This window comes from Amblyomma americanum, chromosome 1, assembly GCF_052857255.1.
Source record: "Amblyomma americanum isolate KBUSLIRL-KWMA chromosome 1, ASM5285725v1, whole genome shotgun sequence".
In the NCBI taxonomy this organism is placed as follows: Eukaryota; Metazoa; Arthropoda; class Arachnida; order Ixodida; family Ixodidae; genus Amblyomma; species Amblyomma americanum.
This window is the reverse complement of record NC_135497.1, coordinates 401501594-401789951: the sequence shown is the minus strand read 5'-3', so window position 1 is coordinate 401789951 and position 288358 is coordinate 401501594. Positions and strand designations below refer to the sequence as shown.

General features: G+C 45.9%; 6 protein-coding genes and 1 pseudogene across 9 annotated transcripts in view; 3 read left to right on the top strand and 4 right to left on the bottom strand.

The window, feature by feature from the left end:
• The first annotated feature begins 26461 nt into the window (after positions 1-26461).
• On the top strand, positions 26462-31238 carry LOC144115752 (uncharacterized). The gene is made up of 4 exons (XM_077650247.1): positions 26462-26532; positions 29743-29850; positions 30379-30678; positions 30949-31238. Exons 3-4 carry the CDS (start codon positions 30499-30501, stop codon positions 31108-31110), a joined length of 342 nt encoding a protein of 113 aa, XP_077506373.1. The 5' UTR covers positions 26462-26532; positions 29743-29850; positions 30379-30498; the 3' UTR covers positions 31111-31238.
• A 17819-nt stretch (positions 31239-49057) lies between these two features.
• Positions 49058-51710, bottom strand: LOC144123867 (uncharacterized; annotated as a pseudogene).
• An 8191-nt stretch (positions 51711-59901) lies between these two features.
• On the top strand, positions 59902-61671 carry LOC144115751 (uncharacterized). The gene is made up of 3 exons (XM_077650246.1): positions 59902-59984; positions 60073-60312; positions 60489-61671. Exon 3 carries the CDS (start codon positions 60509-60511, stop codon positions 61547-61549), a length of 1041 nt encoding a protein of 346 aa, XP_077506372.1. The 5' UTR covers positions 59902-59984; positions 60073-60312; positions 60489-60508; the 3' UTR covers positions 61550-61671.
• Positions 61672-90239: 28568 nt separating this feature from the next.
• cutlet (chromosome transmission fidelity protein 18 homolog) lies at positions 90240-185979 on the bottom strand. 2 transcript variants are annotated; one of them, XM_077650245.1, is made up of 22 exons: positions 185722-185979; positions 183324-183476; positions 179108-179427; positions 175685-175765; positions 171003-171197; positions 166760-166909; positions 161107-161139; positions 159870-159967; positions 153812-153935; positions 149841-149956; positions 149209-149302; positions 143019-143117; positions 142746-142873; positions 136860-136928; positions 128995-129106; positions 126370-126540; positions 124650-124799; positions 119568-119698; positions 115296-115380; positions 111612-111737; positions 107601-107658; positions 90240-90556 (listed from the first exon to the last, which is right to left on the bottom strand). In XM_077650245.1, exons 1-22 carry the CDS (start codon positions 185795-185797, stop codon positions 90447-90449), a joined length of 2679 nt encoding a protein of 892 aa, XP_077506371.1. In that variant the 5' UTR covers positions 185798-185979; the 3' UTR covers positions 90240-90446. The 2 variants fall into 2 exon arrangements, with proteins under 2 accessions (XP_077506371.1, XP_077506370.1); XM_077650244.1 differs by lacking the exon at positions 90240-90556 and adding an exon at positions 99026-99204.
• A 211-nt stretch (positions 185980-186190) lies between these two features.
• On the top strand, positions 186191-195163 carry LOC144115749 (polyisoprenoid diphosphate/phosphate phosphohydrolase PLPP6-like). 3 transcript variants are annotated; one of them, XM_077650241.1, is made up of 3 exons: positions 186191-186315; positions 189598-189850; positions 190366-195163. In XM_077650241.1, the coding sequence occupies exons 2-3, from the start codon at positions 189616-189618 to the stop codon at positions 190776-190778; spliced, it is 648 nt and encodes a 215-aa protein (XP_077506367.1). In that variant the 5' UTR covers positions 186191-186315; positions 189598-189615; the 3' UTR covers positions 190779-195163. The 3 variants fall into 3 exon arrangements, with proteins under 3 accessions (XP_077506367.1, XP_077506368.1, XP_077506369.1); XM_077650242.1 differs by lacking the exon at positions 186191-186315 and adding an exon at positions 186418-186530; XM_077650243.1 differs by lacking the exon at positions 186191-186315 and adding an exon at positions 186431-186474.
• An 85702-nt stretch (positions 195164-280865) lies between these two features.
• The window catches only part of LOC144115748 (uncharacterized), a 10240-nt gene continuing 2747 nt past the window's right edge, over positions 280866-288358 (bottom strand). Inside the window, exon 2 of the mRNA XM_077650240.1 lies at positions 280866-281287. Coding sequence (XP_077506366.1) covers positions 280880-281287 — 408 coding nt within the window. The 3' untranslated portion in view covers positions 280866-280879. The remainder of the gene's footprint in view (positions 281288-288358) is intronic.
• LOC144102391 (uncharacterized) lies at positions 286762-287645 on the bottom strand. Its single transcript, XM_077635677.1, has one exon. It carries the CDS (start codon positions 287643-287645, stop codon positions 286935-286937), a length of 711 nt encoding a protein of 236 aa, XP_077491803.1. The 3' UTR covers positions 286762-286934.

The following is a 288358-nucleotide window of genomic DNA, read 5'->3' as shown; positions in this document are numbered from 1 at the left end:
CTGCGAGGTCGAAGATTGCACGTTATCAGCCAAGTATTGTTCGATATCCCGCGGTCTTTCACCGTAGCGTGGTCGAGGTGCGTCAGGTGAAAACCTCCTTAAACCAATCCTGCGGTAGGGGCTGTGGCGGAGTATGTGGCCGGGCTCTCCGCAGTGGTAACAGAGCGGACGGTTGTTTGGCGTACGCCAAACGTGCGCTTTGCTCACGGGGGGCCTGAACTCCTGCGGCACGGAGGGTGCTGTTGCGATTGGCTCCTGCAGGTACGGCACAGGAGCGATGGGGGAAAAGGCTCGCATCGCTGGCCCGGGACTTCGTAGCGCCTCGCTGTACGTCATAACGGAGGGCGCCGGGTGTGGAGCTGGGGGTGGCTGCACAACTCGTCGGATTTCTTCGCGGACCACGTCCGTAACGGCAGCGACGCTGACCTGTGGAGCTTCAAAGAGAAGTTTCGCCAGTTCCTCGCGCACCAGGCTTCTTACAAGCTCCCGAAGCTCGTCGGCGGGCAGCGACGTAGGCGTGTGCTGGGACTGGGAAGCGGCTGCTACAGTACCCTGACGTCCGTAGTGGGCGCCCCGTTCCTGCAGAGAACGCTCGATACGCATTGCCTCCTTGGTGAAGTCGGACACTGGTCGTGGCGAGTCACGGACCAGTCCGGCAAGCAGCTGCTATTTTACGTCACGCGTTTAGTGGCGTATTTTCTGGGCTTCGCGCATAGCAGGGTCGGCCCGATTGAAAAGTCGCGTCATGTCCTCGAGGAACATCGCGACGCCCTCGTTCGGCTGCTGTGATCTCGAGCGCAGGGCGATTTCAACTTTCTCTTTTCTTTCGCTGCTGGAAAATATCGCTAGCAGCTCTCGACGAAAAGCCTCCCAGGTGGTAAAGGAAGCTTCGTGGTTCTCAAACCACGTTTTGGCCGAGTCCTGCAGCGCCAAGTAGACGTTGCGCAGCTTGCGCTCGCCGTCCCACTCATTAAAACCCGCCACTCGGTCAAAGCTGGCCAACCAGTATTCGACGTTCTCGAACCTGTCCCCGTGGAATGGTGGCGGTGGCCGAGGTGCGTGAAGGACGAATGGCGAGGCATTCCCGGAGTGCCGACTTGTCTGGCTTGCCGCGGTGGATATCATGGCCCTTACCGGCGCTCTCAGTTGGCCGAACTCGGGTTGTAGGCCTCGCAGGCGGCGGCTTGCCTTGTGAACTGGTGTTGCAGCCACGCGTTGAGAGCTGACGTCAAAGGTGTCCTTGAGGTCCGCGTACATGGGCCGTTACCCTGCTGCTCCACCAAATATGTCACCGAGAAACGGTTGACGTAAGCAGGGTTGGTTTACTTGCTTTAATTAGACGCGCAAGACGTTGGGACGCGCCAGGCAGCAGGCAGCACGAGAGATGATGAAGTGGAAGCATCTAGCCCCGAGATGGCTCAAGGCTTGCCAAATGCCAGGAAATGCAGTTTAGCCGCTGTATGGCGCCACTAGAGGAGTTAGTAGTGTGGCACTATTTAAAAACTACACTCGACACACATGCGCTAACACGGAAAAAAACGAAACGAGACCGACAAGAGAACAATTTGAAATAAGTCCTATTTCCTGCCAGTGCTGTTCAATGTCCATAACAGTTCACCCTGCATTTGTGGGAATGACCTTGAAAAAGGTAAACACCTCTGCACTGCTCAGCATTTATTCTAGTAGCAGAGAGTCGATGCACCCTAGGTTCAGGGTCTCGGCTGCCTCCTTTTGAGTTTCACGCTAGCAGAATCCGTGTCATTCTCGGTTAGGGTAATCCTCAAAAGGATCTCGAGATAGTTTTAGCCCGTAGTGTCTAGGAGCATCGAAAACACAATGGAAGACCAGGTGCACTCGTACATCGGAGCAGAGTCGCGAAGCGAAAACTGTGATCCCCTGGTACGGCAGGCACACAGGAGTACAAACAATCGCCACGATAACTGCTACTCCTACTGCTAATACTCATATCACAACTAGCACTCTCACTGCTACCTCTAGTAATAATAATGCTGATACAACCAGGTAGAGATAGAATGTACAGCTGCAGTAAAAACGTTATGGACGATAATATTAGCCACAACAGACGCTTGGACGAGCTGGCAATCCACTAGTGTAGACGGCGCAAAAAAAGAAAAAACGGGGACGGGGGTCCTGAAGCGTGAAGTACAGGGTGGTCGCACCACGCATTGTGGTAGCGCCCAGTTGTTCCGTGGACGTACCCGATGGTGAAGGGTCCGGTAATAAGCCTCGGAGCCGGCGGCTGGCACGATGAACTGGCGTCTCGACGGGTATAGGGCTGGAGCTCCGCCTAGCCGTTGGGGTACGGGACATGGGATCGATCCCAACTCCTCCAGATTTGTCACGGCGTTGGTTACAAGACAGGGACCCGACAGCTTGGCAGCACGTCAATGTATAATGTATTTCAATGTAATAAATACCATGCTTACCAAAAAACAGCTGTGGCGATGGAGTAGTGGTCTGAAGTAGCGGCCAGCGCAACTGATTTTTTAGCGCCGCCGCGGGTTCGATTCCCGCTCCCCCAGGTATAAAGTTTCTTTTTATTTCTTCAGTGTCTTCCCCAGTACGATACCAGCTTTTCGCTGCAGTGAGGCTCTTATGCTGCCGCTTGGAATGAAACGTTATTCAGGCCACTAGAAAATCAAACGGGAAGCTGGAATGTAGCATTTGGGCTGAAAAATAGCAATCACTAACTGCCCTAGTCCGGAGTTAACGATTCTTGTGGTTGCCATTTTAGTGCTTAGCGCTTCCAATCAGCCGAAAAGTGGTTGTCTGTCTGTCTGAACCCTGCTTCTAGCACGTGGGCCACCTTGATCACGTGACGTTGTGACGTCATCAGCAGCTGCCCACCGGATTCTGAGCAAACTGCGCACCGTGGAAGTTCAATTATTGATTAGTCTCGAGAGATTCCCCAGGAACGACATAGGTCTGACAAGCCTAACCAATGGCAGCACCTGCCATCGCAGGACAGTGACGCGTAGCTTAACCGCTGCACCTCTGCGCCAGGAGCGGAATCAGGACTTCCAGTTATCTATGAATGTAGAGAATGACCAATTCTACCACAGTACAACTATAAAATGATGCAATATCAGGCAAACGTACATCATATAATATATCAACCAATGTAAGCTAGTTCAGGCCAAGAAAACATAGAAACTCTAATTAAACCATGGAAACCAGAGGTAATTGTGATTGCGCACGATAATTCGTATTTAACCGCAAGTTAAACCACCATGATTTTTTTTGCTTGCACGTAAACGCGTTACCCAAACGCTAAGTGTCAATTCCCTATCATGCCTGCAAGAAATTTGGTTCAGAAAATCAAGCGCGCGATTGCGTGGTCACAAGTCTCGAAAGGGAGAGAACTAAAGAAAGAGATGTTCTTCTTTTTTGATGCCAGTACTTTATCTTTTTTAGCACATTGTGCAATGCAAGATGGAGCGAGCGATAATTCAGACCAAGTAGTTAAGCGGCTGCTTTCTTTTCATGAAAAGACTACAGTGGTTGGCTTTGCCCAACAAACTGCGGCACCACTCTCCTATACCGCGGTTTTACCTAAAATAGAAAATAGAAAGAAGATACGACTCTCCTGAACTGCTCACAGCGTAAATGAAAAAAATTCCACGCATACGCTCCCGACAGGCTTTGATTTTATAGTGTAATTCCATAGAAGCATTTTTTGAGCTCCAGCAAGCTCTTTGAAACCTCAATTAGTTCAACTCGGTCTTTGTTCTGGGAAAGAAGTCTTAGAACTTGGGAATTCAGCAGTATTACTAGTCATAATTTTTACGTGTTTAGTCTACGCTCTGATCACCTGACCGACTAGGGGCTGATAATGAAAATGTTGGCTGCTGTACCACGGTTGCTGTTGGACCGATGGCCACCCGCACGGCCCGGCCAGTGCGCTTTGTTAACGTACTATACGAGATTTCACCTAGGACTTTCCACTATTTTTAAAAATGGGCTCTTTGAGATAGAAGAGCACTTTTTTCGGCATAACATTGTCAGCGGTGCAGTTCATCGCGGCTAAGGGGAAGGTGTGCGGCACCTGCGTTTCGTGGTTTCCTTTTGCATCGTCAGACTGCAGAAACTACAGTACATCTTCCCTGGGATTCTTCACCATAAAAATTAACGCTTTAAAACAAGAATTCATAACGGGCAGCACATAAAAAAACGTTAGCCCGGAGTACTGTTCGGTCCCTCAGACAGAGTTTCTTGCTCTCCCTCACCCTCACCTCACCATGCCTACACTCCCTCGCCGTCACCTCGTCATGTCTTTCCTCCCTCACCCTCACCGCCTCATCATGTCTTTCGTTCCTTGCCTTCGTCCTCACGAGTTTTCATGAGCCCATCCTACCTCAGCCTCACCTCACCGAGTCGAATCCTTATGAGGTGAGGGAGAGGACGCCTTCATGAGGGCTCGTCCTCGTGAGGGCTCGCCCTCGTGAGGATGCCCATCTCTGGCCATGATTAGATGCTTTCCAATATGAGGCTTGATTATCTACTCCTATTCGAGCTTATAATCTATAGAGGGAATGTATGCAGGTTTAGATTGCGTTTGACCAGACGGTTTGAGCACTGGGGTAGACAGAAAACGAACTTGCTTTTACCTTTGGCCCACATATACTGCGCACATTACAATTCCTTCTTCCCCCACATGAACACTATACTAGTCTGTTGCACTGGCTATTTACAAAAAGCGACCTGAAACATAATAAAACGCCAAAATCTGTGTGCGACTGGACTACCAAGCTACAGCGAGACACATCGGGAGAAGTCGGACACCGTGCGCCGGTGACATCTTTCGAGCTATAGCAGAGGTTGCCCCGTGGTGGTGGCGGAATCGTACGTGAAACTTGCGAATACCGACATCCCTATAGTCTTCGCTCAATTCCGTTCGCTTTTTTAGCTCCATACGGGCCTTCTTTACATTTGGCGACATGGGAAGAAACCACAACGGCAGATGACTAGCAAGAAGAAGGAATAACGAACTAAACGCTTACCCTACACAGTATGCGACTTTCCAGGCTCAGTGCATTCAGCCTTCATTTACCATAGCGCACTTTTACTATTTTGTAGGCGTATTAAGATGAGCTGATAATGGTGACGTGATGCGGTGCACTTGATTTCTCCTCTGCTGTTAGCCTCTTCGTTTGTCTTCGCTATGTTCCTGGGGTGGATCACTTTGAAGAGAGTAACGCGAACCGTAGGCGCTGCGCCGCGACACGCTTCTTTACACGTCTATTCCCATCTCCCGCTCTCCTCGCAGCGGTTCCTGACTAACTTCAGGATGCATTCTGCAGCACCGGAAGCAAATCAAGAGTTTTTTTTGCTGAAAGTATGGGATACGTTCTATGCCTACTAGCATGTTCATCGACAACTAGAAGGCAACTGATTTCCAAAGAACAACTTTCGCTAATGTGTCAATATTGTTTTCTGGATAAGGCACTGTAAACGCGTGCGCTCCAGTGCTATAGAGAGGGTGTTTTCAATGCTTGTGTTGGAAAGTATGTAAAGACAACGGGATTATCGTTGCATGAACCTTTTCTAGCTTGAATCCCCAGCGACACAGGCCAAGTAAATCCCTATACCAAGTATTATGAACGGAAGGAGGTGCCGGCCGGAAGCGAAAAGAAAATCCTTTGCGCCAACCAGACGGCAAACAAGGCATTGTCAACCCCATGGGATGAATTAGAGTTTGAATAAGACACACCTGCAGTATTTCGTACCAATACAAATAAATACCCTTCCACCAATATTTGCAGAAATCATAACTTTATGAACGGCGTCGGTGCGACACACACAAAGTCGCCCATTGCCTACACTAGTGTAGGCGGCGACACGGGGGCAGAGAAGAGCATCCGGCCTCCGAGGTCCTTTGCCAAATTTGAACCTGGAAGGTAAGAAAAATAAAAATTGAAATGAATGCAGCACCTGCCAGTCGATAACTTCAGTCTCACAAGCCTATTCTTGTGAGGTTTACAGTTTCGTACTAACAATGGCCCCTGCGCGTGTTTATCATGTATATTCACACGCCCGAACACTGGCGTCTTCTTCATACGACGAAGCTATAATATTGGCAACAATGACCTTACATGTTGTCGGTGGCCTTTATTCTACATTTGCAACAGAACGCCATAGAAGATAGTGATTAGGTATAAAACACCCAACGCTTTTTAACACCAAATTCAGTGGTGCCACTGTTCATACCGATTAGGGAGCTCAGAGGTGTCTTGTGAAATACTCTTTTGTGGGAGGCACAATATTTCTTCAGAAATATTTACAACCTCAGTTTCCAACAGAGTGACTGAAGATCATGCTTCGGAAACAAATTTTTGATCCAGTAATGTTCCAATTTGACTCCAACATTTTCCAACATACCCAGAAATTCTGGACGAGGGTACTTTTTCAGTGGGAAGTTGTTTATGAACTCAACTTTTTGCGAAACGTGAGATATCGCCAACACAATCAACAAATCCGCAAATCCTTCCTGGGGCGCATGAAGTTTTCTGCTATTCATCGGCGTAAAAGCACCCAGTTGGTTTTGTATTGCCATCTTAACTGCTCTGCGCGAGCGCAGGACTAATTATAAACGCAATATTTGCTACGCATTGGAAGGTTGAACCGTTCATATCATTCTGTTGATAACATCTTAATGTTTCAGAGCTGCTGCACGGTTAAAAGTGATGTCGATCCAATCCCACCAGTGCTGAGGAGAGCTAGTGCCGTGTATTCGCACGTTCATGCTGTTCCGCTCAATACGAAGCCATCCTGAAGATAATGCTTCTCGGATATGTAACCTTCTAAATGTTCAGCTTAGTAAACAACCTTCACTGTAATTACTAAGGTGCCAAAAGGCTACATTACGGCAGTTGGCGCGTAAGGAATGTATACATTTGGCCTCTATTAGAGGCTTTCAGCATAGCGGAGAGCGCGTAGATACATACCGGTATACCCGACGCAAGCTGCGTCCGCCCAGTAGTTCCGCCTGGCCTCGCCTCTTCCATTACGCCTGCCCAAGGGGCATCCGGTAAGCCGGTATTAGTCTACGCTAGTACGTTACCGCCATGCTAAAAGCCTCTATTATCACAACAGTGTCGAAAGAACGGCCGGACAGAGCTCTATGAAAAAGCGGACCAGCACATCAGGAAGAAAAGAACATGCCCTTTGCGGGAATTTGCGTATTTTCACCTGCTTCGCTTCATCACACGCCTCTCTCTGTACGGCCGTTTTTACGACGCAGTTATGATGCTGTTGTGGTGCTGCTACCAATTGCCTGGGTGAATATTTGGCATGTAGCGTTACCTGCGCGCACTTTCAGCAGGTTTCAGCCCTGAAGGTGGTGATGGTGGTGCACGTAGCCTGAACGGCCGCGTCCGCAAGAGCACCATGCACCACTACCTCAGCCTTCCAACGAGAGCCGGAACCGATGTGCAAAGAGAGGAACCGCCGTTTCTGCGGACCTGCTCCGCTTAAAAGACGCATCAGCCGTGGCTGGTGCATACGATGATGAAGTGGAGCCGCCAGGACACTGCGGCAACGTGCTCGCCTCGTGAACACGGGTGTGTTGATGGCTCGCACCGGTCGACAGAAAGCTGCACCTACGCCCACATTGGAAAGACAGCGTGGACACGAATAAATATGCGAGAGTGACGTGACCAAGGGGTTAAGATGGGAATATAACCTTTCCTGGTGTGATACTGTTTGAGGTGAATTCTTCATATGGCAAAGCCACAGGTACAAAGTGACTGGGGTGGCAGTCTGGGCATGTTGTTGTTTCATGATGGAAATGTGCGGAGCAAAGCAAGACGAGGAAACAATGAACACGCACGAAACACGCGAGCGCTGACTTGCAGCAGTTTATTTCGAAAGTCGGATTAGTACATATATAGCTGAAAAAACCGGGCTTGCAACCATAACACTTGTGCATTAGGAGACACACTCATATGTGGACGTAAGTATAACAACTCGTTACTAGTATTTGAAATAGATGGCTTGGCCATGCAGACCCACCCCACCTGTCTATCGTTAAAGCCTCTGTGATTTCTCGAATTGATTGACAACGGCTTTTGGCGATAGCAGAGCAATCTTGGTAAGCGGGCTGGCACACGAACACTTCATCTGAATCGCTATCGTTTCTGTCTACACCGTTTTCCTAACATTTTCTGCAGCGTGACTCCAGAAACCCTCCTCGCAGTTCAGACACATTATTGCAATGTTCTGGGAGGCCGTCGTCCAAACACCTACCGCTTTGCCCTACATGGCACCACCCACGTTTCAAAGGGATACTGTAGATAATAGAACAAGTACATTCCACGAGTTTTGTACGGTGCTGGTTTTTGTAGTTCAGATTCTTGGAATCACCGGGTGTGGGCAGTGTGCACAATTTTTTCAGCCCATCCGGGACAGAAAAAACTTTCACATTCCCGCATTAACTAACCTTTTTTTGGGCGTTGAGGCAGACCATGAATGCAGGGTAGTGACCTACGAGTCTCTTACCAAGATTTCTAAGCTATCGCCAAAAACCATTGCCAACTAACCGGACAAATCATTGAGGCTTAAATAATAAACCGGTTGGGTGGGTCCTGCGTGGCCAAGCCATCTATTTCACTTACTCGTAAGTAGTTGTTACACTTACGTCAACATAAGAATGTGTCGCCTTCTACGCTTGTTTGATGTTTGCCCAGTTTTTTTCAGCTATACATACTTTTCCAAGGCTCGAAATAAACTGTTGGAATTTAGCGCTCGTGTATTCCAAGTGCCTTCCTTGTGTCGTTGTCTTCTTTCGCGCTGTACATTTCCATCGTACAAAGCGAAGCACAGGAATCTTTTCGCACGGAGAACAAAAATACGGAAAAACATTTTCTTCCTTCAGAGCGTTTTTCGGAGAACTTGAAGTTTGTAATCTGTTTGGGGACTTAATGTCTCAAAAATTCACATGCGCTATGAGAGACGCCGTAGTGAATGAATCCAGATTAATTTATACCATTTGGGGTTCTTAAACGCTTGCCAACATCGTGCAGAGCACCGGCGTTTTTGCATTTCAGATCAATAGAAGTGAGGCGGCCGCGATCCATATTTTATTCCGCGGCCTTGGGATCAGCAGCCGAACGCCAAAGACATTGAGCCTCCGAAGCGGTGCATCCATTCTTCTTTTGATTCTTCTCCCCTGGATGCGAATTTTTGGGGGTCACTCAGAGCATCCATCCGATCCGTACTCGTAGTGGAAGTGTGTCACAGATTTGACTCATGTGCACGCGTGATTACAACGCCACTGTCATGACGGTGACCACAACACTGCCTCTCCATCACGTCAAACTCACGGCGCTTCATTTGGAGTTCTTCGGTTTAGCACGACCTCTTGTTCACCTACTGCGATCTGCTTCCGCAGGGACCTGTTCAGACATTTGCGGGTTCCTCCAGGAGCGCATCGGCGTATCTAGACGACGGACACAAATCAGGCCGTGGACCGGTCATCAAAACTGGTCACCGAAAGCACCAAAACCGCGGGACAAAAAAAGCTGATGACAGACCGGGCAGCGATACGCTCTAGACTCCTCGGCTCCGCAAGATTTTCCTAGAAGTCTATGTTGAGGTTGCTCATAATGTTCTATCAGCAATACATGAAACTCGAACAAGCCAGTTTAAACCGCGAAGAGCAAAATAAGATTTTAGCCGGTCAAAGCAGAATACTCGCGTAGGATACATTCACTCTGAACACCCGAAGAGTGTTGTTTAGCAATGGTAACCACCTATGTATTTCTTCTCCAGTAGATAATATGTGGGTGTTTAAGTGTGGGAACTTCAGTTCTCTCGTTCGCGTTTCATTCGTTCCTGATAGTAAACCGTACAATAGATGACCACGTTTGCCTTGCACGCCCTCAAAAACAGGATGCTTGAGAGCGGGTTCATAATAAACAAGTCACGAAAATATGTTTCCTCAGTGCCCGTCGATGACAGCTGCTCACCAGGCATCGGTGCTTTCCTACAATTGCTGCAGTGCGTCGGTGTCGCTGGGTGCAGCTCCGCGGGCGAGCACGTGTCGGCGCGGACCAGGAACACAAGGACGCAGTCCTCGCCCGAGGTCTGCTTGCAGTCCGCGTCGGTGGATGGCGCCAGCTCTCTCTTGAGGTAAGCAGTCACCAAGTCGTCGAGGTCCAGCATGCACACCCACTGTGTCCCTACGCACAGAGCAGAAGAAAAACGCGCGCAGCAGTGATGAATACTGTTACGACTTCTAGACGTACTCTCGCAATTCAGTAATCATTCAAGAATCGCCTTTTCGCATTGTGCTTTCATTACTCATGGTTCCATAGAAATTCATAACGCTACCTTGCCTCTTTGCTTTTTAATTCGCTGTATAATTATATGACCACGTGCATAATCTACTCGTTCCTCCGTCTCCCACTTATGTAATGCCCAACACAGGCATGTACCGTCTGTTGCAAACGTTTATAACCCACCGCGCCGTTCAATTCGAAGGCAAGGTGCACTGTTGTGTGATGATCACCTTTGCACCTACTCAGCAGCGCTAAGTGGAGAGACCACTTTTGTCTCCACCTCTTGATTCACAGAAAACTTCTGTGGAGAAACTCAGCCAAAAATGTTTGCGCATTGTTAACGACATCCGTCAATACATCTTTCCAGGAAATCGCCCATTACGCACTTTTCATCGCGTGCTTCTTCAGTTCCACAACAGCAAATTTAAATTTTGGAGGCGGGAACTGGCGTGAAAAACTGTTGTGCATAATTCCTGCGTTTATACGAAATCGATTTATTCGTGAAAAGCGAATGTCATTGTCGAAGAATATAGTAATGTCCCGGCTGATGTTCAGTAGTCTTGTTTGTTGGTCGGATCGCGGATGAGAGCGGCTTCCAATAGGTGTTTCACAAGACGATGCAGGTGTTCAATAAGAGTAATATATTCTCTTGTTACATTTTCAAGTAACACAAAAATACAAAAGATTCGGTTATGGGAGCCCACGGCACACTTATGGCTCGCAAGCCGTTATGAACGGACCAGCCGCGCACGACTGCCCGGAAATACACGGAGCTCTCGGGCGACCACGGGAGCTCTGAACTTGCAACCGCGCACAGTCGCAGATCCGTTCAAACTCATCACAGTCACAGACCAACCCTTGTTCTTCCCGTGCGCAGCCCGTCCATGTTTTCTTTATCTCAGCAGTTGCGTGGCATTGCTTTACGCGGCCGGTGGCCGCAACTTTCGCCTCGCCCCACGGGTGCGTCGCCAGCACTCGGCAGGTGCTTACGTCTGCTGAGGCCAAACATCGCAGTTCTTGGATAGCAGCGAAGGCGTGAGAAACGCGGGCGTTAGCAGGTCCCGAGACATCGTAGCCAGACGGCTTCTGCAAGCGGCTGCGAGTGCTACGGGCAGGGTTCGGCCGGCGTCCTAATATTCCTAGTGCCACATTGACTAAATCACTACAAATATCCTGAAAGAAATCTTTAAAAGATATATGCCAAGGTCAGCAAAACAAAGTTGCGACCATTGCGCCAACTAGGGACAAAAGTCCGCATGCCGCCTCGAGCTGGCAAACACTGCCCTAGTAAACCGCTATAACGTGAATTAAGCTATAAGTGGCTGAGACAAAGCTTTGCACGGGTGAATGTTACACTGGCGAACCATTTTTCGGAACTGTGTACTAGACAGTACGATCACAAACCAGTGCAAAGCACGGAAGCATACCGCTATCTCTCGTATCTTCTGCTGTATACCCGCAGAAAACTATTTCCATAAGAACACGGCAAGATAAAGAGGTATTTGATGCGTATCCATACCATTATTCTCCCCTTTTCACGAAACAGGCATGTACCATCTGTTGCAAACTTTAATAATCCACAGCGCCGTTCATTTCGAAGGCATGGCGCGCTGTAAACTTAGGCAACAGACGGTACACTTTTTTTTCGATCGCAAGGTGCCATAGGCCAAGAGATACCTTCAGATTATTACAGACGCATATTTTCAATTATTTTTTAGTCATCAAGATGAACTTCTATTGATCGATCGATCACTATTTTTTAAACAGTAAGCCCAAAGAATCCGGCTAATTTGCGCCGATCTAAACTTCGTTTCGCACATAGCAGGCGACGCTCCCAGAACTATAGCGCACCTGTTCGCGCAGGCTAAGTCCACGCTCAAAAAGCAATTGGCCACACACCAAAGTCAACACAGGCATATCTCGTTGGGAAAAAACTCAAGTTCCGTGGCTGGCAACCAAGTGCGCTTCGTTCCACCTCTGGCCACATTTTCGTCCTGTGAATCGAGACTTCGAGAAGTAACAATGACATGTGGCGGTATGATGCGCGGCAGGAATACGCCGAATCACTCCGATTCCATCCGCACCTAAAAGTTTTGAGGGGAAACTGAAGCTCTACCTTAAGGGTATGACGCAACAACTCAACGGGTTCATGCCCATATAGGCAGATTACATCATTCTCTAATTAGCATTCATAGATCCCTGGGATCCCTCGTACCACTCCTGGCGCAGTGGTACTGCTGTTTAGAGGTGCGCCAATGTGTGCGACTGCAGGCGCTGCCACCAATGGGGTTGTGAAATACACGTTGCTCTTACCAGAAAACTTCTCGCGATAAATGATTAATTTAACTGCCACCTGCCACGGAGCGTAGTTCGATGAAAATCCGGGATAAGGTTGTGATGAGGCCGCAAGATCAGGTGCCCTAGCTGGCCCACCTGCCACCAAAGTTCGACTTTTCGCTCACGGTCAACGACGCTGATGCTGGCGACGCCAGTGGTGACGCCGGGATTTCTGTGACACAAGCTCCTCAATGCAATCGCATGAAAAGTAGTTCGCAGTAAGTGAAAACTACAGCCCGAAGGCCCGAGCACTGAGCGCCTTACAGCTTCGACCTTAATTCCCAGTGTCGGCAACCTCTCTTCGCTTTCCTCCAAACACTCACCGATGATTCAAGAAGGAATGATACGCAGCGGCGGAATATGATTTTGAGGGCGCACTATACTTCCACAGCCTGCGCTGCTTTCACATGCTATCTATGAAACGGAGTATAGCGCTCTGTCGTTCGCCAATAATGTGCGCTTTGTTTGAAGATGCAGACGAAAAGAGTTTGAAAGGGCCAGCGCTGTGGCACAGTGATTATAATGCTTGGCTGCTGACCCGAAAGACGCGGCTTCGTTCCTGGCCGTGGCTATCGCATTTCGGTGGAAGGTAAGTGCTAGAGGCCCTTGTGCTGTGCAACGACAGCGCACAATAACGAGCCCAGGTGGTCGAAATAATCACGAGCCCTCCGCTACGGCGTCCCCTACGGTGGCCTCGGGATGTTAAACTCCATAAACCGAAACGAAGAGATTAAAAAAGCCTGGCCACCAGCATGCCATTTCGATTACGGTGCACACCATTCTCTCCGGGATATCTAGATCAAGTGGCCCTGAATAACCTCACAATGCCGCCCTTAGTAAAGCTGCATCTGCACATCTGGTTACAACAGCCATATTTCGTGTCGTCTTGGTGCGCGTTTCGTTAAAATGCTTTCAAGCACATACCGGTAGCTCAGAAAAGCCGCAGAAGCTGAACAATCACGACAACACGAATGTAATGTGTAGAAAGATGTCAGATGATATTACCAAATTGGTGTTCAGAGGATTGAATGAAATCCTACTGCGACAGGGCATTTGGGTGAAGAAGCCAGATTCATTCTCAACACTAAAGGAACGTTTCCTGAGTTCCCCACAGGTTCTTCTAAGGGCGTGAACGAGACAGGTTACTTGCTACTTCTGGGGGAAAAGACCCTGGATATTCCTGTGACCTCGTGTATATGGGGAGATGCATCTGAGCACCTGCATCTGAAAGGCTAATCGAATTTAATACTGGAAATTTGCAGCAGTTTGGCATAATAGTTACCAGTGTCTGCCAGTGGATTTTATTCAGATTTATAAAGATTCCGCGGGCATAAGAAAAACTATTTCTTTCTCGTGATGCTGCAATATTTAGGCCTATATAAAGTAAGCCTCAAAACGCCCTTTGTTTCATCCTCTTCGACCCAAATAAAGCAGAAACGAAGTTTTTTTTTTTGTGATTTCAACCCATTTGCCTGATACAAGGAGCCGCCAGAAATTTACCTTGATGATTTCATACTTACAGAAGAATGAAGAAATATTTCCTTATTTTTCAACAGACAGCACAGCACGTTTAACGCAGGTGGTTCTGTGTGCCAAAAATGCATGGATTGCGGAAGAAAAAATATTCATTACGATGAAACTTTGCACCTTTGCCGAGCTTGCTCTGCAGCTCGTAAACCTGCTTAAGGGGAAGACAGGCGTCCACAAACTCCTATTTCAGTCATCGATGAATATCAGTTGGTTTTTCACCTTAAGTTATAATATAATGGCGTACAATGTAGCGTGGTCAGGCCAAATGCGAATTAAGTGCCCTGACACTTAGGCTTCCACTTCGGTTTCCGTTGGAGGCTCAGTTTTCAAAGTTAATGTTATTTATCCTACGTATCACGGTATCCTACAGTGTCCAAGTCTTTCTTTTCTTCTATATGATATTTCTTGTATTTAAATCTGTCGGTTTTGCACTTTATACTATGTATCTTGTTATCTATTGACTGGGTTGCTTCGCTATATAATTCGTGGAGTTTGATCTCATTTGGCATGCGAAAGCATGGTGTGATTTTTGGCGTCAGCAAAAAGTGTCCACAAGTTTTGTCCGCACTATTATGTCGTTCGGTACAGTGTGCAAAAGCTTGATTGTGTTGTTTAGTGCGTGAGAATATTTTGAAATGGGAAGCGTTTGGCTGGTGAGTTATAAGTAGTTAATTAATTAAACTGAATTAATAGAATGAATGCTGTGTTTGAAGCAAGTTTCCTGTGACTGATTCGATGGAAAACGATGTAAATGCTTGAGAAGGCTTACTTAGCATAAAAATAAAATGAAAATATTTATACAATTAAGAAATGAGTAAACATAAACACAGCAAAATTTTAAATAACAAATATAAAAATAAACAATACGAAAAATGCAAGGGGTCAAGACAATAAAAGGAATGTCTTTCGCATTTCTGCTCTTAAGAATGATTAAGTGCAATTCTTTAATTTGTAGCTTCTGGATTCTAATTTGTTGTGTATTGAAATTTATTCTCATGGGGGGTCCCACCTGCGGTCTGGTGGCTTGGGACCTCTCGCTGTATATTGTAACTTTTTTTGGATACACAAATAAACTTCCAACATCAACTTCAATCAGGCTTATACAATATCAGCGAAATCCCACTTAAGCTCCGCTTTAAGGGTAGGATGCCATATTATTATTGGGTTAATGCGCATTTATTTAGAATTGGTATTCCCTACTTTACATCCATAGAACGCTGGGAAGTCCTCGTGCCGCACATGGCGCAGTGGTGCAGCGGTTAAGCGATGAGCAACTGCTCTGCGATGGCAGGTGCTGCCGCTGGTGGGTCTAGTGAGGCTAATAATTAATTCAACTGCCAAATGCCACGGTGGACAGGTGGACCGAACAAATTGACAACGTCTAAATCGGCGGGCTGGTGCTGCAGTACTAGCGCAATAAACCAAAAGTTGCAGAGCGCTCCGTTTGAACACGCGTTCCAAGTTGTTGGTCATTTTCTAGATCCTTTGATGGCATCATCTTCCACGTGATGCTGGTGCACTGCAATGAACTTGCGACACTGGCAAGGAAAAATATTCACGTAGCTCCACAGACCACGGCAGGGCAAGATTTCGACTTTATTGAAAGTTGTAAAATTTCCTTATTTATCCCTGTACGTGAACTGGTGGCACTAATTTGGCAGCCGTATCCAAGTGGTATGATTTTCAGTAGTGCTAGCTGTAGGATCACCTGGACTAAATCGCTAGGACACTGGATTTGATTCTTTCGGTCAGGAATTGTATTCCTAAACTACGCAGTCACGTAAATTGTCATGGAGACTTTTAAAAATAATACTTGATCAAATATTTGACATAATGTTCGGAAAAAGGAATCAAATCAAACAATTTAGCCAAAAAAGGCCTATGGGAAGAAGTCTCTGACGGCTCGACTGCGGACCAATTAAGCACTCTTCTCCAGTTAGACGCCATTATAGCACATCATGCTAGGAACGGCCAATATGTTTCTACCTTACACATTTGCTACTGCGCCGTCAGCAGGACCAAGGTCAGTGCGCAGGCGCGACTAACAATGTGATCCCTGGAGTTATTAAGCCTTATTCTTGCTATTCTGTGCCGGTCGCGCGGAAATGTGGCGACGCCATCAGCCATAGCATAGGTTTCTCAGTGACGGCATGAGCGTTCAGGGTTAACAAACTAGAGCTTCGAGTCGTATTCTTAATAGAACGTGGAACATTTTAGAACGCTGCACCAGCAAATTATTCAGACGCCTTATGCTGGCGCTCAAGGTAACTTGATCCTAATCAACGGTGCCAATGCCATGTCCTAAATGTAACCGGCTTACCGCTCGTCTCCATGCAGAAGTCGGCGTGGCCGCAAAGAAACACGAGCGAAGGCCGCAGGCTGGCGATGTGAGTCATGTCGAAAAACCATGTGGCCCTTAAGCTGCAGATCTTCGTGTCCTGGTGCGTGCTGACCAGCACAAACGCAGGAAGAAGCGCATTCGAGACCTGCGCAGAGACGAACAGCTGTGCCCATAAATCGCTCTTTCCTAGTTGCCATGATCTTTAAAAAGGTAAATGGTAGGTCGCCGTTGGCACGAGCTCAGTTCGTGCCATGCCGCAGAAACTTAGCGAAAACACAGTAAAGTTAGTGTGTTTAGGGAAATCCCCATTGTAGAAGGCAGCTCCCGTAAAACGATGAATTATGCGAGGTTTGTGTGAGAGCTGTACAGCATTTATTTACAGCTGTCTAGCTGCGCTCAGGAGGGCGCTAACGAGTAAAAATAGCGGCTGGTTACGATCGGTGTTGCTTTAACCCATAAAAACCCGCCAATCTATCAAAAAGCGCCTTACCTGTGCTTTGTTTAAGGCTCTCAAGGCCACCTTCCACGGCAGGCCCATGGTAAAGGATTCCTGCCCCACTTGGTTCACGTGGGCACTCTCTCCATTTCGATGTTCCTGGTCCAGGTGTAGGTAGTCTATCATGAACGACAGCAGCAGCCTTGGTACAGCAACGAGTTGATGGAAGATTCCAGCTAAAGCTTCGAGTTTGCGCCAGCCTTGGCAGCGTGGCGCGCAGCCAAGTGCTGTTATCTTCTTTTCTCTTAAAAACATGGCACATACTCACTTGGGGGGTGGGGGGTTGGTCAAGGCGTAGTGGCATAAACATGAAAATTTCCGCAGGAAATCACACAAAATTTTAGCGCAAAGCGCAAATTTTGAAAAATGGATCAATGAAAAAGACAGAAGAATATTTAAAGTAAAATAACAGACAGCATTTTTGTGAAAAAAGTAGACCCCAAGGAATTTTGAAATCGTTACCAAATCAACCTACCAGTTGCAATTATGTAATCATTGAGAATCACAAAAATTGAATCGAATTCAAATCATTTGGCGCTCCGACCGAACGATAATAACGCCGGCAGAGATAACGGGATCCCTTACCTAGATAGAGGGACCACCAGGTAAATCTTTCTCTGCAATGTTAAATCCTGGGTTATAATTTTAATCATACCAACAGTGACACCATCTGGTCCAGGAGCTGCAGGATGCAACATTATCAGGACTGAGAGGAGCTCTGATGCGTCCGCCTCGGTATAATCCGAAGAAGGTGAGATTGTGCACAAAGGGACATTTCTAAGCGTCTGGGTAACGTCAATCCCTGAGCAATACGCTCCAGGGTTTCCTGAGCCTTTTATGGTGATAACACTGTAGAAGTAGTGAAGTGAGAACTGCATAACTTTTGTTACGTTCCATAAATCTTTACAGGGCCTTCCGATTACCAGGATTTGAAAGATATGTGTTTTAATTTTGGTTATACTCCTCTTTGGTTTTTGGAATTGTTCTTTTGAAAGATGGAGAGACGAGTTTCTAAGAGTGTGCAACTTCTGGCTTCTTAAGTTTTTGCTGTCCAGTAATTCTGGTTTCTCATCTTTGCACTGTAAGCATGATAAGTTTAATCATCTGTCATCGCATTCTGTAGCTAAGAGTGTTAACGCACTAAATTTCGCAACGTAGCCCTCCTGTTCAGCCATTGTGACCCATATTCGCGTTCTAGTCACGGGTTTGATACGTTTTTAATCTTCTGTGCATTATATGTGTGTACGTTTTTTTGTGCACCGTCCGTCATATTCTGTGTCCTCTGTTCCTATTCTGTTATTCTGATAAAGGCCGTTCCACGGCCAAAACGTCAAATTACATTGTTTCAAACATTGGTCTCTATTTATTCACTACTACTGACCGTGCCAAGTATTTTTTTATTTTTTCTTAAATATATATATATATATATATATATATATATATATATATATATATATATAGTTGAGAGACGCTTCATTTAGACATTTATTTGGAGTGGACGTTTCGGGCAGAGCGCCTGTCCTTTCTCAAGGCTGAAGTTACAGCGATCTTCCTCCCGTTCTTGAGGATTTGTAATTGGCACACCTGTCCGCCACATGAAAATAGCAACAAGCAATCGGGTGCTGGAAAGAACATGGGCAGAAAAGAAATATACTAGAAAAGGAAGAAACAGTAATAAATAGTAAAATAAAAACGCGCTGTCGCACCCTGTCCACCGAGAAGCCGCTGGGAGCGGGCAGAAAAAAAAGAGAAAGAAAACAAGGAAAACGAGGAACGAGAGGGGAGAATAGGTGCCCCTCAAGAGAGAGCGGCTGCGAGTACAGAAACAGACGGTGGCGGATTCCCGGAGATGCATGTTCTCGCGTGCCGCTGGCCAGAACGAGTAAACAAATAAACAAAATAAAACGCAGACAGGGCAGGACACTTCCCTGCAGACTCTTCGGTAGGAATAGTCAATGCGGAATCAGCGGTGCAGTTAGCCTAAATATAGACACGTGCACTGTGCATGCAAACACAAACACACAAAAGAAAAATAAAAGGCGACAAAACATCTGAGTTTGGGAAAGTATCGGGGGGGGGGGGGGGGGTAAACGTGAATGGCGGGAGCATTTAGGAAAGGGTTCTTCAATTGCGCCCCGCTCGGCAATGTGTTCAAACTGGGTGGGGTGGAGGTAAAGATGGGCTTTTTTATCCCGCGCACGTTGCCAAAAACGTGGGGAATTCCAAGCAAAATCTAGGAAAAATGTGTCTGTCCCCAAACAATCATGACGTCATTAAAAGTCACGTGATCATGACGTTACAGGCGTGACGTCATTTTTTTACCAATCAGCGTTTCCAGCCTACCTACCCGCAAACGCTTGTGGCTCGACAGCCGGCAGCCGAACCCGAACAGTCTTCGTCGAGCACTCGCCGCCACCGCCACTGAGGGCGCTAAGGTCGCGTCGTGCGCATACCTTTTCCGGTTCAAGGTCACGACGTCGTGCTATAGTGCCTAGAAATATACTGGCTAGTGTGGCAAGCGCGGGCTAGGCGAAGGTCCCGATGTTGATTTCCGGCGGCGCCCGCTTGGTGCGCTGTTGTGGGGGTGGGTGCATCTGCGTTGAATTCGCGCCGTGATACGCGCGCTCGGAGGAGCGCAAAGAAGACTTTTTTTTGTATTTAGAGCGGTCTTTTAAAAAAATATTTCATCATATAAGAACTGCGCGAGCTCGTTCACAGTGCGCACATTTTGCAGTACCAAATATAGATCAATTTGGTGATGTATTCTAGCAGTTTGCTTTCGCCCGCAAAAAACACGATACTAACCATGCAACCGTTTTTTTATTTACTAAGCTCTCGAGAGCGAAATTATCTCAGAAAGTCTTAAGCCCCTTACCACATAGCCTTCATTTGACCATACTGAAGTGAAAATAAAGAATGACAATAAGGTTAAGCAATAAACTGCACACTAGCTGAAGGAACGTGCGATATGTTCATTGCACTGTAAATTAAAACGTTGAAATCGAAAACATTATGGCAGTGAAATTTAAAGCGCCACCCTCGATTAATTTAAAATACACGCTGATATTTGGAAATGACTTTAAAGTGCTGATTTTGTTGAAGGCGAATAATGAACTTAATATAAACTTCCCCAATCAGAGCATTTAAGAAATGCACAAATCTTGCATTGCTTTAAAAAAACTACTATAGTGACATACGTTAAGGTAATAATATTTCCGTTAAAAATCATGGAACAGCTGTGCTTCACAATGCAGAACATTAAGAACAAGCATTTTCTTATTTCTTTCTCATGCAGAGCCTAACCCAGAATATTACGACCACGATTTATAATAACTCCACCGATCTCAACCGCTTCCTTATAATTCAACTAGCCCACTTACCAGATAGCGAGATGTTGAGAACTGAAGCTCGATGCCGCACGTAAAGACTGACATGCCCAAAGCATGCCAGCAATTTAACCTGTTTCTCATTTCCATCCAGAATAAACAACTTCTAAAAAGTTGGATTTTATACCACTGTTTAAGCACTCCGTCGGTTCGAGTCGAGCCACTGGTAATTACGTGCATGAGATCTACGGATATCTGAAAACAAAAAAGATGAAAACAAAAAGGCTGGCACACATGAAACGTAAAGTACGTAATTTATTCACACAACAGTGTACAGTAGTTATATAACAAATCAAGGGCTACATAAAGACGACAAAGTATTATTCATACTTCACACATTTCTTATTGTGTAAATAGTTTGTACATATTACTTCTCCCCCTATCCTCTCTTCCTGTCCCCTCACCTCTTTCATTTCATTTCTTCATTCTGTCTGCTGTCCTTTATTTCCGCTGCCCCAGCTCAGGTGCTTCAGTATCGATGGCAGATGCCGGGGCTAGCAAAAATCTTTTCCTTCCTTTTTACTTTTATTTTTAATAAAACCACTACCACCACCACGCTACTGGCAGTGGAGTTTTTGTCGCTGCCTTTGACCTTCTCTTTCCTTGTTCAGGTCCTTAACAAAAATTCTGAACACTAACAAGACCAAAACTTGGCCACTTCGGACACATTTTCCCTCTCATGGCTAGAGCAGCCAAGCTGCGACAGTGAGAATGAACGTAAGCACTTGGAGAAATCTAGCAAACTCTCTTCATGCAGAACATTTCTGCTGAAGAAGGCGGTGAATTCGCCCTCGATTAGCTTGACTGCAGTGGACAGGACGGAACTAGGGTAAACAAGCCCACCGTTGTCAAAATGAGCCGTGAAGTGAGAACTCTCATCCATGTTTGCGTCATTTGGTGTCACACAAAGGCAAGATGCACACTGCGGGCATGCGTTTTTTCCGATTGTCTTCCTCGCCACATATCCAGCAGCATAGTAGATCAAAGCAGCGTTACTTTTCCTTTCTACGTACCCGGCATGGTCATTTCTGAACAGAACACTATCAATTGCCTGCTCGACTTCATCAACATTTCCACAGTCAAATATATCATCAATAATGTTCAAAAGTGGCGCTGCCTTGGTGCTAGACTGTGATATAGGTGCTTCACTCAAGAGTGCTTTGATAACATCTGGTGAGCAGTTCGTACCTCTCAGTGGCTTTTCCAGGTTATAAAACGGCATTAAGTTAAGAGTCACCAGAAACTTTGACACGGTAGGGTGGTCGTTACAACCGGATGACTGCCTTATAATGCCGAAAACGTTTTACAGTTTGTCCTGACTCAAACGCGATGTGAAGAAGTGGTTGTATCCTATACAGTGGAGCTAAGGTGCGATAGCAAGTCTAATGTACTTCTTATCGTAACCCTTAGTCCACAAGCCGTGTTTTCAGTAAGAAATCCGGCCCCAGCTGGTTCTGCATGCCGCTGCCATGCGTCTACGAAATGTAACAAATTTTCTAGGAATTTTTCATCTGCAGTATCGCTTCACTATCACACACCGGTCCTGTAGCAATGTCTGTATGCTCGGAATCGGAAGGCTTCTGGAGTTCCTCCGATGCGCCTCTACGCGAGATGCAATGAGAGCCAATTAACCCACGTATCATCGCCGTCGACTGCAGAACACAACTCGGGATCCACCAGCTCGACATTTCGCTTCCGTTGTTTAAGTGCCGGTCCTTGGTCGCAAATGTTTCGCACCTTCCTTTTCACCGTCCTTTTAGGCACAAGATGAGCAGGGTAATTTTCAAATACTGTTGGGACAGCATCGGGCTTCAGGCGTGGCTTCTCTCGGGCGGGTTCGTTCATGACGCTGTTCACCGTAATCTTAGAAGATCTTTCGATAAATTCGTTCTCAAAATGTTTTTCGCACACGACAACCTTCGGTGACAGCCTTCTGTCTGCCCTCTTGATCTTATTTTCCCATTCAGCAAGCCGTGCTGGGTCCGCCGGTGCAGTGAACAAAGACACCTTTGCTTCCTTAGACCGACAACCGCTTCGACAGAACGGAACAAAACACGTCCTCTCTTTGCATTACCTCTTAGCCTTTAACATCTCAGGACGTTTTTTCTCAAGTTTAGCGTCTTCCAGCTTCACAATCTAAGAAATGATGCCGGTCAAACATTGATTCCACACGCCCTAAGCAATCGCGCGTGGCTGCGGCATCGGCGCGACAGCCAATGTCCAGGGTTGCCAGGTCCTCGGGAAAGAAAAGCGCCAAAAATTTCCGAAAAGTAGCCAAAAAAGTCGCCAACTGGGACAAACATTCCATTTAGTAGCCAAAAAAGTCGCCAAGGTAGGAGAAAACGAGAATTATTAATATTTTTTTTACACCGATACATGTGCTAAAGAATTTCTCCAGACAAAAAGATGTTTTACTATGTGTTAACCGAAATTACCGCTGTTTAGGTCAATCATAAGTGAAAACACCCCGCATTCCAGGTGGCTGCAAGGAAAAAAGACGCTCATTATGGGTGACCGAAAGTAAAAATGCCTCCATTCCGGATGCTCACGAAGTAGGTGCTTTATTGTATTATCCACTACGGTGAAGACGATTCAGGATTTGAGACCGGCTGGCTTTTTCAAAACTCCTACCTTCACGCACCGTCAAAACAGCGCTGTTCCGGCGATGAAAATAATCGAGTATGTGCTTAGACAGCGCGAAGGCATGCAGAGGAAGGCGCTCGTAGCAAAGTACAACTTTCCCTGTCACTTCTTCGCGACACGGGAAATCGATAAGACAGGTAGTTTTTATGTAAAAAAAGGAACAAGGCAAAAATTCTTTATTTTTCTGCTGTATATACGTACTGTGGATAACCCAAAAATAAAAAAAATGTTACATATTCTTGTGTAAATATTGGTTAAAATGACTAGTTCATCCTGCTGACGGATGTAAAATGACTAGCAAAAAAGACTTGACCAGATACAATATTGCGAGACACATTGTAAAACACACAAATGAACTAAAGCCAATGCAAACACCAAGTCAGCATTGTCACAACTCAGGTGTAGATGCTGTTGTTAACTTTTTCTACCATTTCGCGTGGAACTTCAAACGTAGAGCTGGTGGCGCCCTTTGGGCGCAATCCAAACTTTATCTTCAGGATAGCAACAAGAAGTTCGTTGGACATTCTGTTTCGTAAGTCACTCTTGGTCAGTGTCACAGCAGAAAACGCCCGTTCTGCCTCTGCGTTAGACAAGGGTAGGACGAGTAGCTTCATAACCCCTTCTGCGATGTCTTTCATGGGATTCTGACCCGATGGATCCCGATACTTATGAATTGCACTCCAAAACTCGATTGCAGGCATATCTGCATTGACACTCTCAACCTGCCGCAGGTACCTGACTTGCTCCTCAATCCGGTGCTCCGGGCAAGAGAACAGATCGCGTGGCAAAGTTTTAAGTCCCTACATAGCATGCGCGCCTAGAACTGACTGAGGAGAGATAACTCTCAGTTTGCGCAGCAGCGACGAAGAGTTCGGGAGGCGCTTCTGCAAGTCGGACGAGCAAGCTTTAATAAAAGCAAAGCATCGCCGTTTAAAGGACTGCTGTTCCTCGGTGCTGAGGTTCATTGCACGGACGTAGTCAAGAAAACTGCTGCCTAAGTCGGCGTCGTCCAGGCCCAGGTAGATGGATTCCAGGTTTGTTAGATCCAGATCGCAAAGGCTGCAGTCGTCATGCTCTCGTAGCACACACGGCTTCAGGATCCTGGACAGAAGCCGCTTGAAAAGTCTATGCAGCTCTTCGAAGATTCCCAATGGATCAACGTCTTCCCCTTGAAAGAGCTTGTTTACTCTTCTCAAATCAGCAAGGATCGGTTCCAGAAACAGAAAGTATGCATAGTTCCTCTCATCGACATACATTTCCTTAAGAAGGCGGACAGTGTAGGTTTTTTCTGAAACACCTAAAAAGTGTGTCTTGAGAGGGTCATATTGCGACAGAATGCGTTCAATGCAGTCTGCTATCGTGAACCATCTTGTGCCTGAAGGGGAAAGGATCTTTAGGGGCTCAACCCTCTCTTGGTCTGCACTGCTCTCACAGTAGAGACTCCTATAGGCGCTTTGCCTCGTGCTGCTGTGAGCAAAGTAGTTGTGAGTTTCTTTAACCATGAATTCAAGGCTTGCTGGCATTGCCTCCATCGCCTTTGACGCGACAAGGTCCAGAGAATGGCAAGCACACTTTACAAGTGTAATCGATGGGTTGTCGTCCTTCAGTTTCCTCCACAAAGAATTGTTGCGGCCGCACATCGCGTTTGCCCCGTCAGTAGCTAAACCAACGCAGTCGCTTAGCTTGAGTGAATTCTCGCGAAGGATTGCTTGCACTGCGTCATATATGGTATCCGCTTTTCCGTCCTTTGCCTCCTTCAAATCAAGAAAAGTGGTAGTGATTCTGCTCGCTATATCGCTGCAAAAGCGAACTGAAACGCACACAACCTTTTTCGCTGAAACGTCGCTTGACTCGTCCACCAAAAGGGAGTAAGGCTTCCCTGCAATGTCGTCCTTCAGTATTCCAGAAAAATATGGCGCGATAACCTTTGTTATCAGCGCTGTGCACTTGGTTCTTTGCATTACGAGGTTACATCGCAGCTCACCCTTGAGAAGTTTGGTAAGCTCATCCACACAATTGATGGGCATATGGCAAGCGGTGAATATAGCAATCTTGAGAGCGCACCTTTTTTCGTCTGCATCAGCCGTCAAGGCCGGCGCGATCGCATCCTGCAGCCTTTGCTGGTAACTTGGTGCCACTCTGTTACGGTGCTTCCCTGTCTCAGCATGCTTTGCGAGATCTGCGTAGTGGGCTCTCATTTCACAGTTGCAAAGCTTGCACCTTGCAGATGTGTCGCTGCCCTGAACAGGCGCGATCCAATCTGAAACACATTAACAAAGACGCATGTGAGACTAGCGCGCGCAACATGTCACCATTTGAAAACTATAGGAAGTGTGGTAATCATACTAATCATTTCGAAGACATTCTTACCTTTCAGTTTCGGGTCGTCCATCCACTGTTTCCGGAATACCCGGCGGGCACTTGCGTGTTTCCCCATAGCGAAACCTCAGCGCACCGTTCTTTCGCACCCGCTGGACCACAGTCACTTGTCTCCGGACTTTTCTTCCTCGGTGTTCCCGCCAAAAATCGCGTGTGTCATGTACATATGCCTACTGGCGCCTCTTTCCGCTTTGTATAGCAACCAATTCTATTTTTAAAGTGCATGTAACATGTCGGTAAAACTCAGTAGTATACGAATTATTAGCGAAAAAAGTCGCCAAAAAGTAGCCAAGTCGCCAACTTCAAATTTTTGTCGCCAGACGCCTCTAAAAGTAGCCAATTTGGCGAGAAATCGCCAAACCTGGCAACCCTGCCGATGACAGGCGCACCCACTCGACCGGCAGCGCCCCTTGCGGCCTCTCCGCGCAGTCATCGCGGCGCGGGCCTCGCCCTCCCGTTAGAAACGCGCGCGCTGCGCACACTAGCCAGTATATTTCTAGGCACTATAGTCGTGCGCACAGACCATGGCACAGACCATGGAGGAAAAAAAACTGAGGAGGGAGCGTCCGGAGAGAACCTTGAAGCCAGTCATAAAAAGCAAAAAGCATACAAAAAGAAGGGAGTCGGTCCCCCCGTGACCATATCACGTGGTGGCGTGCGGTGATTTTTATCAGCGCCGCGCGCGCGCATGCGCGCACCAGCGCGGAGAAACTGAAACCGAAACATTTTTGACGGGCTCAGGCGGGCACCGCATCATGAAGTGCTGCGTGCCCGGGTGCAGGAGCCGCACAGAAATAGTTTCTTCGGAGGTTTCGTTCCACCGGTGAGTGAATATTTCATAGTGCTGCGGTGAACATATGCGCTGTGGTTCTGCATGGCAAAGAGCCCAACGGGCATGAATGGGTAACATTTCTTTTTTCAATATTTCGCGACAGGTTTCCGAATGACCCTGCCGCCAGAAAACGGTGGACTGACGCACTGCAACGTTCGGACAATTGGTTGCCGACAAAATGGAGCGTTGTTTGCTCCCTGCATTTTCGTGGAGAGGACTTCAAGGCTGCGACAGGGAATCTTCGCCGACTGACTGCAAGCGCCGTGCCATCGCTTTCTCTTGCTTCAGCTGTAAGTAGCATATGCGTGCATGAGTGTTTATAGGAGCGAATAGGTGACTGATATGACGACATCTTTGCGTGCTTAGTCACCCTAATATTTAAGTGAGAGTGAATGCTTCTATAATAAGCACGACTGCAATGCACATATGCGCAATTTCGTGGCGTTGTATACAGCAAGTTCAGAACTATGCGCGGTATAGTACCATATATGACACCAGCCGGGACGAGGTTTGCCGACCGCCGTACGTTGGTTATGCCATGACAAAACAATTTAACGAGCTGTCATTCCCAATTGTAGCGCTCAGCTTAAAATCTATACAGCATTAATTATCAATCCGCTCTGTCTATGCATGAATACGCTAGTTGAAGACACTCTGGTTTTCTAAGGACATATGCATGCATGGTGTTGTAGAGGACGAGAAGAGGACGTACGCGCCGACACCGCCGTGGGTCGGACACACGAGATGCCTCGATATATATCGCGCATCCGCGCCGCTAACTTTTTATGCCTCACACCTGCGCGGCGAGACAGCATCAAACCGTCTCTCTCTCGTTGGCTCCGCGCTCTCGACCTTTCGAATTTGTTTTTATTTTGTGAAGAACAAAGTATTCAGTCTGCTGGGAATCTCGGATCCATGCTGTCAGCACGTCTCTTTTTATCCTGCAGCGCTAGGGCGAAGACCTGGCTATAATATACTGTGTAATATCGGTGTGAAACCAGCTTTACCTATCATAATCATTTTACTACACTGAACATGCGTGAGCAGCGTACGCCTCCCTCCTTAATGCCTGCATGCCTGTCGGCAACTTCACTGAATCTCCACATGTCGATGAAAGCCTGAAACAAACGTATAGTTTCCTGTACTGTTGCGGAACAGCTCCTTTAGTGGCGTCGTTCCCGCAGATCATCGTCGCTTTTTGTCTACATCCGATAAATTCGAAGGCCAACCGGGCTAATAAACCTACGCGAGTCAGGGCTGCGACGTACTCCACCCCTTGCGGCTTAGCCCCACTGTTCGTTTTCATCACGAAAAGCGATATGCTATCTCTTCAACGGGCGGCCTTTTGGCAGGCAAAGTCAGTCCTATTCGCTGCCTCGTATTTTTTTTTTTCATGTTGTGTGTGTGTGCGCGCGCGTGCGTTTGCGAACGAGGCGAGCTTTGAAACAAGCCGAACCCTCGCCTCCCAAAGCTGCTGGCAGCGTTTATGAGGTCTGCGAGTATGCCGGTCTGCGCGCTACCCCCCCCCCCCATCCGCCACACACACGTGCCCACACACGCCGCTTCTCGCTATCAGTGTTATCTCGCTTCTTAATTCCCTGAGATATGGCTATCGATTAGACCTAGCCTACGTAAGTATGATGGCATCTGTTTGTAGACCTTACATGCCTACTCGCAAACATATCTTTACAGTCGGGCCCACTGATAACGGTTCGAACACTCGTTTAATACGAATAAAGATGCGCTGCGATTGATATTATATGGCCATTGCGCCGAGTCTCAGAGGGTGCGAACATCCGGGACACAAAATTCAGTTACAGCAAACATGCATAGCACCAGGCACTCGCGTATCGATTCGGACGAGCTGCGCGCGCTCTTGCGCGGGCATCGATCGCTGTCGCTTTTTTGCGCGAAGGCCAATAAAGGGGCGTGGTTTAGGGGAAGCAAATGCAAAAAAAAGTTCGGACGTTTTCGTCAGTCGCATTAGTTGTAGCCTGCCGCGCACGCACTGATCAGCGATTCCTTAAGACATATTGAGCACTACCATATGAAAAAAATTAAAGGTGCATTGAATTCTCCTTCCGTTGCCTCCTCTGATATAGTAATGTAATTGTGCATTGATGGTAAAATTGATTAATTACGAATCAAACACTAATTAACAATTACATACCATGTCATTGTTAATTTTATGAATTTACAGCTAATAGTTATTTTCAATAATTATCAATCAAATGATTTAATTGTTATTTTTATTGTTCATTCAGTTCTAAAAGAAATATTAGTAATTCACCAATCTCATCACATACTCAGAGTAATTGGTGAAATTAATTGCCTTATGTATTCAATTATTTTATTTAGTCATTTAAACATTCCATTCAATCATTATTGATCATTACAAGATACGCTGTGCCAAGAGCAGAGTTAACAGTAGTGATTCACAGGCAATAATTAGCGCTGTGTAGGAGTTTCCTAAAACGACTTGTTCATGCTAATATTGTTGCCTGCCAAAGCGCGTTGGCCCTTAATTAAATTGATTGATTATAGAGGGATATACTAAAACTTAAATATTGTGGTGTTTTTTGTGCACGAAAACCGACTGCCCTCGCCATTGCACTCGCATGCAACGATGGCGCAATCTTCCGCAAAAGGATGACACTGGTTGCCGTTGAGCAAAGACTGCATTGTGAAAAAAATTGAAATGCCACAGACGCAGAAATGGCAACATATGTAGGTACACATATCTCATGTCTGGCTGACAGCAGACTTTCTCATTGTGGGATACCTTAGGCCTGAACGCACAACACTGATCGCCCTGTGGTTGCAATATGCGTGATGCTCGCAGTGTACCCTAATCAAAACAGAAGTGGGAGGCATTGACATGAATAAAATACGGCCTGCTGGTGTCTCTATCAAGCATGATCAATCCACTTGCTGTGAATTTCCGGGTACAATTCACAAGCGACGTGTGGCGGTCATGTACAGTTGAGGTCAAGAGTCTCTGGACCACGTGTTACTCAAACGAAGCCGATAGCTTATATACTATTAGTCGGCGGCTGTGGAGGTCGCACTTGTAGAGATGAAAGAAAAAAATTTTCCCTGGTCTCCAGCTGCCGAATAATAGTGGGGCTATCGGCTTCGTTTCATTCACATGTGGTCCAGAGACTTTTGACCCTGATTGTACATCATACTTGTAATTTCCCAGCATTTTTTTCCAATCAAAGAGATTTGGAAACTAACCTACACATGCCAGAATGCTTCCATGCCAATGTTCGATTGCCCCGAAGTGCTCCAGATTAGAAATATTAGCGCTCAAAGCTCGGCGCACCTCAGCTCAAATTCTAAAAAAAGAAAATTTTCAGTTCTAAAAATTGCTCTAAATTCTGATTTAAGATACTGCCACACTGTGTAATACCACTTCTGAAGCACGCATCAAACCATGTTTAATTATTCCATAATAGTAAGCGTGTTGTCTTATTACGTGCCTATTTTCTTCTGTGCAGACACACACAGGAGAAGCATCGACAGCAGCTGCAGCAACGGCAAGTGAACAAGAAGTTCCGCATGAAAAGGATATTATACAAACAAGCCTACAGCCCTCAAATGAATCAGTATGTAAACCTGTGCAAATTCGTTTAGTGAGAGTGAGATCAAGATTGGCCTCTTCTGAGGGCATTGCAGATGTTTAATCAATGCAGCAAATTTCTTTGAGGACTATAACAATTAATGAAATTTTATTAGTGTAACACACATGCACAAGGGAGCATATTTCGGACCATTTTACAATTACACTTTGCGTAGCACTCACCATGCTCTTGCATTGCTTGCAACTGCACTTATTTTCCACTTCCAGTTACTTTAAAGCTAGTAAATTGTACTGCATGCTATCTCGTGATGAAACAAGTACCTTAGAAACATTGCACAGTCAAAAAATAGGCAAAAATACCAGCGTAGAAATGCTTAAGACGGCACTTTTATGTGGCGAATCCATCCAAACTTACAGTTGCATGGCCAATTTTTTTTTGTGATTTCGCAAATGTGTTTTATAAGGTGTAAATAGATAGAGACCAACATGCATGTCAGCACTCACAGTTCAGTTCTAAATTCTTTGATTCTGTTGCCCTTAATTATGGCTGCAGGTGCAGCATCTGTGTGATGCCGGCAGTGCTGCTGAAATTGCTGGTCCCTCACAAAGCGACTCGCAAGGCACAACTACTGCTCCGCCGCTTGCAGAGCAACACAGTGTTTCACCAGAGGAGATGGCAGCAGAAGAACTGAAGGAACAAGAGGTGGAGGTCCTGATGGAGTGGGAAACAGATTCTTCAGGAACCATATCTGCCGAAGAGGAAATGCCAATTCCTGTGTCCCCTCCGATGCGAAAGAAGCCTTGCCACAGGCAGCTGCCCTTCGACCGCAACCAGAGTGATCGCGAAGCTGCAGTGAGTTATATTCATTTACACTTCTGCATTATGCAAAAAATATGCTGCACTATTTGCCTGTGCCAGTTGGCCAATGAGCGCAACCCAATTTTGCAACCTTTCTATTCCCTAAGTAATGGATTAAATTTTGATTATTTTTCTTGTTCTCTTTTAAGGCTGTGGTCTGCAGCTTCATGCACTTGTTTTTTTTTGGTAGCATTCTGAGCAGAAAGGTCAAGTTGACTTGCTTTTGTGTGTCCTCACAACAGCTGTGTGTTCGTGTCCATGCAGGTGGCCGGCCTAAGACAAGGCACTGGAAATGCACAAGCCACTGCAAGACCGTCTCTGCAAGCCAGGAGGGTTGCAGTCATGGTGAGACGGCTACTAGACATTACTTGTATTCACTCAAAGCAACAGTTGGAAGAAAGTGGGACACCTGTAATCCCTGTTTAGTACATAAAATGTATCATTAACTACTTCAGGAACATTATGCTTTGAAAATTTTCAGTTGGGTTATATGTTGAATGTTGCAATCAAATGCATTCTTGATTTTGAAGTTTTCTGTATTAACGGAAAGTGAAGGAGGTTCTGTGAGGTTGCACTTAACAATTCATAGATAGCTTTGTCAGAAAAAATATATATCGTTTTCAAACCTAAACAAAAATGAGGCTTTACAGTCATTCTTGAAGCCTGGGTGTTCAAAATAATGCAGAGAAAAAATGTGGCAGTTTTTCTTCCCCATACTTTTTGTTCCATGCCTCCGGCCTTCGGCAATGTGCCACAATCGCTTATGATGCACATTTCGTTAAATACAAATGTAATGGAATGTGCGTTTGTTCCAGGACCAAACTTGAAATTATCTCAAAATAAAGCACTGGAGCTATGTGACCACTGAACACAAAAATCAGATTTAGACTATTGAACTAACTTGGAAGGCTGTGAGTGCTCATACTATTACAAGTTCTTGAAAGGCGACACTGAGGCGACAGGGAGTACTTTCTAATTACTGATGGCATGCCGGCTGCAAAAACTATATCAAGTATAAATAACTGGAAGCTCATTCCGTCCAGCCCTATTCTGCCTACCGTACAGCTTTGTGTTTAGCTTGATTATGAAAAGCATTTATCAGATGTAAACTTATGAAAAATTATTTTGAAGTTCTGAGAAACGTTACTTTGCAAGTCATTATTGCTCTAGCATTTTAATATGTCCATGACCTTTCCTAGCAGGATTTCTATGAGAAGCACTTTAGGCTCAAATGCTTGCTTTCATAAGCCAAGTGGTGCTTATGACACAACCACCATTGAATTCCCACCATATTTTTGCATGAGCTCTGGTTTTTGTGGTAAAAAAAATTGCTCACCGTTACTTTTTTGCCTGTGTATACTCAAACTTGGGGTGATACATGCAATCATGTCTTCATCATATCAATAAAGTGCAATGAGAAAATTTTTGATATTTGTATGTGCTGTTATTGCCAGCCTTCAGGAAAAAAGGATACCCCCGAAAAGGCGTTCCTGCGTCATCAGGTGAAGCGCTATGCTGCCATCCATGTCTTCACCAAAAAGAAAATAAAAAGACTGCAGCAAGCGCAGCGCCGTCTTCAACGCAAGGTTGCTCGCCTTTCAAGTGTGATTGATGATCTATCAAAAAACAAAATTCTGATTGAGGAAAACATTGCTGCACTCCAAAGCCTTGCAGGCTCCAAAGAAAACTTATTGATGCGTCACATCGTGGAAAAAACAGGCAAACCACATTCAATGGCCTACTCTCCAGAGTTAAGAGCTTTTGCTTTAACTTTGCATTTTTATTCCCCCAGGGCATACAACTATGTCAGGGCTGTTTTTGACACATGTTTGCCTCATCCCAAGACATTATCAAAATGGCTTGAGCACATTGATGGCTCTCCTGGTTTTTCAAAAGAAGCATTGGCTGCACTTGAAATGAAAGTGGAAGAAAATTCAAAGCTGGGCCATTCCACACTCTGCAACTTGGTTGTAGACGAAATGGCGATTAGGCGACATGTCGAATGGGACGGTAAGAGGTTTCATGGGCATGTGGACATGGGCACTGAAGTGAACGATGACAGCTTCCCCATTGCTAAAGACTCCTTTGTTGCTATGCTGGTGGCAATCAATGGGAGATGGAAGCTACCATTAGGGTACTTCCTTGTTGATGGCCTAGGAGGTGAGCAACGGAGCAACATTGTCCTCCAGGCTACTTCTCTTGCACACGAAAAGGGCGCACATGTAGTAAGTTTAACTTGCGATGGTGCAGCTGCGAATGTTTCTATGTTGTGCAACCTTGGTTGCAAGCTTGGCTTGGAAGAGCTGAACACTGCTTTTCCTCACCCTGTTACAAATCGGCCAATATTTGTTTTATTGGATGCCTGCCACATGCTTAAGCTTCTTAGAAACACACTATGCGACAAAAAAGTTTTAGAAAATGCCAGTGGAGGCCTAATAATGTGGAGGCACATCGAACAGCTGCATGAGTTGCAATACTCAGAGGGACTACATTTAGCAAACAAATTGAGACAATCCCACATCAACTGGCACTCTCAGCCAATGAAAGTGTCCCTTGCAGCACAGGTATTCAGCACATCTGTAGCAGATGCTATTGCAGAATGCAGGGAACTAAATGTAACAAGCTTGCGAGATTCTGCAGCCACAGAAGAGTTTGTAAGATATGTGAACAATGTGTTCGACATTCTCAACTCGCGACACTTGAAGCAAAGAGGCTGGAAAAAGCCCTTGTGCCCTGAAAATGTGGCTGCTGTTACCACATACTTGCAAAAAGCAAAGGAATACTTTTCCTTTATTCGAGACCCAGCACAAAAAAAACTGATCACAGAAACTAACAGAAAGACAGGATTTATTGGCTTTTTAATTTGCATGCAGAGTGTAATTTCCTTGTACATCCATTTAGTTCAGGACAATGCAGTATTAGCATACCTGCCTACTTCGAAATTGAGCCAGGACCACCTTGAACTGTTTTTTGCAGCGATACGTTCATTCGGCCGCTGCAATGAGAATCCAACTGCACGGCAGTTTGCTGCAGCATTCAAGCGCCTTATAGTGCAAAATGAGGTGAAAGATGTTGCCAGTGGAAACTGTCTTCCACTTGAGCACATAAGCATTCTCTATGTGAGCTCATCTGTGAAGCCATCTTCAACAGAGGTAATAAACATGACCACCACTCGCAAAAGCCTAACAGAAAATGAGCCTTCTGTTGAAACAGTGCCGAGCATTATTGAAGAGCATGCTTACTGCTCTGATCCAGGCAAAATTTCAGAAACTTCCGAGGTTGTTGTTTCATACATTGCTGGATTTGTGGTAAGAAATCTACAAGCCAGTCTGAAGTGTCATGAGTGTGTATCTGCACTAACCACATCACGTCATGATGACAAAACCTACTCCCTGATTCGAAGGAAATCGCATGGTGGCTTAATCTACCCCTCAAAGGATGTCCTCACAATCTGTCAGCAATGTGAGAAAGAACTGCGTCGAGCCATAGCTTGTTCTCCTTTGATGTCACGAGGGCTTGTAGATAAGGTTGCAGTAGCTGCAATGACAGCATTTATAGGTAAAGACCTTTTTAGAGTTCTTAATGAACACATGATTGATAACCTTCCCCTTGAAAATCACTCATCCCACCTTGTGAGGGCAATTGTACAAAAATATCTAGACATCAGGATGCATTATCTTGCCAAAACGGCCACAGGGCAACTTCACCTAGAAAGGGTGCGACAAAAGCACACAAAGCTGACACAATTCAAAGGTCAGTAGTTAAAAAAATTATTGAAAATGCAGTACTATGCTATGGGACAGATATTACTGCAGTAACATCTTTAAATCATTGGCTATCAGCCCTGCCAAGCCACTAAGGCAGTTTTCTTGCGGCTGCTTCCTGTCTTGAGGTCAGTGAAAAATAAATATTGTTATTATTAATTACCAAGAACTGACTTAATAGCTGTTAGGGAAATTGTGTTACATGATTAACCGAATTTGTTTCAACAAAGTGTGTGTGTTGTCTTTGAACAAAGTGTCTTCTTTAATTGTGTTTCATTTGATGCTTGCAGTACACACTAACATGCAAAGCTTTGAATGCATGTCGAGGCTGTTGCATGTTCTTTAACTCTAAATGTTGTATACTGCTCAAGAGTTCATACAAAGCGTGGGCAAGCAATGTTATTGTTTTTACTACCCTTGTCAAACTGCATATGCATCATAATTAATGCATTTTATTATTGTTTTTTTAAGCACACAGCATTTCTACAGCCCAAGTGCTACTGGAAGTCCAATTGTACTTATTATGTACCTGTGTTACATTGTGTGTATAATAATGATTACCACTTATTCAGAACTGTATGATTATAGGGAAGCTCAACCTTAACCTATCCAACAATCAGCGCCCATAATATACATTTTCTTCTTATGCGTCACAATGTTTGATGTTTCTACAGCTTATATTTAGTTCTCGAAATTGTGTATAATAGTCCTGAAATAAAATGTCTTGCTTACTGCTTCACGCATTGCCGTTTCAGTTCGTATTGCACCACAACGTGCATCTGAGCATAAGGTTTAATTTGATCACGCGCAAGTTTTGCATATTAATGTGTTTCGGAATTATACGCGCGCCGCATGCTTCTCTGAGCTCAACTGGTGAATCGCTCGAGCTAAAATTTCGCACACAAATGAAATTTGGTCGCCAGTATTAATGTTTTAAACCACATTTTTGGGGGGTACTCGCCTGATATTCTATCAAAGAAGTCGCATATCAAAGAAGTCCGCAATGCCCTTCACTGAGAGCAGCACAGATAATCCCAGCAATTCCAATTAACGGCCCTCTGCATTTCGCTACCACTGAAATGCGGCAGCCGCGACTGGGATTGTAATTATCCACAGTAATGTGCGAGCGATTGTCTGGTTTCTTCATCTCTGGAGCAGGTTTGTCTTAAAAATCTAAGCAAACAATTTACGGCAGATCCTTTCCCGCGTTTTATGCTGGAAGACGGGAAAAGATGCCTATGCTAAGGCAAAACTGCCGCGCGTCATCACAGGCGGACGCCTTCAGCTACGTGTCTCCCCATGTACAGTGAAAATTTAAACGAAAGTACGGAGAGAGAGCCATCGTAAATAGTTGCTTCACTTTTCTATTGAGTATAGTATTGAATCCGCGCAAGCCATTGTCGTGAGACGTACCAGATGTGCACGCTTCTGCCTGGCGCTGTTAGTTTGGTGAATGACATGTGTGTTCCACCAAAAATACCAGCTGTTATCTCTCATAAATTTCATAGGGACCACCGAACGATTGCACATACCGAACCAAAAAAAAAAGCGGCTTGGAGCTCGCCACAGTAGGCGGCCGCGCCGTAGCCCGTGCGGCCGAGCAGACGCGCGCACTAAAACATACCGACACCAAAACATTAGGGGCCGACTCGGAGAGCGAAAAAATGGGGGAAAAAACGGCTTCATAAACACTCGGCTTGCGAAGGCTGGCCGCGTGACGTCATGCTCTCTCCTAATTTTCCTTCCTCCATGGCACAGACCGACGGCCGCCATCTTGAAAATAATTGTCCAGCTGATTCAGTCGATGTTACTGCTCCGCTTCGTATTCATTGCAGAAGTGTTTATGTATTTGATATGTTTTTTTTCCTAAAGGAAACGTGTGAAAATGTTTTTTATAAAATTAAAACACTTAAGGAGCAAACTTATGGTGTATTAAAGTTTGTTACTTTGTTGCTTGTAAAGCGGGAAACTGACCACCAAATCCTGAATGCTGAGATTCTGAAGCTGTGTAAACAAAAGCCCTGCAGGCCAAGCCGTGTTTTCGGCCAGTTCTGTCTCTTGTGGCTCGCAGTTTGGTTGTGCTAGTTGTGCCTTGCTGTACCATGATCACTCACGCTTATGTTCGATACGAGGACGACAGAAAGTATGCCATCGTGTCCGTAGATGACATCGAAGAATTTTGTCTTCGGAACGAAAAAGACTTTTCTTCACGGGCATACTACTCTGTGAAGTGGACGCGGCGGACGGCAGTTCCGACCATTACCGCTCTCGCGTTTTAATCTTGGGCGGTAAGTTCATTTTAACTGGCTTGTTGAATATGTATCGATTTATTTATGGCGCCTTGCATGACGGCACAGTAGTGTTTTCCAGAAGAAAAAAAGTTGTTAGCGTCACGTGTCGGCAAGGGCAACAACAGCATCAGGTTCGAGAGCAGGTTTTAGTTGACAGGTATTGAAAACACGCACTTGTACCTCATTTCATTATTTCTCTTTGACGATCTCAACGTAAGGTGCATATGCGATCGCAATAAATCCGATATTTGCAGTACTTTTTGGAAGGCCAGTTCGTTCATTATGAAGTGCAGTAAACACGGCGCGCCAATATACAGTCCAAGAACTGAAGGAAAACAAAGAGAATGAGCCAGCTACCGTGTTCCAGGTTTTTTTTTTAAGACTCGGTCTGTGCGCACGACGCCGTGATTTTGAACCGGAAAAGGTATGCACACGACGCGACCTTAGCGCCCTCAGCGCCCTCAGCGTCCTCAAGCGGCACTGGCGGCGGCGCGCGCTCGAAGAATGTTCGGGTCGGTCGCCGGTCGCCGCGACTACTCGATTAAAATCGGCGGCCGGACGTACAGGGGTAGTCAAAAAATCCCAGGCCGCTCCGAACGGCCGCGGAGCGGCTCCTCTCCGGTATCGTGGCGCTGTTATCGCACGCTTGTTATCGCAGGCTTGCGAGGTTGTGTTGCACGTGGCTGGCAGCTGCAGCGACTACGTCCGAAGCTAAGTGCTTTTGGTATTTGCGCTTGTATACATGCTGTCGGGCGGTAGTTTTAGACCGAGTTAAGGGTAGGGAGGCCAGCGGAGGTGTGTGAGAATAATTTTTGGCGGGCTTTTACGTTGCGCAGGGCCGAGGGCTATCGGCATAGGAATTTTGGCGGGCTTTCACAAGGCGTAGTCGGCCGGACGATGGGTCGGCAAGCTAGGAAAGTTAAGGTGGACGAGGACGGGGAGTTAGTACAGTGCCAGGAGTGCGACCGTTGGTGTTATTTAGATGAGGCGGGGTTCGGGAGCTTAGCCGAGGCGGATGAGGCTAGCTTCGCGTGTAAGATGTGTAAGCGGTTTGGGGACGCCGTTCATACGCTAAAAGGGGAATGGGAAGCTGGGTTTAATGCACTTAATGCCGACCTGAAGGTAGAACGAGAGGCACGGATTAAGCTGGAAGCTCAGGTCGCCGATTTGAACAAAAAGGAAAAGAATAATGCCGCCCTGTTGAAGCGAATTGTGTGCGAAATGAAAGAAGAGCGGGAAAAGCGGACCCAGATAGAAACACAGGTTGAAGCGCTCAGGTCGCGGCCGGCTGGGCACCCCAGTTCGGAGAAGTGTCAGGTGGGGGACGAGGCTCGTCGATCCTACAGTGCTGTAGCGCAGCGACCATTGAGTGAGAAAAATGAGAACGAAATGAAAGAGGTTAAAGCGGGCATGGAGACTCGTGACAATAGCGTACAGCGGCAGGAGAGTCAGCTAGAGCGATCCGGAGGCCAACAGATGGAGTTAGGAAGCGAACGGTTAGGGCGCAGGAGGGTTCTGGTGGTCGGGGACTCGAACGTAGCGAGGGTTGAGGGAGGCGTTCTGACGGCAGTGAAGGCAGACAGGCGGATGCAGGTGGAGGCTCAGTCGGGGAAGTGCATGGTGGATGCAATGGCCAAAGCCCGGGAGGTGGTGGTGGGCAGCATGGATGGCGAACACCTTGTCGTTATCCGTGCTGGTCTCAATGATGTGCTGCAGGGGAGGAGCCAGAATCTTGAGAAGCAGTTGGAGGTGGGGATGCGTAGGCTTAGAGAGGCCTCTGAGGGTGTGCATGTGGCCATATGCACAATCCCAGAGGTCCAGAGGCAGGCTCGCGAAACGGAAAGGAGGGCCGTTGAGGCTAACCGTGTAATTAGGCTATTCAGTCGACGACTAAGATATGGGGTGATGGAGGTCAACAGGGAAGTGTACGAGGTTAGGCCCCACCCTTTTGCACAGGATGGCATCCACTACGGTGGTGCCACTGGCAAGAAGGTGGGTAGTAGGATAGGTCGCCAGGCAACAGCTTTTTTGGGGGGACCCAGAGCTCTGAAGGAACCAGTGTAGAGAAGGAAGAATTAAGATCAAACGGACAATGGAACCAAAGGGGAAGAAAGAGACGCAAGCGCCAGGGCCAAGTTAATTCAGATATAGGTTTCATTAATATGCAAGGTGGCAGGAATAGACTGAAATGGGGAGGAATAGAAGAACAGTTAAGGCAGGAGGAATTAATGGTATATGGTTTAGTGGAAACACATCTTAGAGACATGGAGCAACCACCCTGTAACCCAGACTACGCATGGGAATATTGCAATAGAACAGAGGGCAGCAGAAAGGGAGGTGGAATTGGGGCATTCATTCATAAAAGTATGAATTTTCAAAGGGTTAGACTGAGATGCAGGGAACATGTATGGCTAAAAGGAACAGTGGCAGGCAAGCAAACACTCCTTGGCTTTGTATACCTGTGGACAGGGATTAATGCCAAAGAGGAAGACAGGAAAATGTTAGAATGTATTGCAAGCGACATTGATGAGCTAGGAGGACAGGGCGAGATAATTATATTAGGCAACATGAATGCACACATAGAAGACCTGGATGGGTACACGGATTCGACAGGAAGCATGCTGCAGGACATGTGTGACAGGCATGATTTAGTTGTATGCAACAGCACCGAGAAGTGTGAAGGGCTCATAACATGGGAGGCGGGAAGTCTGCACTCGACGATAGATTATGCACTAATGTCACAGGGGATGTATAATAGATTAGGGGTAATGAACATAGATGAAGATGGTTCCAGAAGTCTAGGTAGTGACCACAAGCGTATCAAGTTGAGCTTCAGAAGAAAAAGCAATGTAGGACTTAAGCGAGATGAACAATCTGGGGGCAGAGGGGGGGATTTTTACTCAGAAAAGCAATTAGAAGCAGCAGCCAAACAAATCGAGAAAGTAATTTTTGAGGATAGTGAAACAGAATGGACTTATACCAAATTAACTCGATTACTGGAGCTAGAGCTAGATAAGGTGCGAGTAAAGCTAAAAGGGAAAAGATGCAAACCCAAGAGTTGGTGGGATGAGGAGGCCAAGAGGGCAATAGAAAAGCGCCAGGAAGCATCCTGGGAACACAGATATTCCAAGAAGAGGGGGGAACCAAAACCGAAGTAGACAGAAAATGGGATACCTTCATAAAGTGTAGAAGGGACGCATCCTATTTGATTAATGAGAAAATTAGAAGAAAGGGTGCCCAATGAATGTCAAAAGTAAATAAAAAGGATAGAAAAGCAGCCCAAAAATTTTGGAAACATCAAAATGCAATGAGTAATAAGACTAGGCTAGAACAAAGGTTTATTGTTACAGATTAGGGTATTCGACTAGAAGGGGATGAAGCAATAAAACACATAGGAACAAGGATGACGGAAAAGTTTACAGCAAAGCACGTGGTACATAATTTATCGAAGGAGGATAGACCGGTTACAGCAATAGCTTCACTTGAGCAAGGAGAGTGGGAAAGGGCAGAGAAGGTTCCTAGTGGCACATCAACAGGACCAGATGGTATCCCGATTATGTTGATAAAGAAGTTAGGACCAAAATCCAAGCAAACATTAATACAGGTAGTGAACAAAATGATAGTGGATGAGAAAGTCCCCGATGAATGGCGATTAAGTAGAATGAACATGATATATAAGGGAAAGGGGGACAAAGCAGACGTAACTATCGTCCCATAACAGTGACATCTGTGGTTTACAGGGTGGTGATGCAGATTATAAAGGATAGACTGCAGGCTTGGGTGGAGAACGAGGGGGTGTTAGGGGAACTACAGAATGGGTTCCGGAAACAAAGGAGGTTGGAGGACAATCTATTTTCATTGACATAGTGTATAGAAATTGCGGAAAAGGAACATAGGCCCTTATGGCTAGCATTTCTGGATATTAGGGGAGCCTATGACAACGTTACTCAGGAGCATTTGTGGGACATACTGGGCACATTGGATGTGGAAAATGGAGTAATTAATCTTTTAAAAGATATATATAGAGGTAACAGAGTGCTCATAAAATGGGAAAAAAATGTATCAGGGCCTGTAGAGATACAGCGGGGGCTTAGACAAGGATGTCCTCTGTCCCCTTTGTTGTTCATGTTGTACCTGCAAGGGTTGGAGACCAAGCTAGAGGGGAGCGGACTAGGCTTCAACCTATCTTTTTTCAAGCAAAGGGAAATTGATTACACAGACATTACCGGGACTAATATACGCGGACGATATAGTGATAATGGCTGACAACAAGGAAGACCTGCAGAAGTTGTTAGAAATATGCCGTACAGAGGGAGATAGATTAGGCTTCAAGTATAGTAAGGAAAAATCTGCAGTCATGATATTTAATGAAGAGGGCGGCGAGCATAGAATACACGAGTTCGTGCTAAAAGTAGTGATTGAGTACAAGTATCTTGGGGTGTGGATAAATAACAGTGTTGAGTATCTGACAGAGCATGAAAAATATGTAATGAACAAAGCTAGTAGGAATGCAGCTGTCACGAAAAATAGGGCACTGTGGAATTACAATAGGTATGAGGTGGTAAGAGGGATCTGGAAAGGGGTGATGGTCCCTAGCCTGACCTTCGGGAATGCGGTCCTGTGTATGAGGCCAGATGTTCAAGCAAGGCTGGAAATTAGGCAACGGGGAGTATGGAGGTTAGCTTTGGGAACACATGGCAATACACCAAATCAGGGGGTACATGGTGATATGGGATGGGCGTCTTTCGAGAGCAGAGAGGCTAGCAGTAAGATAGCATTTGAGGAACGATTGAGAAAGATGGAGGAAAAGCAATGGGATAGGAAAGTTTTCAGATACCTGTATATAAAGAATGTGGACATGAAATGGAGAAAGCGAACTAGAAAATTGACAAGCAAATATCTGGACAGCAGTAAGGGGGCAAATCAGCAATTATCGGTTAAGAAAAAGGTTAAAGAAACCGAGAGAGCTCTGTGGAAAACAGGGATGCTGACGAAATCGGCACTGGGAACGTACCGGACCTTTAAACAGGAAATTGTCAAAGAAAATATCTATGATAATTGTAGGGGAAGCTCTTTGTTGTTTGAGGCCAGGACTGGAGTTTTGCGGACTAAGACGTATAGAGTCAGGTACCAGGAGATAGACAGTTTGTGCATTGCGTGCGGAGAGGAGGAGGAAACGGCTGAACACTTGATACTTTTCAGTAAAGGGCTTCACCATACAGTGGAAAGCAGCGGGGCTGACTTATCCAAGGCATTGGGGTTTAGGGATAGTGAAGGGAAAGTGGATTTTAAGAGGTTAGAAGTAACCAAGCGAAAGTTATCTGATTGGTGGCTAAAAGCAAGACAGGAGTAAAATTTCACAAGACATGGCTAGGTGGCTTGAGCCACCGCCCGATGCAAAGGGTTCAGCCGTATCCATCCATCCATCCATCCATCCATCCATCCATCCATGTCTCGCCGCGCTTGTTTCCAGGGTATGCGCAGAGAGGGGGTGATTCCCCCTCTCTCTCGCTCTCCTCGATAACGAAGCAGTGAAAAAAATAGTGCGGCGTACGCCTGAAGCGTTCACTCTTCGCTCTCCGTATTCGGCTGTGGTGCAGCGCGACGCGGTGCAGACGACCATTCGCATAATGTGACGCACTATGCTGGCAGCCGTATTTGGTATGACTTCGTGTACTTCTTCCTACGTTTCGGTTTCCTGGCGTACGATATAGTGCATTTACCTTCACCTACGCCAGGAAACCGAAACGTAGGAAGAAGTACACGAAGTCATACTAAATACGGCCGCCAGCATAGTGCGTCACTTTATGCGAATGGTCGTCTGCACTGCGATACGCTGCACCACAGCCGAATACAGAGAGCGAACGCTGCAGGCGCATGCCGCACTATTTTTTTTTCACTGCTTCGTTATCGAGGAGAGCGAGAGAGGGGGGGCGTCACCCCCTCTCTGCGCATACCCTGGAAACACAAGCGCGGCGAGACAAGCGTGCGATAACAGCGCCCCGATAGCGGAGAGGAGCCGCTCCGCGGCCGTTCGGAGTGGCCTGGGATTTTTTGACTACCCCTGTAATACTGCTTGGCGCGGCGTCGTGAGCTGCTGCTGGCGTTGCAATCTGTAAATAAAGCGACGTGCGGTGGCAATTCTTTTCCGCTTTTACGGGGGTACCCGAATTGCTGGCAGCGAGATTCGTGACAGTTGCGCTGAAAAGCACAACGCCATGCCCCGAATCAGAATTAACTGACATCCCTTTACTGTTTAGGAATATTTAGCTCGGCCGCCGCAACGCCGTGGTCGTGCCGTATTGCTCAGAATCAGAACTGACGCGCCTTACAACAGTAATATACCCCGACCCTATAGTCGTCGTCGGGCTGACTCGCGCGCGGAACTCGATCTTAGGTTGGTGCTCCTTATCACATTTAACAGCAGTCATAGACTGTACGACAGCAGCTTATAACTGTTTTTCTAGCAGTGCTACATTCTCTGTTCGGCGAAGTGGCTGCCTGCCTGGAATCGTGGAGCCGTGTGAAGTACGCGTACAGCTACTTTATAAGTTTTGAAGACTGTCACATAAGTTCTAGTAGTTCACAATGAAAAAGTATAGGCATGCGAGGAAACAGTGGTAAAGTAGAACTACAATTTTCCGGCAATTTATCAGAAGAAACAATAATAATTATTTCTTTCCATTAAGCAAAAGTGCAGTGCGTGGCATAAGTCGTAACCGAAACTCCTGTACGTGCCCGGCGGGTCCAAACTCAATTTGCATGTATCCGGCTTTCGTAAGTCCGCTGCTGCTGCGGCCGAACATGTTTGCAAAGGAAAATTCGATGTGCACAAGGAAGCGGGCGAGCATCACGGCACTGACCGCACCCGCGATCGATCATAAGTATATATCACCAGCATGGGCAGCGGTGGCGGCGCACAACGCCTAGCAGTCCGGCCGCCGATTTCAGTAACGTGACTACGACGAGAAAGCAGTCTTCGTGACCGTCTGTGAGCCATGTTTGGCGCCGTAGTAGGGGGTACGGGCTCGACAGCCGGCAGCTGAACCCGAACACGGCCCGTCTCGAGGGGAGCGCGTGCTTCTCTTCGAAAAGAGCGCGTGCGCCCCCCTCGAGACCGGCCGTGACCCGAACAGTCTTCGTCGAGCACGCGCCGCCACCGCCGCTGAGGGCGCTAAGGTCGCGTCGTGCGCATACCTTTTCCGGTTCAAGATCACGACGTTGTGCGCACAGACCGAGTCTTTTTTAATTAATTACCTTAACTCCCCGCACGCTTTTTTCTTGATTGCATATTTTGTTGTCAGTCGCCATCTATTGTACCGACAGTGCTGTATAAAAAGTGTATTCCCACGAAAGATAATTGGTAGCCGGCACCCGTTATTTGGCAGTTTTAGTATAGCGTACGCAAAACCTTTGCGTACGCAATAAAATAGCGTATGTAGAATGCGCATGCGCAGAACGCTAAAGGAAGCTTAGCGTTTAGCCTACGCACGCAATTTTCTGGAAATAGCCTATCGTCTTTGCAGGGCTTATGAAGGTAACATGGCGGCACCCTGCTTGCCCGCTTCGGTTCTAAAATACCTCGTCGTTGCGTAATTCGGCGCTCAACTGGCTGTAAATTGGTTGCATTCGCTTCCGCTTCTTGTTATCTCACTCGCACACAATGTTATATATGATAAGTTGTCGGTAATTTTGAGATAGCAGTCTATTTTCAAGCCTGTAAGCCTAACAACACTCTGTTTACACTGTCGTCATGGCAGCGGCCATTTGTGTCAATTTTGTGTGGCTAGAAGTTTCGGTTTCACACACGTGTTGGGACCATGGCCGCCAGCCGCGCGCGTTTTTCGGTGGCGGATGACATAGAGCTACTGCGCGAGGTTCGCGAATGCAACCCATTCGCGAACCCGCTCAAGTGGGCCGAAATCGCAAAAACTCTGAGCGAGTATTCTGCGAAGGCGTTCACAGCTCGCGCTGTGCGCGAACGGCCTGAGCTGCTGCTGAGCCAGTACGCGGCCAACGATCGTGTGAACCTGCGCAAGTAAGTTATTTCGATTGCATGAAAAGATAGTCGAAAAGTGTAGAGTGCAAAGTTTCAAAGCGTTCTCTTGGTTGACACACAGGTCTGGAACTGAAGAACAGTACAGCGAAAGGGAACAGTTGTTGCAAGAGTTAATAGACGTAGCAAGGGAGGGTGGGCATAAAATTAGAGCCCCTCGTCGTGCAAGCTCCTGCTCGACAGCAAGATCCGAACCCTCAGCGTCAGCAAAGCGCATCGCGGGTGCACGGGCTCGGGATTCTGCCGCGGACAGCCTCGTATTGGATGTCACTGATGACAGCATATTGCAATCATGTAAGTATGCCCCAGTCAAAAAAAACCAATGGGTCTAGTTGGAAAATTTCCTGTTGAAACTAATTGGTCGAAAACCAATTGTGTTTTCGCCACCTATTGGGCTCGACCAATTGAGCCCAACTGGTTCTTCCAATTAGAAATAATTGGTCACCCAACCAGACCAAATAGCCCACAAATTGAATTCAATTGGCATACCTATTCGACTCATGGTTTGAACGGGTCAGCAAAAAAAAAGAAAATTAGAGTAGCTTTGGAATCAATTGGTCTTTCTTTTATGACTGCTGCGAGACTGCTGCCAACATTTTTGAAATTATGAATACACGTCGTTATGAAAATCGAGCGAGACCAACAAGCGTATGCATTACACTCATAGACAAACACTGTATACCAACACTAGATCTCAACGTATGTCCACAGAACACACTTTTGCAGTCAATTATATACCCCACTCATGAGACTGTCTAGCTGGAGCCAGTGGCACGTGAAGATTAAGCGAAGTTATCTAATTTAAGATTGCCCGCGGTGATGGTGGAAATGATGAAAATAATTCAAGATTAAACTGCTAATATCTATTTTACAAGAATCTATAGGTTCTTGTAAAATAGATATTAGCCTGGTGCTCTGTTTTATAGCCAGATAAATATACATACAGAATGAAGGACATCATTGACTAACACTTAGATTTTCCAATTGGATCATCGCCCAGTTGGAACCAATTGGAGCTTCCAGTTGGGAGATCAGCTTCCAATTGGTTTTCTTGGATCCAAGTGGGAGCCCAATTGGTTTCAAATGGTACCAGTTGGGCGATCCAACTCGATGTGAAAAAAACCAATTGGAACCTCACAAACCAGTTAGGTAATCCAGTTGGAAACACAGAACCAATTAAAATGCCCAACTGGGACTAGGGAAACCAAATGGAATACCCAGTTGGATTCATGAGCCCAACTGGCTGACCAATTGGGTCTAACTGGTTCCAACTGGACCCATTGGTTTTTTTTTTTTTGACTGGGGCGGTCACCCGCAGAGTCGTTAAATTTACATGACGGCGCTGATTAATGTGTTTGAATTTTTGTACACCGCTTCAGGCAGCCAAGATGACTCAGCGTCACACTTTCAGCTGTTCGTAATTGACGAAGATGGAAACGTGAATCTGCAGCAGGAGGGGCCCTTGGAGGAGCTTGTCTCTTGCGCCAGCTTAACGGACGCTGACGGGAGCAGTGATCGGCAGCCTGCTGATGCATCTTATGAAAGCCAGCATTCGTGTGAAGCCAGTACTTCCTCACGGCCAGCTTCCCGAAGTGAGCTGCAGCGAGGTAAGCGAGGTCTACACATTTGATACTTTTGCAAGACGTGTACTTACAGAAATGAACAACGCGAGACATTTTTGGCACATTAGTAGCACAAAAGTGATTGGCACAAGCTGGTTCCTAGCATAAACATTCCCAAAAACCAAAACTCCAAAGGGTTACATTACAACTACAACTACATACTACAAGTATAAATAACCACCTCACAATAAAATTCACAACAAGAATACATTTTTAAATCACCAATGTCTTGGCTGTCATTCATTACTTCTGGTTTGCAGCACTTGCTATTGCTATACCGGAATTAAATTAAGATTAAGTGTTATTTATATCTATTAGATGAGAGGGTACATTGTAGGTACGCGTTCACATAACTGCAGTGAAATATAGAGAAGCTTGGATTTCTGTGCGGTGGGCTGTGAAACGTAGCTTTATGAATGACTGAGTTATCTTTCACTGCCTGCATTTCTCTACTGTGCGAAGTGAAAGTGCCAATAAAAATGTAGCATCTCCTTATCTGCCAGAATCAAATCATCAATAGCTGAATACGGATGGACTGCACAAAAGTGATTGGCACAAGCTGGTTCCCCCCACCATGCGGCCCTTAATACTGATTGAAATAAGCCCTCGTGCATGCTCCTCAGGCGTATAGCAATACACTGTTGACTGTAATCAATGCGAGGATTATATGCTACATAACATAGAGGTGTGCCACTCAAGAGCTTTATTTTATCATCTCCAATATCAATATTATTATTCTGGTCACATACATGTATACTTGCGCCCTAAATCTTGCTCGACAACAAGAATGTTGTTTGCCTTTTCGAGACAGAAACTGCATTACTCAGACAGTACAATATATAGCCTCTGCTTCTGCAGAACGTCATTGATTGTCAAAAAGAAACACTGAAATTTGTAAGGATTTTGGATCAGTTTCTCTCAGTTCACGTTTCTAAAAGCCCTGGAAGCAAAACTGCAACACAAATCAAGGGGAAGAGAAAGCGCAGCTTGTTTAATCACATACATTATATTGAAGGGTAACAACGTAAATGCTTCTTTGTTCAGAAGCAATAACACCATTACACCAGGGACGTGAAGGTGAAAGACAGTGAGGCATGCAGACATCACCACTATGACCTGAAAAGCATTTGCATCGTTACTTTTAAAGTAACAGTGATATCAGCAAACGAGCTGTACTCTTTGCTGTCTTTTGTCCGCATTCTTCTGACCTTTCCGTGAGAGTGGTGCTGATTCGTGAGGCATTACATTTCACATCAGCCTCACATGCGAAGGGTTACTCGTGTACTAGCTATGTTAATCACAGTGGTTTCACCTGCCTTTGTAAATGTTAGGTTTTGTGCATGAAGTTCCTGTGATGCAATTTGCATTAGTTGCATGCTTAACTGGTGTTGTGAATTGTCCTCTGCAGGTAAAAGAAAGAAAGACGATATAGATTATGAGTTTCTGGAAAAGAGGATGAGGCATGATATGGTGATGAAAGAAACTGACAATAAGATCGAATCGCGACGCTTGGCTTTAGAGGAGAGCCGGCTGGCATGAGAGAGAGAGCGCACCCTCACTGAGCTGCGTTTAAAGGAGACAGAGTCAAGCAGAAAAGCAGACAAGCATGCAGCACAGCTGAGGGTGCAATAGGAACTGCTACAACAGCTTGCAGAAGAACGGCGTCAATCTGCAGCCCAACATCAGGCAGTATTAAACATTGTGGACCGCCTGCTTACTAAACTAGACAAACTGTAGTCAACAATGACAACCATGTAAAAGCGCAATGTCCTGCACAAGCAGGCTCTTCTGTATTATCTTGGTATGCTTCCTTAAAAAGAAAATAAAATTCACAAAGACAATCATGGAAGATGAATGTTTTTATTCTATACCACTCTTCATTTCACGAGCAAGATGTGTAATTTCATTACCTTCATTAGTATGGCTGCGGATGACGAAAAGACACACTCACTTAGCCCATTCAAGCACTGTGTCCAGGTTATGCGGATGCAAGGTAAACCTTATTACAGTCGTGCCTCTTTAATATGAACATTTCGGTTCCCGAGCAAAACAGTCCCTTGATTTAATAATGAATTGCAAATAAAAAAACGTGCTATGGTTAAAGTATGCTTCTGTGCATCGTGGTGGTCATTGAAGCTGAAATTAGACACAGTTTTGGGATTTCCAAGAGTAATATCCTGGTTGCCATTATACTCGAAATAATGTGCCACTTCACACGCCTAGGGGTTTGTGTATGCTCTTGATGGCGTCTCGTGGCCAGATGAAAACATGAAACCAGAAAATAAAAAGGCCATCAGTCAGCCATTTCCACTTTTCCTTTATGTTCCTGTGATGTGCCGCGCTCAGAACGCCAAAAATGAAACGTTGGGTTGGTTATTAGATATTCTGTATTCGTACCAATGCCGTGCATATTAACATGACAAGAATGTGTGGGCCCCAATGGGCTGTGTGCAATTTCCCCATTCATTTACCACACAGCGAGTTTCCATATTAATTAGGGATAAACACAAAAAAGTGTGGTCCCCAGAAAAATTGTCCATAATCCATGTCGTTCATATTAACGGGGGCTGTATTAACAAGGCATGACTGTACGTTCTCTCAGCAGGTTTAATTGGTGCTTGAAGGGGTTAAAGTGGCATTTTATGTAGCAAATGGTGTCAAGTAAGTCTTAAGCGATGGAGGGCACAGGCCAAAGTATGAAGACACCTGACTGCCATATAGGCAGGTGTGGCAGTTGCTGAGAATAGTCCCAGCTTTATACCTCTGGGCCACCTGTTGCCTCAGAAGCTTTGTTTTTTTTTTTGAAATCTAAGAACGCGAATTCTGCGGCGACCTTCCCAAATCCCCATTCAACAGCTAGCCGAACTTGGCTCATTCTATGGTTGAAGGCCTGCTGACGGGGTGTCAGGAAGGCCCCCCCGTAGGGCTTCAGCAACAGTGGTTTCAGCGGATATGCCGGGTCTCCGTAGATCACAAAGTTCTCCTTGCTGGCAAGCTTTTCAATTTTGCAGTAGGCACCACTTGCCTCCAGTATTCCTGCAACACAAAAACGCACATAAAAGCACGTGCACAGAAACTTAAAACTGGAGCCATTCATGTAGTCAAAGCACATAGCACCCTTGCAATACCTTAGCTCTCAACACTAGACGAGACATGCGAGGCCAGAATAACTAGGTATATAAATAAAAGCTACTCCCCCAATATGCCTCTAGCTTCGGTAGAATATTGTCACATGACGCTGAAGAGACGACGAAGAGGTGAAGAGACGTGGAAGAAGCTCGCCATTTTGCACTAACGAATCAAGCTCAGGTCGACTCACCCCTGTAAATAAACTTGTAACTATATGTATAGTGCATGTGTGTGTACATTCTTCATTTTTTTTTAATTCGGATGCCTGTACCTCCCCCTCCAAGCACACACACACGTGTGTGTGTGTTTGGAGGGGGAGGTACAGACATCCGAATTTTTGAAAAATGAAACAATGACAAAGCCATGCGAGCATGCTATGAAACCATAGCATTGACATTCACAATGAAACGCATGCCTCTATGATGCATGGTGAGCGTTCCATCCTTTTATATCTTTACTTTGTTACTCTGTGCCTGAGATATCAAACCCCTACCTGGGGATATTTGAGGAATAATAAATAAATAAATATTGAACCTGTGTCCAACTGATGCACAAAATCAGATAAATGATCAAGTTTGCAACCTGCTAGTGTTTCCTGTGTCCTGAAAGCAAAACATAAAGAGCAGACTTATGAAGGGTAGAAAGCTGGCACATTCACTTGTGGGTATAAGTGATGTTTAATTATTGAAATTTAGGAGTATTACAAATAAAGCTAACACTTTTCAGGTGCTTCTGCAAAGCGTGAAATGACATTTTTTCACTGAGTCAAGGCTTCATTCAATGATTCCCGATACAGTTTGTCACCATTCAAGTTCCTTCAGACATACCAGTCGTAGAAAGATGCTTTTAGTCTTCCTGAAATCATAGTCTGGCTTTGGAACATGGTTCACCTCTGTCGCTAAGTGCAACTTCCAGGAGGATAGTTTCCATGTTTTTGTTCTCAAGGTCATGTGTTTCAAGGCTGTGACACTCGTTGCAGCAGCTAGATTACACACCCATAATTGCGTAATCTAGCCCAGTGCCTTACCTGCATCATGCCGTCTTCCTGGATAAGGCACATCTAGTTGACACACGATACCATTTGGGCACATCAAGGATTGGTATTTTACGCAGTGCATTCTTTTGTGCCCAGAAAAGTAATCTTGCTGGTTCCTTTTGGGACGGCATATGGCACGGGCAGTGCCATCAATGAATCCAATGCAGTTTGATAGTGGTGCGCCTTTGTTTTTGACAGCCTGTAGCAACAAAAAGGATTAACCAATAACTGTGTGCATACATGAAGCTTCAGACCATAAGAAACCATAAATGTGCGCTTTTACAATTTTAGCACAGCACACCGCGGTATCTAAACCTACATGATGAAATCAGAAATTGTGTTATAAACTATTTTCTGGGCTCAGGTAGATTGCATGCACCGATCCATACTGTCTGATCTTATGCTTCATCCCAAAGACAGAGCACACCAGTGCATTAATGCACAACCCCCCCACCATAGTGACACACCTCACACTGCTAAGGTGTAAGGTTTCTATTTCATGATGTGATGTGCTCACTGTACGACCTCACATCATGGAGTGGGACTATTGACACGTTTTCAATGTTTATAATTTTTGGAGTGATAAAACTGACTTACATTAGCGAATTCCCTGAGAGTGGGAGGGGAAAGCCATTCATGGTTGTTTATGTCATTCAAAAGGTGCCCGAAGTTGGCCGTGATGTGGTTGAGCATTTTCGACGTTATGCTCGACATAACCGAAGTGTGCCTCCCGAAGATGCGCTCTGGGTCACACCATCGATTGGGGTACGCCAGCCGACGAAGGGTGAGGCAGAGTGCTTCGCAGCCGGGCACCTTGACATTCTGGGCACTGGTAACGGTGTTCGGCACCATCAGAGCACATAGCAGTTCGGTGATGTCGTCTTTTTCAAATCGAAACTGCTGCTTGATTAAGGACTTCTCAATGTTATTTATGTCCAGCAGTCCGTGGCGGGAACGGTATCGTGGTAGCTCCGACTCCCGTTGGAGCCGCATTTCATACTCCAAGTAGTCTACTGAAATGTCACCTTTCAGGAGCCATCGCTCCGCATGCGGCAACATGAGATCGTCGATTTCCGCCCATGTGAGCACAGAGAGGAGGCAATGATCGCACAGGATGCTTGAGGGCATGGCGTGGAAGCTTGAGGAACCATCCGCCAAAGAAACAGCAGACAGCAAAAAGCGCGCTTTGCCGTGGCTTGGTTTGGATCAAATCGACCTCAGAGTTTTTTTTTTCTGACGTGTGGTGGCGCTAGGTACTTACCCGAACGGGGCTGAACCTGGGTGTTGTTTGTCCACGGAGCGCCTGTTGCGGAACGGTCCGCAAACGCTAATCTAAGGCTGCGTTCCAATACTCCCAAGTAGACGGCTACTTAGACGTCTAGCCGGACAGCCGCCATCTTGGGACGCGTTCCATTTCTCGGCGAAGCAGTGGCTAACTTGCTGTCTAAAGATGGCGGAGCAGATGTACGCGGATGAGCGAGTCGGGCTCTTGCGGGCGTCGGACTGTACACGGAGTATAGGAAAGGAAAAACGTGAGTCATTACATTATGGTATTTGGTACGCAAACTAGTGGCTAATTAATCTTCGTAGACGTGCGATTCCTAGCAGTGAATCACGCAGGAGAAAATTGTGCAGTTGAGAGTTTTGCTACAGCAGCGGACGCTGTAGGCCTGTTTACGTGATCCGGCATCTGACGCATCTGACGATGCCGGATCTTAATTAGCACCTTGATTTTAGAGAATACTCGTCGCTGTCGTTGGTTTCCTCGACGGGCGTTAAGACGGCTGGCGTGACGGTTAACAAATGTGTTCTCCTGTTGCTGTATTAGTTGCATCAACTCTTTCGCGTGCATTCTTTTTTATCCTAACACTCTCAGAACAAATACACCGGCATGTTGCGAATTGATTTTAGTCTTTGCAGGATTAAAGATCGCTGCTGTATTTAGGTCTCTCGCTGTCTCCGAGTGCCACGTACGGCAGACAGCAGGTTTAATGTCACGTATGTGTTTTCCTGTTGCAGTGTATATTAGCCGTATCGCATTTCGCGCATATTGATTACAGTCTTTCGTATTCTTTCTTATGCTTACAGGACCGTCTGGACGAGCACGTTCGAGGAGCATGTACAGTTGAGCATCAATAATAAAAGAATAATCGCATATCTCTTTAGCGTCGTCTTCGGAGAGCGGCCCCGTCTGCTACAAGTAGACTGACCGATAGGCACATCCACCAGTCCGGTTTACGCGCGAAGTCATTGCAGAAGAAATGTGTAAACTTGTTGAAAACACGTTTTTAATTATCGTTATTGCTCAGTTTGTGAAAAATAGTAGTACAACTGTTCATAAGCTTTAGTTACATTATTATGCCGCGAGGCGGCGTGAGCAGTAGACAAGTTCCAATACATGGACATGTAGACTGCTTCCTAGACGTCACACTAGACGTCTTGTTAGACGTCTAGAGTATTGGAACGCAGCCTAAAGGTGTCGTTCGCGCTTTGGATTTAGCGTAGGCAACCGTCTTGCGTGTTGCGTACGCAAAAAAACGCAAGTGCTATACTAAAACTGCCTATTGTCTTTTTCGTTCTTCCCGTATCTTTAGCGCCTTGTTAACCTTGCTGAGAAGATTGACATATTATTTTGCTCTATTTTTAATCTTTATTAGCGATGCTATCATAGCTCATCAGAGGTGAACTGATGTAGCGCTGCATCAGTTCACCTCTGATGAGCTTTGATAGCATCGCTTATAAAGATTAAAAATCGGCTATGGGGAACTTGTCCTGACGAGTTTCATTGTTGTCCATTACATCATCGATGTGGGTTTGCTGTATGTTACAGCTTCTTTTTTGTCCTGGATTGACATAATTTTCAGTCAGAACAAGATGTGGCCTCGAAGGTTTCCCGCAGGTTTCCCGCAGAGTAAATAGGCTGCTCTACTCGAGTGACAGTGATGATGATGTGCCTCAGGAGGTAATTACCTGATTGCATGTGTTCTGTCTGGTGCCTGTGACATATGTTTTCTTTCCCGGAGTTGAGAGATAACAGTTATTTTTTCCTGCACAGCCTCCGCCGAAAAAAAGAAGTATGGGCCTAGACAGCACCTCTTGGAAATTCTAGATGCCAAAAAAGCAACTTAGGCATGAAGCAGATGAAGAAAGCCTGCATAAAAAGAAAAGTAGGCCTGAACGTCATGACAGGACCTACCAAGAAATTAAAACATTGAAAGAAGAAATGAAAAAAAAAGAATGCAGAAATAAGGGATTTAAAATCAAGATTACAAGCGCAAGAGGAGGAAATCCTGCAGCTGTGCAGGCTAAATGTGGGCCTGCAGGAAAAAATGTTGGCCAGGATCGACGTCGGGGAAGGTACGCCGCTGAAAAGCATTTGGCACTAATCTAAAGCAGGTAGTACTGGCATGTTAACTGCTAAATATATGACATGAATCTAATGAAGTTTGAGCATGTCATTAATAGAAATACTTCATTTACTCTCTCGAGGGTATTCACAAAGGCTGGTTGCTGGCCTAAATGTCAAGTAAATAACTGCTTCCATTAATGAAGTGTTTCAAACGTTGCTACACACACACATACATAAAACTGCTATGAGATTGCAGTCAACATTCAAGTGAAGATCGATCTATTATTAGAAGTTGAAGTGCCAAGTTTTGGTTGTGTACTTCTTAAAAATGCGTAACATATCAGCATTTATGCATAGCTGCTCTTTTATTTAGATTGGGTTTTGAAACTGGCTGATTGGATTACTGCAAATTAAAATGATGCTGTGCCAATCACATCATGGTCTTGGTATGCCTTACCATCAATCACCTGTTGAAACTTCCAAGAGCATAAAGTAAAAAATTCAATTATAAATTATTAGAAGTCATTGACAAACACTACACAGTCGTCTAAAAATTTTCTGCCTGAACTTCTTTAAGAAGATTTTCGATGTAAGATATGATGTAGTCTCGGGAACATTCACCAGTTATAAAGTATGTGGTAGACCATTTGAACTGCTTTGTTTTTATGGGATCTAGCTGTGCTGCACTTGGCAGCTTTCTGTATGGTACCTAGCATGCATACTGCAGTTGCAGAATGACTGAATTTGCTTGCCAAAGCAAACCAAATTTTTCATTGTATTAATGCATGTGCTAATACCCAATATAGGCATCTTGGTCACCCCTGCTGTCACTCAACGACGGCATCACTCAGCAGCGACATCAGCAAATATCAGTGGCAGACCCCTGCTCCAACATGGATCCTGCAGTGGAGCAGAACCAGCAACAGAAAATTCATTCCAAGGTGACGACATGGTAGGTTAAACTGCATTTTAATCGACCTCATGCTGATCTGTCTTGATAGAAGGTTAAGAAGCATTACGTGTACATGTTGTCAAGAGATTTTCGATTTCTGTAGGTGGACATTGGCCAAGGGCTTTATATCCGACAGGAGGCCTGGAAACATATACATGGCTTGCACGTGACGTCACATCCGCCTGCTCGTTGACCCGGCGACCATGCTTGTGACCCAGTCGCTCAGTCTTCGTTCAGTGGTGTGCTGCCGCGGATGCTTTCAAATTCGTGGCACCGGCACCGTTCACAGCTCTTCTTCATCCGATTTGTGCCTGCTATGGCGCCGCATGAACCTTTAAACGCGGGTTATTACTCTGAACTCATCGGCAGTAATCGCCTTCGTTACGAAGACAAGTTGAAACTGTGCGATGATATCGATCCATACACGCTGCGGCCCGGAGTGGACACAAGTGCCGATGTGAGTGGCTTCCCCGAGATTTCGCACGGCGACATCGTCACGTATCTTGTGTTTTCCGCGAACTTTGTGACTTTGGAAAACATGAAAGCGTACAAAGCTTTGGAGTCCCACAATTATTTTACAAGCGGCTGGGTGAAGCACCTTTCTGCCAAGGAATTCCAGGACGGCAAAGTTGTCCTGCTCGGCGAGGTAAGCATTACAAATCCATTTGATGATTGCAAACCTTCTTAATCTGTATGAGCAAAGCTGTGACGAATGGTCCGTACGCCGTTTACGCTAAGCGCTCTGTGCGGCGCATCTGAAGCGCGACATTCGGTTATGTATGTACGCGAGCACGTGAAGTGCCCGCAAAGCGTGAAAGGAGGCGGAAAAACCTTATCGGTTCCAAAAAACAAACAGAAAAACAGAACATGAGGTCAAATCTAGGTGATCAGAATACTTTGCTTCGTGATGACCTCGGTGGCTCGCTCGAGGACCCGGCGTTGAACAGCCAAGTCCGAGCTGGGCAGCGCAGTCTCCCACAGATTAAAAGAACCGAGTTGCAGCTCCCATTATGTGCCTTTGTTTTTATTTTGCACAGTCTGAATGGCATTGCAAATGAGCAGGTTCAGACAGACAAGTTCGTGCACCGCAACTCTGAAAAAAAAACGGCTCAAATGTTTTGTTCTAAGACGACATCCCTAGGCAAAGTGCAACTGAACCGCAGCAATTTTGAAACGATAGGTCAGTAAAGCCGACGTTTTTTCTCGTTGTCTTCGCAGGTGAACCACTCACAGAGGCTGGGGCACAAACCTCTCCAAGTGTGGATTTTGTGCAATAAGGATGGCGCTGTGATCACTGCGCACTGCACATGTATGGCTGGAGCAGGGGAAGCATGCTCCCATGTTGGAGCCTGTTTGTTTGCAGTTGAGACCGGCATCAAAATGATGAAGTCAAGAAGTTGCACCCAGAAGGATAATATGTGGCTGCCCGCTTATGTCGAAAAAGTACAATATAACCGACTCAAGGACATAAACTTCACATCATCTAAAGGGAAAAAGCGGCAGCTTGATAGCAATTCCTTTGAGGCAGGTCCAGTCAAGGAGCGGGCTCATGTCCCGCCACTTTCAGAGCAGGAGCGTACCAAGCTTTACGGCTCAATTCAGGATGCCGGCATTGTTTCTTCAATTTTTTCAGTCCTCCCCGGATATGATGGACACTTTCAAAATCCTGTACCGATCGATGATGCCCGTTTGAGAAACCTCTACTCCGAAGAAATGTTGGCGCATGATTTGGACGTTTTGGTTAAGAAAGCCAATGATGTCATGCCATCAATAATTATAAGTGAAGAGACCGTAAAGGCCGTTGAAGCTTTGACAAGGCAACAGAGCAGCTCGTCTAATTGGTTTTTGTACCGAGCGGGCAGGGTGACTGCTTCTGTAATGAAAAGGCTGTGCCACACAAGCATTGATAACCCTAGCATATCACTGCTAAAACTGATATGCTATCCTGAAAAGCAGTCGCTGAAGACGCCTGCCATCACATGGGGAGTGAAAAATGAGCCCCGTGCCTTCAGGGCATACCAAACCAGTGAAGCCGAGAAGCACGACATGTTCAAGTGCTCCAAGTCGGGGCTGCACCTGAGTACAAGATATCCGTTTGTTGGAGCAACACCAGACGGTCTTGTTTGTTGCGCATGCTGTGGGAAGGGTGTTGTTGAATTTAAGTGCCCATTTTCGCTCAGGGAAGTGAAGGACGTTACAGAGATGGCTACTGCAGGATCCTGCCTGGAAACTGTCAATGGTGTAGTCCAGCTACGGCGACAACACGGATATTTCTACCAAGTGCAGACACAAATGGCTGTATGTGATGTTCAGTGGTGCGACTTCGTGGTGTGGACACCTAATTTGTTGCACGTGGAGAGAATACAGAAAGACAGGCACTTTTGTGAGGAAATTCTGGCTGCTGGAAGAAAATTCTTCATTCATGCAATCCTGCCCGAGCTTTTCAGCACCTACTTCACCAGGCAGCATGCTGGTCCAGTGGTAAACTCTCCCAGTGATGTCTACTGTTTTTGCCGTGGACCAGGAACTGGAAAGATGGTTGCTTGCGACAACGCATCCTGCCACTACAAATGGTTCCACTTTTCAGGCGTGGCACTCAAGCGAGCACCAAAAACTACACTGTGGTTTTGTCCAGAGTGCAAAGGACCCAAAGGCTAAGCAACCTGTAACACAACTTGGACAGCTGCCTCATGTTTCAACCTTGGAAGTGCGTCTTGAGGCTGGAACACACGTGGCCCATATGGGACACGCTGAAATCTGGCGTTGAGAAATGACAATGCCGTCAGCAGATTCTGAGTTTGCTTTATTCAGACATGCAGGAGCAGGACTCACAATCACTTATCCACTGAGGCCGAAGCCTGCTGTCCAGTGCTTTATTCAGACATGCTGAAGCAGGATTCACAATCACTCATCCACTGAGGCTGAAGCCTGCTGTCCAGTGGCGTCCTTTGGTGCAGCAACAATTGATGCACACAAGTTAGATAGCACACAACACACAGTTACAATTTTGTCGAGTGGTGCGACTTCATCTCCTGGCCGGCACACAACGTAATCGATTGGCACGACAGACTTCAGAAAAATAAACTTATTCCTAATGAGTCCAATTACTCTTTCCACGTGTATTCGCACGTTTGCGAGATTTCTTGTGCTCTGCACATCTTCTGCTGAAAGTTGTTTCTTTCCCCTGGTAAACGCTGGCACGTGAAGCTTTGCACAGTAGAAACCAACGCTTTCGCTGATGTTAAAACCCCTGTCTGCGAGTACAACGTCTCCAGGCACCAAGTTGTCCAAAAACCCACAGTGTTCGGTGATATGTTTGTCACTTGCCCTGCCTCCCCAACCTTCGGATATATATGTAACAACACCTTGTGGAGCAATCGCAATCAGGAACTTGGCTGTATTGCTGCCTTTATACTGGGACCATGTTTCACATCTTGGAAGATACGATGATGGCCTTTCTATCTTGATTTCGAAGCAATCGATGATGACTGCTACATTCGCACCAAACGAGTCGTAGAATGCCTGTGGCATTGTCTTTTGCAAAGCATCTTGTGTGGGCCAGATTATTTCATCTTTAAGTCTGCAATACGCCACGTGCAGCCACTTGTCGAAAATGCGCGATACTGTAGCCTCTGAAATATTGAACCGAAATGCAAGGCCAGCGTTTTGCAGATTTACTTTTAGCTTCATCATGAACAGAACGAATTCTTGAAATTTTGTGAGCTTATTGTTGACATTGTGTGAAATGAAGCTTGCTAGGGCTTCGAACACAGCAAATAAAACAGCAAAGTTTGGCATCCCAGTGTACAGTCGCACCTTTGCTTCACAACTTTTCAGTGAGTCTTCAGTCACCTCGAGCTGCTCTTTCTCTTTCTGCAATGTGTACAGATGTTCATTCAGCACTACAGAATGCTGCTCCAGTGCCTGTATGTCTTGCATGGTCATGTCGGTTTGAACAGCGATTCATGTATAAAAAAAAAAGTTTATAAGCTCGTAAACTAGAGTGGCAGCCAGCGAAACTGCATGCTGGCTAGGCATCACAAGCACTAGGTAAGCGGACCGACGCACCAAAGGCCTTGGAATGCACCGTAAGCAAAAACAAATGACCATGCATTACTATGAAAAAAAAATGCCTACTGACCTGTCTCATTTTCATCGGCGCTGACTTCCTCGGCTTGCGGTGGCTGTGGGGAATCGGGACCGGCACGCGGCGACGCCTCCGATGCCACTGCTGTCGCTTCAACATCGGCCCGTCGCTTGTGAGCGAGTCTTTTTGCTCTGCGATCGTGCCGCGCGGAATCAGCATGCCTGGTCCCGTGGCCGAGACTGAAAGACGGGGCCCAGTCTGGATTTGTCTCGTCGAACAGGTTGGACGGTTCTCCTGCGGACGCAAAGCTGTTTTCAAAGCGTTCCACGTAGTCGTGTTGGCTTTTTTTTCTATAAAACGGAGATACATACAGTGGGCTCACCTTTTATGAAATGCACACCGCAGACGCACACATTGGGGCTTTCGTGGTTGAAATTAGCACGTTTTATGCGTGCTAACCACAAGCTGCGGCGCTTCGCACTCAGAGTCTTGGTTCGCTCGCACTGGTTTTCGATCACTTTCGGCAGAGAGAAAAACCTCGCGCTAGTTGGCCTTTTCTTTCTCTCTGTAACGTCGCTGCGATTGGAGCAGCCCACAACGGCGCAGTTGACCATGCTGAGACTGCAACGCTTACGCACATGCGGAAAACGACACGAGCTGGCACTACCGCGACCACTCCAATGCGCACGGAGCGGCGGTGGGTCATGAATGTGGCGGCCGTGTATCCCAGCATTCCTGTTGATGACGTCGGTGCAAGCCATGTATTCAAGGCCAGCAGAAAGACTTCATATTTATACATATTTATATTTATACATCGCAGCGACGTTACAGGGAGAAAGAAAAGGCCAACTAGCGCGAGGTTTTTCTCTCTGCCGAAAGTGATCGAAAACCAGTGCGAGCGAACCAAGACTCTGAGTGCAAAGCGCCGCAGCTTGTGGTTAGCACGCATAAAACGTGCTAATTTCAACCACGAAAGCCCCAATGTGCGCGTCTGCGGTGTGCATTTCATAAAAGGTGAGCCCACTGTATGTATCTCCGTTTTATAGAAAAAAAAGCCAACACGACTACGTGGAACGCTTTGAAAACAGCTTTGCGTCCGCAGGAGAACCGTCCAACCTGTTCGACGAGACAAATCCAGACTGGGCCCCGTCTCTCAGTCTCGGCCACGGGACCAGGCATGCTGATTCCGCGCGGCACGATCGCAGAGCAAAAAGACTCGCTCACAAGCGACGGGCCGATGTTGAAGCGACAGCAGTGGCATCGGAGGCGTCGCCGCGTGCCTGTCCCGATTCCCCAAAGCCACCGCAAGCCGAGGAAGTCAGCGCCGATGAAAATGAGACAGGTCAGTAGGCATTTTTTTTCCATAGTAATGCATGGTCATTTGTTTTTGCTTACGATGCATTCCAAGGCCTTTGGTGCGTCGGTCCGCTTACCTAGTGCTTGTGATGCCTAGCCAGCATGCAGTTTCGCTGGCTGCCACTCTAGTTTACGAGCTTATAAACTTTTTTTTTTATACAGGAATCGCTGTTCAAACCGACATGACCATGCAAGACATACAGGCACTGGAGCAGCATTCTGTAGTGCTGAATGAACATCTGTACACATTGCAGAAAGAGAAAGAGCAGCTCGAGGTGACTGAAGACTCACTGAAAAGTTGTGAAGCAAAGGTGCGACTGTACACTGGGATGCCAAACTTTGCTGTTTTATTTGCTGTGTTCGAAGCACTAGCAAGCTTCATTTCACACAATGTCAACAATAAGCTCACAAAATTTCAAGAATTCGTTCTGTTCATGATGAAGCTAAAAGTAAATCTGCAAAACGCTGACCTTGCATTTCGGTTCAATATTTCAGAGGCTACAGTATCGCGCATTTTCGACAAGTGGCTGCACGTGGCGTATTGCAGACTTAAAGATGAAATAATCTGGCCCACACGAGATGCTTTGCAAAAGACAATGCCACAGTCATTCTACGACTCGTTTGGTGCGAATGTAGCAGACATCATCGATTGCTTCGAAATCAAGATAGAAAGGCCATCATCGTATCTTCCAAGATGTGAAACATGGTCCCAGTATAAAGGTAGCAATACAGCCAAGTTCCTGATTGCGATTGCTCCACAAGGTGTTGTTACATATATATCCGAAGGTTGGGGAGGCAGGGCAAGTGACAAACATATCACCGAACACTGTGGGTTTTTGGACAACTTGGTGCCTGGAGACGTTGTACTCGCAGACAGGGGTTTTAACATCAGCGAAAGCGTTGGTTTCTACTGTGCAAAGCTTCACGTGCCAGCGTTTACCAGGGGAAAGAAACAACTTTCAGCAGAAGATGTGCAGAGCACAAGAAATCTCGCAAACGTGCGAATACACGTGGAAAGAGTAATTGGACTCATTAGGAATAAGTTTATTTTTCTGAAGTCTGTCGTGCCAATCGATTACGTTGTGTGCCGGCCAGGAGATGAAGTCGCACCACTCGACAAAATTGTAACTGTGTGTTGTGTGCTATCTAACTTGTGTGCATCAATTGTTGCTGCACCAAAGGACGCCACTGGACAGCAGGCTTCAGCCTCAGTGGATGAGTGATTGTGAATCCTGCTTCAGCATGTCTGAATAAAGCACTGGACAGCAGGCTTCGGCCTCAGTGGATAAGTGATTGTGAGTCCTGCTCCTGCATGTCTGAATAAAGCAAACTCAGAATCTGCTGACGGCATTGTCATTTCTCAACGCCAGATTTCAGCGTGTCCCATATGGGCCACGTGTGTTCCAGCCTCAAGACGCACTTCCAAGGTTGAAACATGAGGCAGCTGTCCAAGTTGTGTTACAGGTTGCTTAGCCTTTGGGTCCTTTGCACTCTGGACAAAACCACAGTGTAGTTTTTGGTGCTCGCTTGAGTGCCACGCATGAAAAGTGGAACCATTTGTAGTGGCAGGATGCGTTGTCGCAAGCAACCATCTTTCCAGTTTCTGGTCCATGGCAAAAACAGTAGACATCACTGGGAGAGTTTACCACTGGACCAGCATGCTGCCTGGTGAAGTAGGTGCTGAAAAGCTCGGGCAGGATTGCATGAATGAAGAATTTTCTTCCAGCAGCCAGAATTTCCTCACAAAAGTGCCTGTCTTTCTGTATTCTCTCCACGTGCAACAAATTAGGTGTCCACACCACGAAGTCGCACCACTGAACATCACATACAGCCATTTGTGTCTGCACGTGGTAGAAATATCCGTGTTGTCGCCGTAGCTGGACTACACCATTGACAGTTTCCAGGCAGGAACCTGCAGTAGCCATCTCTGTAACGTCCTTCACTTCCCTGAGCGAAAATGGGCACTTAGGTTCAACAACACCCTTCGCACAGCATGCGCAACAAACAAGACCGTCTGGTGTTGCTCCAACAAACAGATATCTTGTACTCAGGTGCAGCCCCGACTTGGAGCACTTGAACATGTGCTTCTCGGCTTCACTGGTTTGGTATGCCCTGAAGGCACGGGGCTCATTTTTCACTCCCCATGTGATGGCAGGCGTCTTCAGCGACTGCTTTTCAGGATAGCATATCAGTTTTAGCAGTGATATGCTAGGGTTAACAATGCTTGTGTGGCACACCCTTTTCATTACAGAAGCAGTCACCCTGCCCGCTCGGTACAAAAAACCAATTAGACGAGCTGCTCTGTTGCCTTGTCAAAGCTTCAACGGCCTTTACGGTCTCTTCACTTATAATTATTGATGGCATGACATCATTGGCTTTCTTAACCAAAACATCCAAATCATGCGCCAACATTTCTTCGGAGTAGAGGTTTCTCAAACGGGCATCATGCATCGGTACAGGATTTTGAAAGTGTCCATCATATCCGGGGAGGACTGAAAAAATTGAAGGAACAATGCCGGCATCCTGAATTGAGCCGTAAAGCTTGGTACGCTCCTGCTCTGAAAGTGGCGGGACATGAGCCCGCTCCTTGACTGGACCTGCCTCAAAGGAATTGCTATCAAGCTGCCGCTTTTTCCCTTTAGATGATGTGAAGTTTATGTCCTTGAGTCGCTTATATTGTACTTTTTCGACATAAGCGGGCAGCCACATATTATCCTTCTGGGTGCAACTTCTTGACTTCATCATTTTGATGCCGGTCTCAACTGCAAACAAACAGGCTCCAACATGGGAGCATGCTTCCCCTGCTCCAGCCATACATGTGCAGTGCGCAGTGATCACAGCGCCATCCTTATTGCCCAAAATCCACACTTGGAGAGGTTTGTGCCCCAGCCTCTGTGAGTGGTTCACCTGCGAAGACGAGCAAAAACGTCGGCTTTACTGACCTATCGTTTCAAAATTGCTGCGGTTCAGTTGCACTTTGCCTACGGATGTCGTCTTAGAACAAAACATTTGAGCCGTTTTTTTTTCAGAGTTGCGGTGCACGAACTTTTCTGTCTGAACCTGCTCATTTGCAATGCCATTCAGACTGTGCAAAATAAAAACAAAGGCACATAATGGGAGCTGCAACTCGATTCTTTTAATCTGTGGGAGACTGCGCTGCCCAGCTCGGACTTGGCTGTTCAACGCCGGGTCCTCGAGCGAGCCACCGAGGTCATCACGAAGCAAAGTATTCTGATCACCTAGATTTGACCTCAAGTTCTGTTTTTCTGTTTGTTTTTTGGAACCGATAAGGTTTTTCCGCCTCCTTTCACGCTTTGCGGGCACTTCACGTGCTCGCGTACATACATAACCGAATGTCGCGCTTCAGATGCGCCGCACAGAGCGCTTAGCGCAAACGGCGTACGGACCATTCGTCACAGCTTTGCTCATACAGATTAACAAGGTTTGCAATCATCAAATGGATTCGTAATGCTTACCTCGCCGAGCAGGACAACTTTGCCGTCCTGGAATTCCTTGGCAGAAAGGTGCTTCACCCAGCCGCTTGTAAAATAATTGTGGGACTCCAAAGCTTTGTACGCTTTCATGTTTTCCAAAGTCACAAAGTTCGCGGAAAACACAAGATACGTGACGATGTCGCCGTGCGAAATCTCGGGGAAGCCACTCACATCGGCACTTGTGTCCACTCCGGGCCGCAGCGTGTATGGATCGATATCATCGCACAGTTTCAACTTGTCTTCGTAACGAAGGCGAATACTGCCGATGAGTTCAGAGTAATAACCCGCGTTTAAAGGTTCATGCGGCGCCATAGCAGGCACAAATCGGATGAAGAAGAGCTGTGAACGGTGCCGGTGCCACGAATTTGAAAGCATCCGCGGCAGCACAGCCCTGAACGAAGACTGAGCGACTGGGTCACAAGCATGGTCGCCGGGTCAACGAGCAGGCGGATGTGACGTCACGTGCAAGCCATGTATAAAGGAGTTGATGATGGCCATTTGGAGGAAGGAAGAATGGATGAACAGGTCACTGCAAGGTAAATTTTTTTTTTATTCGAGAAGTGTGCCATGAGGCATAAGTTGAAAAAGGAAAGGGGGAAGGAATGCACGGGATTGAAAGTTAAAAGAAGGAGTGAAGAACCGTTGCGCTGAGGTAGTCGCAGAGGTTGTTAATGAAACGGTTGTCCATAGTCCACTTCACGTAGTCACTTTCGCGGTTCCACCGCAGGCCCACCTCCCTGAGGAGCCGTTTTCTGTTAGCAGCCGTCGCTGGGCACGTCCATAACAAGTGCAGCACATCACAAATGTCCGGTGCAGCGCTACAGTGAGGGCACCTGTCTGGTACTGGCAGATCTTTGGCACGCCACCGATGACGGACAGATAGTGTCAGAGCCGCCCCTGCCCGAATCCGGCGCACGGATACCTCCTCCTGCCGAGTAAGACTACGGGGGAGAGGGCGCGAACACGGAGGAATGAGAGCGCGTGTTCGCTGGCGCAGAACTTCGGAATCGGAAACATGGGACAGGAACAGATCTGGGGGAAGAGGGGAAGGTGGCGGATCGTCTAATGTATGAAGATGAGTCATAGCATCCGCTTGAATGTTATGTGGATCCTGGGCATGTCCGCGAATCCAGTGTATGCGCACAGGGCATGGATACTTTGCGCAGAGCACATGAATAGATTGTGAAATCTGGAACGTTCGTCGAACAGCCTAAAGCTGTTTAAGGGCGGCGCGGGAGTCGGTGTAAATATGAACTGTATTGAATGTTGGAACGAGCGGATGGGAAGCAATGGCATTATAAATGGCTTGAAGTTCCAATGCCAGGGGAGTGCACGTACCCACAGTATACGTCGCGCGAGAGTTGAGATGCGGATGAGATGGACTATACACAGCAGTAACACCCCTCTCTGCAGAATGTGATGCATCCGTGTATAATATGCACTCTTCAGGCAGATACGCTGCTGATACCGACGGGGAAACAGTGGGGCGATTGTCAGTGAGCTGGCAATAGGACCACGGTGGAAGCGACTTTAAACGATGAAGTTTGAGAGACTGTTTTCGAGCTCTATTTTCCACCCGTTGGTCGATGATTTCACTGAGTGTATTAAGTTGTGCGAACTCCTGTAGCACAGGTATGGGTGCTAAACGAGGCAGATATGTTATGACGCGCATAGCCTCACGATTGATAGCTTCAAGGGAGTCCCACTGTCTGCGGGTGAGACGTTGAAATTGTGCCTGATATCCTATCCGTGGCTGAAGGATAGAGCGCACAAGCTGGCGGGTCGTATGAGCACGTGCGCCACCAGAGCGCATAGCTATGCGACGAATCAGACCCAGAGTAGCGTGAGCCGATTTACGGGTAGCTGTTAGCCACGGGGTGCCAGTCCCAGATGTGTGAAGGAGAAGACCAAGAATACGAACAATTTCTACCTGAGGAATCAGAGAGTTATGTACCGTAAAATTTAAAGGGGGAGCTTTCCGTAAGGCGGCTTTATTTCCAATTCGAATGAAACATGATTTAGTAGGAGAGAGCGTTAGACCCAGAGGTGGGAGGCAAGATGTCAATACATCCAGCGCGTGTTGAAGGACCGACTGATGAATAGACGCATCTGGATGACAGCACCACAAGGTGATATCATCGGCATACGCAAGCACGCGGATAGAAGGGATGGTCTCTAGGGCTCGAACAAGAGGAATTAAAGCCACATTAAATAATGTGGGGGCGAGAACGGAGCCCTGCGGCACTCCTCTATTGGAAGTGAAATTACCAAAAGGCTTTCCGTGGACACGCACGCTGAACGTTCGATTTGCTAAAAAGGCGTGAATGGAGAGGAGGAACCGGTGAGGGAGACCAAGAGTTTGAAGGGAGGCAAGAATGGCAGAGTGAAGGATGTTATCATATGCCTTTGTTATGTCTGCAAGGTAAATGAGCACGTTTTATGTCTTATTTCTAAATCATCACCAATATTTCCCATCCTTGTAAATAACTGAAAGCTTACAAAATTTTCTGTTTTGCTTGTATGCAGGCAAAAAATGTCCGCGGTTTCCGGACAAGCCAGCAAAGAATCAGCTGTCTCCCTGGAAAGTTGATGTCATGCGAGGTAAGAGTTAGATGGTGTAGCACGTGATGCAGAATAGTGCAGCATTTTGTAGCATCAAGGGGTAAATAAGGACAAAAGAACTGTTTGGTTGGTCTTAATTCTTATTCTTTTTTTTTTGGGGGGGGGGGGATTTGTCTTGATATAAAACATCCTGCTTAATTTTTGGGGGGATCTTTATTTCAGAATGCTATAAGGCAAGGCTGAAAAAGCAAAACATACCAGCAGGGCTGTTGCAAGCTGCCACAAAGAACCTCAACCACTTTATTGTGAAAAAGCTGGCGGATATTGAGAAGGGAGTAAAGAAGTAAGCTGCTACTTTTACAACTTAAATTTTCAGTGAAGGCCCACCTATATTCAGTCTCGCCACGCAGCCCTACGACAAATCCATACTCCACTGTTGTTTTTACTGAAAACAAGGACCTAATAACAGGACGTAAATATTAGCTCTAAAATTTTTAGTCGTCTAGTTCGACTATTACAGTCAGTCATTAAAATCTTGATTTTGTTCACTTTTATGATTCTAGCCCGAAACGGTGTCTGGCTGGGACTACATTTACATAGAGCATGAAGTGCCTGCACGTCTCCGATTTAAAGTAAATTGAACTCCCAGCTTTGATGCAGGAATTATTGCTTAAGTATATCAGTTTTGCTTAGTAGTGCGAGATCCTTGAACATTGCACTTTTCTTTTTGCTTTAATACTTTTTCAGGGCGTCAAAGGATAACCATGACCACTGAGTCAACACAGATGAAGTGGAGGCTGATGTTCGGGGGAAAGGGTTGGCAGTGCGTGATGTGCAATAAATATGATAGTGGACTCTCTTTGTGGCCATTTCTACAAAATTATTGGAATAGACCTTCTGTGCATATGACTAGTGGTCTATATGGTAATCTGCCAGTCAAGCCATATCACTTGAACTGGTGAAGTCTGGGCTAGTTTTGCATCAGATTGTGTAACCCTACAAATCCATTGGGTAGTTACACAATGTAAATAAATTTGGTCTGGTTTGATGGCAAGGTTACGCTAATTAGACTACCATTTAGGTCCATTTGGCATGTAATCGGTATAGTTGGATGGCCAGTTCTATTCATTTGGGCAGACAATTGGGTTAGTTGGAGTACCATTTGCATTTAGTTGGTTGGCCGTTTGGTCCAGTTGTGTGGCCAGTTCTATTCCGCTGGGCACCCATTTAGGTTCAATTGGTGTACCATTTGCATTCAAATGGGTAGCCAATTGGCTTAGCTGGATGACCAGTTCAAATGAATTGGGCAACCATTTAGGTCTAATTGGTATACAGTTTGGTCCAGTTGGATGACCAGTTGAAACCAACTGGCGTACCATTTGGTCTGCTTAAGCAACCAATTAAAACCAACTGGTGCACCATTTGGTCTGCTTGGGCAACCAATTAAAACCAACTGGTGTACAATTTGGTATGCTTGGGCAACCAATTAAAACCAACTGGTGCACCATTTGGTCTGCTTTGGCAACCAATTAAAAACGACTGGTGTACCATTTGGTCTGCTTGGGCAACCAATTAAAAACAACTGGTGTACTATTTGGTCTGCTTGGGCAACCAATTAAAAACAACTAAAAACAAGTTCCCGGGTTTGAACCCGACCGCGGCGGCTGCTTTTTTATGGAGGCAAAACGCTAAAGGCGCCCGTGTGCTGTGCAATGTCAGTGCAGGTTAAAGATTCCCAAGTGCATGTCGAAATTATTCCGGAGCCCTCCACTACGGCACATCTCTTCCTTTCTTCTTTCATTCCCTCCTTTATCCATTCCCTTACTTACAAGACAGATACTGCGCATTTCCTTTCCCCAAAAACCAATTATTATTTCCTTTCGCTGACGCGGCCGCCGCGGAAGCGACTAACAGACCATGCACGCAGTGCAAACATACAAGGGAATGCAGTGCATGCCAAGGTTACTCAAAGCACTAGCCAGATCCAGCAGCAAAAACCTAAGGGATAACTGAGATATATTTGAGGAAGCATATTTGATACCAGGTATGAATTCGGATGAAAAAGGTAAAGTGAATCATCCATCAGGCTCATTATAAATCCAGGACGACAACACAAGAGCAGTGGCAAAACCCAGTGAGCTCTTCGAAAGTCCCACCCAACTATATATATATATATATATATATATATATATATATATATATATATATATATATATATATATATATATATATATATATATATATATATATATATATATATATATTAAGGAAGCCAATTAACAGTAACCGAAACCAAGGTGCATAGGGGAATGTTTTTATTTCTTTTTAACATCTAGTGCCAATCAATTAGTCTTTTTATTATTTTTTAAAAGAAAATTACTTATAAAGCAGCAGAAAAAAAAAACCATGCCGCCGGTGGGATCCGAACCCACGACCTCCGAATATCGCGTCCGGTGCTCTTACCAACTGAGCTACGGCTTTCCAATCTGCTGCTTTCGTGGGTATTTATGTTTTGCGTGTAAGCGAACCTTGAGAGTGTTCACCAGCGCCACACTCGTCCATAGCGGTGGACGTAGCACGTCCTGTAATAGCGCAAGTGTGACGTAGAACGTCATCTAACGGCGAGGGCGGTAACTGTGTGAGAGCCCTCTTATGCTACCTTATGGCATCAAGACTGCCAGAACCGAGACCCCCGTTAAGCTATTAGCAGACAAGGCAAATGAAGTGAGGGGCTCGTTTGACAAACATATTAAGGAAGCCAACAGTGACCGAAACCAAGGTGCATAGGGGAATGTTTCTATTTCTTTTTAACATCTAGTGCCAATGAATTAGTTTTTTTATTTTTATTTTAAAGAAAATTACTTATAAAGCAGCAGAAAAAACAACCATGCACGCAAAACATACACGCAAAAGATAAATACCCACGAAAGCAGCAGATTGGACAGCCGTCGCCGTAGCTCAGTTGGTAAGAGCACCGGACGCGATATTCGGAGGTTGTGGGTTCGGATCGCACCGGCGGCATGGTTGTTTTTCTGCAGCTTTAAAGTAATTTTCTTTTAAAAAATAATAAAAATTAATTTATTGGCACTAGATGTTAAAAAGAAATAGAAACATTCCCCTATGAACCTTGGTTTCGGTTACTGTTGGCTTCCTTAATATGTTTGTCAAACGAGCCCCTCACTTCATTTGCCTTGTCTGCTAATATATATATATATATATAACCACGATTTATTCTGTTCATTAAATGTTTTTCACAGTCACGTTGCGCTGGCCAGGTTCTATGGACACCACTTGCTCTAAAGCTTCCTACCTGTGCAAAACAAAGATTTTGCTCACTACCACATAAAAGAACCCCACATCACAGGGAAATGCCTCATTTTACACTCCTAAATGCAGAACATGTAGTCGTTGTAAAACATTTAATTGCTTTGTTTTGCCCCCCTTAACACACCATTCACAAGGGGTACCTTAAACACTCGTAACAGACAAACACATGACACCAGAAAGCAGCCAGAGTGAATGTTCTGGTGGAAACAGCACAAGAAAAGATGGAAGAGAAAACACAGGTGCCCACTTTATAACAGGAAAACATGGCCCTTAGACAGGCGGTTTTGCACATGGAACAAGCAGTACATGCCAGCACCTGCAATATAACGCAAGTATATGCGCTCTTTATCATGCAATGAGATGGATGCCCAACTGATGCATACATCTTTACGCTTGGAAATGTGATACGCTTCTCATACCTCTTTTGTAAACTAATCGCTGTTGTGAAATGAAAAGTGTCTTCCTTCAAGTTTAGAGTTGCAATAATACTTAGCACAACGCTGCTATAGTAGGATGCAACTTAAACATCAGTTGTTAACAGTGGGCCATGGTCCGCGGCGTACTGTATACTCCGCTAGCCAGTCAGAAAATTAAACGAAATCAACTTTTTAATGTTTGACTTGATTAAACAAGCCAGGTATCAAAATTCTAAAGCTTATAACTTTTATCTTGTGATTAGCTTCTTGTTTAGGTGACAAGAGAAGTCTAACAATGGACTACATTTCTGTCGTGCAGGAATTCTGTGCGGGCGTCTTGAATATGGGCGGAGCTTCACTGCAGACTTAAGTTGTATCCGACTAGTGAGAGCTAGTGCTGTTTAGGAGCTATGTTTTTCTGCAACAAAGTAGCTGCGTGTCAGCACCTGTGTTATGTCACATTCTTTTTCATCTGCAGTCTTGTTTTGTGATGTTTTCATGAGAATGTTCGCCAAACACTAGTTCACCGTACTCACTGTTCTAAGGTAGCAAAAGTGTCGGGAATAAAGCTTTGGAAAACACCACAACAACTCTGTCAACGAAATTCAACAAGCCAGCCCATTTATGGAAATAGTGGTAGAAACAACAAAAGGAAAAGGTTATATGGACAGAAGGCACCAAGAAAACATGCTCATTTCAAGAAACCTCGCCTTGTAATTATCAAGGAAACAAGAACCAAATTTTACGAAAAAAAATTGAAAGACATTTACAAACGGGTCGTACCAAGCTTCATTGGATGTTGTGAAGTTTGACTCAACTGCTTTAGGTGCACTCGTACTCATCATCAGACTGTCTTAAAAACTTGTGCAGTGCATAGTTCTGAGTCGCACTCCACATGCATGCTCATGCTAATACTCTGCACGCAATCACAAGATTAGCTATTTTAGCGACTATGGCTTCCAAGCTGTAATAGACCTGTGAATAAGAGCGGGAGTCGCCTTAAAATAAACTGCATTGCCTACATAACAGTTCTCATGAGAGAAAATAATTGAGACCTTGAAAGTTGAGTCATAATTAGGACATATGAGGATGTGAGAGAAATTACATAATTAATCTGGGAGGGTGCAAATTTCTTTCATGCAGTGTATGCATTCTTAAAAAAACCTCACACTTTCCCTCCCACTTCAGGAGTTAAGGGCTCCGATGGGGCAGATGACACTTCCATTCTGAATTTTTAGAGTACAGTCATTCGGTCACTTGAACTTGCCTGCAACTGTCAACTGGTTGATGAATTGTGGCAACGCTTCAGGGGTACCTCAAGACATTACGTGGACAGATTCATTATGGCTGACTTAAAAGAAAATAAAACTTCATATTCCAGAGATTATTCAAGCACCAAAAGAATGTAACAGCAATGCTACATTCATGTGAGCTTAAATTATTAGCATGGAGACAAAAAAACAGACCAAAACAAGAAAGATACATAAGAGAAAAAGTATATATAAATTTAGTTTCCTTAAAAACATTGTACAAGAATAAATCATGAGGCACTGTAATCAAGCATCATTACACGTGTTGATTGATGGCTTTCATTTATCCTTTATTCCCCGGTGATACTGCTCAAACAAATGTCAGTGAATGCTCAAGTGACATTTCGTATGGCAGACGTCTAACTTTGTGTTAAAGGTGCAAAATTTGCCAGTGTTATTTACTTTGTATTCCTTTCCTGTCAAGTGATAGTTCAACAATATCAATAAATAAACTAACAAAATAAAATCTACAATATTCACACTCACAGCCACTTGTGTCCGAATGATTGAATATTTGCTGCATGCCTCTCAAACATGCTCATGAAAGACGTTACTTTAGACCATGTAAACAAAACACATTCAAAAAGGGGCAGGACAACGATAAAAACAACCTGTTGAAACAACCTCTTGAAAAAATCATAAAAGATACAGAGAACTTTCATGGGGTGTCTGCACGCATAGGAGTCCACGAGAGTATTGTGATGCAATCGCTTTTTTTTCTATATCACCATACTTGGCATTTAGCAGCTATGAATTTTTTTCAGAAATGACAGATAACAAGTGCTGTAATGTTGCAGAGACCAGAATGAATTACAAGCTCTTTTTTAATTTTTTAGGTGCAGCTAGGGGGTGAAGAGGAACAAGCAACCAAATAAAAGATATGGTTTTAAAATTTTCCCATGTAGCCACATTCTCATGAAGAACCGCACAACATTTGTCATTAGGGCCTTTCTTACCATCGGGTAAACATGATGGCTCACCCAAAATTATTTTGGAACTGAAACATAGTAACAAATGAAGTGCACTTTTTCCTGTTTTTTTAATTTTTTTACCATAGCCATCTATCACAGTTTCAATGTTCACTGCAGTAATTGTTCAATACCTCATTTATGAGCCTTATAGAACGTGTCCAATTTTTTATCTTGTATTTCATCCCTTGGGAAAAAAAACTGCAAAAAACATATTTTTCCAAAATTCTTGGTATTTTTGCAAGCCCTCCTATCACTAGACACAAGGGGGAAATAATGCAGTAATGCAGCAAACAAGACTAGAAAGATTTATATAAATAATTTAAAACGTAGTGACAAAGCCTTTTCTAACCTTCTAACCACACTTGAGATCAATTTTGCAGGAACAAAAAGTAGTCAAATTAATATGGGCTCAGCTGCAGTAATGTGTGTGGAATGCAAAACAAAATAATAAGAATCAGCAGAAGCATTATACAATGTCCAGTGGAAGAGAAAGGCCTCCCCAAATGAGCTCAAATTAACCGTTTTGTGCCAGCTGCGGCCACCTTATCTCTGCACACTTCCCAATTTTTCCTCTTGATTTCAGCTAGGATAACATCAACTCGCATTTCTTCCCTGACCCACTGTGCTCTTCCTGCCCCTTAAACCTTATTCTTATAATTTTCCTTTCCACTGCGCATTTCGATGCTTTCAATTTAGTTACAGACCTTTTCATTATAGCCAAGAGAATTGCTGTTGGCAATTGCTCTGCCACCGCAACACTTAAGCATGCGCTCTAGTCTTACCATGGCCCTCACAGGGCCTAATGGCTTAACTATATTCTTGAATCACCAAGCAGTTTGCCGGAGCATGCAGCAAACCGAATGCCAACCGTGAGTGTCCTTGTGACAAAGGAATGAGCGACTGAAACGATCGCCAGTATGTATACGTGTGTGTTTAGGAAATCGCGGGTGCAAACCGCAACGCCCATAATGATGCAGGTTCTCATGTGGAACGCGATTGATTAAAAGTGTATTAGAGGTTTTAGCAGTCTTTCGTCTTCATGCATTACTTTCTAATCACTATAAGCTGGACCTCTGAATAGCATTCAGAATAGTTTATTTTTTTGTTTCTGGGGGTTTAACATCCCAGAGCGACTCAGGCTAAGAGGGATGCCTTAGTGAAGGGCTCCGGAAATTTCGGCCACCTGGGGTTCTTTAACGTGCACTGACATCGCACAGTACACGTGCCTCTAGAATTTTGCCTCCATCGAAATTTGACCGGCATGGCTGGGATTGAAACTGCATCTTTCGGGTCAGCAGCCAAGCACCATAACCACTGAGCCACTGCGGCGGAAGCATTAAGTTTAGCTTTAAAAAAAGAATTTCATTTCATAAATTGCATACTTTGAGATTTGAAAACCACATATTTAAAGGAGTATAGACACCTAATTTTGGTAGCATATTTTCTTCTCTACAATGACGCAGCAGACACTACTATGCATGAATCACCATGTGACATTCACCCACGACCGCTAAATAATTTATAATCGAATTATTTCTGTCATACTTTCTCGGTTTCGGTTTCAACAGCTGAACGATGGCTGTGACATCAAAGAGGGCTTTTGTGTCACGTGAGGCGTGAAAAATGACCATAAAATCGATGCTTCATCGTTTTAATTTACTGCAGTGCTGAAGCCAGCCTTCCTCAAGAGCTGGAATGACAACGAATGAAGCAGCGATTATATTGCAGTTTTTTTATGTCTCACGTGACCTGTAAGTACATGTTGACGTCACAGTCCTCATTCAGCTGTTGAAACCGAAACCGCACGAAAAAGAAATGCGATTATGAATTATTTAGCGGTGGTCGTAGGAGAATACCATGAGATAATCCTTGTATAATAATGCCTTACGCATCATTAAAAACAAGAAAATGCGCACCCAAAATTTAGATGTCTATACTTCATTAATACTGCATCTTGATCAATATGTATTCAGAGACCTCTAATGAAATGGATTAGAGACAAATGAAATTTTCTAACTGGGCTTACCTTTTAAGATGGCTTCTCCTGCATATCAGCGTAGTGGTGGCAGACATGCTTAAATTATAATATTTAGCAGCGAGATATACAGACTTTTTTTTAATCTGATTCTTCTCAATGCCGAGGCAAAGATAGCGACACTCCCGGTGATACAACTGAAACAGCATGCACAATCACGCTCACAAGCCCACATCACTCAGCCACGCAGTGATGTGACTGGCCCAAGCTACTTTGGAGCACACTTTGGAGCAGCCAAAAGTACATTTTGGAGGCTTTTGGAGCAGGTGCCTGTGTAATCAAGGGTTCGACAGAATCCTGTCTGGCAAGGGGGAAGCATATTGGAAGCACAAGAAACATACACTCGCCAAAGAAAAAATATTTAACACATGACGTTTCGAGACCCCTACGGGTCCCTTGTTCGCCATGAGGATGGGCGGAATGGGCCGCTACTTATAAGCAGACTTGACTGCACAGTGAGTGGGCGTAGATATCGGGGAGATTCCCTCTCGTCCTGTTGATAGCATTCTTGGTCGCCTGTATGTAAATTGATTCGAGAAGTGATCGTGAAGATAAAGGTTTCTTCGTGTCCAAGATTTTGGCGTTCTCCCAGTCAATGGAGTGCTGCATCATTTGGGCATGCTCTGCAAGTGCGTTGGAGGAAGTGCGACCTTTCTTGACGTCATTCTTGTGTTCCCTTATTCTTCGTTTAAAATCGCCTGACTCGCCAATGTATGAAGCATCGCAATCCTTGCAGGGGATCTTGTATACAACTTGGATCCTGCAGAACATGCACTCCTAAGCCGTGGTCTGAGTTTCAACACAGGCGCTGTCCCCAGGGTAGGTCAACTGACTTGTGCTGTTGGGCAGGCAGTTCGTCTTCTAGATCCAAAATTTCAAGCTGAAGCATGCTCACGTGCTATTGGAGCGCTTTTAAAGCAATCTGCTAAAACCGACACTTTACCCATGTCCGAGAAGTATGCCCTAAAGAGACTCAAGAGGAACGAAAAGATAGTAGTCCTTCCGGCTGACAAAGGGAACGCCACCGTGATACTAGACCGCACTCAGTACCTTTCAAAGATGTCCGAACTCCTCGAAGATGCGGTCACCTACGCCAAGCTTAGCCGGGCTCCCACGAAGAAAATACAAACAGAGCTTCAAAAACTACTAACGGATGTTTTCAGATTTGTTCCTCCTGCGAAAAAGTACCTTTACTGCCAGCTATTATGTCATAACGGCTCAGCACCCGCTATTTATGGCTTACCTAAGATTCATAAACAGGACATACCACTCAGGCCGATAGTTGACTTCACGCGTTCCCTATTGTATAACCTATCCAAGTATCTGCACCAGGTTATTGGACCTCTTGTTGGACGTACGCCGACATACGTGAAAGATTCCGCTGATTTCGTTGCTAAACTCAAGGCCGTGGAGGTTGACAACGAAGACATCATGGTCTCGTTCAATGTGAAATCGATGTTCACATGCGTTCCAGTAAACTTCGCTGTTGAATGCTGTGAGAGGGCACTGGAAGAAGACCCATCACTACCATCCCGTACGCCTTTTGAAGCAGTTGATCTGTGCCGCCTCTTAAGCTTCTGTCTTCAGAACACATATTTCGTGTTCAGCAACGTATATTGCAAGCAGGTGTTTGGTACGGCCATGGGTGCATCTGTGTCCGTAACCTGTGCCAACCTCGCGCTGGAGTGTATTGAAAGTTCGGCCCTACAATCGTTTCATACTCGTCCGAAACTTTTTATGGTATGTGGACGATTGCTTCTGCGTAATTCAGCGCAAGGATGCCAAACCGTTTTTGGACCACCTCAACTCTTTTCAACCAACAGTTCAGTTCACAATGGAAGAAGAAGCCACCGGAAGTATTGCTTTTCTCGATGTTCTCGTTCTCCGCACTCTCGATGGGCTCGCCACTACCGTATACCGAAAGCCCACACATACTGGCAAGTACCTCGATTTTAAATCTGCCCATCCCACAGGCCACAAACGCTCTGTCGCATCTGCTCTGTTCAAGCGAGCTGGTCGTCTATGTTCTAGCCCTGGCCTTCTTTCTTCCGAGCAGCAGAAAGTTCGCGTCGACCTTGAAAATAATGGCTACCCCCGTCAGATGCTAAACAATCAAGAACGCCGCTGTAAGGAACCTGCTCAGCCCCAGTTTGTTGGGCAACAGAAATGCGCGACTGTCCCGTATTGCCGGGGTACAAGTGAGGCTCTGGCGCGAATATTTGCCAAATACGGTGTTCGAATTGCGCACGTACCGTCCAGCAAGCTGAAACAGCAGCTGTGTCACATGAAAGACCGCCTAGAGCGCACATCTTACTCCGGCGTTGTATACAAGATCCCCTGCAAGGACTGCGATGCTTCATACATTGGCGAGTCAGGCGATTTTAAAAGAATAAGGGAACACAAGAATGACGTCAAGAAAGGTCGCACTTCCTCCAATGCACTTGCAGAGCATGCCCAAATGATGCAGCACTCCACTGACTGGGAGAACGCCAAAATCTTGGACACGAAGAAACCTTTATCTTCACGATTACTTCTCGAATCATTTTACATACAGACGACCTATCAACAGGACGAGAGGGAATCTCCCTAATATCTACGCCCACTCACTGTGCAGTCAAGTCCGCTTATAAGTAACGGCCCATTCCGCCCATCCTCATGGTGAACAAGGGACCTGTACGGGTCTCGAAACGTCACGTGTTAAATATTTTTTCTTTGGCGAGTGTATGTTTCTTGTGCTTCCAACAGGTGCCTGTGTGTAAAATACACACACACTCACAGACACAGCTACACACCCAGGCTTTTTCCCTCATATGTTCTTCATTTCAAGGTCGTAAAAGACAGGCCTGAGTGACCTGCGCAGGTAGACATCAGAATGCAATTAAAATATAGACATTTAAAATTAGCCAACTGATCTTGAACTGTTTTTATGGTGCAAACTACTATAAAATTGGAGGCTACCCAGACCGAAGGAAAGGCTAGTTTATAAATTTTTGAATCAAAATAGTGCCGAGAGACAAGACATATCCTTTTATGTTTTGTGTTAAACACATGCATACCAGTATTCAGGGTGTTTCAGTGATGCACGACCATGATATTTAAATGTAAGTTTTTTGACATATAAAGACAGCTTTTGTTTCCTTGTAATACCAGTGAGGGCAAATTATGTCATCTAGTAAGCTTGTTAACTAAATTGTAATAGTTAACTTTAAGTATATACTTCAGTGCTTGGTTGTAATTAAAGAGCTGTAGTTGGCTGCTAGTGATAGCCAATTAGAGCATGTGGCCACGCCTGCAAGCACACATCACTCGGCAGTGTAAGCATTATGTGATGTACTTAATCCCACACAAGCTGATCAGCCAGAGCAATGAGCACAGCAGTCCAGATGGGACAATGGAGATCACATGACAAGCGTGCCGCTGAGCAACACCTGTGAGTGGGCGTGGCTGCATTGCATCAGAAGCATGAGGTTTCGGTGTGATGTGCCGGCATGTCTACAATGTTTTTAGCCACAGCATTGAGCTTAAAAAGTGCTTTTGGAATTTAAAAACGAAACTGATATGGCTAAGAATAATGCCAGCAACTCTAATTCAACACTGATGCCGTTTCTGAATGTCTGTCTGTACATCGTGAATTTCCAGACTGCCCTTTCAAGGCAACCCAACAGGACTGAAAATCCCTAAGCCCGGTCTCTTCACGATCTGCATTATGTAATCAATCAAATGTCAATAGCTAGGCCAGCAAAAAATGCTACAATCATTTCAATCATTTTCCTTTAAAATTTTTGTTTTATTTTTCTGCAAGGCAAAATTTTTTTAGCTATCCCTTTTTTTACTTTTTAATTGGTTTAAGCCCGTTACACTGAAGTAGCATGGGCCAGCATACTTTACTTTTCATTCTCTGTAATAAAGTCCCAACGTACCAAAACAAAACACACACATCAGGACAACTACAGTAAAATCGTAGTATGCTTGAGGCCCGTTTTGCCATGGTGCCCGATCACATGCCAATGACCGGATGAACAAATCTAGACAAAATTATGGTTACCCCTGGCGCACACGTCAGCCAGTGTAGACATTCACTGCACTACACACGGTGCCCGAGAACACTTTTTGCTTTCAAAAGTACTGACAAGCACAGCACAGATTACTCGTATTTTGCCATAATGTAGCAGGGCTTGCATTTTGGCGTAGTTTGGTGCAACTGAAGCAGCAATCACATCACTGCTCAGTGCCACACATGCCCCGTGATCGTCTTTGTCACGCCCACTGCTCCAGCGCAATTAGAATATTTGCTTATCTAATGTATCACCCCAAAGGTCAACATCCAATGATCCCCCCTTCAGTATGGCTGTAACTACAGGTATAGTAACAGACATATGAGAAAGAATCTATGTATCGCACCATATCTTTAATGCTTGGCTTCAATCTCAACCCGCCAGGTTCTACGACCAGTGGCACAGCCCCTCAATTGTTGCAAGGAGAAAAATTTGTGAACATAGGGGCAGTTCTGCTGATGATATACCCGGGAACTGCAACATTTCCAACCATTTCTTGACGCTATGCAAAAAAATTGATGCAGGTTTGTCGCAATTCTCCCGAACCTTAATGCAGAGTGAAAGCAGTTACTTTTTACTTTTGTTGTTTTTCTTTATTTATATGTTTATTTTGATTTGATCTTATTTGTTTTATTTTCATTTTTATTTTTGGTCTTTTTATTTGATTTCATTTTATAACGTTTCATTTTTTAACTTTATTTTTATTTTGTGCTCTGCTGCCCCTTAAGGTCATTTTTCATACTGACATGATCATGAAGAATGGGAGGAGTAGAGCTTTCAATCTAAAAGGTGTCTGTCACAGTTTTGCCCGTGTCAGAAAGAACATTAGGCTATATGCAATGCCATCACGGGGAAAGCGTTGCAGTGCTACATTAAACGGACACCACTGGTCCCTATAAGCAATGAGAATAGAAGCCTGAAGAAATGACAGAACATCAAACTTTTTCTTTGTGCTTATACCCCATTCATTGGACTCCCCTCCTGAAGCCAGTGACACTTGTCTGCTGAGCAAAGTTATTTTATTTAATCACAACTGCAGTGGTGGTGGAAATGATGAAAACAATTCAGCATAGCGATTATATAGTTTCTTTTTTGCGACTGCATTACAGGTTCAATGTCAGCCTCTGCAGAAGAAATGTGAGGCTCATAAAAATGTCACGCATCTGGCTACAATGAAAGAAATTTCTCCCTGCCCCCACCAGGCACATAGTCAGAAATTTTTTTCGGGAGGGGCTGTGGAACTTGTATAGGGCGAAGCCCGAAGAGGGGAGCAGGGCAAATGCCTAACAAGAACACAGCAAGGGGGGAGGGGGAAGTTGAGTGCAATTTTGGGGGGGGGGGGGGGGGGGGGGGGGGGGGGGGGCAGGACCCCACAGACCCCACCTTTCCTGTGCTAATCCAAACAATGCATATCCAGTTCAACTGCCCAATGCTTACTGCAGGATGTCACCATCCGTAGCATGAAATGGCTAAAGGAGAGGGAGAGAATTTTAAATTCATGCTGCATTTGGTGAAAGCACTGTGGGGGCTCTGCAGACAAGGTTGTACAGGACGCATGCACTTCTTCCGCATCGTTAGGGTACAAGTAAGTGCAACCAGGTGCAACACCACTGCGAACATCCAGCGTGGGAGCACTGCCCGTGCGCATCTAGGTTGAGGCGGCCTGGCCCAGCCACAGAGGTGTTCTTGAATCGTGCCTGGGGAGTGGCGTCCTTCCAGCCTCTGCAGCGGTGGCCCTCCAACAGCGTACAAGTGGTATCTGGCATAAGTGGCTGCGATGCCCACAATTGAATTGAATAGCGTGCGCTAACAGGACGAACACAGGAAACTTGCAGAAGACGAAAGAAGTGCAACTTCCAACTTTAATAACAGGAAAAAGATGCCAGACGCTCATTTATAGCTGCTAGGGTGTGAAGGAGTACGATATAATTAACAGAGGCAAACAACTTCAACAAAAGAAAACACGTGGCGTAGCATAACATGGCTCATCATGCAGTCCAAAAGCAGGATGTAACAACAGGTAACCAAAGAGTGATAACGGTTGATATGATGTACGACAACACGGGCAGAGAAAACGTAAGGAACAAAACGATGCAAATGTGAAGTATAAAACTTAAAAAGACATATAAAGCGGCATGTAAAAGGCGCCTAAAAAAGTAAAAAAACAACATAGGGGAATGCACAGAAAAAAAGGAAACTACAAAAACATAAGAAAAGAACCTAGATGTAACCATCTAAAAAGGATAGTTCCTTTCTAGAAAGAAGAATAGAAGGCGTGCTAACGTACTTGTCTTTTCTTTGGTCAATGTAAAAGGCCTCAATGATTTCTCTTTCAGTCTTGTCCGGTGCCTTGGCTAGGAACCTTGTTTCATGGAACTTGGGATGGCAATCTTCACATTGGCTACAGTGTATAGGAAGGTTACCTCCCGTCTTACTATTCAAGGTCACATTGTGCTTTCGGGTGCGCTCATTAAAACATTTTCCTGTTTTTTCCACGTTAACTCTGCTGCACGTCAAAGGGATCTTGTAAACCACATTGGCAGTACACTCAGTGAATTTTTTTTAATGTTTGATGGGACAGGACTTCTTTACTCGCTTGCTGGAAACCATAGGGCATATTTTTGCCAGCTTGCAGGGAGCTGAAAAAACCAGCTGCACCCAGTGTCTGGAAGCAACTTTTTTCAAATTGTGCGAAAAACCATACAGGTAGGGTATGACCTGCAAAGGTTTCTTTTGAAACTCTCGTTTGTCACCTGGATTCTTCATTTTTTGAAGAAGACCTTCAGACACGCTGGCAATCAAATGCGCTGGGTAGCCTGCTGACAGAATTCTTCCAATCTGGCATTGGAAGCTTTCACCTATCTTATGCGGACAAGATTTGTCTAGGGCTGATCTTATGCAGAGGGACAATATGCCACGCTTAACTAACTTGGAGTGGGAACTATCATAGGCCAAAAGTGACTTTTTGACCGTGGTTGATACATCCAACACACGTGCTTGTAGGTGAAGGAAAGTTGCAGATCAAGAAACTGAAGACAATTACTGTGTGCTCTTTCATGCGTAAATTTTAGAGCTGTCGACATAGAATTAAAATCACTCAGGATTTTCGTGATAACAGTATCTGGGTCCACACCCTGCCGGTACATCAATAAGCACTAGATAGTCATCCACGCACCTAAAGATACAAGAGACTGCCTTGTTACACAAGCTGCCTTCAAGTTGCCGATCGAATGAGGCTAGAAACATTTCGCACAAGATAGGCGCTACTGAGGACCCTATACATATGCCTTGCTTTTGGATGAAAAATTCTTCGAAAGACACATCGAAAGACACAGCAGTAGAATTTAAATAGCAAAAGTAACAGGTCTAAAAATTGCCTATTGTGCCTGAAAATGCACACAGCCCAGTCACTTACTGCATCGCGTTCAGCTCGGAGTTGAGTGACACTGTTTAGTGGAGCGTTTTGGAATCACGTTGTTTCATTTTGAGCAACCTCAAGTGTCCTTCTTTTATAACCTGCATTTGTGGCTGCTCTGCCAGAAGCCTTATCAACTGCATTGCGTTGAGCTGAGATTAGAGAAGTGTTTTCTGTAGCAAGTGTTGCAGTATTTCATCTGTAATAACGTTATGAGGAACTCAGATGTTAGGACAGCACCATACTAGTGCTTGTCTGGCATTGTCGCTCCATTTGTGTTCATTTGTGTCTTACTCTGTTGCCCAGGATAAACTGATATTTTGGCTGCGATTGCTGGTCGTGTGTTACTTGTCGGGTGCGAGCATGGCTCGCAGATCCCCTTGATGAGAGATGTGCCCTCACTTCTTTGAGAGAGAGAGAGAGTAAACTTTATTGTTCCAATTGCGAGGTTTGGTTGCGTGCCCGGAGACTGCCGATGTCTTCCAGGCTGAGCGTGGTTGGCGCCCCTAGTCCAAGGCACCACTGTCCCTGGCCATCCGGCATGCGTGGCTCACTAGGTCCCTTTGGACCTTAAGCTGGCTGCTGGTTAGCCGGTCCTCCCACTGCTCCGCATTTGGGTCTTTATTATTTCGGAACGCTACATTGTGTGTACATTCCCATGTGATATGATATAACGTGGGTGTTGCCCCGCACCACGGACATGTATCCCTATACTGCTCTGGATACATCTTATGTAGGACTACAGTCGTGCTTCGTTAACACAGCCCCCGTTAATATGGACAACTTCTCCGCGGACCAAGCTTTTCCAATATATTTTTGCCTCGTTAATGAAAACTGTTGTCTGGACAGTGGACAGGGAGAAAACGTATGGAGACCATTGGGACACATGTATTATTGTTCCGTTAATAAGGGCATCGATGTGAACAAAATCCCCAGTGCCTCTGCCAGATGTTCCGCCCTTTGTATTCCGAGTGCAGAACACCAGCAAAAGGCAGTGAAAAGGTGCAAATACTGAAATAATGGTTGTGGCCTTTTGTTTGTTTGTCAGTTTGTTTGTGCATGCATGAGTGCATGTGTGGTTTGGTGCGTTACAGTCTCAAGGTGCCCAGTCTATACACCTTACTATCTGCCATATTGCATGAATGGCTGCAAAAAAAATTTTTCTGTCTGCTACGTTGAAAACCACACTCAGCAGCTGTCAGCCGAGTGAGTACAGTTGGGATACAAACAGTCGTATAGTAGGAGATACTTCATCAAACCAATAGGCACCATCACGCGTCTTATGGACCACTAGGCACTCCACATATGTGAATACCTCCACCACATGATTCTAAATAAAGGCGATTCGCACAATGTATCTGAAGCTTCCAAGATTGCCTGATTTCCGCTTCACTGCCCGCCACTATGCAGAGAAGCAGTCTAATCATAAAGGTTTTTTTTTTCTGAATATTTCCTTTTGTTTTTCTTCACGATTCGTTGTTACGGAACACTCCCTTTATGGACAATTTTGCTCGGGAACCTAAGTGTCCTTAACTAACAAGGCACGACTCTACATGGCTGAGTCCCGCAGTAACATAACGGCTCATCTGGAACCAGCAGAAAACCTTCTGGTCTGCTGCTTGATGAAATGATTTTAGTAAGGCACTAACTGGTTTTGTGCTAGGATCTACTGGTCCCAGAAGGAAGCCTTCTGGTTTTCTGTTGGCATATATGGTCCCAGTAGGGCAACAGTTTTGTGTAAGGATCTGCTGGTCCCAACTGGGTGCTTCTAGTTTTGAACTGGGACCTGCTGGTTCCAGCAGATAACTTTTTGCAGTTCAAATGAGAGCTTTTTTCCATTGTTTACATGTGATATTGACATTCTTCAACTAACAATTTTTTAGCTACATCTCTTGTATTTTGCCTGCTACAAATTACATAAATGTTGCTAAAATTTAATGATAAATCTTTGTTTTTTCCCTGTTCCCACCTTCACTAACACCTGTGGATATCGAGTGAATATATAACCCTTCCAGACACAAGTTGTGTTCTATAATCAAGAAAAATCTGAAAATATGTGTGTGCATAATAAGAACCCTCTATTTAACCACAATAGCATGAATGACTCAAAAACTAGGAACTCACGCATGCCGCACACTTCCATGCGCATGGAACTGCAGTCTTGTTCTTGAAAAAAAAAAAAACACATTTATGCCCAATTAATTATTTTCCTTATCCAAAGCAGTTTCCACAATGAAAACTCAGCAACTGTGTCCTTTATTAAAACATTCCACTGCGCGAGAGAAGAAAAAGTTACAGCACCAGACAATACTTTCTAGACACACTGAAAACTAAACATTTTGACAGATTTGCCTGTCTGGTTGGGTTTGACGACTTATAATAAATTGCATATCTCCAACCAAAAATTTTAATTTTAACCCAATGTTTCGAAGCCGACTCGGCTCCTTCATCAGGGGTGACTGAGGGCAGTAGCTAGCGTCCTTTAAGTATGGAGGGGGTCAAAGGAACAACAGCTGTGATGCAAAAGACGTGGGGGAGGGGGGTTAAGGCTGTTAGTCACGTTGTCGCACTGCAGAGAGGCGGTAAATGACGACTTTTTTTCGTTGAATTGAAGAGCGAAGTCCCTGGGCATATACTGGGGGCAGGTTTCCTTTTGTGCGGTTGATGTTGTTCGGGGTGGTTTGGATGTGCTAGGATTCCAGAAGGAGCGTTTTGTGGTAATTTGTTTCGGTTCCGAGGATGCAGGTTTCTTCGAAGTTGATTCTATGGTCTGAGTCCTTGGAATGTTCGGCTACTGGATCGCGCTCTCTTGTGAAGTTGCGGACGCTGTTTTTATGTTGCAGAATTCTTTGAAACTTTTGGTTCCGCCGATGTAGCTTGCGTCGCAGTCGGCGCAAGGAATTTTGTAGACAATGCCTCGGGCTCTTTCTCTCTGCGGCCGGTCTTTGGGAACAGGTAGGCAAAGCGCAACAGTGTTTGTGGGCTTGTGCGCAACCTGGAGACCCCCTTTTTTCAGGATTCGGGAGGTGGTTTCGCTGACACCTCCGACATAAGGTAAAGTGACGTATTTTGGTGGTGCCGTTGGTCTTTGTGCATTGATTTCTTGGCGAATGTTGTGTTTTTGACGTCGAATAGTTTTTTTAATAGAGTCTTTTGGGTAGCTGTTCATAATGAATTCTTTGAATACCTTGCGTTGTTCTTTTTTTCTGTCAAGTTCTGTGCTGCAGTGTGTCTCAACTCTTCCGAACAGCGTCTTCACCACTGATGCTTTATGGACTGTCGGATGGTTCGCAGAGAAGTGGAGATACCGGCCTGAGTGAGTTGGTTTGTGGCATATGGAGAATTGAAGGGTATTGTGGTTTCGGGACACGAGGACGTCCAAAAACGGCAGGGAGTTTTCTTGTTCCGCCTCTAGCGCGAACTGAATGTCAGGTTCTACGGAGTTTAAATGAGAAAGAAAATTTTGAATCTCAGATCTTTTGATGTCGATGACTGCTTCACTGTCATTCTGTCCAACAAGGATTTCAAATGTAGCCGGCATCACTGACTTCATGAAAACTGCTCTAGATACTTTGAAAAAAAGTTTGAAAATTTTGAACCATAGACGCTGTGCCGCAGAGGGATAAGCATGAGCACGTGGTATTATTTGAAAGTGTGCATGTAAGTTCAACATATAAGTTGTCTGTATTGTAATGCTTTGTTGCTTCTCTAGCGGGCACTTGTTGAGTGAGATTTAAAGCTGTCCTCACTATAGAACTCCTCCACCCCGCAATGTCACGAAGATGCAGTGGCGCTGATGTTAGCAGCGACTTTCGCATGGTAGGCAAAGCAGGTCCCACCTGCCCGTGCCTACCGCAGCTGCCGGCGGCTGCGTCATGCCTGCGCACTGCAGAAGCAGCATGTATTGTCCAGCTGCGTCACTGCTGGATCCGCGTAGTAGCATAAAAGGACATTTAAATTAGCCTCGATAGGTTTCTCACAGATAAATACCGCATTAGGAAACTGGTTAACAGGCAATGGGCTGGGGTATTAAAGTGCGAAGTCTGGGAGTCGATCGGCACTGCCACTCAATGAACTTAATAGCATGCAAGTTACTGCGTCCATTCACCTGAACATCAGCATAGTGCGCTTATAACTGCACAACGAAAAAAAGCACATATGTAGCTGCACACGTATTTATAACCTAGAGCTGGTGTGCACGGGGTGCCGGCAGGTTCACTCACCCCCAAGGAATGAGTTCGTTTGTTAATAGCACAGCATGTTTTAATGTCGTGTTTTATGGCATTTAATATTTACTTGAAATTGTTTTTAATATGACCGACGTAATTATTTGATTCAAGTAGAAAGAAGTCTTAAGTTGTGTCAATCTTGCAGGGTCACATTGGCATGCTTAGAATAGCGTACTTCAAGTGTGCTAAAAGCCACATGCTTTTTCATTGCATCATGCATGTGTCATATTTCATGATGTAGTCCATGATCGCGAAGCTTGTTTTGAAAGAAGCAGCCGCAGGCGTGCTACTAACAGACACGTGACAAGATTGAGAGGGGACGCAGCAATGAAAAGTATTTTCGTTATTTATGCATGCGATATGTAACTAAATTTGGTGCAAATATGAAATTGCTACGCTAGTTTCAGTAATGTGTTTTATTTGTAGCTATACCTGGTGCAGTTCTTGGGTAATTATAATTAACACCCTCGTCAAGTCACCCCAAGGACTTAAATAATTGAGTAGAAAGTGCGCAAATTTTTTTATGCCAGCATGTTCACAAAGTCCTGCTCTGTATGATGACGCTATTAGTTCTTTTTTTTAGATGATCATGTACTTATGCATGCATAGTTACATGAAAACATTTCTTACAAATATAACTAACATAGTACTGCACGTGTAAGAAAAAAATCGAGAGATCTATTACACTCCTCAATGTTTCAGGAATCGTTTGCAACAAATAGAATCATTCTATTTTCATGCGTTACGAAATTACGAAGGTACGAGTGATGCTAATCGCAGAAAATGTGAAAGGTCAGAAAACGAACATTGTTTATTCCCTCGTTTTTGGCCTCTTCGCTTGCGCTTTGGTGAAAGAAGTGCGGCACTGAACTCAAAGAAAGCCTCAAAGAAATGACCTCACAATTTTAGACGACCACACATCTAGAAAGTGCAATTTATAAATTTCTACTGAATATTTTGCTGTAATTTTTCATCACGAAACAGAATACTCCAGGGCTAAGAAAGAAAATAATACCAGAAATCAAAAATTTTCACCAAATCGACCAGTTTAACAAGGGGAGAGAGAAGTCGGCCTGGCCGGTGCATGATCCACCAGCTAAAAACAGCGCATAAGCGAGGCAGAGGAGAATGGGGACACGACGCTGTCCCCACTTTTCGCACAGCGCAACACATATACTATGTCAGCAGACGGTGAGCGCACATCTGCTCCGCCGAAACAACGCCAGCACTTCTCTCACTACTGTACCGAAGTAAAATCATTTTGGCTAGAGCAGAGTGTCAAAAACTTCCTATTTTATCCAATGATGAGCGTAGAAATCAACGGCAGAAACGCTTTCTGTTTACTACTAACCATATATACAATACACACTGGCGAACTATTTCTCTGAATACGCCGCACGTGGACAACACGAGCTCGTGTACTTCGAGAAATTACTAAGTTGAAAGCATCAACCATTGCTGTGATTGGCAGAAACTGAAAACGTGCCTGCAAGCCTTGAAAACCCGCGCTCAACACCTCTCTGCGACACCACTCCCTGGTCTTTTGCCTACCGCGGAGCCCGCTAGCGACTGGAGCGCCACCTCGTTTGTTTGCAAACATGCAGGAGGTCTATATGCAGATCTGCATGGTGACTAATGGTGAATTCCAATCGGCAATGAGAGCAAGTTTCCTAGCTCCATGAAACCAAACAGTGTGTTTCAATGGGCGATTTGGATTCAGATTCCGAGTTATGATTGGACCCCGATGGTATGAACCCTAGACTCTCTAGGCATCTTTTTCGTTCACGGATTCAGAGGGCTGCTCCAGATCCCCGACTAGAATACGGCATAGATTGCCTCTATTTTTCCTTAATTTTTCTGCAAGCGCTTACCATTTGGAAACTGTACTTAAACACTTCTTGGCAACTTTTTAAACTTTATTTTAAAGTTTTCTCTACCTTATTATTGATCTAGAAAACATGTGTAATGCCATTTCGGCCACTATCCACTATCTGTATTTCCATACGTTGGCCACTGACAGTGATCCCTGTTACAGGTTCTGTTCAGAACAGTTACACGTTTTGTTTGCTTACAGGGGCCAGATGATGCTAGCCTTTTGTGCACAAAGAATACTCCCCATGTCCCCACGTCTGCTCTTCACGCCATAAAGCATGTTTTCTATTAACAAGCTCAGCAAGAGATTCTAAAAAAATGTTCCCATGGGCAAACCCAAAATACCAACGAGCTCTTCAACCATGTCATCAGGGAGTGTGCACCAAAGAATGCTTTCCACACAATATACACCTCCTAATTGCCACTGCAGGCACAGATATCGCATTTCATGATGGCAGTGTGGCCAGAGTTATTATGTCAAAGGCATTTCAGATATTCGTGCAGCCCTATACTCTGATATAGCTGGTACAGATGGATTGTCGCTAGGAGCACTTTGCCAAGAAAGATGCAGAACATATCACAAAGGGCGCCACAGAAGCAAAGCAACAAGCAGATAAATGAAAACTTGTCGTTGCCACTGACCACATGGCTGGTGGCTACTACGATATGTTTCAGTGCACATCGTTTTTGGCAAAACATTCAAGCCAACATGTTCTTTTTCCGAACTTTAATATCTCAATGTGATTTTTGCTACATTTGACCCATTATTAAAAAACATGAAAATTTAGAAGACAGATTTTTTTGCCATCTTTAAATACGATCAGTTGCAAATCTACAGAACCAGAATGGCACACAATTATGCAATTGTTTTCTTTTTCTAGAGGAGTTTTATCCTACAAAAGACAGCAAAAAATTACAGTTTAAGGGAAAAAATGACAAAGCTATGAATACTTCCTACAAAGTAATACTTCTAGTTGTTAAAAGAGAAAATGCAATGAAATAAAACAAACCTGAATTAGCTATGTGTAGTGGTTGTTGAGAAAATTGGTCTTGAAGGATTCCTGTAAGGGTCTGCGCTGAGGGTAAGACAAGCGAAAGACTGATATTGGAAAAATCCATCATCCTCCCACAAAACTTTTCGATCTAGCCTATATAGTACCAGAGATATCGGAGGCTAAAACCATCACCTTCCTTTTCTCTCCAAACTCATACACTGGAGGGAGCCAGAAAAAAATGAGGAATACAGACTGAGACCCTGTTACACCCCCAGGGCTCGACTTAATTTTTTTTTGGCCACTCACTCTTCTGAGCTTTAGAATAGAATGCAGACTGGAAGGGAGTGATGTGGCATCATCCCCAGCTGGCAGAGTCCTTGCCTCCTTCGTCTACAAATGTTCTTGCCGTTTTTGGCAAGCCAATTACAGCCCACTCACAACTGACGCCATGAAGGCAAATGTCCCCACAAGGCAGGATTCACGCAAAACACTGGCACTGGTGGTCACCATGAGGTGCGGGAATGGGAATTTTTAAAGGTTATTTGCAAATTATCGCCTCGCTTTTGGTTTGGTTTATGGGGGTTTAACGTCCCAAAGCGACTCAGGCTATGAGAGACGCCGTAATGAAGGGCTCAGGGAATTTCGACCACCTGGGGTTCTTTAACAGGCACTGACATCGCACAGTACACGGGCCTCTAGAATTCCGCCTCCATCGAAATTCGACCGCCGCGGCCGGGATCAAACCCGCGTCATTCGCGCCAGCAGCCGAGCACTATAATCACTCAGCCACCGCGGCGGCTGGCTCGCTTTTGAGGACTTTTATGAGGCATGCACACTCAATGGCATTTACTCTACATAATGCATGAATCTGATAGCCACTTTCAAACCAATTTCATAGGCTCTTAACATGTGCTTTAACAAACGGGTGGTATAGTACTATACCTTGTATGCTTAAGGTGTTAGATGGCCTTGTTTAATGAGAATTCTTAAGTGTTCCTTGTAACCCAATTGAGCTAAGATGCTTCACCGTGATGCATATTCTTTGCAGCAGTAGCGTCAGAGTTTTTTATCACCCACAAAATCTACTATCGACAGTAGACAGTACATAAATATGTTTAATCGACCACAAGGAGTGGATGACAAAAAATAATGATGACTTGTTGCAAAACAAACCACAAGGAGTAGAAGAACCACGCGAAAGTACATGCAACTATAAGATAGGCATACAAAAGTCCCATTTTCAAGACCATTTATTAGATACAGCTATCAGTCCAAAAACTGGAGAAACCTTAAAAAGGCATAGTAGGCCATATGTCCCAAATCTATTTTTAAATTACAAACAGTGCTTTCTTTCACCTGGAAATGCACAAATGACCAAACTTCAAAGGCCACACAAACGTTCACACACGTTTGCTAGTAGAAAAATGACCATGTGAAGACTACAGCAGATCCTTGATGCGTACTGTTCTTCGCACGGCGTTGCTGAACCCTTCCTTGAACTGGTACCAGACTTGTGGTGATGAACTCACTTTGCCAACACTGGAAGTCTCTGAAAAGAAACGAGCACTTAGCCACTGTACTTAGTAAATAAAACTTGACCCCCCCCCCCCAACCCCTTAAAGTAAAAAAAATCAAGACAGCAACACAACCTGCAGCTTAGTCAAGTAACATATAATGTACCACATTACGATTTGTCCATTAGCTTTCTCCACTATTTTTGTCATTGCCAAACTAAGGCGCCAGATGATTCTCCACAGTTCCTATGAAAGTAACCAGATTTTCAAGGCTGCTTCTCTCGCTGCGTGCTGCTGTCGGCCGCTTGGAGGCTTTAGCCCTCAGCTGGTACAGCTTGGCGTGATGACATGAAGCACTGAGTATAAAGCAGAGCCTCATAGAAAGTATAGTAACAATTTTTCGCACCGTGAAGACGCATTAGCATAGACGTATACTGGACCAGCTAGGTGCCAGATATGCATGCATAGTGGCCAGGTGCGTAATATCACAGCGGAGACATACCGTACAAACTCGCGTAAGGGCTGCACTTTGTTTTTTAAATTCAGGCATGAATTCTGAAGGTGCGGCCCATACAAAAAGAAAATGCACAACCGTATATTTTTCTCAATTATCTAGTCCACAACAGGGGGTGGTGGCCCATACACAAGATTATACAGTACTAGTGTGGTGCGTTATGCACAGTTGAATATCCCAAGGCTACACATATGCTATGATAGACACTGCAGTGGAGGGCTGTGGATTAATTTCGAACACCTGGAGTCCTTTAATATACACTGACATTGCACAGCACATGGACATTTTTGCAATTCACCGCCTTTAAATGCAGCTGCAGCAGCTGAGCTTCGATCCTGCACCTTGGGCTTAGCAGGTGGAACCCACAGCAGCCAAGCCAGCGTGGCGGGTAAAATATAGGTGTTTTACTTAACAGGAGGCACGAATGACCACAGCACTTTTCAACTACGTTGCCTGGTCTCTTCCATTTCAAGGACATCTTGCCCAGGTGCTAGTCACTAGAATATAACTAAGACAGCCTCACTTCTCTAGACGCCTTTTGCCGTTACTCAATTCGAGATCTGTATAGTGCGTGTGTTCTGCTGCCTAGAGCTGACTCCTTCTGTGACCTCAGCTACCCATTTTATATGGTCTTTCAGCTCCTTGATGCACTCAACACACAGTCCTACCTGTGCATCTATCCTCAAGTATGCTCAGAAGGCTGGCATGTTGCCCTCCTTGAAGCATCTCAAAAGAAGCTACCCCTTCAAATTGTGGGTAACTTACCTATATGTCCATAACAAGCAAGACCCATCGCGGCTGCGTTTCGATGGAAGCGAAACGCAAGAAGGCACCCCCCCCCCCCCCCCCCACCCAGTACGCTGTACAATGTCAGCATATGCTAAAGGGGCATCGAGGACCACTCCATCTAATTGCTGTTCTCAATAAAAATTTATTCTCTGGCTCCTTCTAGCTGTGTTCAGGGCTGTCTGGTAGCAAAGGATACATTATCACTGAGAAAATTGAAAACTTTCCCACCAGTCGATTCAAGCTCATGATGCCTTGCTGAAAAGGACGTGTTGCCACCGTTTTAAAGAGAATGGTGGTGTAGTGTGCCCTCTGGGATATGTGCCCAAAGATCGGTGTCAACGCATGCATATTTGCGAAATCGACTGGTGATGGACAGCTCCGTTTTCAGTGGGAATGGTCTCTTTGATGGTACCCTATCGATACAATTTGTGCTCAGTGTCCCTTTAAAAAAAATCCCATGTGGTCTAAATTAGTCCGGAGCCATCCACTACAGCGTCACTCATAGCCCATGGTCACTTCAGAATGTTAAACCCCAAAATTTACAATTTTACAAAACAGGAAAGGGACAAACTTATCCCTGTCCCTGCCATCCTCCTGAATGATAACATAAAAATGTTTAAATGTTGTTTATATGTTTTTATATGATTTTTTTTCCCAGTTTGATGGCTTCGTTACTTTTCGAGGAAACCACTGTCAAGATTCTCGCAGCAACCCAATCTCGCAAAAACTTTTTCATTAGGTTCGCAGCGAAGTTTTTGCTGCCATCTGACAATACAGTCAAACCCCGATATAACGAACTTGAAGGGGATCGCAAAATAGTTCGATATATCAATAATTCAATAAAAAATTGCAATAGACAAGCTTGGCTATAACCTATAGGCAAGAACACATTTCACCCACACCTGTGATGTGCTTCTTGCAGCGATGTGCCGCTCATTGGCGCAATGGCAGCGCATTGCTCGCAGCGGGCAGTGCTTTAGAACTAGCCGCTCTCTATCATACGATGTCAAATTCTGTTGCCAGTACATTATAATTAGATTATTCATTTATTAAAGTTAAGACTGGTTTCTGCAACACCTTCTGGAGTGAAGCACGCCATGCAAGAGCCATGGATAGGCTTGGCTTTACTGCATGAGTGATGTGGTGCGAAAATAATTACAAGAGACAGAAGGCCACCCTCAAGCACACTCCACGTTCACCTCGACACGCAGTTTCACAGCACTAGCACTGCCATCAGGCACCCAAGGCCACGCTGCTTATTCATCAACACGCGCAAAAAGTGACTGAAGGGCGCCATTAGGAGAAGCGCCACTTGCAGAGATGTGGCACGCCGTTCGATATAAGGAATGACCAGCAAAATTGGTGTTCAATATACTGCACTACTTTCCAATACTTTTACACAAAATTTTCAAGAGGATAATCTGTGTGTTGAATGTATCCAATAATTTGAAATATCCGGGTTCGATATATCCATGCTCGACTGTACAACCTCAGGAATGCCTGCCTTACCAGAAGCCACAAGGAGGGCTTCGCAGACAGCTTTAGCAATGAAAGAGAGCTGACATGCAAGCTCAAGCACAGGGCAGTAATGCACACTGTGTACTTATGGTCCCTCCCAGGTGCTGACTGCTACAGCCTAACATCAACATTCCTTTGCTGTAGCCTTACCAGAAGTTGTATGGGCCCATTGCACGAAGCAAATCTAACATGGTTTCGCAACAGTGACAACAGTTACTCCACTACCTGACCTTATCTTTCACGGCTGGTCAACAAAACTCAGCTTAATCCTTAGTCTTATGGACTCCCAAATACACACACAACAGATTGATTTTTGTGTCAGTCATAGAACTTCCTCACGGCAGCACTACAGAGGCACTAACCACATCACTGTGCGGTCCTATGGTAAAGGAACCAATCTACTAGAGAAATTCTTTTTTCGTGACTTAGCATCACTCCATGCTTCTAGCAAAGACATGCCATTTTGTTGTTTTACATGAAATACTTCACAAGCACTCTCTTTTGCACCTTTCATTTGCGCTTCTGCTGCATCTGCATTCCATCCTTTAGAGTTTGGGCAGTTTGCTTTGTGGTGCCCGACAGCTTTGCATGAGAAGCAACCACTCAACTGTGGCCTTGTCCCTGGTGCCTGCCATATGTATGGGATGTATATGGGCAGCTGCTTCACATGCTGCCTTGAATCTGCACCTGAGGTGTCAGTTCTTTCGTGCTCAATTCTCACCCACACTGCTTTTCTCTTTCGCATCCTTTAAGTTTTGTAGAAGTCTGGCCATGCAGCTGCCTTTTACATCCCATCTCCTTCCTGAAACCTTACGTCTTTTAGAGCGGCCTCCGATAAACTGTTTCTCAGCTGCTCCACCACTGGTTCTAGCACCTCCTCAAAAGCGCTAACACCACACACATTGATGACAAAGCACAATTAGCTGTGAAGTCGCATTATGTGCGGCCTGTACTCAACAGTTTCCTTTTTTTTTTGCTTTTTGATCCCTGAAACCTGCTGAGGAGCTTTACCACAAGAAGCTTCAATTCCTCCAGCACTGCTTGTTTCCCTTCCCCATAATTTCTGTGCTGAGATGGCAGCCAAAGCATTCACAGAGGTTGAATTTCCTCCACTACAAGTGCAAGGACAGTTTGCCTTCACTGTCCTTTTGGAATTTCAGATGCTTCAAATGTACCCTCCCCCTTCCCCCCTGCCTTAAACCAAACAGGAACCTCGACGGCAGTCAGTCAGGAGCTTTGAAAGTGTTGCCGCAAGCAATCTTGAGAAACGGTAGGACAGCGCTCACTGGAACTGTTCAACACTAAAGCTTTGCCGAATGCACCTTTGCTCATTAAACCAGATGAGCTTAATCTGCAATTCAGCCAGCCAACAGCACTCCTGAATTAGTTGCAGTTGAGCTTGCAATTTATCAGCTCTCTGCTGGACCTCCAAAGCATCTGGTCTGGTTGAACTGCCTCCACCAGCAGTAACACTGCCACCTGTCTGACCCATTGCCCTTGTTCTCCTCATCTCTCTGTCCAGACTTAGACTAAGGGAAATAGAAGGGGCCCACCCTTTGATGCAAACTTAAGGTCAACCCTGTGGTGCCACTGAGCTTGCTGCTGCCATCTCGCTTGTATGTGCCATTGATTGGCTGGCCTGACAACAAGCTACTTTTTTCTCAAGGCTGCCACCTAGCATCAATGCCCTACTGCTGTGGTCCTTGCTCCTGCCTCTCTGCTGGTTTCTGTTGAGCACTGCTCCTTCCTGTCACCAGGCCTTGGTTTTCCCAGACCGTCAAAGTCTCACCCAATGCCCTTCATCGACTTCAGTCCTCCTAATGAGCTGTCTTCCGATAGCCCCAGCATCCGTGCTGACTGCCAAACAACACAGCAGATTGCCTGCTCCATTCAGACCGAACATGAAGTGCTACAGACTCAAAAGCTTCTTGCCTGAGGTGCCCCCGCCAGAGACAGTTTGCTTGCTTTACAATGAAGAAAACAGCAAAGAAAAAGCATAAATTCAGCTTTTACATGCTGAATGCTACAAAATGTACAAAATTTTCAAACATTCCAGAAAAAAAGAAAAGGTAGAATTTTCTGAGAAATAGTGGAAATTTACACTCCTGGCACAGCCAAAGATGCAGAACATGTAACCCAGTCCAAAACACCGCGTCCCACTTTCAGGCTGTGTTCTGAAGGCTCACAAGTCTGGTCATCCCGCCCCATAATAACCTAAGCACACTAAACCCCCCACCCCCAAAAAAAATTGCTCCACTAGACTGCATGCCATGCCTGCAGTTTGTGGAGAGGACTTTGATAACCCTCTCCACAAGCCAACAGTGCAAAAAGAAACTGCAGATTACTTTTATTCACCACCCACATTCTGTGTCTTTCCACTCAATTTGGTCTCAGCCAGTTGCTAACCGGTTTTTCCATGGCTCCATCAATAAAATAAGGCAACGAAAAAAATCATCAGTAAAAATGAGCCCAATTTCAAGCACAGTTTCATGTGGTAAAAGAGAGCGGCAGAGAAGAGGGTTCCTAATAGCATGTCAACAGGCCCTGATGATATTCCAATTATGTTAATAAAGAAAGTGGACCAAAATCTAAGCAAACATTAAGAGAGGTAGTGAGCAAAATGATAATAGATGGTAAAGCCCCCGTAAATAGAGACTAAGCCAGATGGGCATAATATATAAGGGAAAGGGGGACAAAGCTGACATATATAAACAACCACTGTCCCATAACAGTGAACGCCGTGGTTAACAGGGTGGTGATACAGATATAAAGGACAAACTGCAGGCATGGGTGGAGAAGGAGAGGGTGCTAGGGTAGCTATAAAATGGTTTCTGCAAACAAAGCCAGTTAAAGGACAATCTGTTCTCACTGACGCAGTGTATTGAAATAGGATAAAAGGAACACAGGCCCCTATGGAAAGCATTTCTGGTAGGGGTGTGCAAATATTCGAAATTCTGAATACGAATCGAATATGTTTGATATTCGATTCGTATTCGAAAATTGATATTCGTGAATTTCCGAATATTCAAAAATTCCCGATTACTCGCCAGTGATCGTATACTGTGCATACTTTCATAAATTCGACTGTGGCAAAACCACAATATCTAGGCAAATTAGCCGATAATCGAGTTAAAAATTCCAGGAAAACAATACAGAGGTCCTATCCGCTTCCTTCTCCGTCGTTTACCACGCGGACCGACCGCATCCCGACGCCGCAAGGCTTCACCTTGTGAGAATTTCCCCAAGTGGGCTTTCCCACATATCACCCGTGCTGCGAACAAGATGGCCGACAGCTCGCTTCGAGCAATAGCAATCGCAACGCGAAATCAGGTCTTTTTTTTAATCCTTCGGTAATACGTTACATATTCAATGCCCACATCCGAAGAATGCGTCCTGTCGCCTTCAAAGCTCTTCGAGCGTGACCTCCGCCATCCCGTTTTGTAAACTACGCTATGCGGGAAAGCCTGCTTACGGAATGCCGCGGGAGCCTCCTGAAGGGGCGTGTCGAGTAGTCACAATAGGGCAAGCGATCCTGTCAAAATCTCGCCTATTGCATGGTGCATTGTAACCTGCACACCTCTTTAGCGGGCGTAACGGCAGGCGTGGCAACAATCGGAAAGCCTCTGTCGCTAGGGCAAAAAAATTGCCTGGCTGCGTAGTTTCGGTTTCTGAGCTTCACCGCTGCTCCGCGGCAAGTTCAAATGTCGGGCCGCGCATTCGCCGATAGTCCAATGCCAGCTCCGCGCGGCTTATTTCTTTTTCCTTTTTAGAAACCGCCTCGCTGCTCCGACGCCAGTGTGTGTTCCCCCGGCCCCTTGCTTGCATTTGTGTTGTTCTTCCAGCACTCCAAAATGGGTGGCTCGTCACAGGCTTACAGGTGTTAACGCGACGAAGCCGCCTCATAAGGCCTTACTGCATCTTCAGCATTTTCGGTAGCATTTTTTTTTTTCCGGGGGGGGGGGGGGGGGCAATATTATTAACAGAGGCCTTCGGATGAACTGGGCATTTCTTCCGGTCCCTCGAACTCCGAATGAACGAGGTTTAATAGTCATCATGTTATTTTTTTGTTGCCAGTCTTGTCATTTTCGGGATATTGTTTTCCATGACCTCATTATAGTTTGGATACTGTTATGCTGTCTAATCAAGTAGTATACATTTCTGTGCACATTGTATTTTTATATGGTACTGAGGCAGTCTTGTTTTTTTATTTTAGTTGCAAAGACCATACACTATTTTGAAAAAAAAAAAAGAAAATAAGGGCAACAATGTTTGCTTGCTCATCGTTTTCTGAAATTTTTTTTGTACTGAACAGATATTCGATATTCGAAGCCATTTTTTCTTCATATTCGTATTCGATTCGTATTCGAAAATTTCAATATTCGCACACCCCTAATTTCTGAATATCAAGGAAGCCTATGACAGTAATTCCAAGACGATTTGTGGGTCATACTGGGTGCATTAGATGTGGAAGATGGAGTACAAAAGTAACAAGGTGCTTGTAAAATGGGAGAAAAATGTATCACAGCCTATAGAGATACAGCGGGAGTGTAGACAGGAATGTCCTCAATCACCTTTGTTGTTCGTGCTGTACCTTGCAAGGATCAAAGACCAAACTAGACAGCCGCAGACATGGCTTCAACCTCTCTTTTTTCAAGTAAGAAGGAAGGATTGAAAAGTCATCACCAGGACTGATGCACGTGGATGATATATTACTAACAGGCTGATGACTTTGCAGGGGTTGATGGACATCTGCGACATTGAGAAAGATAGACTAGATCCGAAGTTCAGTTACAGAAAATCAGTACTCATGACTTTTAATGATAATGAGGGTGGTGAGCAAAGGATACAGAATGTCACACTGGAGGTAGTGGATATGTACAAGTATTCTGGGGTGTGGATAAATAATGGTGCTGAGTATCTAACAAAGCATGAAAAATATGTAACACTAAAGGTAGTAGGAATGCAGCTGTTATGAAAAATAAGGCACTGGGAAATTACAATAGGTACGAAGTGGCAAGAGGGATTTGAAAAGAGGTAATGAATCCTAGTGTGACTTTCGGCAATGTAGTCCGGTGCATGAGACCAGAGGTTTGAGCAAGCTAGCAGCAAGATAGAATTAAAGCAGTGCTTGAGAGAAAAAAAAGCAGTGGGCTGGTAGGGGCCAGTAGGGGTAAAAGCAGTGGGCTAGTAAAGTTTTCAGTTACTTGTACAAGAGAAATATAGACACAAAAAAAGAAAGAAAACTAGAAAGTGTCAAGCGAATCTTTGGACAGAAAATGGGGAGGGGAACCAACAATTATTGGTTAAGAAAAAGGTTAAAAAAACACAGAGGGTCTGTGAAAAATAGAGATGCAGATAAAATCAGTACTGAGAACATACAGAACGTTCAAGCAGGAAATTGCCAAAGAAAAAAATTTGCAACGGATACTGTGACTGAAGATATTGTTACGAGGTGGCAAGCCAAGGAAAGCACAACATGATGACTGAATGAAGATATGATTTAATGGCTCAGGGCCTAGCGCGAGCGCTCCGTCCCGCGCCACTGCCCTCTTCTTCGTCTTCATAACATGACCCCGGTCCTCCGAGCGATCGTCCCGATCGATTGCTTGAGTTACGAATGATGAGGTGACGATGAGGATGATCAGGAAAGATAGAAGAAGATGAAAGGCTTGCCACCAAGATGAAGGAGATGATCTGGTGGACGGTTGCCCCCGGAGCTTCAGGTCCAGCGGTCGGTCACCCACAGCCGAAGGTCAAGGGTTGAGGGATCGCCGCACAGCCTGGGCGGGGGTGCCGTCCTGGTTCGGGTCGTAGTCGGGTCATCGTACGTCAGGTCCTGGTCGTCGTGTCTTGTGGTCGGGGCTGGGGACGGGGCGGGGGAAAGCGGCTGGTCGGTTCTGGTCAGTTCGAGCTGGGGTTGGGCCGGGCGGCGGAGCCCAGGTCCCCTCGGCCGACGACGAAGGCGAGCAGAAGGCGGAGATGCTCCGGGGACTAGGATGACGATGAGTACCCGGCACCTCACACCAAATGTTACGTGGTGGCAAGCCAAGGAAAGCACGACATGATGACTGAATGAAGATATGATTTAATGGCTCAGGGCCTAGCGCGAGCACTCCGTCCCGCGCGTCTCTTTGTCACCGATCGGGACGATCGCTCGGTGGCCCCGGGTAGTGTGACGAAGACGACGACGAACTGTGCAGTGGCGCGGGCAGGAGCGCTCGCGCTAGGCCAGCAGCCATTAAATCATCTCATTGCCATCGATCATCGTGTCTCCTTCTTCGGCTGGCCGCCACGCAACAATATAAAACTGCCCTTCCATATGTGACTTTTGCATACAGCTCCTCCTGTCATCACACTGCCGGTTACTCACCGTTCTACGGCCGCGAGCCCCAATTACCATTTGACACTCTGCTTCCGACACCTATTTCTCCGCCTTCTGAATACGTACACGACGCAATTTCCCGGGCCGATCATGACCGCCGACTGGCGTAATCCCAACTACTAGCCATGCAGGCTTCTCAGCAGGACTACTACGACCGCCGCCATCGCATGGTCTCTTTCTCCTCTGGTGCCCTTGTCTTGTTTTGGTTGCCATCTCGCCACAACGGGCTTTCCAAAAAGCTTCTGTCCCAATATGTTGGCCCATACTGTGTGCTTTGTCAGATAACAGCTGTCACCTACGAGATCACCCTGGCCTTCCCGGAAACCACTTCCCATGCACTTCAGCGTGACGTTGTCCACGTCTCTCGCCTCAAGCCCTACCTCTCGCCATCCCTTGACACGGCCTAATCTACACCGAGACGGTGTTTTTGCGACCGGGGGCCGTGCAACGGATATTCTTGGTGAAGACGAGGTGAACGAAGTGTCTCGGAGGTGCGCGTGCTCCGGGCTTGGGCGCTCTGTACGGGCCCTGTGCTCTCGGCCTGTGCACTGCGCACAGGTCGTTCTTGCGTCATTGTCGCCTACGGCCATGTAACAATATCTACAATAATTCCAGGGAAAGCTCTTTGTTGTTAAAAGCAACGATGGGAGTATTATGGACTAAAACATATCAAGCCAAGTACCAAGAGACGGGCACATTATGTCGTGTGTGTGCAGAGAGGAAATCGCTGAACACTTGACCCTTTTCTGTAAAGGGCTTCACCTTACAGTTCAAAGAAACAAGGCTGATTTATTCAAAACATCAGAGATTAAGGCCAGTGGAGGAAAAATAGGTTTTAAATGGGTACAAATAACCAAAGGGAGGTTATCTGATTAGTGGCTAAAATCAAAGCAAGAGCGAAATTTCGTCTGCACTTTGAAGGAGGTCATGAAATGGCTCATGCTAAAGCTGAAGAAGAGTGTTCCCCATCTCCAGTTTAAGTACAAAATATATTATGAGTCACTGCTGGGTGGCATGAGCAGCTATCCAATTTAAAGGGTTCAGCCTTATCCAGCCACGTGGTGATGATGGCATGGGCCACACCACTAAACTGGCTGAGCCAAGCCAAGGAAAAAGAAAAGAAAGTGTGCACGTCTTTTAAACGCAGCCCAAATGGGGTGCTTTTTCAAGCGATGCAACGGCGGGGAAGATGACTGGGGGAAGTTTTACCACCGACATACGTATTTGCGCCAAAAAGCCAGAATCTGCTGACACAGAAAACAAAAATTGGAGAGGACACTTAAGTCCCGCCTTACGGGTGACGCGATAGTGCAATGGGTTAATTCTCATATACGCAGAAGGTCACTCTTTACTTTATATTCATAGATCACTCCTGGTTGGAGTGGTGAAGCGGTTAAGCGATGCGCCACTGCCCTGAGATGGCAGGTGCAGCCAACAACGGGACTTGTGCGACCCAGGTTGCTTTTCCCGAGTGACCAATCATTAATTGAACTGGCACCTGTGACGGTGGGCAGGCTGTGATGATGCTGCAAGGTCATGTAACCTAGGTGGCCCACCTGCCTCCGAGGTTGCTTTCTGTGGACCACCTGCCAGTGCCATGACCGTGATTTTATGCTTACAACGACAACACCGATGCCAACAACTCCAACATTAAATTTTCTGGTGAACGGGGCCTTTAATGCTCTCGTGTTAAAAAGCCACTGCTGTGCTGAGGAGTCTTTCATTGGCCATATGACTATTTTGGCCGATGAAAACTGGGCGAGCCCACATGTGACTCTGTACACAGCCCTGCTACCCTAGCGCGCAAATGTGGTGGAATATTTTTTCCCATCCCACCTGCATCATGGGTGGTGGAGCATCTGAGCTGCAGCAAGCGCTGCCACTGTCCCATTATCATGAAGATCATGTGCCCAGGCTTAAACGCTCTTTACCATGCTCTTGCTCAGAAGCCACATCGATGGGAACGAAGGATATGCCAATAAGTCAAGTGACAACTACAAAAATTTAAGATTGTCAAGCCAAGCCAATTTGTCCAATTAACTCGTTTGAATTCAAGGTGACCATTCACTACGGTGAAGAGTAAGCAGCTTGTGACAGTGATGCTCACCTGCATCTATGTTAGGTTGAAAAATTGAATCCTGCACTACACACAGCCTTGACGGCATCCATTTTACTGTGGAAAATTGAATTTTTGGACATTAAGTCCGAAACATCGGCAGCGATTATGTACTATTGCGCTCAATATGACTTGCAACACATGAGCGTGTGGCCGCAGCGCTTTCTGGACGCACGGTGGTGCCAACAAGCGGCTGGTTTGAAAACATAAAGTGAAAAGGATTCTGGTGTTCCACCAGTCAGCTGCATCCCCCGCACCGTCTGGTCTACACAATCTGAGATCAACTGTGACATGCGCCTTGCATTGTCACATAAAATGTCGCCGCATTAGCGTTAGCGATGCGATAACGCTATACTTCTTTAAAGACCAGAAGGCACAGAGCAAAAGGGTCACTGCTGGAACAGCAAAATCCTTTCCCTGTCGTTTTCAAGCGCGCCGCTTGCAGGCCCCACCATGCTTCCGGTAAGCGCTCCGGCCATGCGGCCGTGTGTTGCAAGTCATATTGAGCGCGATAGTACATGTTCCTATGTGGCGCAAGCGGCACCTCAATGATGCCTGAAATTTCGTGCAAGTCCAACTTACTGGAGTTCGAAAAATTGGTCAGCAACTGTACTCATAAATTAAGAACTTCACACATTACGACATCAGTTAAATGGCCAAACTAGTTGCACTGTACAGCAACATGACCCAAATAATAGGTTCTCTACATTGCTGCAAAGCTTTGTTACATCTACTGTTTATGTTCCACGTTGATATTCTCCAGCATGCGGTCTTATCACTTTGTTTGCTACATGAAACAATCATGATCACCTGTGACAGCCCCTACTAGGTATATTCAAGCTTGTTCGTGTTATTTTAGATGCCTCTTTTGGAAAGTTTCCAGTCATCTTGAATCCCCAGACGGGCCATTTTTTTTCTTTCAGTGCCTTCTCTTTCTCAATAAACTGCAGCTCCTCCTTTCCATATCCATAGGCACCTTCTCCTCTGCACTTGCATGCCAAACACTTTGCCGCAAGGTCATTAAAAAGCTCCCTTTTCCTAGCCGCTTTTCAGCCTAGTGGCAAAGGTCGCTATAGCTACCTTGAAACGCACGGGAAAAAGACAAAATGAAATCACACTATATTCATACCTTGGTTCCAACTAGAATGCAAGGCACATTCTGAAGCACTGTTTGATGTCTCCTGTGTAAGCATGAGCAAATAGTGGTATTTTGGTTTGAAGACAATAGTGATTTTCTTCAAATAAATTCGAAGCAAATATTTTGAATACTTCTGGCACATAGAAAAGGTTGTTCAATAGCACAATAGGCATTTTTCAAAATCATGTATTTTTCTAACACGCAAGATCATTACATGAAAACAAGGAACAGAATGCATTGAAGCTGTGTAGACGTCCTGCAAAAATTGCCATTGAAAATTGAGGGAGTCGACTTACATGCGGGGCCGACGCATTTGTGGAGTGTGAGACCTATCTATGCGACTCCCATTGCTGGTCTTAATGGCGATTGTGCCGTTGTACAGCTGTTACTTTTAAGCGACAACTTCGTGACATGCCCAGCGCCATCCCAAGTTAGGTGTCGGAAAGGGGCACCCATCTCCATGAGCCTCATGCTCGCACCGTCGAGCTTGATTTGTGAATTTCACACGCAGAAGAGCGGCTGCGGCACCTGCAGTCAGGTCAGATTCATTCTGTGGAATTCAAGGGAGCCGCGCATTTTCCGATTAGAGGGATTTAGCACAGTGCCATCTGTGGCCGCTATTACGATCCGTTTCCGCGGGGAGCCACTCCACGCACGCAGATCACCCTGAGGACGCCACAAGGCACCAAGAACCAGTTAGCTGTTTGCACGCGTGCTTCAACAGGACCAATCAGCGTGTGTGCACTGGCGGCACGCAGAAGCGGATTGTGCTACGCTAAATCTCTCTACTGATGCACGGCGCCGTGCCAGTTATGGTGTGTGCTCATCGCAGGTAGCATGGCTGCAGACACCAGGCAGGTACAGATCTTGGCGCCACACTTCTGCCTGCTCGCGTCTGTAGCATTGAGCATGCGCAGACCAGCTCTGGCATACACATGGGAGTGCAGGCCCATGGCGTAAAGTCAGGGATTTGGTTGCGCGCGCGCCACAGTGTCATCCCGGAAGAGATATGCTGAACTAAAACCACATGACCGAATATTCCCACAGGCCTACTCCCACAGAATTTCGCGAATTATCTGTTCTCAATTCGTAGAATTCAAAGTTTCTGCTGCAGGAAGTTAGAAGCCTTAGTCTAGGGGCCTACGTAAAAACCGGACTATAGGTTGGACCGGAATATAGGTCGACCCCCTAACTAACCAATTCTAAAAATGAAAAAGATCTTTTTTCAATGGGAAAAGTACCGAAAGACATCCTTACTTTGAAACAAATGCGACTCGAGAGGTTGGACAATGGTGACAGTATTTAATTTCATTTAAATGCAGCTTGTATGTACACCCGGCAAATTTTTTAACAATATCGCGCACCAATCGGCCCGCGTGTTTGTTTCTGGCACAGGCAAGTACGGCGCCGTAGAGCAAAGCCCTCCTCTTCATGAATCGCCACAACCAGGATGGCGAGCCTTTGAATTGCGCCCTCGTGAGTCTAGAGGCACGCGCGATCTCTGCCGCTTTCACGCGGATGCATTCGGCAGTCACAGGCAGCGATCTTGCTCGCAGCGCAACGTTTCCTTCCTATTCTCGATACACTACGGTCTGCCCACGAAATGTTTTCTTCTGGTTGCTGCAAGTTGTAATACGCAGCTTCTGCCTTCGCCAGTACTGAATGCTCTTTTCGGATACTCCAAATTCGCGCTGTACCGCCAGGTTCCCGTGAGCTTCCTCGTACTCAATCGTGTTTTTCTCGAAGGCGACGGTAAATTGCCGTTAGCTTCCGCTTTGCATCTACTAAAACGCAAAATGGCAGCACTGCTGCTGATGGCGATGGTGATGGAGGCTGTTGACTTCAGCCACCCATTGTTGCAAGACTTCCGTATTTTTTCCGCCAATGACCGGTACATAAGACGGGGGTCGACTTTTCACCATGGTTTTTTGAAAAAAAGTTCGACCTATATTCCGGTTTTTACGGTAAGTCACCACTATAGAATAGAACCCCGCTATAGTAAACTCGGATATAGTAAAGTCCCATTTCACCTCCCACAGACTGTACTTTTTTTTTCGGTTATAGTAAAGATTTTTTTTCCAAATAAAACGGCTATAGTGGAGAGTGTCTAGCCGTGGCGACGTACCTCCCGCAGAATGATGACAACGCGGTATGCGCGAGGCCGATATTCGGAGGTAAATGCATACCAAAGACGATAAAACGGTGCTCTTTGAGATAGCTTCACCACCAAGCCTGAAAGCTGTGAGGAGAAGCCAACTTCTTAAAGTCCTTGAGGTCGTAAGGGGAAGTGCGCGCAGCGCGTACGAAAAAAAAAAAAAAGAAAAAGTAAAGCGGGCTATGAACACAAAAAGTATGGTGGAGCTGCCATAAAAAAAAAAAAAACGTAAACCAATAAGCTCCTGCCTGTGCCACTACGTATAACAGAAAGAAGGAGGCGCGGGTCACTGAAGACGGAAAGACGGTAAAAGTGCATTGAAGGGAAGAAAACGGCGAACATTCGCAGCACGGCAGCGCGAAGCACAGGGAAGCGGCTTCAAGAAACGGAGACTCGGCGGCACTGCCTGAGCGATATCACCGTGCCTCGACTATGTTGCGCATTTAATCATTGCCTCTTAAAAGACGCTGAGACTGCGAAAAATTACGCCGTGTTCACGCAAAACTTCTGTTTTCACATGAAACCAAACTCGCGTTATATTCCTAGCGGCATACTGTATTTGTGGAAATGCGGTACTTCCTCAAGACGTAAATAAAATCGAAAACATGATAACATGAAATGCGATAACCCAAAAAATAATTATCACATAAAGGGACAATAAGAGCAGGATGGAAGGTATTTGTGAGCGTTTCTTTCATGAAACATCACTGTGTTTAATAAGTAGCCAATGAATTACCAGAGAGCATCCTCAGAGCCATGTTATCACCAGCAACTGATATAGTAAAGACCCTGATATAGTAAAGATTTTTTCTGGTCCGAGTCACTTTACTACAGGGGGATTCTACTTAGTCTTATTCTTCACTCAAAGAACAACAAATATACAGAATACTCTTCATCGCTGTCACTGCAATCCATGGCACAACCGCTCTTTGTGTTCTGCCATGTTGTTGTGCGCAGTGATAAGCTTTGAAGTTCAGGCAAAAAGAAAAAACAGCATCTTTTCAGTACCCTTTCCAGCATCTGCTGGCAAAAGTAAAAAGAAGGTGCTGGGCGAACCCTACTAGACTTAAACTGGACACAAAGTACCAGAAAACACACAATGAGCTGGACTTGTTATAAGCCGCCGGCTTATGATTAGCCACACTTGTCAAAGTCCACTAGAAGGCTACTTAGAGTGCAGCCGAGAGTGATTTGGATTCTGACGACTGCTGAATGCATGTGTCGCTATCACCGCCCACAAGCATTTTTCTTTTAAAGGGACACTCAGGACAGCTTCATACAATTACTGGTCTCAGTAAAGATCAATCCTACGACACAACCTTGCTTTGACGATCTTTGTCCAGCAGCAAAAGTTGCATTCACTGCTGAAGAAATTGGATTTACAAATTTCAAATCGGTTCAAATTCCTCAGATCAAGACCGAAAGGGATTCTGTGATCACCGCCTCAGGGTGGATGGTGGTGTACGCAGCTTGACCTCAGGGATCCGCGCGCAAAACACTGTCTCAGCGTCACCGCTGTTTGCTTGTGAAAAGTGCCAATCGTGGCGATACCTGAATTTCATTGTTTTGGTCTTATCTACCTTGTAAAAGCTCCATTTCTGGAGAGAGTAGTCACCTTGTGATTTGACCACGGTATTGGATTGATACAGGCCAGCATCAATTTGTCCTCAGTGCCCCAGTTTGATCCTTATGCCTTCTTGATCGACTGAGCACCGCCATTGCTTTGTGAAATTATCACAGATACAGTCAGAAAATGAACTGAACTGTAGAAATCTTAAATTCAAAACGGAAAAACAAAAATATTGACGCCAGCGCTCGTGCGCCTATCAAGAAGAAGAAGAAGAGCTCGTCCAGGGCTACGCCGCTGCAGACTCTTGGCCGCTTAACTCCAACGTGACATCTCGGCCACTTAACGCCAACGTGACAATATGTTTAAACAACTCACAGTGAGTTGTGTCATCATGTTCTTTCTTCGTCCTATGTTTCTGTGCTGTTTTTCCATCTTTTCTTTCATCAATAAAGTAGATGAGCCCATTGACCCAATAAGGTGTGTGCCAGCTCTGCTCCCATAAAGTTTTAAAAGTTAAGCATGTCCGAGGTTTCAGTGCCTAAAAAATCGATTGAGCATACAGGTCCCCATAAAAGTTTTTGGAATGCCAAAATCACGAAAAATGTCCATTTCTTTGCTAGCTATAAGTGCAGCCAAGCTATGAGGAATGCATTGTGCAGGTCACGCAACGAACTACAAAAGCACACCCTTCAGATCATGGCTGCATGCTTGCGCTGCGCAGTAATTAGGCTTTGTGTCAATTTTTGTCTTCCAAAAACTTTTGTGGGCATTTGTACATGTACATTTTCTCTTCCTGGTCTTTTCATGTTCATACCTGTGTTTGTACCCTACACTCCACTCATTGCAAAGAAATGAAAAGGGCAATGCAGCAGACAAGCCAAGACGTGAAGGACTCACCTGCCACTGCAGTCACAGTTGGTTTTTGAATCACACGACCAAAGAAATCCATAGATGGCTGCACAAAAAATTATTTTTAAAAATGAGACCAATGTCATCGATCACCATGCACACACAACACGGCTTTTGCAATACAACATACTACTGTATTTACACGATTGTAAGTCAACCTATTTTTCAAAATTTGAAAATCCGAAGTGGGGGGGGGGGGGGGGGTCGACTAAAAATCGAAACCAAAGCATCGCACCATAAATAAAGGCGAGACAAACGAGATATCAGGCATGCTACAATGTCGTAGCATTTTTGCTGCGTGGCTCCGTCGCATCGTTCTTGGTGCTGGCCTTGAGCAGCTGCTATGTCAATGCGCAGAACCGGCATCCCCACCCCGCTCGAGGCGGCTGATGGTGGCTGTCGATAAGCAGAAAACCGACCGGCACCCTACTCCCCACACATGGCCGCAGATTGCACCTGCTGATAAGTGGTGGCGGCCCGATAACGCATTCGCTTTCTACTCTTTCTTTTTACTTTCAACCGCGCACACAGAACGCAAGGGAGCGTTGATAGTTGATGTAAGGGCCGCTGTTCCAATCGCGGCGGCACCCTCACTCGGAACCGCAGTGGCGCCGAGGAGTGTCAGTAGCCGACTGAAGAGCTGACGCCGCTCATGCGTAGTTTCTCTTTGGCTCTGACACATTTGACTACTGCCAGCCACGTTCCACAAGTTTTTAATGTAGTGCTTCATCATTCGTGCTCCAGGTCTAGTAAGCGACTGGCGCTCGTTCACGGCTACATTCAAGATGGCTGTCATTCTTCATGCCGAAGAAACGAACAACTGCTCGCCGGGCCGCAAGTTCGTTTGATACAGGTACAGCAGCTGCAGTGAGGCAAAACTTTCAGCTGTTCTATGCGATGTCGTGATGTGGCTGTTTGCAAAGTGCGGAATTTCGCTGCACAACGGTGTTAGAACGACAAGCTGTGGGACCACAGCAGCGATCACGACAGCAGTGCTAGTGAGGACAATGGCGTAAGTGTGGACGAGTAGTCCAGTGACTAATACATTTTCGTTTTGGAATGTGCCCGCGGGTGCTTCCGCGCGCAGCAGCCGATAGCAGCTGGCGATAAGCGGAGACCGCAGGATAGTGCTATCGCATTCTATTATTAAAGGCCAAGCGTAAGCGACCTCCAAGTTTTTTTTCGTTTTTTTTTTTTCAGAAATGAGGTCAGAAATGGGGGGTCGGCTTACGTTCGAGTCGACTTAAAATCATGTAAATGTGGTATATTGACAGCGTTATAACGCACAAAATGAACTATACAAAACTAAGATTGGAGAAGTATTCCTCAGCAAACTCCTCGTCAAAGGAAGGGTGATAACTAGTATAGACCTCCTTCACCCCTCGACATCATGAGGACGCTGTGGCGCTGATGTCAGTAGTGACTTTCACACAGTAGGCAAAAGAGGTTCCGCCTGCCCGTGCCTACCACAGCTGCCGCAGCTACTGGCGGCTGCATGATGCCTGCGTACTGCAGAAGCAGCATGTATTGACCAGTTGCGTCCTTGTTGGATCCCCATAGAAGCATAAACAGGAAAATTAAATCAGCATTGATAGATTTCCCACAGATGAATACCGCATTAGGAAATGGGCCGCGGTAGTAAAGCGTAATGTCTGGGTGTCGATCGGCGCCGCCAGTCAGTGTACTTCATAGCAAGGAAGTTGCTGCGCTCATTCACCTAAACATCAGCACAGTATGCTCAAAATTGTGCAAAGAAAAAAGCACATATGTAGCTGCGCACTTATTTATTACCTTGAGCCGGTGTGCCCGAAGCGCCTGCAGGTTCACTCGCCCCCAAGAAATGCGTTCTTTTGTTGACAGTACAGCATCTTTTAACGTGTGTACAAGTTATACAAACACATAATGGTGCATTTTATGGCATTTATTATTCACTTGAAACTATTTCTTAATTATCTGATTCGAGTAGAAAGAAGTCTGGTAAGTTGTGTCAATCTTGCAGGATCACATTGGCATGCTTAGAATAGCGTACTTCAAGTGTGTTAAAACCCACATGCTTTTTCATTGCATCATGTATGTGCCATAACCTGTTGCATGAGGTAGTACATGACCGCAAAGCTTGTTTGGAAAGAAGCAGCCACAGCCGGACTACTAACACAGACACGTAGCGAGATTGAGAGGGGACGCAGCAAAGAAAAGTATTTTCGTTATTTATGTATGAGATATTTAACAAAATTTGGTGCAGACATGAAACTGCTATTCTAATTTCAGTAATGTGTTTTATTTTAAGCTATACCTGGTACAGTTCTTGGGTAATTATAATTAACATCCTTGTCAAGTTACCCCTGGGTCTTGAATAATTAAGTAGGAAGTGCGCAAATTTTGTATTCCAGCATGTTCACAAAGCCGTTCAGTTTGATAACGCTATTAGTACTTTTTTAGATGCTCAGTACTTATGCGTGCATAGTTATATGAAAACGTTTCTTACAAAAATAATTAACATACCATATAAACGCGTGTAAGGGCCGCACTTCTTTTCCATATCTGAAGGCCAATTTTCGGAATGCGGCACATACAAGCAATGTGCAAAAAAAATCTTTTTTAAAATAAAAACACACCAATCAGGGAATGAGCGGCATTTATTCTATGTCCAATCATCACTCGCAGAGTATTCTGACTCCAAGCTGATGCTGCGCTCTGGTGCACGCTCATCCCTCAAGAAGTCACGCAGCATGTCTGCCATCAATGCGTAGCCGTTGTTCCGTGCTTCCATCACTTAGCAGAGCAGCCCTTCTTCCAGTTCGGAAAACTTGCACGGCTTGCCTCGGAAAGCGCGCTTTTTGCAGCTTGTGTTCCTCAATGCATCCTTTTGATTGCAGCATTGTCAGAGCACTTCTCGGCCATGTCAAATTTCCTGCCCGCCGCGCACTTTCCATGTTTGACAGCAAACTCCCAGACGTGTAGCTATTAAGGTGCTTGCCCATTGTGCTAAAACTGCAACGCTCGGCGGCAGCACGCGAAAGCCACAACTACGGCGAACTAACACACTACCACAACTCCCGTGCCTCTGACAGCCACAAAAGCATACAAAAGGCTGGAGCTGGTGACACTGACGTCGATATGAATAGCGGGAGCTCGCGGCGGAGGAAAAAGTTGATGATGATGATGACAAGCCGCGGCCTTAGGCGTCATCTGTGGCCGGCACATGGAAGCTCCTGTGCGCATGCCTTGGCTCCGTGATGAAACACACCATTGCTCGCAGCCGGAGCTGATCGCGGAGACCACGGCACAGCACCTGCATTTCGAAGGCTATTCCTGAATGGGTTGTGGAAAATTTGGGTGCAGCCCTTACATGGATATTAATTTTTTTAAATATTTCCTTGGGGAAAACAGGGTGCGGCCCATACACGGGTGCGGCCCTTATACGTGTTCATGCGGTACTACTATTCCACGTTTAGGAAAAAAAATCGAGAGATTTATTACACTCCTCAACGTCTCAGCAATCGTTCGCGTCAAATAGAATCATTCTATTTTCATTCGTTACGAAATTACGAAGGGGTGAGTAATGCCAATCGCAGAAAATGTGAAAGGTCAGAAAACGAACATTGTTTATTCCCTCGTTTTTGGCCTCTTCACTTGCGCTTTGGTGAAAGAAGTGCAGCACTGAACTCAAAGAAAGCCTCAAAGAAATTACCTCACTATTTTCGACGACCACACAGCTAGAAAGCAAAAGGTCAGAAAACAAACCTTTAAGTTTATTCCCTCGTTTATGGCCTCTTCACTTTCGCTTTTGTCAAAGAAATGCGGCACTGAAATCAATGAAGCCTCTGATCTCTTCTTCGTAGTAATACTAAGATGCTGGTGCTCTGTCATCGGAAACCCGCGGAATTTGCGACATGCCAGGACCATCAGAAGCGCAGTTACCTTGAGCTCGAAAGGTGGGGTGAAAGGTGCAGGTTTCCAGACTGAAACAACAGCTTACAAGATATGAACAAGACTCACCCGTGCAGGCTGTTCAACAACCTTAGGTGCCGGCTGTGCTACAGGCGCCGAGCTGGGAGCAGCTCCTGCCGTCGAACCTCCTGGCTTCTCCAAATGGTCACTCCTCCTCATCTTCTCCACTTCAAGCTGCAAGATACAACACACACCAGCATGTGTTCAGCATGCGTTAGTGCCAGCCAACACACCCTTTTACCACAGTAGTGGAATCTAGTAAGGCATCCCTGCATTAACACGTCAGCTAGCTTTGAACACGCTTACACCCTCACCGCCTTGGTTTCTTTAGACTCTCAGTGGCAAATCGTGCTCACACATTGTGCACAAAACAACCACCAGACAGCAAGTGTCAATTCATCAGTTAATGCTTGGCACAGCACACGTAAAATTTCAGTTAAAACTCAGCCACCAATGAAGTAACCAGCATCTTACCACTGTATTGCTGAATCATTAGTTCTTACGACCAGACAATCATCACTGTCATATTCGGTGTTACACAAGACCTACTGCAACATGCTGCAGGTTTACAACATCTGACAATAAAGATAAAATAGGGTACTAGGCAAAATAATTTGTTCAGATATGTTTTTTAAAAAACTATGCAAGAGATGGAATATTAAGAATGACACTAAATGGCTCACATTTTCCATTATTACTGCACATGGCTGCAACTGAAGACATTCTGCTGTACAGTCACTATGCCCTCTCCTTATTGAAGTGTAGTGACGAGAGGTGCAAGAGGGTTTTTGTAATAGTGACATTCGTGCCTGTGATATGAAGCTTGGTTTAAGAATTCGCAAAAGACCATACGTCACAAAAAAACACTTTTTACTGTATGGACCCAATCTTCGCAGTACGCTCACCACCCTGTAAAAGAACTGAACTTCACACATCAGCAGGTTACATTTGAAACGATTCTACTTGACATGACTAAGAGAAGGCCTGAGCGCTGTACTCATTACATATACTTCCTTTTTTTTATATGATCTCAGAGGGCAATCAAAGAAAAGTGGCTTAGCACCATGAGTCCATATTCTGACCTTGACCCCTACGAAGACTATTCCTTGAAAGTTAAAATGTTCTTATGGAGAAAGAATACAAGTCATGCCATACAGTGCATACACAATGAATCCTTTTTGTTTTATACTGGGTCCTTAGCAGCGTCGGGATAGACGACAATGAAAGAGCTGACAAATGTGCCACACAAGCTTACAGTGGTGAAACCAAGGAAGTAAGCATGCCCAATAGAGACTGCATGAAGTCAATACATCAGCCCATTTGTTTTATGCGAGACTCAACACTACCGAGCACACATTTTTACTGCATGCTTGATTATATGATTCGATGAAGAAATTTAGGCGTGACAAGGGCGAGTTACTGCAATTAGCAAGCATCATTTGGATACACTGCAATGATTGGCTGCGAGTTCAGATGAATAGAAATTTCGTAATTTCCGAGTATTCGGGAGGTTCAAATACTTCGAATAGTAAAAGTTTGGTGCAAATCGAATTGAATAGTAAATACTAGGGATGTGCAAATATTCGAAAAATTTGCTAATAGTATTTACTATTCGATTCACAACACCTTTTCACTATTCAAACTATTTGAACCTCCAGAAATTACGAATTACCTGTTCATCTTAACTCGTGGCAAAACATAGCAACGTTTTCAAACAGCAGTAGCTTGTGCGTGTTACCTGAGTTAACTTGCTCTTTCCACACATAATCAACTGCCAGTACATGGCAAAAGCCCACATGCGGTAATGCTAGGAATTGCATAGCTAGGCCTTGCACTCCACCAATAAGAAGGTATTTGGCCCCCTCAAAATGCTTCACGGCAGAATTCAGTAAACTCCTTTGTCATGTAATCATTACGTCAAACTATGCTAGGAGGCTTTTTTCGACTGGATGCAACTGTTATCCAAATAACTGGAAACAAGGTGTTAGTCTACAAAATAAAGTTTATTACAGTTACTACTATATGTGATTCCCCCTCACTCATTTAATGCCTGGCAGGCCTTACAGGCATAGTAAATTATGCTGATAGGAAGAAACAAAATTTGTTTGCAGTCTCTGTGTTTCTTTTCATACCTACGTTTTGTGGAAAAGAGGTTGTTTGTTTGAACTACCTGTGCCGACATTCAAAATCATTTGAAATTATTCGAAAACATTCAATTCTATCCACAAACAATTTTTATTACTCAAATTCGCTTCACAACGAAAAATTTGATGCTTGCACACCTCTAGCAACCTTGTACACGTTAAGAAATGAAGTAATTGATTACATTTACAACTACTTCATCCCAGATGTAACTGACTTTTCAGTAATCCATTACAGCCCACAAAAAGCAAACAAGCAATTACAAAAAGATTACTCAATTACTATAACATATGTTATTTTCCATCCCAGTTTTATAAGCACAAGATAAATATAGACACACTAGAACGAGCCAGTGCGGCTTCTTGTCTGCTGTTGTGGTCTGTTGCCTGCTGCAATTCATACACTGTTAATTTTTGCCAGCAGTTTTTTTTTGGCATATTTTCCATGTTTTCTTGTGAAAACATCTGCAGCAACACTGAAGACTCTCTCGATATATGAGCTGGAGGGAAGGGCAGAGCTGAAATATACAAAGATCTTGTGCACCAACCCGCAGTTATGTAATGCACCAAACTTCGTTGCTGTTCGCGCTCTGAGGGGAACAATTCTCAAACTCACTAAACATGACACGCTGTTGTGTCGCCATGAGGTAATGTGAACTACGAAACACGAGAGCGGTCAAATGCAGGCCACTCAGGCATGCATATCCGGACATTCTTGTGCATGCAGCTTTTGTACAGCCCGGCCATTGCTCTGCCCCTTTCTTTAAGGAATAGTCCATGCTTGCCCTAAAGTTTTCCACCAAGTTCGACCCTCGAAGATACCAATGGTCACAACTTGTTTTTTGAATAGAAAGCAATTGATTGTTAGTAATCGATTACTAACAGCATTACCTCTTGCAAAAAGTAATCAATTCATTGCAAAATTCACAGACAATGTAATATACCACAAGTAATCAATTACTTGTACCACATTACAGAAAACTCTGACCTCTAGTAAATACTACTCACGAACTATTCGAAATTTCGAACATTTGCACACCTCTAATTTTTAGAGATAAACCAGAGTGATCCTAATTTTTCAAGGAATTTAAGGAGCGCATCAAAATAAATGAGGTTCAAGGGCCCTTAGCACAGTTTTTCAAAAATGAAGGGTATTAAGGATTTCGGGCACCTGTGTGAACCCTATGCAAACTATTCGAAACTTCGAATGTTTGCACACCAGCAGTGAAGACCCTTTCGAGATCCCACTGTGTACATTGGCCTCAGGATGCCTCTAATGCTTGAGAAAACAGGAATGATGTCTATAAAATCAAACTACAAAAGGAAACACATTTAATCCACCACCAAGGTGTTTCATACACTAACAGTGAAGGCAGAGCCACCCTGAATTCAGACTACAGACTTGCAAAGTGCTGCACACTAGTGGCAGCATTACTACAGGGGTTAATTCCATTTCTTTTTGGACAGGCAAAAATCACATGGGTCTGGTTGCACTAATGCAAAAAAATGCACAGTCACCACCAAGTAAGTAGAGGCTTGCAGCATCAAACACCTGCTTCAATACCACACTATGCAAAACAGGAGTGCTTACCTCTCTAGCAATGATCTGCTTTGTAGCATATGGCAACGACTGCTGTGGTGCAATCCCAGGAAAGTGCACAACCTCTTCAATGTTGCTGCAGGGAAGTTCCCAAAATGTCATTTAAGATGAGGCAAATACAAAAGGCATGAAAAAAGTGGAATGCTGCAACTACAAATTTCACGCAGTCAAACCATCACAGCTTAGAATCTACGTCACATCAATTGAGCAGCTGTCTTGCGTCTCAGAAGTGTTTAACATAAAAGGGGTCATTAGACAGAATACTGAACTTCCACTGCCCTCAAACATCAACTGCCAAGTTGGGTCAAATAGCTTCTCTTGTCAAAAACACTATGCATTTTCTGTTATAAAAGGTGCACACATATATCCAAACTACCTTTTCATCAGCAGACGTGGCAACCAAGTTATGTCATAGAAGTATTGGTGCAATTTTGTGACCCAGTTAGCTTAACTTGCTTAAAGAATTCCAAGTGTTTTAAAAACATAAAATGGAAAAATTTTAAAGGCACATTTTGCACTGTACAATGTACCGTATTTGCACGAATGTAAGTCGATTCGAAAGTAAGTTGACCCCCCACATCAGATTTGAGAAAAAAAAAAAGCTTGGAGATCATTTAAACTTGGCTTTTAATAGCACAACGCGATAGCATTATCCCGCGGCCGCCGCTTATCGCCAGCCACTATTGGCTGCTGCGCGCGGGCGTGCCCGTGGGCACATTCCAAAATGAAAATGTATTAATCACTGGACACTTGTCCACACTTGTGCCATCGTCCTCACTAGCGTTGCTGTCATGATCGCTGCTGTGGTCTTATACAGCACGTCGTTCTAACGTCACCGTGCAGTGAAATCCCGCACTTCGCAAACAGCCACATCATGACATCGCGTGGAACAGCTGAAAATTTTGCCTCGCTGCAGCTGCCACACCTGTATCACCCGATGCGAACGTCGAACTTGTGGCAAGGCGTGCAGCTGTTTGTTTCTTCGGCGTAAAGAATGACAGCCATCTTGAATGTAGCCGTGAACAACTGCCAGTCGCTTACTGAACCCGGAGCACGAATGACGAATGATGAAGCACTACATTAAAAACTTGTGGAACGTGGCTGGCAGCAGTCAAATGCGTCAGAGCCAAAGAGAAACTACGTGTGAGCGATGTCGGCCCTTCCGTCGGCTACGGCACCGTTGCGGCTCCGAGTGGGAGTGCCGCCGCGATTGGAATAGTGGCCCTTCCATCAACTATCGACGCCTCCTTGAGCGTCGAGTGTGAAGCTGAAAGTATGGTAGAGCCATGCCTCATCCCAGCACCGCAGTCTCACCGGAACGAATAAAGCTCCATGTGTGAAAAACTTCTTAATGCGTGCACAAATTGTTTTTGTCAACAACATAGCAGTACTGATGATCATTTACTATATGATCAATAGTGGTTCTAGAATAAACATTCATGGTGACTTCCGGAGCATGTGCTTTACAGGAACCTGACACCACTGGACTGTTGGCAGTTTGTTTGGCTGCTCACCAGTTTAGTCAGTCATGGTGCTCTTAACAGTGGAAGGTGCACCGTTTTACTGCCTCTGATCAGCACTTTCCTCTAACTGTTGGTCATGCAATTATATCATTATATCTTTGTTGCTTTTAGATGTCCTCGCTAGAATGCTTGCCACGCTGTCAATGTCTCACGGGAAATACATTGCTAAAGAGCTGAAGGAAAACTACCAACTGAGTGGGAGGACTTTGATGAAAAAGTGTGCAAGCATGAGAGCGCAAGGCACTATATAGCAAAGAGCTCATTGTTAAAGGGTCCCTGAAAAGGGTGTTTGAGGTTGTCTATAAAATGTTCGAATTATGTAGAGTACAGGCCAACGAGCACTCATGCCGCGTACAAGACCTCAAAAGCGAGCCGATAATTTACAATACAATTTTTACAGCTCCCGCTTCCACGCCAGCGGCGACCTGCGGTGCTGGGCTTTCATCCGAATCCGCGCTCATTACGTAATGTAGCGCTCGTTATGTCAGCAGCGAACTGCTAGCATTGGTTCGCGCGTGTCGGCAGCCGGCGGAGGGGGCGAGTGCAAGGGGCCGGCGGAGGAGTGCCGATATTTCAGGGTGTAAAAAGAGACGAGAGGAGAGGGAAAGGCGCAAAGACGCAGAAATTCAAATTTTGACTACCAATAACTCACCTTCTACAAAGCGCACCTAAAAATTCTTGCTGGAGGATATTTGTGAAGCGGCGTCCTTTAGCATCCCAGGCACATCGCATCTTTGTTGAGACCCCCTGTCACAGCCCCTTTAACATACATCCATCTTTCTGCTTTGGCTAGTTAGGGCTGCAAGCGAGATGGGGAAGGGGCTTTGAGTCATATTAGGAGTCCTTTTTTTTCTTCTAGGGAGCGTTGAGAGTTGGGGGTCAACTTTGCAGTGGAACCTCGTTAATTTGAAGCCCATCTGGCTGCTTAAGATATTCAAATCAAGTACGTTGCTTAATTATCTGAAAACAAAGAAAACAAGAAGGGCACAGGCAAAACATCGTCCTAATGCATGCAGCACTTTAAAATCGCTCCACTGTACTCAGCACAGCTGCGGTTGATGTTTAGCTCCCTCTAAAATGTAAGCGATCTTCGACATCATGGTCGCTGCGTCATTGACAGCTGTCAGAATGTCAATCATGCCAGTTTCGACATCTACAGCACACGGTTACACATTACTTTCTATGTAATTCAGTAGGCAAAGCTTTTCGCATCCGTCAGAGGTTTTACACTCCCGTTCTCCGTGCAAGCGAGGGCGGTGGCCAGGGTTGGATGCATCAGGTTATACTCGGGGACAGCTTTTTGTGGCTATGCAATGGAAGCCATGATCGCGAGGCGCCGACTTCGACAAGCACGCATTTCACATACGCTCACAAGCGAGACACAGGAGGGTAAGCTGGCAGCACGTGCTCATAGCTTCCACTGGATAGCCACAAAAAGCAGTCCCCGAGTATAGTGGCGCAGCGCAGCTTAATGAAGCATATGCAGAAGGGCTCGTGACATAAAAATTAATTTATTTGATTTATGGGTGTTTAACGTCCCAAAGCGACTCAGGCTATGAGAGACGCCGTAGTGAAGGGCTCCGGAAATTTCGACCACCAGAGGTTCTTTAACGTGCACTGACATCGCACAGAACACGGGGCCTCTAGAATTTCGCCTCCATCGAAAATCGACCGCCGCAGCCGGGATCGAACCTGCGTCTTTCGGGCCAGCAGCCGAGTGCCATAACCACTCAGCCACCGCGGCGGCTTTTGTGACATAAAAAGCAGTCACTTGAGAAGGACTGATGTGAAAAGAGTGCTCGTGGTCCATTTGGGCTATCTGGGACAGGTATGGTGTTTTCTGTGATGATGATGATTAATTTTTTTATGGCACAAGGGCATCTGGGGCCAAAGAGCACCATGGCACAAGGTGTTTTTGTCTACTCAAGGTGGGGTCAAAGACCCATTTCCCAAGCATTCGACTCTAAAAGAAGCTGAGCATCAGAGTAAAGCTTATACCTACTGTGTCACCAGTGGGTACCCGGCCGGCAGCACTAGGGATTGATGCCTCCCGCATGCGAGGCGGATACTCAAACCACAAGGCCACCACTGCAGCGTCGGCGTATTTTGTATCGATGAGTTCGCTGCCAGGGTGTGGTGTGTACGAAATACTGAAACAATACAATGTCTCTGCTGGGCACGGTTTGAGTGTGCCGGATGACAGGGGGTCACTTTGGCCTGTCACACGTCACTGTGCCTTGCGCACGCGCCGCCGCTGTTTGCACAAAGGTGAGGAAGATTGAATCCTATCAAGCATCACGCTGCTTTATACGGGCTCACGCGCCAATCATAAGTGGCTTGACATTCCGATATCAATCAAACCCCAAGTTGGCAGTGAGCTTCGGCATTCCTGCACAGCACCCTGGGTCTTCGAATAACCAGGCCGGTGTAAGCTGCCGGCTTGAATTATCTGCTAAAATTGATATTTTAAATTATAAGATGACAGAAATTCTAAGAATTATCTGAGACTTCAAATTAACTGATATCAAATTATCAAGATTTTACTATAAACAAGAAATCCATATATATATGCAGCAATCTTTGCAAAGTATGAATCAAAGGAGAAGGAGGAGGTGACATGGAACCACTGCTTGCAACCTCCAGACCAAAATGCCTCAAGCAGTCTCTTGTACCATGCTACAGTTGTAAAAGATCATACAAGTAAGCACTTTTTGCAAAGTACTGCCATGCGGACACTCACGGCTCTAGGGAATACTGGTAGACGCCATCAGCATTCCTGGTCTGCTGGTACGTGATGGCAAATGAGGACATCACTGCAACCACCTGCTCCAGCTGCTGCCGCTCAGCCTTGTTGAACAGCTGCATGTTCACCTAGAATGGAATGTACAGTAATTATTAGAAGCTGCACAAACACCACCACAGTAAGGTGATGAAATAGCATAGGATGTGTGACAACACACGCAGACTGCCAATCGGGACTGGACATGACAAGCAAACTGATAAATACATTATAACCTGCAATTGCGGGAAAAGCAGTACAAACTCAGTGATCGTGCATGTGCATGTGGGACACTAATATGTTGTCGCGAACTTCGACGAAAACTTCTGTGGTGTTATTTCAGACTGAATGAGATTCTTCAACCACTGGGGAAAACTGGGCAAGAAAGTAAATCCTAACATGAACGCATCGCATCGGCACAACACATGCCTAGAAACCATGCATGCTGCGTGTTTGAGCCCGCTAATGGTCACTAGTGCTTCAATTCTTTGCCTGTCCTTGTTTCCTCGCTTTAGTTTTACTCTAAGCATTGCGCCACCGCTTTATTAAAAGGCCGCAGGCATGGGAAGCACTGCATCGCCATGCATGGCTGCAAAAGATGTGGGTGACAAGGAGATGCTACTGCTCCAGCCACACCACTCTAAGGAAAACATCACTGCCAAGGCAAAGCCAAAGCAAAGTCATACTTAATGCATGCAAAGGGTGAGCACAACAGGCTTTTTTGGACGAGAATGCCAGATTAGGGTACCGGAACCAGCGTGCCTCAATCACCTTGATAAAACCCTCCCCCTTTTCAAGAGACACACACACACACACACACACACACACACACACACACACGCGCACACACGCACGCATGCACGCACGCGCGCGCGCGCGCGCGCACACACACACACACACACACACACACACACACACACACACACACACACACACACACACACACACACACACACGCGCGCGCGCTCTAATAGAAATGGGTCAGCTCCAGCTAAATAGCCACGAAGGTGATGACAACAATATAACAGAAAGGAAGAAAAAAGAAAAATGCGAGGGCGCAGCAGCTCCCCAATGGCAGCAACGGCCACACCACAGAGCATCCTTCCCTTAGAAACTCAAAGGTTATAGCGCGCAATATACCATATGTATCTCCTCTAGCGCATGCCGGAATCCAAAATTACCAAACCGTTGGCTGTTCTGTTTGCCACCAGTAAGCCGGGCCGCACGCGAGGGCGGTGTTTTATCGCCTTTTATTTCCACGTGCCTCAGACTGCTGGCTTTGCGACTGCACAGTTGCGCGTTTATTGGTTTGAGCTTCGCATGCCCTGTCAGGCCATCCAGTGGGGAGCTATGCAATGTTACGACTACAGCTGGCGACGCGCCGTCTGACCAGCCGAAGAGTCGAAAGAACAGTGCCGCGCTAAGAGAGAGCCTGCAGGATCTTCTCACGCTTCGCTGGGCAAGGTCAATTTCCCGGCAGAGGACGCCCGGGGACAGCGACGGAAGAAAGAGTGGCCGTTCAGGGGACCAATGGGACAGGGTCCTTAAGCCACTACGCGTATCCGTCAAGAGCCGGCTCAACAGTGGAGAGCTCGCTGCTGGTTTCAGTTGACACCCACAGTGTCACACAACCCACATGTGTTTTCAAGGAGAAAAAGCCGCCTGCACCACCATTGCTACACTGCAGAAGTTAGCACCAGGATTGATACCTCCTCGCCCGTTCCCACGGTCTGACTCAGGCAACAAGTGTCTTCGCTTACTAGAACACTGTTGTGCAAGACTGTGCTTCGTTTCTTCTGCGGCAGTGCTATGCTGTTTTGATTATCTCCCGTCCTGGTAGGGATGTGCCCTGTGTTTGATTGGCCACAGCCTGAGGGATGGGCTGGACCTGAGGGGATTAAAGGATGACATCAAGTGAGCAAGAACACTCTGGGCCCTGGTAAAAAGGCTCATCCAGTTGCTCGTCGCTATGAACTTTTAATTCCTTACCCTTCACTCTTCTAACCTTATCTGTATATAAATAAGTTTTCATGAAAGTGGCATTAAACCTGCTTGTTGTAGTTTCCAAACTTCAAAGCATCAGTCCTTCCTCAACTCGAAGACTCCGACACGCTACCAATTGGAGCCCAATTCGAGCTAGCCGGAGCACCACGACAGTAATGAGTGCGGTGATAGGGCATGGGGGGGCAGTAAGCGTCGATTTGGAGCCTTTCTTTCTTTTTCTGTGACAGGGGTGCAAGTTGGTGGGCGGTCAAAGTATGCGTGGCAATATGTGGTATATATTACGCGTTATGACCTTTGCAGAGTTTTTTAGGACTGTTATGTTTCGCCTACGACGCGCGATATAGCCGGCGCGGATGCAACGGACGCCGGGGCTCCGTTCAAAGTGGCGGACTTTTTGGCCCTTTCAGCGCTGCCGCAACGCCTCCCGCCAAGCGCGTCCAGGCAGGTCTCAATGCCACGTGTCTTCGTGTGTGCGTGTGTGTGTGTGTGCATGTTGGTGCCCACGCTTGTCAAAGCGCGGCAGCCAGGGAGAGGAGCTCCCCAACTGGGAGGCGAGGAGGTCTGACCGGCGCCGGCCCGGCGGACGCGTCACGTCACGTCTCAACGTGTCCGTGCGTCGCCATCGCGTGCGCCTCATCCCGAGCCGTTCCTTCTTGCCCTAGACTCCGAGGGTATAAAGGCAGCTGCCCCGGACGCCAAGAAGAGGCTTCGATTTCTTCCGTCGAGTAACGTGGTCGCCCTGACCGGCTGCTCTTTTGCGATGCTAGAATAAACAAGTTGTTCTGTTGGCAGTCGACTCGTCCTTTGCCAGGACCTTCGGATGTTTCCAGCTGTGCCCCAGGCCGCCAGGCCAATGCTACCCTTGGGGCTTGCGACCCATTTGCAACAGGACACATAATCTGCGACCTCCTTTTCTGAAGCATTAATTTAAAGAAAGAAAGTGCACAAATTATGAGAGTAAATATGATATGTTTGATATGAGTGCTCTTTGTTAACTGTTGATAGCACTTTTTTTCTAAGCGACAAGTGAACAAATTGCTCTGTAAGAGCTTTGACCTTGATCACACATGACAGCTCCTACGATGTTCGGGATTGTTCTCAGGGGTTGAGGCATCTTGGAAGTTTCCAGTCATTTCGAAATGGAGAACAGTCGAGAGTGGTGGCTATTATGATCTATGATCCTGACGACTGCCGAGAATATGATTTGCTATATTTCGCCAGCGCAGAGCTTCTTTCTTTCAAAGGTTTGCCCACCAAATACAGTTTGGTCTAAGAGCATTTGTGTGCCTCCTTGAATGAGTGCCATCACTCTGACAGTATATACTCCCGTATAGGTCAACTTGTTTCCTTAAAATAGTTATGTCCCTACTCGAGAGTTGACCAATTTGTAAGTCACGGCCAGAGCAAGGAATAAATGTGGCTACAAACACAGAAAAGTAAGGGAGAGAACAATGCAAACAATGCTGATGTGGAAAGTGCTGCTTTCTGGCCACCTTCAAGCCTTCGCCATAAGTATGACATTTGTTACCACCCTTAGAGCACAAAGGTTTCACACATCCCCTCTCTTCAACATAGCCATGCAAACATTTCTGAGATAAGGCCAATACAGTGTTAAGCATGAAGCCCCACTGTTCCACAATCAGGCGCATTAGGATTGATGCTTACAGTACCCGCTGCACCCTGCCCTGGCTCTGTCTAAACAAAACTCTACACCAGCCTCATCAACAAACGAAACTGCTCTAATTCACACGCTGGAAACCTTGTGGCTGTCACTTAGCCACATGGGCGGCCATGCCTCCCACACATCAGCAACAATTTTTCGCGGCATTTAAGCAAGTCAACATTTTATGCACGGAAGCATCAAACAGGAGCGTGGCAAGTTCGATGGCGCCAAAAAGTGTACCAGATACTGGCAAAAGCAGCGAAAGTGCCTTTTTGAGTGCAGTAACAGCTGCCAGGCTCTCCATGAACACAAGGAGGGCAAGTTAATAAGTTGGAGGAAGAAGTTAAGACCTTTGCCACTCAGCTTCAAGACTGATCACTGGCAGTGACTGTAGAGATGTGCTGTGCCTGATGATGAGCTTCTCATGGTGTCACCACAGCTGTAGCATGCAATATATGCATAAATTAGGTGTTGGTGGCTCAGGACATGAACTGGTCCACCTACACTACATCTGAACATTTTTCTTTTCCAGTTCCCAAAGTTACAGTGGTCAACCCACATGAACATTAGAAATACGTGAATGGATACAATACTTACAGGCTTGAAGACCGCTTTTTTCAGTGCTGTTTGAATGACAGAATACAAGGCACAGAAATCTTAATGCCAATGAAAAGAAAGCACTCAGTCGTGTCGCTAAACGTGGTCAGCTCAACCATGGCAAGAGACCTTGTGTTGTCATGTTTAGCATAACAATATCATCGATGTGGTATGAAATGAAAGTCTGTTCCCTCAATGGCAAACTTCTGTGCCAAAAGATCACTTCCCATGCCAAACAGACAGAGATAATTGTGAGGTGCATCACGAATTGACAGCACTAAAGAAATTAAATCGCCAGAAGGTGAGTTTATAGGCCCTTTGACATGCGATTTTTATTTTCTCATGTTTTTTCATGAGTTTCACATATTAGACAACTAAAATTATGAATATGAACATCAGCAGCATGTAGAAAAGCTTTATTCCAGCTAGCTATGACATATTCTGTCACAGAGGACTACAAAATAATTTCGGTCCCCTGATGTTACCCAACAACTCCCAAAAATGCAGTAAATGAGTATTCTGCATTTTGCCCTGATCACCTGTAGGTCCCCATCCCACTGCCCCCTCATTTGGCACACCTAAAAATTTCTCAAGCATAACTAAGGGGGCCCCAGTTAACACATGTGCCACAACAGTAATATTTGCAAAAAATAAGCTCAGTACCACTGGCAAAAAACATCTCCATTGCAAATGATCAACGGTATGACTCTGCCATTAAAGTCAGATAGTCTTGCAATGAAAAATGAATGCAACTACAGAATACACAGTGTACAACCTACCGGTCGTAACGTGGGCTGCAAGATACAGAGCAGCCAAGGCAGCACATCTCTGAGCAGCGATGTCTCGGTCAGGAAGCAGCGCGCCTGCGGCGTCGACTCCACAGTCAACGACACCAGAATGTTGTGCATCTGTGTCCGCTTTGTCCGGGCCTGAAATCACATGGAGCAAACTGCAGCATTTAACCAAAGCAACCACAATACTAGCCATGCAAAGCGTGCAACACAAGTTCCATGAAAGAATTTACTATTAAATTAGCTGCTAAACAGCTTAAGACAACTGTGTAGAGTATTGACTGATAAATATGTGCAGTCATAACCAGATCGGCAAGAAAGCTTTTTGAGTCTTTAGCAGATGCGGAGTTACACCATGCTATGTGTACTGTAAAGGACATACACTGTTGCGATACTTTTTTGCTGAAGACTGTTATGAAGAATTTTGTAGTGAATCTTACTGTAGCATGCACTCACTAAACAGACCAACCATTTTGAAAAGCTATTACACACATGAGGCTCCATTATTTCCTATCTGCCCATGACAACTGCTTTGAATAGCATCAATGAGAAAGAAGCAGAGAGGACCGGCAATCATATCTAAAATGTAATAGTGCTGGCAGCAAAGTTCCCAAAATTTCACAGTATTTATTGGCAATTAGTGCTCTTTCTTCACCTTCAAGGCTTCAAACACTTGCCTTCAAGTGTTGTGACATCATACCGCATTAAATGCATAATTTTTAGGAATGACTCTGGCAAGCACTTCAAAGATTGACTTATGGGGGTTTAACGTACCAAAGCGACTCCGGCTATGTGGGACGCCGAAGTGAAGGGCTCCGGAAATTTCGACCACCTGGGGTTCTTTAACATGCACTGACATCGCACAGTACGCAAACCTCTACAATTTCTCCTCCATCGAAATTCAACACCTACAGCCAGGATCGAACCCAGTCTTTTGGGTCAGCAGCCGAGCGCCATAACCACTGTGTCACCGCAGCGGCTACTTCAAAGATTAAATATAGAAGAATGCGAATATTCGAAATTTCAAACATGAATCAGACGTTTAATCCGATTTAATTTAGGGAAATCGGCCACACAGGACAATAATTTGAAGTTGCTAAGAATTCTCAGAACGAGTAGATGGAGTTCCCATTGTATAAAGTCGAGTTCAGATTCCTCCTTAGTGCACCTTTAGATGTTTATGATACAACAAAGCATGCCATCAGAATGCCATCAGAATGCCATACACAAAAATATACTACACAAGCAACCAAATGATGACATAAGTGCTGTCTGAATGTCAGACATCAGCCTCTTCAATAGATTGGAAGGGTAGGCTAAGTAGCAGCAGTGGCCAATTTCAGTGCACATCAGAGATCAGCATATAAAACAAGCCACAACCTTTGAGCTAGCTGGGATCTGTTTGCCCAATGAGTATGCAATCGGCAACAGTTGAGAAGTGCGCTACATAGAGAGCAGCACAGGAATGACAGCACTGCAAGGCAATCTAAAATATCAGTCCTGTATTAAATGCAGATCAAGCAGCACAGTGACTGGCTTTTCAACAAAACTGCAACCGAACTACCAGATGGTGCGGTGTTCATCTCCTCATCACACTGAAGTCTTTTCGTGCTGTAGCACCTTGTTTAGAGATACTATAACCAAACCAGCTCAAAAATCTGCTTTGTTGGTGTGTTTTTTTAGTACGGTTGCGGCTGCACCCACATACTTCAATAAAGGAGTTCTGGAAGGTCATCTTTGTGTAGGGCACGACTGAGAAAACTCTATGAAAGGCTGGTGCCACAAATGGCAGGTACGGATACAGCGAATAGTTCTGCAGCCGGTGCACTGTGGCCAGGAGCTCATCTGTGAAGCACAGCCACTCGGGACCTTCGTGGATCTGTAAAAAAAAAAAAGGCATTCACAGAACCTGTTCTTGCACAAATGAACTAGTGTCATAAAGATTTGTACAATCAAAAAGGTGTGCATCACAAAACTGGTGGGCTAGGAACTACGGACACGTTTCCCTTCAGTTAAACCATCACTGAAGTGAGAGCACTGACAGAAGAACACTTTGTCATCACTGTCATGATTCCTCCTTCCTTCAAGAAAACCGATGTCCTGGTTGTAGATTGTAGTATCAGTTTTGGACACCCCATAATTATAACCAGATTACAGTACCACTGAGTGGCAGCAATGCTTCTGCTTTTTTTCTTGACCATGTTTGTCTAAACACATGGAGCCAGAATAGGAATTCAAACCCATGCCCACATTCATATTTCGGCCAAATGCTGTCACACAGTGGGTTGAGCATAGAGTACAAGTTAAACCACTGAGCAGAAGAAAGTGGAAGCGGTGCCCACCCAAAAGATACCAGTGACAAAACTTTCAACTGTCATAATTATAAAAAAGGGAAGATGCAATGTGTAGTTCCAGCTTCGGACTGCCCATACTTACGATTAGCTTATAGACAAGCGTCATGTTTGTAAACAAAGGTGGCGCTGCGGTCGGCAGCAACGCGGGGTGTAGGCAAAACGTAACATGCCTACACTGCGCCAAGCAATGCTGCCTTCAAAACCAACTGGTGTACGCGAATATTTCAAAGCGTGCACGTCGCTTGTGGTTAGAAACATTTTCGTTGATGCTCGGAGAGTAGTTGTGCACTTTTCAGCCTGTTCCCCAGACGGAATTAATAGGTGGAGCGCTGCATCGGGTGCTTCTCCGCTCCTAGTTGGCGACAAGTAAAAGCGCAACTCTACGGCAGGTGAAAGCGCGAGGTATGGGCAGGAACTAATCGTCCACAGTTCTCAATTTATGGGCCGATAAAGCATATCAAATTGCTAGTGCGAGATAGGACATGATGCACGACGCAAATCAGTTTTCTCACATGACGTACCTTGTAATGTGCTTCCTATTTTCAACAAACCGGTTCACTTCGAAGACCTTGGAAATTAATGAACACTATAGCTGCTTTGAATAAGGAAAATGCGATCCGAGAGCTGCACGAGCGCATGCATAGACGTTTTCCTCGAGCTCCAAATGAAATTTACGCTCACTCTGCTAAGCTATAAAATTTTGCCTCTAAATTAAGGATTTATTCATGTGTGCGCATTCTGCTTGATTGGAGTGGCTTCTGGCGTAGAATTTGCTGCATTCGCCAGGTTCTGATCGACCTACAATGTGAAAATTCAAGTAATTTGGGAAATAACACTGCGCGACTTTGTCGAGATCCTAGCGTCGTTGGACCGGTGTTGAAACGACACACTTATTGAAGTTCACGAAAGTGAAAACAGAGAAAAAACCGTCGTGCGTGCTACTACCAAAGTCCGGTGCTTCTTCAAGCGCGGCACGGTGTGAACGCTGAAAGCGACTGGCGGCAGCTTTTTGTCTTTTTTTTTGCACAAAGTGATGCTCAGGATGTTGTTCAGGTGATAAGCATATGAAAATGGTTCCCTGCGTTCAACTTACGATCCCAAGCACACTGAATATCGCGCCTAAACTTATACTGAGAGTACAACAGAATGAGAACGAGTTGCAGGCGTTACTTGGTGTTTGCACAGTTCACCACGCGACCGAACAGCAACGATGCGAAGTCAGAGACACAAACCAACTTATTAGATTTGAATGCAAAAGCACAATATAATAACCCAAGGGGCAAAACGAGCTCGGCGTAATAACCCACGAGCTCGGCGGTAATAATTATCCGCAGCCGAAATTAATTGTCTTGCTCCTTGGCCCCTGTCCGTCGCTTTCACGCCTATCTGACTGCAGTAAACTTGTGGAAAATTATGCCGCTTCCTTTCTTCTGCATTTGTGGCTCAACCAACCGCACCACAATTTGTCGGCACGCCGTGAATTGTGCCCAACACGCAAGCATGGTGCACCCAATGCGGCAGGTCCCGTTTTTTGCCTACACAATGGAAGTCGCAGCTGACGCCAGCGCCGCCGCATCTCTTTTGATGTCACGGCCTGACGCTCGTCTATAGTGCCACCGAGCAGCAGCTATGCTTTTGTTGTTCTTGCACCATTCTTCAAACGTCTTGTTACTGACCATATCCATGTAAACACACTGCTCATCTAAAGCTTGTTAATGAAGGTGTACTTTAATAAGAATAGCAACATGGCCATTCATGTCTGATGATAAGTACGAATACAATACAGAATTGTACCACATGGTACCTCAGGTCCAAACCAGGGTTTATTTAAATTATTTAAATGTTCCTTTGCCTCATATTTCCTTCCCTTACACCTTATACACCACTCGGTAATGTGGTGAGTAAGGTTACTTCTGTGCTAGAAAATGATTTCGCTCATGCCTGTTGTAATTTCTGGATACTCTGGCACCCAGACTCACCAGTTCAAAACGGGGATCCTTGAAGCTGACATTGACATAGTTATCAAAGAGGGCCTGAATGACCTTCTCATAATCTCCAAACCCTTGTGCTGAGCGGACCAGGGAATCAAACCTACAATGACAAACATCATTTGAAATTAACGCACGGTTTTGCTGATAACAGAAATTTGAGCAAAATGCAAGATTGTTTGCATGATAGCAGGACAAAAGAAGATATGTCATCATGATTAGGTGCTATGTGTTATTTCATTTCTTAGCTCCTGCTTTCACAACTGGTTGCATGATACTTTGCTTTTTTCTAGCACTGTATGTCAATCTATTCACTGAAGACCATGTAAAGCATTGGACATAAAGCACTTCATTTTTACCTCTCCGGAGAGAAATTTAGAGCAACGGGCACCGAATGGTGACTCTTTCCAATGTGCTTACCACAATTTTGTAATTTCCCATACACAGGTTAGCTTTCAGAAGCCATACTAAACAATGGAACACATTCATGCTATCAATCAGGTTACAGAAAAGCTAAGGAATATAAGAAGCACTACGCATGACAAAACAACTTGTTGAGTGAGTTCGTTTCTGTATGCCATGGTTGCAGTGCGACAGATGGGACATAGAAGGAAGGACACAACACAGCACTATGCATGACCTTTGTAAATTACAAAAAAATAAGGGCACTCGATTCAGTGCAAACATCTGCAGTAATGTAGACATTGCATGAACAAGGTATGGGGAAGTACATGTATATGCCAAAAAATGTCTACTGGGAATGCACAGCAACTGTAGTTCTTGATAAGAGATTCTATAAAATATCAAAGCTATATAACAGGTTGGACGTCACACTCTTCCATTTGCAGGTGCAGGTCCACAAATAATATCGTTATACCGGGCCGCTCAATGGCAACGCACTTGGTGCGGCCCGTCGCGTCGCGCCAATTTTACTGGGCGAGAGCGTGATCAGAGAGCTTACAGCTTCTGCCGTCGGGGCGCCACTGCTCCGGGACACTTTGCAGGGGGGACAGCGCCCGAGCGACGCAGAACCAGTGGATCTCACGTGTCGCAGCGTGTTTCTTTTCGATTTACGACTGCTGTATTGGATCTGCAAACATGTGTGATCATGTACGGTGTGAACAGATGTTTTAGTACATGCAGTGCCATGCCGTGCAACTGCTGTGTGCCACTGTGCAGCACCAACGCAAGAAAAGATCCGAAGATCCAATATCATGAATTTCCGTGCGATCCTCAACACGGCGGGTAGCATGGTTGAAGAACATTTCCCGGGAGGGCCCGGGTGGAAGAGGCACCAGGTGGGAGCCAAGTGATAAATCACTGGTATGCTCACTGCACTTTACGGACACGGACTACAAGAAACAAACGAAACTGAAGATTCTACTTCCGACAGCGGTTCCGACTGTCTTTCCGAGCTACCCTAATTACATGCAAAGAGAAAGTGAACAAAAAAGAAAGAAGAGGCCACGAACTGACTGCTCTGCTGATTGCACGGCTAAAAAAAAAAAAGAAACAGAGCCCAAATGTGAGTGGAAATGAACTTTGTGCAGAGGCATGCACAGACGTTTCTAGTGAAAGTGCCTCGTTAGTCGAGAATGCATACCAGCCCACATTAAAAGCCGGCTGCGATAATTCTGCGCTGGTCGATGAAGCTTGTCAGACAACATTCGATATTGCGAGAGTGATAAATGATGCAAAGAAGACTAAGCACGCTGAAAATGAAAATAGCTCGTCAGTTTAAAGCACTACAAAAGCTGCAAGCCGAGCCCGACAAATTAAAAGAACGTTTGCAATGATTCGAAGTAAACAAGAAGATTCAAGTAGGTGACCAAATCATCCGAAGCTGGGGACAAAACAGCTCTCTTCATCAAATATCAGGTTAATTGCTGCAAACAAAAATCAGTGTACAATGAACCTGTCTTGAGAGAGAGTGTGTTATGGAAAGCGTGCTCAAGCAAGGGCTATGAACATGTTCGCTCAAGAAGCCTTTTCAAGCTACCGTGTCGTACCACACTACAGAAATATGCGGGTCATTCAACAGGAGAAGTTGGAGTCACATTCCTCATCAGAGAACGTCTTCGTGTTGAGTACGAAAGCCTGAGTGTGCCGCAAGAGGCTTTCTGTTCACTCATAATCGATGAAATGGCGATTGCACAAAAAGTAATCTATGACCGGGATGTTGACAAGGTTTTTGGCCTCGTAGAAATCGGCTCTACAGAGCATGCTACAACAGTCCCTCAGGTGGCAAATCGCCTGCTGTGCTTTGTTTTGAGAGGGTTGTCGACACCTTACGTTATACCAGTCGGCTATTTTTTCACCCGCTGAGTGAAAAATGACAAGCTTCATTCTATGACTATGGAAATAATGAAAACAGTGGAAGAAGTTGGTTTTCGTGTGGCTAGAATAGTGGCCGACAACCATCAAACTAATGTTGCCCTATTCAAACGCCTTTCAGAGGATGGTGCACTTGCCCACGCTGTACCTCATCCTTTTAGGGAAGGTGATCCACTCTTCTTGTCCTTTGATCCAAACCATTTAATCAAGAATCTCCGCAACAACTTCCTAGAAAGGGAAATGGTAGATGAAGGGCAAGCCATTCGAGGTGGATTCCACACAAGGAAACTTTCTGAAATTCAAACTCAACTCCTCGTTAAGCCTGTAAGGTTCCTTACATGGACTCATGTTGAACCAAACAACCTCGAGAAAATGAAAGTGCGCAGGGCCGTACAAATATTTTCTCCACCTGTTGCCACTCTCCAATACATTCAAGAAAACTCACAATGCCACATGGATGCATCTGAATTCAAAGACTGCTCTGCAACAAACACCTTTATGAGGATGATAGCAAAGTGGTACGCTCTACACAACATCGCTTCAGTGAAGCCATGGAAACAGGAGCAAGAACCATTCACTGTATCCGACGGCGAAAGACTGTCTTGGTTAGAGTTGTACTTTGTGTGCTATGTTGAGGACATTCAGATAAAAGGCGGCAAGTCCAAACGAAAACTCACCAAGGAGACATACGAAGCTACGCTCTTGACAACAAGATCAACAGTGGCACTAATTGAGTACCTCCTGGATCACGTCAAGTAAGTGTCTTCTCAGAGGAGTCTTTCACGCCCATGCTATTGCATTTAATTTAACTGAATCTCTTGTATTTCAGCTTCTGCTATGTCCTGACACAAGCTCTTAACAGTGATCCTGTTGAATCGCTCTTCAGCAGCCTGAGACAATTTAATGATGGAAACGACAGGGTCGGCACACGGGCCGCAGTGTTCACATCAGAAAAACTTCTGAAAGTACCATCTGTAAAAAACAATTAGGCAGGTGAGGAGTTACATATTTTGCCATTCTTTATGCAGGTTGCAATCCTGCAAGCAGCAAGGACAGCAAATGCTCCCATGAACTTCAAGGCGAAAGCAGCTGTTAAACTTCCCATTCAGGATGGTGAAACTTGTGCCTTGCCAGCTGCCATCTCATCTGCAGCCAAGGAGCTCTCGAGTGAGTTTGAATTCATCACTATGTGGAGTGAGCTGGTAGCTGACATAGAGTTGGCACCAATTGCATACCTGGCCGGTTACGTTGCACGTGCATGTGAGCAAAAGGTACAGTTGGTTTACAAGTTAAAAAAAATTGAATTAGACTTGCATTTATTTGTCCTTTGTTTAATGACTAATTTATATATATATATATATATATATATATATATATATATATATATATATATATATATATATATATATATATATATATATATATATATAAAGTGAAATATGCCTGAGTTCTTTAAGTAGCGTTTTTCATTGTAATGCTCGTTTTCAGGTGACTTGTGATTCCTGCAAACTCCTTCTTCAAGCAGCGAGGCCAGCTGGAGCAATTTATGGATTGATACGCAACACTGACGATGGACGACTAAGGTACGCAACAATGGAAGCAGATGGCCTGTGTAAGCTTGTATGCATCTTCATCACCAAGGTCATGAAGTGCTCGGACGTGAGATGAACCAGCAGGCTATGCAACACCTTGACGTCCGCAATACTTCCTCATTTCACACAATATCCAGCGTTGACTTGTGAAAAAGAGGATTGCAACCACACTGAGGATTTATGCAGAGTATTTTTGAGCAAGCTCATAAGACCATTGTTGACGAACTGGGCTAGCAACCTGAACTTGACAGTAAAAAAATTTTGCTTACACATAAACCTCTCTCGAGGAAAGTTCTGCGCTTGTAAAGCTTTCAGATTCTGTGTACATGAACTTTGAAATGAAAACAACTGGACTCAACCTACTGACTTCTGGTTGTCTTGGTTTCTTTTCGACCATTGATGCAGGCTAGTAGAGCCCATTGCAAAATATTTGCTGTGTATACCCGTGAACCGGCTGAACTACAAAGCTGTACAATTCTGCATGTCCAGAAATGTAAAACAGCGTTAATCATCAGCTCTAATTGTGAACCAGACTGATCAGAGTTCGAACTTCTTAAAACAAGCATTTTTATGCTAACCAGCTAATATATGCAACAAGTTAATATAGCCAATAACTGGCTTCGTGTGTGTCGAACGCGAGTTACTGAATAGGCGAACGCTGGAAGAAGCACACCTAACATAGGTGCCTTGCAACGCAAACTGTCGCTGACAAGTGCAGCGATCAGTAGCAAATCGCCAGTTGGCATTACCATTCATAGTTCGTGAAACACCGCTACACAGCTCTTTATCGCAACAAATTAAGCGCTGACTGCGTGGCCGTTGCAGGTGGAGAGCACAGCTCTTCGCCCGCAACTGTCTCAGAGCAGTGGCGCTGCTGCGGTGGCGGCGATGGGAACTAGGCTCGTCACGCCTCTCTCGGCCGACGCAACGGGCCACACCAAGTGCATTGCCACTGAGCAGCCATGGTTATACTGAGAACAAACAGGTACAATGTTACTGAAGAATGCCTCAGTGGCTTTTATGTAATGATGATTTTGGCTTTAAGTGTTTCAACGAATGAATAACAGTGCATGCTAGAGAGCCTAAGCAGGCTAAGTGCTATGATGAGCTAGAAAATCAACACAAAGGTTTGGTTTATGAGGTTTTAACGTCCCAAAGCAACTCAGGCTATGAGAGACGCCATAGTGAAGGGCTCCGGAAATTTCGAGCACCTGGGATTCTTTAACATGCACTGACATTGCACAGTACACGGGCCTCTGGAATTTCGCCTCCATCGAAATTCGACTGCCGCGGCTGGGATCGAACCCGCATCTTTCGGGCTAGCAGCTGAGCGCCATAACCACTCAGCCACCACGGCAGCCTCAGCACAAAGGAAACTAGGATAATGTTTAAGAGTCTTGTGAAACAGCAATGCTCAGTGACAGATATTAAGGGACAAAGGGTGTAGTATGTATGGTATGGTTAAGGCACCTAGTTTCTCGCAATATTTTGCAGCATTGCGCATTTATGCATTTTTCGCGTAATTGTGTGTTAGCAGCCACATTCTCTCTTTTCATGCTATTTTGTTACAGACATCACTAGGAATGAAGGCATGATGAAAAAAAAGACTTTTACCTTATTTGCGCAAACACAATGTGAGTGGGAAGTTTGATAACCTAAGAAAATTTGAAAAGAATTATTACAACTATAATGCAATCTCAAACTATTCAGGCCAATCATACCCAAAGGCCCCCCCAAAAATACGCAGACAGCACGCTAAAATACAAAAGCAGTGGATACATCCTCATTATTTCTGAGACAACGCTTCAGATGCGTATATCATAACCAAGTGAAGCCAAGCCTCTGATACTTTAGCATGCTGCCTCCCACCCAGCAGCAGACGCCGTCATCGCCTTGCCACTACTAGTCAGTGTTTTGATACTCCCAGTCCTGCACCCGTTTGCTCTCCCTACTCCACTCCTCTTTCAGTGCCTTCTCTTTCTCAACAACCCCACTAGCTCCTCTTCATATCCGCTGCCACCTTCACCTTTGCACTTGCTCGCCGCACGCTTTGCCCCAAAATCTTTAAAATGCTGGCTTTTCCTAGCTGCCCTCAAGCCTGGTAGCGAAGGTCACTATAGCTACCTTGAAAATTTTGGGAGCAAAAAAAAAAATTCACAGACAATTCATACCTTGGTTGCAAAGCATTATTTTATGTCTCACGAAGAATTTCGTGGATTGTTTGTTGTCAACTCGCAAAATTTTAAATTTTCTGCAGCAGAAAGTTGGGGGCCTCACGTATACTAGTAGGGTACAGTTTGGTACAGTACAGTATGGCCTCTGCAATCAAAATGGAGCTACTAAAGGCAGGAATAGATCCTGTGACCTTGCGTTGACTAAGCAGCCAAATGTTACAGCCATTGAGTCACCATGGTGGGCTATATTGATGGAGTAGACCTATCTAGGTCGGGTATTCATGGCAGATCTGGACCACATGAGAAAATGAGCAGGAGGACAATAATGGGTTAGAGTGCACTTGGCAGGCAGCAATTTGCTGATACTGCTCATAAGGAAAGTATATGACCACCATAGCCTGCCAGTACTCAATTATGGAGCCAAAACTTGAACGTTAACAAAAGAGCTTGAAATGAGACTAAGAAGAATACAGTGACAGAAATGGAACATTATCAAAGAGAAATAGAACAACATGAATTTGGCAACAAAAAATGATGACATTCAAGCTGAAATTAGGATGACAAAACATAGTCAAGACATATTCGCATAATGAAAGCATTCTTCTTCCCAAGAAGTAGACAAAAATTTGGTGGGTGCATCCATTACGCAGGGCAATAGTTGACAAAAATTTGTGGTCATGAAAATGGGACAATAAAGCAGGCTGGAAGAATAGGAATTACATCTCAAATGACTTTCCACTGAACTGAAAAGTTTGCATTGAAGTTAAGATAATTAAGATGAAAATATGTGTGTATAACAATGTGAATCAGCAATGCAAATCAGCATTTTTTGCCTTTTTTTTTCATTGAACCTTAAAGCTCCTTGTAAGTTTAGGGGTTTTATTACACTGCAAACTCTCTGTATGTTGTAGGTGCCATCTACGTTGTGAACTGCCCTACATTTTGTATAGTTTTGTTTGCTTTCTTCACTGCTGTTTAAAGTGCCCATCCTACTTGAACCTAACCACTGTCCACAGTATGTCTGCAAATAAACAAAATAATAAATTACTGGCACCATGCAAAGATGGTTTGGCCAATAACATTGAACAGTGTCTGTGCGTGCAACCTGCAGCCAGCATTGCAAGGCCACTCCTCCCTGCTGAAGCCTCGGTGCGATAACAAGTCTAGGCAGAGCCTGAGCAGGACAATGTGCCGCCAGCATGCCCATTACATGCCACAAAATGTCCTTGCATCAAGACAGCCATACTTCTTGGGCATCACTGATGGCACTCAGTGATTTCAATGCTTATGTGCCTGGCGTAACACACAAGAATACAACTAGTACATGCGCACCCTGGAAACGCTAAAATGCTTCCCTGCTGCACAGTTTCCATATACATGCACACAGGATGAAAATGAAAGTGCATTTATTACACAAAAGAACAAAGACTCCATTTGGCAACCAAAACAGCAGGTGCATTCCTTGTACAAATGCACCAGTTATGTGAGTAAGCATGTTATACATTCTGCCAATAAGATGAACTGTGGTTTATTAAAGTGGCAGAGTGGATGCATGGGAAGGGGAAGGTAGTCAAGGACATCATGTAATCAGTAAAGTTATGCAGATAGATAATCTGCATGTACAGACTCTGTCCATGACTGGCATCAGACATGAGTAGCTGTAGATAGCAGGAAAAGGTTTTTGTGTTGCAGTGGGCTTTGCCCAGCTGATCTCTATGATAGTGGCAATGCTCACATGCGAAATAAAGAAAATTACCGTTCGCCATCAGGATTCTTGACTGCTTTGCCAAATGCATCCTCGTTGAGGTTGTGACGAAATACTTTCCTGGAAGAAATATGAAAGTGCAGTTTAAGCATTCATCACCAAAACCAGACTCAATCATAAATACATTCATCTCATGAACAGGGAGACTTCACAGGATAAATATAAATTGATATCGCCCATTCACATGGCTTGCAAGCATCATGCATAATGTTTTTGGTATCGTAAAACCTCACTAAGGCGCACTTGCCTAAGTGGTAGTTCTGCTTTAAGGGCCTCTAGAAAGGGCTTTCAATAAAGTTTTGGGTTGCGGTATGCCTAGGATGTTGAAGGATGCTACTTCACAAATACCCTGCAGCAAAATTTTTTTAATGGGCTTTGTGGAAGCTGAGTTATATGCAGTCAAAATTGAACCTCTGCATCTTCACGTGTTTCCCTCTCCTGTCATCAATTTCTGAATGCTGAAATGTCAGCGCTCCTCTGTGCCAGCCCCACCCACTCAGCCCCAGCGCTACCTCCACTGGCTGCCGACGTGTGTGGGGATTCCCCGAGGGGGGGGGGGAAGCTTCCTGACCAGCCAGAGTGGCCGCGGCCATGGTAGCTGCGTGACATCTTAAAGAGTTGGCGCGACGAACCAATGATAACCCCCGACAGCTGACGTCATTTGCATGACATGACGTCGTATGGCACGTTTCGCGCGATAGCCCGGCGCCGCTGTTTCCCACGAGGTGTGAAAACGAGAATTTAAAAAAAATGTATTGTAAAATTTCTCCTCATTTTTTCGGTCCAGTATGCAGCACGAACACTCGGTAGCCTGTACTCTACATAATGCAAGCATTTTATCATTTTATAGCCAAGGTCAAACACCGTATTCAGGGACCCTTTTAAGACATAGTTGTATGAAATCCTGAACTCAGCTTCCATTAAATCTCATGTATTTCGCAGGAAAAGGTACACCACAAAAATAGACAGGACTAAAGGAGAGGACAGACACATGCATGGACTTACTATTGACGATTTTATTGCTATAATGGCACAATAAATGATGATGATTTTATTGCACCATCATAGCAATAAAATCATCAGTTGTAAGTCAGCGCCTGTGTCTGTCCGCTCCTTTAGTCCTGTCTATATATTTGCTCTGTACCTTTTCCTGCAAAATGTACTGACTAGCCCAGACAAGTACCCTTTTGCTCATGTATTTGGTGCCCAATTATGGTGCAGTGGCTTATCGCAAACATCTCAGTTATTGTGTACCCATCATCGTGTACGAGGCTGAAAGGGTATTTTGTAAAGCATCTGTGAACTATGCTGCACATCACAAGGAAGCTTCACCACTGCTCCTAACATGTGATGATGTGTCGATACTGATATGACGCAGCACCCAACAAGCATGCTTGCAAAACACATCCCATCACCACCCTATTCACATGCACCGGTGTCCAAGTGGTCCCGGTTCGAGCAGTGTGGATGTGCCCATAGCCATAGCAATCTCTTAATGTCACTCAGCTATTCCTTAGTTCAGGCTGGCCGCAGCAAAGTTTCGTTTTTCTCCATGTGCCGCAGCCGCTTTGCTGGCTGATTGGTGTCACTTTGGAGCTGTGCTTCAGCTCCATTGCACTGTCATGATATTAGCGTCATCATGGACCGCATGCTTCCAGAGTGCAGCGCTTCCAAAGTGCCATCACACCCCAGCACAGCTCGTGTCAGGGTGAAGCTCCAAGTGTTTACAATGGAGGAGAACCTCGACATTATATAGAATATTGAGCGTGCGAAGAAATCTGAGGTGCACTTAACAAGGACCTTCCATTAACAACTGTGTGTTGAGTATAGAACAACAAGGAGCCTCCGTCCACGCTCCACACACTGCTAGTGCAGCATCAAAACTAGTACTAGCCCCTAGGCTGCCCGGGCGGCAGACAAAAATAACTGATTTCTGTGGTAACATAAAAAAGCTTCCCTGTGTGCCTTCTTTCATGGAATGACTAAGGTATCATCCTTTAGCTGGTCAATGGATATAGCCAAACCTCGTTAGAGTGAAAAGGTAAAAAATCGTAAGATATTTCAATATTTGGCCAAAAACTCATGCAGGAGAAGTGCAATTTAGTCACTGAAAGCATGGCAATTGGGAGAATTCTTTTCTGAAGTTTTAGCACTGTTTTTAAGCCGCTTGCGGTGATTGCGGAGGCCGCAAAAAACTGAGCACCATGGCCAGTTAGGATGGCTTCCCCACACAGCACTGTCAGCACACGGCAGCAGCAGGTTAAGCACCACCCAGAGTGGCTTCCCGCATTACAGTGGTGTCATGCGAAAAATGGGATGGCAGAGTGAATCTATCACAGTTTTCACCACCTCCATGACAGTCGATGTTAGCATAGGATGGCTTCTGTGAGGCTACAACCAACCATGCTGCCCGTTCCGGGACACTATCGATGGGTGCAAGGTGCAAATGCGGTGGCAACTGCCAGCCTACAAAATGTTCATGCTGCTATATCTTCCACGGCACTGTTGGCAAGTTCAGATAAAGCGTGAACCGTGGAGCCAACGCCTGCCACCTATTATCCAAGCAGGCACAGCTTGGTGCTTGGCTGTTCAATATATCCATTTTATGGTGAACCATGTTCAATATGCAATGTAATGGTTGCATGTGTTTGTTAAAAATATTTAGGAACAGTCTGACAAAGTAAACAATTCGTAACAACCATGTTCATTATATCAAGGTTAGAGTACTTTGCACATAGCTTTTCCGTGGTCCCGCGAGATACACCTCAATAAGGTTTTAATGTTTCTTAGACTTGTAGCTAAAGGCACTGACCAGTGACAAAAATATGTCATGAGATTACGGTGGAAATGAAAAGATTGTGCCTAAAGTTGTAATAAATGAGCGCTGCAATATCTAAGAAACAATGATTTACAATTTTAATTTGCTGTTGAAAAGCACATGAAAAGCCATCTTGCAGTGAAACCCACCATTATCAGTGTATCCCACCATGTGACCACATCTCGGTAAAATATTGCTGATTTGTTTTCAGTGCACAGTGCTTTTATCATTCAGGACTATTAGTCATGTTTTATTATAGTTTACACGCTCTCCAGTGCGGCCTTTAATGAAAATCAATGCTTCCTTCGCATCGTCGGCCATGTGCTTCTAGCTTTTGTCACTAGATGGCACCAGAGTATTGAAATTGAAAAATTGGTTTTGGGGGAAAGGAAATGGCGCAACATCTGCCTCATATCTCCCCCAACACCTGAACTGCACTGTAAGGGAAGGGATAAAGGAGGGACTGAGAGAAGAAAGGAAGAAAGAGGTGCTGTAGTGGAAAATAATTTCGACCACCTGGGGATCTTTAACGTGCACTGACATCACACAGCGCATGAAACCTTTGCCTTTCGCCACCATCGAAGCGCGGCTGCTGCGGTCGGGTTCAAACCTGGGTACTCCGGATCAGTAGCCGAGCTACTGCATTTCTTAGATGAAGCGGCAACTGCAGTCCGCTAAAACTTTTGTCGATGAGGAATACATCACTGTGCCGTAAAAGCTTTAGGTATGGAAACTAAAATGGATACGACTCTATAGTAAAAATGTCTTATTACTGTCTCACGGGTGAGATTTATATTAGTTTTTGGCACAGCACTTTTGACAATGTGCAATCATCATCACGCTAGTTGATCATGGCATCGGGATCCATAAAAACGGGCGCATGTACTGACTGAAAAATTTTTGATAAAAATCTTTTACAGCATTTCCAACAAAATCATTGCGGAATCCAACACCTTAGACAGCAAGCTTTCCATTGTTCCAGAAAAAATTGAGTGCTTAAAATGAAGTGTTCGATGCCTCTAACTGGTAGTGTCAGAATTATTGACCAAACTGCACTGCATGCCGCTGTTGAGAGCCACTGTTCTGATTGGCTGTTCCAAAAACTCTTTCTGCAGCATACTGTTTTTTCTCATTTCTAGCCTCAGCACAGCAAGGGCTAACCCAGTTACAGTGAAACTTCACTTGAACAAACTTCAGGGGACCCCAGGAAAAAGTTTGTTAAAGTGAAAGTTCACTCAACTGAAATAAGTGTGCAGCAGCTTGTTGCCATTAGGTAAAAAAAAAAGGGTGGTCAAATCGTATATCAGCTCATTTATTTGTCACTCTGCTCAAGTTTCGCTAATTAACACCTTGCAAAGAACACTGTAATCATCTGCTGCACTTTCCCACTTAGGACTGCAGCAGTTGGGAGCTGAGTCACTGTGTGTAAGCACTCGTGGACCTTCTCTGGCACAGCAGTTTGCTGGGCAGCAAAGCGTTTAACTTTTTCCAGGCCGGTTAGTGCCTCTTTGGCAGATATTTTTGGCGCTTTATCATGACTAGTCGAATCTTTCTCGTCTTCGCCTTCTTCAGGTAATGAACTCTCTATAATATTGTGACAAAGACGACGACCAATTGTGCAGTGGCGTGGGCAGGAGCGCTCGCGCTAGGCCAGCGGCTATTAAATCACCTCATTGCCATTGATCATCGCGTCTCTTTCTTCGGCTGGCCGCCATGTAACATTTGGTGGAGGTGCGGGGTATCATTGGCATCCCGGTCCGGGGAGCTTCGGCGTCCTGCGTCTGCCGTGGTCGTCGGCCGTGAGTTCTTGGCCTGCGTCGCTCGACCGTGCCCCAGCCTTTCAGACCCGAACCGACCTCGTCGTTGTTCCCCCCGCCCCGTCTCCCGCCCAGACCACTCAACACGACGAACTGAACCTGACGCAATGACCTGATCTACTGACCACACCGACCCGAGACGCCGCTTACATCTGAAGACACTGTTCCCCTGCCCAGGCCGTTCGGCGCCTCCTGGGCCTTCGACCGTCGGCTCCTGGCGACCTGTGGCCCGGAAGCTTCACGGACCCGGAATCATTCTCTTTCATTGTGGCGGCCAGCACCTCACCACTTTCTCCTTCCTGTCCCACCATCCTCTGAAGCCCACCACCACTTCGCGCGTCTCTTCGTCACTGAATGGGACGATCGCTCGGTGGCCCCGGGTAGTGTGACGAAGACGACGACCAATTGTGCAGTGGCGCGGGCAGGAGCGCTCGCGCTAGGCCAGCGGCCATTAAATCACCTCATTGCCATCGATCATCGCGTCTCTTTCTTCGGCTGGCCGCCACGTAACAATATCTTCCGTAGTGAATGCAGCATTCGTCTTCACCGGGGAGTCACAGGCGGCATACTCCTCAAAAAACAAAGAGCTATCTTCACCTAGTCTTTCTGACAAATCTGGCCAGCCACCTGGCTCGCTGTTTTCTTCATCAGTACCATGATCTTGTGCTTAACAGATTGGTGTCCACAGCAGTCCAGTTTGCTGCATGCAGATCTGCTTTGTGCCAGTAATTCACTATTGTTGCTGGTTTCACACTCCACCAAGCTCCTGTGAGCATTTCTGCTGCCTGCCGCACATTAATCGCTTCAGGCTTCTGCATTCTTAAATTTATCGGAATGTGCTGCCCACGCCACTTCGTGTAGTTTCGTAACGCGGTAGTGGAGCGCGGTCGGCGCGGTTCTCAATGTAAAAAAGCGTGGCAAAAAGGGCAGCTTGTACTTGTTAAGTGCTCAGTATGACCTAGGACACATGGGATGGCTCCCCGAAAACTGTTCGTAGAACTGAAATGCACACTGCACTGAATTTCGTTAAACTGAAGGGCGTTTGCATTGGGTTCAATGGCGCTACGGTGGGGGGTTTAAAAAAGTTTGTACAACTGAATACCTCGTTTAAATGAAGTTCGTTCAAGAGGTATTTTACTGCACTAGTAAACAGCAACAGCATGCGAGATGATAAAGAAGCAATAGCACATGCGCCTTCTTGCTGCGAATATGTATAGTGAAAAGAAATAAATTATTCTTCACCGCCCAGTGCGTGGCCTTTGGAACACCTCTTGCAGCAGTGAAAAAAGTCCCCGCTGAACATCCTTTTGGCCCACGTTGATTGTGCGCACATCTGTTAGTGTCAACTGCTTCTTACGGCCATGGATAAACTGCGCAGAAAAATCACCAGCCACAGGTAACGGCACTGCACCCATGTCACATCCACATGAACACAGCAGTGAGGGAAATGCTATTAGACAGACAGGTCTTTTGACACAGCTAGTGGCTGCAGACAAGAGGGACTCCAGACTTTACCTGCAGTGTAGAAAGACATGATCGCACGTCATTCCCTGCCTTCTCGCACAATGAAGCAACAGCTGTCTGGTCCCCTTTCATTCGCTCTCTTCGCATAACCTGCAACCACAGGAAAGCAAGCAGAACACCACTTTCTTACCCTGACCTTTTGCTATGCCCCTATTTGCAAAAGAAAAAAACCTAAGCAGCTGTAATTATCTGCAATAACCTGTGATACATTGTCATGCGGAACAGAACAGAGCTGAATTCAGTGGTTTGGTTCCGACTGCGTGTGTGAATATAGGCGAGCCCTCGATGGGCTGACAGCTGCACGAGCCCTCAATTTCTTCGCTTCTGCGATAACACACTTACTGAAACGTAAAGATGAACTTGCAACCATTTTGCGCATTGCAAAAACATTCTTTGTTTGCGTGGCACCTAAACTCATCACTGGCAGATAAATCTTCTAAAGCCCTTGTTTTTCTTTGGGATGAGTTGAATGACAGCAATGGTTGAAGGCATTTATAATAAATATGATCATTTAATGTAGCCCCAGTAAGGAACATGCCATAATATGCAATACCTATGTGAATTAACAGCATGAATGAACACAGAATACAGGTGAAATAGCTGTCTTTTATAAAATGCTACTAAGAATATACAGCATAACAGATAGCTAAGATTTATATGGAAAGACACGCTTAGGATAAAATAATGCTTCAGAAATTTTTAAGTACAAAGTCAATCAATAAAGTTGACCATGTTTGTGCTGCTACAGTAAGGCACCACAGATGCGGCTGTCATGGTGCTAATAAGACATAAACTCAACCATGGGAAAAGAAAAATGCCCAAGAATGTACGCACACACCCACAAAAAAAGCACACCATAACCTGTGGGCAACTCTTGTCCTGTGTAAAACCAACCCACGCATGCCTAGGGCCTACAAGGATGCTGACATTCACACTTTCAGCACATGAGCAGCCTGAAGGCACACTTGCTACACAATACTCCGAGCACAACAATTTATCTATGAGCCATTTAGAGGCAAGGAAGGCAAAAAAAAAAAAGCGAAAAGTGAAAAAGATAAAGGAAAAGAACAAGTGCAAATAAGGTCAACACAAGCCATTTCGTTTTTCTCTTTGTTTAATCTCGCAGGGTTGGTCTAAACTTGGCATCTCCCCATGGCGGTCATCATACTATGCATCAGTCTATTGGCTCTTATTGGCTCTAATTGGTTTATTGGCTCTTGCCTCAAGTTTTCACCCTAAATGGTCTGTGAATTATATTAACATTTTATTTAAGCTACATGTCAAGAAGAATTTGGTGGTAATAAAGAAGAAACAGCAAAACCTTATTAACTGAAACTTATACAACTTGTTTTTTTCACTATATTTTTTTGCTAAAACATGAACCAACTTGCTTATTAATTCATGCTTCTGAACTACTATCTCGAAACACTGATTACACAGAAGCTTGCACAAGAACTCCAATATGTGTCGCGCGCTTGTTGCTACTTGTTTTGAAAAATTATTGTGATGAAACTTGAAATTTGCCCCCCCCCCCCCCCTCCTCAAAAAAAGGCCATCAGTCAGTGGTTTTTGGCTACTGATATTGCGTTATCAATGTAATTGCACACTTGTCTTAGGTGGCAGTGCTTTTTGTACTGCCATGTCACTACAGGGACTTCTTTTATTATATAATTACATGCTCAGTTTGTGTAGTGCTGTTAACATTACAAAATAAAGCTAGGCAGAAAGCTTAAACTTCGTTTATCTCAAAATATTTAGCTATTTATACAACTTCGAGTTAATGAGGATTTACTGCACATGACAAGTGCCACTCAAGATTTTTTGTCCAGACTAGTGACGATGTGAAAAAATAATTTCAATGGTTTTGCTGCCACTGGACCTTCTTAACTCAATAGCATGTTCCCTCCTGTGTGCTAGTTCCCGCTGGCTGCTGACTCACACTCGAGCAAGGCGATGGCTACACAGCTCCTCACAGGAAAGTGGCAGGAAGTTGCCATCAGACTAACCAAGCACATCTAGCCAGTCTGGATGCAATGACAGAGTGCTTCACTACATTTCAGTACTAATCTTATGTTTTTCATTCTCCACAATAACTATGTCTCCTGACCCCTGGCAACTGTTTGGATCTCAAGCTTTGAAATTCTTTCAGTTCTCAGTCCTCCGATTCCTTCTGAATCAGTAGCTGCCATGTCTGTAGCTACAAGACTAATAAAATAGAGTAACTGATAGCATCCCGGTGACACAAACTTCACACATTAAATATGCACTGCTCCCTGGAAAGAGCCTTTGAAGCCTGAGGCCAATCTTTCAATGAAGTGCTACACTTATTAAAGAAATGCAGCTTAAAAAACATATTTTCACGCATGCATGTTTTACATCGATTTGTAACTGTACCAATGGCACCTCACTTGAATAGCAACATGCTTACACAACAAACCTCATGATTTACAGCAGCATGTGTTTTTTCTAGGGGTGTGCGAATATTGAAATTTTCGAATACGAATCGAATACGAATATGAAGAAAAAATGGCTTCGAATATCGAATCGAATATCTGGCCAGCACAAAAAATAAATTCAAAAAAGATAAACAAGCAAACATTGTTGCTCATATTTTTTTTTTCAAAATAGCGTATGGCCTTTGCAACTGAAATAAACAAAACTAGACTGCCTGAGCACTGTACAAAAACAAAAAAAAACATGATGTGCGCAGAAATGTATACTACTTAATTGAACAGCATAACAGTATCCAACCTGTAATGTGTTTAGGCAAAATGAAAGAGAGAGAGAGAGGGTTTATTGATAGGAAAGGCAGAGAGGTTGGCCTGAAAAATAAATATCTGGCCTGCTACTCTGCTCTGGGGGACGGGAAGAGGAGATAAAAAGAAGGTCACGATGGGGGACGATGATGATGGGAGGAGGCAGATGAAAAACTACTTTAAAAAAAAAAAAACAGCACACTTTCTGACATCACAAACGCAAGACAAGGTCCGTGTCGCTCAAAAAGCGTGAGAGCGCTCGCGTTGCCTTTACAGTTCTAAAACTATCTGGCCAAGTGCCGAGGATCAAATCCCCAGAGAGGAGCGATGTGTCCATAGGCTTCAGAGCAGATGCAAATATGAGTCTTTCACGTGCATACGCTGGACACGCCACTAAAACATGTTCTATAGTCTCTAGCACGCCACATGTGGTACATTCCGGGGAGTCCGCTTGCCCTATTAAATGCAAGTATTTGCACGTGAATGACACGTTTAAACGTAGTCTACGGATAACGCATGCAATAGGGCGAGGTATTCCGCGAGGAACTGAAAAGGTCATCGTCGGATCTAGCCGTTTAAGGCGGATGTGGCGGGTGTCTGGCGGGGCCCAGTACCTAGCCGTCGCCCTCCTCATCAATTCCGAAAGGAGACAAGTTGTGTCCACTATAGAGAACGGTACAGCTGTACGCAGGCCACTGCTGAAGGCGCTCCTTGCTTCAGCGTCGGCGGTCTCATTTCCATCAAGTCCGCAGTGTCCGGGGATCCACTGAAACACTATACGGTGGCCGTTTCCCTGAGCAAATGATACGAGACTAATGATATCAAGAGCCAGAGCTTGGTAGGCTGTGTGGCGTAGGAAGCATCCTAAAATGTGTAGCGCAGGTTTACAGTCGGTGAAAATGCACCACTCCTGAGGCGGTTCTCCGCAGATGTGGCGAATCGATTCCCGAAGGCCCACAAGCTCTGCAGCGGTTGAAGTAGACTTGTGTCCCAAAATGAATCTGCGGGTCGTCTGTTGTGCAGGGATTGCGAAAGCTGCTGTTGATGCATTTGGAGACGCAGATCCATCCGTGTAGACGTGCACACATTTGTGGTATTCTGACCAGATGTAGGCAAGTGCGAGTTGCTTCAGTCCGCTAACCGGCATCGCAGACTTCTTGATTATGCCAGGGACATGCAGGCAGACTGAAGGCTGAGCCATTGCCCATGGGGGCTGCAAGGAATGATGCGGCAGGGCATAGTCTGATGGCAATTCGGAGCGATGGAAGCGCAGTGCGCGTGCAAAACTGCTGTCCGGTCGCTCATCAAAAATCTTCGTCAGCGGGTGACAGCGGTGCCGTGTAAGCGCACGTAAATATACACGAAGTGGTTCGTGTGACAGGTCTACCGATATTGGGCACGCACGAGATTCCTCAATCGTGCCTTTGTTCGAGGCACAACGTGGTAATCTGAGGCATATCTTGAGCGCCTGTGCTTAGACACTCACTAATGTCCGCAAGCAGGAAATACTCATGTTAGAGAGTACAGGAATGCTGTAACGAATGTAGCCAATAAAGAGGGTATAGTAAAGTCGAAGCAAGGAGCGCTCCGTTGGGCCCCATTTAATGCCTGCCACAAAGCGAAGCACATGGCAAAAAAGAGTGAGTCTTTTCTTTAGCATGTTTATATGCCTCGACCATGACAGATCGCGGTCAATGATAATGCCCAAAAATCTGTGGTGGGAGACGTATGGTATTGCAACCCCTTGAAGAGTTACCGGGTAGTGGCAGACAGACTTGCGCGTGAATGCGACCACAGCACATTTTTCAGCTGCCAAGTGCAAACCCTGACGCCGCAGGTACCTTGAAGTAGATGACTGGAAACAAAAATAACATGATGGCTAGTAAAACCTCCTTAATTCGGAGTTCAAAGAACAGACAGAAATGCCCGGGTTATTTGAAGGTCGATTTATAAAATGCCCCGTGGCCTAGAAAAAAAAAAAAAAACTACTGAAAATGCGGCAGTCTTATGAGGCGGCTCTATCGTGCAAACTCCTGTAATCCCGTGACGAGCACCAAGTTTCAGCATGCTGGAAGACATCGCGAACGTAAGTGAGGTGGGAAAGTACATTGATGTCGGAATGGTGAGACTGCTTCTAAAAAGGAAAAAAAATTACCAGTAACGCGTCTGTCAGCATCTGAAAGCGGCACGGTGCTGAGACTGGACTACTGGCGAATGCGCGGGCCGACAGTTGCCACTGCCACGGGCGAGTGGCGAAACTCGGAAACCAAAACTATGCGGCCAGGTTATTGTTTTTACCTAGTGACAGGGGTGCTCCCAACATTGTCACGCCTGCCGTTAGGCCCACTTAAGAGGTGCATGGGTAACAGTGCACCATGCAACAGGTGAGATTTTTACAGGATCGCTTGTCCTGTTGTGACACCTCGGCTCGCCCCTTCGGGAGCCTCACGCGAAATTCCACAAGTAGGCTTTCCCGCATAGCGTAGTTGACCAAAACAAGATGGCGGTGGTCATGCTCAGAGAGTTAAGGTGACAGAACGAATGTCATGGGTGTGGGCATTAATTAGATAGCATATTATGGAAGGATAAAAAATAAACACGCTTTCGCGTTGCAATTGTTAGAAGCGGGTTATCCCCCATCTTGTTCGCAACACGCGTGGTATGTGGGAAAGCCCACTTGCGGAATTGCGCACAAGGTCAAGCCTAGCGGCATCGGAATGAGATCGGTCCACTCGATAAACGATAGAGAAAAAAGATAACAGGGCATTTATATTGTTTTCCTGGAACTTTAAATTCTATATTCAGATAATTTGCCCAGATATTGCGCTTTTGCCACAATCAAATTTACGAAAGTTGGTACGGTATACGATCGCTGCCGAGTACTCGGGAATTTTCGAATATTCGGAAATTCATGAATATGAACCGAACATGAAAAGTATACGATTCGTATTCTAAATTTCGAATATTCGCACACCCCTAGTTTTTCCACTTACACATTCCATTCTAAAGCAGCATAAATCTACATAACAATCATGGTCATAGGATTTGGAGGAATACATGTAAAAAAAAAAACTCTTCGGCAATCCGCAGTAGATCATATTAATGCATTAGCAACCAAACGTTCATTATTCCTGAGGTTGACACAACAAAGTTCATTATATCTGAGGTTATCACACGAAAGGTCAGTATATCTGAGGTGGCATGCTAAGGTTCGTTATACCCGAGGTAGTATACTAAATCGTATAGGTAGAATACCGAGTTCATTCGCAGCCCGGTGGGCAGGTTGCCACCTGCCACTGATAAATTGTGCTTGGCATTTCCACTTGCACATACCCCGCTCTCTCATGCTAATGCATTAATAAAATCGCCAATATTATAAACCAGCTGCTCAAAACATTTCAACAAAAAAAAAAGGCTTTCGGTACCTCCATCAGTCGATTACACAGCCGACCCTTCTGCGTTGAAGGAAAGTGCAGCATCAGAGCAACCTGCCGCAATGGCCGCAGTGCTGGCACATACCTGCATGTTGATGTGATTATGATTATTCATTCTTGACACTGAGCAGCGACACCTGAAGATTTCATCTGGACTTGTGCTCTCTCTGTACTCACAATGTTTTTTTTTAAGCTAAAAACAGCCTTTAAGGCTCTAAGGCTGCAGACATAACTTGTTGCACTCACACTGCTGAAGAATTGCAGCAGTAAAGAACAGCACACGAGGTTCAATCCACTGCCATAAAAGCAAAGACCTGGCCTTTAGTGTCTCCATAAAATGGCTAAAGCATAGCTGTGTTATATTGCTTGGAATATAAGCATATGAAAACCATCAAATATATTTTGATAAAATTTATTAAAGGTGTGCCATTGTTAGTGCACATTAAAGAATGACAAAAGCTTCTTATAGTTGGAAAACTCCTGCAGTTGCTACCAAAACACACCATCCAAATCCAGTGACCAGTAAGAGAAGACACCTCGCACACTCAAAGAGGCCATCGCATGGAAGAAACATTGAAGAGGGTGATTTCCAACGCATATCAAACAAGGAATACGATGCTCACAGTTCGTTGCAGATACAGATAACAGGTCTGAGCAGCAAGCTTCCTTCCTTCTTTTTCTTCTTTCCTGTAGACTGGCCAGTGCATTTGATCATGTTGACCAGCACATTGATGGAAGCCTGATGTCAGTAAATTAAAAGAAGAAAGCAACCAACACTAAATTTTTGGCCTCTACACAAAACAGCAAGGCAAAGCTCCCCACCTTACTATGAGCTAGTCACACAAGCTCACCCACTCACGCCAAAGTGTCACAATCTGATGCAATGCACCACAAGAGCAGCATGTCATGGCCATTACGCAGTTGGCTTGTTCTGTAAGGCACCCGCAACCCAAGCAGACGATGATAGCCTGCAGCAAGCTCACACAAAGGCTACGTAATAGTGCACTTAGGACAGTGCTATGTCATGCTGTTAGCTATAGCTCCATTCAATATGTATAAATGCATGTTTTATCACTCATGCACAGCAACAAAGGCTTCAAAGGGGTGCAGCAAGCACATGCAAAGACCAGGACGTGCCATGGTATGGCATCAGCCCTTTCTACATACCGTATTTACACGACTGTAAGTAGACCTGTTTTTCAAAATTTGAAATACCGAAGTGGAGGGGTTGGCTTACAATCGAAATGAAAACATGTAACTATAAGTAAAGGTGAGACAAACGAGATATCGGGCATGCTACAGCGTAGTTGCCTTTTTGCTGCGTGGCTCCGTCGCATCGCCCTTGGTGCTGGCCTTGAGAAGCTGCTATGTCAACGCGCAGAACTGGCATCCCCTCCCCCCGCGGGCGGCGGCGGATGGCGGCTATCAATAAGCAGCAAACTGGTACCCCACACTCCCCATATGTGGCTGCAGATTGCGGTTGCTGATAAGCGGTGGTGGCCCAATAACGCAATCACGTTCTACGGGAAGCTCAAGCGTCCAACAAGTTTTCTTTTTTACTTTAAAATGCGCGCTCAGCGCTTAAGGGAGCGTTGACAGTTGGAAGAACTGCTGTTCCAATAGAGGCAACGCCCCCCCCCCCCCCCCCCCCCCTCAGAATGGCAGCGGTGCCGGGGAGTGTCGATAGCCGACGGAAGAGCCGACGCCATTCACGCATAGTCTATCTTTGGCTCTGACGCATTTGACTACTGCTGGCCCGATAACGCAGTCACGTTCTACGGGAAGCTACAACACATTTTCATTTTACTTTCAAATGCGCGGTCGGCGCTCAAGGGAGCGTTGATAGTTGATGGAAGGGCCGCTGTTCCAATCGAGACGGCACCCCCAGCGGTGCCGGGGAGTGTCGGTAGCTGACGGAAGAGCCGACGCCATTCACCCGCAAGGGCATCTATGGCCGAAGAGCGCCATGACACAAGCTATTTTCGACTTCTCAAGGTGGGGTCAAGGACCCATTTCCCAAGCATTTCACTCTAAATAAGCCGAGCACCAGACCAAGGGAAAGCTTGTACTCATATTATAACCGGTGGGTACCCGGCGGCACTGGGGATCGAACCCCGCGCCTCCCGCATGCGAGGCGGATGCTCAACCACTCGGCCACCGCTGCGGTCGAGTCGACTTACAATCGTGTAAATAGGGTAGTTGTTAGTCAGCCTGTACATAGCTTTCAAGGCTTCTGTTCAAACCACATGAAGACTAACCAAGGGAATCACCATTTTAGTCAACCTTACCATCACTGACGAAGAGAAAACTATAGTGGAATGTCAAAGATTTTCAAATTAAATATTGAAGCCATTGCTTCAACCACATCGCTTATCGACATGACAGATGGAAACAGCAGGCAGGATTTGACAATCTGCCACACTACCTGGTAAGCGCTCTTCTAGTGCAGGATTACAAACTAGCTAGGATAGCTGGCAGAAGTTCATCTCAAGGTATAAATAATGCAACAACAATAAAACATGAAAATTTTTGTCTTCAAAGCATAATTACTTCTCTATTTCTAATACCATTTTTACAAGCATGCCAATTTACTCGCTTCAAGCCTATGAGCACCGATTCAGAAAAAAAAGTGGTACATTACACCTTAGCAGCCACAATGCACCACATGGAAGACGCAATGGTTGATGTGGATAGCATCTTTTGCAACATGTGGTGGTAAAGTGTCCCACCTAACTCAAATCAGTGTTAACAGTTAATTTATGATTTTTCTTCATAGCATGCTTTGGTGTGCATTGCCCAGAACTTATGATTCCCCTTAAACACCACATCGCCCTGTAAAAAAAAAAAAGTTTTCTGCACCTCACGTCGTCACTCACTGTTAGAAGACTAAATACTCAGATACACACAAATAATATTCCGAAGCAGGTGGTGCTTCTCAGATAAAAACACAGGGAAGGCATGTACCATTTACTTGCATTAACAACAGGCTTTGCGCTGCCTCAAAGAAAAAAAGACAAACTCAAATGTTTGCTTACGCAGCGCTTTGAGAATTAATATGAGAATATACTGAAGCAGTTATTGCTGACAACTCCCTGCAGTACACGTTACATCAGTGACTCACAGATCTCACTAGCCCAAAGGTGGCACAAAGTGATTTCTGATTTTTTAATACAGTAGAACCCCGCTGTTATGTTCCTCACTGCTGCGTTTTCCCGGCTGTTACGTCGTTTTCGTCCGGTCCCGGCATAGCTCCCATAGGATCCAATGTATTGGGTACCCCGCTGTTACGTTGTAGCTGTGAAAACGTTCCCGCATGATACGTCGCAACCTGGCACCCCGAACCCGGCCGGGCAACGCGCGCCAACCGCCATTTTGACGAGTCTTGGCCAGGCTTGGCTACGGAATTGGCTACAAGATCATGGCCTCCGAGATCACCCCCTTGCACGCGCGTGGGTAATCTCGGAGGCCATAGAAAGCCGCATGCGAGTTGGAGAGATTGTCAGCCGAAGCGAGTAAAACCCGCGGGCCCGCAGCAATCCAGTCTTTCTTGTTTGTGCGGTTCAACCCATCCGAGTTGTCCGTGTCCTCCCGTCAACACCTACACTGCCTACACCTCGTCGGGCCTCGCTAACACCGCGAGCGATTTGTCGTCCTTTGATGGCGTCGCGCAAGCGCAAGGCGCTTTCCTTCGAGGAAAAGCTGGATGTTCTCAACGCAGTCGACAGGCAGCCAGCGCAGAAAAGAGTCTACATCGCTGAGGATCTTGGTCTGCCACCCTCGACGCTTAACAGCATCGTCTCGAAGCGTGCCGAGATACAAGGGAATGCCGCTTCAGCGTGGACTGCAGTGAGCGCGTCAACTGCACAGCACTGCTTCGCGCGGTGTGGCTTTCGCATGGACGGCGGAGAGGAAACTGCCACGGAAGCTGAAGAGACGGAAGCAGCCTCTCATGATCAAGAGCTGAGTGAAGCTTTGAATGCGCTGGGTGGCACGGGAGTCACGTATGATGACTACGTCGCCGTGGATGCTGCTGTCGTGACATCCGAGTGTCAGAGTATCGCCGAGATCGTTGCAGACTCGGTCGCGAGTGAAGCCTCAGACTGTGATGACGACGAGGAGCACGAGCCGCATGATTCCGGGGAGTTGGCGGACCCGAGCTTTGGAGAAGCCGTCGTGGCTCTGGACCTCCTCCGCAGGTACGTCGCACCTCAGAGCGACGCTAAGAGCAATGCGGCTTTCCAGGCCATCGAGAAACGCGTGGTGTTTTCCAGCGAGCGGAAAAAACGGCAATCGACCATTCTCGATTTTTTTAAGACCTAAGCTCACTTGATGTTGAAATAAATTGTTTCAAGGCAAAGCTGCACTGTTTTCATTAATTTTCGGGCCTTTCCTCACTGTTGCATTTTCCCGGCTGTTACGTTTTTTTTTTTTGCGGTCCGGTGAAAAACGTATGAACGGGGTTCCACTGTATCACAGTCAAGAGACGGCCTGTTGCATTGCTGAGAATTCCCGTTACAAGGGATTTTTTTGGGTTCATGACCTTTGACTTGCAACCTCATAAATGGGCTCTGAACAGTCAACGAAAATATCTCACAGGTGGCGCGCCATCAATCTCGTCGATGACAAGGCAGTTTGGTCGTGGGTCCTGTCCCAGTACAGCCTTCATTTGTGTGGCAGTCTCCAGTGCAGTCTTAAACACCTCAGGACTTCTGTCATCACTACAGAGCCAAAAATAAAAAAATTTCAAGTATTTAGTGCTGTTCACTTTCCAGAAAAACAAATACGCCCAACCCTATTGCAATCAATGCCGCTGCAATGAAATTTCTGCCACAATGAAGCATTTCCAATTCCCCGTCAGCTAACCATATAAGGCAATGCAATTATTTCCCTCATCATAAACTATTTAGGAGCAAGGTTCCACTTAAACGAAGTTTTAATGAGTAACCAGATGATTTCTTTTTTTTTTGCCCATCCAAATATGCCTACCTCATTTGGTTTCACCAAAAACAGCCTTCAAATCACTTTTTATTTTCAATGACGCCACTGACATTCCCCGCGAAATAGGAATTTATTCAAAGACAAGTGCGCTTAGATGAGATCCAGCGCACTAGTGCTTGCAACAGTTTTGCCAATGCCTCGGACTCCGCTCTTGCAACCAGCAGCCATTAGTGTGTGGCGGCTTTCAGCTGTTCCACTTTTTCACTCGCTTCGTTGAATAAGGCTTGATGGAAATAAGTCGTACACTCATTTCAATAGACTTTTAGCATAGCGCGTACTGCCACCGCTTGCCGCTTAGCACGCACCATCAGTGCACAGGTGCAGATCACCATGAGGGCACCAGATGGTGCCAGGTGCCAGCAAGCTGCGCGCACACCTGCCATATTGGGGCCAATCAGCATGGTGCGCAATATGGGGCAGCAATATGCACAGTGCTAAAAGTCTCTAAAGTGAAGTTATTTTGTCGCTGGTGAAAAGTAACAACATCAGACCTTTTATGACAAGTGGTGGCTAGTGCCAAATCACTTTCACTGCAGCTTCAGTGCGGAACACATTAGGCCTAGCAACACCGAGCAAATGGCATGTGCAATCTGCTATCACGCCAGGCGGCACATCACTGCAAGAATTACGTCGCAGGTGTGAGTGCACTTTAGTCTCACTTTTGCACCACAGGTGAGCATCCTGACAAAGTTCTTTTTTCCCTTTCTGGTGTACCTAGTACAGCAAAGCACGCCAGTATGTTCACACCGCGCGTCACAAAATGTCTTCGAAGAATCGAAACAACCGCACTACTGCTGCATCCTCCAAAACACCAACATTGAGATCGATGCTCTATTTAACACACAATGACGTAAGCACATGTGCGCCTCATTGACGCCAAAGTTTCCCACGCATGCAGCACGGTCTCACTACGAACTCTTGGAGGATGAATACAAGATTGCTTTTATAATGCGTGCAGAGAGAAAAAAAAATGTGCATTTTGATAGCCAGTACAGACTTCCAGGGCACTGCAAAAATCGTGCCACAGCTTTGATATGGAAACAGCAAAAGGCCAAAGATGATATATTTTTGGAGATAAACAATGTTCATAAACTATCCAGTCCAATAAGTCAATGTCCTGATCTGATATCAAAATAACGAAGTTTCCGCTTCAAGTGAAGTTTTTTGCGGTCCCATGAATTTTGTTAAAGCAGGATTCAACTTTAACAGCAGTGGATCTACAAAGGTTCCGCACAAGTAAGCAATGATGCTTGCACTGCGCAAGTAAACATAATGTCAAGTTCACCAGTGAAACTGGAGCACCGATGCTAGTTCTGAATGGAAAAGTGCCGCCTTAATTACACTGCTGCAAGAGAGCTTGCATTTATTGGCTGGACAAGGTTCAAACTAGTGGCTTGGTCATCTTAGCGAACTCATCAGAACCTGTAGCAGATGGATTCCTGTAGCGGAGGGTACCAAATGGCTAACACGAAGTCCTAGGAGCAAAATTTGCACCAGGTACATTCCACAAACAACCTAAATTTACTTTTTGTTTTTAAAATAATGAGCAAAAAATAAGATTTTATTTTTCGCCGAAAAATGAACACTAACAGTAAATCTTTTGGTAAAGAAAATTACGTAGAAAAACCCAAATTATGGAACTTTTTCTAAATAACCCGATTTGCACCCGAATTTCAACTAAAATATCACCCGATTTTCACCCCCCAAATTTTGGGGAAAAAAAAAACAAAAATGAAGGATCTCACACAACAGAACCTTACTTATATGTTCCCGGTTTATATGCTCAGAATCATGGGCAATAAAAATTTCCCTCAGAATCGCAGTTTTTCATGTGGTTAATACCTTCCTGGTTAACACAATTTCTCGGCTACCACATTTGAAATATTTTAAAGATTCCAGTTGTGTAATATGGTTAGTGACCACTCAAACTGCACATGTGCAAACGCACGAGTGGGCCAAAGCTAGGGGCACGGGACACGATAAGCTGGATTCAGCTGCAGTTACCAGCCGTAGTGGCTACTCTGCAATGCCTAGGTGCAAAGGATATTGAAAAAAAAAAAAAAAGCCGTGGTTTAAATCTTCTAAACCTAATTGTATCGAAAGCATTGGCAGTTAGCAGCTTCTGCCAATGCCATCCTCTGTTAGCTTTCCCTGGCTTGCAACCACCGCTTAGCAAGTGGTTGCTCACGTTCTTCCTGTTTCGGCTGCTTCTTTGGTGCGACTAGCTTCTCGCTTTCTCTTCAACACAGCAGCCCATCGAGCCATATCTGCAGGATGCTCAGACTCAGCCCCCTGTCTATCGCGCCTGGTTCTCGCAGGCGTTACAACCGCACTGCTTGTTGTGTTCTCCTTCATGGCAAAACTGAATGTGAGCAGTTGCTTCGTCTCCTTATTAGGCGAACGGCGGATCATGCAGTTAGCCATGTGACCACAGCAGGCAATGTGTAGCGATGGTGGTGGCACAGCGGCTATAGCTGCGGCGCATCACACGGTATGATGTCTGGACACATCTCCGGCGCTCCTCCAGTTGAAGGACATGCAGTGGCAGTCGATGACCTTAGCAAAACATGGCGCTGTGGTGCTTCACTCCAAAAAAAGGATGAATATAGAGCGGGCCGCTCCCGCAGAATGAAGAGGAGAGACACAGTGGCCTCTTCGCAGTGCCTAAAGGCAAGACGGTGAAGCATCTGAGAACTACAACAATGCGTTCACACACGAGTGGGCCGGGTCTGGGGAACGCAGCGGAGAGACCAAAACGCCGCAAGTCAGCCACCGCGGCAGCTTCTCTGCAGTGCATTGGTGCAAGCAGGGTGAAACATCCTGCCTGCTTTTAGGGCTCAGCTTTTAAGCGCCCATTCATGCGTTGAGTGGCATCCCTCGCCACCACCGTCGGCGTAACCAGGCGCTGAACATAAACACAAACACTTGTGTGCCATGAGGGCATACAGAGTGCCGCCGCTTGCTCAACGATGGGGCCAGAGTGGTACGCTCCATAGTGCACTATCGTCCAACCAAGACTGCACAATCAGAAACACAGCACAGCATGAGCAGAGGTCTGTCTGCGGCAGCGGCTGTGAAACGCCCCCACGCACTGCCTACCTCGATCCCACGATTAGCGATACAGTCGCGCCACGTTACACTTGGTTTGCGGCGACTGCTGTGAAAGGTGCAGCACAAGAAAGATTGTCCGTGTCACCCACACCACTAGCAGCATTCTCTTCCTAATATAAACCATCTACCTATACAATCATAGAATCTCGGCAGTTCTTTCTGAACAATGAACGACGCAACCAGTGGAAGTGCTTCGCCTGCCATTGTTGCTAAACGAGTTGCCCCAGCAGAGACTCAGCGCCACCGACGCCAGAATCCAAAGGTGCGTGCCACTAAAGCACCTCATTGCCACATCCGAGAGGACCCAGATGCGAGTGGCGCTGAAGCAGAGGCAAGGTGCTGCTCACTTAATGGTGGAAATGAGTTTAAGGAGGGATGCTAGGCTAAAGAGTCAACTTCAGAACTAATACACCATTTCTGACAAAATTTTCAGGGATGGTGTATCTTCTTCTCATTAGACTATATTCAAAATTTCAGCTGCCTAGTCAAACAGAAAAAAAAATTATAGCAGTCATATTGAGCAGTGTGTGTCAGCTTAGGAAAACTATCATTTCAAAAATAATATATACTAACTGATTAGAACTAGATATCTTCTATATGATTTATAGTGCAGGATAAGGCAAATCACATAGTTTTTTTACCATTTCTGTAAAAATGTGATCACTCTAAAACAAAGTTCAACATTTTTGTTGTCATTACATGTCAGACACCTCAAAATATTTTGTGTTAGAAAATATTTAGCAACCTGAAAAGCACCTTATTTTGTTCCTGAGAAAATTTCAGTTGAGAAACCACCTTGAAAGCAGCTTTTGGCAATGCAGTTTGGAAATAATAGTTTTTCTAATGGTTTTGTTTTCCCAAAAAGTGCAAACTGAGAAAAATGAGTTAAAAGATTTCAGAACATGCTATTTTATTTCAGAGTAAAAAAAAATAATGTGCCCTGGTCCATAGGTCGGGCCCTCCGCTTCAACACGACGCTGTTCTGTGGCAAATGCTTCAAGCCTTCTTTTATTTTTTTTGCAGCTTTAGAGCTGTCCATCGTCCTTGTCTTCACTCATGAAATACTTTGATGGGTTGCTTGCTGGAGGTGCCTTCTTTTATTTTTTTTGCAGCTTCAGAGCTGTCCATCGCCCTTGTCTTCACTCATGAAATACTTTGATGGGTTGCTTGCTGGAGGTGCTTCATCGTCTGGACTCCATGTTCTAGTTCCAGCTTGCCAAACACTGCCCTGATGCCACGTGCACCCTCATTAAATTTCAGTGCAGCCAAGGCTGCTGCAGTCTCCACGGTTCTTAGTGATGCAAATTCAGTCTTCGGGTGACGAACTATCATCGCAGCTCGAAGGGTTCGCGTCGGTCGCCGGCGGCAGGCTTGGGCCTGGCGAACGCACAAGCAGCTGCTCACTTGCTAGCGATCGCCCGTGCTGTGTAGGCCTCTAGTTTTCTTAATGCATTTTCACTTCCCGAAGCTTCTCCGAGTCGAAGCCTTCATTGCGGGCATCTTCCGGTCACACCACCGGCCACCTCCGCTGATCGCAATAAACTCACACAAGGAAGAAAAGGTACCAGATAGCAAGCGCCGAACACAACCAAAGCGGGAGCAACTCCGAATGGCATGAAAACAGCATTAGGTGGTCACGAGGTATATTTCCGCCAAACCAAGCTCCTGTTTCAGTATGCCATCCTATCTGCAGTTGCTCCGGCCAGAAATATGCCTTTTTTTTAGTTTTCCATTAGTGTCTGCGTATTCTCGATAAAAGGTCTTCCGTGACTAAGAAGCGCGAAAAAAAAACTTTCTAACGTGAGCATTCACTTTGTGCTCGGGTTTCTGGCCGCAATGCAGCCGCGTCTTGAGAACTGCATTCATAGATGCTTTCTACGGCAAATGCGTACCCCTGCCTCGTAAAAAGTTTTAATTTTCTTCTTTTCTACTGCTCAGATAACAACCAAACTTGGTGAGAATATTCTTCATTAAACCAGCAATCCAAAGCAACTAAAACTTAAAAACAATTTTCTTCCAAAAATCTATATTTTAGCCCCGCATCCCACCTTAATGCAATGCGCTCAGGTGTGCAGTGTGTTTGTGTGCATTCTGAACTCTGGGCAAGGTGTGCAGGATGCATGCAAACACACTGCACACACTGAAACCGGCTAGGCGTTGCTTTTATTGTATTCTACCATTAAATGCTATGCAGGTCTCAAATATGAGTGCTTATTACTGCCAACTGGAAAAAGCCTATTAATAGTGATCTCCAGAATAATCAGACATGAAAGTTCAGGAAAGATTCAACATCAGACTATCATTATGCTCCCATTTACACATACAACAACCTACTACATGACACTTTTCACAGGTTAGAAATATCTGAATTTAACTGTATTTGGCTGCATTTACAACATTCAAAAAAAAGGTCCTTGTAAAGATTTTTTCTTTCATTTGCAAAACACACACACACGCACACACACACACACACACACACGCACACACACACGCACACGCACAGAGTTAAAGAATCACATAATGAGAAATTAAACGTCCCGAACCTAGCATTGAGTTCCACAACATTGTAACCAGCGTGCCTTGCAATGACATGAGCCAGCGTCGTCTTTCCAAGGCCTGGTGGACCATAGAGGAGGACCACCTACGACCATAGAATAAGGACAATTACATGATTAAAACATTCTCTTAACAAGCATTAAATCCACTTGTTTTGTACACTGTATAGTCTACAGAGGCTACACAGCATTTAAAGACGCATGCAACTTTTAGGAACCTTACGACAAAAGACCAAATGAAAGCCTTTTTATAACACTTTCAGCATTAAATTATGTGCATTATCTCTTCATTAACATAGCTGTGACCGCTCCACAATGGTTGCCATGCTACTGTACAAATACAGTTAAAAGCATAACAGAAGATCATACATGTTCGAAGTGCTGTATTTTGTGTACCGCACGAAAAGTCTGTGCTGGAGAACTCTAGCTTTCCTCTTCAGTGCCACTCTGTTAGCACTGCACAAAAATATTGCCACTTGAGCTACCAGCAGAAATGAAACCCAGGTAGCCTGTGATCACACTGCCGCCCAAAAAGCCCCATGCAGCAAGTGCAACCTATTTGTGACAATACACCAGTTTCAAAAGCACCATCATGCACCAAAGGGAATTGCCATTTAAAAGGCAACTGCACCACTTTTCGAGAATTTTGCACCATTAAAAGATTCAAATCTATATAGGCTGCAGGTAAAAAATGCCAAGTGTTTTTGCGCTAGCATTTTAAATTGTGACGTAATCGATGATTAAATTTTTGGCTTTTCCTCACAGCACCAGAGGAGCGCGGAGAAGCTCGGTGTAACAACGTCATGGAAGGCAAGATTTCAAATTTCCGCAGCCGCCAAGCACGCACTGCCATGCCTAGCGAGATGCTGCCAAACAACGCTCGGAGGTCTCGATTTCAATCGGCGATTACGTCATCATTTCAAATGCTAACCCTAAAGGACCTCGCATGCTTTACCACCAAATTTTACACAATCGTCCCCTCGTAGATTTTGTAGATTTCTAGAAGCTCATAGATTTCTAAAACCTATGCAGTTGCCCTTTAACAAATTTTGTGTTCACAGTAATGACTCCCTGTAATATGCAAGTTTACTGTAGGAATGCAACACAAGAACCGATGATGTCTGGCTAAAAAGTGCAAAGAACTTTTAACAGAATTCTTGGTGTCCAGTAGCCCCTACAAATTTCATGAAACAGTTTAAATGACTGCAAAAGTGCCAGGACTTGCCTTTTGCTGAGGCCTTTTGTGTTCATCCAGTTCCTACACCAAAGGTAAATGAGAAGTGAGTAAACAAAACAGGACAATAAAACCGATTGACTACTACACAGTGTGATATAGTTGACCATCACCATAATTACAAGTGAGCTTCAGGAAAAATTAAGCATCTGCTTCAGATGTGATTACCACATTTAGCAATAGATGTGAATTTACTGAAGGGCCCGTCAAGTAATTAATCTTCCAGCTTACCAAATAAACATGCACAATGAACAAAGCCTACACGGTTTTCATCACTTTTGCCAAGCATTACTCTACTACAAGCAATACTATAACAAATCTTGAAAGCCTGCTCAAATGCTCCGATGCAACAGTGAATAATATAGTACATACACGTAAGTAAATATGAAGTAATGTCAGAAAGATTGCACAGTCTTCAGGACTTTGAGCACACAGTCTGAATGCAGGGCTACTAGCTGGGGCTCTTCCCTTCCATTGCATACAATTAGTCAAACCTCGATATATCAAACACAGATATATCGAATTACTGCGTATATCGAACACTTTCTATATCACGTGGAAAATCGCATGCATTTTTAATTTTTTTATTTCGAACGTGGACAGATGTAAAATTGGATATATCGAACTCCGCCGCCCCAGACCAAGTGCGCTATGTTGACAGGAGGCGAGCTTTCCCGCAACACCCTCGAAGATGGCGGCGGCAATGGGCGTTCCCGACTGCTGCATACGATAGCTGCCCACATCGATCGCGCCGAGGGCGCCATTTGAACGTAGCGGCGTACGCACGCGGCGGCTTCGCGTGGTTTGGCCAGCTTGGAGTGGCTTGGCTAGTTTAACAACGTCAACGACACATGCGTCTCGGTGCCGCCGCTTGTGCTACGCCAGTCGTTGTTATCGTGTGTGGCTTAGGCCTGTTGTGGCGTGGTTGGTGTGATGGCTGCAAACGCGAAGAAGCGGATGTCCCTGACATTTGCTGCGAAATTGGAAGCAATACAGCGCGTCGAAAATGGCGAAAAAAAGTCAAGCGTCGCCGAAGCTTTCAACATTCCAAGGAGCACTTTGAGCACTCTGCTTAAAAACAAGAGTGATATAAAGACCAAGGCAGAAAAAAACCAGCACTCAGGCGCGCAGCGGGTGCGCAAAGCTGCCTTTGAAGACGTCGAGAAGGCGCTTTACAAATGTTTTATCGACGTAAGGGCCCGGAATATTCCTTTATCGGGGCCAATGCTACAGCAGAAGGCCAAGAACTTTGCGTTCATTCTCGGCGCCGAGAACTTCAATGCCAGCAGCGGTTGGCTGCAACGTTTTAAGGCCCGCTTCAACATTGTTGGTAAGACAGTCACGGGGGAAAGTGAGGACGCCAATGAAGGCGAGATCAAGAAGTGGCTTGAACAAGAGTGGCCTCAGGTTCTCACCAAGTATGAGCCCAATCAGATATTTAATGCTGACGAAACGGGCCTGCTCTGGCAAATGCTTCCACGACAAACGCTCGACACCCGTGGAGACAAGTGCCATGGCAGCAAGCAAGGCAAGGCTCGTATCACAGTTCTGTTGGCTGCCAATATGGACGGAAGCACGAAGCTGCGGCCACTTGTCGTAGGCAAGTTCCAAACCCCGAGGTGCATGCACAACTGCCCCAGCGTTCCGGTTACATATGCCTGGAACAAGAAATCGTGGATGACTCGGGATATATTCCAAAAATGGTTGAAGGCATGGGACTCTGAGCTGGCGCGTCAAGGCCGGTCGGTTTGCCTCATCGTTGACAATTGCACAGCACACCACACCGATGTCCAGCTGAGCAACATTGAAATTATTTTGCCGCCGAACACGACGTCGAAGCTGCAGCCATTGGACCAGGGCATTATTCGCGCTTTCAAGTCCATTTATAAGCGTCGGCTCATCGACATTTTGCTGATAAAGCTGTGGATGGGCCAAGAGCTAAAGATTGACCTTTTGGGTGCCATTCAAGTGCTGAAAGCCTCGTGGGACAACGTCAAGCAGTCGGCAATAGTTCACTGCTTTCGGCATGCGGGTTTTGTGAGCCGCATTGAAGAAGCTTCCGAGGAAGCAACCGAAGATTTGGCGTTGGACGGCACAGAGGAAGAATGCCAGCTCGAAGAAACCTGGAGCCAGTTGGAGCGCTTTGTCGGTGCTGAGTCGCACAGCATATGCATTGACGACTTCGTTGGCGGTGACGACAGCACCGGAACAGTGGCGGAGTTAACAGACGTGGAGATCGCGGCAGAAGTTACTGCTGAGCGGCCAAACGAAGATGCTGCCGAGGTTGATCCCACAAACGCTGATGGTGCCCCGCTCCCGACTGCAACTGAGGCTGTAGCTGCCTTGGCCCTTGTACGCCGCTACTGCGGCGCAATAGAAGGCACGGGACTATCTCTTATGGACCGTTTGGACTATGTTGAGGACGCCGTGGTCAAGCACGCAGTTGCCAATATGAAGCAGGCTACGCTACTACAGTACTTTCAGCCCACGAAATAAATACTTTGTTTGAAGCTTCAAGTGAGTACCTATTGCGCCACGATTCGTTCATTGATTGATTTATGCTAGTTTTTGACGCGTTTTCTATGTGATTTTATATATCGAATTCTGGCTACATCGAACTATTTTGCGATCACCGCACTGTTCGATATATCGCGGTTCGACTGTAGTAGGCAGGGAAAACGAGAGGACAATGTGCAAATGTTTAGAACGTAGTTAGGGGAAGCAGAGCAAAAATTAAAATGCACAGTCCTGGATTTTGTTTTTGCTTTTTTAGCTGCAAAGCAAAACCAGTGCGCTAAAGCTTTCAAACAAAACCATTACAAGTCACGTGCATTCACAAAACAGTGGCGCATTTTCTGCTCCGTCGTCTGCCTCATCTCAATGACTTTGCCACTGTCACCCTCGCCTGCTCACCACCAATACTGGCAGCACAGAACTGTACCAAAACATAGCGCGGTGCCCTGGTGACTGCTGCAATCATCGCACACACACCTTTTTTTTCAGCTCACTCTTATGGTGAGCATGTATGATGCCCTAGGCTGCTCAAAATAGCAGTTGTAGAGCGCTGCAAACAGCATGCTGCTTTGCTCATAGGTGGCACTGCTATCTGCTAACCTCCAGAAATTTTCCACTGGTACTGGCTCAATTCTGATTCGTACTTAAGTAATTGGTAAGATTTTAAAAATGTGGTGCAACTTGCTTCATGATGTCACTGTTCCCTTCTTTCTGGCTGAATGAATAAAACTCCTTATTGGTTTCTAATACACTATTATAGAGCCAGGATAGGTGGGCGTCCTAGTCCGGCAGCCCACTGGTCTGATACATTGGATTTCTGGAAGCTTGATACAAAATTACACTTTGACTGTAGCCATCTGCCGCATGCTACTGTCAATATCAGCAGGTTCAATAGGGCAGAAATAGGCTATATAAAAATTTCTGAACATTTCAGAATATCTTTAATCCTCAGCTGTAACTGACACGTGGTGGACGTAATGTCTGCATTACTGAAAACAGTGCAACAGGCCTCATGCAGCGCTAGAATTTGGTGTCCCCACTCCTTTAAGTACACTGTGGTAAAAAGGCTCCTTAGAATGGCCTCCAACTGCCCATCTTGTAACAACCGCAGTCACTCCATTCCAGCCATTTCTTAAACTTGCCACTCCACTCAACTCTTGACAGTCTATTTTTTCTTCTTCGGTGTACACTCTGACACTCTAATAGACTTCATTAGAAACCTGTGCTCTGTAGACCTGGATTTTTGGGCACAGATCCCAAAGGCTAAGCTACACCATTATTCATTTCTGAATGGTGATCATGGAGTCCTTTTTGGTGTAGACGCCATGAGCTTGAATCGAGTGGAGCGAAAACTTTTACAAGAGAAAATTTTTAAACGTAACTTTTTCAATAATAAATGCACCTCTTGATACTGGACAAACATCAATGTACCCATGAAAGAGTCACAGAATCAATGTTTACTAAGAACAAAAACTGGATTGAGTTGTCTTTGTGTTGCTCTAAGTGTTTTCACAATAACAGCATACTCTAGAATCTCAATGATGTGACCATGAATGAAGCAAATTTCGACATGACACGAAGTCATAAAAATCCGCAGTTAAAGCGCATTGACAATGTGCAAAAAAAAAAAAGGCTGTTCAAAACAGTCTACCGCACTTCTACACTTGATACGAGCACGGGGGCCGCGACAGCACTCACAAGCAAGCACTGCCCTCGTCAATCAGTGTCTACGCCACGATCGCCAGTCACACAGCAGGCACTGCAAGCAAGATTGGCGGCGCATGGCCATAAATAAATCCCGTCAGCCGTTATAGATTTGCACGAATGTGTTTCTCATGATTTTGTTCATTTTTTAATGATACAAATATTTTTCACAACCACGTAAGGTTCGTATCATTGTGATTCTACTGCTATATAGGTTATTGTACTGTAATTAGTAACATACACTGCTACACATAAGTCAACATTTTTTTCCAAAAATGGCTATCTAAAATTGGGCGGTTGACCTATATGTGGAGTCAGCCTATTTGCGGGGTCTAAGGTGTTTCGGCCATGCCGTGGGTAGAACGCGACTGATCACGGAGCCCATTCCCGGCAGGATGCATAAATCTCCAAGTGTCAAAAAAAAAACAAGAAACATCATTAATTCGTGTACAAATAAGTTCCGCTGGTATAATTTGAATTGTTTGCCTTATCCGCTCGCACATGCAGGTGGTCACTTTTCCTGACAAGCAGTAGACAGCACGAGAGAAAACTTCCGATAACCTCCAGAGCGCACATCACGTCGGAATCCGAAACTACAGGAGGAACGTTGGCAGTTCGATGGTTCTGTTTGCCGCTAGTCAGCTGGTCGCACGCAAATATGGAAAGCAGGATAGAGCGCAGTTATTGCCATTGATTTCCATTTGCATCCAGCTGCTCACCTTGCAATTGCATCGCTACGCGTTTTTAATGCATTAGCATTAAAACCCCTGTGTTAAAAACCCTGTCTGTCTGTCCATCCATCTAAAGCCTCGGCTGGGAGGTGAAAATGTGCAGCGAGAAAAATCCCTATGGAGAGAGGGAAGTGGGAGAGAGAAGACGAAAAGAGGTTGGGAGGAAGTGTGGCGGGTAGTGGAGAAGGGGTACGATGTGTCCCACTGTGATTGTTGGATTGGATAGGGAGAGTGGAACGGAGGTGTGGTGTGTCACATGGTGATTGATGAAATGGATTACGTCACCCGCTTGCATGGTCTGAACATGGCAGCAGCTGCTCCTTCTGGATGAAACACTTAACACACAATATGATGCACCAATCACACTGATCTTCAATAATTGTTTTGCTCTGAACTGTCCACGCCGCGGTACCATCCCGCGGAGGGTGGGGCATATGAATCGAATTATTGAGTTTTTTTTGGTCAGCTAGGGCTGCGAGAGGGCGGTCAACTTTTATTTGAAGTTGACTATACACGGCAATATACAGCACATGCTACTCACAGCACAAGTACTCGTCTATTCACCAACTACCACAGTATTGAAACAAAAACAAAAAAAAAGATCACAGCACTCCTTCCATCCTTGTAGCAACAAAGCCATTATTTTAAATTATAAGAAAGGTAGATTTAAGTCAACTGTAATAGACCTCTCTTACCTCCTTGACCTCTGGAATGTAGCGCTTGACAAAGCTGCTCCGGTTGTTTGCAGTCATGTGCCTTTCCTGCTGTAGTCTCACTTTTTGTGGCCGGCCAAACACAACACAGTCCCACAGTTTTAGCCATTGAAGTAGCGTTCGGTTCACACCCTAAATGTGAAGTAAGCAATAAGAAGCCTACTGAGCAGCCTCTAATCAGGCACTTATGACAAATAACCAAACATATATGGCCAGACAACAATCACAAGATCTGTTCAATAGCTTCCAGAAATCCAGGACACCTGTCTAATGAACTAACATAATAAGACAATAATCAATGATGCTACCCAACAATGACACCGAATATGATGTGAAGCATTAAACTAGGCAACGCATGCCCTTCTCACAGCTCTTCTAGTAGCTCAAGTCACATATGCAACACTCCTTTTTGATCCTTTCAGCTTCCATAAACTATGAAGGAACGATTAAGTAGCAGTCTTCAGAACTAAAAATCCAACATAGCATCCAACAATCTTTCCCAAACGTGGCGCACACAAACAGTGCTCGATAAAGCTTGCATCTCTTCGTTTAGTGCTTGTCCTGTCTGTTTCTTTTTCTATGTCCCCGTCTTAAGTGTTAATCTTAAATTTAATATGAATCACAACCACCTAGCTCAGATTTCTACTCTGACTTCGTTTATAGGCTGTGCATCTTCTTGCATATATAGCATTTCTTTTGCCACCATTCACAGATAATTACTATGTTACTACTTTTGCTACCTACCGTATTGACTCGTGTGCTCGCACAAATTGCGCACCCCCAACTTTTTACCACAATGCTTGAAAAAAAACAAACTTTTACTCGCATATTTTGTACTCTCTAGTGCGCCAGACCACCAGCATATATGCAGTGCGTGCAAGGCAGACTTGATAAGATCAGCATGGCCGCGTCACCGTGTGTGGTTGCGAAAGGTCTGAGTGGTGAGGGCCCAAACTATGCACCGTTTGCCTGGCTTGCTCGCGCTTGCGGTTGCTTCCCCAGACAAACAGCTGCGCGTGCACCAGAATCCGAAACTGCAGAGCCGATTGCTGCTTCAATTTGCCACTAGTCAGCCCGGCCGCAGGGAGGGCACCATTTTATCGCTCATTATCTACTTTGTCTCCCACTGCTGGCTTCGCAATTGTATCGTTGCGCGTTTATTGCTTTGAGCTGTGCACACGCTGTCATGCCATCCCGCGGGGAACTACATAATGTGGGACAAGGCGGGAGGGTGTATGTGTCTTATATATGGAGCCAACTTTTTGGCCAGTGAGGGGGGGTGGGGGGGTGGGGGGGTGTACAAGTTGGGGCGGCAATATGCAGTAGATACAGTAGACAAGTTATGATCTTTGTAAAGTTCATTAGGAAATTTTCCCGTAACTTGCGCACCCTCGTTTTGAAGCCTTAATTTAAAGAAAAAAAGTGCACAAATTATGCGAGTAAATATGGTATTCCACATTTTGGTGAGATCTGGAAAAAATGAAGTGCAGATGTCAAGACATGTGCATCACTATGCAAGATATATGCCAAAGTGCAAGAAAAAAGCAATAGTTGAACCCCTTTATAAGAGACAAGTATTGAAGAGGAGTTTATATCTGTTATATGAGCGGTTTCTTATAAGCAGGGTTTTGTGTTTTCAATACTTTCTGATCTCTCACTATAATTATGTTGACACCCAGTGACTAGGAGTTTCACAAAAAAAAAAAAAAGTCTACAGCTCGCTACACAAGATTATTAGCAGAAAAAGTAGCTGTTTACTTTCACCTGACTGGCATATGTCAAGATGCCATATGCCTTCTACTGAACTGCAGCTGCATTTGTTGACTATCTGCGTTTACACCAATTTGCTGCAGAACAGTACGATGCGCTTAGCTCTCAGTAACTTGAAGTCATGGAAACAGAGAAAAACTCTGAGGTAAACAGAGTTCCAAGATATACAATGTACCAAATTTTTTTTAGTGTACCGATTGTGTATTGTAAAAATTTAAGTCTTCTGTCCAGTGTTATTTTGTAGAGCAAACTCTGTTACGTAACCAAGCACTTACTAATAATAAAAGGAGCCCCATGTAGCAGCATTGCAGTGCATGAACCGCAGCCGACAAAGAGCGCGCCTGCTTTCAGCACACGATCACATTGATAAGGTAGCCGCGGGTGCCACTATCTGAGGAGGGATGGATTGGAGGTGTGCTCCCTCTTCAGGTTAGCCCGCCCATTTTTGCCTTGGGAAACATTCTCGTTTTATGCCCCACTTAAGTTCTCCAAAGTCTCCGCCATAAACTCGCCGGGCTTCGTACCGGGAACAGAGCCGGCGTGTGCCAGCTCTAGTGCAGCAGCAGGGGCCACACACTGCAGCGCACCAGCAGAGGCTTGCTCGCTGGTTAGCGGCATAACTGCAGGCCACGCTGCCCACTGACTAATGGCCCCTTTTTTTGGATTTCAAGCTTTATAACTGTGGAAATAGCACTAGCAGGTCTGCTGTACACTACCGGCATTCTTAATGCAAGCAGATGCCCACACACTCGTGTCCGTATCGTTGGCGGTAGTTTGGAAGCTGTTCTTCATGTAGCACTCGCAGCTAATGTGCCCTTACCAATGTTTTACATCAAGCTGGCCCATTCTATGCAAGTTTCAGTCATAATAAATATCACTGGAGCGATCAAGTCTTGCTTCCTCACTGGCACATGGACACAATGGTGGACTGCAAGCGATGGAGCCACATCTGCGGATTTGGGAAGAAACCTCACAGGTTATGTTAAAATGGCTTTTATAAGTTAGGTTCTTGACCAGAATTCTAACTTGTCCTTTACTACCAAAAATCTTCTATACCAAATGTCTGTTATAAAAGATGCCTGCTTAATGGGAGGGCAGCCAATCAAGTGAGTAAAAGTGTCTCTTATTTCCAATTGTCTGCTACATCTGTTTCTCTTACAACAGGCTTCACCTACTCAGAGGAAGAACGTACTTAGGCAATATAACAGAGTTGTCCATTTACTAAGTTTTCAGGGCCATTTACTGCTCTAGCCTTTGTGAGCTATTTGTATTGTGATATTTCAGTACACAGCCCACTCTAGAAGGAATGCACCTCTGTTGTGACACACAGCAAAGCAAATAATATCAGCATTTCTATGGATATTATTTCTACTCTGCCCATAAAGAAATTTTACTGCACATAATACCAAGCATTTATGGCTTCCCAAAATTGTGCGAGAGCAGGGTCCAGACCTAACCAGCAATCAGTGGTGCAGTGGAACACAAATACAGGAAGACCTCCTAGGACGCACAAAATACACAGCTTATGGCAACTTGAACAACCTGCTGTAGTTCCTGAAGAAAAATAATGCCATTTTTGAAGCCAAGGATATGCCGGTAGAATTAGGCTAAATATATTTGTTTGCACAGTAAATGCACTGAAGGAACTTTGTGCTAGTTTGGGAGGTGTGTTTATTCATCTTTAAGCAGCGCGAAACACAGGACAAGAGGAAGAAACATGAGACGACACGAGCGCTGTTCTAACAACTGAACTTTGAACATCGAAGATCAGTTAAAGGGGCAGTTTCTTCGAACCTTGCTGTGCACTGCCGAAAATGTAAAGATTGTTTCCCCCATTTGGACAGGAAAAATATCCTGTTTAGTCACCCAGATCGGACCTGCAGGGAGTTAGTTGAAGCATTTCTGATAAGGCAGGAGTCTGAAACTTGTGTCGGTTTGCCTTCTATCAATCTAGTGGAAAAAGAGATTCACGCTCTCGGGGAATGTGTGGCGACAGGGTGATAGCTGGGTGCACGTCATGTGTTAAGATTGCTGGTGTGCTTTATTAAAATGAGGCGATTAACCTCCCGCTGCGTGCACGTGCGGTTTTATGGATTATCGGGATTGTATGTTTTGGATTTTTGTGTGTGTTTTCGGTTCTTGCTTTTGGTGCCTATATAACTAACCCTTCGAAAATAAAAGTTCAGTTGTTAGAATAGCGCTCGTGTCGTCTCGTGTTTCTTCCTCTTGTCCTGCATTTTGCGCTGCTTAAAGATGAATACATTCCAACTCGCCCAGTTTTCTGTTCTCATGTGTTTATTATTTGGTGTAAAATTTAAATAGTAACCAAAAAAATTTCTCGACATTTTAGTGACTTTATGCAAGTGCTTTCATTATGCAAGTAAATGTAGTAATGCCGTAACGTCCACAGTGACAGCATGCAGTGACAGACACAGCACAGAAAAAACAAACTCACGTCATCACTGAGGAGCTCAATGAATTGTAAAGGGCGGTATTTCTCCACCCACAGTGATGTGGATGCAGACGATGTTTCCCCTGGATTGGAACCACCACTATGACCAACCACAACACCCTCCGGAAGTGAATTCACCGCATGGCTATTGGTAATGTTGGCAGTTCGCTCAAGTTCTACGAGCTGCTGCCTCTTCAGCTGCAAGCCAGAAATTAAATACATATATCAGTACACAACCCTGCACTGTCAAAATGTTCTAGAAAACTTTCGCACAGTTAAAAAAACTTCATTTATTTCAGTACATGAGCTTCAAAAGTGCCTTCAAATGACTGAATCCGGCAAGTGCCATCAATGGAAGAAATTACGCAACCATGAGTGGCCATGACAGAAGGCAGCAAAAGCCTAACTAGGGCCCCTAGTTAAGCACCTTTCACAGAATTGTGCTAATTAGCAGATACATTGTTTTTTTTTATGATACTGTGTTCCTGGACATCAGTAAAAATGATAGAATGATGGGAACCTTATTAATTTAACTGGCTGAATTCTTTGGAAATGCAGAATCTGGTAATGAAATTTTGCCGATGCCGTGATTTGCCTGCTCCCCCATCTACTAAAGCAAGTTAGCACGTCAAGTGCAGTGGCTCTGGCAGCAACACGCTCACACGCTTGCATGAGAAATATGATACTGGCACATGTCGAAAGCAATATCACTGCATAAGCATGAATATAACACAAGGTATTCTTTGAATCATCTGCCTCAGAAAGCACCTCACGTTATATTTTGAACCAAGTTACAAACATAGCGCAAATTTTTTTTCTATCTTCTTTTTTTTTCTATCTTCTTTGGGATACCCACAGCGAGCTCACCCACCAGGCTCCTGAGCTGTGAGAAAAAGCCAACTTCTCAATGAACTTGGGCCATTGAGGCGAAGCGCGCGTCACACACCGGTGAGAAAGAGTTGCTATAAACATTGGAAAAGAAAGTGGCGCAGGCCGTTGAGATAGAAAATGCAGTGAAAAAGCCATGAGTAGGGAAGGAAAAAAAACAGCTGGCAGTTCACCACTGCTAAGCACAAAGTATTGTGCAAAAGCACAGTTGTCCACTGACCCAGGGAGCCATTCATGTGCGTCAACTTTTTTGTCAATGTCAATTTCCCCAACATATGCCAGTGGCCCATGCTCTAGTGCCATGTTTCTGCCAAAATGTTGTCCACACCAACAGATGCAGCACACGTCTCTCTGCCACTACCACCACACAGCTCAAAGCGTGAATATTAGTTCGATAGTAGTATATGCTGATGAATAAAACGATGTGCAATGCACAGCGCGAGTGTGTGTTGCAGTTTAACACGAGGCGTGATCGGCTGCTGCGATAGCCTAGTGGTCTCGCGCAGAGGCCAGCGAGGCTGATCTCCGAGGGTTCGCATCCCAGTCACAAATATTTATTTGATTTATTTTTATTTATTCATTTCACTTGGCACAAACCCAAAACATCGCAAAATCTTGCTCAGGATTTACCCATCGGAAAAGCGCTTTCACACTAAAAGGGAAAAGGCACAGAATTCTGCATTATGAAACACAAAGCAGCACAAGGAGTGGCTGCACAGCAGCCAATGCTGCATGAATAGCCACATGCGCTAACGCACGCCACACTTCTCGCGGAATATTGCAGATTCTTCGTTCTCAATTCGTGACATTTAAACTTTACCTGCAGAGATAATTTCGGGCCTTAAGCAAAACATGAATCGCAAATACTTAAGTAATGCTGAAGAGGACAATGCAACATTTCTGAAAATAATAACACGAGTTCAACGTGAAGTTCCACCATCAAAGGATTGCATTTACATTACAACTACCTTACATTAGCAACGTTGCATTACATTAGCTACTACCTTGTTTTTTGTCAAGCCTGTTCACATAATAAATTAAAAGCAAGTGCTTTGCTTCAAAATAAGAAGCCAAGCCCTGAACGAATACGTTCCACTGGTGCTTATCCAATCGCTCCTGCATTCTCTTACTCTCTACATCGATGTATGCCAAAAATTTGATATGATGAGCTAATCTCACATTTTTGAAAATAAAGCAATAGAGTCAAAGCTTGTTAATTCAAACTCCAACGGACCAAGAAAAATATTAGAATTATCCAAAAATTCAAAATTATCGAATGACCTCGAAAAACAGTAAAGAACTGCTTGCATCACAGTAAGTTTATTTGGTGAAAGACTACACAATGTTTGCCTGATCTTGAGATGAAAACAATGCGGCAATGACTACGTTTCACGTTTCCATCAATGATTTATTGCGTGCACACTGGCAACAGCATCAAAGCAAAACTGCTCTAGAATCGCAAGGGCCTCCTGCATCTTTCATGGTGCAACTCGATGGAGTTCCTCCGCTACCACACCACACCCACCATAAGCAGCACCATCATGTGTATGGAGGTTTGACTCTACGGACAGCTAACAGCACATGACATGCACGCAGTTTCAGCACATTGGGAGAACGGGACCACACGAAGGGAAGCGAAGGAAACGACTCAGCAGCACCGAAGCAGAAGGAAAAAAGAAATGGGGAAAGAAAACACCGGTAACGTGGCGATCAGCATCCGAAACAGTGCTTAGCTGGGTTAGGTTGGCTGGTAAACGCTGGCTGGTAGAGTTGCCGTTGCTGCACATTGGCATGAACCTTAGAAAAGTGAAACCAAAACTCAGCAGTCGGACTGTTCTCAGAGGTGGGGTCATTCGTTTGTCATGATGCCTGCCATCGCATGCACATCAGAGCTGCGTGAGCAACTCTGCAACATAGAACTCAGGTTATGAGTAGGGCTGTTTCGACGATTTCTGGCAGCGCCGGTCATATGTGGACGCAGCCCCCTTCAGACGCCCGTTCAAATTAACTGGTGCGAGACACGTAGCACCCGAATTAGCAAGTGTCCGTCGCCATATATTTATGTGCGCATTGGCTGGGACCGAACCAGCACTTCAAATTATTCAGACTTACGAATTAATAGAGGTCAAATTAATGAGCTTTTACTGTAGCAGCGCCAAAGTAACATTCTGATACTTCAGGTATGCCCCCAACAACTAGCTTAGGCACGTTTATACAGCACCACAAAAAAAAAATCTTTCACAACAGACCTGTTAAAAAAAAACATCAAGGGCCACTCGGCTACTGATCCAGAGTTCCTAGGTTCGAACTCGACCGCAGCGGCCGCGTTTTGATGGAAGCCAAACGCTAAGGTGCCCGCCTGTGTGCTGTGCCATGTCAGTGCATGTTAAAGATCTCCAGGTGGTCGAAATTGCACCTCTTTCTTCCTTTCTTCTCTCAGTCCCTCCTTTATCTCTTCCACTGCCGATATGTGAGACAGATACTACGCCATTTCCTTTCCCCAAAAACCAATTTGCATTTTTTTTACACCATATTAACCACTGGAATATGGGAACACTGCTGACACCTGCTCATAGCAATGGTGAGAGGTAAGATGCAAAGCTCCCACACACTTTCCTCCCAATCCACAAGCTAGGTGTTCCTAGGGTCTGAAAAGATCACTACGTGCCTCTCAATGAATGACTGCTTCTTGACAACATGACAGCATGTTTGCTTTGAACGTCTTCATATATCCTTCCATAAGGACCTTCCACAAAGCATGTTAAATACCAATTATTAACAAAACAGGAAGTTTAGCAGGATCCTCAAGAATTTCAGGGAAACTGCCAAAAACAGAAAGAATGTTTGCTATCTCTGGTAACCACAGTAGAATTCTGGTGAACGCTGCTCAGCTCTTCCTATTTGCTTTAATCAGCATTCACAAGCTTGGTGCTCCGAAGGTCACAGGCAAAAATGAAAAAAGAAACCTCATTAATATCTTGGACCAAGATCTACATAATACTTTCAGACTTTTCAAAGGCACTTCTGCTTCCTTTGAAAAACAGTCCTAAGACATCTTTGCCGTCTTCCGAAGCGAGAGCCTGCTTCTACCAGTTCATCTCATTTGTCACCGTCCACGAATTCATCTGCCTGCTTCAACCTCGTGGGCTTCTTAGAAAATATGCTACCACAGCTCTTTGATGGAGACAGCTTTGTACTGCAGGCAGCAGTAAGCCTCATCAAATGCACTATTATGAGTGTCCCAAGGCAGTTTGGAAAATGGAACTATCCCTGCTGCAGGCACGTGGAGCAGAGGTCATTCAGGCTTAGTTTGTTCCAGCAAACGCTTAAAGCAGAACTTGAAGCAACTGTCTCTCTAGTGTTGGCCAACTGAAACAGTTAGGAGAAAACTGTCCAATGTCGCAAGTAGCACAGGGTGCACCTGACTCTGCATGACACCCTACTGCAGATCAGCTGACACTAAGCACACTTTCCACAACGCTTCACCAATGCAAGCCCCATGGCACAAGCACAGTGCACATGCTCGCCTACATTGTTAGCACCACAGTAACACATTTAGCAATCCACTAACATTATCTACCAGCTGGCAGTTCTCTTTCCGAAATTTTACAAAAGAAAACAAGCTCTTGAGTTCATACAAAAACGTTCTACCACTGCCCACACTTCTGAATAGGTTCAAATTAGTGAACAACTTAAACCACAAAAAACTAACAGAAGCTGCGGCACATTACTGCAGCTGCAAGAGACCAAGCATATATCTTGCAAGAGAAAGACAATATAAGAAAGCAAAGCCTTACTTCTGCCTGTGCATCATTCCAAACATCCCAAAAAGGCCGTGAAAGAAGACTGCCTTTGTGGCGATTATTGGGCAGCAGAAGCTGGAAAGAGATAACAAAAGGACAAAGAAAGCAGCAGTGTCAGAGTAAAAAAAAGAAAGACATCCTTGCATGACAATCTGCCCTGAAGTAACTAAACCACCAGCTTGTGACATCCCAAGGCTCTAAGTATATGTCAGGCATGCTTCAGGTGATGGAAATGGTACTATGCCACACACAAGATGAGATTAAAATACATTCTATATCATTTATTGCATTCACTCACGCATAACCCAAGCTTTCATACAGAAATGCTAATAAGGAAGTTGACACATAATTGTGACCAAAGTCAGCCCAGGGAGAACGAACATTTGCCAGCAATCGCAACCTAGCACAAGCTAGCAGACTAGCTGCTTTTACTACGCTAAATCACAAAACCACACATGTAACCTGTTTCAAACTCTTTCTGCCAGCTCCCTCACTTTGGCAAAAGCTAGAGGTGATAGAAAAGTGGCTATCCTACCGAAGTAAGGTACGATGGCAGAATTACCCTCATGCAGTAGGCATCGCCATTTCGGCACACTAAGATATACTTTGAGGTCTTATATTGCTTTTATCAAATTCTACGCTGCCTTTATGAAACCAGGGGTCGACCTGGACATGAATAATTTTTTTGGTGCTCATCTAACTCTAAGCTTAATTGTTTGCTTACCATGTCTATTTAAATTGTTCAGTTTGAACGATGGTGCAAAATGCCCCATTCTGAGCAATCTAGAACACTTTTGAACAAGCGATGCCAATCAATATGTTGCGAGAGGGCTGTAGTTCAGTTTTGGAATTAGTTTTTTCGTCAGCTGCATGACAGGGTATTTTCAAAATTTGCATGAAACCTGTCAACATGGAGCAATTGCACAAGCATGGCACCCAAGGTGGTGTCCTCTTCTCGTACTGACCCTTCTCAGCAGCAATGGCGTTCTCATGATTTCTCAGCACCAACACTTGACTGTTGGTGCAAGCGACGGCTCTGTGTGAAAAGATGACGTCCATTGTTCTTATTTTAGTTCAAACAGAGATGACTGCTCCTCCCAGCCAGGACTATCGACGCATGCCTGTCTGCAACTTTCGTTTTCGCCATTTCCGAAGGGGTACACTCCTTTCAGGGCCTCTCTGAATGCATCGGGCATGTTCTGAATAATTCTGTGCCATTAGCTATGTAGCAGACACAGTTATCTGCAAGACAGCCCGGGTTCACTTTGGCACTGCACTGCACAGCAGATCAAAGTGCTGTGTGTGAGCAATTAATTTCTTTTGGTGACCAGAAAGCTTAGCATGAAGAGTTCTATAGCTTTGAATACTACTTTTTTTAGGCTTAGTAACGCACAAAACGAATACTCTAGATTTTTTATTCTCCTATTTTCCAATTCGATATGTTGAACATTTTTTAGACTTATTGAGCAAGTCTAAAATTTGCCAATTTTTCTTTCGTAAGCAAAATACCTATTTTTTTTTGTGCCAATAAAAAGACAATTCTATTGGCTGCACTATGATGTCCTGCAATGAAAAAAATGTTTAAATTAATGCGTGAAAAAAAAAATTTGGTTTGGTATAATGGGATTTAACGTCCCAAAGCGACTCAGGCTATGCGGGACGCCGTAGTGAAGGGCTCCGGAAATTTCGACCACCTGGGGTTCTTTAACGTCCATTGACACTGCCCAGTGCACGGGCCTCTAGAATTTCACCTCCATCGAAATTCGACCGCCATGGCCGGGATCGAACCCACGTCTTTCGGGTCAGCAGCCGAGCGCCATAACAACTGAGCCACTGCGGCGGCTTAAAAAAAAACAATTTCATACAGACCACACTGAAATAAGCCTGCTTTCCCGCGGTAAGGAAAGAGTTAAAGGGACACTGAGGACAAATTAAAGTTGGCTTATAATCAATTCATTATGCACTCTAAAAATAAAGGGGTTACCATCGCTAAAACAGAGCATTTATGAGCTAAAAAAGGTTAAAAAAAAAACCACTGATACCACTGGCTGTTTTCAGAAGAAAATTGCAATGATGCAAACACTTTTTTGAATGTGGGACTCTGAGACTAAACAACACTGTCATCCACTTCCTCCAATGATCAAAGGATCCAGTGATCTAGTTGTGTCTGAATCTGAATAAAGTTTCAATCAATCAATCAATCAATCAATCAATATATCAATCAATCACAAAGTTGTCTCAATGCAGCAACAACATCACACCACTGAATTGAGTGGCGAGAAATTTCCATTCATATGGCTGCTCTGCACATGTGTGCCTCTCCCTTTTTTTTTGGTATTTGAGGAAAGGAAATGGCACAGTAATTGTCTCCCATTTCGGTAGACACCTGAACCACCCTGCAAGGAAGGGAGGAAGATGGGAGTGAAAGAGAGAAAGAGGTGCCATAGTGGAGGGCACTGGAATAATTTCACCTGGGGATATATCCCACAGCCCACGGGCGCCTTTGCATTTCGACTCGCCTCCATTGAAACGCGGCCACCACGACCAAGATCGAACCCGGGAACTCAAGCTCAGTAACCGAGCCCCCTAACCACTGAGCCTCTCCTTCTCCGGCTCCATTCGTTGAAAACAGATTGCCAGCCTCTACTGCACATGCACAATTCATGTTAGTGACAGGCGCAAGTGACAGATGGTGACAGCTGTCAAGCACACACTTTCCCCTTCACAAGTGCAGTTAGCACCTCGTGGAACCAGGTCACACCTGCGTCTTTTTTTTCAGCCATTTTCCTTGGTAGCAGATGAATTTTCGCGTACTACTCAGAGGGATACATATGTTGTGAAAAAGGTGGATTCGTTAGCAGTAAATAGGTAATTTGCTGCAGAAAAATTATCGACACAGCCACAACAACCAGAACAATCGAATGTTACTACAAGCAAAAATTAGGTACAGTTGTCCTCTGTGCCCCATTACGAATTCTGCCTAGGTTCATGACCAACTTATACTCAGATAAATGCGATACTCATTACACGAATCTGGTTAGACTGCATTGAGAAATCTTTAAACATCCGTAGTTTCCAGGGGAACCAAGACAAGCAGAAGAAGTTACATTTCAAAATATAGTTGAAAAGTCTCTCTGCTACCAACACATAGCCAGCAAGTAAATCTCCGTGACCCTAAATTACATACAACCCAATGTATATACTGACGATCCATGCTGTCACTCAGAACTTGGTGTGAAAATGCTAACAATGAAGTGCTGCTCTTCTTCATCTGCAAAAGTAGCTTTTAACAAAAATGCTGAATTTTTCCTCAAGAAAATGTGAGCCATTCGCTACGCAGGTGATACTCCCAAGATGTATGGACACCCAAGACACGAGTGCAAACAAACAGAAGATAGCAGAACTCCAGCCACTCACCTCCACATCATCTGCCCAGCTGTTGTCTCTCAGCCCAACAAACTTCAGCCGCCCATTACTGCCCCTTAGTCCAATAGTCAGCACATAGGAGCTGGCATCCTGCCATTGTGTTTGGAACAATTCTTCCTCAGTACTGGCAAGAGGCGGCGGCGATGGCACCGGAAGTGTGGCAAGGTCTTCTTCTTGTGCTGTGCTTGCACCTGGAGTAGCACACTCAGCACCTTGCCCACCTTCATCGATGATTAGCTTTTTTGGAGAAGAGAACTCAAAGGCACAGTTTGATGCATCATCCTCCAGTCTCAGCTTCTTCCTAGCAGACCCTGTAATGCACACACGTATAGCAAGCATGATTTAAAGTAACTGACCTTCAATATATTCCCAATGCATACCCATTTCCCATCATTCTACACCAGTTTATAAGCTTGAACTTTGGTGACAGAATGGGCCAGCTGATTATGAATTTCGAGCAACATATAAATCAAAGATGATAAATTAAGAATAAAAAACATGGCCACACACAAGCAGTGCACATTGCCATATGCATCTACTGGACTGCTTTTGCACCATATCAAAGCAAGCATACATGAGCAAAATGATGCACTCCATGACACAAAGTACCCAAGCTGTAATGAAAAAAAATAATTTTGCCCTATTTAAACTCCACCTTACCTACGCATAGGCTTAGTGATGGTAGGTGCTACTAAACAGCTACTTCTGATCCCACCATTGTTTAGCAGAACTGCCACTAAACCCTGTGAAAGTCCTTTCCGAACACATTTGTTGCACTTTTTATCTCACAGATTATCAGCAAAAGTAGCGAGAAAAAATTGGAGGGGACACTTAAGCTCCGCCTTATGGGTATGATGTGATAGCGTGATGGGTTAATTAATGCCCATATATGCAGAAGGCTATTCTCTACTTTACGTTCATAGATCTCTGCGAGTCCTCCTGGCACAGTAGTGCAGCGGTTAAGTGATGCACCACTTCCCTGTGATGGCAGGTGCTCCCAGCGGCGGGCCTTGTGTTGCACAGGTTGCTCTTCCCAAGCAACCAATCATTAACTTAACAGCCATAACTGCCACAGTGGCCACTTTGCTCACTACCCGGTGGACAGGTTGTGGTGGCACCACAACGTCACGTGACCTAGGTGCCTACCTGTCTCCTAGATTGTTCTCTGGGGACCACCTGCCAGAACCATGCCCGTGATTTTTCTCTCACAGCGCCGATGCCGACAACACCGAAACCGGATTTTCTGGTGAATGAGGCCTTTAATACTGTCGCGTTAAGAGTAAAACATGAAACACTAGCAAATGCTCACCTTGAAACTACTCGTATAGCAAACAAGCGCCCCACCAATGATACCTTTCATAAAAAAATAAAGGCCTCGGCAAGTTACCTGACACACACTCTGAGTACACCAGCAGCCAAGTTCCACTCTATCGCTGTCTCTGTAACACTGAACCAGAATAATTGTCTGTGAAATGCATCCTCGTTTCCATGAAAAAACCCTGCAACCCAGACAGCGTAGTTCCAAGTTCTGTGAGAACTGTACACAGCAAAACTGCCGCATTCATACTATGCCTAGTACTCAAATGGGATGGATATTCTGGTGAGTCCATAAGTACATAAGTATCCACATTACCAAACGACTGTGCAAAAGACAAAACATGGATAACGTATTGGAGAGTGCAAGGTCTAGGACTAGGATGGTTGATGCTTGAGTCACAACAAAGCCACGTTCCCTGTTGCTTATATAATGTGCTTCTACTAAAACTCAAGTACATCAGTCCTCTCGTCACCTATTTTCTGCCTGTCTCATTTTTTGACGCTTATCTTGTAAAACTTTCAAAAATACACTGTAGTAGAATGAATAGTTGGGCTAGTTAGTAGTCTGTGTTTCCTTGTTCTCTGTCTTTTGTTCGTTTGTGCTAATTTTTACCCAAAATTAAATTTCAGAAAACATTGGTTTGGTTTGGTTTATAGGGTTGAACGTCCCAAAGCGACTCAAGCTACGAAGGACGCCGTAGTGGTGGGCTTCAGATAGTTTCGATTACCTGGGCTTCTTTAAAGGGACACTGAGGAGAAATTTAAGTTGGCTTGAATCGATAGAATACCAGCTCCTGATCACAAAAACGCTGCTCTTACTGAAAACAAAGCTCTTGTAAGGTAGAAAATAGCAAGAACCAAAATACAGGTATTGCCACCACAGGCCAATCTCGCAAGTACAAGCGTGGTGACGCCATAGGACAAGAGACGCCACCTTGGAGGAATTTTCCATCCTACATGGCTTCACGAATCTCTGAGGCTGACAAAGGTAGGTAGCGCAGACCAATATTGAAGTAAGTTTTGTTTTAAAACCAATAGTGCACTTTTATCACACAAGGAAGGCAGGCAAAAGACAACCTGAATGTTGGAAGCAAAGAAAACGGATGCTTGGCGGCGCCACAGCCGGCCAGGAGAGTTTCGATTTTTATGGCGCTTCGCGTCTATGAGCTTTGCGTGCCCCGTGGTTTTGTTTTTGACGCGCTTCGATTTACAAGCGCCGAACAGCAGAGGAACTCCAAGTGCCGCTTCAAGTGCTAGTTAACCTTTGAAGGAGCCTGTTAAGGCTTGTCAGATGATCGCCACGGTCGATGAAAAGCTATGATGGCACGATGGTCGGTGATCGTACAAGGCAGCACTTGTGTATTCGCACGCTTGCCCGGCGAAACATTCCCGGCTGTGCCAGTCAACTTCAAACTACTTAACGGAAATCGTTTATTAGGGAAGGGAGACAAGGTACAAGGCAGTTCAGAAAAATTGCTGACGGCCTAGCTCTGTTAGGCCAGGATATACCTAGCGAAATCGCGGAGATTTCTGCATCAGAAGAGTGCATTCACTAGATGCGCCTTTATTGGCGGCTGTAACTTGAGCCGTCGTGGCGGAGCGGTAGCGTTTCCGCTTCAAACGCCGAAGGCCCTGGTTCAACTCCGAACCTCGGCACCGGACTCTTTTCTTTTAATTAGTGAGTGGGCGGGGGGTTTCAGTGGTTCCCATGGATGCCGCCGCTGAATACGTTGGTTAGCGGTTAAGCGCAGGCTCTGTTAAGGCGCGTTTATGTTGTGGTGAGGCGCGCGCGCCCTGCACGGCGAAGTCACGTCGGTCAAAGCGAGACCCTCTATACTCCAACTGCGCTTGACCGGCGACGCGTTCGGCGGCTTCGGCGCACTCGTATTGGCGGGGAGATTGGAACATGTATCTATTTCGCGCAGAGTGCGCCAGCCGCCGCCGGCACGGCCAGACTGATTTGGCTCCGCGGCGAGGTGCGCGTTATATTCAATAGCTGCGGCAGTTCGGCGGAGCTGTTCTTTTCGAGCTCGGCTATTTTAATCCATTCACAGAACATATCTGAAGGTACATGCAAGTTGGCGAGAGAGCCAGATCCAGTGGACCCGTTGGATCTAGCGAAAGCCGTTGAAGCGTCGTGCGCCTGCTTTGGTTTCAAGCCTCCGACTTTAAACGCGACCGCCGTCGAGCACCCATTTGTTTTTTGTGGCAAAAAATAGATAAATAACTTGGTCCTTGCAACTGTGGGAGACCTCGACGCTGCCTGCTGCGCCGTGCAACCTCACGTTCACGTCACTCCGTTTTGTGTCGTCATAAGAGTTCTCGAGTTTGAATCCGAGCGGCGGGAAAAAATTTTTCAACTTCGAATCCAAATTTCTTTGAAATAAATGCATCTTTCGCTCCCGGACAAGCGTCAACAAAGCCATGAAATGCCGAACTATCAGATATTGCTAACAAAAAAATTTTGACAGGGTTCTCCTCAGGGTCCCTTTAACGTACACTGACATCGTGTAGTCCGTGGGCCTCTAGAATTTCTCCTCCACCAAAATGCAACTGCCGCGTTTGGAATTGAACCCGTGTCTTTCGGTATCAGCAGCCAAGCATCACAACCACTGCACCACCGCGGAGACCGTTCAGAAAAGGCTGACAACCCTCTGATGTCACAAATATCACCTGCATTAATTTTCACATGTAAGAAACGAATGCACAGAAACACTCTACGTATCCTAATACAGCTATTGTTTTTCCTTGGGGCTCTGTGGTCAAAAGGTACTTCGAGCTTCGCAATTACTTTCCAGCTTTTGAACAATAGGTTGCAGTTGTAAATGAAATTGAGTAATGTGCACAGCAAGTTACCACAAAGCCCTGCTTTCAAAAATAAGAAATTCACCGAGGGTAGGAGTGGTTGCACGCTCCAATGAACTTCCAGCCATATCTTCCAGTGTCCTTTTCGCCATCGAAGAGGAGGACCGCGGGGTGTCCTGTTCCGAGAAATCATCTCTGCCATGAAGAACCCGTTTAGACGGCTGTGCTGGCGGTTCATCTGCACAAGCGGCAAGAGGAAAAGCACAGTTTTGAAGAAGTAGTTAATTTCTCCAACTGAGGCACACTGAAAATAGGAGCCGAACAAGGAAGGCCAAATGACTTTACAAGATCTGCCAATCCCCATGCAAGAACCTGGTCTGCTTATTTTGAAAACTTGGAGTTTCTTCTCTCCTGTTGCATTTTTATATAGCAAATATACTCTCCGAATCTGCAGTTCTTGCACAGCAGTCTGATGGCTTCAATTCTGAAGCTTCCTTTTTGTTTGAGTACACTTGTTAACCAGCCTACCATGGCCAGAAATAAGCAGGTACGAGCAGGTAAGCACGTGGCCAGAAAAAAGCAGAAATAAATGCTGGCCAGAAATACGCGGGCACAAGCATCACCAAACAGAACAGATGAAGTTTCCATTTTTTTATTAATATTAATGCAGCCAGGTAGAACAGATACAATGATGGGTTGCAAAGTCTTCCATTTTTTTCTACCTATATGGTTGGCACTTAAGTTGCACGACTGTTTTGTTTTCACAGTAACCACCAATTCAAGATGCAACCGGATAACAAGCAGATACAACATGCTATGTGTTACTACTCCCTGTTGCACATGACGCGAGCCAAAAATGCAAGTGACATTTCAATAGAAATTATTTTTTCTCTCAGTATTTTTAAACATTTTCTCATGTTCCTTTCTGCATAAGCAAGAAAAAATTACACACATATTAGGAACGTCCTGTCTTAACACTATAAATGTATGAACCTGGTATTGCATGGACAAATGCTGCTCAGTTTCCAGTGCCTATGGGAGCTGAACGATCTGGAGACTCCTCTACCCAAAAAATCACTGAAAGATTAAGCGAAGTGCTCAAAAGCTCAGAGTGCTACACTGATGTTTGTAACAACAATGATCATTTAATTTGCCGCTGGTATCACAATTCCAATATTGCACCTTAAATATGAACACAGGCAGCTGGTAGTGTGCCGGGATTGTTAACCACATCCAAACATATAACAGAAAGGCAAAACTTGGCCTTCGTTGTCCATGCCTCTAGACATACGCACATACACATTTACATATTCACAAAAAAGCAAAAATTACAGAAATCAACACAGCATTCACAATCAACACATCATGAAAGTAGAAATAAGGATACAGAGTTTTCCTATGATTTTATTAGAAACATCCAAGGACAAAAAAATTGTAGTGTTCCTTACACTACGAAATTCTGAAGATAACGAGACCGTTGTCGTAGTGCTGTGTGCGTTTTTATTGCTCCATCATGAACTAACCACGCGCGCAACCTGTACACATTTCTTTTTGTGTAAATAGTTTGTGTATGTTATCTCTCCCATCCTCTCTCCCTGTCCCCTCACCTCTTTCATTTCATTTCTCCAATCTGCCTGCTATCCTTTACTTCCGCTGCCCCAGCTCAGGTGCTTCAGCATCGATGGCAGATGCCGGGGCTAGCAAAAATCTCTTCCTTCCTTTTTTATTATTACTTTAATAAAATTATACTACTACTACGAGACCGTTGTCATTGTATGGAATAGACGATGACTAAAGTTGCCGTTGCAAGTGAACAAGATGCTCCGAGGCATGCACCTTACATAAAAGAAACGTATCTTAACACCGAGGCTTAAACATGCACCTTTAGAGCTAATATATTTATGCGCAGGGACTGACGTTAGCTTACGTTACTTTTACGTTAGCTTTCATAAATAGAATGCTTCACAGAATTTATAACAGTGTGTGACACACACAAGTGAAGGATATAATTTCCTCGATCATATTACACGGTACCGTTACGGCGGAAATGCCGCTCAACGCAGATGGTACAAAATTTGTGATTCGCACGCTTACTGAACTTGCTTGACATAATGCGACATGGTCGCTAGTTTTGTAACGTTAGGCACCTTTCTACGCTCTTCTGAAGAGGTTCCAATAAGAACAGAGGAGTATGCGCCCAATGCCTGCGCCCAATGCCGAAGGTGTATCACAGTCGGCACTTCTTCTAGACTTGCAAGAAAGCACGAACGGCACTATGGAACTATATGAAACCACAACCAAGAGCGAGGTATACTACCCAACAAAAACATTGCGGTCACCGCAGGTGAACTGAGAGCTCTTTAAAGAGTCAAAAAGTGTGTAATCGGGACGCCTTCAAACAATGAGAGGTACAGAAGACATTCATCTTTGTTCTTAGCCTTGGTATCTGGCACAACAATCGCTCAAGCCAAGTGTAAACTCACGGCTGTGAAGTTCGTCCGCGAGCGCTAACTCGTCCGCGTAGAGGTCTTCGTACTCGTCGTAGTCATCGTAGTCCATCACGCGATTCACCTGTCGATGAAGCCTACCGGGGCTCACTTACGTCCTTACGTTCTGCTAAGAGCTTACGGAATTTAGAGCATCACGAAATGACGCTTCTGCCCGTTCCGCAAGACAAAATCTTGTTCGCGGGAAGCAACCTTTGGATCACGACCACTGTTGACAGTGCACACCATTAGCGCGGCACGAAAAAGCGCGCGCTCTGTGCTGCTTCCAAGTTACCTTCCGTTGCGTGGGGCAAGAAAACAAGAACCGTGAAGAAAACGTTGCAGTTACAAAATATAAATGTGGATGCATAGTGCACGGTTATTTCTTCTATTTACCCGGAGGAAGATTTAATTTTGGCATTGTTCAGTCGTTTAAAATTAGAGCATAATGTAAACACTGTCTAGCCACAAAGGCACCGGCATATTTTTTTGTTGTAAATTCATTTAGCAGTTTTCGCTGCCTGTGCCTTCGTGACTGCATTATTTGTGGGGATTGGCTTTTCGTGAAAGGTTGTTGGAGCAGCAGACGTAGTGAGTGGATCTCGTAGCTTCTTTCTCATATTTTCTTGCTACAGCAGAGTTTTTTTTTTGTGTGTGTGTGTGTGTGTGTGTGTGTGTGTGTGTCATTAGTTGCGTCATCCCCATGCATTCTTGCTCGTAGTACCGCCTTGCCATGCTCGCAATCAACTGGTTAGAAGTTTAAAATCCGTCGTGTGTTTTCATTCTGCTGTGAAGGTTTATAACTGGTAAACAATGAAGTAGCATTTTTGGGGGGGGATAGCGTGGTGTAGCTATGTTGTTAACCGTCTCAAAGAAGTTCCATTTGTGCCTGTGGCCAAAATCTCGGTCATGCTTACTGCCTGCAAAAGTGCTGGTTGCATGTCGTTCATCGCTTAAATACTTGTTGCTTGCGCTGTTATGGTCGCAGTTTGTCCGATCCACGACCGGCTCCGATTGTACATTGCTATGAAAGTACTGCTTCAGCTGACCACATCGCCTAGGAGTTTGAACCCGAACCCAGCATCTAACGCGACATTGCAGCCCATTCATCTAGTCTGTGCTTTTGCCTTGGTGACATCTAATAACATGGACGAGTCGTGTGCCATTTCAAGGCTCGAGCCGTGTGCTGTACACTTCGAAGTGTTTCTGAACAGTTTTTTTTTTTTTAACGAAAGCAGTGAAATTTCACTCCAACGATGCAATATACCCCCAAACATAATCATTAGTATTTCTTCAGCGGAGAACTGTATACTTGACATTTTATAAGCGTACGCCGGCCTCCATCCCTGCATGCGAGCCGGTGGGTTGGCTAGCTGATGCCATGCCTAACCACTAGCTCGGCTGTAGATTACCAGACAGGCACCGCTTCGCTGCCAGTCGCACGAATCATCTTGCGCCTTCAGTTTGAATGTGCATAGTATTCGCAGTGCGAGCCAGCAGAACCATGATCACAAGGAAACGGCTCATGGGCGAGACAAACGAGGACGACAGAGCTTTTTGTTTGTCATCCCCACGCTGCTTTCTCGTGATCAAGGTCTTGCACCCTGTACACCAATTATCCCATGCGGGTATTATAGGGTGCTTTGTGTGTGTCCAATAAAACTGCACTTATACTACCCTCTTGCATTGCCATGCTTGTGATAATGAAGTTACTGTGCATGGTAGGTTGTCTGCAGCAAGTTGGCTGCAAACTCTTTTCAGGTTCTGTGCCAAAACCTCTTTTAGAACTTGGCATTGGTGCAAGCCAGAGTCAGGTGGTCATCATTGCAACCCCTTCGTGCACCCAACCTGGAAATGCGGCCCATTTATTTCGGTGTCTTATTGCTGTTAGGGAAGTTGCATTGCCATTGCAAGCAGAAATGTGGAAAGCGCATCACTTTAATGTATCAGCTGATGCCTATCATCACTCATGTTTGTGGAGTGTGCGAATGCATTCGTTATTCTTGGTGATGGCAGAAATATGTGCAAGTTGTGATGGTTTTTTTTTTTTTTGGTAGACCAGTTGCAACAGTAGCAGCTCAATGTTTTCCATGATCTCAGCACACTCTGCAGCATTCTGCTGAAGACCATAGACCACTGCCTTATGTCTTGAGCTATGTTGAATCACCCTTACTTGAAGGCTTAATTATCAAGGATGTAGCCAGAAGCATGGGAAAAAGTGCCATTTGCATCTTTGTTCAACTGCAGGAAAAGGAAGAACTGGATTTGCAAGCTGAGTGCAGCACACTTTTTTTTGGTTGTGCTAGGCTGTTAGGTGGCCAGCCACTGTTAACACCCATGTTGCCAGGAAACAGGCTGGTCCCTGTCACTTCGTATGTATCAGTTACGGCAGAGTAGAGAAACTGCATTGTGTTTACAGCTTACTGCACAGCAGCTTGGGCCTGCTTCCCCATTTAACCAGCCTGAGTTCTCTTGTTAAGAACTCGTCACCTATGTTTAAAGGGAAGCAATATCAACCTTACCTTTCGGTGGTAGCTAGCACCTGCATTTGCTTTATATGAAGGATCTTAAACTCATGTTGTCACATAGGCCACATTGATAAACTTTCGTCTCCCACAGCCAGTCAACTAGAGAGGGAAGTCCACCCCTCATGCTACCTATCTCCACTGCAATGCTCCTGCTGCCTCAGATGTAGCAGAATTCAAATGGTGATTTGCAACTCAGGATAGTGCTTAGGTAGGAAACTGCTCTGCATCAATTTCCACAAAAACTGTTTAGTCACAAACTTGTAGGTAAGACATGGTGAGCAGCCAGGAAGTGCGAGACCGTGGACAGTGATAAAGCGATGTGCAGATGGAAAAGAGGCCAAGGTGTTGCTATACTCGCGGACAGCTTTCTGTGGCTATGAAGCCAAGGCTAGGCGGAAAGGAAAGCAGCCGGGGCTTTGTCCCATTGCCATGGGGAGTGGCCTACACCATCTCCCACCTTATCCCGCTGCACCTCTAGCCCAAACAAATGACAACCCACCCCCCACAGTTTGTGAACACAGGTGCACCTCCTTCCCTTTCCTGTTGTGCCTTGGCTGCATAGCCACACAAAGCTGTCTGTGAGTATAGTGCACTGCTCCCCTCCCTCCTTGGCACCTTTGTGGCATGGTGCTGCTGGAAGAAAGGCTGTAATCTTAAAGGTGCACTAAAGAGGAATCTGAACAGGTCTTCTCATCGCAAGAACACTATCTACACGTTCCGGGCATTCTTAGAAACTTCGAATTATTATCCTGTGTGGCCGATTGCCCTAATTAAATCGGATTAAACGTCCCGGCTCCCGTCCTTTTTTTTTAACTCAACGCGGTAGGTTGGAGGAGTCAACCAATGCGTCAGCCAGTCCCGTGGTGGCTTGCCGCTCTGCCATCGGAGGAGTGGTGCGTAAATCAAAGAGTCCACGTGTATTTTTATTTCCGTGGGCCTAATTTGAGGCTATATTGTCTGTGACTGAAACTGATAATTCACATAAACCTAAAAAACAACTTAAAAGCAAAAGCAAAGCCGCCACTGGACTGGCTGAAAGGCTCTCCACGCGTTGGTTGACTCCGCCTACCTACCGCATTCAGTTCAAAAAAAGGTGGGAGCTGGGAGGACGTTTAATCCGCTTTAATTAGGGCAATCGGCCGCACAGGACATTAATTTGAAGTTTGTAAGAATGCCCGGAGCGTGTAGATAGAGTTCCCGCGGTAAAAAGACGAGTTCAGATTCCTCTTTAGGGCACCTTTAAGGGCTAGTAGGCTGCACAATGTCATGCAGGGTTTGTGTTTGAGACCCCTGCTTTGGGTGATGACTACTGCGATGCACAACCGAGCTGTTTCTTGTCATGCAGGAAAGTGGTGGCTGTGCCATGTCTAGCTGGAAGCAGCACCCTGTGCTAGTGCGCCTGAAGGCAGCCGATGAGCAGCTGTCAAGTGGCCTGTTCCTGGCCGCGCGCAAGGACTCGCCCTTGGCCCAGTACCGGCCCCTGATGCAGGGACTCGAGTACTCAGCACATGGCATTCCATGGCTGTTGGGCACTTGCACGGTCATCTGGTTTGTGAGCGACCGAGAGCTTGAGGCATTTCACGTCAACCTGCTGCTAGGTATGTGTGCTGTGACCTCCTTGCTTTATAAACTTTGCCATCGAACATGTGCCGTTTTGTGCAGATCCAGTTACATGAAAACAGTTCCTGGTTGTGCCAACATTTATTGTCTTCTTGGTGTAGGACGTCAGTAGAGCAGAACAGTGTGCACTGCTGCTCTGAAGGGGCAGACAAAATTCCAGGCCATCTTGGTCTATGTCTCGGTGAACCACAAACACAAATAGTCCCACTTGAATCGTATATTGATGCATGCTCGAAATTACTGGCCAAAACTCTAAGCACTCTTGTTTTGTAGTCTCTCGTTACATATGTGAGCAATGGGGGGGGAGAGTGCATATTGTTTCTTCAGCTTGAAAAGGAATTGCATTGCTGCAAGGAATTTCCAGCACAGAAATATGATTACGTAGAACAGCACATAGCACTCATCATGTATGTCTTTGCTGTTATGCCTTTTTGTCCAATATTCAACTGTGACAGCTGTTATATTGCGAGTTCTCATCTTGCTTCATTTGCAGCACTTGTGCTGGACCTCATTGCCGTGGCCTGCATCAAGGCAGCAGCTCGGCGAAAGCGACCCCTGGCTAACCGCAACGACATGTTCTTCACCGTATCGGTGGACAACCACTCATTCCCATCAGGCCATGCATCACGTGTTATCTTCCTTGCATGCCTGTTTCTCAATTGCACAACGCTCAACATAGTCTTAAAAGCGATCCTGCTTGCGTGGAGCCTTTCAGTGGTAGTATCGCGAGTGCTACTGGGAAGGCATTTTGTCGGAGATGTGACAGGTGGCGCCATTCTTGGACTGATAGAATATGTTATCATCATGAACATCTTTTGGATGGGCACTGACACTGCACTCAGTTTTGCATCATACTTCACAACATTTGACAGCCTACATGGCGGCATTAAAGAAGTTGAGGTTTAAGAACCCTTGATGCTGTAGGCACTTAGTTTCAGCTGTTTTTACCCAATACCTCCGTGGTGTGGCTGCTGTGTTAAGGGCTGACTTGTGCAATTTGTGCAGAATAGGTTGTCTTGCTTGTTAACAATTTATCCCTTTAATATAAAAATTTACTGCTGCCACGAGTTCTACACTGCCATTTGGCGCGCACTTAGGGAACATAATCCAAAATAGAGGGAATCATTGAAAAAGTTGGGTAGACAATTATAATGTGAGGAATTCGAAATAAGGTTCATGCTTAAACTGCGCGAAAGAATGGGGACAGATAGTACAAGAAACACGTACACAGGCTGCGCTGTGTGCGTACGTGTTTCTTGTCTGTGTCCCCATTCTTTCGCGCAGTTTAAGCATGAACGAGAAGCACCAACTAGCCCGCCAAAAAACCCTTCATCGAAATGAGGACCTACATTAGTTAGCTTGCCTTCTGTGAGGAAACACTGTTGGTTATTTATTTTGCACTGGTCTTGCATATGACATTCGTACTTCCTGACTCATAGAAACATGGGCAACGGGCCCTGTTTGTGAAAAATGCCAGGGAAAGTGCAATTTCAATGTACTCCCATAATCCTGCTTTCTGCATTGAGATTGCCGTAGTCTGGTTTGGACTTGTGGGCATCTTTTTTATTGGATACTGAATGTAAAAATGTTTCTTCATGATCTAAGCCTTTCATTGACTATCTGCATGCACGCTTTTCTGCAGACTTTTCCTGAAATTTAATGTGTAGTACTGTATTTACGCGCAAAATTTGCGCACTTATAATCAGAAATTAGGGCTCCAAGAAGGGGGTGCGCAAATTACGAGGGGATTTCGCGAGCGCGACTTAAGAAACTCCACAAAAGTCATAACGCACAATATAGGTATAGTGTATGTTGCTGCGTATACGTGAGCACCTGGACCCGCACCCTATGCTGGCCGCCCCCCGAAAAAAAGTTCACTCCAAATAAAAGGCCCCCCCCCCCCTTGCGGGATGGCATGAAGGTGCATGCACGAAGCTGAATAAGACGCTAAAACAGCATCATCGCTTGCGGCCCAGCCAGTTGTTCGGTAGTTCCGGATTCCGTAAGTTTGCTTTCGTAACTTCGTCCGGGAAAGCAACCGTGAATCAATAAATCAATTATCACACCACACAGTTCTTGAACAGTACAACACGAGCGTCGACCAAACTGCTTGTCAGCGCCTTATCACGGCGCGGAGCTGAGAAGCCAGCGAGAATAGCCACGTGCGCACAAGTTTTCCGACACAACGATTGTCGTCTATGGGCAAACTTGTGCGCACGCGGTTATTCTCGTTGGCTTCGCTGCTCCGCACCGTGATAAGGCGCTGACAAGCAATTTGAAACTTGCCGCATAGTTGTGATATCCCATCGCAAGACACGACCGAACAACCAAACACAAGCCGTCAGAGCCACCAAGAAAAGCGTAGCCGGCAGTCGAGTCACATGCATCAGCCAAACAAACAGCGGTGTTGGCTCTTCTATCAGCTGTCGATCCTCCCCGGAAGCGCTGCTGGCCGTTCCGAGTGGCGATGCCGCTGGTGCCACCGCGATTGTAGCAGTGGCCCCTGACACCACCATGAACGCCCAGTGCACAAAAGATTTAAAAAGCCCTCTGAACAAACACGCTGAATAGCCGAATGCTACTGGGTAGAGCCACAGGGTAGAGCCTGCGTGCATGATGGTGGTCTAGCGCAGCGCGGTGCGTAAAATATGCGGGTAAAAAAAATTTTTTTTGTAAACCCGGGTGATAAGTTAAGGGTGCACAAATTATGCGCGTAAATGTGGTATTAAAGTTTGACTGTTACACCATATGCAGGTAAATACAGTATATTTGCACATAATTTTATAGTGCACTTAGCAGGGGGTTTGTAAATAAATTATCCTACTGGAAACGTCTCATCTTCAGCCAGAAAGTAGTAGACAATCGAAGCAAACACTTAATGCTGCATCAGTAGAGAAATATTAATTTCGTACCTTTTTTTCTGGTCTGTAGTAAGGAAATGTTTGATAGTGCTATGCCACACATCATTGGCTGTGGTGTTCATCATATGTGGTTTGTCTGTCTTTTTAACACAGTAATGTTCTTCCAGATATGTGCGTGTCAGTAGCCCAGTGCCATGTATTCGAATGATGACTCCTCCTTCACAAGTTTGGTCATACAGTCGAAACCCGCAATAACGAAATCGCCGGGGACAGCAAAAAAATTCGCTTTCGCGGGAATTTCGTTGCCGCGAAAATGAGACAGAAAAGATAGAAAACAGCCCGCAAAAATAAAATTTATTGCCAAAAGTCAGTCAGCTTAGTTTGCCGAGCCTTGCCTTGCAGCAACTTCATGGTTCTATTCTCACACTGCAAGAAGTGATCCATTGCCACGTCGTCGTCGTGTGCGCCTAAGAACGACCGGATCGTGTCAAAGGCGTCCAACACATTCCTCGGGTTCGGGTTTACCGTCTCTCCATGTTGTGGACCTTGGTCCTCGGTGTCGTCAGTTTCGCACACGTTTTTTGGCTGGCGGAGACATCTCAAACGCAAACGTGCGGACTGCTGCTCATACACACCGCCACCACACACAACGAACACATGTGCACCGCTCGCAGGCCTAAAGTGCAGCGCTGATGATAAGTGTCGCCCCCTGATGGTGTCGCTACGAGGCTGCCTTCCCTGAACATAGCCTCCGAGATAAACAACCAAGCGGAACCGATCACAGAGGACACGCGCTGCGCCGGTATGGTGGCTAGCACCGGCTCAAGGTGGCTAAAGTTTTTAAAGTTGTTCCGGCTGCAAGGTTGCCAGGCGCCAATGCTCTCGCTGTAGCCACGCAAGCGCGCTATTGCAGTTTGCTCAATTTGAGTGCTTTTTTGACGCTGTTATTCATAATATGGGAGACAGTATGCGGACCGACGCTGCAGCAAATTTCGTTATCGTGGGATTGCGGTACCAAAATGTTTCGTTACCGAGAGATACGAAATACATTGGCCCCTATGGGCATTTGCCGGGATCTCGGAAATATTTCGTTGCGGCGAGAATTTCGTATTCTCGAGATTTCGCTATCGCGGGTTTCGACTGTATATCGGCGCATGAACCCTTGTCTTAGATTTTTCGATGTGTGGCACTGATGACATCATTATCAGCTGTCAGTTCCTACCTTTTTTAGACAGTTTGTGTTGGAGTGCGCAGCTTAATGGTTATTGTCTTGGACGACTTGTTCTACAGCATACAACCGTAGGCAAGTTAGTGACCCTTTATTGCTTTGTGTTTCGTGAGGCACTGCATGTTCGATTGTTTCGATTCATGCTTTTATACCTCTGGGCATTTAGGTCACACTCAGACCATTTGATGGTTTTCTGGAAGTGTTCTGGGTGTGTTTTTCAAGTTTCTCATGTTTTTCAAGTTTCAATATAGTATACACAACTGCTTATATGCAATAGGCTCATGTACTGAAACTATTTGATTTATTGTGTATTTGAGTGAATAACTTCATATTGTGACTAGCTTGAGGGCTTTCTCTTCATCCCAGGTTTGTTTCGCTATGAAAACTGTGATCTGGGTGCCTATACATTTGTTTTTGTTGCTCAGAACAGATGTTCAGGTAGTGAAAAGGCACAGTAGGTTTTTTTATGGTGTATTCCAACTGACATTCTGGAGCATTGCTCTGAATCTGTGAAGGAGCACAAAATCTGCCATAGTGTCAGAAAATCCAAATCAACGGTTGGAACAAAAGACGTGTTCCTGGCTGTACAGGTCAAGACAGGACAATCCGTCACAGAGGGAGTTGCTCCTGACCCACGGTTGAAACCCAGGCTTGTAATTCAAATGGCCCATTGAAAGCTTATTTTCAGTTCGTGGAGCTAAACAAAACTTGCTCAGGATTGCCAGTTAAAACGCACTAATATTACTCATGTTTAATACCTGACCCCTGGTGTACAGGAGGAGACAAAGGGGGGATGGAGAAAAAGATGCCATTGTAGAGGGCTGTGGATTAATTTTGACCACTTACTTGGAGTTCCTTTAATGTGCACTGCATAGCATAGCACATGGACATTTTTGCTTTTTTTACTGCTAGGCATTAGGGAAGCCGCAGTGGTTAAAATTATCTTGGAGTTCTTCACTACAGCATATCTCATAGCCCAGGCACATTTTTGGAATGTTAAACCCCACATATCATACCCCTCATGGTTCCATGTTTCATGGCACTTTTAAGGTGAACAGTGCAAATGTTGCTGTGTGGATTGCACTGGCTGGCTTAAAGGGACACAGAGGACAAATTGAAGTTGGCCTGTATTGATAGATTACTGCATTCTAACAACGAAGACACTACTTTCACTGCAAACAGAGCTTTTATAAGCTAGAAAAGGCGAAAAAAAAAATACAAGTGTCATCATCACTGGCTCTTTTCACAAGTAAACAGTGGTGCGTTGACGCAGTTCTTTGGGTGCGGATCTCAGAGACTAGGCTACACCACCATTCACTTCAAAATGGTGATCACAGATTCCTTTTCAGTGCAGACGTCACGAGTTTGAATCGACGGTGGGAAATTTTTTTTTAGATGTAATTTTCTCTGCAATAAAGGCATCTTTTGCGGCCGGACAAGCATCAGCATAGCCAGAAAGAGGTGTAAAGTCAGTTTTTACTGGCAGCGAAAATTGAATGGGGTTCTCCTCTGTGGCCCTTTATAGCAGAGAATGTTATATGAACCTGCACACAATTCTGAGTGGGGCATCACATCTTATTAGCTGTTTTTGCTAAAATGGAAAGGTAGAAATGAAGTGTAGTGGAGCACAAGCAAATATTTAAACAACACTAAATTCAGTTTCACACCTTGTCTATTTGCTTCCAGAAAGTGAATTTTGTAGTCCCTAAAACACATTCAGTGTGTTTTATTCCTTTTTAGATACATTTTCTTTCTCAGAAAGCCCTGTTCAGAGAAGGGCATTTGAATTTCTCACATTTTTTGTATGACTGGTGAAGTCAACCATGTCATTACAGAAATCCTTATTGTTGAGTTTGGCTAGTATTTATTGTTACAAAAACTCCATTTGTTTTGTTGTGATCATCTTGGCAGAGCTAACAGCACTGGCAAACAGGGCAAAAATAACTTCCAGTTTATTATGCTGCATTGCCAAGGGCCACATTACCACATTGTCTCCTCCGTTGGTACATACACTTCCACAGCACAGGTGAATGGCCTAATAACGTCTTACAAAGCTTATCGTGAGGCATGCAGCTGGATATTCACTTCAGTGTCCCTTTCAATTCAATCCAAGCCTGGTTAATCTGAGTCAGTCACTGCTGTCATTTATGAAACAAATCTTGGGAAGCCAAACCACACAAGTGCCTCAAATGTTAAGCAAGGCAAAGTTACGCGGTAAAATTAAGTTTTGATGGGAATAGCTAATCAAGTGAAAAGAAAGCTGCCACATTGACTCGGTGGTTATGGTGCTCAGCTGCCGACCCGAAAGATGCGGGTTCGATTCTGCAGCGGCGGTCACATTTCGATAGAGGGGAAATGTTAGAGGCCCACGTGCTGAGCGATCTCTGTGCATGGTATAAAAGCCCAGGTGGTCGAAAATACCTGAAGCACTCCACTGTGGCATCCTTTGTAGCCCGAGTCTCTTAAGATGTTAAGCCCCATAAACAACAAAAAAGTGAAAAAAATGAAGCAGTTTATGTTGCTGCCTTTCAGGCTTGAATGACTTCACTGAACTGTCACAGTCACCGTTGCTTGTTTTTCTACAGAGTGGTAACCGGTGGCTCTGCAAAAGTGAGATCGTGTGTTGCTTGGAGTTACTAATATTTTTAGAGTGGTGCGAGAATCATGTTTTGTATAAATCATCAAAGGCACCGATATGAGGCGCAATTACATTGAATGTGTATGCATAAACGTAGTTGTAGTTCCACAACCTTGTAAATTGTGTAGTTCTGTATTATTTGTAGCCCATTCTGGCATGTGCTGGCCATTTATCCCGTGATCAGCTATTTAGTTAGATATTTTGATGCCTCATGGCTTTGCCTTCAGTGTAAATTACCTAACAGGTAGTGCAACCTGGGTCTCATGAGCCCCATTGCACGGGAGTGGTGCACCGCTTAACCGCAGCACCACTGTGCCAGGGATGATATGAGGACTCCCAGGGACCTATGTATGTAAAGTAGATAATGACCAAGTCTGCATATATAAGCATTAACTCATCTTTATGATGCCTCATAATTTTGCCTTCAGTGTAAATTACCCTGAAAACACCTGTATGTGTGCTTTAGCTTTGGCACTTGGGAGTCATTTTATGGCCATATGGCATTAGCCGCCATCTGTGGCAGCCAGTCAGATTGAAAAACAGTTTTTTCTTACCTCTTTTTATCGCTGATGCTTTGGAACTTTGGGCATAACGTTGCCCAGGTTAGAGGGCTTATTGCTTGATCGAAGCACTTGCTGTGCTGTAGGTAGAGGGTTGGACTTCTCAGTTTCTATTTTTCGAAAATTTAGAACCTTATTGGGTGTTTATTTTGGAACGCAACTTCCTTTTTTTTTTTAGTGCACCAGCACTTATAGTGGCCATTCCTCACACTTAGCCATTGTATATGCACCTGGCAGGTTGCCCACTTGCCACTGCCTACCGGGCTGTGGGCAAACTGCCCACCACGGCAGGTGGCAGTTCAATTAATTATTGGCTGCGAGAGGTTGCTCGGGAAGTGCAACCTGCGTCTCACGAGCCCCACTGCACGGGAGTGGCTTACCGGTTAACTGCAGCACCACTGTGCCAGGGATGATGTGAGGACTCCCAGGGATCTATGAATGTGAAGTAGGGAATGACCAAGTCTCCATATACGAGCATTAACTCATTATCGCAATCACAACTTCCATTCGTGAACAATGGATCCTAACACCGGAGCCGAAGTGAAACAGAAATGCTAGCGCACATAATTGGCATCTGGCTGAACTGCACAAATCGATCGTGTTTTTCTTTGTAAATATTATTTTCTACAGATAAATTTTCATTTTTTTTCTTGTGTCAAGTATGTGATGTCCCTGTATGGTCAAAAGTTACATAGAGTTTATCTTGGTCTTTCTTTTATCACGAGCAGCTCGTGTACAAGTAATAAACACACAGATAGTCATATTAAGAGCTATCCTTGCAGAAGGAAGTCATGCAGTTGTAACAAAAAGTAAAAATGTCGAAGTTAAATAATCAGGCCACGAGACTAATGTACATGGAGGTTAAGTTGTGGAGAAGAAGCTGGACGGCGACGAGAAGGCGATCCCCTTGTAGAGCGGTCACGAGTTGGAGGCTGTTCTGAACACTTCATCATGTTCTGGTCGCACTCTGCATCAAACGAGGACCGCGCATCATGTAGTCCACATGCTGACTGCAACAATGGAACTGCCTCTTAATTTTTGCAGATGCCAGAATATGACACATCCATGCCATCTATGCATGGTTTTGCGCTGATGGTTGCACAGCCTCATGACAATGGCACTAAATTCCGAAGCCATTACAGTGGCTCTGTGGTTACGATCCTGGGCTGCTGACCTGAAAGACGGTCATTAAAGAACCCCATTAAAGAACACTCGGTGGTCAAAATTCCCTGGAGCTATCCACTACGCCGTCCTTCATAGCCTGAGTCGCTTTGGGATGTTAAACCCCATAAAACCAACTAAATTCTAAAGATACCGTTGTCAAGTCACATTCTTGGTTTCAGAATTCTTAATTTTCTCCTGTGGCCTACTGTAGCTTGTACTCAGTAGCCAGCTAGGTGTGACATGCACATCTGGAGTACTGACTTTTTTCGATTGAAACCGAATTTCAAAAAATGGATTCAACGTACTTCTATCAGTGCTTTTCGGTTTAAACTGAAAAGTCCAACCCCTAGCTGTATGCCTTCTGTCGTGCACATTTCACTCTGGGTGCTTTGGGCACTGAGAAAGGCAGTGTTTCTCGATCACCAAAGCTTACAGAGCACAAGGAACACAGTAGAACCCCACTTGGGAAGCATCTTGATAAGGTGCATAGTGGCCTCGGACCTTTTTAAAACCTCTGAAAGTGCAGTGTCACTGCATGGAACTTCACTTGTGCTAGTATGGCTCATGAACTCGTAAGCGGCTACTGCAGCGTGTTTGTGAAAAAGGTTGTATGACACTATTAACACAACCATTTGTCTGCGTCACACACCTTATGTGCACCACTTTGAGATTTACTCATCTGTGATAACGATATAAATGAAATCCTTGGCCTTTAATGCCAAGTGCTTTCAATGGCTGCGTGTTTTCTGTATAGTCTGTTCAACATGCCTGCATGTACATAGGTAGTTTTGTTTGCTCGTAACATGAAAGCACAGAAATATTGTATGTTTTATTTGCTTAATTGCCACCTGTATCATTTTATTGCATGGTGAGTTCATGGTCTTAGTGGCACTGAGATACCCTGTGATCAATTAGTGATGAGATGACCCTATAGGGTTTATTATCACTGCCACATTGGATTAGAGTAGAAGTGTGATCTTTGACTATTCATGTATATTGTTTTCTCTAGAAGCATTGAAACACACATGTGATCTCTAAAACTCAAAGTAAGAGTAACAAGGCACGCCACTTGTTTCCTGCAAAGCATATAATCAAAGAAAATAGAATAAAATGGAAAATGTGCCCTGTTCAAGTGTGATGTTGGTGATTCTTTTGCAATAGGTTCGAAATAAACATTTTCTGTTCTTGTGGCAGTCTTGCAGAAGCTGCCAATGTTAAAACCAAATAATTATGATGGATCTTTAGGGAATACCATGGTGAGTTGGACTACAGCAGTGAACCACATTGCTAGTAGCTATTGGTATAAATCTACGCCGCAAATTTCAGGGGGGTACACTGCTCTCCAGCCACTCGGGAGGGGGGGGGGGGGGGGGAACACTCGCATGCTGTGTCCCCCCCACCCCTAGCGAAGGGAGGCTACGACTCCCCTGTCCGCCCCACGATTAATGCCACTGCTAGTAGCTGATGGTACTTGTATGAAATAGTGTCATAACAGTCCTTCATATTTAAAGGGACTATTAACATGAATGCGAGTATTTCACTTCTTTTGTGCAATTGAGTCCTTTGCTGTTACGCCCCTTTTGTCCATGCAAAAGCTGTTGGAACTTGTAGTTACGAGAGCGAATCTACCCTCTGCACCATAGTGGGGGTACGTAGCATGAGATGTAAAAATATATGGGTGTGTGCCGCAATAGGTGGTGCCCAATCTAAATGGGCTGCAAGGCATGCTGGGTACTCCGACTTCTGGGTCGTTCGGCGAGATGTGTGTACAGCGCTTTGCTTGAAATGCGGAACTGACAAACTTGAATTCGGCTCTTCATGTGTTAATATGTGCGAATGAAGCCGTAAAAAAGGTCAGGAGGCTGTATGTGCATTATTATGTCCACGCTCGACGTTCTGTATTTGAATTAATGGCAAAAAAGTGTTGCAAGTAAGACCTACTGAACTAGAGACCTGCACATTTGGCGGGGTCCTATGGGACTGCGTGCGCCAACTTTTGTTAACGTTTTGGCCGTTGAGGACGCTCGGTGGACCTGTTTGTCATGATCATCATCATCGTCTGCTTTTATCAAATAATTTCTCTCTCACTGCCTCCCTGTGACTTTGTCCTGTCGTATTATTTTAAAACCTAGTAATGAACGATGCAAATATGACATTTCTTTTAATCCTAGTGGTGAATATTCTGTTTGCGCACATGCATGCGTGATACTTTCTGGCATTTTACTAAGGCAATGGACGAATGATGAATACTCAAAACGTAGACAAATGACAAAACTATTACATCCTTGAAGTAATATAACCGTCGCCACCTTGCTCAACAGGTTATTTGTAGCGCCACGCCGCCCGTAGCTGCCCTTCCCTAGCGGCATACGGCATGAACTAGAAGGTGTGCGCTGGAGCAGTGCGAAGTGTGCAGGTCTGTAGTTCCGTAGGTCCTGGTTGCAAGTGTGATCGTTTCGGCGTGCGTCATCTGTTCACGCAGAAGTTTTAGACTCTTCGTTCACTCGATTAAAAGTTCTCCTGTTGTTGCTATTATCATGCTGCTGCTATACTGATCTCTAATATATTGTCACCGATAAACGGTCGAAGCACTCAAACCACGTTTAATTAGACGTGCTGGGAGTGCAAGACAGCAGGGAGCTCGAGCGAGGAAGAAAGCAAAACTTCTAGCTCCTCGAGTGCGCAAGGCATGGCAAGTCCCATCTAAAACAGTTCGGCCGCGGTATGGTGCCACTGGATCGCTTCCCCCTCTCTTAAGGGCAACGACTCGGTGCCGCAACAATGAGAAGCAGGAAGGGAAGGGACGGCGAATGTTCCGGCGACTGGTGTAGACACGCCTGAAGCGCTAGCGGGCATGGTACGGCTTCATCCGTGCGACATGGACGACTTCGGGGGTCAGCCGTCTAGAGGAGCGAACTGTTCCCTGGGGGAGAACTTCATAGTTCACCTCACTGACTTGGCGGAGTACCTCTTAGGGGCCAAAAAAGTACCTCGTAGCGCCCACGCATGCGGATTGGGCTCCAAACCCAGACTTGTTCGCCGAGCTGGTAACTAACAGCTCGGTGGCGGAGGTTATAGCGGCAAGCATCGAGGGCTTGCTGGTGCCGGATGCGCTGTCGGGCGAGTTGGTGGGCAGCCTCGGCGTGGCGAACGAATTACGCAGTACCCATAACAGATGAGGTACTACTAGTCAGAAGCAACATGGCACCCAGCATGGTTGTGGCTTCGTGACCATGCACTAAATGAAATGGAGTGAAGCGTGTCGTTTCTTGTAGAGCAGTGTTATAGGCAAATGTGACGTAAGGGAGTATGGCGTCCCAGTTGCGGTGGTCTGCGTCGACATACATGGAAATCATGTCGGCGATCGTCTTGTTGAGCCGTTCGGTTAGTCTGTTTGTTTGAGGGCGGTAAGCTGTTGTTTTGCGGTTACTTGTGCCGCTAAGGTGCATAACCTCCTGCGTAAAGGCCGAGGTGAACGCCGTTCCCCTGTCAGTTACAACGATGATGGGTGCACCGTGACGAAGCACAATATTTTGAACGAAAAAGTTCGCAATTTCGTCAGCGGTACCACGAGGGAGAGCTTTAGTTTCACAGTACCGGCTGAGGTAGTCGGTGGCGACCACAATGTTGTGGTTACCCAGCGAGGACTCCGGAAATGGGCCGAGTAAGTCAATGCCGACTTGGTGGAAGGGGACTTGTGGCGGATCAATAGGCTGCAGTAGTCCTGCTGGCTTAGTCGGTGGCGTCTTGCGACTTTGGCACTCGCGGCAAGTTCTGAAATTTGGTCACTGCCCACAGAACTGCCAGTAGTGGAATAGTTCGCCTCCGAGCATGACAAGGTGCGGCTTGCGTATGCGATGACGCATTCGATACCATCCTGCCACTGCACAAGGACCGCACCGAGGCCGATGTTGCTGGCGTCGGTGTGCAGTTCAGTGTCGGCTGACTTATCGAAGTGGCCAAGGATAGGCGTACTCTGGAGACTAGTGCGGAGGTCTTCGAAAGCCTGTTGTTGCTCCTGGCCCCAGAGGAACGGTTCAGCATCTTTCGTGAGGCGGGTGAGGGGCTCAGCGATCTGGGAGAAGTTCGGCACAAAACGCCGATAATAGGCGCAGAGACCCAGAAAGCGGCGCACACTGCGCTTATCAGTTGGCACGGGAAAAGCAGCGACGGCGGCTGTCTTATCGGGGTCAGGGCTGACTCCCTTAGCGCTCACGATGTGACCGAGAAACTTCAACTGCTGGAAGGCAAAGTGACACTTTTCGGGCTTGAGGGAAAGACTGGCCGAACGAATTGCTGGGAACACAGCGCGCAGGCGCCTTAGGTGCTCTTCGAACGTGGCGGAGAAGATGACTACGTCATCTAGGTACACTAGGCAGGACTGCCATTTTAGATCGGCAAGCACGGTGTCCATCATCCGCTGAAAGGGAGCAGGAGCCGGGCACCGGCCGAAAGGAAGCGCCCGGAATTCGTACAGACCATCCGGTGTAATAAAGGCGGTCTTTTCCCGGTCGCATTCGTCCACCTCGATTTGCCAATAGCCACTGCGTAAATCTAGTGACGAGAAGTACGTGGCGTGGCGTAACCGGTCCAGGGAGTCATCAATGTTTGGCAGAGGATAAACGTCTTTTTTGGTGACTTTGTTTAGACGCCTGTAATCAACACAGAACCGTAGGGTTCCGTCTTTCTTCGCCACTAGAACAACAGGCGATGCCCATGGTCTCGTCGACGGTTGTTTCACGTCGTCTTGGAGCATTTCTTGAACTTGTCGGCGAATGGCATCCCGTTCCTTCGAAGAGATCCGATCAGGCGGCTGGCATAACGGTCGCTGATTTGCGTCAACTATAATGCGGTGCTTTATGAGCGGAGTCTGGCCAACCTTAGAGGTCGAGGCAAAACATTCGCGGAAAGATTCGATAATGCTTTCGAGGCAGCATTTCTGATTAGGCGGGAGGTTCGGGTTCACGTCGGTTTTTATGGGAGTGGTCGGTGCCTCCACTGATGCCGGGATTTCGGACAGCGCGTGCTGTCCCGCAAATTCGCTAAGTTCTTCGAAATACGCTATAGCTCTTTTCCCGGGCAAACACTGGGGTTGAGAACCAAAATTGGTCACCAAAAGTTTGGTTCGCCCACTGTTCAATTCAATAATTTTGCGAGCTACACAGACTTGCTGACCCAGGAGCAGTGAGATGTTGGTTTCAGCGATTCCAAGAGTGCTGGGGCTGTTATCACACTCGACGGTAACAAACATGCTGGCTCTGGGCGGGATCAATACGTGGTCGTCACAGACACACAACTTAGCCCTGTGTGGCTCGGTATCATCGTCGACAGGGCCTTGGGTGGAAAACAACACTATTAGCTCCTGGAGGTTGATAACGGCACCGTACTCCTGAAGGAAATGAAGCAATCCAGTGGCGATATGTTAGGGTACATATTTCCGAGAGGTTTCACGCTACCAGACGCTGAATATCTAGACTACCAGCAACTGTAGCCTAGCATTACATATACGAGCGCACTGTTGCACACATTGTAGCAGAGTGGCTGCGACGGCGAAGAGCTTGCATCATGCAAATCCTCGGAGTAATTGCGGTGCTTTTTCTACGCCGGCCATGGTGGTTTAGTGGTTAGGGCAGTCAGCTACCGAATCCGGGACACGGCGGCCGTGTTTCGAAGGATGCGAAGCGCAAAAGGCGCCCGTGTGCTGTGCGATAGAACCCGTCTAAAACTAATCCGGAGCCTTTCACTATGGCATCCCTCATTGCCCATGTATCGCTTCTAGACGTAACACCATACAATTTACAATATTTTGTGTAGCCTTTACAAAGCTTTCACGTGCACTGCATCGGAGGGTTAATTTCTTGCCACGCGGTAGCACCGGAGCTGTTGTTGCCTGCAAGCAAGGTAGACCGCGTTTTATTTGCTGCGCTAAAATTTGCACATGCGGCGCATTGAGCTCATCAGAAAAGTCTGTAGTTAACATATGCTCCACAACCATAGTAAATGTGCACAATCTGTTTTGCTTTCGATTAATGTTCTTATTAGCTCAACTGCTTTTGTCGAATATTTGCTATGGCTTTGAAATTACTGCAGAAGCTGGCATGCATAACAACTGTCTCAAGCAACTGAATTTCAGTTCGTCTGTAATACAAAAATGCAACTGCATGACAAATGTGTTGCATTTTCAGCCCTGCTGCATTCTTTCTGCCAGTACGAATTGCACCGAGCCTGCGCCGAGACTTTGTGGCTGAACACCTCTACTAATGTGTGTCAAGGGCATGGATAGGCAAGGGACATAGCAGCTATTCCAGCACTGAGAGAGGTGCATCCATTTACTGAGGCTTTGGTACGGGCATAAGAACCTCATTCACACACAAAATTAACCACGCATAGTTATGCACTGCAATGCATTTCACGGCCTGCATGGTGATGTGGGACATTACATGCCATTTACATATAACTTGCAGCTCTGAATGTTAAGAATTCCTGTGCTTGATTTCCCAATGCTGGTTGCTGCTTTATGTACATGAAAAAGAAGTACTAAAATAAATGCACTGTTTTATGGCATCTCTTGAATTGCTTTATGGCTTCCCATCAAGGCAGAGGTGAACCTGTAGCCATTTTGCTGTTGTGTATTTAGTGCCCGGAGCCTGGTCGAAGAAGAAACACCAGCCAATGTATGGACAGATGTCCCAATGGCTGGCACTCCAGCTGTTGATGCATATTTGCAGAAATGTGGAAATATATAACTTCTGCATTGTATGCGAAGTGTTCAGGGTAAGGTGTAGTAAGTAATCACACAAGCAGATGGGCAGAAGATTAGCTTGCCTTGCGTTTTTTTTAATGAAAACCCCAAGTCAAAATAAAGCGTCAAAACCTGCTGCACAGCTTCGCTACAGGCACCACAACGTAAACGAAGTCGGGCACAAAGACAAAACAGAAAGCAGACCGCAGCCAAAAGCAGAACTAACTCTTCACATAGGCAGCTTTACCGTTGAACTGCAAAATGAGAAAGTTCATCGGCTGTTAACTGGAAACTCTTCTTGTCATTTGGGTAATAACATCTGATATAACCTTTGTCTTGCAAAAACTCTTGCAGTCACATTTTATGCAACACAGTATGTAATAAATGAGTTTAATCCAGGAGATCTGAGCGACAAACAGTAAATTATAATAAATAGCTTGGTAGAGCGTAAAAAAATCATGCTTCGGATTTTTCAGCACACACAGAAGCTTGATCCGAGTTGTTTTCAGCATTTTCTACAGGTTCCTTTGACCAAGTCTTCTGCAATGTTGAACGAAAGGCATTCCCACCCAGTTTTAGTTTTGGCGTGAACACTGCAGCACAGCTTGAATGTGAACCATTCAGTGCAACATTTCGACATGGAAGCATGCAATGCATCACATGTAAGCTAGAGATGCAGACATCTATCTACTTCACATGCGTGTTCAGCACATAGTTTTCTAATGATGCTTTTCTGCGCAGCGACAGTTCAGTATTATAACATTTGTCTCAGATGTCAATTCTCCTATGGGCTGTACAATGAAAGGTGATAAACAGCTAGACTATGTTGGCTGCTATATTTTTTAAAGTTCGGTTATCCCGAAGTGAAGCTTCTCATAACTTACTGCCTCAGGGTATGAAAAGAATGGTGGTGAATAATTCTTATCACTTTGTAATGCGATCACCTTGTCTGTCATCCTCCCTCTCCACACACAGGAATGTAGAAACATAACTGCGGCATGCGGGTCTACGCAAACGGGTAACTTTAACCTAACAGCTAGCTTATAATTTTTCCATACCTGCTGCGTGCACGTCTCGACTGGTCTGCTCGTGAAAACGTGTTTCATTTTGAGCATGAAGTTAGCAAATATATTCTCATAACAATTAATAAATCCCAAAAGTGCTCGTAAACATATACTGCGACCAGCAATGTCGGGCAACGGGACCCCGCTGTGGCCGGTGTCGCCGTTTCGGTAGCTGACGGTTTCCATCGCATAGGCCTGAAGTGTTACCTCTGAATTCCAGCAACTCGCATTCAGCACAGATTTCTGAGGAATAAATCTTCTGTCCTTTAACATCTTGTCGAGCTGTAGTGACGGACGCCGAATAGCACATATCTGCACGCCTACGACTGTGCGGTTCTGCCGCTGTCATGCGAGACCGGCTTCGGCCGAAGTTGTCCGAGACAGAAGTTGGTGCTCCTCAAGGAGAGAAAACAGCCTACTGAACCAAATTCCCAAACTTCCACAACGCTCTGAAACGCTTTCCACACACAAAAAAAATGCTGCAAGCAAAGCCAAGGTACTAGAGCACTGTAGCCAAGGGTTGGCCGTGGAGCTCGTGTACCAGGCAGTCTGCCATTGGATCGCAACGGCGTACTGTTTTCGCTGTTCACTGGTTGGCGGCAGTCGGAACTGCGGAACGACCCGGCAGTCCAAGTTCACGTGACGGAGCTTCGCCGTGACGCACTGTCCGCCGTAGTTTGTGCACCATGCAGTAAATCTCATTCGAAGAAAAGAAAATTTGTTAGAGTAAACTTTATTGCTGTGATAAAAGAGGTTGGTGCTGGAGTCATTGAAATCGAGTTGAGGGCAGCCCTACTTGCTCAGCGTTGCGCGCGTACCACTCCCCGCGCTAGCAGCGCTAGGCCGTACGCGGCCGGTAAGCGCCGATCACGAGTGAATAATGCTCTCTGATGTCTGATGTACCGCCCAACGTGCACCGGCATATAATTGGTGCCGCTCATATGTGCCGCCAGAGTTCACCCGCGACGGTAGCTAGTGAAGGGAAAGTGGATTTTAAGAGGTTAGAAGTAACCAAGCGAAGGTTATCTGATTGGTGGCTAAAAGCAAGATAGGAGTAAAATTTCACAAGACATGGCTAGGTGGCTTGAGCCACCGCCCGATGTAAAGGGGGCCGGCGTTATTTCGACCAGGTGAAAATAACGGAAAGCCAAGCCAAATCGTTATTCCGACCTGGTCATAATAACGAAAGCGTTATTATGGACAAGCGATTGCGGGTCGGTAGGCTGGAAACGCTGATTGGCCCAAGAAAAAGTGACGTCACGCCTCTAACGTCATGGTCACGTGACTTTCAATGACGTCATGTCCGGTTGGGGACAGACACATTTTCTCTAGAGTTTTCTCAGAATTCCCCACGTTTGTGACAGCGTGCGCGGGATAAAGAAGCGCATCTTTACCTCCACCCCACCCAGTTCGACCACTTTGCCGAGCGGGGTGCAGTTGAAGAACCCTTGCCTAAATGCTCCCGCCATTCACGTTTACCCCCCGCCTCCCCCCCCCCCCCCACGACACTTTCCCGAACTCGGATGTTTTGTCGCCTTTTTTATTTTTATTTTTTGTGTTTGCATGCACAGTGCACATGTCTCTACTTAAGCAAACTGCGCCGCTGATTCCACATTGACTATTCCTGCCGAAGAGGCTCCAGGGAAGTGTCCTGCCATGTCTGTGCTTTATTCTGTTTTTTTTTTTTACTCGTTTTGGCCAGGGGCACGCGAATACACGCATCTCCGCGAATCCGCCACCGTCTGCTTCTGTACTCGCCGCCCCTCTGCCTTGAGGGGCGACCATTCTCCCCTCCCGCTCCTCGTTTTCCTTTTCTTCTTTCTCTTTTTTTTCTGCACGCTCCCAGCGGCTTTTCGGTGGACAGGGTGCGACAGCGCGTATTCTTTTTCTATTTATTACTCTTCCTCCCTTTTCTAGTATTTTTCTTTTCTGCCCATCTTCTTTCCAGCACCCGATTGCTTGTTGCTATTTTAATGTGGCGGACATGTGTGCCAATTACAACTCCTCAAGAACGGGAGGAAGATCGCTGTAACTTCAGTCTTGAGAAAGGACAGGCTCTGTCCGAAAAGTCGACTCAAAATAAATCTGTCTAAATGGAGCGTCTCTCAACTTTGCATATATATATATATATATATATATATATATATATATATATATATATATATATATATATATATATATATATATATATATATATATATAGTTACCCTTGATGTAGTGTCTCTGTACACAAACATACCGCATGATGATGGCATCCGATTCTGGTCGCATCCTTGGAAAACACAAAAACGATGATGCTCCTAGCCAAATTAAGTACCATCGCTACACTTACTGATCTGGTCCTCAAGCTCCACTTTTTTGAATTCAACAACTCCTTTTACCTACAAACGAGTGGTACCGCTATGGGAACGAAAATGGCCCCAAACTATGTCAACATATATATGCATAGCATTGAATCGGAGTTTATCCGCTCATACCCAACAAAAAAGGCTTTTTACAAACGCTTCCTAGATAACATATTCATGGTATGGACGAAAACAGAGGACCAATTCATCCAGTTTATTTCAGCATTTAACAACGTACATCCAAACATCTGCTTCACACACCCTTACTCCACCAGTCAAATTAATTTCTTGGACGTCTCAATTCGAATGGAGAAGGGTACCTTAATCACCAGTGTCTATAGAAAGCGCACGGATAGGCAACAGTACCTTCATTAGAAGAGCTGCCACCCACGCCACTGCATAACTTCAATTCCATATTCCCAAGCCATCGGATTCAAACGGATCTGCTCACGACCAGAAGACTTCGAAAAAAATTCTAGCCGTATGCGGGAGGTTCTGAGGGACCAATGCTATCCGGCCTCCATTATTGATGATGCCGTTACGAAAGCGGAAGCAACAGATCGTAATGAAATGTTTGGGGATCCCCCATTAGCAACCGCAAATGAACACCGCTCTAATCTCGTCTTAACCTTCGCAAACAACCTTCCTAATGTCAACAAAACTCTAAAAAAAAACATTTCAACATAATCGAACAAAACGATCGACTGTCAAAAATTTTTCAAACAGTTCTACAGGTTACCTACAGACTACCAAAAAACATGCAGGAAGAATCGCTGTCAAGTTTGCCAGCACATGCGGACAACAACACTAGCTCAAAGCACACACTCTAACTTCAAACACTCCATCCGTGAAAACTTGAACTGTGACAGTAGTAACGTAGTATGCATGCTCGAGTGTGGCGATTGTCAGATGCAATACATTGGCCAAACAGAGAATTCCTTCCGAATTAGATTCAACAACCACCGCGCGCACACCAGATCTCTTTCTCTCCTCCCCCTGTCGAAACATCTTTCCCAGGAAGGTCACGAGTTTCACAAACTAAAAGTTACGCTGCTACAGAGCGGCTTCCAAAATGCCCGTGAGCGTGAGCAACGAGAGTCATACTTTATATATCAGTTTAATACTGTGCAGGCCGGTATGAATGAAAACCCTGGTACTCTCTCCACACTTCAGAGATCATAGTCCTAGCCCTACTGAAATTCACAGCACCCGGACTGCATCGCCTGAGGTCATGCCAATTTGCGTGCTTGCTTCCACATGCCGCCCTTCTCCTCCCCCTGCCAGTCTTTCTTGCTCATGACCAGAGAAAACAGTTATGAGAGCAAAGCATATTGCCTATGGACCTCCTTCACCCCGCGACGTCACGAAGATGCGGTGGCGCTGATGTTAGCAGCGACTTTCGCATGGTAGGCAAAACAGGTTCCGCTTGCCCGTGCCTACCGCAGCTGCCGCAGTTAGCGGCGGCTGCTTCAAGCCTGTGCAGCAGCATATATTGACCAGCTGCGTCACTGCTGGGTCCGCGTAGTAGCATAAAAAATATTAAATTAGCCTCGATAGGTTTCTCGCGCATAAATGCCGCATTCGGAAATGGCTAACAGGCATTGGGCCACGGTAGTAAAGCGCGAAGTCTGGGAGTCGATAGGCACTGCCACATATGCAGCTGCACACGTACTTATCACCTTGAGCCGGAGTGCACGGGGCGCCGACAGGTTCACTCGCCCCCAAGGAATGCGTTTTTTTGTTAATAGCACACCATGTTTTAATGGCGTGTTTTATGACATTTAATATTTACTTTAAACTGCTTCTTGAATGACGACGTAATTATTTCATTCGAGTAGAAAGAAGTCTGGTAAGTTGTGTCAATCTTGCGCGGTCACGTTGGTGTGCTTAGAATAGCGTACCTTAAGTGTGCTAAACGCCATATGCTTTTTCATTGCATCATGCATGTGTCATGTTTCATGAGGTAGTACATGATCGCGAAGCTTGTTTGGCAAGAAGGAGCCGCAGGCGTGCTACTAACAGACACGTGGCGAGATTGAGAGGGGACGCGGCAATGAAAAGTGTTTTCGTTATTCATGCATGCGATATGTAACTAAACTTGGTGCAAATATGAAATTACTACGCTAGTTTCAGTAATTCCTTTTATTTATAGCTATACCTGGTGCAGTTCTGGCTAATTATAATTAACACCGTCGTCAAGTCCCCCAAGGTCCAAATAATTGAGTAGATAGTGCGCAGTTTTTTTATGCCAGCATGTACATAAAGCCCTGTTCTGTACGATGACGCGATTAGTTCTTTTTCTATATGATCGGTACTTATGCATGCATAGTTACATGAAAACGTTTCTTACAAGAAATAACACAGTACTGCACGTGTAGGGAAAAAAATCGAGATTTATTACGCTCCTCAACGTCTCAGGAATAGTTTGCGACAAATGGAATCATTTGATTTTCATGCGAATTACGAAGGTGAGTGATCCAGTCGTAGAAAATGTGAGAGGTCACAAAACGAACCTTAAAGTTTATTCCCTCGTTTATGGCATCTTCGCTTTCGCTTTGGTCAAAGAAATGCGGCACTGAAATCAAAGAAATTACCTCACAATTTTTGACGACCACACTTCTAAAAAGCGTAATTTATAAATTTGTATTCAATATTTTGCTATAATTTTTCGTCACGAAACTAGACTTCAGGGCTAGGAAAGAAAATAATTCTAGAAATCAAAAATTTTCACCAAATCGACCAGCCTAACAAGCGGACAAGTCGGCCTGGCTGTGCGTGGTCATGCGGCTAAAAACAGCGCTAAGCGAGACAGGAGATCAGGGACACGACGCTGTCCCCACTTTTCGCACAGCGTGACACGTACGTATGTCAGCAGACGCTGAGCGCACGTCTGCTCCGCCGAAACAAGGCCAGCACTTCCCCTCACTATTGTCCCGAAGTAAAATCATTCCGGCCAGTGCAGAGTGTCAAAACTTGTTTTATTCAATGCCTTGCGCATAAATAAACGGCAGGAACGCTTTCTACATTTTTACTACTAACCATATATACAGGACAGTGGCAAACTATTTCTCTTTATAGGCCGCACATGGCCAACGCGAGCTCGTGTACCTCGACAAATTACTAAGTTGGAAGCATCGACCATTGCTATGATTCGCAGAAACTGGAAACGCGCCTACAAGCCTTGAAAACAAGCGCTCAACACCTATCCGCGACGCCACTCCCCGACCTTTTGCCTACCACGAGCTCGCTAGCGACTGCAGCGCCACCGCGTTTGTTTACAAACATGCAGGAGGTCGATTCCCCCCCTCAACTTTTTATATTTTTTATATATTTTATTTATTTCCTTTTTCCTGCTTTGCAGATAATAGAACGTGATGCTTCATATAGGGCAGTAACCCATTGCAATAACGCACACTTGGGCGATTTCGCGCCTTCGTTCCCCATTTTCTTTCTGTTACTCTCCCCTCTCTCTCAGTTTTTAGGAAGGAGCCCTCTTTTTGTCTCCGCGACGGAAGGCGGGCGGAGGCACCTTCGACGCATCTTCGCGTTTCGTAACCTCACTTAATTGAGGTCTCCTTCGTTTTAAAATGGCGCTCGTGGCGGGAGGCGTTCTGGAACGACGCTGACCTCCGACGCCGCGCGATTGCAGAAGCATCTATAGCTTTGCGCCGGGATGCAGGAAACTCAGGCGCCAGACGCCTTTAAGTAGGTAGAAAACAGTGCGTGCCTTCCACTGATTCCATGGTATTGGTGGCTGACCCGGGGTTTGCAGGAATGTACGAGGGGGCGTAAGATCCCGTGAAACTCATAGTAAAGGTTTACCTCGTCGGCACGTTGTTGTATTGTAGATGCAAGATCGAACGACACACCGGAGCGAGCGATGTCATGCTGACGCCAAGTTTCCTCCGATCCCCCCCCCCCCCCCCCTCTACTTTTCCTGCGTCACGTATACGCGGTGTCAAGCAACATGCATGTGACTGAAACAAACTCTGAAGAAGAGAAACTGAAAGTAAGAGAATTGAATTTGAAAATAAGAGAAGAGAAACTGAAACTGCCGCACAGTTCATTACCTGATAGACACAACAGTATCACGTATTGCTTAACGTCTTCATAAAACCACTGTTTGTTCGTCTATAACATTAGCAGCATTAGCATATGTTTGCTATTAATGACACCCAGGTAATGAACATGATTTACCAACTTAAGTAGTGTTGGTTCTGGTGTAACGCACGAATAATTTATAGACATGCCTTTGTGTATACGCCAGAAATTAAATTGTGAAGCAAGCCTTGAAACTGCCTGTGCATTTCTCATAAAAAAAGGAAAAAAAATTATCTTGCTTTCATAGCATGCATGTCATCTATATCAGATGTAATTGTAATCTTGAGCTATAACTTAAAATGACCCATGCTGGCTGCCATGAAAAATCACTTTTTTAATTGTTCAACAAACCTCATAACTCATTTATGTCACGAAAGGAATGAAATGCTTCACTTATGTTTCATTGCTTTGGTACAGTCATGGTTCATTATGCAATGTAAAATCTGATTTAGGAATATTTTGTTACTTGTTGCATGGTTTGTTCCTGAAATTCAGCACATCCGCCAGTGTTGCGTTCCCGCGTGGTTTTCTTTTTGTTAATTGAGTACAGATGAATAGCCACCGGATTCTTCGCCGATCGCCCAGTGTGGGTATGTGCGATCTTTTGATAGGCTAACAACAACAGCAACTATTTCTACACAGTGCAATTCGTAAAGACTCCTTTCTGCCATACTGTACTTTTTACCCAAAAAGCTTCCCACAGAGTCATTTAAATTGCTACGTATAAAGATGTTTGTAGCAGGTGTGTGAGCCCGAACAAAAATAAATGTTTTAATTTTCCTTAATTCTTCAGTATTCCTGATTATCACGACATGGGCATCTATATGTTGGTACAACTTTTTTCAGGCATTACAACTGATGTACCGATGTGTTTGGTACTAATTCATCTTCAGACCTTTCATGTCTGTTGGGTAAAAAAAAAACGAAATAATAGTTGGCTGCATTAGTTTTCACTGAGATAACTAGCATCACACAGCATGCTCTTGAAATTCCTCTAGCTGTCTGTAATTGGCTTCATTGTATAGCTTCATACTTGTTTAATTTAAACTCTGCACACTGCTCTTTTCACCGCACATGGCGACATGGCACGCGGAGCCCCGTGGGAATGGGCGAGGAGGATTCAGAGGTCGGCTGCTACTTCCCTGGAATCCAAACACAGCTATAGGCACCTGCAAGTCACGGTTAATTTAGGAAAGGCAGCTTTCCCCGCTTCCTTTCGTCGTCTTGTCCGTCGTGCGTCGCGTGTCGCGGCGAACCCGACAAAGGGGAGGCCATCAACCCCCTTCCCCTCCCCCTCCCCTCCTGAAGCAGAGGAAAGATCCCACAAATAGTTTCCTAGAGAGGTCCTTTTTTTCCCTGCGGTGAACGAGGGGTCAAACGACAGGCCCAAGCAGTGTGAGGCAACGTTCTCTGTTCATTCTAGAGACGCAAGCTTACACTGCAAAATAAAACCTTGTCTTTCTCTTCCAAATGCAATTTCATTTCATTTTTACAAAATGCAAGTTACATACTACAGAGATGCAAGGGCTAAAAGCTGCTAAAAAGCAGCTTGACTGGGCCCAAGCGCCTCTGAAATGGCAGTAGACGACAAACGCACTTCAAGCAAAAAAAAAAATGTTTACATATACGTATAAAAAGCATTAAAAAATGTTTACGTGCTCTTAACGCAGCGCTATCCACGTTCTTTTATTGATGACGCCATAAGCAGAGCTTCAAATCTGAACCGTAGTCTAATACTCCAGGGGCACCGAAGAGATAACTGAAATGATTGCACTACAAACCTTATTTTCACATTTAACAGTAACGCACCGAACATAAACAGAATTCTTAATAAGCACTTTAATATTCCCCAGCAAAGTCAATGACTATCGAAAATATTTACATGCGCACCCCGCGTGATTTACAGGCGTTCCAAAAACATTCAGAACCATCTAGTCCACTCCAAGGAACACAATACCCCAAAATATGGATGCCAGCCCTGTAGTAAAGATAAAGTGACCAGACGTCCCGATTTAGGCGGGACAGTCCCACTTTTGCAGCTGTGATGACCCCCATAATGCGCAGGTCCACACGGGACGGAGAGGCAAAGAGACACCGTATGGCTCAGTTTAAACAAACAGGTATATTCAATAATTACACATGATTAAGGTTATACATCAGAGGCTGGGGCGTCCGAGCTTACGTGCCGACGACTTCATGGGGGCGATGGAGTGGCTCCGGAGTTGGGCTCGAGCGGTTGCTGGCAGAAGCTGCACGCCGTCGGGCTTCGGCGCTGAAGGCACTCTTGGCGAACGATGTCGTCCTCAGCTCAGACCGGACTGCATCCGTTTACATGTGCTTTTAAGCACTTGATTAACAAAGGACTAAGGGCGGTCATTTCCAGTGGCCCGCCCAAAGCATCAATTCTCCAATCCAAAATAACATGCGAGATGGGGACAACCCCTTGGGTTGGGCTTAGCCTCGAACCCAGAGTCTGTTAACAATACAAACTAAATAAACAACAAAAACGCCACCACTCTCTCTCAAGTGAGAGTATACACAGGCTCTCTCTTCGGAGCTAATTCACTAGCGCCTGTCTTTCCACATTCTTGGTGAGTACTGCCTGTCCGCCATGACAGGTGTCCGTCACGGCCCTTCTGGGAATGCGCTTTTGTTCACGAGGCACGGCGGGAAGCTGTGGGTGCCTTCCCGGCGATAGCCCACGTCGAAAGGGGAAGGAGGGAAAGAATGTTGTCTTCGCGGTAGCGCATAGCGTCGGCTGTGGTACGGCGCGCTCTGGCCCGCTGACAGCTCCCTTGTCCTGGAATGTGCCCGGGAGGGCCGCGCCTGGAACGGCCACGCAAATTGGGGAGGATAAAGCCTGTTTCCCCGCGGCGGCGGCGGCGGGTCCGGTTGTTCTGGTCGTCACTCAAAGAGCATGGCTGGGTAATTGATGATGCCGCTGTCACGGCGGCGGGTCCCTTCGTTCTGGTCGTCACTCAAAGTGCAGGGCTGGGTAATTGATGATGCCGCTGTCATCTGGGTCTCCGTCTACGCCGCGCCGTGGAACGCGGAACCTCGCAGCACACAAGGAATGTCACACTCGCTCACCCTCCAGAAGAATGTTCTCCGAACATTTGAGTCCCTGCAGCTCCCCTTGTCTTTCTGAATCGCCTCGCACAGTGCGTCCGACAAAACACTTTTCGCTGCACTTAACACCACTGCACAACACCATATGCCTCCGCTGTCAATACTGGCGTCTCCAGGGGCAGCACTGATCTTCTTTTACAGATAAACATGAAACTCAGCACCCAAGCCTCTCCTTTCTAGTCCAAACTGGACGAAATAAATTTACCACAGTTACAAAGGAGCTCCCACTTCTAGCACGATCACGGCAAAGACAAAAATATAGATAACGAAAGGAAGTAGGGCAGGTTCTGCATGCGCTCCGCATGCTGTCCTGTGAAGGAGTTACTTAATGACAGAAAGGTTTAACTACCAACTCCGATAACTTAACACATAAGCACATAGCAATGTTATGAGCTGCGGCATTACACAATTCTAACCAGTTCACAACTCCGCTCTGTTTACGCCATTAGTCCGACTTAGCTTTCCGATTTCGCAGCGGATATCGGCCTTCATGAGTCATACTAAGTAAGTCTGTGCCCCTTTGTCTGCTTTGGGACTCGCGAGGGCTCGTGGCAGGAGCCTCTCCTGGCGTTATCTGCGCGGCAACCTCGCGCGCTTCTTCTTCTAGCAATGCATGAAGTAAATCTGGTGGCATTCCGGCCGTCACCTCGGGCGCCTGCCGAACAAATGCAGGAGAGGGCGTTTCTTGCGAACTATCTGCGCGCTCCGCTTCACTTCTGTCCCCCTCAAAATCCGCGCTTTCCCTTTCCTCATTTCGTGAATACTGAACCGGTGCCGACTTGAGGCGATTTGCGTGTATCCTTATCAAACGCCGGTTCACGTCTCGGACTCTGAAGTTTACCGGAGAAAGCTTCTCGACAACCTCGCACGGTCCTCTCCACTTCGTCTGGAACTTACGAGCTAGCCCAATCTGCCTTTGGCAGTTTTCAATGTACACGCTGTCCCCCACATCAAAAGGCGCGTCTCTAGCACTGCGATCGTGCACCTCCTTCCTGCGCTTCGCCGCTTTCTTTAAGGGCTCCTTTGCGATGTCCCTCGCCACTTGCAAGCGCGATTCTAGCTCAACCTTATAGTCGTCCAGTGAAGCGTATGGGACACGACGGGGGCCCTCTGGCACTTCACTAGGCTGGTCCGGGTCTCGGCCGTAGAGAAGAAAGAATGGCGATTCGCCCGTGCTCTCGTGTGCTGCGGAATTGTAGGCAAACATTGCATACGGGAGCCACAAGTCCCAGTCCCGCTGGTCGCGCGAAACAAAATGCGACAGGAACCCGGCCACGGTTTGGTTCAGTCGCTCCACCGCGCCGTTGCAAGCCGGATGGTACGGTGTTGTCTGCTTCTTAGCGATCTTAAGCAGCTCGCAAACTCTCCTCATTAGCTGCGACACGAAGTTCGTTCCCCGATCTGTCAAGAGTTGCCTCGGGGGTCCATGTCGGAGCACGATCTGTTCGACAAATGCTCTTGCAACCGTGTCTGCCTTCTGATCTGGGAGTGCTACCGCTTCCGCGTATTTTGAAAGGTGATCGACAAATACTAAAATGTATTTGTTTCCGGAAGTGGTCGTGGGCAATGGGCCCATTATGTCCATACCTGTCCGCTCGAAGGGAGCCGAAACCTCAGGGAACGGCTGAATTGGAGCTGGTCTTCGTCCCTTGGGTGATTTTCTTTCGAGACAGGAATGACACTTCGCACAGTAGTCTCTAACATCCTGTCGCATGCCACTCCAAAAGTACAAACGCTCCACACGCCTGCGTGTCTTCGCTACGCCAAAATGACCGGCGCATGGCGCATCGTGAAACGCGCGAAGAACCCTTTCTGTCCACGACCGAGGTATGACGACTCTCTCCCAAGCGGTTTTCTCTGGTCTCCCTTTCCTGGTTGGCCTCGTGCGCGGACACAGGGTGCCGTCTTTGCCAATGAAATAACCTAGCTGTTCGGGGTGAGACGGTGCGTCCTCTAAGCTTTCGATTATTCGCTTCAGGTCCGGATCTTTGCACTGCTCTGTGCGTAATTCGGCGGGGTCGACTACGGGGACAAACTCATCTATAGCTGCCACGGCAGCTGTGCGGCTGAGTGCATCAGCATTCAGATGCGTCTTTCCTGACTTGTGCTCAACTTCAGAGCAGTATTCCTGCAGGTGTAGATTCCATCTAGCGAGTCGCGAGCTAGGGTCCCTAACAGTCATCACCCATTTCAGAGGATGGCAGTCTGTGACTAGCTTGAATTTGCGACCGTAAAGGTAGCATCTGAAGTGCTTTACTGCCCAGACAACGGCGAGGCACTCCCATTCCGTAGCTCCGTACTTTTGCTCTGTGGGGCTCAGCTGTCGGCTAGCAAAAGCAACGGGATGTTCTTTGCCCTCGATAGCCTGAGATAGCACGGCACCAACTGCGAACTTTGACGCATCTGTGGCCATAACGAAGGGCAAATTAAAATCCGGGTGGCGCAACAGCGGTGCACTCATTAGCTTCCTTTTCAGGGCCCCAAAAGCATTCTCCGCGTTTTCGTCCCAGCGAAAGGCGACATTTTTGGCTGTTAAGGCGGTGAGCGGCTTAGCGAGCTTGGCGAACTCCTCTATGTGCCTTCGGTAGTAACCGATCAGGCCGAGAAACTGCCGGACCTGGCGGACGCTAGTCGGGGATGGAAAATCCGAGACACACCTTAGTTTCTCAGGGTCCGGTCGCACGCCGTCAGCTGAAACAACGTGCCCGAGGTATTTCACCTCGTTTTTGAGGAATTGGCACTTAGAGGGCTTCAGCTTGAGACCCGCTCCTCTTAGTCGCACCAAAACCTGCTCAATATCGCGCAAATGGTTCTCAAAACTGTCACTGTATATGATAATGTCATCCATATACACGAAGCACAGCCTCCCCAGAAGACCTGCCAGGATAACATCAGCGGTTCTCTGCCAGACAGCAGGGCTGTTGGCCAGACCCATCGGCATTCTTTTCCATTCATAGTGCCCTGAGGGCGTGTTGAATGCCGTTTTCTCGGCATCTGCCGGATCCATTGCTATCTGCCAGAATCCCGCCGCCATGTCCACTACCGTGAAGTACCTGGCAGAGCCCAGCTGAGAAAGCGTCTCCTGTATATTGGGGATGGGGTATGGATCGATGCGAGTTACGGCATTTAGTTTGCGGTAGTCCACTACCAATCGATACGAGCCATCTGGCTTTTCCACCAATAGTGCTGGTGCTCCCCAGGGTGACTTTGAGTGTTCGACAATGCCGCGATCAATCAGGTCCTGCACCTGCCGCTCCATCTCCTCACGTTGGGAGTAAGGAATCCTGTACGCACGCTGGTAAACGGGCGATGAAGTGCCGGTTTCTATCCTGTGCTTTATAACGCCACAGCAGCCCAAATCCAGGTTGGACGCGGCGAATACCTCCGAGTAGTCGTTCAGCAAACCAGCCAGAGCCTCCCTCTCCCTGGATTTTACGTGAGAAAGATCGAACGACACCTTCGGAGCAGCCGAAGGACTAGCATGCTCTACAGTTGCGAGTACCGTATCGGTGGGCTCACGTTGCTCTATCGCAGAGGTGAAGAAAGCCAATGTTTTGTTCTTGGGAAGGCTCAGTGGCTGCTGGCTACAGTTAACCACCCGTAGGGGCACTCTGTGGGCGTCATTAACTGTCACGAGGCACGCGGCTGCCTTCAGGCAATTGCTGAGAGAGTCGACCGGCTCAAGCACTCCCACGGCGCCGCTCTCTACATCGGAAGGCACAAACGCGTACAAAATGTGCTCCGACCAAGGAAGGACGACCGCCTCCTCGACCAGCCGGACGGCAACCCGCGAATATACCTTCTCCAATGATCCCACTGTTTGACGGGTGTCAATATCGGTAATGCGAATCTCAGCCCCTCTCCTGTTCAAAAACGGAACTTTTGAGCCGCCCGCATTAACCTCTTCCTCAGAGAATGAGACTACTACCTTCCCTTTTCTCAAAAAATCCTGCCCTAATATACCTGACACTCCGTTTGGCAGAGACACCGTGCCCGGGCATACGTAGCAGGGGTGCTCCAATGCAATTCCGCCGAGAGAGAAGTGTAACCGGTAGAGTCCACTTATGCCAAGAGGATCCCCCGTTATGCCTACAAATTTGGTTGCCATACCACCAGACGCTTCCAACACCTCGCGGTCCCCCTTCCTTCGAAGCGTGTTAAAACTGCTCTCCTTAAGCAATGTCACCTTTGACCCCGTATCTATCAACAATTCCATGCAACAACCATTTAACTTGCAACGCACAACAGGGCATGCCTCGTCGGCCACACAAACTACCACCACCTCATCATCCACTGCTCCCTCCCCACGCTCCTCAGGCTGGGGAGGACTAACTAGTTTTTTGTCTCGGTATCTGGAGCCCCGCTGTAGGCTTGCTTAGGGCGTGTCTCGCCTGCTTCTCTTTGTGGCTCCCCACGGCGCACGTTTTGGCAGAACCTGGCGATGTGTCCGCGACCCTGGCAAGCGAAGCATACGATTTCTTCAAAATCTCGCATACCGCGCCTGTAGCTTTGTGGCGGTCTCCGGTTTCCAGCGAATGAGCGCTGTTGAGCGCGCGCTTCAACCTGGCGTTCTACCTGCTGAGATAGCAGCTGTTCTAAGCGATCTAATCGCTCTGTCAAGAGAGCAACCTCAGGGTTGAGCACCGCTCTCTCTATGACGCGCACTCTCGCTAAGGCTGTCGTTAACGCCTCATTTCGTTCCTCATCCAATGCGGCCTCCACGGCTTGGTCGAAATTGCTCGGCTTGCGCGAGAGCACGAACCGGCGCACGGGGTCTTGCAGACCAGTCACGAACAAAGCGGTCATTTCCTCTTTAAGTATATCCTCCGCGTATTTCTTCTTTAGCTGGTCTCCTTCCTCCTCCCTGCTTAACGTATCGCGCGCTAAGCGCTGAAGCCGCGACGCAAACGTTCGCACGTCCTCCCCTACCATCTGTACGGCGTCACGGAACCTCTGTACCCGCACGTGACGTGGTTCAGTGTCGAAATGCTCAAACGCGAGCTTCTTAAATTCCGCAAATGATTTTGTGGATTTTACTTTTTCGTCTCGCCATGCAAAATCATGAGCAGCTCCTGCCATCTTACACCTCGCCATTCCCAGCATTTGAGCATCGGACCATCCCCCCATTTTCCCAATCTCTTCTAGCATGGAAAAGAAATCGCAGATTGGAACCCCTGTCTTATCTCCCGTAAACGTCGGAATGACGCTTCCTAATGCCAGCATGCTCGCTCCGAGCGACGGCTGTGGAGTGGGAGCTCCCTCAGATAAAGACATTTTTTTTTCAAGCCCTCCGGTGCCTCAAGCCTCTCAAATGGGGGTAAAAGTCCCACAATCAGTCCCGTGATTCCCTTTTGATTACAATTTTGAAGTCATGAATGTCACAGCATTCAGAGGACATTTGCTTTTGAGACCCCTCTTCTGACACCAGTGTGATGACCCCCATAATGCACAGGTCCACACGGGACGGAGAGGCAAAGAGACACCGTATGGCTCAGTTTAAACAAACAGGTATATTCAATAATTATACATGATTAAGGTTATACATCAGAGGCTGGGGCGTCCGAGCTTACGTGCCGACGACTTCATGGGGGCGATGGAGTGGCTCCGGAGTTGGGCTCGAGCGGTTGCTGGCAGAAGCTGCACGCCGTCGGGCTTCGGCGCTGAAGGCACTCTTGGCGAACGATGTCGTCCTCAGCTCAGACCGGACTGCATCCGTTTACATGTGCTTTTAAGCACTTGATTAACAAAGGACTAAGGGCGGTCATTTCCAGTGGCCCGCCCAAAGCATCAATTCTCCAATCCAAAATAACATGCGAGATGGGGACAACCCCTTGGGTTGGGCTTAGCCTCGAACCCAGAGTCTGTTAACAATACAAACTAAATAAACAACAAAAACGCCACCACTCTCTCTCAAGTGAGAGTATACACAGGCTCTCTCTTCGGAGCTAATTCACTAGCGCCTGTCTTTCCACATTCTTGGCGAGTACTGCCTGTCCGCCATGACAGGTGTCCGTCACGGCCCTTCTGGGAATGCGCTTTTGTTCACGAGGCACGGCGGGAAGCTGTGGGTGCCTTCCCGGCGATAGCCCACGTCGAAAGGGGAAGGAGGGAAAGAATGTTGTCTTCGCGGTAGCGCATAGCGTCGGCTGTGGTACGGCGCGCTCTGGCCCGCTGACAGCTCCCTTGTCCTGGAATGTGCCCGGGAGGGCCGCACCTGGAACGGCCACGCAAATTGGGGAGGATAAAGCCTGTTTCCCCGCGGCGGCGGCGGCGGGTCCGGTTGTTCTGGTCGTCACTCAAAGAGCATGGCTGGGTAATTGATGATGCCGCTGTCACGGCGGCGGGTCCCTTCGTTCTGGTCGTCACTCAAAGTGCATGGCTGGGTAATTGATGATGCCGCTGTCATCTGGGTCTCCGTCTACGCCGCGCCGTGGAACGCGGAACCTCGCAGCACACAAGGAATGTCACACAGCCATGGTCCCGGTGTCCCACCGAGGTACTTGCGGGACGGCGTTTTGTCCCACTTTGGCTTTCCCGAACGAAGCTTTGGTTGATAAATAGCTCTCAGGATCATCTCCTTTGAAACATGGCGGTGCGAGCAACGCGAGCAAGTTTATTTTTTCCTTTTTCTGCTTTCCAAATCGTATGTTTTCGGAACGGCCTAGAAAGATACCTTGTCTCCATCACTAGCGGCTTTATCCGCTCTATCCATCACAGTACGGCAGCACCACCTGACCAACGTTTCACCTGACCGTGGCCTCCCCGGTACTCGTTCATCAAAAAAACTAAGTCACAGGCGGATGTGCGCTGTGATGCATGTGGGGCAGACTTTTCAGTCGCTCATGGTGGACGTTCGGATATAGTAAAACACACAAGCTCTGTCAAGCACAAGCAGAGAGTGTCGGCTGCTGCTAGTTCCAGTGCAGTAACCCGGTTCTTCAGACAGGAACGTGCCCGGGTAAAGGAGCTCCAACTTGCAGCATCCGAGGGTGTATTCGCCTTCCACACGATCGCTCACAACCATAGCTTCCGATCAGCGGACTGCACTTCAAAGCTTCTGCAGAAAATGTTCAACGAAAAATTTTCCTGCGCTCGCAAAAAGGCAGAAGCGATTGCTTTGAACGTGCTTGCTCCGTCTGCAGAGGAAGAATTGAAGACTGACCTGCAGAAGGCTAAATTTATGTTAGTGTTCTGTGATGCTTCCAACCACAAGGATTTGAAGGTGCTCCCGATAATAGTGTGCTATTTCACCGCTGCTGCAGGAGTGCAAGTGAAGCTCCTTGAGATTAACGCCTTGCCAGGCGAGACTTCAGCTATGGTGAGCCAATATATAATGGACGCACTCGAATCCAACGAAGTTACATCAAAGCTGGTTGCTTTCAGTGCCGACAACGCAAATTTCAACTTTGGTGGTGCTGCGCGGAACGGGAAGAGCAATGTGTTCTCGAGATTTCAAGATTCTATGGATCACAAGATCCTTGCAATTGGCTTCGCTGCGCACATAGTGCACAACACCGTTCAGACTGCCGTCGATTGCCTGCCATTGGATATTGAGGCCGTGATTGTGCAAATCTACTCGTACTTTTACATTTACACGGTCAGGGTGGAGTCTTTCAAAGAGTTTTGTGATTTTGCATCAGTGGAGTACCAGCGGCTTCTGGGCTATATATAGCAAGACCAGGTGGTTGGCATTGATGCCAGCTGTTGAGAGGGTCCTAAAGCTCTATCCAGCTTTAAAGGCATATTTTTGGTCGATAGACAAGTGTCCGTCTCTCATGAAGTTGTTTTTCGAAGACCCATGTGGAGAGCTCTGGGTCTATTTCCTGCATAGTCAAGCTGCTATGTTTGAAGCTACTGTACTCCAAATTGAAGGAGACACGAAGACAGCTCTGGAAGTCCACAGCTCTTTAAGCCAGCTGCAGACCAAAGTGGGAGAAAGATTTGAGCAATCATTGCTGCCATCAAGTGTGCGCTCGAGGGCAACGGAGCTCGAAGAACAGGGACAAGTTCGATGAGAACAGGTTGTGAATACTGTGGTGAAGTTTTATGCAACTTGCGTGTCATACCTCGACCGATGGTGCCAGCAGTTTGATGAAGTCAGAAGCCTTCTATCGGTCTCGCTTGGGTCATCGCCATGCTGGGAGGACGTGCAGAAAACTGTAGAACTCATAACTTCAGAGTTCAGTCATGTCACACTTGATGAGAATGCCATGTTTGATGAAATCAGTGTTTCACATTATGTGACCGCTGAAAAAAATTAAGGAATGGAAGGCGCAGAAAATATCTGTTGGGGAACGCTGGGTGGAGATTCTCGGGCATTTCGAAAAGAATGATGTGCCTTGTGAGAACTTGATGACCGTGCTGGAATATTGTATGTGCCTGCCAGGTACAAATGCATCGGTAGAGAGGGTGTTTTCTATCATGAACAAAATATGGACCGCAGAGAAGACACAGCTTAAAGTAGCGACATTAAAAGCCATGCTTGTGCTGAAGGTAAATGTACGCATGACGTGCGAGCAATACTTTGCGCATGTTTGCAAAAAGGAACATTTGCTAAAGAAAATACATTCTAGCCAGAAGTATTAAAGGAGAAACTTTTCGCACAGGTTGATTTAGAAAAACGACAATGGCTTTTGCGTGTTTGAAATAAAAATATATGATTGAATGGTCTCTTCGTACCTACCTGCCTGCCTGCCTACCCCTCCCCCCCCCCGTCCCACTTTGGGTTCCATAGAATATGGTCACATTAAGTAAAGATCGCTGCAAAGTTTGCAAGCACATGAAGACTACGTGTTCCGCAACTAGTACGAGGTCAGTTTTGCAGCATTCAATCAACGGCAAGTTTGACTGCGACTCATCAAACATTATTTACCTTCTTGAATGCACTGTGTGTAACCAGAAATACATAGGAGAGACAAACACTGCATTCCGCATTCGATTTAACAACCACCGAGCACACACCAAGTCTCTCCCCAATCTTCCCCTATCCAAGCATGTAAACTCAGGACACCCATTTGACCAACTAAAAGTAACAATTATTCAAAGGGGCTTCAAAAACAGGTGAGAACGTGAACAACGTGAATTCTATTTTATCCACAAGTTTAATACTATTCAAGAATGTCTTAACGAAAAGCCTGGTATCCTTTCTTTTATTCACGACCTCCAAACAAAATAATACTGCACCTCTCGTTAATTGGCTAACTCAGATAAACCTTTATAACTCCTAGTGTATATCCCAGGCAATCATACCCCTCCTTACTTACACTATCCTGCCTCGTGCAGTATTAACAAGCTTTAACGTTCTTTCCTTACTTTTTTCCGACAATTTGAAATCTTTGTACACAGCTAGCCCAGCCCTCCTCCACTACAACCAAGTATTCCCGACGAAGTCGGTTCAACGACCCGCCCAGGGAGAGGGGTGCACCGTTCAGTGAAACCCAGACCCCCTGAGTAAGTTCTTACACATGCGCTCGTTAACGTAGCCCACTCCTTCCTTAACGTTCTAGCCCTCGGCTCACCGGAAATTAGTGAGACCCCCCAAAAGGCGCCTGGTTTGGCCTGTTCGTCGCTGCCAGTGTCATTTACGCAGCGGCGCCTCTTTGGCCACACATCTGCAGCGGCGCCCATCTTTGTGTTTGTGCATTTTGTTTGTGTCTTGTTTGCACGTTTTGCTTTCGTACGCCTGTCGTTGCCGCGCTGCCCATGTCCCCCGCACCGTCTTCCTCTCGTTTCGCCATCTTCTTTTTTTACCCCCTCCTTCCTTACTAGAATAGTTCCACCCTTTTTTTTCTTTTCTTTCTATTTTTTGCTTCCTCCCCCAAACTTGTCCCTGTCTGCTCCCCACACCCCTATCTTTATTTTTTTACTTTCAAATTATTCAAATTCATAAAGGTCTCATTGGTGGGCTCAAGGAAAAGGCTTTCGAAAAGGCTACAAGATGAAGGAACTTCAGGTAGATGCATCATAGGTAAATGGGTGGTTAAAAAATTGCTGTTTAAATGGCCAGCAAGAGCCTGACCGGATAATTCAGAGCCCTTATAGATTATTCGTTGAGCTGGCGCATTTTTCGTATTGCGACGCAACAAGTTATCTACAACTTTCCACACAGTGTTTGAATTTTTCATTCTAACATCAGAGAACAGTTTTTGATGATACACAGTCTTAGCACGCTTAAGCTCAGCATTTAGATTATTTCTTGTTTTTTTTTAATAAGAGATTCAAGAGAGCGATTATTTAAAAAGGCATGGTACTTGTTTTTGCTCTTTATCATTCTTCTGAGCTCTGGCGTGATCCATGGTTCTCTTATTCGTTTAGACTGCTTAATGTTCTTTATATATTTCTACAAAAACCTTGATAAACGCTGAATATGCATTATTTGAGTCCTATATAGAATAACTAGGACTCCCGCCCAAAACCATTTCAGCTTATCTGGGTACCTCCAACGTTTTTTATTTGCGTGTAACTCCAGCCCCTCTTCATCTTTGTTATCGTAGCCGCTATTGTTTCTCAAGTACCATCTTGATATTAGCAGTTCCTAATTCAAGCCTTCTGCAGGGTTTGAAGGACCTATTTAATTGGAGATGAGAACACGTGCACAGGGTGGACAGCGTGTGATCTGCCAGGAAACACTGAGGCGGCCCCAAGAAGGGCCTTTATTAAGGTTGACAGCCGTTTTGTGCCTCTTCACTTGGCAGCGACGACACAGCGTGTGCGGTCCCCATGGTTTTGCCCCAGCTGTCGAAGCAATCCTCGGGAACGACCTTCGACATCTGATGTTTTTATTTAAAAAACACATGGACCAAAGTCGTGCTGTATGCAGTGCGATCGCCATGTGGTTCCAGTGACGGCGAACAATCATCCACCTACCCCGGCTCTTTGGACAGATTCAGGAAACGACTGAAAAGAACAAAAGTAACGAGCAAACAAGTTAGAACGCTAAGAAACGAAGGCGCCCTGCGCTGATGCTGTAGCGAGGTCTAATATGTAAAATTTCACGGCTGGCGTCGATTTCTACAAAGCGCGGGTAGTCGCTACGGAAATAAACAAAGGCGCACTGGAGCTGGGTAAGTCTGCAGCTACAAGCACGAGTTTTTTGTCCCTACCGGCGATGTCCACACCGCGCGATCGTCATAACTTTTCTTGGACTTGCTGTTGAAGCTGACAGTGATCATAAAAATTAAGGCCGCCGACTGTAGTGACAGAGGCTTGCCATTGAAAGGAACAAAGCCGTGCACCTTTGTCAACCAGGCAACGAGGCCTAGCGCGAGCTTTAGAGCCGACTTGGACAAAGCGCGAGACGGCGCGCGCTTCTAACGCTTGCCGACGCAAAGAAACAAAGGCGCGCTGCGCTGGGATAATGCTGTAGCGAGGTCTAATATGTAAATTTTCACGGCTGCCGTCGATTTCGACAAAGCGCGAGAAGTCTCTAAGGAATTAAACAAAGCTGCACTGCACTGGGTGAATGCTGGACACTGAGGCCAGGCGCGATTTCCACAATGCGCGAGTCGGAACTTCTGGACTTACCGTTACAGCTGATAGCGATCCTAAAGGGCAGATTGTAGTGGCAGAATTATCGTGGCCACTTTTACCCTGGACTTGCCACTGCAAAGTAACAAAGGCGCACTGGGGTCGATGCCCTGGCGTCTCGGTCCGCGGCAAATAAGGACAGCATCGGCTCGCCAGAAGCATCCAGGAAACGATGCTGCAAAAAAAGTTACGTTACAAGCGCCGCAATTTGGCGAGTTCAGCACGAGAAAACTTGCGAAAACGTTGTTCAACCCTTACCTCGTGATTCAGAACGTGCACTCCCGACAAGCGCTTCATCGTGGCTGTCAGACGGCGGTTCAGATGGCGACGCCGGCGGTCCTCAAACCGCACCTTATGTGGGTCGTCGTAATGGAGTTGCAAAATTTTGAGCACCAGCACGACGTGCTCCTGCAGCAGGAAAACGAGGTCCTGGAATGCGCAAGGCATGTAGGTAAGCGGTACAGCACTACATGAAGCGAAATTTGAGATAAAATGCGTACCTTTATGTCGCTGGCGATTTCTCGCGGGTCAGCGCCTTTTAGGGGTCGTCGCAATGTCGTGGAAGCCAGAACTGTTCAGAAATTTCAGCTGGCTGCGCCGACGAGCGCACCACGCAAAAAAAAAGCCATACCTGGACAGCTTCCGAAACGCGCGCGCCGCCACCTTCGCTCACGAAGAGAATGCCCGCAGACCACGCACGCCCGGCGGCCGGCCAGCCGGCCCTAGCGATTCCCTAGGCACTCTAGGGACAGGCCGAGAGAGGCGCGGCGACCCCACATCCGGTTGAAAACGAGGGCGAAGCGAAAAAACGTCACGCAGACACGCATCCCACCGACCAATCGGCGTTTCCAGCCCACCGACCCGCAAACTATAGATTGGCTTGGCGTCATTTGTGATTTGTGGAACGCGGTCGTGCGGGCGTTTTGCATCGCTTGCTTGTTTGGTCGGCCTCTAGATGCTCTGGACGTGTGGTGTGGCACATTCGTTGTGAAAGGACGCTTGTGTGGTTTGTGGGCTCGCACTTGTGTAGAGTCTGTGCCTTCGAAGGCGCTCCAGGAAAATGAGTCTTTTCGAAGCTTTCTCAGGAAAATCTTGTCGTAATTGACCGTATGAAAATACGCTTTCATTTCGCGTAATTTATGGGTTGTTCGAGTGGCCATATGCGCGCTCATCCGTTCCGAACTTTCGTCTTGATTTGCGCAGAGTATAGGCAAGTTAGTAATGTGAATTCTTTACAACGTGTGGCAATGGTCAGAAATAGGATCAGGCACAGTGGTTCTGCAGTCCCCGAGGCATTCGTCGGTCGAAGCGAGCAGCGGTCCCATACGTACAGGGTCGTCCACCCTGAACACGCGAGTGCGTGGCTGCACTCTCTGGAGGGCCACTGCGTCCGACACGGCCATTCATCGCAGTCGAGTGGCGCAGAAGTTGGACCTGGGCGTGGCGCTTCGCGTCATCTGCCACTTCGCTTCGATGCGCGGCCGTGTCGGACGCAGTGGCCCTCCACAGAGCGCAACCAAGCGCTCGCGTAACGACAAGAGAAGAAGGCTGCTAGTGGCACGTCGACAGGACCAGATGGTATTCCGATTATGTTAATAAAGAAGTTAGGACCAAAATCCAAGCAAACATAAATAGAGTTAGTGAACAAAATGATAGTGGATGAATGGCGATCAAGCAGAATGAACGTGATATATAGGGGAAAAGGGGACAAAGCTGACATAAGCAAATACCGTCACATAACAGTGAAGTGTGCGGTTTATAAAGTGGTGATGCAGATTATAAAGGACAGACTGCAGGCTTGGATGGAGAACGAGGGGGTGCTAGGGGAGCTACACAATGGGTTCCGGAAACAGAGGAGGTTGGAGCTAGGACAATGTTTTCATTGACCCATTATATAGAGATTGCTGAAAAGGAACAGAGGCCCCTATGGCTAGCATTTCTGGATATCAGGCGAGCCTACGGCAACGTTATTCAAGATGATTTGTGGGAAACAATGGGCACATCCTATGGCGATCAAGTAGAATGAACACGATATATAAGGGAATTGGGTACAAAGCTGACATAAGCAAATACCGTCCTTCAGAAACGCACTGCGTCGAGTCTCGGTTAGCCTGAGCAGCTGTCTGTGGAAGGTATTTAGCAATGAAGAGGGAGCATGCCTGGAGCGTGCGAAGATGCGGTACGCGCGCGCTTCTTCGCTGTTATCGCGGTGGCCGCATTAAAAATACCATAGAATCATCGCTGTATTGGAATCTATAAATTCTGTATTTTAAGGTGCAGGCGACAAGAATAAAGCGGATGGCAGAAACAAAATTGTCGGAGCGAACCCACGCAAGCGCATTTCATACAGCGCTGTTTGTGCAGTCTGCCGCGGCATAGTTTCGTTTTTGTGCTGTCGTTCGTGCTAGCGTCACAGCGTCGATGTAACAAACAACAGACGCACAAAAAATCACATGGTCTGTAGGTGTGCTGGCGTTGGCCTGGGTGCTTCCAGAAGTCGCCGAACGCAGCGGCGAACAAGTGCCTATATAGAGTACGTGTATAGTATCGCTTTTTCTGGCCGGCGTTGCCATTACGCGCGCATTGAACGAATTCCGGGACGGTGTAAACTACCATCGTGAGATGACTTTCGCGACGTACGACAAGGGAATTATGCAACAATTGCATTATGTAACAGATATAGGCGATCGAGTTTCAGTTGAAGGGGCTTCTGTGGCAGCTTGACTATCTGGCTCATACGAATAAAAAAAAAACGTACCGGGAAAAACGCAGCAACCGCGAACGTAACAGCGGGTTCTACTAGATGTTTGTTTTGCAAAGGGAAAAATTAATCCTGCCTCTTTTCATTGCGAGGGCTAGAAGCGCCAGATGCGGAATTCCGTCTTATATTCATATCACCGTTTCGGTGTGCCGCATGCAACCACTATGATCAGTGCGTTTAGTGGTAAAACCTTTTATGCGCGACCCGTCCTCAAACATACACTCGCACAGTGAATTCTCGTTGTTTCGTGCTCGCTTTTATAGCTCAAACTTTTGGTCAATCTTTTGGAACTGAATTAAGAGCGGCGTTCGGCGGTGGTTTTGTAGCCGTGCTCCCTTTGAGCAGTCTGATATATAAATTTGTCGCTACAATAAACTTTCGAGATTTGCGACGTCTCTTGAACATGAAGACAATATATCCAAGGGCCATTACGTTTAGGGACAAATTGTGCGCGCGCCATGGATGGGAAGTATGTACGTGGCCACGTACAAATGGTCAGGCATTCGGCGCCTCGATACTTCAAACTATTAAGCGACCGGAAATTCGTTCAAACTATGCTGATTAGAAACAAAGGGTAAGGGGACCGAAAAATAGTTCTTTACGCAGACTTCGGAATAAAGAGAGCCCGACCAGAGGGGTTGGTACGGGTCTTTTCATTCTTATGCGACCGCTCATCAGCAATGTCAGCGGCGCCTCATAGCTTCCACTCGATAGGCCCCGCATACGCTAAGATAAACTGGTCCCACGTCGTGGCAGAAACAGGAGCGCAGCTGGAGAAACTGCACTTCGAAAGCACCATGTGACAGGGGTAGTAGACGAGTGGTTCTCCACGATGGCCGTATGCAGCACGCTGCATTGCCATGCTTCATCGATCAGGACAGGTAAGCTGTACGGCCGTTGCGTATGCTTATATTACCGGCAGCTTGGTTGCACTGAAATGTGCGATTTTGACGGGAGCGAAGTGCCAGTTTGTAAATACCGCCGGTTTGAATGAAGCGATTTCCCTGTCTGTCTACAGTACACACCTTACATACCCCTCTGGCAATAATCGCCCTCAGCAGCTGAGAAAACAAAAAAAATATTAACAGGTGATGCGAATTCACTCAGCCACCGTTCTTCTTGAAAGATAGGTTACAACAGGAAGAGAATAAATCAAATTTAGCGAATATTTAGGGCCTCTTGTTAGCAGTTCAAGCCTGATATTACCCAGTTTGTGCACCCAAAATTGCTAGGACTGTTCTCTTGCCTTTGTAAAATACCTACAAAGAACATTCAATTCAAAGGGCCTCAATTACAATGTTCAGTGGGCTTCGGCACCCATTTAGCAGTTGACTCAAAGCAGTATGTTGGCGAAATTTTTTTTTTTTTTTCATTAGCTTTGTGAAGCATTTCCTGCTGCAATGGCATAAACAGGAAGGCAATATGCGGTTCTGCAGCAACACTTCAGACTGTGATGCGACACACGGCAAGCACTTACCTCAAATATGAGTAGGTTGCTCAGAGGAAACAATGTGGTGGCTGGGTATGGCCTTAAAAAAAACTGCTTTGTAACACGGTTTTTCTATACGGCCAACAAGTTGTTACTCATTTATTCATACGCTTCATCAAGTACTGACAAGGCGTGTCGGTAGGAACACTTTATTTGGCAAGGAAGTCCTGGCCGACATGGGCCTAATGCGACTCTGCCTGTAGGCCAAGGTGCAGACCTGTGGGCACAACCTTGAGCCAATAGCCTGGAACGGGGAATAGGTGCCTTGGACCAGAGATTGCCGCGCCATGCAAGGTCGGCTGCTGCAGTTCCTCCACTAGTGTCAGTCATACACAGGGTTGGATGCCATGAAAAGAGAAGAAAGTATGCAAGCTCAGAACAATAAAATGCAACTAATAAACTACGAAGAGAAACCCACAAACAAATACACAAAAAATGGAATGCATATGAGGGAAAAAGATAAGATCTCCCAACAGGCTACAGCAGCAGCCCACGCACTCCTGTAGTGGTTTTGCGTATGGACATTAGAAAGATCCTTAAAAAAAAAGAATAAAAGGAACATTGTTCAAGATGTGCCAGAGAAACCACACACAAAAAGAACTGTGTACAAGGCAGAGACCAAGAATGAATAAAAACAGTCAAGACAAACAATGAAAGGGTTTCTGAAAGGCTTCTGACGCTGGCACACAGGAGCTCACAAGCTCCATATGCTAAACCCAAAACCTTAAAGGAGCGGAGACATCAAATTTTTGGTTGGAGTGTTCTTAGTTTTAAGCATTGCATACTCCCACCCGGTGCGTGATACGTGCTCCGCAATTTAAATATGAACATTAAATATTACCGCAATATTTATACTGAGCGATTTCGGTTTCTGAGTGTCGGGGTGCATTATGACGTCACTCCCGAGGAAGAGCAGCAACCCTGGTCATGTGGGTTCCAAAAGTAATGACACAGGGACCGCTGCATCGTCTGCTCTCGTACACATGTTGTGCATATCAGGGCCTTCCGAAATGCCGGCCAGTACTGCGATATGCTTTATTTTCGAGTAGTTCAAATTATAAAACATTTGAAATTACAATACAAACATGTTTCCGGAAAATGCAGTGATGAAAAGAAACATTTCATACAAATATTTCATTCCTCTTCATAATTTATCGCATCCTAAAGCTTACTGAGCGTCTCAATGAATGAGGGAAAATCATGTAGAATGGTACAATTAGCCTGAGCCGTAACTGTGTTCAGGAAAAAACATGACAGCTTGACTTTGTAAGCTGCCGAACGACAATCTTTCGGCTTTTCATTTCTCGGCCTTTTGGCAAAGATCATAGCACCGAAGCGCGACCTTGTGGCAGAGCATCCGCCTCACATTCGGGAGGTGCTGTGTTCAATTCCCAGTGCCGCCGGGTACCCACCGGTTTTAAGATTTCCCCGCCATGGTGCTCGGCTTATCTAGGGTGAGATGCTTGGGAGAAGGGTCTTCGACCAAACCGTTGCCTTGATGGATCAGAGATAAGTTCCGCCGTCAAGCAACCCTAAATCCACCTCGGGCGGTAAAAGCCCATCTTTTTTTAAACCCGTCATGCACACCTGCTGATGCGTGTGAGCCAGCCACAACGGTAGCAATCAAATACCGCCGCACTTTGCTCGAAGGGGGTTTGTGAGCGGAGAGTGCTTATGTCACATCTATCTTGAGGCTAGAGAAGTGAACGTTGTGAGTTTTGTAACTGGCACAAGGCGAGAGTTTTGGACTGCGGGTTTTAACCACGTGGAGACGTTTTTGTGCCCGCATTTGACGGAAATTTTGAGGCGCAGGCTATCCTTCCCACGCAGTGCAGCCCTGGAGAGCCGAGCACTAGGCCGGGGGACCGCCTGTTCCCATTGGATTAATTGGCTGGTGGACCGGAGGCCGCGGGAATCGTACCCACGACCTCCCGTAGCCGAGGCGAGCACTCAAGCATGAGGCTATGGCTGCGGTGGAGATGCTCTTGTCACAGTTCAGACACTGAAAAGGCATATGACGTGATGTGGCATTGTTGAGAAACATTAATGACACAAAAAATCGATGAATAGCAGCTTAAGCTACAACAAGAGTGAGAGCATTAACAAGGCCACCTCTTCCACACTTTCTTTTGACACCTCCAGCTGTGGAATGCTGCCCCAGATGCAGCATTCTTAACGGGACATGGCCCACTTAACTCTTGTGTATGGGTTTCACCACACTGGAATCCCTGGCCGTAACGGACCCACAGATGCTGGCACATTTCAACTAGGATTCTGTGTTGAAATTTCAGCAGCTGTTTTCCTTCTCACTGGACGAAAAGCGCCTGACTGATCCGGACTCTTAGATTTGGAAGTTTGTTAAAATTATGCTCACAAGTTTTTGCTTTCTTTTAATGGTTCATAAGAGTGGTGGCCATATGTGCTGACATTACATGTGCTTTCACGAAAGAAACAAAACTCTGAGAAAATTGTGGAAAATTTCTAAACGGAACACTCTGCATGCTTTCAGGGACTCCATACACTGTTCATTGTACTGCAAAAGAATATTTCAGGCTTTCAAGAAGGAACCCTTGAACAAGAGGGCTGACAAAGGTTGGTTTGCTCATCACTGAGAAGCAATACCTTTTACTGCCTTTCCAATGAAGGCACACTCTGGCACCCCTTTCGATAGCAGCAATGCCACAGGACAAGCACCAAGCATTTCCACAAAAAGTAACAGCTTTTTACGACCTCGTCATCACAGCTCGAACCGCAGAGAAACTAGCCTCTGTTTGTTTCTGCAATAGCCTACAAGATTGACGAGGCCCGAGAGCAAGATTTACAGATCGCTTTTGATGCCACATTGGGGTGGCGTGACACCTCGCATCAGTATACTGAAAGCGCATGAATTCTGCACATTCCTATGACTACGGCTTATTCCACAGAAAATACTTTTGAACGTAGCTGTGTCTATTGATATGCACCAGACCAAACTTAATCAGGAGTGTGGCAACCTGTACAGAACCAACTAGTACCGTATTTACACGCATAATTTGCGCACCCTTAACTTATCACTCGGGTTTACAAAAAAAAAATTTTTTACTCGCATATTTTACGCACCGTGCTGCGCGAGACCACCATCATGCACGCGGGCTCTACCCAGTAGCATTCGGCTATTCCGCGTGTTTGTTCGGAAGGCTTTTTGTATCTATTGTGCACTGGGCATTCATGGTGGTGTCGGGCCGCTGTGACAATCGCGGTGGCACCAGCGGCATCGCCACTCAGAACGGCCAGCAGCGCTTTCAGGGAGGATCGGCAGCTGATAGAAGAGCCAACACCGCTGTTTGTTTGGCTGATGCATGTGTCTCGACTGCCGGCTACGCTTTTCTCTGTCGCTCTGACGGCTTGTGTTTGTTTGTTCGGTCGTGTCTTGCGATGGGATATCACAACTATATGGCAAGTTTCAAATTGCTTGTTAGCACCTTATGGCGCGGAGCGGCGATGCCAGCGACAATAACTGTGTGCGCACAAGTTTGTCCATAGACGACAATCGTTGTGTCAGCAAACTTGTGTGCATGTGGTTATTCTCGCTGGCTTCTCAGCTGCGCGCCGTGGTAAGGCGCTGACAAGCAGTTTGGTCGATACTCGCGTGGTACTGTTAAAGAATTGTGTGGTCTGATAATTGATTTATTGATTCGCGGTTGCTTTCCCAGACGAAGTTGCGAAAGCAAACTTACGGAATCAGGAACTGTCGAACAATTGGCTGGGTTTTTTTTCGGGGGCCGGCCAGCGTAGGGTGCGGGTTCGGGTGCTGACGTGTACGCAGCAACATACACTATACCTATATTGCGCGTGATGACCTTTGTGGAGTTTAAGTCGAGCTCGGGAAATCCCCGCGTAATTTGCGCACCCCCTTCTTAAGAGCCCTAATTTCTGAATAAAAAGTGCGCAAATTATGTGCGTAAATACGGTATATACAATGCTCACTTAATTGAAGACAAGAAAAAGACAGCAAAAACAGACAGGCTGCCATGCCTAATACTCATTAGAAGCAAAACTATGCCATGCCAATAAGAACGGACCGTGTGCTGGACACTCACAGTATCGTCTGCGTTAATTTCAGTCCGTCCTTTTCCGAGAGTTGACCACTTTCTTGATGGTATCCCTCACAACTGCCAGAATTTTCCAGGTAAACGAAATTCCTATGGACAATTCTAGGTTGCTAGACACCATTTTAAACCGTCACAGCCCTTCTAAGAAATACAGTAGAACCTTGCTGTTCTGTTCTTGGTTCGTGTAATCTGCAGTATCACAAAACGAAAAATTATGCGTGTTGTGCTATTTTTATTCACAATACAAATCCTGGATAACTTTTTGAAACGATTCCTTGGTATACATGTCCATAATTTTGCCAAATTCTGACCACATGATGCATTCAGAGACCAAGAGAAAATGCCAGCCAAGCTAGTCATCATTTTTGGATGCTTTGCCCACATGCAACTGAGAACTGCGGAGAAGACGCCGCTGCTGCCCTGCACAAAGGCAAGGACACAAAGCATCTTAAGAGCAGCTGCGGCTCTTCCACAATGCACAAGTGTAACGGGACAAATCTGAGAACGGTAAGAAATAGTTGACGGACTGGACATGCCATGAAACTTCACCCCCATAGAAAACAAAAATATGGAAACAACTTGCAAGCGCTAGCAAAGGAACTTTTCAAAATTTGTGCCAGCACATTCACAAAAGTTTTATTGAAGTGAAAGTGCTAATAAATGCCAGGGACTAGGAAATGGCGCAAAACCTGGACATAGAGACAGTCACGTGCAGACCAGCAAAAAAAAATTTATCATAGGGGCTAATTCAAGCTTATTGCTAAAACATTGCATTCATAACATAAAAAAAACATATGAAGGGGGAAAGGGGGAGACAAAAAATAAAAGGGAAGGTGGCACAAACCTTTGCCTTAAATATGCAAAAGGCATTGTTTCGTACCATTTGCAAAAGCTATCATGTCAGGATTTCGCATTCACTGAAAAGCAGTGTGCAATCACCTTCTAATCAGTGTGTGGCAGATTAGCCAGCAAATAAATTACTGTAATATATTTACAGTAATTAAATTACTTTTCTCGGTAATTTATAATGTAATTCATTACTTTTGTGGCCTGGTAATTTAGTAATGTAATGAACTACTTTCAAGCAGTAATTTCACGGAAAAGTAATCAATTACTAGCAATATTACTTTTGCTGCATACCGAGTCCATGCTTCTCCTCGTATCTGCCATGCTTTGGCCTCGCGTTTGGGAGATGAGCATATACAAAGCAAAGATGCAGTTTATGGGGGTTTAACGTCCCAAAGCAATCGACTATGGCTATGAGGGATGCCATAGTGAAGGGCTCCGGGAATTTTGATCACCTGGGGTTCTTTAACGTGCACTGACCTGACATCGCACAGTGCATGGGCCTATAGCATTTCGCCTCTCCCGAAATGAGACTGCCACAGACGGGATGAAACCAGAGTCTTTAGGGTCAGCAGCCGAGCACCATATAATCAATAAGCCACCGCGGCGACTCCCAAAGCAAGAATTACGGACACACTAGAGACTACTTTCATGCTTTGAAGGCGAAAAACATTCACTTTTTAATTTATATTGTTTCCTTCCTTTCTAGTGACACACCTACTCATTAGCTTATAGTCATAGGGCAACACATACATTAAATGAATCATTACTTGCAAAGAAACAACGCGGTTTTGTGGCCGATGGGTTGTGTGATCACCTCGTAATTTGAAGGCCCTGGGTTCAATTTTCTACACCCTTGGAAGAAATTTTTGTCTTTGCTGACGATGTCATTGGGGGTTATGGACCATTTTTCCTGGGCATCGACAACAACGCCGGGTATCGATGTTGATGTGCCACTTAAGGCTTGTGCCTTAAAAGCGTGCAAGTAGTAATAGCCAGCACCCCAGGGAAGCACGCCGACGAGAGGTGCGCGCAGGCATCAGCACTGCCTTGGTGAAGAGTCTGCATATCAGTCACAGGACTGCTACGCATCTCCCTGCACTGCATAAGGTCTCACACACAAACGCACTGCATGGCCACCAGGAGAGCTCGATGACCAAGGTATGCCATATGGCACCTTCACGCAGACGCACTGCGAGTGCTTGAGCAAGTACTTTAACGTCTTTGAGTACTTTGACACTGACAAAAAGTCAAAAGAAAGTTGGCCACGAGTTGTCGGGTTTTTGTGGCCTCACCTGAGGCCGTATTTCTAACTCAAGGGCAAGATAGGCAACAGCGTCCCAGCGACATGCAATGTATTTCCACCAACTTGCCTCCAGAACAAATCAATTGAACAGCAGAATTGGCAGCTTCTCGAGCGCCTGTACACTTCTGGGATGATGCGTGGATAAGCAGTCACTGCACTCCCGCTGTTTACGCGGATGACAAATTCTTCAAAATCAGGATGGTGGGACCATATTACACATTGAACAATGTACTTCTGATTGAAGAATGATATGACAAAGACCTCATCTACATCAGCAAAGCGGCAGTTCAAATTGACTAAAAAGGGGAAAAATTTCTGACGCCCATTTTCAAGCTCAGTGGCGGTGCAAACAAAAACAAAAAACCCTAGAAATTTTGCACAAACTATGGCCAATGCGCAACATTTTAGCATCGAAACTAAGTAATTTTCACTACTTAAGGCAGCTAATTGTAATGTAATGCCATTACTTTGAGACCAGTAATTTGTAATGTAATTACTTCTGTGATTTATAGGAAAGTAATTAGTAATGTAATTTAATTACTTTTCAAAAGTAATTTTGCCACGTATGGTGTGGGGTCAGCGGCTGCCTAGGGAACTTCTCAGTGTCCTTAAGTTCTTACGCAAACAATGACACACCACCCAGTTTCCTATTAGTGACAATGTTCATGAGGAAATGGAATATTGTGATAAAGATGAGGAAGCTGGCTGTGGTGCGTTACAGAGCACTCGCGCTAGGCCAACGGCCATTAAATTATATCTCTGCCATCGTTCATCGCAACTCACTCTTTGGACAGCCACCACGTAACAATATTATACACCACACAGCATTTGCATTGGAGGGAATGGCCAAGAGCATTTTCCATTTGGTTTTCTGCGTGCTAAAGGATTATAGACACGTAATTTTGGTGGCATGTTTTCATCTCTACAATGATGCAGAAAATACTACTACGCATGAATCACCATGTGATATTTGCCCATGACCGCTAAATAATTTATAATTGAATTTTTTCTGTCACGCTATTTCCGTTTCAACAGCCGAACAATTTGCTGTGATGTCAAAGAGTGCTTTTGTGTCGCGTGAGGCATCGAAAAACGCCCATATAATCGCTGCTTCATTGTTATGATTTACTGCACTGCTGAAGCCAGCCTTCCTGAAGAGCCGGAATGCCAACTAATGTGGAAGCAGCGATTATATTGCAGTTTTTTCATGCCTCACGTGACCTGTAAGTACACGTTGGCGTCATAGTCCTCATTCGGCTGTTGAAACTGAGACCGAAACAGCACGAGAAAGAAATGCTATTATAAATTATTTATAGGTTATAGGAGAATACCAGGTGGTAATTCACGTATAACAACGCCTTACGCATCGTTACAAACAAAAAACACGCACCCAAAAGTTAAGTGCCTATACTCATTTAATTCTTTAGACCCATCATTCTGCTTACTGATCTTGCTTTGCAGTTCATCTGCTGAGCGACTTAGCGATATCACCTGAGAATTGCAGATTACTAAAATATTCTCCATTAACTCTTATCCCCAACTGTTCCCAATCCAGGCCTCGGAATAGAGCAGGTATTCCTAAATACCTCCTGTCTACAGGAGGTATTTTGTTGCAGAGGAGGCATTGTGGAGACTCATTTTTTTTTTGCATGGTTGGTGATGTATTACACACTGCAGTCCAAGACTTCTTCAGCACAGTTTGGTATTGACACTGTTCCTTCCATCATTGGCAAAACGCCATCCAATGAAAGTAACGCCTACATGGAAGCTGAAGACAGCTAAACTTGTACTGTTGGAAAAAACTGCATGCGTGCTAGACACTTGCTTGTTCACTCAAATACGGCCTAATAGAGCAGCTGGGACACGGGACCTGGCTTACATACCTTCGAGGCTGCGCTCGTAGCTATGTGATTAAAAGGTTTCGCCTGCAGATTCTTTGAAATGCCTCAGGTATCATCTTTTACCATGTCAACGGATATACTCAGGCTGCTTTCAGTTTGGGCATATTGTTACATGGCGACCAGCCGAAATATAAGTGGCGATGAACGATGGCAGTGAGATCATTATAATGGCCCCTCGCCTATAGCGCGACCTTTCTGTTCCCGCGCCGCTGCCAGCTTCTTCGTTTCAGTGACACTACCCGGGGCTGCCGAGCGATCATCCCGATAGTGAATAGAAGAACACACCGACGGAGAGACGGCTCAATGGAGATGGGTTCAGAGGAGGACGGTACAACACAAACGGCATGGGGGGAAGTGCTGGCTGCCACGATGAAAGATATGTGTGAGATCCTAGTCGACGAAACGCTTGGGACACAGGTCACCAGTAGCCAACGGACAATGCTCTTGAATGCACTGAATGGCATGGGCAGGGGGTAGTGTCCTCACGTGTGGGCGGCATCTCGGGTCGCGGCAGCGTCGTCATGTCAACGTGTCTTGTGGTCAGGGCGGGGGACGGGACTGCGGTGAGCGGCGAGGTCAATTCAGGTTCGGCGGGCTGGGGCACAGAGGGCAAACCAGGTGCACACGGCCGACGATCACGGCAGGCAGAAGACTCCGAAGATCCAGGACCAGGATGGGGATGATACCCCGCATCTCACACCAAATGTTGAGTGGCGACCAGCTGAATAATAAGCGGCGATGAATGATGGCAGTGAGATGATTTTAATGGCCGCTCGCCTATAACGTGACTTTTCCGTTCCCGCACCACTGCCAGCTTCGTCGTCTTCGCGACAATATTGCCGCTTTGCACAGTTTTTCCACAGTGCCGCGAGGTATTACTGTACCTGTGAGTACTAACGTTGCTGAATTTGATGCGCCTTAATGTGAAATCTGAACCAGTTCATACACCTCCTGCAGTAAAGCCCATGATCCAACTATAGCTCTCCACCATTCGTGGCATGTTTTCCGCTGCTCTACTATCTTTCTCCACAGCGGCCCACTCATAACTCACCTCAGTTCTGACTGCGGGGCCAATCCAGCAAACAAGTCTTACGCAGTACTGCTCGGATGGACCTTATGGCCATGCCACTGCTCTAATTACACCCTATTACTTTCGCTCGGCCCCATGGCGACATTTCTAACAGAGGTGGGGGAAGGAGGAAGTTGGAGCACCATGAAAGCCAAATGTACAACAAGGACGTAGTGCAGTGGCCTCGCTCAAAGCTCTTGCCCGGAGCTCAAGCAGCACAGGTACTTCTGGTCGAGCTTACAACTTCGTCATGCCCGAGCTGACAGCTCACATCGAAACAAATTTTTAATTACACACGCCAATAATGTCACATCTATTAAGATACGGAAGATGATGTTAAGCCATCGATGCTCTAACCAACCCAAAATTCTTACCACTGTCAAGTAGATGACCTCGATTCTCTTCGGCAATACATCCAGCTCATTACTGTTCACAGCTATGGTAAATTGTCATTTTTACCTCTCAGATTTTCTCATCAAGAGGCACAAGGGCAATTGGTTAACTGTCTGGTTCTTGGGACCAAGTGACATTAAGCAATCACTACAAGCACTGGACAAACACTCCCTGAAGGGGCCACTGAAAATCTTGCACCAAAGTTGCAAATTATACTGTTTGAAAGGGCACTACTTTTTATTTATTTGTACCTCAAAGGCCCACAAGGGAGTATTACATGAGGGGTGGGCTGACATGTATTAGAACCTCCTGTCACAGAATTTTTTCAGAAAAGGCAAACTGGAGGGTTAAAAACATAACAGCGCGGAAAACGGGGACTTCAAGGGTAGAAAACACAGGACAAGCGCTTGTCCTGTGTTTTGTACCCTTGAAGTCCCTGTTTTCCGCGCTGTTAATCTTTTAAATATGTATCACCAACTCGCCCGCCTTGCTATCGTGTAGAAGAGCTAAACTATTCATCCACATCCTTGAGGTTTTTTTGCTCCCATAATTCCTACTGCACTAGAAGCCGTGTGTTGGTGCTTGAAACTGAATGCCACACACCCATATGCATGCAGCAGACATCCTTTACCAGCATAGCATCACGTAAGATCATGTCAATGCCTCATTTGGGGACAAGGGGTGCAAGCACACAGAACAGTAGGAACAAAACGCAAACACTAATGTGTGAGCCACTCCTGTGCTCTGTCTTTTGGGCTACATGTCTCAAGATGAACAACCCCTTCCCCATTTTCCTCGAAAAGTGAAACTACAACGAACATCTACTGCTAATTTGTGAAAACAAAATGACAAACATAGAAGGAAGAACATAAACATGTCACGTCCTTGTGTTTCTTTGTATTCTTCAATTACGGGAACTACTTCCTCGTTCAGCTACCTGTCCTAACTACATTCGTCTGCGACTTCTCGCCTCTCGCCACAGCTTGTCTCTAGTGGCACAAACGTTGCCAGTTTCACAGCAGGAGGCCCACCTTCAAAATTATAACTTGCTAGATACGTGACAGCCTAATTGCTTTGTTCAGTATACAGGCAGGCTTAGTTCATTTGGGGTCTGCAGGTGAAAGCTGTAGTCTTAATAGTGAATTTTCCCACGTTTCCTTTTTTTTTCTTTCTATGTAATGGCTAGGACAAAAAACTGTTGCCCACCCAATGCAACGGAAGTAGCCACATAATCATAAGGTCTCTTTCATTCGGCTGCACTTTCTGCACTAGTGCGGCACGAGTTCTAGGCTGGCCGAAATGAATGAAATGAAAGCCGCACCGCACTGCTGCACCGCAGCTGCGGTGCAGCAGGATAGATAGATAGATAGATAGATAGATAGATCCATAGATCCATAGATAGATAGATAGATAGATAGATAGATAGATAGATAGATAGATAGATAGATAGATCCATAGATCCATAGATCCATAGATAGATAGATCCATAGATAGATCCATAGATCCATAGATAGATCCATAGATCGATCGATAGATCGATAGATCGATAGATAGATCGATCGATAGATCGATAGATCGATCGATAGATAGATAGATAGATCGATAGATAGATCGATAGATCGATAGATCGATCGATAGATAGATAGATAGATCGATATATAGATCGATAGATAGATCGATAGATAGATAGATCGATAGATAGATAGATCGATAGATAGATCGATAGATAGATAGATCGATAGATCGATAGATAGATCGATAGATAGATAGATCGATAGATCGATAGATCGATAGATAGATCGATAGATCGATAGATCGATAGATCGATAGATAGATAGATAGATAGATATGTTTATTTGAGTGTGCCTCAACAGCCAAGTGGCCTAAACGAGCGCACACTAGGTCAGATACATCAAAAACACCACTTCAAAAGATTTAAAAGCAGGCACGAAAACAACAATTAGGCAAATATGTCCATGTCATTAAACGTTTTGTTATATAAGATTTGTAAACGAGTCATTGGACAGATGGCGTGCAAATCGGGATAAAATGTGTCGAAACATTTTGCAGCTTTTGCATGCGGCACACGAAAATTCAGCGACATCAGTAAGGTCCCACAGTTAATGTAACCGCGCTCGACGTTTTGCAGAAACTGCATGTCACGTATGCGTCGCCTGTGGCCAAGGGTAGACATATTGAGGTCTGCCAAGAGAGAATCATAGTCGTAGAAACGACGGCGACCAATATATATATCATAATAGATGCGTATGAACTTACGCTGGACATTTTCAATTTTCGTGCAATAGGCGACAGATGCGCTATTCCAGGCTACTGACGCGAACTCAAGACGCGGTCTCACAAGGGCACAGTATAGAGTGCGTAGACATTCGTGCCGTCGAAATTTTTTTGTTAATCTAGAGATAAGACCAATATTCCTCAATGCGCGTAACACAATTGAATTTACATGCAGTCTAAAATCAAGCTTTGAATCAACAACAACACCAAGGTCTCGTACATGGGCCACGCGAGAAATCTCACCCGCCAAAAGTGTGTAATCAAACGTAACTGTGTCGCGTTTCCTAGTTAGAGACAGGACGGAAGTCTTCTTAATATTCAGTTTTAAGCGATTCATCAAACACCAATTCTCAACGTTGTTAATGTCAGCTTGAAATTGGCGGCAGTCCTCAATATCGCCAATATTACGGAATAATTTGAAATCATCTGCGAAGAGCAGAATTCTCGAGTTCTTGACATGTAACGGCAAATCATTAATAAACACTAAAAACAACAGCGTTCCTAAGTTGGAGCCCTGAGGCACTCCCGAAGATGACAGAAATTCGTTGGACACACAGCCGGAAAATCGTACCATGTTACGGCGGCTGCCAAGGTAGCTTTTGAGCCACCTGCAGTATATGGGGCAAAGTCCGTATCTTTCCATCTTCATCAGAAGTACCTCATGGGAAACCATATCGAAAGCTTTAGTCATGTCAAAGTAGACTGCATCTACCTGACCACGATTAAATACATGTGGCCCAGTATAATCAAGAAAGCTGCATAAATTCGTTTCCACAGAGCGACCTTTCAAAAAACCGTGCTGCAGAATCGAGATATTCTGTTTGAAGTATGAGCCCATGCGTTCGCACATAATCATTTGAAAAACTTTCGCAAAAGAACAAATTAGTGACACAGGACGAAAGTTGTTTACATCACAAGCATCGCCAGACTTGAATACAGGAACAACTACTGACAACTTCCAATGACGAGGGAAAACACCAGTTCGCAACGATAAGTTGAACAAATGCGCCAAAACAGGGCCGAAAATGTCAGCGCATCCTTTGATTATGAAGCTGGGAATTTCATCAATTCCTGTTGAAAGTTTTGGCTTAAGTTTCTGAATCGCCGAAAGAACCTCATGCTCGGTGACAATATCATAAGCTAAACAGTCAGCGCTGTCTTCAAGAGTGATAACAGCAGTTGTGTTATCATGGCGCACAAAACAAGAGCTGAAGTGATCAGCAAAAGCTTGGCACACATCTTGATGTTTAAAACAGATGCCATCGCGCGTCTTTATCACAGCAGCACTAACCTTATCATTTCTTTGCTTGTGCACAAAATCCCAAAAACTGCTTGGTTCCTTTTTAAAGTTCTGTTCGAGAAGTCTGTGGTAGTCGGCTTCATCACGTGCAATCAGTTTTTTCACAATTTTTCTGCACAATGAATATCTTTGGTACCAATATTCACTTTCTGATTTCACGCAGAGTTTGTGATACTTCTGTTTTTTCTTCAAGTAATGTCTCAAATCGTGCGAAAACCAGCATAGAAATCTACACTTCTTCGATTTACGGTGAGGTATACATTTTTTCATTATACCTTGTACAGTTGATGTAAGTAGCTCAACGCCTGTGTTTACATCCTCAGTCTCAAGCAATTCTGACCAGTCGTAGGCCAGAAGATCATTGTACAGCCTAAGGTAATTGCCATACGCGTATCTAAATTTTTCTGGCACCATCTCACGCACTGCACGAAACGACAAGAAGAACGACAAGGTAAACGGGCAATGATATTTGTCTACTAGAACAAGAGGATCGCGCACCGCTTGCATGTCAAAAAGAGGCACATTAGATAAAATTAGGTCTAAAATGTTTCCAGCACAGTTCTTCATTGTATTAAATTGATATAAATCATGAAAATTACTAAAATCAATTAAACATTCGGCTTTTTCTCGAGTTGCTGTGCAGTCACTAGTGACCAAACCAGTGGACCAATCGACCTTAGGAAGATTAAAGTCCCCGTAGATGTGAACCTTGTACTTCAAAAAAACAATTTTTTCCCCAATATCCAAAAAATGATCGGTAAAAACGTTAGGAGCAGAATTTGGTGGAAAGTAGTAACAGCCGACTAGATAGTGCGATTTGTCACATGTTGGAATTTCCAACCACACACATTCTTCGTATGTCTCTAGGTCTGGTCTCCTAAATGCATTTAGCACAGAACGCCAGGCTATCAGAACTCCGCCCCTGTATTTAATCTTGTCAGAGTACACCCTATCGGCCCTAAAAACAGTGTATTCATCTGAGAAATAACACGCACTTGAACATGATGAGTTTAGCCACGTTTCCGTCAGGCACATAATGTCGTACTCACATTCGTATGCATTCGCGAAGAGAGCTTCCCTTTTAGTTCGCAGCCCTCTCGTGTTTTGGTAATACATCTTAATTTCCTGAGCCATTTTCGGATGTAGTTAGAGCACCATTAGGGTCATCAAAGCGCCGTGAAGACCACAGCTTTCCATAAAAAGGGCGAAATACGCAACCATCAGGCCACACTTCCGGTTTGCTCACAAGTTCAAATAAATGCTCATCCATAGAAACGTGAAAGGAGCAATATGTATCGTACTTAGTTTTCAGTTTTGTGCAAGTAACAACCTTGTCACCTACTGTGTCCGCCAAAAGTTCCTGTATGTCCGACGCCGTTGTTGTCGGGTCCAGACGAGAAACAAATAAGTTTTTCTTCGCCGGTAGTCTGGGCGCTACTTTAAGCATGGACTGCTTAGCTGTGCCAAACGTTGCTCGAGGCCGAGGTGGTTGGCTCACCGCTTTCGACGGGCGTTGCAGATGAGTACTCTGGTCCTGAGCAGGAGGCTTCGATGGAGGGGCCGACATTCCAGCAGGCGGATTTGCCGCCACGGCTGAAGCGTAGCTGGGAGATTCCGAGCAGTCAAAATGCGAGCACTCACTCTGGCTGACGGTACGAACAGACGCACTCAGGCCATTCAAAGCCTCACGCAGGAGCGCGTTTTCCGCACGGAGCTGTCGCACCTCACCAGTTAACGCATCCATTCGACTAGCCATTTCTTGTAGCATTAAAACAACACTCGGGGAAGCACTGATGGAATCTGAGTCTTGAAAATCCAGGGAAGAGCGCTGCACTTCGGGGGGCGTTTCCGTGTCGCCGGCTCCGCCGATAAGCTCTGCCGCCGAAGGATCACGCCGCTTCACGCAATGAACACATTTGTACTTGCTGGCACCGGATTCCATGAGGATGTTGTATTCCTCGGCCTGTATGTTGATGCATTTGCAGTGAAAACGCTGACTGCAAGACACGCACGGCAAAAACTGCTGCCTACCACGAATGGGCTGGGAGCAGCGCGCACATGCGTCCGCATCGGGCGCCATGGAACCGTAGGTTGAAGAACTGAAGAAGGTATGGCACTAGTTATTTAATGAAATGATGACAGCTCTTTGTTGAAATGTCGATGGGGGTTTAAACGTCACAAAGTGACTCAAGCTATGAGGGATGCCATAGTGAAGGGCTTTGGAAATTTCGACCACCTAGGGTTCTTTATCATGCACTGACATCACAGTACACGGGCCTCTAGAATTTTGATGGAGGCAAAATTCTAGGGGCCCGTGTACTGTGCGATGTCAGTGCATGTTAATGGAGCATAGAGATCTAATATTGGTGGCATATTTTCTTCTTCATAATGAAGACACTACAATGCATGAATCACGATTTGGTATTCGCCTACGACCGCTAAATAATTCATAATCGAATTTTTCTGTCATGCTGTTTCGGTTTAAACAGCCGAATGAGAGCTGTGACAACAAGGAGAGGTTTTAGGTCATTAGAGGCATAGAAAAACTGCGATATAATTGCTGCTTTATCGTTTTTATTTACTGCACTGCTGAAGCCAGCCTTCCTCTAGACTAGGAATGACAACAAATGTAGAAGCACCAATTATATTGCAGGTTTTCACACCTCACATGACCTAAAACCTCTCTTTAAGGTCATAGTCATCGTTCAGCTGCTGAAACTGAAAGAGCACGAGAAAGAAATTCAGTTATAAATTATTTAGCAGCCGTAGGAGCATACCACGTGTAATCCGTGTATAATAATGCCTTACACCTCATTACAAAAAAGATAGGTTTGGTTTCTGGGGGTTTAACGTCCCAGAGCGACTCAGGCTATGAGGAATACTGTAGTGAAGGGCTCTGGAAATTTCGACCACCTGGGGTTTTTTAACGTGCACTGACATCGCACAGTACACGGGCCTCTTGAATTTCGCCTCCATCAAAATTCGACCCCCGCGGCCGGGATCGAACCCATGTCCTTCAGGTCAGCAGCTCCCTTAAAGAACACCAGGTGATCAAAATTTCTGGAGCCCTTCACTACAGCGTCCCTCATAGCCTGAGTTGCTTTAGGACATTAAACCCTCATAAACCATAACCTTTCAGCAAATAACTGTCATCATTTCATTAAATCACACGTGCCATACCTTCTCTGCTTCTTCGACCTACACATGGAAGAATTGAGTGACTGTTTGAGGCGTCATAATGAAAACCTAAGCGGTCAAGTCCAGTTGCATGGGCAGCATTTCAGCGCTAATTCGTAAGTAGCCTGTGTGTATACATGCAACAATTTTTTTTTCCTTCTGTGAAACGACAATTTCCTAGAGCAGGTTCATGGTAAGACTTCTTTGTGACTTGCTGCTTGAAAATTCTTCCAAGTGTTTCAGGATTTTGGTGGTCGTTGGCGTCGGCAGCATGCGGTTGGCTGCAATTTCGTGACAACAGCAAGGCTATCAATCGGGCCTGCACTCGACCATTCGTTTTGGAAGCGGACAGTGTCAAGCTGCATTTGAACCATCTGAACTGACACTGCATGCTACCGGCACCACCGTGGAACTTCACAGAACTAGTGCAGAGAGTGCAGCCAAATCAAAGAAACCTATCATGACCACAATCTTAACAAAGTGGTAGTTTGGGCTTGTTGGTATAGCATATCAGAAGACAGCGCAGCACAACGGGACAAAGAAAAGGAGCACACAGGACGAGCACTTATCCTGTGTGCTCCTTTTCTCTGTCCCATTGTGCTGTACTATGTCTTTTTCTAATATCACCACAATGACCTGTCACACACTACAACAGTGCCTTGTGAGCTTTATGCACCTCACAAGCTTCCAAACAGTCAAAGGACATCATGCACATTGTCCACAGTGTTCATATCTTTAAGGCCTCTTTACAACATCAGCTGTAAAAAGGTCTTAAGATTAGAGGCATTAAAAGGAAGCATGCTTTTCCAGTTGCCTCCATGATAGTTGGCCACCTAAGTCCAAACACCTTCCCCACGTAAAACAGATGTTCGGTGCAGGTGGCACAGCACTCATTTTAAAATCATCACAGAAGGTGGAGGGCTCACCTTGTGGCGCCTTAAAGCCTTTGCTGCCTCAGTATTTTAACGTCCCATTTGTTCAGCCTCTGCGCCAGCAAGTGAACGCCGGACTCGAAGCAGGAATCGGGAAGGCCCGTGCATACCAGAAAACAGCCTGCAAGTTTTTCAAGTGCTGTCGTCTGAAATAAATTTGAATTTAAAAGAAGAACATGTTTCCCTCTGGAGACACCAAAGCGTAATCGCTTATCTCGCCACAATTTTTGCACCTGTTTTAGAAAGCGAATTGTAACAAGAGCACACAATTGTAAAGTGCAATCAAGTCAACACTCAACGGACTTTCCCAGCCGCGGGGCCACAAAATATCGGACCGCGTACAAAACTCATCGCACAAACGGTTAGTTCAACTCACGACCGGCTTTATTAGTGGTTCAACTAGACTGTTGTCAAAAGTTTCCCGCCTTTTTTCGGGAGGACGCAAAAGCTGGTAATTATGCGTTACCATGAGTTACGTTGGGCTGGGCTGACAAAAGATATAAAAACACGCTCAGCGCTTGCTCTTTTCCGTAGACCTGCACAAAGCTTTTGAGCAGAACTTACGATAAAACAGATGAGTCTTTCCCTCCGGGCCTTTGGGTCCACTGGCGGGCAAGCGGGCTCCGTGCTAGTCCTGGGTTATCTGCTAACACAAAATATTCGGGCGCAAGGAAGTTGACAACGGAATGCCGAGTGTCAGATAACAGGCAATTGCTCAGTATGTGCATGCCAAAAGAAAGAAAGAACAAATTACTCACGTGCAACACGACCGCACGCCCGTCCCGCCGACCGGCCTTAGTGGTACTGAAAGCAATGCTCGGCTCGACTCAAACATGGCTCAAACGGCAAAAAAATTGGCGGACGTGACGTCTTTTCTTCAAACCGGATGCGACGTCATGGGTTGAAATAACGCTTGCGCTATTTCGACCTGGTTGTAGCAGTCACTGCCGACGCAAGCGGGACCGAACCCTATCATATCAAGCCGGAAGCAAAATCACCGTGCACTACTCAGGTGTTCAAGACCCAAAGCTCGCACTACGGTGGCCCTCATAGCCCACCGCCTCCATCAGAAAAAAACAAAAAAAAACGTGGGAAAGGGGGAAGGAACGGAGAGAGCGACCTTAATTGTGACGGGCGCCTCGACATGCCAAGATGCGGAGAGTGAAGCAGAGTTCGCTGATTAGCTGCAGGAGAAATAACTTTATTGTATTGGAATGGCTCGAGGCCGCATGGGTTTAAATTCCCCGCAATGTAGCGACACGGCAACGCGCGCTTGAAGAAATGGACGCTGGTCGTGAGATCAGTGAAAATGAAAATTTATTTTGGGGGAAAGGAAATGGCGCATTATCTGACTCACATATGTCCACACCTGAACCGCGCCGTAAGGGAAGGGATAATGGAGGGACGAAGAAAGGAAGAGGTGCCCGTAGTGGAGGGCTCCGGAATATTTTCGGCCAGCTGGGGTTCTTTAACCTGACATCACACAGCGCACGGGAGCATTTGCGTTTCGCCTCCATCGAAACGCGGCCGCCTCGGTCGCGTGTGCCTTGATTAATCTTCGGTCTATAGTGAACTAAAAGTCACTGTACTTCCACGCGCGCGCAGCAGGGCCCCGCCGCGCGCGCCGATCAGGTGGCCGTGGTACTTCGGTCCTAGTACAACCTTTAAAGTTCGTTGATAGGTGCCGTACGCACAACTATCATCATCATCAAATGTTTTTAATTAACTAGAGTATTGAAAATGAATGATCAAATTTACTAAATGCACATAAATAGAATCGAAATGCATTCACTTGAACAACTGACGCGTGGATGCGTCATAAGGGCCAAAGGCTTACCCGTTGCTATGGCTTACCCAACGCCACCTGGCATGCCTCCTGGCCTCCGGTTGGCTTACCACCCGAACGGTACAGAAGATGGACGCTGCCGCAGCAGGCCACGCGCTGCCGCTATTTGGACGATGCAGTCTTCCCAGGACTCAGCAACGCTCCCTGACATCAGACGCGCACCTTGTAGAAGCAGCAGCGCCGTATCTCGGCACCATTATATTGCCGCGAATATTTGTAGTGTTTGTTCGTTTTTCAAATCTGCCGCCACACCACTTTATCGCTTTGTTTGCGACGCAAGACGTGACTAGATTTATCTCGATTGATGTCAGCCAGGCAGAGCTGATCCTACGTTGTTCCTAAATGTTCTAGTAACTTTGCACGCTTTATCTCGAAAGTTCGCTATCAGCTTTAAATTGAGCGCGGCCGACAGAGGCGGGCATTCTGTTCGACGACCGCCGAGCACGCTTGTCGCTTCGCCGCCGCCGAGTGATTCAGTTCATTTTGGGTGCAAGTCAGCCCAATAAACAGTTTTCTTTTAGAAGACCCTTTTGTCCATCTTCATCACTGCTTCGACTGCCGTCACCACTGCGTGACATCTGATGGAGGTGTGGGGTAGCCTTCCATGTTCCAGACGCCCCCTTCAAGTCGTGAAACCAGCCCTCAGCGCTTCGCACGCGAGGACGAGCCAGCCGACGTCTCCAGGGAGAGGAGCCTGAGTTCGGGAAACTGCCGGACCGCACCAGACAGCGAAAAGACGCAGCTACGAGCACCGCAACCTCGCCGAAGATGTCGACACCGATCATACTGCAGCAGCCGCAGGTGCCGCCAACTTTCAATGGACCCCTAGGTGAAAACCCTGAAGAATGGATGGGTGGATGGATGGATACGGCTGTACCCTTTAAATCGGGCGGTGGCTCAAGCCACCTCGCTATGACTTATGAAAATTTACTCTTCTCTTGATTTTAGCCACCAATCAGATAACCTTCGCTTGGTTATTTCTACCCGCTTAAAATGCTTGGTTGGACCAATTTGAGCGCGTGGTGTCATTCAACAAGTGGGATGATGCGGCAAAAATTGGACACGTGTTTTTCTCATTGGATGGCTCCGCAAGCACGTGGTACGAAAACTACGAGTCGTCCCTTACGACATGGGAGGTATTCAAGAGAGAACTATTGAAGGTATTCGCCAGTGTCGTGAGAAAAGAAAGAGCCGAACAACTCCTTGAGTTCAGGATCCAGCTTCCGAATCAGCCCGTCCGCCGTCACGTCGAGGAGATGAAGCGCCTATTTCGCCGCGCCGACCTCGAGATGACCGAGGAAAAGTTCAGTTTTTAATGCGCGGCGTAAAAGAACAACTCTTTGGCAGCCTCGTCCGCCAGCCGCCAAAAACAGTAGAGGAATTCACGCAAGAAGCCTGCACGATTGAGAAGACCCTCGACGTCCGAGCTCGGCAGTACCATCGCCCTTCCTCTGCCTGTGCAATTCGTTCGGACACGCCGGCCACCACCAGCGACAGCTTGCGGGAAGTTATCCCCGAAATCGTCCGAGAGGAGGCATTTGGCACCACGACGGCCACAGAACCCCAGGCCATGACCTACGCCGCTGCAGTAAGGACTGCTCAGCCCCAGCGATAACCCCCACGTCCTCCCCGAGATGAGCCACTCTTTCCACAACGCCGCCTCCCAGCCCCGCCCGCCCAGCCTATGACCGACGCTCAAGCCCCAGGAAATGCGACGCCTGGAGGACTTCCGACAACCGGCCGTTGTGCTTCCATTGCGGTGAGGCCGGCCATATTCTTCGTCACTGCCCGTACCGATGTATCGGTCTTCGAGGATTTGCTGTTAACGCCCCACGACTACACTTCGGACAACGTCCGCAGGAAATCGACGAGTACCTGCGTCGAGAAGTGTACACGCCGAACCGCTTTTCGCGCTCACCATCGGCGTCAGCCTCGCGCTTTGCGTCGCCACGCCGCAGCTACGCAGCCGCGGTACGAGGAAGGTCTCCCAGCCCCCGTAGGGGAAACTAAAGGCAGCAACCTCTGGAGGTGAGGTTGCTCACGAGTGAAACGCCAAGATCCTCCACCGACCACGCCCCATGAAGACGCTGCACCCGCGACGCCGCATGAAGAACCGACACTCGCTGCACCGACGCCGCACACAGTGAGAACCCCGACCACGAAGCAAGCTGCCTTGAAAACGACGCCGCCACCGAGAAGAGCTTCGATCACACACCCTACCCGCGACTCGCATACGCGACGAAGCCGTGACCCGACGCTGAGAGCAACATGCAATGCAAAAGCCAGGACCGCCGACTTAGAAGTGACTATCGACGGCCGGAAAGTTACCGCTTTAGTCGACACAGGAGCCGATTACTCGGGGATGAATGGAACATTCGCTGCACAGCTGAGAAAAGTCACAACGGCTTGGGACGGCCCACAAATTCGCACCGCAGGGGGCCACCTCATTACGCCATTAGGACGATGCACAGCGCGAGCGACTGTCAAAGGACATACCTATCCTGCGACCTTTGTTGTGCTACCTCAGTGCTCCCGCGAAGTGATCTTGGGTATGGATTTCCTTAATGAGCATCAGGCGATCATCGACCTGCGGTCTAATCAGATCACGCTTTCGACGGACGAAGCCATCGCTTCGATGAAAACTCGGGAAAATCACGTTGCTCTGAGTATACTGGAGGAAGAAGTGGGCCTCCCACCCCGATCAAGCGTTATCGTGACCGTAGGCGCCACGAAAGCCATTAACACTGAAGCCATCATCGAGGGCAACATGCAGTTGCTTCTAGACCGAGGAATCAGCATTGCAAGAGGCATCGCACATTTCCGCAATGGCCAGGCCGAAGTACTATTGACTAACTTCAGCGAAGAATACTGACACATTAACAGAGGAACGACGATTGCTTTCTTCGACGAAATATCCGACGTACGAGACTCCTTCGCCCTCTCCGACCCCTCCGCAGAAGATTCGTCTGACCAAGGGAACTCGCCCACTTTCGACATCAACCCAGCAGCCCTGCACCGGAACAAACAAGACCAGATCCGCAGTCTGCTTCAAAGCTACAGTGAGTGTTTTTCGACATCGCCGAAGGTGCGACAAACACCAATTTCCAAGCATCGCATTATAACAGACCAACACGTCCGAGCTCTCCGTCAAAGCCCCTACCGTGTGTCACTGCGAGAACGACAAGCCACCGGGACCAAGTCGAAGAAATGCTTCGCGACGACGTCATCCAGCCTTCAAACAGCCCATGGGCGGCACCGGTTGTTCTAGTGAGAAAGAAAGGCGGCGCACTTCGATTCTGCGTGCATTACCGCCGCTTGAACAACATAACAAAGAAGGACGTCTACCCCCTCCCCCGCATCGACGACACACTGGACCGCCTCTGCAACGTCAAATATTTCTCATCGATGGACCTCAAGAGCGGCTACTGGCAAATTGAGGTCGTCGAAAAAGATCGCGAGAAAACAGCATTCATCACTCCGGATGGGCTGTTTGAGTTCAAGGTGATGCCATTTGGTCTCTGTTCCGCACCAGCGACGTTTCAGCGAGTAATGGATACAGTGCTAGCAGGCCTGAAGTGGCAAATTTGTCTGGTATATTTAGATGACGTCGTTGTCTTCGCCTCGAACTTTGAAGAGCATCTCAAAAAACTTCGAACAGTACTAGACGCCATCAAGTCTTCTGGCCTAACCTTGAAGGCAGAGAAGTGCCACTTTGCCTACGAAGAGCTACTGTTTCTAGGCCAAATCGTTAGCAAGGAGGGAATACGCCTGGACCCGCAGAAAACAGCTGCTATTGAACAGTTTCCACCGCCGGCCGATAAGAAAGCAGTGCGCAGATTTCTCGGACTGTGCGCATATTACCGACGATTTGTGAAAAACTTTTCGCGCATCGCCGAGCCCCTGACCCAACTGACGAAAACAGACGTGCCGTTTAAACGGGAAGCGCCTCAAGCAGAAGCCTTCAAGGAACTTCAGCGTCGTTTAGTTCCCACCGATCCTCGCGGATTTTGATGAAAACGCCGATACTGAAGTTCACACCGACGCAAGCAGCGTGCCCCGCAAGGGCACCTTGTGTAACGAGGTGTTGGTGCTTGGCGCCACCACGGACCCTTAGCCCCCATACCGAAGCTGTCATCCGTACCGTGGCGATAGGTTGAAAGGTGGAGGAAAGAAACCTTGAACGGTGGCGGTCGAGGAAGTGGTCAATCCTCGGCCGATGGGCTCCTCGTCTGTCTACCAGGGGGGGAGTCCCGGGAACTTCCTCTGTGTATAAGGGTGAATCAGAGGCGACAAAGTATTGGAACCCTTAGCCAGTACATGCCGTATGGAAAAATTTTCAAAAAAATCTGATCGGCTCCCAAAAAGGAGTCGTACCGATGCGAAACAATTGATGCCACAGAAACCAGAAACGTTTCCGAAGTTTTTCATGGTTCACTCAAACACTGATGAACCGGTAGCCAACCTGTCTGCATTTGTCATCGCCAACACCCTAAAAAGCTGTGTAGGCAAAAACTACAAAGCAAAAAAGCAGCGAACCGGAAATCTCCTTGTAGAAATAAACACAAAAGAACAGAGCGCGAAACTGATGTCTTTACAGAATCTTGGAGAAATGAGCGTACAGGTAACCCCGCACCGCACCCTGAACCACTCAAAGGGCGTCATATCTGAATATGAACTCCTACAGAGTACGGATGCGGAAATGGAAGAAGAACTAGCTGAACAAGGAGTAATAGCAGCCCGACGAATAACCATCCGGAGAAATAATGCTGAAATCAAGACAAAACACATCGTCCTAAGTTTCAATAGTACAACTCTCCCTGATTCCATCCACGCCGCATACCTCCATTGTAAAGTCCGCCCATACATACCAAATCCGAGACGATGTTTCAAGTGCCAGCGCTTTGGACACAGCATGTTGGCTTGCCGGGGCAAACCCACGTGTGTCACATGCGCAGAAGACGCACATACAGAAGAAAGATGCGAACGCACTCCAAAATGCATCAACTGCAATGGCGCACATGGCGCGTACTCCAGGTCGTGTCCAGTTTGGAAAACAGAAAAACAAATCATAACTTTGAAGACCACAGAAAACCTGTCCTACTTTGAAGCAAAAAAACGCGTCTCTTTCCAACAGAAAGGGACATACTCCGAAGCAGTGACGCGGGGACCGCCGCCGCCTTCGGTTTCTGTCGGCACACAGGTCGATCCGAAGGACCTGGGGTCGACAACCAAGTCCCCACCACAGAAGTCAATGACACAGTCCACAGGGCTGAAAATTTCGCGGGAAGACCACGCGATCCTCGCCGGAGGCCCTCAGGCCCTACTTTCAGCAGTGGCATCCTCGGCGATAGACACCCAGAACAGCTATGCTGAACTGGACCTGTCGCCCCACCCCTATTAGAAGGCAACTACTGGCCCAAAAGACTCTGCCGCTGGAGCAGGGCCTGGTTCAGCGGTGCCAGCAAAAAAGACGAATGCGAAGGCCACGGGCCATCGCAACCAAGAAGCATCCTCCACGTCCACCGTGGAGGAGATGGATGTCAGCGAAAGTCCGCGGACATCTAAAATACACGCATCCGCGGAATCTCCGCAGAAATCCGGCGCCACGAAAGTGGCGATGGATACAACTCCTAGTCCGCCACCGCTGCAGCGGCGGCGAGACTCCCTAGAGAAAAAAGGGAAACCACGAATCACTGCTCCTGAAAATAAGTGACTTTCCCCAATCCCCAACTTATCAGAATGGCATATCTAATACAATGGAACTGTAGAGGTCTACACAGAAACTACACAGACATAACCGATATGCTCAAAACAATGGCACCTACAGCGGTGTGCCTGCAAGAAACGAACCTTGGGCCACAGCACACAAACATCTTAAAAAAATATAATATTTTCCGGAAAGACCGAGAACAAGCTAGCCGACTCTCAGGAGGCGTCGCTATCATTACGCAAAGCGATGTCCCTGCAAGAGAGGTATCATTAAAGACGAACTTAGAAGCGGTCGCAGTAAACATCATTAGCCATAAAACAATAACAATATGTTCTGTGTACATACCACTACACAACACAATTACTATGCATGACCTAGAAGAACTTCTGGGACAGTTGCCTGAGCCATATGTCATAATTGGGGATTTTAACGCACACTCCTCATTCTGGGGAAGTGAGCATACTGATTCCAGGGGTCAGCTCATCGAGGATTTTATTCTTTCAAATAGCATATGTTTAATGAACACTGGAAAAGCAACGTACTGCTGCCCCAGCTCTGGAAAAATGACCTGCCTAGATTTAGCGTTTGCATCACCATCGGTTTTTAATGATTTTATTTGGGATGTTTTAGACGACCCTCGGGGAAGTGATCACTTACCTACAGTTTTAAAACTAACATCAGCTACATCCATCATCCCTACGAAGCCACGGCGATGGAAAATTCACCTCGCCGATTGGGCACTTTTCAGAACGAAGGCCACACTAGAAAAAGAATATGCCGAAACCCTTACTATAGAAGAACTAAATGAAAAATTTGTCACATGCTTAATATCTGCAGCAATAGAAGCCATCCCACAAACGTCTGAAATTGCACGAAAAACACATAAAGTTTGGTGGTCAAACGAATGCTCATCGGCTAAAAAGCAGCAAAACAAGGCTTGGGGCAACCTTCGCAGATATCCCACTGCAGGAAACTTGCTCATCTTCAAAAGGGCTAGAGCCAAAGCACGATACATCAGACGCAACACAGAAAGGACATCATGGCAACAGTACATATCCTCCATAAACAGCTCAATAACATCCAAGAAAATGTGGAAGCAGGTGCGGAAATTCACTGGAAATTTTACTCCATTCACATTTCCAATGCTAACAACACCCGGTACTCAAACAACATTAGAAGAACAGGCCAACATATTGGGTGAGCATTTTTCCACAGTTTCAAGCTCATCCAACTATACACAAACATTTCAAAAGCACAAAACAATAGTAGAAAAACAAAAACTTCCCTTTGGAACATGCATACACGAAGACTACAATCAGGTTATTACAATGCAGGAACTAAACACAGTACTAACATCCGGTAAAATGACAGCACCAGGCCCAGACAATATACATTATGCCATGCTTGCTCACCTCTCTGAGACTGCCATAGAGGCTCTCCTAAAATTTTTCAATAAAATATGGATGAGTGGAGAAATCCCCCAAGCATGGAAAGAAGCAATCATAGTACCCTTCCTAAAACCTGGCAAGCCACCAACTACTCCCACCAGTTACAGGCCAATAGCACTCACTAGCTGTATAGCAAAATCATTCGAAAGCATTCTAAACATCAGACTAACCTTCATACTTCAGTCCCGGCAACTTTTAGATATACACCAGTGCGGTTTTAAAAAGACATGTTCCACAACCGATCACATCGTTCGCTTTGAGAACACAGTTCGGGAAGCGTTCATCCACAACCAGCACTGTATCGGGGTCTTCTTCGACATAGAGAAGGCTTACGATACCACGTGGAGGTTCGGTATCCTCCGTGACCTAGCGGACCTAGGTATCCGCGGCAGGATGCTGAGCTGTTTGAATGACTTCCTAACCAACCGCACGTTTCGAGTCCGCCTAGGTGCAACCTTCTCCAACACTTTTACACAAGAAACTGGCGTACCCCAGGGGTGCATCCTCAGCACGACCTTATTCATCATCAAAATGAACTCAATAGGAAAAGTAATCCCAAAATCCATAATGTACTCTGTTTACGTAGACGACCTCCAAATAGCATGCACGTCATCCAGCATACCTACCTGTGAGCGACAGATACAAATAACAATAAATAAACTGGCTACCTGGGCAGATAGAAACGGATTTAGATTTTCCCCTCAGAAAACAGTAGCGGTTCTGTTCTCTTTGAGACGAGGCCTACAGGCCAAGCCCACAATATATCTAAACCAAACCCAATTACCTGTCAAACAAGAGCATAAATTTCTAGGGATAACTTTCGATAAAAAGCTCACTTTCTTGCCACATATAAACACCTTAAAGAAAAAAGCTTCCCAAGGCCTCAATGTGCTAAAACTACTGTCAAGAAAACGCTGGGGATCTGATAGGGCATGCCTATTACATATATATCGTTCTCTGGTTCGCTCTAAGTTAGACTATGGGTGCATAGTATATGGCTCAGCAAGACCGTCCTACATAAAACGACTAGATCCTATCCACAATCTTGGTTTAAGGTTGTCTTCTGGTGCTTACAGAACTTCACCAATAGCAAGTCTGTATGTGGAAACGAATGAACCTTCCTTAGAAGATCGAAGAACTGCACTAACTTGTACATACATCCTCAAAATCCTTTCTCACCCCAAACATCTCTGTTACTCAATCGTCACGAAATGCCCATCCAGAATACTCTTCAACAACAAGCCTCACGCAATTAAGCCGTTGCTCTTGCGCTTCGAAGAAAAATGCCAAGCACTAAACATACTAAATGAAATTAAAAATATTGCCCCAAGATGCGAAGCGCTACCATCGTGGTACACTCTTCCCACAGTGTGTGACGTCACACTAACACGCCTCAGGAAAACTTGTACACCACACGACCAGATAATACAAGAATATCTAGCACTACAAGAAAAATACAGAAATTACACTCCACTTTATACTGACGGGTCAAAAACTCATGCTCATGTAGGAAGCGCAGTAATACAAGGAAAAAATGAAAATGCAGTACGACTTCCCTCATGTGCTACAGTTTTCACCGCGGAGTGTTATGCTATTAGTGTTGCGGTGCAGAAAATAACAAATGAAAACATCAAAAACAGCATCATCTATACAGATTCACTGAGCGTCCTTACAGCATTAAACTCTAAAAATGCCACGGAGCCACTGATTGGAAGCATCATACATAATATAGTAAAGGTCACAATACAAAAACATGTTATAAAATTGTGCTGGGTTCCCAGTCACGTTGGCATTTAGGACAATGAGAGAGCCGACATGTGTGCTGCACAAACCAGAACCATGGAAATAAAACATGTGAATTTGCCTCCTAGGGATTACATGAAGTTAGTGCATAGCAGACTAAGAGACAAGTGGCAAGCTTCTTGGGAAAATGAAGGACACAACAAGCTGCATACCATAAAGCCCATTATAAAAGAATGGAAATCATGCCACCATAAAGAGCGTTTTATCGAAGTAATTTTATGTCGTTTACGCATAGGTCACATACACATCACCCATAACTTCTTATTAACAAAAAAAGACAAACCTGTGTGTGAAATGTGTAGTGAAGAGCTCACAGTAAATCACATTTTAATTTATTGTTCGCATCTCGAAGAACTTAGACAAAAAGTTTTTACGGTATTTTACAATGAACACATTCCATTTCATCCCGCATTGCTTTTAGGCGAGCAAACACTCGTCGAATTTTCACTTGTTTGTAAGTTTCTAAAGAAAGCCAGTGTTTTAAATCTATTATAATGTAACCTCTGTACACTTGACATAGCATCATCTAACCTTGTGTTTGGCGCATGATAGCCATAGTTGCTTATGCGCCATAAAACCCCATACAACAACAACAGCAAGCAGCGTGGGCCTAGGTGCCGTTCTCGTTCAAAAAAGCGACGGGCTGGAGAAGGTCATCGCATACGCTAGCCGTTCCCTTTCCAAGGCCGAGGCTAACTATTCGACAACTTAGAAGGAGTGCCTTGCCAACATCTGGGCCACGTCAAAATTCCGCCCCTACCTGTACGGACGACCATTCAAGGTGGTCAGCGATCACCACGCGCTATGCTGGCTCGCCAATTTGAAGGACCCTTCTGGCCGACTCGCTCGATGGAGTCTGCGTCTCCAGGAGTTTGACGTCACCGTCGTTTACAAGTCAGGACGCAAGCACTCTGACGCCGATTGCCTCTCACGAGCCCCTGTAGATACACCGCCGCCGGACGACAATGAGGACGCCTTTCTGGGACCCATCAGCCCCAGCTCTTTTGCCCAGCAGCAACGCTCGGACCCCGACCTAAAACGCCTCATCGAGTACCTGGAAGGCAAGGTTTCTTCACCTCCCGCTTCATTCAAGCGAGGACTGTCTTCCTTCTGCGTGCAGAATGAGGTCCTCGTGAAAAAGAACTTTGCCGCGAGCAAACCAGCCTACCTCCTTGTTGTACTTGCTTGTCTCCGCGAAGAAGTTCTACAGGCTTCACACGACGAGCCGACAGCTGGACATCTCGGGTTTACTCGCACCCTCTGCCGCATTCAAGACAAGTATTACTGGCCCCGACTGTCTGCCGATGTCGCACACTGGGTGAAATCCTGCCGAGATTGTCAACGACGAAAGACCCTTCCCACACGACCAGCAGGAGTTCTGAACCTCATTGAACCTCCCTCAAGGCCCTTTCAGACGATCGGCATGGACTTGCTTGGCCCTTTTCCAACGTCAACATCTGGAAATAAGTGGATCATTATAGAGACCGACTACCTGACCCGCTACGCCGAAGCGAAAGCCCTACCGAACGGAACAGCAGCAGAAGTCGCCAAATTTTTCGTGGAATGCATTCTTCTTCGACACGGCGCCCCCGATGTGCTCATCACGGACAGAGGAACAGCATTCACGGCGGAACTAACGCAAGCCATCCTGCGTTACAGCCAAACCAGCCACCGGAGAACTGCATACAATCCGCAGACCAACGGACTGACCGAGCGCCTGAACAAAACCATCGCCGATATGCTCGCCATGTATGTCGATGCCGAACACAAAACCTGGGATGTCATCCTGCCTTATGTCGTCTTCACCTACAACACCGCAGTGCAGGAGACCACCCAGATGACGCCTTTTAGGCTCGTCCATGGCAGGGAGGCCACGACCACGCTAGACGCCATGCTGCCCAACGTTACAGAAGAAGAGAACGTCAACGTTTCCGCCTACCTTCAACGCGCAGAAGCTTGAAGGTTTGCCCGATTGCGGATCAAAGATCAGCAGCGGTCCGACGCCAGACGCTACAACCTACGAAGACGCAACGCAGAATACAAGCCAGGAGACCAGGTCTGGGTGTGGACGCCCATTCGCCGCCATGGATTGAGTGAAAAACTTTTGCGCCGCTATTTCGGCCCGTACAAGGTTCTTCGTTGGCTAGGTGAACTGGATTATGAAGTCATCCCTGACGCAATGACTGCATCCCAGCGACGCCGCGTACGACCAGAAGTTGTCCATGTAGTCCGTCTGAAGCCGTATTATGCGCGCTAAAGGCCGCTGCATTTCCATGCTCTATTTTCGCAAGATCCGTTTTTTTCTCTTTCTAGTCGCATTATTTGTTTTAATGCATCGGGTCGATGCTTCTTTGCGAGGGGAATAATGCCGCGAATATTTGCAGTGTTTCTTCGTTTTACAATTCTGCCGCCACACCACTTTATCGCTTTGCTTGCGACGCAAGACGCGACTAGATTTATCCCGATTGATTGCAGCCAGACAGAGCTGATTCTACGTTGCTCGGGAATGTTCTAGTAACTTTGCACGCTTTATCTCGAAAGTTCGCTATCAGCTTTAAATTGAGCACGGCCGACAGCGGCGGGCATTCTCTTCGACGACCGCCGAGCACGCTTGTCGCTTCGCCGCCGCGGAGTGATTCAGTTCATTTTGGGTGCAAGTCAGCCGAATAAACAGTTTTCTTTTAGAAGACCCTTTTGTCCGTCTTCATCGCTGCTTCGATTGCCGTCACCACTACATGACAATATCATTGATCACTCTGCATTCCCTTGTGCGCTCGAGAGGACATGGCCCTACATAGCCTCCTGGGAAGTATAGGCCTCGCAGGCACATTCGGCCACAGCGGACCATTTGCTTAGCTCCTGCTGCGCACGTCCCCATACTGCTACGAGGGATGCGTGGCCAACTTCTCGGACCCAATGTCGATCCGGCAGGCCTGGTCAGCGCCTGGCGTGGTCGATGGTCCACGTTGCATCAGTCATATTGCACCGTGTGTGCCGAGAGGACATGGCCCGACACAGCCTCCTGGGTAGTAGGCCTCGCAGGCACATTCGGCCACAGCGGACAATTTGTGGAGATCCTACTGCGCACATTCCCGTACTGCTACGAGGGATGCATAGCCAACTTCTCGGACCCGTTGACGATCTGGCAGACCTGGTCAGTGCCTGGCATAGTGAATACCATTGCATCATTCATTGCACTACGCTTATGTGCCGAGAGGACATGGCCCTCGCAGACACTTTCGGCTGCGGCGGAACATCTGCTGACCAGCTGTTTCGCATGTTCCCGTGCTGCGTGGCCAACTTCACTGCTAGCACAAAATGTTTCACTGCAATGTGGCTACAACGTGGATAATGTCCCCTTGAAATCACATTCAGCTAATGTTAGCATGCAATATCACAACAAAGTTACATGCATGTATCAACAGTATTGCTGCATCATTGCTAAATCTTTAAGGGATGTTATGTAACGTTCTTAGAACAGTACAGTAACGTACAAGTGCTCCAAAAGTAAAACGGAGCATGCGAGTGGTGCCAAACTGGGAAAGACTGCATGCCAGTGCGCTCTATCAGCTGAAGCGCAGCAGAGAGTGAAGGGGCATCGGCACTTCCGGCTGACCCAGCTCGGTGATCTGATGCTTGCCTTATCGCCAACCCCAGTGAAGCCATGCTGCTACCATCACTGCTTGCCACAAGCGCTTTTTATTCTTCATGCAAGTGCAGAAAAGTTGGCCTCCGACAGCGTGCGCGTTCTGCTTCACCAGGAATGGCACCACTTTCAGTCTGCATGACCTCCGTGGTTCGTCATACACTTGGCGGCGAGTTTGTTGGGCTCTTGAGAATACACGCTCGTGCATCAGTTTGGCAAGTACGGTCAAATTTTTTTGGCTCAAGGGACCCCGTGAAAAAAGGAATAGCGTGCATGTATTGGCTGCATTGTCTTTATGATAAAGATGCCCAAAATTTAACAATCGAGTACGACTCAAGCAGACACAGCCTTATTTTCTATGCAAATTTCTTGAACATTGTTTTCTCCAGTGCAAGAAAACCAATTTATGCTGAAGCAAGTGACATTCAATTAAGAACCACTGGACTAGTAATGTAGTAGACTGCAAGATAAGGCAAGCGTAGCAGGGGGCGGCAGAAAGTTAGGTGGGCGGATGAGATGAAGTTTGCGGGGATAAGATGGCTGCCACTGGCACAGAACAGAGTAATACCCATGCAGGAAATTCCTCCATGGTAATTGGAGACGCATGGGAGAGGCCTTTGCCCTGCAGTGGTCGTAGTCAAGCTGATGATGAGCATCTATTTGTATCATAAAGACAACGGCGCTGATGTATGGATGCTAGAACATTCTTGCAGACTAGATGGTTCATATTTGCACAATTTCTAGCGCCAAAAAGACTAGGACAAAAATACATCTTGTTTTTTGTGTCGCCCTATTTTTGGCGCTAGAAATCAGACAAATATGCATGCTATTTTTTTTCACGTGTTCCCTTCATTCAGCCAAGCGAAAATTTGACCGCAATTGCGAACCCTACGCAGAAGCGCTCCGCAACAAACTTGCTGTCCAAGTGAAGCACGAACCACGGCGGTAACACTGGCTGAAAATGGTGCCATTCCTGAATAAACGCTTCCACGAAACATTAAAGGCGCCCCTGGCGAGCAGTGATGGTAACGGTGAGGCTTCGCTTGTGCCGGCGATAAGGCCAGCATCAGATCATCGAGATGGGTCAGCCGGATATGTCGACGCACCCAGGCTCTTAGCTACGCATCTGCTGATAGAGCGCGCTGACATGCAGTTTTGGCCAGTTTGGTCACCGCTCGCGTGCTCCGTATTACTGTTGGTGCACCTGTGCAATATACGCATGCATGCTGCACGCACACCATGAAGATTGTGCTCCTGCCCTTCTTAGTTTGTCCAGCCAGCAGCTTGTAAGAACGGCAGTGCTTAAAAGAGGCAAACAAGCCTGCCAAGTGAGTAGCAAGACTTTATTGCTCTTTGAAGCTTGAAACCAGAACCAACAAGATATTTCTGGCCGGTACATAGCAATGCTGCATCCTGCACGAGTTCTGGCTGAGTTTAGCCCAAGTGCTGCAAAGTATAAAACAGTTACATTTGAAAATAGGAAATCTGATCGAGAATAATTGCAAGAACTAAAATGTTCTGCTAGCTTTTGTATGCAATAACTGATACCGTAGACATCTTTTGCCAGAAACATGCCATGAAGAGTGCAAAACATGGAACTTTGATGAAGTTTATGTTCTTTTTAGTGCAGTGCTATGATTGCGCAGAGATCATGCTTGAATAAATGCGTGTCTTTAACCAAAGCACGGTATAGTTTAGAGTCGGCATAGCACATTGCTGATATGGGCACCTCATTCGCTTTGTTTTTGAATCTTCTGTTGTTCCCAGGAGCACATCTGTAAAAAGTACTGTGCATAAAAAGAGAACCTGAGCAGGGAGAAGATATCTAAAGAATTACTAATTCACAATACCACCATGAAATTCTGCTATAACTGTTTCACAGGTGCTGTCCAGACTGAGGCCTGCTGTCGGCCAAGTTGAATATGACGCAGTACGTGCTGCTAATTGTGCTCATCGGGCACAGTGCACCTAAAAGGGACCTTGCACTTCTAGCAGCTGCATCTCTCTACACATTTGACAAAGCACTGTATTGCAGAAACAGTTCCTTACCTTTGCTCAATCTTTGATGGGGCATAGTATAGCCAATCAGCTGCACATGATTGCACCTTCTCATCTGTGACTCCAGCAAAGTTTGTCTTAACTGCCACTGAAAAGTTCAAAACCAAGAATAGAGAATGTTGTGTGATCAGTCATTGCAGCAAATATAAAAAAAACATTTCACAATCTTGTGAGAATTGTCAGCCACGACAACAAATTTAGAATTGATTAGAAAGTTAACTAAAAGACAAGTAATTAAATGACTAGTGACTGGAATGTCAACGGTCTAAGGGCATTAGACATGATCTTTTCTCTAAATTATCTGATCTTTTTATTTGCATTTGTGCACCTTGTTTGCCTGCGTACAGAAAAACAGACTGTTGCTAGTTTACAAAACATAATCTGAGCCTTGAATTTAAGTCTCTAGGACCTATTAATATGCAAAGAAAAATTTATCACAGCAGTGTTTAACAAAAAAGGCAAACCGAGGCTTTCAGCTACTAGTGATGCCCTGGAAGTGGCATGGCTAGATCAAAATGACCTCTGATGCTGTTAACGCAAGGTTGTTGTGATCCACATGTGACAGGTGTATGTGGCCTCACTCAAGTATTTTTGCGCTAAAAATTCTGATTGGCTACATAAATCTGAGTGACCACTTACCAAAACTGATTGATATTCTCATGACCGTTATACAAGAGAGAAAGCTCCAGATATACATTTCATGCCGCACTGCAAATAACAATTTTCATCAATGGAAATTTGACACTTCATTGGGTTGCAAGTGCTGGAACAGAGCAATAGGAATTTAAGAGATCTTTTTGGGATAGTTCATGTGAGCCAAATAATGACCAGCAATCGTGGCCTGAAATGACAAATAATAAAGCGCGAAAATAACAAACGAAGAAGGGAAGGAAAGCACATTATTAGCGAGTTCAGTTTGCGAGCTAGAGACTTGAGCCCGCACGCGACAGGAAGACCACAACGGTGCTTTAGCGAACTTTTTGTCGCACTAGAAAAATTTTTTAGTGATTGCTTTCGCTCCAGCTGTTTTTAAGCTTTACACTCCGAAGTTCTCAGTAGCGGAGAAGGGCCGTCAAAAAATAGGGGAGTAAATATGGGCCTGTTCATTGGCGAGAGCCATGTAATTCCTGTACACAACACGTCAGCGGCGAAAATGAACTGTAACAAGTAACCAGTCATGATTGAGTGCAGGGAGAATTTTGGCCCAGAAATTCTCCTGTTTGCAGGCGGAATGGACACCGCCAGAATACTTCAACCACAATCTAAAGGGACAACCAAGCAAATGGCACGGGGATCATATAGCTTGCGTAATATGCTGTAAATATCATACTACGGGCTTTAGATTAAACATCTTTCACCTCAGGTCTTTCGGAGGCATCTGTCGGACGTTTAGAATGTGTTGTCGGCTACGGTGCTGACCACGCTTGTGCGCAACAGGCACACTTGCGTCACGGTCGGCGCTCTTCTAGATTTTGGGCACATTGCATTCAATGTCCTCAGACATTCGCCCTTCTAGCCTGGTGCACTTCTGGATACGAGACGACACTGAGGCAAGGATTATCTGGTTCTTTATCTCAAAGTCGGCGTTTGCAAAATAACAGTGCCAAGGGAGCTGTCTGAGCCGTGTATAAACGCGTACAGGGACTTACTGCCTTTTTCACCAACGTAACGATGAAGCGATTTGTTGCGTGCATCCGCCGTATTGTTGCTTCCTACAAAAAGGTTCTCGGGGGCCCTCAGCCCACTTGGATCAATCGTTGCTCGGAGACCGCCGCCTTGTCCATACTTCGTTGCTTCCGCTCGTTGCCGGCGAGGATTGATGCTATGCACTAGTCGCTTGCTTTCACATTACACAAGTTAAAAGCACACTTTGACAACACTCTAATGTTTGATTAGGCCCGACTGCATCATTCGGGCGTACAGATTGAGTCCAATTAATACCAACTGCCCGCCTCAAGCCGCCATGTTCTTTTTTTTTCACAGTTGCCAACAAGATGTTTGTACTTCGCTATACACGAACACCACTGCGCACCTCATGCGCTGTTTTATTTTGTAATTTCCTCAGGTTACAGAGCTGGGCAGAGCATAATTTTCATTTTTATACTTATCATCCTCACCGCGGCTAGAAAAGTGCTATTCGTTCAAGACATCAATACTGAGTTAATTAAAAATTAATCAGCAATTTTAGGTGATTATCACACTTTCTGAAAGTACAGAAGTCCTCTGCAGCTGAAAGTTTGTTACCGAAAAATAAATTGCCTTCTTTTTCAACCACTGCATTTTCAAAAAGCTAAATTTGTGTGCTTGCTAAAAGCTTGACAACGAATACTTCATGACCGAAACAAATATATTTTCACTCTATGTGGAAACATAAAACAACATTTTGCTGTTACATTAACATACGGCAGTGTAACATTGGTGCAGTGTTGCATCTGTAATATAGTAGCGATGTTGTCTAATATTGCAGCAACATCCACCCAGCAAACAACGTACTTCCCCAGACGCGCCCAGAAAGGATGGAATGTACCAGTCCCAGTACAACATTTATCGAACATTTCCAGGCTGTAGAGGCAGGAAACAAACACAAGCAAAAGGGCAGTGCGCCCACTAATGGCCTAGAAACATTTTCTCGCGGGTGTTAAGCAGAAACAAAACAAATCATATCATTTTGGTCCCAGAAAGGTAGCTGGGAGAACGTTTTTGGGACCAATGCTTTTCAACAAAAATACAAATTGACTCCTCGCTCTCTTTTCTCTTTCCCTCGCGCCAAAAGCTACGGGGAGAGAAGGTTTTGCTCTTGCACTCGCCGTTTTGAGAGATCAAGCAGTTTTGTTCGAACAGCCGAAGGAAGCGCAGTTCACCCCGCATCTCTCTCGTGGGCCGTCGGCTCCATGCTGCAGGCAGGCGACGGCGGTCTGCCTTTTCATCGCACCGCCGGGAGCGGCGGTCACAAATGTGCCCGTCTTCTATAGTGTTTCCAACTTCAGCACGGTGCGGCGGGCCCTGCAGGCATCTCCAACTACCAGCAGTCCTCGTTGCGCCGCTGTCTAGCAGAGGCGCAGTAATGTCCTCCCGTCGCTCGCCCGGCTTCCTCGCTGGACGGAAGCCATCTTGCGCACACGTATTCGCGCAGCCCCTAGCCGCTCGCGCACAAGCCCCAGCGCGCGGCAGCTCTTGCTCTCATCACTGGGCTGTCGTGAAATTCGTACCTACGGATTCATGGCAGCTTTCCCGCGCACCTCGGCATGCCCACATAATTCCTTTTGGAACTGGTGCAGCGGCGCGCGGCGCATCGCAAGTCTTTTGCGCAGCTTCACGGCCCTACACCATAATGGCGCTCTTACAGGCGTCGTTCGCGGCAGCGGATTTCGAGGCAATGGGCGATTCCTAGCGCGCACTCTGCATTCCTGAGCGCCTCCGACGACTGTGGCGTGTTGTTGGTGGCAGCGTGGCCGTCGACTGCGGTCATAGGCGGGAAAGGTCTTCGGAAGCCCACCAGACTCTTGCTGCGAGTGCCCATGGATTAACCTGCTCTACCTACATTCCCGTCCTGTCGCAGTGGTATAGTTTGTGTTGTGTTCGCTTCGCTGACTCCCAACCCACCCCCACCGGATTACTAGTGCCTTGATCACCTTGATCTCGCCTAGCTCCCATGCCGTATTGTGCCGCGCGCGGTCTGCTGTACAATGGGTGCGGCGCGCCAGGGCTGCTATACTCAAGACGTCCCCCCTTTCCATACGGCTCTAAGGAGTCTTACCTCCGCACTTAGTCACAAGAAAATAAAACGGGGGTGTAACGAGGATGTAACGCGTATGTCTGAGCGTTCGTTGTGCCGTGAGAAGGCGCAGGACCGAAGGCTGCGTTGAATTTATATATATATATATATATATATATATATATATATATATATATATATATATATATATATATATATATATATATATATATATATATATATATATATATATGTTACGAACGTAGGTTGCGTTGGCTCCGCAGAATAAAGATTTAAGAGAAGTGGGCACTTCTACAAAGACACTTTTATTTATCAACGTTTCGACCGCGGTGCGGTCTTCTTCAGGACTGAAGAAGACCGCACCGCGGTCGAAACGTTGATAAATAAAAGTGTCTTTGTAGAAGTGCCCACTTCTCTTATATATATATATATATATATATATATATATATATATATATATATATATATATATATATATATATATATATATATATGGTAGCAGCATTTTAATTCATCCCCGGGTTTTCGTTGGCAACGTCGTCAAGGTATGTTGGTTTATGCTCGTTTTTTATTTTCGCCTGGTAGAATTAATATTTTTTCCTGTTTTGATAACACGCTCAAGCTTACTCCGAGGCTCGTGCGAGAGGGAGGTATCACCCTGCCGAATATCCGTGTATCTGTATCGTACGTCATATCGTCTTTTTTTTTGACACCCAGGTTGCTCTTTACACACGTTTGTTTTTGCATGTGCATATATGCTTTTGTACCCTTTAGAATGTTTGCTTAAGGTGCATCAACTCTCAGCTGTATTATGTTTTTATTGCTTCATTATTTCAGATTTCTTACAGCTAGAGACAAATTTGGCCATTATTATATGCTGGTGCCGTAGTGCTCCGTACATTGTGTGTTAAATGGTGCATACATATGCGTCTCCCCTTTGTATTCATTTAAATGCAAAGAGCACATCTAATAAACTGAAATGACATCTGTATTGAGCTGCTTTTCCTGTTATATGGGCGAAATCAGGCAACTTTTTGAATTCAAATTTCCTTTGTGTGTAAAATGCTAGCACATTTCATGTTCTTGTGGCGGGAGCAGCGCACCACAAACCAAAGAAGAGAGAGGCGGGAATCGACGCTGACTAACAACCAGATTTTTAACGCACGTTCGTCGAATATATTACATCTCGCTCGTGCAATAAGAAAGGACAAGCATGACAAACGAATCAGATGTACACGTGGTAAAATATTAAGGAAACGCACGCAGATAATCAGTTTTTCTGCCACGAAGCGCAATTGAAGGTATGCAGACGCATACGTCGCTTTTTTGTCGGATGTTGAAGGCTTCTTCAATCTCCCTGGTCCGTTGATCGAAATATGACGTGATGACCATTGTGTTGCTGAGCTGCAACATGCTCTCTGCAATGTTTTGCTAATTCACTGCTGATGGCGCCCTTTAAGGATATTTTGTGCTCTCGAAGCCGTTCATTCGAACAGCGCCCTGTTTGACCAATGTAGGTGCGTCCGCATGACAGAGGTATTTTATAAACCCCCTTTCACACATTTCGCATGTTTTTTTTGGGTGCTTTTTCTTGCATGGATTTTTCTTTGCTCGCTGTTGACTTTGGCGCACAGACTTCTTAATTTGTTGGGTGCTGACATAAGCACTTTTACACCAGCCCTTGCGCCTATCTTTTTGAGACTGTGGGAAATGCCATTAATGTAAGGAATGACCGCGCATCGCTTCCTTTCTTCTGATGTCGTTGTGACATATTTTTTGCCTATAAGTGCTTGCAGAATCCCTTCTGCGACACTGGATCGCAGTCTCGTCGGGTAACCTGCTGCTTTCAGCCGACTGTTCTGGGCGTCAAAACTGCCTTGAACTTCATGATGACAGGATCTCGTCAATGCGGGCTGCTCCGCGCATTTCCGGTGGCTGCCCAGAATGCGTTCGTTTTTCGCTGGCTGGGTGGTTTCAGGCTGCCAGCTGGCAGCCAGACTCGCCAGGACGTTTGTGCTGGCAGCGCTCGGGCAACTAGAAGACGACGGAGAGGTGGTATGGTAGCGGGAAGCGCGTGCGGCCATTTTTATGTGCACTAAAAGGAGAGTAGAATTTCAAAAGTTCCTTCGTTTCTTCGAGGAAGGTTTAGGAACCCTTCCTCTAAGGGCGTTTGGCTTGGAAGATGGACAGGAGGCGAGCCTGTAGATGATGACAGCAGAGCATATATTTACAGCATAAATACCCAGGGAGTTAAACAGAAAAAAGCATAACAGAATTTACAAAAGAACAAACTTTGCGCTGCTTTACTCATCGACCCGGCGGGTTAGAGCCTAAGTAGCATCACGTTACATGCTAAGCATGGAGCCCAAGCTCAGACTGGACTGGACTGCATCCGTTCACATGCGCTTTTAAGCACTTAATTAGCAAAGGACTAAGGGTGGTCATTTTCAGTGGCCCGCCCTAAGCATCAATTCTCCATTCAACAATAACATGCGAGATAGGGACTACCCCGTGGGTTGGGCTTAGCCTCGAACCCAGGGTCTCGTTAACGACAGAAACTAAATCAAAAACAAATGCGCCATCACTCTCTCTCAAGTGAGAGTATCCACACGCTCTCCCTTCGGAGCTAATCAGACTTGCCTCGGGCATACCGCCACCCATCCTCGGTCCGCGTCGCCCGTCAGCAACAGAAGAGGGAGCAAAAGGGCCACGAATCTGCCGCCCTACCTACGGAGGGACGCAGCTAATAAGCATGAAGGTGTTTGAATGTCGCTCCGGGAAAGCATATAAGGATCGTCCCTGTTTTCCCATGGTCTTGGTGAGTACTGCCTGTCCGCCATGACAGGTGTCCGTCACAGCCCACCTGAAAATACGTTTTTGCTCACGAGGCACTACGGGACGCTGCGGGAGCCTCTCCGACGATAGCCCACGTCGTTAGGGGGTGGGGTCTGTGCTTCAAGCGACCATTTTTGTTCGCCTGTATGCACTCGGGGGCTCTCGCTTATACTGGGGAGCGGCTTCAGCGTGTGCCAGCGTCCTGCTTCCTGCAAATGTACGCAGCTGGGAAAGAGCGGCGGCCTTACACGCCCCCTCTAAGAGTATAAACCGAGCTTGCTATCAGCTCGTTTAGGATTATTACCAAAGAGGCCGCAGCACTTTCACTTCACGAATGTCAGCTCTCCCGGGGCACAGTTTCTCCTGGGTACTCGAGTTTTCGAGAACCAGATCAAAGCAACAATAAATAAAAAACAACCACAACATTGGTGCATGCTGCTGTACAGTTCACTGAACGGGCAGCAACATCATGCACTGCGCAGAGTCCACATTCGAAGCACACACAAATATTACATTGTTCATAGCGGTTCACAAGTCCGCACAACACTCACGAACACAGGCTGACGGTCCTCATATAATAGTCTCGCGTATAAGTCTTGACATCACGAAACACTTCCGTGCACAAACCACGTCGGCTGAATGGGAACATTCACACCTGCCGAGGCCGACCTGGTTGCGCCACTCGACCTGCCACAAAAGCTGACCGTCGGGCTCTCGCTGCCAGGATATCGGGCTCCCTTCCATGGCGGCTTAGGAGGCGGAGATGGCACACAACCTATTCGATCCAGTTTGGAGGTGATTGTCGGACTGCCATCTTTGATCCTCAAGTGATCCTGACTACCGCCGAAAAATGCGCCGCGACTGAAGGATTTTTGTGTGGCACATTTCAGCACTTTTGCTGAGACACTCTGTGTTACAAACTCTGTCGCCGAATCGGCCCACTCTTCAAGGTCATTGCGCCTGACTGTGGAATCGCTACCACTGTGCTTCGGAACTAACGCCCCATTGGCGGGCAATAAGTCACCCAAGCTCCCCATGAGGACCTCATTTTGAGCACACCTGGTCTCACTCGAGTGGTGAACATTTTCTATCCCCAGTACCAGCTCAAAATTAGATTTGTCCTGAAACAATTGCTGAGGCTGTGTTTTTGGCCGCTCTGAAAGTGCGCTGGATCTACCGTTCGTGTTTTCGCAACATTGGTCACTCCCCATTTCACTCTCAGTGCCCTTCAATAGGTCAATCTTGAGCGCTGCTTTTCCTGAATGTTGTTTTTCAATCTGAATTGGTAGAGCCTCTGAGGCTTCTGCTATCTGGATCTCACTGACCTCTTCTTTATTCTGTCCTAGTGCCTCTGTCACATTTTCAGGGAAATCTTTGTGAACCTCTCCAGTGCTCTGAGCATCAGGGCCTAGGTCTGCATGGTTTCTGTCCTTGAACTTTGACGTAGTGCCATCCTGCCCGCCGCCCATATACCCCAGCTGAAGCTTTCCTAGCTCTTCCTTTTCATTCCACTCAATCTGTTGCATTCGGTCCCGGAAATTCACTTCAAGACGACGAATATTATCCCGCCCTGCTTCTGATAGGGTAACACATTAAAGAGTTTTCCATTCGGGGACAAATTCATTACGTCCGTTCAAATCAGTCGGTATTTCCTGCGCCTGTGAATCCGTTCCTTTTCCTTTTTCTGGCTCTCTGCTTCCGCCAAATTTTTAGCTTAATCGCTATTAACCGCACCAACACTCTGAGCTTAAGGGCTTAAGTCTGCATGGTCTCTGCGCTTTCCATCAGACGCATTGCCATGCTGCCCGCCGCTCGCATAAATCAGCTCGAGCATTTTTAGCTGTTCCTGCTCCTCCCTTTCTATCTGTCTCATCCGCTCCTGAATTTTCAACTCAAGGCGGCGAATAGTCGTTTGTCCTGCCTCTGAGAAAACACCTTGAAGCGTTTTAAATTCTAGGCCTAATTTAGAACTGAAGGAGTTCTTAAGATTGAAATTTTTCTCCATTCTGGTCACGTGTTACACACCTGTACCCTAAGCCTTCAGAGTAGCAACCACGCTAACCTCGACAAAACGCAAGAAATCCCACTCACCCGGCGCAGATCTTCTGATGTCTGTCACCCAGAGCCCGAATGATGCATCCGCTCTACCAGCTTCGTTAGCAGCCGAGGTAGAGTCGTCCCTTGACAGCTCCTCGCTGCTCCGTGTCGGATGGCCTGTGGTTGTCACTGCGATGCCTGCCCTTGGTGATGAGACGTGCCGAAGCCTGTCGTGCTGCGCCAGTAGAATTTCAAAATCTACTGTTTCTTCGAGGAAGGTTTACGAACCCTTCCTCTAGTGTCGTTCGGCTTGGAAGATGGACAGGAGGCGAGCTTGTAGATGATGAAAGCAGAGCATATATTTACAGCATACATATACAGAGTAAAACTGGAAAAATCAGAACTGGATTCACAAAAGAACAAACTTTGCGCTACTTTACTCATCGATCCGGCAGGTTAGAGCCTAAGTAGCATCACGTTACATGCTAAGCATGGAGCCCCAGCTCAGACTGGAATGGACTGCATCCGTTCATATGCGCTTTTAAGCACTTAACAAAGGACTAAGGACGGTCATTTTCAGTGGCCCGCCCTAAGCATCAATTCTCCAATCAACAATAACATGCGAGATAGGGACTACCCCGTGGGTTGGGCTTAGCCTAGAACACAGGGTCTCGTTAACGACACAAACTCAATCAAAAACAAATGCGCCATCACTCTCTCTCAATTGAGACTATCCACACGCTCTCCCTTCGGAGCTAATCAGACTTGCCTCAGGCACACCGCCACCTATCCTCGGTCCGCGTCGCCAGTCAGCAACAGAAGAGGGAGCAAAAGGGCCACGAAGCTGCCGCCCTACCTACGGCGGGACACAGCTAATAAAGGGCCTGTCACACTAGGCCAACAGTCGGCCGACTCGGTCTGCCAAAACCATGTCGTCGTGATGTCTGGCTCTATGTCACACTGCGCCGACGAAAACAGTCGGCCGACTGTCGGCGTCGGCTCCCTCTCGCTCGCCAAACAGGTGTTGGCCGATGGTCTGCAAACTCCCATGCCACACTAGCAAGACAACGCTCGGAAACCATCGGCCGACTCCGTGCCCTCTCTTCTCGCGTTATCACGAAAACGGCGCGCCGCAGTGGTAGTTTGTCACGTGACCGTCCCGGGGGAATTCCGCTCTCGCTGCCGCCCTTCTGCGCTTCGGCATCGACCAAAGCATCCACACTCCGGCAATCTCCGCGCGTCTGAAATGGAAGCTGAATCGGCGGCTGCTGTTGCTACAGCAGCTCTAGTAATACTGGAGCTGTTGGAGGAGCCGCCTGCAAAGAAGCCGCGGACTTCCTGGGTGTCGCCGTGGCTGCAGCGCAGGAAACAGCAGGGCGCCTATGAAAATCTGATGCGGGAGCTGGCCCTTGAAGACAGCGAAAAGTATCGCCGCTGGATACGGATGGACACGGCCACCTTTGAAGACCTCCTTGGTGAAGTAAGGCCGCACATCACCAAGAAAGATACGCCTTTCAGGGAAGCTATTCAGGCAGGAGAACGGCTGGCCATTACTCTACGGTACCTTGCAACAGGTGAGCGATCGAGCGCGTCGCACGCTATGACATCCGGCACATTTTAAACTCAGCAGAGATTCAGGTGCCGGAGCTGGAGGCGACGTTTATTACCATTTGCGCTTTATGTCTAAAATCGCGTAAGAAATTTAGTTGAATGACATGATTTGCAGCATACTGCTCGATCGCTGCCGTTCAAGCGCTGTCATGTCTAAATTCCTCAAGGGCTTCCACTTGCGCATCAGCAGCAATCGGTTCCCTGTAATAAGTGCGCACAGTGATCATCACGTGCATTTAAGCATCTTAATTATTGCTGTTAATGCTAATTAGTGTGAAGCAGCCTAGCATTTTAATTACGTTTTCTGAGTGAGTTAATTGAAGTCAATTAAAGCGATTGTGGCGAATAAAAAAAAATTAAACAGTGCGATAGACTGCATTTATAGGGCCTACTGCAGAATATCATGGCGGGAGATACAAAATAAAAGGGCTGAATTGTGTTTAGGGAAACAAGCCAGGCAGACGAATTTGACAGTTCGATCGGGACTCACCACTGCAACATAGTTTTGGCGTTAAAAGCATCTGCTGCCTGCATTTTTTGTTGCCGTTTTCTGCAGGTTACATTTTAAATGGCATCTCAGCACCTGCACCTGCCAGCACTCGCACCTAAAGTTGTCTCTGGTGTGCAGTGATTGAATGCTACTTCTTTGCAAGGACAGCTGGGAAGTTTGTTTTTTTTTTAACCATTTTCTGGTGTGTTTTGCAAGCTGGGTTAACAGATAATTTTGCCGTGTGTGTATGCCACATATTCAAATCCCCTTCTGGAGAAAATGTAGTTGTCCACATTACACTAATGCCCACATTCTCTCTTTCAGGAAACAGCGAAATGTCGCTGCAGTTTGCATTTTATGTGGCACATAATACCATATCCGGAATTATATCTGAGGTGTCTCAAGCAATATACAGAGTTCTGAAGCCAAAAGTGCTGAAGGTATGTGCACTTTACTGTAATTTTCAACACTTTACACATTATCAAGGATGGAAACCAATGCTGAAGTGTTGTCGTTTATGTAATGCTGCAGGCAATCTGCAGATGTACACATTCAATCAAAATACTGCTCGACATAAATGTATGGCACTAGAAAAGTTCATTTCCGCAAACAGTGCTTTGCAAAGGTTCCTTGACAAGCAATAAAAAAGTGCAGGTGTATAAATTATGGACTACACTAAAAGAAGTTGTCATGGAGAGTACACTAATTTTTACAGTGAAATTGTGTGCGTCCACTAATATACAGTTGAGCAAAGCATGTCTCAACGTTGCACTTTTGGTTGTTTCCCTTCTACAGGCACCCACATGCCACGACGAATGGCTACAAATAGCGCAAGGCTTTCAAGAACTGTGGCAGTTCCCACATTGCATAGGGGCACTGGATGGCAAGCATGTTGTCATCACGCCACCACCAGGGAGTGGAGCTGCGTACAGGAACTATAAGGGAACATTTAGTATAGTTCTCATGGCACTTGTGGATGCTGACCTCAACTTCATCTTTGCTGATGTTGGCAAAAACGGACGCCTAAATGACAGTGGGGTCTGGACCGAGGCAAAGCTGCGCTTAAGAATCGAGTCAGACACAACATGCCTTCCCCCTCCTGAGCAGCTGCCCAACTCTTGTACCAGTGCTCCCTATGTAATTGTGGGAGACGAGGGATTTGGCCTCAAGCCATATCTCATGCGGCCATATCCAGTCGCCGAGCTGCAGCACGAGAAGAGGATTTTTAACTACAGGTGCGGCCTGCGTAAAATCGTACACAATATCCATTCCTGCATCTGTTTTGGTCACTTAAGTTTATTTTTTGAAGGCGTACAATTATTTTCAAAAGTAGTTTCGCAGCAAAGGTACCTTCCTGGTGTGGGAATTGTTTGGATCTCGGGCAGAGGATGATGAGGGTCAGGGTGCGGGTTGCACAATGACGGAATTTGCTTTCATCCAGCTGATTCTCCATTTTTCCGGGTGCAGTTCGGGAGTGGTGGCCTTGCAACCTACTTAATTTGCATTGTAACCAACTTTCTTGCATCCAGACTATCTTGTAATGCAGTAAACCATGCTTCCGCTGTTCCTTTGGAATATTATGTACTTAATAGGAGCATTTACTGCCCAGTCACAGTGTCATGAACGGATGAAGCAGCTATGAAAGGGTTTTTTTTTCACTTTTGTCCTCATTCTTGAACCCATTCATTTCAGGCTCTCTCGTGCCAGGCGCACTGCAGAAAACGCTTTCGGCATTTTAGCCAGCCGCTGGCAGATATACAGGGCGCCGATGCGACACAAGCCCCTCAAGGCAGTGCAACTTGTGCTTGCCACAGTTGCATTGCACAATTATCTTCGGTCAAGGGGGGCATCAAGACAACTGTATACTCCACCCGAGAGCCTTGATGTGGAAGATGTGCTAACAGGCAAGACACCACTTTCTCCTACTTTGCGAAATTCGTGGCAATCTTGGCTTGTGTCTTGAAGCTGTTGCACTGCTAGGAACGCACAAGGCCTGCCTAGTCTGTATAACTGTGTATGCCGTTGATGACTTGACAGAACACATTCTTATAAGCAGCAGTTTATTAATGCGCTTCCAAGTATTTATTTGGAATACTGATCATGAGAGTATGCACAGGGGCACCATCAGTAAATGGAGCACTGTACCCTTTTGCAAGTGTGATCGTAGCTCGCCTCTTCAAACAGCACCAGCAGGCTCTACCAGGCTATGCATCTGATACCTGCCAGTTTTAGACCATGTGTGAAAAAGGCAAGGAGGCCAATAGCCTGTCCTGTTCACCTCTGTTGAAACCTGTGCATATCTGTAATCATGGCTGCATACAGTGCTCTCCTTCTTTTACAAGTGATCAGGACAAAGAGCAGGAATGCTGTGCCTACAATAATTTTATGACTTGGAATGGATGTCACGCAACATTTTCCCAGCTTCTTTTTCTATTTATGCAACATACATGGGTCTGGTTTGTCAAGATTGCATATCTGAACGGCCCTCCGCTTCAGTGTTTCGGTTCGTCATGAACAACTACTTTCAACCCAACAGATCACTCCCGCTTGTGTACTGCTGTGTGCAGTGCCTCGTTCAATATTTGAATTTGTTATATCTGTCTTCTCTACTTCGGAACGTTTATTCGTTTTTCAAGGTCTTGAAAGGAGGGCCACTGCCAAGCATTTACTCTGCAGTCAGATCAGCAGTGCCAGTCTTCAAAGTGCTGTGTGAGCTTTGCCAATGTGTAGGTTGAGTACAGTTGTGTCCTATTAATGCGACCCCAGTTAATGTGGACGATTCAAACTATGGGCAGCTTTTCTGGGGACCAAGGTTTTTCAGTATATTTTGTGCCTTGTTAATATGGAAGCTCGTCCAGGCAATGGACGGGGGGAAGTATAGCGCCCATTGCAGGTCATGTACTTTTTCCGGCTAATATAGAACTGAACTATCCATATTAACGAGCCACTGCTGTAGCAGAATGTTGACTGTTCAATCTGGAGCTTTCCAATATTTTGACCACAGGGTACTATTGAATGGCAGTGAGAAAGGGGAAATGTTTCTAGTCACGGCTTCTCTTTTGTGGTTTCATGCTTTAGGGTGCCAAGAGTCCAGTTGACACCCCTTACTGTCTGCTATATCCATTGAATGGCTGTGAAGACATCTCTGTCTACTTTATATGCTGCATATAAATTAGCTTTTAGCAGCTGTGAACTGAGTACAGATGTGCACAGTGGTTTGAGAGATCTCAGCAGCCACAGTAGGAGGTGTATTATCACTCTGAGACACATCTCATGGACCACTAGGTGCTTCAAACCGCACGACTTTAATTTAGTGTAACGGCTCTTTCGTTACTACAATTGGTGATCTGGAGATCTTAACCATAGAATTGTTTTCTTTTTCCTGAGCTTTTTTCCCTTCACAATTCACTGGACTGGCTGCTCTATGAACAGATTTGCTCAGCAACCAAATTGTTCACATTAACAAGGCTTGACTGTATTCCTGTCCGTGCAGTGTGACAGTCTGAATTTTTTTTCAAAAGAAATTTACTGACGATTAAAATACTCGGTAATGCGAAGTTTGAGTTGTCATTACATTGTGATCGCGTTAATGGTTCTTGTCTACGGCTCTTTTCAGATTTACGTTCACCTTAATGCACTTTGCTGCCTGCTTAATCACTACACCATTAAACTCCCTCTAAAAAGTATGAGATCACTGCGGCACCTGCATTGGAGGAATGCGCAAACATTGACTCCTCCTCGCATCTCCTTGCCTCTGTTTACTCAACTCGTCACCTCTCTTTCAAATTTGGCGCCACTTTCGCTGTGGCCCCGCCCACTTTTTCTTATAACTCAATTTGTTCGAACGTTATCGTGATGAGAAGCTCGTGAGGGCACAAAACCGCAAACATAGCCATAAAATGCTTACGCATTCAAATTCGCTCATTCTCATCTTACACATTATCTGAAACATACATTGAATACACTCGTAAACTAACGCACTGTGTGAAAGACCACCTGACCTAGATATAATGCCCCACTTTAACTAAGCTGTCCTAATGTCCATGCATGACCTAAGGGCTACATGTCTTATTCGGGATCCAAAACTGCCAGGTTCAAATTCAAGGAGGGGATTTCCATCTCTCCAATCTACCACCTGCTCGCCGTGGCATTTCGCTCTGCTACTACCTGCCACAGCTGGCAGGTGGCGTGTGAGGCCACTGACTAGGAATCTAGAAAAAGAAGCCTGAGCTACGCTTTAAATACAGCAGGAGTTAAGGAACGGCACCTAAGAGCTGAGCTCTAAAAACAGCAGTGTGTATTTCTGACCAAATGGCCTAACATGTGTAAAGACAGAAGGATGATGCTTTCATTTAAAATGGAGATTATGCGTGTGTTAGAAATGTCATTAGTTATGCAAATAGTCACATTAACATTCCCCTCTGTAATGCCAAATGGCCCTGGGGGTATTAATAAAGGAAAAGAAATAAAAACACCTTATGAAAGAATAACGTTGACTTGGTGCACTTAAATTGCTATTTAAGTATTGCAAAAATATTTTAAGGTGGGTCCCTTGAAACAAAGCATGCACCATCATGTGGAGGTTCTTATTAGCCTTGCCTAAGGTAGTGTTGTGTTCTTATGCTACAAGAAATGCTTCATGCTGCTGCCGTACATTGCATTCTTTGCTCATGCGCAGGACATGTCCATCAAGGATCCTGGCGCGACCGGGCAGACCCTTGTGGTGCCATGAAGCCGCTCTCAAAAACTGGCGGGAACTGCAGCAGGAGTGCTCGGGAAACTAGAGAAGTTTTCAAGAGCTACTTCTGCAATGAAGGCCAAGTTATGTGGCAGTGGAAACTTGTGTCCAGGTGAAATAGAAATCTGTTTTTATTCCTGCATGTTGAGGACGTTTAACATTTCCACTGGAACACTGTGCCTAGATAAATTAATTTTTACAATTGCCTGATGGGCATTTAGCATGGCCAACTGACGGTCTGGGCCTGGCGGTATTTGGCGGACAGCATGCGCCATCATGCTGCCAAATGCGTCGCATTCATCATTGGCCGCCAGGCGTTGCTGACTTCTCTGTAATGTTTCCACCGCTGTTGTCAGCAGAACTTTCCTTTGTTCTGTCTCGTCATCATTTCGCCTTCTCTTTTTTCCAGGCCTTGAAGTCCCCTCTCCAATCTGCTGTGCTGGCAGACTTGGCTCTGCACAATTTTGTGACGAACAAGGAAAATCCATTTCTTGATCTGCGGATTCGTTGTTCCAGTGCTCGCACTGCCGTTCAGTCTCCTAAAACAAAAGGACACAAAATCTTAAGTCAAAACTACACAGGCTAAACTGTACCTTATTTAACGTATGGGGCCACAATTGAAACATAGTTATGCTTGTATTAAAATTCCCAAGGCGACTCAGGGACGCTACAGTGAAGGGGTTCGGAAATTTTTACGACCTTGGGTTTTTTAACGTACACTGTCACTGTAGTAAACAGCTGCTTTGCTTTTCGCCTCCATCGAAAAGCGGCCATGGCGGCTGGGATTCAGCCCGTATCCTTGGGTTCAGCAGTCGGGCACCCTAACCACTGAGCCATCATGGCAGTACTAGGATTTAATGACTAATTTATCCCATACAGTAATCCCCAATGCTCAAAGTTGCACATTGTCACATTTCATAGGCAGTTTAAAATAAAATTACGGAGGCAAGAGGTTGGCAATAAGGATAACGTGGATTAACCGAAGACTATAGAAGATGAAGAAGCATTCGGTAAGGTGGAGAGAGATGATTGGTGGAGAAGAGAAGAAGACGACAAGGCTTACATGGACTAACGCCAAGGCTATAAAAGGACGACGGAGAGCGAGGCACAAGGGGGAAGAACAGAGAAGCGGAGGCTCCGGCGGGTCAGGGACGCTTTGGCTTGAATAGTGCGACGCAGGCTACTGCTCCGGTGAGCTCGCGTTCTACGGCAATGCATCGTGGGCTTCCTGCTGTTCCTGAGCCCGTTCTGGGGAGTTAACTGAGGACGCTACCACCTGCTACAGCCAAGTGTGTCTCCAGCGCTGTTGCCACCCATTCGGGTGGTGCCCCCAACGCCAACAACACTGGCATCACCTCCAAGGACGCTTGGACCGGGAGCTTATACGACACCGACGCCAGCCTCAGCACGTCGAACGCCATCTAGAAGCCGGCTACTGGACGCATGCAACGCCGCATCCGGACAGAACGAACAGTGAGCACGAACGCCGACCGTTAACAGTAGAGTGCTAGTAGTTGACGCTGGTAGCAGTGGTTCCGGGTCGTGTGTATTTACAGTCTGTTTTGTGTTAGTTTTGCGTGCTAGTGTGCATGCCACGTAGGGTATATTAAATGTGCGTCTGTGTGGGTACAGCTGTCGCCTAGTCCATTCTTTCGGTCCGAGTGTTCTCCGGGGAAATTCGTGACACAAATCGATTATGAGAAATGGTCTATTGCAGGGTTACTAATTAATTTTGACCACCCGAGCTCTTCTGCACTAGTATAACCCAGTAACATTGCCATTTTTATGTGCTGCTTTCCCCGAAATGCAGCAGCCGTGGCCAGAACTTGATCCTTCATCATTGGCCTCAGCAGCCATTTGCCACTGATAAAGATATTGAGATGAATACTGTGGATGTAGTCATGGAAAAACTGTACGATGTAAAGAAAAAAGGTTGAACATTAAAGCCATCTATGGAACAATGAGTTGATAATTGATAGACATCAATGTCTTTTGTATCCATTTGTAATCCTTTGTGACAAAAGCTCTTACTATGAGTAACCTGGCTCTCTGCCACCTATTTTAATGTACCCGGAGTACGGCTTTTGTTTCTGAAGTGAGCTACAGTATAACGCAAGACACAGTCTGTTAGATGCGGGCGTTGAAACAATCATTTATGAATAAATTTTTTGCAAAACAGTAAGAGATTCGGTTGCACCTCATGCGTTCATGTCTTTATTTCATTACCCTTTTTTACAGTTCATAGCGTTCTTGAGTATTGACTGGTTATGCTTTGTTAAACTTGTTTCCTTCACTATTGTTTGTGCATTTATTTTTGGGTGTAAGTTTCTTTATGCACTGTTATATCCATATTTTCTGTGTTTCTTTTCTTCTGCTGAGATCTTGTTTTTGAGGTGCACTGTAGTTGTTCAATCTTGATTATATAAAAAGCATCTGCTGTTCTCCTTACACAATGTTCTCTTTGTGGGTTTTAATGGAGTGTCCCATTGCTGTTACAGACTGTGGAACCCTTATCAGTACATCTTAAGGAATGTGTGTGACTGGTACACCATAATTGCAATAAACAAAGGTGTACCTTGCGCTAACGTTACTCAAGCGCAGAAAGGTAAAACACAGTGCAAAGGCTTTTAATAGCTACACGGCATGATTACTGCAGTGTCACTGGACACATGTGAAAATGTCATAGTGCAAGTGGTCACATTCGTTGAGGATGTAATGCCGTAGAGAAACACCAGTATGTTGAATATTCAAGTTCTTTTTTTTCATATTGAGCAATGCCTGTTCTGATGCTTTTTTTAAGAAATAATGCTAAAAGGCACACTTTTTGTTCTGTTCAACTTAACGTTTTGCAAATTTTCCATAAATGAATGGAACACTAGCCAATGAACGCCAAGAGAAGTCCATCGCCCCTAGCCGTCGGCCGGAATCCCTTGGGACACAGCAGCAGCAAAGACTTGACCAATGATGTCCTGCTGGAAGTTAGGGTCTGGGCTACAGAGCAAAGCCTCCCAAGGGTTCTAGAGTGCGCGAACTCTCGTACTTAGCCAGACACGTCCACACTATGTGGACCAATGTTGCTGCCTTGTCGCAAAATTTGCACTGTGATCTGAAGACTTCAGGGTGCCACTTGCTGTATAGTACTGGGTTGGGAAAAAACCCCGCCTGTATTTTCTCCACACAACCTCCTCTTTCTTATTGAGCTTTCTGTCCACTGGCGGATGAATTTGTCGATTTAGTCTGTAGTATAGTGCGATTTCCTGGTACGAGCGCATATCCTCTCTGCTGTTTATAGTTTCGGTGACTTGGGAGGTTCCAGGAGTCAACCGGCAATTGAGACTTCGGGCGACTAAATGAGCCTCCTCGTTTCCTCTAAGTCCTTGGTGAGCTGGTGCCCAAACCAGCAGAACCAGTTCTCTGGGTCCTCCTTCCCTGTTTAATATACGGACGGCAGTCTCCATCACCGTCCCCAATTCATTTACAACGTTTTTTGAATCACTGATGACCACCCTAAACCCCCTTAGCTCATGGCCAAGGCTATGGCCACTTCCTCTGCTTCTGCGGTCTCAGCGCCACAAACTGTGCAGCATGCCACCAGGGTTCAGTCTTCCTCCACAGGCGCGTATGCCACTTTGATCTCGTATACTACAGCGTCTGTATACAGGACATCCTGCCAACCTGTATACCTAGTTTGTAATGCATCTGTTCAGTCTTTACATCTGCCTTTGTGAAAGGCAGGGTGCATGTTTCTGGGCAGCGGAGCGATTTTAACCTTGTCCTTGATTTGTCGCGGTATGTCTCTTGAGTGCACATGCTACTGCTTAAGCTCGTACCGCAATCTGTCTAAAATTTTCCTCTCCATTTTAGATCCGAGTAGTCTTTCATGCTGCACTGTAACGGCAGCCTCAGTCAGCTCCACGAGAGTGTTCGAGACCCCTAGCTTCACGTCTGTCAGTAGACATGTTCGGGGGGAATCCGAGTGCCACCTTGATGCTTTTCCTGATAATAACATCTAGCTTGTTCCGTTCCACTGTGTTCAGATTGAAGTAGGCTGCCACATACACTATCTAACTGAATACGAAGGTTTGTGCAAGTCTCAAGAGATTCGCCTCCTTCATCCCAGCGTGCCTGTTTGCTATTCATCTGATAAGATGACGTGTTTGATTTGTGCTGGCTTCTAACCTAGCAAGCGTTTCGTGTTTCGTCTGTTCGCCTGAATTCTAAGCCCGAGGACGTGGATACTGACGACCGCGAGGATCTCTCCGCCGTTGACATACAAGCGGATGCCTGCCTCGTGCTTTTGGTGAAGCCGTCATTTTCCGAGGGGCATGAGGAACAATGCTTCCGGCTTTTCTGCTGAACATTTAACTCCTTTAGGTTTCAGGTACTCTTCAATGATGTCAATTGCATTTTGTAGAGAGCTTTCAATTTGCCGGTCGCCTATCTTGTTTATCCATAATGTTAAGTCATCTGTGTAACTGGTGTGGTTTAGATTTCCAATTTCCGCCAAATGGTCGGGGAGTCTCAACATTACAGTGTTGAAGAGGGTTGGTGATAACACCGAACCCTGTGGAGCCCCCCCCTGTCACCCACTGTAATGTCCTCGATGGAGTCTTCCCCTAGCTTGAGAGCGGCTTTCCTGTTTGTAAGAAAGTCCTTGATGTAGTTGTTCACTCTCCTCCCGACATTAAGTGAGTTCAACTTCTCCAAGACCGACACGTGCCTCACATTGTCAAATGCCTTTGCCACATCCAACACCACGACCACTCGAGTCTCGGGTTTGCTTGTCTATGAATTGCTCCTTGAGCTGCAGCATCACGTTGCATGCTGACAGCTTTGGTCTGAAAACGATCATGGTGTCCGGGTACAGCCCACTGTCCTCTGTATACTTATTTAGCCGAGTCTGAAAGATGTGCTCCATAAGCTTACCCATGCAGGAGGTTAGCGATATCGGTCCGATGTTCTCGGAGCCCGGTTTCTTCCCTGACTTGGGAATTAAATAAGGTTTCTGAGTTTACACTCCTGCGGTATCGTCCCCTTCTCCCAGCAGTCCTGCATGTATGTTGAGAGGTTGGAGATAGACCTGTCGTCTAAATTACGCAACATTCTGTTTCTCACTCTATCAGGCCCTGTTGCTGACTTATACCCTGTCACACGGGCACCGCAAAGGCCTTTGAGAGTCAGGTCTTTATATCCAAAGTCATAAGGAGTGCAGCTACACGGCACAAATGTTGTGCCTTTGCTGCTAAGGGCCTTGGCCCGTCCAAGACCTTTGGAGCCCAAAGGCGCGGCCTTCGAGAACCTGTGATCGCAGTGCCATCCAATGTGAAAAAGTAAAATAAATTAAAAAAGAACGTAGATGCAGCCACAAATGTTTGAAAACATCTTCAAGAAATACGAAAGGTGTGTCTGGCTTTGCTTTTTGTACGCGTGTTTATATTTTATGCCCAGATTTCAAGACAGTGAAAGCGTTGCAGAACACCGAGTGCCCCTGGTGGCCAAGGCAATGCACAAAACCTGCTGCTGCTGATGAGAGTAGCTGTTGCAGTCCTTTTAAGGAAGCAATCAGAATAAAAAAAATTGCCTGAGCTCAACGAATGAACAGAATACCCCACTTTAATTTTAAAACATTCACTTAAGCCGCCTCGAGCACAGCAGCGGGTGCTAAGTCTGAATGGCTGTTCCACCTTTGGGCTGCACCGTGTAGCTGCGTCACTGCTCCTTTAAGCTTTCGCTCCTTTGGTGAAAAAAGGTGCCTTTGCTGGAAAGGCCTTCGAGGAATGCCGTGTGACAGGGGTATTAGCCCAATATCTGTTTCTGTGCATAGGGGACGGCAGTGAAGCGGTGATTAGTCAAAAGCTGGGAAGTTCCAAGTGTGTTATTGTGGTTGCCATTACTTTTAAAACATTTAGATACAGTTTTTTTTATTCAGATACCCTAAAGGCCCTTATGGGCATTACATAGGGGGGGGGGTTAACAACAGGATATTTCAAACACAATTAGGGGGAGGGGGGGGGCAAGGCAATATAGAACATCGCGGTAAGGATCACCGAATACAACAAGAAAATATAAAAAGAAAAAAAGGAGAGAGAATTGCATACATGCATACAAAAAAAAAGAACAACAACAACACTCCGTACAAAGCATGTAGATACACTTACAATGCGTCAAAGGCATAAAATTCTGCTTTTACCCAACATGCGTAAAACTGCGTTTCAAATTACTTACAAATGAGTCATGATCACGTATAGAAGCAATTTCTTTTGGCAGCTTATTCCAGTGATGAATAGCTAGAAAGAGCGGTGATTGTCGCAGGAGATTCGTACGCGCAAACATGGGACGCACTTTGAAGGGATGGTCGAGGCGGGGGAAAATTTTTTGTGGGGGTTTAATATAGGATGCTGCAAAGGATGACGGGGCATGATACAATCTGTGGAAGTGGGAAAGTTGTGCTAACAGTCGTCGTGTTTCTAGAGACGGTAATTGGAGGGACTTTTTGATAGCCGTGATGCTGGATGTTCTAGAGTATGTTTTAGTGATGAAGCGTGCTGCTTTATTTTGTAAAGATTCCAGCTTGTTTATTAGGTAAGTCTGATTTGGATTCCATATTAAGGAAGCGTATTCAATCTTTGAGCGAACTAGAGCTGTGTGCGCTAATAATTTAGTTGACTGATTTGCTAAATATAAATTTCGCCTAATGAAACCAAGTGTTTTATTTGCTTTCGAAATTATTTCATCAATGTGATCATTCCATGTAAGGTTAGAAGTTAAATGGACTCCCAAATATTTTAATGTATACACATTCTCTATGCATATGCTGTTCATAAAATATGAACTTAAGTGAACGTTACTGGCTCTGGTAAATGTCATAGTTTTTGTTTTAGAAACATTAATTTCCATTTGCCATTGCTTGCACCAAAGTGAAATTTTGTTTAGGTCGGCCTGTAAAATATTAGCGTCTTCAGAGGTAATAATTTGTCTGTAAAGCACGCAGTCATCTGCAAACAATCGAACTGTTGAGGTCAGGTTGTTACTGATGTCATTAATGTAAATTAAGAATAAGATTGGGCCAAGTACGGATCCCTGGGGAACGCCAGATTTAACTTGTGCTAAAGCGGAAAAGTGATCATTTACGGAAACAAATTGGTAGCGATCGGTTAAAAAACTTGAGATCCAATTAACAATTTTTTCATGTATGTTAAGCCGGCTAAGTTTCATCATTAAGCGAGAATGGGGAACTTTATCGAATGCTTTCTTGAAGTCAATAAATATGGCATCGATTATTATGGAATCGTGAACAGCTTGATGAAGGTCAGTTATAAGTTCAAAAAGCTGTGTTTCACAAGAGCGTCCTTTCTGAAATCCATGTTGATTGTTAGAAAAAAAGTTATGTTCAGATAAATATTTCATAACTGCGGAAGATATGATATGCTCAAGTAATTTACATGGAATACTAGTTAAGGATATAGGTCTATAGTTTGAGGGCACTGAACGGTCACCTGATTTGTAAATGGGAGTGATACGACCGACCTTCCAGTCATCTGGTACGATTCCTGTATCTATTGATTGCTGGAAAAGGGTGGCTAATACGGGAGATAATATAGGTTTAGTCA

Excerpts from the sequence above, each read along its gene's own strand:
- LOC144115749 (XM_077650241.1), top strand. The coding sequence starts at position 189,616 with ATGTCTAGCTGGAAGCAGCACCCTGTGCTAGTGCGCCTGAAGGCAGCC. Across the intron at positions 189,851-190,365 it reads TCACGTCAACCTGCTGCTAG|CACTTGTGCTGGACCTCATT; the intron begins GTATGTGTGCTG and ends CTTCATTTGCAG.
- LOC144102391 (XM_077635677.1), bottom strand. The coding sequence starts at position 287,645 with ATGGAAATTAATGTTTCTAAAACAAAAACTATGACATTTACCAGAGCC.
- LOC144115751 (XM_077650246.1), top strand. The coding sequence starts at position 60,509 with ATGACCATGCAAGACATACAGGCACTGGAGCAGCATTCTGTAGTGCTG.
- LOC144115752 (XM_077650247.1), top strand. The coding sequence starts at position 30,499 with ATGGCAGCAGAAGAACTGAAGGAACAAGAGGTGGAGGTCCTGATGGAG. Across the intron at positions 30,679-30,948 it reads AGAGTGATCGCGAAGCTGCA|GTGGCCGGCCTAAGACAAGG; the intron begins GTGAGTTATATT and ends GTGTCCATGCAG.
- cutlet (XM_077650244.1), bottom strand. The coding sequence starts at position 185,797 with ATGGACTACGATGACTACGACGAGTACGAAGACCTCTACGCGGACGAG. Across the intron at positions 149,303-149,840 it reads ATCTGTATCTGCAACGAACT|GTATGTGCCAGCACTGCGGC; the intron begins GTGAGCATCGTA and ends ATCAACATGCAG. Across the intron at positions 124,800-126,369 it reads TCCAGAACTCCTTTATTGAA|GCCCGGACAAAGCGGACACA; the intron begins GTATGTGGGTGC and ends ATGTGATTTCAG.